This window comes from Nomascus leucogenys, chromosome X (genome assembly GCF_006542625.1).
Source record: "Nomascus leucogenys isolate Asia chromosome X, Asia_NLE_v1, whole genome shotgun sequence".
NCBI lineage: Eukaryota > Metazoa > Chordata > Mammalia > Primates > Hylobatidae > Nomascus > Nomascus leucogenys.
The window spans coordinates 17,289,629-17,577,986 of record NC_044406.1 but is presented as its reverse complement, the minus strand read 5'-3'; the positions used below and the strand labels follow the sequence as shown (position 1 = coordinate 17,577,986).

The 288,358-nt window shown below is 44.3% G+C and overlaps 3 protein-coding genes and 1 long non-coding RNA gene across 20 annotated transcripts; 2 read left to right on the top strand and 2 right to left on the bottom strand.

The window, feature by feature from the left end:
- Positions 1-47,865: 47,865 nt before the first annotated feature.
- Positions 47,866-183,877, top strand: ADGRG2 (adhesion G protein-coupled receptor G2). Of its 10 annotated transcripts, XM_012500945.2 has the most exons (29): positions 47,866-48,052; positions 88,284-88,328; positions 102,116-102,234; positions 132,482-132,517; positions 135,066-135,113; positions 135,212-135,235; positions 136,728-136,763; positions 139,062-139,103; positions 141,675-141,728; positions 144,485-144,540; positions 145,482-145,537; positions 148,814-148,853; positions 149,309-149,346; positions 151,574-151,668; positions 153,137-153,203; positions 158,565-158,953; positions 161,865-162,030; positions 162,887-163,043; positions 164,554-164,697; positions 165,319-165,441; positions 166,404-166,449; positions 166,563-166,666; positions 167,797-167,918; positions 169,860-170,128; positions 172,978-173,077; positions 173,657-173,940; positions 176,744-176,845; positions 177,848-178,000; positions 182,139-183,877. In XM_012500945.2, exons 3-29 carry the CDS (start codon positions 102,117-102,119, stop codon positions 182,321-182,323), a joined length of 3,054 nt encoding a protein of 1,017 aa, XP_012356399.1. In that variant the 5' UTR covers positions 47,866-48,052; positions 88,284-88,328; position 102,116; the 3' UTR covers positions 182,324-183,877. The 10 variants fall into 10 exon arrangements, with proteins under 10 accessions (XP_012356399.1, XP_003261168.1, XP_003261169.1 ...); XM_003261120.2 differs by lacking the exon at positions 135,066-135,113; XM_003261125.2 differs by lacking the exon at positions 177,848-178,000 and having other exon boundaries at positions 47,941-48,052.
- Positions 72,844-189,174, bottom strand: LOC115833243 (helicase SRCAP-like). Of its 3 annotated transcripts, none has more exons than XR_004028674.1 (3): positions 188,511-189,174; positions 121,741-121,916; positions 72,844-73,430 (listed from the first exon to the last, which is right to left on the bottom strand). XR_004028674.1 is itself a non-coding variant. In XM_030806611.1 (2 exons), exon 1 carries the CDS (start codon positions 189,111-189,113, stop codon positions 188,520-188,522), a length of 594 nt encoding a protein of 197 aa, XP_030662471.1. In that variant the 5' UTR covers positions 189,114-189,174; the 3' UTR covers positions 127,678-127,783; positions 188,511-188,519. The 3 variants fall into 3 exon arrangements, 1 of the variants encoding a protein (XP_030662471.1); XR_004028675.1 differs by lacking the exon at positions 72,844-73,430 and adding an exon at positions 120,949-121,030; XM_030806611.1 differs by lacking the exons at positions 72,844-73,430; positions 121,741-121,916 and adding an exon at positions 127,678-127,783.
- PHKA2 (phosphorylase kinase regulatory subunit alpha 2) lies at positions 188,549-280,884 on the top strand. 6 transcript variants are annotated; one of them, XM_030806603.1, is made up of 33 exons: positions 188,549-189,308; positions 221,187-221,345; positions 223,071-223,118; positions 224,336-224,504; positions 226,785-226,867; positions 230,445-230,525; positions 231,787-231,885; positions 233,923-234,069; positions 235,551-235,604; positions 236,862-236,984; positions 239,461-239,556; positions 243,849-243,956; positions 246,296-246,374; positions 249,014-249,148; positions 249,824-249,933; positions 251,081-251,225; positions 251,462-251,540; positions 255,416-255,585; positions 256,739-256,912; positions 262,767-262,855; positions 264,797-264,930; positions 265,677-265,833; positions 266,629-266,708; positions 266,913-266,991; positions 267,103-267,232; positions 267,868-267,969; positions 272,118-272,236; positions 273,007-273,036; positions 274,487-274,540; positions 276,346-276,516; positions 278,475-278,528; positions 279,257-279,457; positions 279,995-280,884. In XM_030806603.1, exons 1-33 carry the CDS (start codon positions 189,231-189,233, stop codon positions 280,163-280,165), a joined length of 3,708 nt encoding a protein of 1,235 aa, XP_030662463.1. In that variant the 5' UTR covers positions 188,549-189,230; the 3' UTR covers positions 280,166-280,884. The 6 variants fall into 6 exon arrangements, 5 of the variants coding, with proteins under 5 accessions (XP_030662463.1, XP_030662465.1, XP_030662464.1 ...); XM_030806607.1 differs by lacking the exon at positions 224,336-224,504 and having other exon boundaries at positions 189,208-189,308; positions 279,995-280,681; XM_030806605.1 differs by lacking the exons at positions 233,923-234,069; positions 235,551-235,604 and having other exon boundaries at positions 279,995-280,681.
- Positions 278,694-280,446, bottom strand: LOC115833244. Its single transcript, XR_004028676.1, has 2 exons — positions 280,313-280,446; positions 278,694-279,514 (listed from the first exon to the last, which is right to left on the bottom strand). It is a non-coding gene; the product is annotated as an uncharacterized LOC115833244 (long non-coding RNA).
- Positions 280,885-288,358: the final 7,474 nt, after the last annotated feature.

Sequence of the window (288,358 nt, the reverse complement as noted above, 5' to 3'; positions counted from 1 at the left end):
GTAAGATGGTGGGGAAGCCTGTGAGCTGGTCGCTGGGCTCCACCGTGAGTAGGCCTGAAGGGAGGAGGGGAAGAAAGATGCTGAGAAGTTGGGAGACAGATGGTGGTGGGAGGTACTGTGGGCAGGAGTGTCCTAGGGAACCCCAGGAGGAAAAAGTCCTCCAGCCTCACATTGTCTGATTCCCAGCTTCTTCTAGGCTTCTCCTAGCTTCTTCTAGACTGCTGCACAGCAGCGTCATGTCATAGTTCCACCTGGAGGACAAGTAATTTCTTGAAAACCTTCCTAGAGTTTATTTGAGGCCAGGGGTTAGAGACCAGACTGACCAACATGGTGAAACCCCATCTCTACTAAAAATAAATTAAAAAAAAAATAGCGGGGCATGGTGGCACACGCTTGTAATCTCAGCTACTCAGGAGGCTGAGGCAAGAGAATCAATTCAACCCAGGAGGTGGAGGTTGCAGTGAGCCGAGATTGCGCCACTGCACTCCAGCCTGGGTGACAGAGCCAGACTTTGTCTCAAAAAAAAAAAGGAAAAAGAAAACTTTCCAAGGGCTTCTACCCTCCACAGATTTATGGACACCTGACATTTACCCAAGTTGTCAGAGAACTGTGCCCAGGGGAATTCTTATTTTGAATCAAATGCCCCAAGTATATTTTTACTCTATCGTCCAAGTTTGGGTTCCCCGTTAGAAGCAGAAACTGAGTCCCTCCGGGGGACCACACCAGCCCTGGACTGATTTCCTTTGGACATTTTTTTTAAACATAAGAAATGAATATACTTCTATCTTATTTAAGGCTCGGTTATTTTGGATTTGTGTAACTCACAAGTGAACTGGACCCTAACTGATTTGGAATCCTAGCAAAAGTGGAAGGATCCTGAGAATAAATGCAACTCTGAGGCTGTAGCAAACACTCTGAGGTGAGCCAGGGAGACTGAGCTCTTTGCAAGCCAAGGGGGCAGGAATGAAGTCAACAAAGGTTCAGGAAATGGGCTGAGCCAAAAAGGAGCAAAAAGAATGTTGGGGACAAAGCGAGGGGCACCTTCTATACCTTGACTTTATTAAAGATGGTGCATAACAGTAGTCTGCCTTAAAGGTCAAAAGGGCTGAAGAGAGAAGATGTGACGTTAGGATTGTGGCCAATTAGACATCACAGGCAAGGAGAGGGGAGAGGGAAGGAAGGATGACTCTGGGTCTCTGGCTTAGGCACCTGGGTGGCTAGTGCTGCCATTTTGAGAGAGGGCCCTCAGTGGTGGAGAGAGATCTGGAGAGGTAAGTTTTAGACCTGTTGGGGCTCACGGGAGACCCAAGTGGAGGCATTCATTAGGCTGTTGGGTCTAGACTCCATGAAAGAGAGCAGGGCTAGAAACCTCAGTGTGGACCAGTTGGGCTATAGATGGGCTTTGGTGATGAAGATGTGATTGAGGTTGCCAAGGAAAGTATGTGGGATGAGAAGACAATAGCTAATTACCAACATCTAAGTTGGCGGGGATGTGGGGGAAACAACCAAGGAATCTGTGAAGAAGATTGGGAAGAAGTGGCAAGAGAAGAGGGCAGAAAACAAGTGGGGTGGGGTGTTCTAGTATCCACGGAAAGGAAGCGAGTCAGGAAGAGTCATCAGTGATGTGAAACCACACACAGAAATGTCTAGTAAAGCAAATACTGCCGGTGCCCCACCCACATTCCCTCGGCCCTTACCAGTGTGTGCTGCCAGACTTCCAACTGCTAGAAGCTGCATTGCTTCAACTCTCTTTCTCTGGCTTCCAGAGCCTGCTCTGTCCATGGGCATGACAGGCTGGAAATGCCAGGGAATGCCCCCCTCTGCCAAGCAGCCCTCAACCAACTCTTGACAGAAGCTGGTGTAGGACTACTCCAGCCCCCTTGCCCCTTGGGTGACATAACTCTGAGGTACGTGTTCTACACCATTTTCTGGGGTTCCCCGTGGGATTAAGCCTTGCTTGCCCATCGTGATAACCTGTTAATAACACACTGTGTTGACTTCCTTTCCCTTCCTTCTCATTTCTTCACTCCTTTACCAGTGTTTCCTGGGGTCACCTCCCAAATAAATGACTTACAGTCAAATTCTTGTCTCAGGTTCTGCTTTTAAGGAATCCCAAACTAGAATATTTAGAAAGATCAAGACTGAGAAACATCCCCTGAGTCTGACAGTCAGTTTGATTGGTGAATCTGAGGGAGAAAGTTAAAATGGTGCACAGGGAAGGATGTTGCTTTTCAGGGAGATTTTTTAAATGGATAAGAAATAAACAATGGAGAAGACACTTCAGACACAAAATGAACCACAGAAGAGATAAACAGTGGCGACATCATATTTCACTTCAACAGGATCTCATTCCTCACTTCCTAATAGCACCCTAATAGTTTGAGGGGGCTCACCTTTCTCCCACTCTGTCTTGTCTTGGAGGGAGGTGGTGTCTGTCTCCTCTGGTGGATTTTAATGAGCCAGCTTCCTCATCTTGATGCAAGCAGGTGACCTATGCTAGGGGACCATGGGATGCTTTCTTCCTGGTTTTGGAAGCCTGAGTGATATAATATGAAGACTGGGCCAGGCGCGGTGGCTCACGCCTGTAATCCCAGCACTTTGGGAGGCCGAGGCGGGTGGATCACGAGGTCAGGAGATTGAGACCATCCTGGCTAACACGGTGAAATCCCATCTCTACTAAAAATACAAAAAAAAAATTAGCCGGGTGTGGTGGTGGGCACCTGTAGTCCCAGCTACTCGGGAGGCTGAGTCAGGAGAATGGCATGAACCCGGGAGATGGAGCTTGCAGTGGGCCAAGATGGCACCACCGCACTCCAGCCTGGGCGACAGAGCGAGATTCCGTCTCAAAAAAAAAAAAAAAAACAATGAAGACTGGTTAGAGGTCATTTATGCAACAGTCCAGTGCTAATCAGGCTCCCCCAAGCCTTCTTTTTTGTCTCCCAAACCCCTGCAACAAATTAACTTTTGCTCAAGATTGCCAGAAGCAGTTTCTGCAGCCAAGAATCCTGATTAATAAAAAGTGGGCTAGAACTAAAGATCTGACGATGGCTGAGAGTCATTTTTTTCTCCTCAATTTTTTTCTGATTATAAAAATAACCTGTGCTCAATGCAGAACATTGAGAAAGTATAGAAAGTAGTCAGAAGCAGAAAAAAGACTGTAAAATCCCATTACTCAAAGGCAGACACTATTAATTTAGTTGAGATAATACTGTGTATGCAATTCAATATCCAGCATATAGAATTTGGCATTCCATTTTTTGGTTTCTTTTTTAAAGTTACTTAACATACACCATGCATCATTTCTTTATTTTAACAACTTCTTCTTCTTTTTTTTTTTTTTTTTTTTTTGGAGACAGGATCTTACTCTGTCGCCCAGGTTGGAGTGCAATGGCTCGATCTCTGCTCACTGCAGCCTCCACCTCGTGGGTTCAAGGGATTCTCATGCCTCAGCCTCCCGACTAGCTGGGACTACAAGAACAACAACTTCTTAAATATTATTCGGATGATTCATAATAGTCTTACGGATATATCATACTTTTCTGAAAACTCCTACCATCATTTAACATTCTGGCTTCTGTCAAAATTCTATCATAAAGAATAGTTTCCTGAACATTTTTGCTCGTAAATCTTGGTCTGACAGTCCTGATTCTGTCCATAGGCTTGATTCCCAGAGTGGAGTTATCGTTTCAAAAGGAGTGAACACTGTTTAAAATCTTTGGAAAACTACTGCCAGAATCATCTCCAAATAATAATATACCAATTTATATTTCCACCAGTGCTCTTAATGGGATTTTACAAAATGGTCAATTTGAGAGAAGCAAGTTATCTCATTGCTAGTCTAACTTATTTGATTTACATTGATTCAGTTTTCTTCTTTCTGAATTGTCTATCTTTGCATTAATATTTTTCATGGGGATTTGTAAAAACTATATATTAAAGCTAATAATCCTGTGTTACAGTTGTTGAAACGTTTGTATCAGTTCGTTTACTTTTTCCATCTGATTGTGTTGCTTTTAGCTATTCAAATGCTTAAAATTTTTATATCATTAAATCTAGAAAAATTTGTCCTTGTGAAGAGATCTTTGAGAAGTTCTTTGTTGTTTTAAGCTTGTCAAGTCCTCTTTGATCTCAGTGTTTGATAAATATTCATTTTGAATAGCATTTTTGTCTTGAATCCTTTCTTTAGCAATACTACTATAGCTGCTTTATTTTGCCCACCTTTGATTGGCGTGTCTTTATTTGTCCTTCTAATTTTAACCTTTTGGTATAATTTTGTTTTAGGTTGTCATTTATAAGCAGCACACAATCATGTTTTGTTTCTTTTTAGCCCAGTGTGAGCATCTCTGCTTTTTTTTTTTTTTTTGAGACAGAGTCTCTCTCTGTCGCCCAGGCTGGAAGTGCGGTGGTGCGATCTTGGCTCACTGCAACCTCCACCTCTCAGGTTCAAGTGATTCTTCTGCCTTAGCCTCCTGAGTAGCTGGGACTACAGGTGCATGCCACCACGCCCAGCTAATTTTTGTATTTTTAGTAGAGACACGGTTTTGCCATGTTGCTCAGGCTGGTCTTGAACTCCTGGCCTCAAGTGATCCTCCTCCCGCCTCAGACTCCCAAAGTGTTGGGATTATAGGCATTAGCCACTGCACCTGGCCCCATCTCTGCTTTTTATTACAGTGTCAAACATTGACTATTAGCCTAAAAACTGATGCATATGTCCTGATTTCTGGCATCTTCTTTGTATTCTCTTTTAGGTTTGCTATTTTCTTTCTTTCTTTTTTTTTTTTTTTTTTTTTTTGAGACAGAGTTTCACTCTTGTTGCCCAGGCTGGAGTGCAATGGTGTGATCTTGGCTCACTACAACCTCCACCTTCTGGGTTCAAGCAATTCTCCTGCCTCAGCCTCCCGAGTAGCTGGGATTACAGGTGCCCGCCACCATGCCCAGCTAATTTTTGTATTTTTAGTAGAGACAGGGTTTCGCCATGTTGACCAGGTTGGTCTTGAACTCCTGACCTCAGGTGATCCACCCACTTCAGCCTCCATAAGTGCTGGGATTACAGGTGTGAGCCACCGTGCCCCGCCAGGTTTGCTATTTTCTTGCCTATGTCATTTTCACTGTGTTTTTGTTTTCTTCATTGGTAATTTGGAAGGTGGTTCTTAATCCTGGCAGTGGTTACTTTTTTTGTTAATTTTTAAAATTTATTTGTATATTTATTGTACTTTTTATTAAGATGTGGTTACCTTGAAGTTTACTAAATGTAGCCCTAAACCTATATTTCTCTAGTTGGCTAAATGAAAAAAGCATAATTTTTTTTATAGCAGCCATTTAACAATTGAGTGGGTTTTTTTGTTTATTTTGTTTTGTTTTTAATCCTCTATGAAGTCCTGTCTTTAATATTATGATCTGGGGCTGTAAAACCCAGATAATTATCATATTGTATTCATTATGTGTTTTTTTTCAAGATTTGGTTTTGAATTTTGCATTTGATTCAGTAACCATATTTACAACAATTATTTTCATCCAACTAAATATTTAACTGCCTTCCAGGTAGCACGATTTTTTCTTTGTCTTTTTTTTTTTTTTTTTTTTGAGACCGCGTCTCACTCTTTAGCCCAGGCTGGAGTACAGTGGCACGGTCACAGTTCACTGTAGCCTTGAACTCCTGGGCTCAAGTGATCCTCCCACCTCAGCCTCCCAAAGTAGCTGGGACCACAAGTGTGTGCCACCACGCCTGGCTGATTTTTGTATATTTTGTAGAGATGGGGTGTCGCCATGTTGCCCAGGCTGGTCTTGAACTTCTGGGCTCAAATGACCCTCCCATCTTGGCCTCCCAAGGTGCTGGGATTACAGGCCTGCTCCACTGTGCCCAGCCTCGATTTTTCAACTGGAGCATGTGTATGAGAATCACCTGGAGAGTTGTTTGTCATTTTACATTCCCTGGCTCTACATTCCACTTAGAGTTTCTAACCCTAGGGGTCTACAACAGTCTTCACCTGACACCCACTCTGGCCTCAGCCTTGCGGTTGTAGTCTGAGAATGGCTACAGAGGGCGTTGTGGGAGACAGGCTGGAGGTGGGATGAAAAAGGGCTTTGGGAAAAGGTTTTCTGGGAAGAGGGAGTGTTCCTGGTTTCCCAATCAGGCCTGATAATGATGAAAGCACCTCTTGACTCCCACCTCCACCTTCCCAATCTCCAGTTGAGAACCGCTGGTGTAAGAGAAGGAGAATGAGGCTTGGAAACTGGCTTTAAATCCTTGCTGACACCTCTTCAGTCCGTTTTTGAACAACTTGAATCTTTGACTGTCAATTTTCTCATCAGTAAAAATGGTTCTTACTTCATAGGGCTGTAATCACAGATGATCTGTAAAGCACTTAGCACAGTGCTTGACAATAGCAAGCTCTTAATAAAAATTATTATAATTGCTATTTTATATTGACACGTCTATTGTTGTAGGGCTCCTTCTTTATGCAATTCTAATTTTTACTTCCTTCTCTTGGAGGAAGTACACATCCAACTACTACTCCCATGCACAATCTGTTACAATTTATTTTCTCCAAAGCAATTTGCTCGCCACTGCTTTTGCAAACCGCAGCTACCCTGAAACCTTTCTGCTCACTCCTTGTTCATCAAAACCACAGCAGTGCTGTCCAGCAGAACTTTGTGTGACAGTAGAAATGTTCTATAATAGAACATGGAGGTCCAAGCACTTGCCATGTAGCTAGTGAGACTAAGGAACTGAATTTTGAATGTTAATTAATTTGAATGTAAGTAGCTACCTGTGGCTAGTGGCTACCATATTAGACAGCACAACTCTGTAGGGTTTCTTTCTTGCTTGGAACGCCATTATTAAGTTAATGGTCCATCTTACAATTAATGGCATGTTAGAAAAGAGGAAGTTCAGTGAGAAATTATGAAATTTAATGTTAGACTTAATTTTTTATATTTCCAGCCTTTCATAAATAGCTTTGTTCTTTCCTTCAAAAATGAATGTACAGTTATTCTATATAAATCCAACAAAGGTCAAGATGAAGCAGGTTTCCTGCTTAGAGCATGTCTAATAGCGTCTATCCTTGCTACAGATGTATTGCGTTGATGAGACCTATTTGGTTTTAGCCAGTTAAACAGAACATTTGGAGGAAGTTAAGTTCATTGTGAATTTTGCTGATGATCAACCAGAATGAAAGTGCTTTGGAAGTTGGAGAGAGACAAAATGCAGAGTCCAATTAGGTCAGTGACTTCCACATTATTTTTACCATGGCCCACAGTATGAAATTCAGCATGGACTAGTATACACATATAAACATACATAATGGAAATAAAGACTTCACAAGAGCTATACTTTACCTTTATTACATGTAGCATTTTGATAGTCTGTATTTTATTCTATCCTCTTCTATGCCACTCTGTTGTATTTTAGTCTATCTCATTTTCCATATACTGGTCAAGATTCACTAAATTGTCTTCCAGACCCACTGTTGGGTTCCAATCTGCAAACACCAGATTAGGAGATGTACAGGAGCCACATGGGTTTGAGAGTCAGAGGGAAGAGGGGTGACTTGTGAGTGCTGGGCTTCAGAAACAAACAGGGCTGGAGGCCGGATTAGTTTGCTAGGGCTGCTGTCACGAAATACCACAGGCTGGATGGTTGAAACAACAGAAATTTATTTCCTCACGGTTCTGGAGGCTGGAAGTCCAAGATCAAGGTGCCTGCAGGGTTGAGTTCTTCTGAGACCTCTCTCCTTGGCTCACAGATAGCCACTCTCTCATTGCCTCTTCATGTGGTTGTCTCTCTGTGCATGGACAGTGCTCCTGGTGTTTCTTCTTCCAGTCATATTGGATCAGGGCCCACTCTAATGGCCTTATTTTAACGTAATCACCTCTTTAAAGAGGTGGTTACATTCTGAGGTACTCGGGGTTGAGACTTCAACATATGAATTTTGGTGGGACACTAGTTGTGCAAAGCAACAATGCAAAACTTAATACACGAGTGCTGAAGGTTCTCAGGCTCCAGAGAAAAAATGGGAGCATAAGGCATGCTACAAATAAATTACTGCTATCTTAGTGAAAAGAGAAGTTGGTTAGGTTCAAATCATAAATTCTGAATTTAAAATATAAATGTGTGTGCTTGCTGATATGAATATCTAATAAAAATCCTCATGCACACATTTGGCTTACCAATCAATATTTAACTCAAGGTTCACTTATTGTAAATGAGAACTGGAAGTTCTTTTGCAGTTGGATGGGGACGCTGTCTAGTCTCAACATGCTATTTTTGAGAACACTTGAAGAACAGACAGCATTTTCTTTGCAAACATTAACTTGCCACATCTTACAAAATTATTCCCCTTGGGCCACCTATATCAGGATGGTACTATCTCAGTTTTCCAGATATGGAACTGCTCAATTCTCTCTCTGAGGTTGTATAAAAGCACCAGTGACCCAAGCTAATGCTAAATTAAGAAATCAACTGGTTCTCATCCAATACAGCTAAACCAGATGGGCTGCCTTAGCAACTTCCAGGCCAACTCCATCTATTTTTCAACCCAAATTTAATAGATTTGTGCACTGCCTGCCTTTTTCATTTGTTAGACTCTGGAGAGAGAAAAGGAACACATTTTTAATACTCCCCTTTGTAAGTATAAAATAATACCTTCCAGCTCACGGAAAATAAAAGAAGTTAAATAAAAATGAAATATAGGCCATCTGTAACTCCACTACCCACTTTAAGGCTTTAGCATATTTCCTTCCAATATTTTAATGCATTCTTATAATGAAAATTATACTATATATATATAGTTTTTTATCCTGCATTACTTGCTTATGATTATATGCATTCCACTTAAAACCCTTTCAAAGCATTATTCTTTCATGATTACTGGATACTTCTTTAAGTGTGTCCAGTGGAAGTGGGAAGATGGCAGTCCAGGGTGAAACTCAAGCCAAGAGGGTAGTCCACAAACCAGCCAAGGTGATACTCAGGACAGCAGACCAACAGAAGATTCTAAACTGCTGCTTAATGAGCCGTGGGGTAGAATGTGGGGGAGGGGAGAGTTTGTTCCAGGAAATTCAATGTACCCGCAATAGGTGGGCAAAACGAGCCATAACACATCGACTCCGAATCCTAGGCTTGTAGACCGTGGGTGCAGAGAAATAGCTTTTCTGTGAATCCCTGCATCTCATGTGTTCTCAGCCCCACTTACTCACTCAGAAATCCCAGTCCCTTTTGAAGTCTTTCTTGAGTGTCCGGGGAAAAGCAGAGACACTTTATGTGTTTGCAACCATCAGTCTGGGCCACAGGGCTCAGTCTGCTTCTGCTTCTCTGAACTCTGTCTCAGCCATCTGTGCCTTCCTTGGAAGGGATCTCTGCTTCACCAGCCTCTACCCCATAAAGGGACACATTCAGGAAGATTCAGTCTGACCACTCATTATCTCCATCCTCATACCCTTTGATTACCCAGCAGCCTTTTCCTGTGTGAGACATTCTGTGTTGGGCCCCCTTGGTTCACATAGGCAGCCTTCGCACTACTCCTCCCCTACAGTGTCACAAGTGCATTCGCTGCTCCTCTTGGAATCTCAAACTGTGTTGCCAAATCCACCTGATCACACCAAATTCCCTTCTCCTCTGGGATTAATTCCTTTTTCAAGATTCTCCCCTGCCCCCATCCCTCCTTGCAAGCCGGCTTCTGTTGGCCTCCTCTTCCTCCCTACCAACTCTACCTGACATGTCTGTCTATATCCAAACTCCAGCTGTGGTCTCGAGTCAATGCATCTTCTGCTTTGATGCCCATGTGCATCAGTTAATTCAAACCTATACCCAGAGGCTGGGGACGCCCAACATATTTGAGTTTCTGTTCTGGCCTAACTGGAGCCTCTGCTACAGTGACTTAGCCCTTCCCCTTGTAAGGGAATCATAGAGCATTTCGCTATTATAAATATCACTGTAATCAACATCTGTTTGCATAAATGTCCAGTAATCATCCACATCTCTGGTCATTTCTTTCCGGAAGATCCCTCAAGGTGGAATTACGCAGTCAAAAAGTATACACATTTAAAATGTGTATACCATAGTACAAATTGCTTTTCACAAAGATGGTTCCAACTGTCACGCTCACCTGCCACATAGGACAGTCGAAAAGGCACATTTGAGAATGCATCCCTGTGTTTCTAAGGGTGTGAATGAGTGGCACCTGCACTGACTCCTGGAGTTACAGCCAGAAAGTCTCGGTTTAAACCCTGGCTTGCCAACTATGTAACTGTAGTGGGTCACTTACTTTTCTAAGACTTGTTTTTTTCTCATGTCTAATGGGACTAATGACACCTTCCCAATAGAGGTATTGGAATGAATACGTGAGAAATTGCAAGCATGAAGGTTAACTCACATCCCCTTTCAGCTCTGCTTGGAAGCTAGTTACTCTTGGAATCTAATGAGAGTTTACATTTTAATGACCAATAATGGTCTGATGACAACTCTCCCCAGCAAACTGCACCAGTGCTAGGTAAGCAGGAACAATCTTTTCTTTTCTTTTGACTAGCGAGCACGGAGGCTAAAGATTGGGGCTTCCCCAGAACCCCCAGGCCACACCACTGCCTGCCCTGCCTCCCAGATGTGGAAGGCCCTGCCATGCTGATTGGGTAAAATAAAAGCCACATGGTGAATACAAGACTTTGGGCTAACATTTTTGTTTTACGAACGGTTCCACAGTTTTGAATTCAGCTGCATACCCTACTTGCCAACCATAGCAAAGTACGAATACAATTCAGCACCTCATTAATCCCAATATTATTACATGTGTGGTTTTCATTTCACATTTAATATTTATTTTTCTCAAGAGGAAGCCAGGACTAGATTAAGCATGTTCGAGTCATCCAGTCTGAAGGTCAGGGAAGTATTGGTAGAGCGGGGGAGGCAGGGGCTTCTGGGGGAAGAAATGACTGTGGCCGACTTTCGTTCACGGCCTGATGGGTAACACTCATTGATCATTTTATGGACTTAAACAGTAAGTGGCTTTTTGGACTGACTAAACTAAAACCATGGGATGCATGAACACATTTAGATTCATCTCTGAGTCTTTGAATCTACCCACCTACTCATTCCTAGCATCACACCTTCAAATCACAGGAGATTGTTAGTAGCATGTTAGCTCTAAAATGGATCTTAGAGACAACCTCCTTCCCTCTGTCTGCTTGTGTGAGATGTTGAGCATTACAGTGTTTATTGGCTGGGCTTTAAACAAAATAAAAAAGCAGTTGGAAATCAGTGGCTTAATTCTCTTCTGGAATTAAAGTTAAATTCCAATCTAGGAAACTACAGGAGGACACTCACATGCAGAATTCTGTTCTAATCAGACTAATAAGAGCCCTATCTCTGGAATGAAAGAACTGGGGGAGAAAAAAAATTGCTCCTAATCTATTTATAGTATATTCAGAAGAGCAAAGAAGTACTTTGAAGTTCTCCTAAGTAGGAAGAAGATAAAGGTATAATATATTGCCCAGATGACTTTTTTTCATCCTCCCTGAAACCTTCTTATTCTGCAAATATTTAGCAACTGTGAATAGGGAGGTCAGCAGAAGCACGTGAAACATTCAAGGCTGTTGCAAGCCAGAAGCTAGGTATGGGTTAGATTTATGAGAGGGGTTTGGACTTCTGTTCCTGCCTAGCATGTGGGGTAATAGTAAAGGATTTTGAGCAGGGAGAATGACACATCTGAATAATGCTTTAGGAGGCGGGATGCTTTGGAAGCAATGTGTGGTGAGACGGGAAAGGAGAAGACGCTGCAGGCTGGGAGGCCAGGTGGGAACATGTAAAATCATCAAGGAGAGGGTGGGTGATAAGGTTTGGCTATGACTCCACCCAAATCTCATCTTGAATTGTAGCTCCCATAATTCCCACATGTTGTGGGAGGGACTGGTGGGAGGTAATTGAATCATGGGGGGCAGTTTCCCCCATGCTGTTCTTGTGGTAGTGAATAAGTCTCACAAGATCTGATGGTTTTATAAGAAGAAACTCCTTTCGCTTGGCTCTCATTCTCTCTCTTGCCTGCTGCCATGTAAGACGTGCCTTCCACCTTCCACCATGATTGTAAGGCCTCCCCAGCCACATGGAACTGTGAGTCCATTAAACCTCTTTTTCTTTATAATTTACCCAGTCTGGGGTATGTCTTTATCAGCAGTGTGAAAACGGACTAATGCCTGAACTAGGCTTTCAGAACTAGGAATTATCTTAATTGAGCTGCCCCCAGAAGCAGGCCCTGAGACAAGGATGCAAGTATGCAAGTAGTTTCCTTGGGAGTTGATCCCAATCAACACTGGCTGGGGAGAGCGAAGTGAGAGGGAAAGAAAGCAAGTGGGTATTAGCAAATCAGCTACTGCTGTGGGCAATTAGAGCTTGATCCTGATGGAGAGCCCTGCGAGACTACCTAGAAGGCACCTCAGAGTTCTCCCTGCAAGAGACAAGGAAGGTGGGGATTTATTCATCAATTCCTCACCAACCATTGGTGAAGAGCTGCTTCCAGAAGCACCCCCCAGCATTCCAGATTTGCCCTGCATGTGGGCCAAATGTGCTCCAACAAAAATGCCCTCCTGAAGAGTCGCAGGTATCTGCAATGAACAGCCTTGGGAATGGAGAGGTGAATGTCAAGGCAATCCGGGTAGAGCAAAAACAGGGCCAGACATAGACGTCTATTTCTCCCTGGCGATACTCAGGCAGTCCTGGACCTTGTAAATGAGACTTAGTTCTCTGAGTAGTTGGGCAGAAAGATCTCTGATTTGACTTTCTTCTCTAAATTCTGTGATTCCTTCATCTTCAATAACAGGCCACCCTATATGCACAGACTACATTCTTGCATGTATTTAATCCCAGTTTTGAATCCATGCCCCTTTTAACTCTACTCCGTAATACACATTTCCTTGAGGAACTTGCAATTAGCATTTCTGCATACCTTTTATGGAATTATGTTTTTAAAACACTTCTCTAATGAGATTGCAGAAGACTGGAAATAACAGTAATGAAGGTATTAGCCAGGCATGTGATACCCAAGGTAGGAAAGAAAAACATATTAAGTCAACTGGCCATAACTTACTCCAGTGAAGTTGGCAACGAGCAAGCCATCCATCTCCATCATTTACTAGAATTAATTCAAAGTCCTGCTAGGGTTCAACTGAGAAGAGAAACTTGCCAGGACTTCACGTTGGAAGCCATTCAACATGAAAACCAGCATGACATATTTTCTCTTCAGGACTGCACAACTCAAAATTGAAGAAATTTGAGGAATTTCTAGAAAATTCCATAACAGGTCAATGACGATTTAACCCCAAGAAAAGAGAACTGACTTTCTTAGGGAAATCTTAAGTTGCTTGCCTTTATGGACCTTAAAACTGACCTTTTTGGTTCTCTTGCAGTTAGTTTATTAAGGGGGAAGGGAGTGAGAAAGTGCTAACAGCTCCCAGGACAGATTTTTCAGTGCTGAGGTCCACCCAGTGAACTCCCAAGCCAAGTAACCAACGCTTGAAAATACGTTTACATCATGGAAGTAGAAAAGCCAAACCCCAGCTGGCCTTCATGAGAGGGAATAAACGTAAAGCCCAGAATGAAAACGTGGCACCTCTTAGCGAGGCAGCATTTTCTTCATTTTCATTGGTCCCTTTCCTTTGACCACAGTACCTCGCAGCCCCTCAGGATCTGGTCTGGGAGGCAGGGGGCGGCTCCTGTTACTTTCACACCCAATTGGAGTGGCCTGGGAGCTGACCCAAATCTGGGTGAACGCATTTTCATTAAACCAGTAGATAGTCATTGAGCACCTACTGAGTACAAGGGACAGTCAAGCTCTTCGCAGTTGGTAAAGGTAAGTCGGCCCTGGAGGGCCTTAGAAATCGATGGGGGAAGTGAGAAATAGAGAACTCTAATATAAAGTTCCAAGGATGCAGTGCTGTCACCATGCTATAACTTCCTGTCATACTTGTAACTGTGAAAAGGATCCCGGCCAGGTACAGTGATGCACACCTATAATTCCAGCACTTTGGAGGCTGAGGCGGGAGGGTCACTTGAGTCTAGGAGTTCAAGACCTGCCTGAGCAATGTGGCGAACCCCTGTCTCTGCAAAAGTAAAAAATCAGCTGGGTGTGGTGGCGCGTGCCTGTAGTCCCAGCTACTTGGAAGGGAGAATCACTTGAGCCCAGGAGGTCACCCATGCTCTCCAGCCTGGACGACAGAGTGAGACCCTGCCTCAAAAAAAGAAGAAAATAAAAATAACAATACTAGGAACTCACTTATAGAACACTTTCAGTGGTCTAGGTTCTGTGAGATAAGTATTATTGCTATCTTGTTTTACAGATGTGGAAATTAAGGCACAGAGAGGTTAAGGCACTTACCCAAGTTCACACAGCCAGTTAGTGGTAGAGCTGAGATTCAAATCCAAATCCAAGCAATCTGGCTTCAGAGCCCACGTTCGTAACCACTATACTACCTACCACACAATGATTTTTTAATATTAGATTGTTTGGGTATACAGCCGTTTCTCAGTTACTTTGGAAAATTCCATGAGGTAGAGAACTTGAACTTTCATCCTTATGTTCTAGTACATGGCACATAGAGCCTGGTCCCAGGATATTCATTAAGATCTTTTTTTGTTTGTCTGTTTGTTTGTTTGTTTGTTTGTTTTGAGACAGAGTCTTGCTCTGTTGCCCAGGCTGTAGTGCAGTGACACAATCTTGGTTCACTGCAACCTCTGCCTCCCAGATTCAAGCAATGCTCCTGCCTCAGCCTCCCGAGTAGCTGGGATTACAGGTGCACACCACCACGCCCAGCCAACTTTTGTATTTTTAGTACAGACAGAGTTTCACCATGTTGGCCAGGCTGATCTGGAACTCCTGATCTCAAGTGATCCACCCGCCTTGGCCTCCCAAAGTGTTGGGATTACAGGCGTGAGCCACCACACCCGGCCTCATTAAGATTCTTAATAAATATTTATTGAACAAATGAATGAATAAACTTAAAGCCCTGGTGAGGCTCTGCGGCTGTTTAGAGAAGGAAAAAAATGACATTTAATCACAGGAATGAGGGAAGGCTGCATGGAGGAAGTGGTATTTAGTCTCTGCCTTGACTGGTAGATAGGGCCCATGGAGGTAGAAGGACATCTTTCAATTCCGCTGCAAATGCAGACCTTTGGTCAGTTGGAAGGCCTACAGCCTGTAATTTGGCAGGCCTGCTTCTCAGAAGAAATGGGCATTCCATGGCCAAGTACCTTAGCAATGGGTCCGACTGCCTCCACAGGCTCTGGAGACAGAGTGAGAGGACAGATGACCTGCAGATGGAGCATGGAGCATCCAGGAGGCCAGGGAGTGTGAGACTGTACCACCTGGCTGTGCTGGGCTGGGTCCCACCCTGGAGCCCCAGGACTCTGGGTGACCCGAGCAGAGGTCTGCTTGTCCGCGGGATGTAAGCACAGGGGAGGGGCCCCACAGGCCGCTTCTGGCTCTGCCCAGATCTGAGCAGCTGCCGCTGAAGGGAAGTGCCTGTCAGAGTGCATTTCATGGCGGGAACTGGCTGGGTGGAGGTGTGGCATGCCTGATGGAGCCCATCTAGTGGTGGGGGTCGGGGTACATTCGGCAGCAGAGAAGGGCATGGGCAGATTGAAAACGCCCAGGCAGCGTCCAAGCCAGAGAGTGGTCACATCTCTTGAGACTGGAGGAGCACTTGATGGGGTCTTCCTTGGATGGGTAACTTTGGAAATCAGACCCCAAGGGCATTTCATATCTTGGTAACAAAGGGAGCCACTCAGAGGGGGCCTTTGGAGGATCCAGTCAAGGTCCGAGGCTACCCTGAACGGACTCCAGGGGCTGCTAACTGGACTGTGTGAGCTCTGTTGACAAACAGCCCAAGTGGAATTGCTTCTGGATTCATAACGTGATAAGCTTGCTGGACAGATGATGGGGGCTCCACTTAGCTGTTTTATCTCCCTATTCCTAGGCGGGATTCTGTGAACTACTGTGGAGAGGTGGATCTCGGCGTGAAATGGTCGTTCACGTGTAGGAAGCAGCAGGAAATGGAACTGGAAAATCCCAGACACGAAATATAGGCTACATAGTTTTAATTTCCTATTCGATTACATCACAGCTTGGCAATATCATAAAGCCAGGGCAGGGCAATTGGAGAGAACTAGGATCTTAAAATCAATTCCACAGTCCCAGCCTCTAATCACATCCTCTCTCCCACTGTCCACAGCAACGGTCTCAAACTTTCACAACACGCCTTAAAGTCCCCTCCTTTCAGTATGCGTGACTTCCTCACACTTCTCCGTCATGTCCCCTGCTCCCGCCACCCCCCAGTCAGACAGGTGTTCTTTCTGCCTCCTATCCTCATGATCTTCCCTTCCTCTCAGACAGGGTTGTCCACCTCCCATCATCCTGGGCCTTGGAGCCCCTCCCTTCCCAGCCCCTCATTACCTGATTCCCCTGCATCCTCAACCCCCAGCCCTCCTCTGCCTTTTATTCATCTAGGATAGAAACACTATCCTATTTTCTCTGTCGTCCAGGCTGGAGTGCAGTGGCGTGATCTCAGCTCACTGCAACCTCCGCCTCTGGGTTCAAACGATTCTCGTGTCTCAGCCTCCCGAGTACTTGGGATTACAGATGCCCGCCACCATGCCCAGCTAATTTTTGTACTTTAGTAGAGACGGGATTTCACATGTTGGCCAGGCTGCTCTCAAACTCCTGACCTCAAGTGATCCACCCACCTCGGCCTCCCGAAGTGCTGGGATTACAGGAATGAGCCACCGCGCCCGGCTTCAAACCCTCTTTTTGCTCCCTCTCCCATCTTGCCAGGGCCAATTTTTTCCTTTCCTTTCCTTTCCGTCCATTTATTATGATCTTTGCTTCTCCCTTCCCATTCATTATGCAAACCACTGCACTTTTCCTTCAGCCCCTGGCAAGCCCCTACAACTGCTCACACACAAGTAGTAAGGGCCAAATACAGTTCACACCATAGTGCTGGCCCTGCCTCTTCCCCACGACTCTCCGCCCCCGCACTTGCCCAATGCAGTCCTCTCCTTGGGTCCCTCCTAATCTTTGATTTCTCAGTCTTTTTCATGTCAACTGGGCAGTTAAAAATAATCAAACTTTTCAAAAGGGAAATTTTTATGAGAACTTCAAAGAAAATAGTATATTGATATAAGCATATGAATGCAATCCAAACCTAAGGTTCTCCTTATTGCAGAACTTATCTAGTGAAATGAGAAAATAATTTTTAGTAAAGCATCTGAAACAAAGAGATTAAAATGTCAAAAGTTATCAAAGGTGCTCCAACTGTTTCACACAAAAAAAGTTTTATTTATTTTTATTTTATTTATTTATTTATTTTTAATTTTTTGAGACAGAGTCTCGCTCTGTCACCCAGGCTGGAGTGCAGTGGCGCGATCTCGGCTCACTGCAGCCTCTGCCTCCCAGGTTCAAGCGATTCTCGTGCCTCAGCCTCCCATGTAGCTGGGACTACAGGCACACGCCACCACACCCGGCTAATTTTTGTATTTTTAGTAGAGATGGGGTTTCACCATGTTGGCCAGGCTGGTCTCCAACTCCTGACCTCGAGCTATCCACCTGCCTCAGCCTCCCAAAGTGCTACGACTACAGACGTGAGCCACTGCGACCAGCCACATTAAAGTATTTTAATAACTTACCTAAATTGTGAAATTCAAGACTCTGAGCATAGTTGAACAGGTTTTGTTGATATTATAGAAGCAAAAGGAATAATATTTTAAACTCTATTGTTGGTACTTGAAAAAAAGTTATTGAAATGACAAATATTTACAGGAAAACTTTATTGCCTGGTAAAAAGAATAGAGCTTCTTCTGGGTTCAGTGGCTCACGCCTGTAATCCCAGCACTTTGGGAGGCCAAAGCAGGAGGGTCGCCTGAGGCCAGTAGTTCGAGACTAGCCTGGGGAACATAGCGAGACCCCACCTCTACAAAAAAACAAATTTTAATTAGCCTGTCATGGTGGCACACACCTGTAGTCCCAGCTACTTGGGAAGCTGAGGTGGGAGAATCGTTTGAGCCTAGGAGGTCAAGGCTGCAGTGAGCTGTGATTACATCACTGCACTCTGGCCCTCCATTCTAGGCAACAGAGTGAGATCTTCTTGTCTCTTTTTTTTTTCTTTTTTTTTTTTTTTTTTTTTTTTTTTTTGAGGTGGAGTCTCATTCCATCCCTCAGGCTGGAATGCAGTGGCACGATCTCGGCTCACTGCAAGCTCCACCTCCCGGGTTCACGCCATTCTCCTGCCTCAGCCTCCCAAGTAGCTGGGACTACAGGCGCCCGCCACCACGCCCGGCTAGTTTTTTTTGTATTTTTAGTAGAGACGGGGTTTCACCGTGTTAGCCAGGATGGTCTGGATCTCCTGACCTCGTGATCCTCCTGTCTTGGCCTCCCAAAGTGCTGGGATTACAGGCGTGAGCCACTGCGCCCAGCCTTCTTGTCTCTTAAAAAAAAATAGAGCTTCAGTCAAAATTTTAGAAATCTTTCTGGATATTTTAAATTGAAAATAAGCCACTGCATTCAATTATCTTTGGATGATACACTAAACATATAAATCAGGTCAAACAGAAATTGTTCCCTGGGCACACAAGCCAAATCTAGTCTGCTCCCTAATTTTGTACAGCCTGTGAACGAAAGAAGAAAAATATTTGTTGACAAGTGAAAATTATCTAAAATTCAAATTCCAGCATCCACAAATAGAGTTTTATTGGAACACAGCACACCCATTTGTTTCTATATCGTCTGTGACTGCTTTTTCACTACCACAGCAGAATCAAGTAGTTGCTACAGACACCGTGTGTCCTGCAAATGCTAAAATATTTACCTGCCACCTCATTACAGAAAAACTTTAACGATCCCTGAAGTAAAAGATTTAAATAAATTCAATTCAATAAATTTTATAATGCACTACCATACAAAAATAATAATTGGAAATAATTAAATAGAACATCTGTAAATTAAAGTAATGAAAATAGGAAGAATATTTGAATCTCCTGAGGCAGTCTGTAGGGCCCAAGCTACAGAAGCAGTTTTTTTTTGTTTGTTTGTTTGTTTTAATGAGATGAAGTCTCGCTCTGTTGCCTAGGTTGGAGTGCAGTGGCAAGATCTACAACCTCCGCCTCCTGGGTTCAAGCGATTCTTGTGCTTCAGTCTCCAGAGTAGCTGGGATTACAGATACCTGCCACCAGGCTCCAATAATTTTTTTTTTTTTTTTAAGCAGAGATGGGGTTTCGCCATGTTGGCCAGGCTGATCTCGAACTCCTGACCTCAGGTGATCCTCCTGCCTCAGCCTCCCAAAGTGCTGGGATTACAGGTATGAGCCACCATGCCTGGCCTAATTTTTGTATTTTTAGTAGGGACAGGGTTTCGCCATGTTGGCCGGGCTGGTCTCAAACTCCTGAGCCCGTGTGATCCACCTGCCTTGGCCTCTCAAAGTGCTGGGATTACAGGCATGAGCCACTGCGCCCAGCCAATGTGTGGTGGTGCACACCTGTAATTGCAGCTACTCAGGAGGCTGAGGCAGGAGAATCACCTGAACCCGGGAGGCGGAGGTTGCAGTGAGCTGAGATCGTCCCACTGCACTCCAGCCTGGGTGACAGAGCAAGACTCCGTCTCAAAAAAAATAAAAACAAAAATTTAGAAATTATTAGAATTATTTGCTGAATCATGCAATAAGCAGTTTTATGATATTTAAACATATAGCATTTAGTTAGAGAATAAAAATTTTTATGTATTTGCATTTTACTATATTATATAATATGTACCAGTATGTCCAAATATGTCTTTATCTCTATCTACATATATTATATTTCTATATCCATATCTCTATATTACTATACCTGTTATGGATTTTGACCATTGCCCCCAGGCACAACTAATATTCCATACTAGTTTTCTGTCCTGGCCTCACCTTTTGGATGGCACACATGAAATTGACTTCCCAGCTCTGACCTTGGCACTCATCAAGAACTGTTCCAGTTCTCCCCTGCAGCTGGCTGCAATACTTCAAGTCACACCCCTTTTAATTCAGCACAGGCCTCAGGACCTTCCTTCCCTGGCACAGCAGTGGGGAACACGCCCACTTCTCTCGCCTGTGTCAGTCTCAGCAGGGCCTGGGTAGTTAAAGGAAGCCTGTTCTCACGCTTTCTGCCTCTATCAAAACTTGCTGCCGGGGAAGCGTCTGAACTCTTAGCCAATATGCTCTTTCCCAAGGGCCATTTTCATTTCATGTCCTGACTTCAGTTGCAGAAGGAAAGCTTTATTCCTTTATAGAAGAATTTCAGGCATCAAAGGCAGGTGGGGAAGAATTTTTGGGAGCTGAGGAGTCTAGAATGTGAATGTTTTATGAGTCCACCTGCAGATCAAAAGAGAAGAAAACTAATATATTCTTTTTCCAAAGGGGGAAGGAGAAGTTCCTCTACATTATTTGGTGTGTGTTTTATTATTTTAATAGATCGTGTGAGTGTGCAGGCTTCAGGGAGATGAAACTGCTGTCTGATACATCATTGGTTATGTTATGGAGTATAAAGTCATGCAATTTAATGGAAAAAAGGCAGCTTGGAAAGATATCTGTGTAAGCCAGCTTTAAGAGGTCATACATCTTAATACTGATTGATAAACTGACCATGACTTGAAACAAACATGTCTGAATCTTCAATAGCCCATACAATAAAAAACAATAGCTAACATTAACTAGCTGCTTCTTCTATGCTTGGCGTTGCGCTCAGTATTCTACATGCACTGTCTCATTTAATGCTTGAGACAAGTTTTGGAGGTAGGTACTATTTTGTTTTGTTTTATTTTATTTTATTTTTATTTTATTTTATTTTATTTTATATTTTATTTTATTTTATTTTATTTTATTTTATTTGAGATGGAGTTTCACTCTTGTTGCCCAGGCTGGAGTGCAATGGTGTGATCTCAGCTCATCGCAGCCTCTACCTCCTGGGTTCAAGCAATTCTCCCACCTCAGTCTCCCAAGAAGCTGGGATTACAGGCATGCGCCACCATACCCAGCTAATTTTGTATTGTTTTTTAGTAGAAACGGGGTTTCTCCATGTTGGTCAGGCTGGTCTCAAACTCCCAACCTCAGGTGATCCGCCCGCCTCAGCCTCCCAAAGTGCTGGGATTACAGACATGAGCCATCGCCCCTGGCCGTAGGTACTGTTTTTATCCCCATCTGCATATTTTCCAGCATGCTGGCATTCTCTTTTTCAATCTCTCTCTTTTTTTTTTTTTTGACAGAGTTTTGTTCTTATTGCCCAGGCCAGAGTGCAATGATGCAATCTCAGCTCACCACAACCTCCACCTCCTGGGTTCAAGCGATTCTCCTGCCTCAGCCTCCTGAGTAGCTAGGATTACAGGCATCCACCACCACGCCCGGCTAACTTTTGTATTTTTAGTAGAGTCAGGGTTTCGCCATGTTGGCCTGGCTGGTCTTGAACTCCTGACCTCAGGTGATCTGCCCGCCTTGGCCTCCCAAAGTGCTGGGATTACAGGCACGAGCCACCATGCCCAGCCTTCAATCTGTCTTCTTAACCCACCCTAGGCCCATCTGGGCTCTGCTCTCTGCCCTGGACTCCCTTATCCTTGGGTTCTGTTTGGGTTCAACCAATGGGAGCTACCACAGGTTATTGAAGGGTGGGAGGAAGGAGACAGAGAGGTTGGGCTATTTCTTCCCAGCTCTTTCCCTGCTCCATCTGCCTGGCTATGACAGCAGCTGTCTCCGTGTACAACTGTAGCTTCTGTCAGTCATCCCCTCTCCATAGCTCTGGCTCCTACTGGAAGCTGGTACCATCATTTCTTCTCCTTCCCTTTTCCAACCCAAGGGGAGCAAGAGCTTCCAGGTGCTGCTAGTCTCTGGGTGCTCTGATATCTCTTGGTTTCTTTAACCCTGCCCACACCTCCATAAATATTGTCTTTTTCAAACTGTCTTCACAGATCCCAGCTAAGTGTACCTTCTATTTCCTGCTGGAACCCCGACTATTAAGTAATATTTGACCTCAGAACAATCTGCTATGGGTCCTTTTCACTCAACTTCTATACTTCCTGCCTTCTTCTAAATGCTATATTTTTGTTTATTTGTTCTGAAACTTCAGTTTGGCTTTATTTGAGGGGAGCTGATTGTATTAGTTCATTTTCATGCTGCTGATGAAGACATACCCAAGACTGGGCAATTTACAAAAGAAAGAGGTTTATTGAACTTACAGTTCCACATGGCTGGGGAGACCTCACAATCATGGCAGAAGGTGAAAGGCATGTCTCACATGGCAGCAGACCAGAGAAGAGAGCTTGTGCAGGGAAACCACCATTTTTAAAACTATCAGATCTCGTGAGACCCATTGACTATCATGAGAACAGCACGGGAAAGAACCGCCCCCATGATTCAATCATCTCCCACTGGGTCCCTCCCACAACTCATGGGAATTCTGGGAGCTACAAGATGAGATTTGGGTGGGGACACAGAGCCAAACTCTATCACTGATCTTACACATAAAGTTACTGATTTTCCAGGTGGGTGCAGATTATTTTGACCTTCGGCTATAGGAACTTCTGTAGTTGTATATACATATTCGTGAATATATTTATTCATGAATTTTGATCCTTTCCATGGGATTACTCCTTCTTATGCATGAATTTGTAATTAGAAAGTCTCAAGGGCTGGCATTCAGTTTCACACAAGCACACATTATAGTAACTAGCAAGCAATTTTTATCCCTCTGAACCGTAATAAACATTTAGGTGCATTTCTGGAAAATGTGATTATGCAAATCTTAGCAAGATGCTATTCATGGCTTGAGTGAGGTCTGTGTGGAGAAGGAGTTTTTTTATTGGTAGCTTAAGGGGTTCAGCAGCGCAAATGCACTCTTTGGAAAACTTGGATATGTACATTGTAATATAATTTTATAGACGAATAAGTGTCTTTCTGTTTGGGTGAATTAATGCACGTTTGCAATGAGGGCAGAGATCAGAAATAGGGGCTTGGACTGGGTACAGTGGCTCTCACCTGTAATCCCAGCACTTTGGGAGGCCGAGGTGGGTGGATTGCTTGAGGTCAGGAGCTGGAGATCAGCCTGGGCAACATGGCGAAACCCCATCTCTACTAGAAATATAAAAAGTAGCTGGGTGTGGTGGTGTACCCCTGTAATCCCAGCCACTTGGGAAGCTGAGGCATGAGAATCGCTTCAACCCGGGAGGCAGAGTTTGCAGGGAGCCGAGATGGCACTGCTGCACTCCATCCTGGGCGACAGAATGAGACTCTATCTCAAAAAAAAAAAAAAAGAAGAAAGAAAGAAAGAAGAAAGAAGAAAGAAAGAAAGAAAGAAGAAAGAAAGAAAGAAAGAAAGAAGAAAGAAAGAAAGAAAGAAAGAAAGAAAGAAAGAAAGAAAGAAAGAAAGAAAGAAAGAAAGAAAGAGAAAAGAAATAGGGGCTTGAATTGCAGCTTCACACTGGCTCCCAATTTCTTAGAGGTTAAATAAAAAAATACATTTAAATACTTGTCCTGGGATCTAAATCCCTAGACATAACTTGGTATCAAAAAATGTGTAACACAACCACACACATAGTAGATTTTCAATATCACATTAACAAATCCAATGTTTCTTTCCCCAACCCTCATGATTCATGTTTTCTTAGCCACTGGAATTCTTACATGCCATTTCCAAGTAGATAGGATTGAAATTTTTAACGGTAGTGTGACTAAGCAGAGATAGCTTCTTATTAGTGTTACATTGCTCTAGGTACCAACTCACCACCTGAGTCACGTTCTACCATGGGCATGTATATATTAAGATAATTGTGGCTTATCAAAGTCCTATTCTAGATTTTTGTTTCCTCAGCACAGGCCCAGGAAACAAACAAACAAAAACCACAGGTTGTAAGAGTGCCCAAACATAAGTCTGAATTATGCTTTTGTAGAGGTAGTTGATTTCCATCAAAAGCAATCAACTTAGTAATTAAACATTTATATACTTTTCTCTTTTTTTTGAGACAAGGTCTTGCTCTGTTGCATAGGCTGGAGTGCGGTGGTGCTATCATAGCTCGCTATAGCCTCCAAATCCTGGGCTCAAGTGATCCTCCCACCTCAGCCTCTCAAGTAGCTGGGACTACAGGTGCATGCCACCACACCAGGTTAATTTTTTTCTTTTATAGAAACAAGGTCTTGCTATGTTGCCCAGGCTGGTCTCGAACTCCTGGGCTCAAGTGATCCTCCTGCCTCAGCCTCCCAAAACACTTGGGATCACAGGCATGAGCTACCATGCTTGGCTCTATATACTTATTTTAAAGGGTTTTTCCTTTTTTTTTTTTTTTTTGCTCTTAACTCACTTAAATGAATAATTAACACTTAAATGAATAATTCCATAAGAAAGTAGCATTTTAATGTTATTTTATAGATTGATTAACATAGCAGAGTTGCTCAGGTAGAAGGTAATTACAAAATGCAGCTCTTATTTTTATAGATATTAGGGATGCATCCCAACAAGGATCTCAAAATCCCAAAGAAGATCCAAGATCTCAAAATCCTGCTGCTGGTTTCTGCCTGAAACTTGGGGACAGAGTTTCATTTTTTAGGTTAAACTTTCAATGCCTCTTGAAATGCAGATACCACCACTGGAAGATATTAGTCTTTGATTTGGTGGCATGAAACAGAAAACCAAAAATAGCAGTGGCATAAACCCTTAAGAGTTGATTTTTCCCTCATGTATAGTAAATCCAGAAGAAGGCAATCCAATGTTAGGAGGGAAGTCCCACGGCCATCAAGAGCCCAAGCCCTTTTAGTCTTTTTGCTTTATCATTCTAAGTATATACATTCTACCTCCAAGTTCCACTCGGAGTCCAAGATGGCTGCTGGAGCTCAAGCTGTCATATATGTATTCTGGCCAGCAGAAAAGATTAAGAGGAAAAGGCAAAAAGTACATGCCAGCTCCTACTTTTAAAGAAGCTTCCTGAACATTCCAACCAACCACCTCTCTTTACACCACATCCGTCAACCCTAGCTGCAAGGTAGATTGGGTAATGTAGCCTTGTCGCTGGTTCCTTCGCACTCTGGAATAAAACTAAGATTCTGTACCTAAGAATGTAAGATAATGAATTGTCTTGACCACAGAAAGGTAACATTTTCAACTTTCATTAGTCATTTATGCATTAGTAGAGGTAAGGGACCTGAATAAATTAATTTAAGAGAGAGTAGAAAAGCACTGGGATCTGAGAATAGTAGGAAAAAAAAGGGAGCAAAACTGGACTAGGGAAGGAAAGTTTGAGAAGGGATTCATTGTTTGACACTTACTAGTTACTCAAGAATTTGTGGAGGGAAGGGAGAAGAGATAGAGGAAGGAACAAAGGAAGAAGGAAGAGTTGCTCTTTGGAAAATGCTTTGGAGGTAGAGACCTTGTTGTATTGATTTTTCTATTTCTAGAAGCTCCCAGCTCAGACCCTTGCCATCCAAGTAGCTTTGGATGTAAAGTCTTTCTTTGAGATCTGATACATTTTGCTCTGCCTTGATGATGTTACATCATTTTGTCATCTTGTTTACATCATTCTCCCCCACTAAATCATGCATGCTTGGTGGAATCAATATGGCCCCCAAGAGGGCAAAACTTGATTCCTGGGAGGGGAGGTACAAAAATCTTAGGTATGACAATGGTTGCTGGCCCTCCAAAAGGCCACAAATATAAAAACAGATACACAGTGTATCTGTGGATTTAAAATTTCATGGGCACGTGGGGTTTGATTAGGGTACAAAAGTCTAAAGAGGCTCCTTAGGGGGGCAATAATGAAAAAAGGTTGAGAAACATTGCACTAAGCTGTGAGTTCCTTGAGGTCTGGAAAGAAATCTCACTCATTTTGTGTTCCCAGAACCTAGCATGGTACCTGGTACCCAGTAGGTAAGTGAATGTTGAATCAATGCATGAAAGTCTTGAGGGATAGCTTGATAGGGAAGTATTCAAAGAGACAAATAAATATTTTGTTAATATCACAGTTTGGGGCTGGCCCTAACCCCTCCCCTCACCAACTATGCCAGACAGCAAATGAACTCCATCTGCCCATCTCTGAATGAACACATTTCATTCATCCTGGTACATAGGTAGACGGAAAGATAGTTGAAAAAAGAGAGAACAAAGATGAAGGCAGCATTTAAGCAGGAGAAAAGGAGTGAAAAAGAAATATTAGTTATAGGCCGGGTGCAGTGATTCACGCCTGGAATCCCAGCACTCTGGGAGGCCGAGGCGGGTGGATCACAAGGTCAGGAGATCGAGACCATCCTGGCCAACATGGTGAAACCTCGTCTCTACTAAAAATACAAAAATTAGCTGGGCGTACTGGTGCACGCCTGTAATCCCAGCTACTAGGGAGGCTGAGGCAGGAGAATCACTTGAACCCGGGAGGCAGAGGTTGCAGGGAGCCGAGATCATGCCACTGTACTCCAGCCTGGCTACAGAGTGAGACTCCGTCTCAAAAAAAAAAAAAGAAAGAAAGAAAGAAAAGAGAAATATTAGTTATAAAAGTACCAAAAGAATGGAGAAGAAAAGGCCAAAGTATGGAATATGGAAAAATTTCTATCCCCATTTATCTCTTTATTTTACTATTCTGTCTTCTATTTTAGTATTTCTTTTCCCCCAGGAAGGCATGGAAACTTAAAAAATCATTGGTCTTTTGCAATACTGAAGCAAATCTGAAAGTTATTTATCACAATAATATGATATTATTTGAAGCAGGAGGTCCCAAGATTTTTGGAGTTTTGATGTGTGATTGTTTGAACATATGGACTAAATGCAGATTGTATATAAATAAATACACCACACAACTGACAGATGTTTTGCCATCCTATAGAAATAACCTGAAAGGAAGCACCTTGTGTGGGGCTTTACACTTTCTTTTTTTTAATGAAAGCATAAATGAATTTCTTTATTTTCTTCATTTCTGGCTTTACAATTTTGATCACATTTTTTATCACCTTCATTTTGTTTTATGGCCAAATATTTATTGTATGGATATATCTTTTTTTTTTTTTTTTTGAGACAGGGTCTCACTCCATACCCAGGCTGGACTGCAGTGGCATGATCAGGCTCACCAAAGCTTCAACTTCCCAGGTTCAAGCGATCCTCCCACCTCAGCCTCCCAAGTAGTTAGGACTATAGGCATGTGCCACCATGTCAGGCAATTTTTTTTTTTTTTTTGCATTTTGGTAAAGATGAGGTCTTACTATGTTACCCAGGCTAGGCTTGAACTCCTGAGCTCAAGTGATCCTCTCACCTTGGCCCCCCAAAGTGCTGGGATCGCAGATGTGAGCCACTGCACCTGGCCTTGGATATATCATATTTTGTTTATCCATTCATTAGTTGATAGAAATTTGGGGTGTTTCTACTTTTTGGCTATTATAAATAATGATGCTATGAACATTTATGTGCAAGTTTTTGGGTGGACATACGTTTTCATTTCTCTTGGGTATATACCAAAGAGTAGAATTGCTGGATCATATGGTAATTCTATCTGTAACCTTTTGAGGAATTGCTAGAGTGTTTTCCAAAACAGCTGCATCATTTTGCATTCCCTCCAGCAGTGTATGAGGGTTTTAATTTCTCCATATCCTCACCAACACTTGTTATTATCTCTCCTTTTAACTATAGCCACCCTAGTGGGTGTGAGGTGGTATCTCATTGCGGTTTTGATTTACATTTCCTTGATGGCTAATGATCATGAGTAACTTTTCACGTGCTTATTGTCCATTCTATTCTTTGGATAGATGTCTATTTAGATCTTTGCCCATTTTAAAATTAGGTTGTCTTTTTATTATTGAGTTGTAGGAATTTGTTGTCTTTTCTAGACACATGTTCCTTGCCAGATATATGGTTTGCAAATATTTTCTCTCATTTTGTGGGTTGCCTTTTCATTTTCTTGATGCTTCTCTTTGAAGCACAATAGTTTTTAATTTTGATAGAGTCCAATTTATCTTTTTTTATGTTGTTTGTGCTTTTGATATCATATCCAAGAAACCATTGCCCAATCCAAGTCCAGGAAGGTTTAGGCCTATGTTTTCTTCCAAGAGTTTTATCATTTTAGCTCTAATATTTAGGTCTTTGATCTACTTTGAGTTAATTTTTGTATACGGTATAAAGTAGGGATCCAATTTAGTTCTTGCATGTGGATATCCAGTTGTCCCATCACCATTTGTTGAAATAGAAGATTCTTGCCCTATTGAATTGTTTTGGCACCCTTGTTGAAAATCAATTGGCCATAAATATAAGAGTTTATTTTGGACTCTTACTTCTATTGCATTGATCTATATGTCTGTCCTTATGCTAATACTACACTGTCTTGATTAACATAGCTTTGTAGTAAGTTTTGAAATTGGTAAGTTTGAGTCTAAATTTGTTCTTCTTTTTCAAGATTGTTTTGGCTATTCTGTATCCCTTGCATTCCCATATGAATCTTCAGATTAGCTTGTCAATTTCTATTAAAAAGCCAGTCTAGACTATGACAGAGATTGCACTGAATCTGTGGGTCAACTTGGGGATGATTACCATCTTAACTATATTAATTTTCCCAATCCATGAACATGGTTGTCTGTCTATTTATTTAGATCTTTCAACAATGTTTCATAGTTTTCAGACTATGAGTTTTACATTTTTCTTTAATTTTATTCCTGAGTGTTTTATTTTGTTTGATGGTATAGTAAGTGGAATTATTTTACTCATTTCATTTTTTGATTGTTTACTGCAAGTATATAGAAATACAATTGATTTTTGTACATTGATCTTTTAGCCTCAACTTTTCTGAACTTGCGTATTAGTTCTAGTGGTTTCTCAGTGGATTTCTTGGGATTTTCTATATACAAGCTCATGTTATCTGTGATTAGAGATAATTTTGCCTCTTTCTTTCTGACCTGGCTGCCTTTTATTTCTTTTTCTTGCCTAATGTTATTGGCTAGAACCTCCAGTGCAATGTTGAATTGAAGTATCAAGAGCAGACACCAGCCTGGTCAACATGGTGAAAACCCCGTCTCTACCCAAAAAAAAAAAAAAAAAATTTAGCCAGGCATGGTGGCGGGCACCTATAATCCCAGCTACTCAGGAGGCTGAGGCAGGAGAATCACTTGAACCCAGGAGGTGGAGGTTGCAGTGAGCCGAGGTGGCACCACTGCACTCCAGCCTGAGCGACAGAGAGAGACCCTATCTCAAAAAAACCAAACCAAACCAAAAAAAAAAAAGGCAGATATTCTTGTCTCATTCCTGATTGTAGGGGAAAGCATTCAGTCTTTTGCCATTAAGTATGATGTTATCTGTTGGTTTTTCATAGTTTTTTTAAAAATCAGGTTGAGAAAGTTCCATTCTAGTCCTAATTTGTGGAATATTTTTTATCGTGAAAGGATTCGAGTATTTTTATCACGAAAGCATTTAATCAAATGCTTTTTCTGCGTTTATTGAGATGATCATGTGGTTTTTGTCTTTTATTTTTATTTATTTATTTATTTATTTTTGAAGCAGAGTCTCGCTCTGTCACCCAGGCTGGAGTGCAGTGGCATGATCTCGGCTCACTGCAACCTCTGCCTCCCAGGTTCAAGCAATTCTCCTGCCTCAGCCTCCTGAGGAGCTGGGATTATAGATGTGTGCCACCACACCCGGCTAATTTTTGTATTTTTAGTAGAGATGGGGTTTCACCATGTTGGCCAGGCTGATCTCGAACTCCTGACCTCAGGTAATCTGTCCACCTCGGTCTCCCAAAGTGCTGGGATTACAGGCATGAGCCACTGTGCCTGACCTTTTTATTTTATTAATATAGTGTATCACAGTAATTTATTTTTGGATGTTAAACTTTACATTTCTGGGATAAATCATGTACAATCCTTTTAATATGTTGCTGGATTAGTTTTGTTGTGGATCTTTGCATCTATATTTAGGAGAGATACTGGTCTGTGGTTTTCTTTTCTTATGATGTCTTAGTCTAGTTTTGTTATCAGGGTAATACTAGCCTTATAGAATGAGTTGGGAAGTGTATCCTCCTCTTTGGTTTTTGGAAGAGTTTGTGAAAAATTGGTATTACTTCTTTAAATATTTGGTAGAATTCAGCAGTGAAGCTATCTGGGCCTGGGCTTTTCTTTGAGGGAAGTTTTTTGATTGGTTATTCAGTCTCTTTACTTGTTACAGGTCTACTCACATTTTTTATTTCTTCTTGAGTCTGTAATAATGACCCCTTCCTTTCATTTCTGATTTTAGTAATTTGATTCTTCTCTCTTTTTTTCTTGGTCAGTATAGCTTCTTTGTCAAAGAACTTTGTTGATCTTGTTGAAGAGACATTTGATTTCATTGATTTTTCTCATTTTTATATTTTCTGTTTTATTACTTTATGCTCTAATCTTTATTATTTCAACACCCTGTTTTACAGATGAAAAAACTCTGGCTCTAAGAGGTAAAGAGAGTTGCCCTAGAAAATTAACTAATAAAACTTTTTATCTTTCCCTTTAAATGTAAATCTTAAGCTTTGGAGTACAAAATGAATCAACTATTCAGATTCAAAATGCATAGTCCAGGGTTTTCATATAATCCTGTCCACTATAATTAATCATGTGTGAGCAGGTGCATTAGAGAGTGGCTATCTGGTCGCTAAAACTAGATCCTCTTCCTCCTGGGCACCTAGGCGGGCTCCATTTCCCAGCCTCCCTGCAGTTAGGTACGGCCATATATGACTGAGCTCTAGCCTAGCCAATGAAATGCAAGCGAAGATGACATGTACCACCCAGGTGTGACCCGTAACAACTACCCATTCACATTCTTCTCTCCCTTCCCTCCATCTAACAGCTGGCTATTGGACCCCAGGGCAACCTGGAGAACTACAGGCTGAAGATGGCAGAGCCTCTCTTACTGGCTCTGTCTACCCGATTCAGCCACACTCAAGAGCAGTGCAAACAAGTTCTTTTGTGATATTTGTCCTAAAGAAAAAATAATTGTAACTTTATAGAATTCAACGCTGAGATGGCTCTACATCCCAGAGAGGCAAAGGCTTCCCACTTGAAGCCACAATAGCTTATGTGTGCCTGAGTCTTTAGAATTTGCATGGTAATTTACGAAGTATAAAGGGCTGGCCGGGCATGGTGGCTCACATCTGTAATCCTAGCACTTTGGGAGGCTGAGGTGGGCAGATCACCTGAGGTCAAGAGTTAAAGACCAGCCTGGACAACATGGTGAAACCCCGTCTCTACTAAAAATACAAAAAATTAGCCAGGCATGGTGGTGCGCACCTGTAATCCCAGCTCCTCAGGAGGCTGAGGCAGGAGAATCACTTGAACCCAGGAGGCAGAGGTTAAGTGAGCTGAGATGGCGCCACTGCACTCCAGCCTGGGTGACAGAATAAGACTCTGTCTAAAAATATATATATATATATATCTCATTTAATCCTAAGAACAGCCCTAGATTGGGAGTGTAATGTCAATGAGAGTGGAGAATGGTATATCCTGGTTACCTCTTCATCCCCAGCACCTCCGCAGTATCTGACAATAAGTAATAAATACTTGCTGAATGAATGAATAGACAATCTTGATCAATGAGAGAGATTTGCAAGAGCCTATCAGCAGTTTAAGCCGTAGTTCTCATGTCTAGAGCACTAATAAATGTAAAATAAAACATTAGTGCTTCACACTATTTATATATTAATATATATAATATACATGTACTATATATCATATATTATATATTATGTATAATTTTATGAAATACTTTATTATAGCATAATTTTACTAATTTATTTATATAAATATATATGTTCCTTACTATAATTGGCATTAGAATGACTTTAGAACTTGACCATCTAGCCAGAGAAAACCTGACCAATATGCAGAATCCAGTGGGAGGGTTGGGTGCGGTGACTCACACCTACAATCCCAGCACTTTGGGAGGCCAAGGCAGGCGGATCACTTGAGGTCAGGGATTTGAGACCAGACTGGCCAACATGGTGAAACCCCATCTCCACTAAAAATACAAAAAAATTAGCTGGGCATGATGGCGGGTGCCTGTAATCCCAGCTACTCAGGAGGCTGAAGCAAGAGAATCTCTGGAACCAGGGAGGCAGAGGTTGCAGTGAGCCGAGATTGTGCCACTGCACTCCAGCCTGGATGACAGAGTGGGACGGCATCTCAAAAAAATAAATAAATAAAATAAATAAATAAATAAATAAATCCAATGGGAGATGGGAGGCATTGGAGTGTTTCAGGCCCCCGAGACAGGACAACAAACGAAAATGTCTCTGGACATTGTTAAACGTGCTCTGAAAGGCAAAAATCACCCTCTCTTGAGAACCACTGATTTAACCCTAAGAAAAACTAAAGTTAAGTATAGAGATAAATATGCCAAACCTATAGTATTCATATTTTTGTGTTACATATGGGAATTGTCTGTGTATATTTATTTGCAATGTCCAAGATAATTTTGATTATTTGATTATCTAACAGGTTAGCCTTGTGCTTGTAGTTAAAATATGTATGTGAGTAATTAATTGATTTAGGCTTGTTATGACCAGTTTATTACGCTTGTCAACAGTATTAGGACATTTGAAAGAACTTATTTAGAAGTTTAACATATTAGATTTATTAGAATCAGTGACATTCTTTTTTTTGGAGATGGAGTTTCACTCTTGTTGCCCAGGCTGGAGTGCAATGGCACAATCTCGGCTCACTGCAACCTCCACCTCCCGGGTTCAAGCGATTCTCCTGTGTTAGCCTCCTGAGTAGCTGGGATTACAGGCATGTGCCACCATGCCCGGCTAATTTTTGTATTTTTAGTAGAGACGGGGTTTCTCCATGTTGGTCAGGCTGATCTCGAACTCCCGACCTCAGGTGGTGTGCCCACCTCGGCCTCCCAAAATGCTACGATTACAGGCGTGAGCCACCGTGCCCAGCCAGTGACATTCTTAAGGAACTTGTTAGGGAACAATGTACCTTCACAGAAAATAAAATATGTTAAAAGTACAAATTTGATATAAATGATTTAAAAGAGCTTAATTATGAAAGTGTCTGTAAAATTATTGATAAAATGAAATTGTACTTATAAAGAAAACAGTAGTATTTGTAAGTTGAACTTAAAAATTTAAGAAGGATTTCAGTTTTAAAGTTTGTTAGTTGCATTTGAATTGAATATTATGGTATTTCCAAGAAACACATTAGCCTATGAATAATGTTTTTGCATGCAAAAGCTATCCTTGAGGACACAACTTCGCACTGACAATGAGAAGTTAGTTGTCTCATAAGGGGGGTGATGGTTTTTAGCATAGTCCCAGGGGGCTCTGAGGAACAGTCTTACATCGTCCTCTTATTTCAAAGAATCACTTTGTGGAATGATGAATAAAATGTATGACTAAACATGAGTAAATAAGGGGGAAAATGAGGGGAAAAGCATTTCCCAAAAATGAGGGCAAATGAAAAACATTAAAGCTTTGAAGTTCTACTTGGACACAGGGTGGGGAACATCACACACCGGGGCCTGTCATGGGGTGGGGGGAAGAGGGAGGGAAAGCATTAGGAGATATACCTGATGTAAATGACGAGTTAATGGGTGCAGCACACCAATATGGCACATGTATACATATGTAACAAACCTGCATGTTGTGCACATGTACCCTAGAACTTGAAGTATAATTTTAAAAAAAAGCAAGCTTTGAGGTTCTAAAAATTCATTTTGAGGGGAGAAAAATGCAGGAGAAGGTATCAATACACTCCTCTCCTAAATCAATTTTTTAAAATATAGACTAGGAAGATATTGTGTAAAACTATCTAGAACAGTGTTTCTTAAATTTTAACGTGCATACGAATCACTTGGGAATCTTATCAAAATCTCAATTCTGATGCAGCAGGTCTGGAGTGGGGGCCTCAGATTCTGCACTTCAAACAAGCTCCCAGGTGATGGTGTCAATCCTGGTTCCAAAACCACACTCAAACTAGCAAGAAGTCAGAAGGCCAGGCATTATCATTCTCTTCACTAAAGACAAGGAATATCCGTAGCTTTCATAGGCAAATCCCAAAGGGATTTCTGTCCTCATGGAGGCGGGCAAAGAAGGGGGGAGAGTCTTCGCTGGTGACCTTCTTCATTCATTCACATATTGAGGCTCCTGTCCTCAGAGGCATGGATATCAGCAGCCATTATCGACTCTTAGATTGGACCAAGGTTGGTAACTGACAGATGTTTTGCTATCCTACAGAAATAACCTAAAAGGAAGCACCTTGTGTGGGGCTTTACAATTTTGATTGCCTTTTTAATCCACTTCATTCCTTTTTATGGCCAAACAATATTTTATTGTATCGCTCTACCACATTTTGTTTATCCACTCATTAGTTGTTACTACTTACAGTCAAATTCTTGTCTTAGGTTTGGGTTCTGCTTTTTTTTTTTTTTTTTTTTTGAGATAGGGTCTTGCTCTATTGCCCAGGCTGGAATGCAGTGGCGTGATAATAGCTCACTGCAGGCTCCACCTCTTATGCTCAAGTGATCCTTCCACTTCAGCCTCTCGAGAAGCTGGGACTACAGATGTGCACACCCACACCCAGCTAATTTAAAATTTTTTCTGTTTGTAGAGATCCAGGGGGTGGGGAGGGGGGGGTCTCACTATGTTGCCCAGGCTGGTCTCAAACTCCAGAGCTCAAGTGATCCTCCTGCCTTGGCCTCCCAAAGTGCTGGGATTACAGTTGTAAGCCACCGTGCCCAGCCGGATTTTGCATATGTAACAAGCACCCAGTTTAGGCACATACCACTGTGTTTATGAACCACACTTTGAAAGGCAAGGTTCTAGTTGGATCATCTCTTTTCAACCTCACAATAACCTTATGTACAATTAATATCTCCATTTTATAGGGAAGAAAACCAAGCACTAAGGAGATTAAGTAATTTGCCCCAGCAGTCAGGCTGGCATTATGACTTTGTCTACATTTTAAAGTTAGAATTATCTAGCAAGTGGTTCTCAACTTTGGCGGCACCTTAGACTCACCTAGAGAGTTTTAAAAAATACAGATGCCTCCACCATATAAATCTGATTCTGTGAGGATGGGATCTAAGCATCAATAATTAGTTTAGCCTCTCCAGGCTGTTCCAATGGGTAGCCAAATCTGAGTACCACTGACCTAAGTCAGCCCTGTTCTTTTACAAATAAGGACACTGAGGACTCCAAAGGGTCAGTGTTTGTGATAAAAAAAAAAAAAAAAACCCAGGTCCTGAGATTCAGCAAATATCCTAAAAAGCAGCTACTGTAATACAGGCTGGGGTTGGGAGGAGTTGTTTCTCTTTGTAGAAAAACAGACCTTATTAAGTGATAAACTCACAAAAGCCTATAGGATACTCATTAAAAGAGACTAAAGAGGATGTAATTTAGAACGAATTTACATTATTCTGAGGCAAAAAGATATATGACTGTGTTTTCAGGATCAGAATTCGCCTCAGAAACCCAGAGGATGTCAGGGGTGGTGAATGTGCTGGGCTTTAGCATAATGTCTCTCATCCCCACTGGGAGGGGAAAAAAAAAGAGCAACAAACTGTACTTTCATTGGGTACAGAAAAAAAATTGTGAAAATCACAAGAAATTTCACATCTACCCCCGGAGTGCATAGAATCACCAATTTTGAAGATCGCTGGATTCACTAATAGTTTACACTATTCATGAAGTGATTGAGTCATTCATTTGACAAATATTTGTTAAGCACCTGCTGTGCTCTAGGCACTTGAAAATATGGCAATGAACAAGACAGATCTAGAGGTTATTATATAAAAAGGAATCTGCCCGTCGTAATATCCTAGTCCTTGACTTCAGGAGGACGTGTGTGACCTAGGCTTGGCCAATCATAATGCTCCATTCTCCTCACCATATGATGGTTCAAGACAGACCAAGGACAGTCTATCTCTGGGATGAATATACACTGAACCAGGGATCAAGAGTTCTCTTTCTTCTCTAGGATTGCTACCAGGGCCAATATAAACCCTCGTGGAGAAATATGGGGACCAGCTGCTGAGAGGTAGGAGGCAGGGGGAGGGGAGAGAAAGAGGATGAAAGGAAAAGAAAGTAAAAAAAAATCCAATGACATCATTTGAATTCCTGTATCCAGAATCCACTCCACTTCTGTCCTTCCCGGATATGTGAGCTGATAAATTCCCTTTCTTTCTTTTCTTTCTTTTTTTTTTTTTTTTTTTTTTTTTTTTTGTTTCTTGCAGTGGTGTGATCATTGCTCACTGCAGCCTCCAACTCCTGGGCTCAAGTGATCCTTCTGCCTCAGCCTCCTGAGTAGCTGAGACCACAGGCATGCATCACCATGTCCAGCTAATTTTTTATTTTTGGTAGAGACCGAGTCTTGCTATGTTGCCCGGGCTGACCTCAAGCTCTTGGCCTCAAGCGATCCTCCTTCCTCGATCTCCCAAAGTGTTGGGATTACAGATGTGAGCCACGGTGCCCAGCCAAATTCGCTTTCTTACTTAAGCTAGTTTGAGTCAAGTTTCTGTCACTTGTGACCAAAAGATCCCTGACTCAGACTGATCCTAGACTCAGGGAATGAACCAGCTATAAGAACCTCTGAGTTCATCTAATACAATGGCTCTCAAAGTGTGGTCACTGAACCGTCAGCGTCAGCCTCGTCTGGGAACTTGTTAGAGATGTAACTCCTGGGGTCCCTCCCCAAAATTACTGAATCAGGAGCCAGCAATGAGTTTGAACAAGCCCTCTAGATGATTTTGATTGGCTCTAAAGTTTGAGAAACACTGTTCTAATACATCCTTTCCATGAGATGTGAAACTAGAGGCCCAGAAAAGGGACTTAACTTGCTGAAGGTCACAAAACGAGTTAGTGTGGCCCCAGACCCTCTTAGTAATCCAAGAGCTGTTGGGTTTGGGGAAGGAGGGCCACTTGGAGTTTTGAGGGAAGTAACACAGGGATTGGCAAAGAGGAGGGGGGAAATATTTTGGGTCAAATAATACAGTATGGTTGGAAACACTTGCTATGTGTTTCCACAGGAGTTTGGAGAATATTTTACTCATCTTGGCTCCCCAGATGAGCCAACAACAATGTGTTAAAGCTCCACAGCCAATGGCAGAAATCCAAGAGAGTCCTTTTTATGTGCCAGCAAAGAGGAATTTCTTAGAAAAGCTACAGAAACTCTGCTACTATCATATTTCGCTCTGTGGAGTGGAGGAATAGGAGGATGAAACAAAAGGCATGGGGCTGAAGTTATTCCTAAGAGCCTCGCCTCTCCAATTGCAAGAAAGGGATTTGATTGTTCTTGCCAGGGCAGCGGTTCCTCAGAGGGAAACTGGGCACCTAACCTGGTGACTTGGAGAGTAACTTGTGGTTTTGAACTTTCTTTTTCAGGTGGACAGAGAGAGCAGCAGTGTCCCAGAGTGGCCCTGGAAACTCGATTTAGTAGGCTGCTTTCCAATGATCTGCCCAGCCTGCCCCAGGGACGTGGTCCATCCAGAGGCAAACCTAAGAGAGGAAAGGGCTTGGCACCAGTATTTCTGACGCTTTCTGTTTAGTCTCTTCTTCTCCTACTCTTGAGTGTACAGATGGGCAAAGGAAGGAGCAGAGCAAAAGACCAAGAGAAGTTGCTGGCACCACCAACGTTAGACAGTGCAAGCTTTTGATAGTCAGTATATACTACATCTACTCCAGCGTGGCCAATGTCATCCAGGAAGGCACTGGTTAAAAAACAAAGCAAAACAAAAGCATGACCTCCTCTCACAGAAATCCATGATCCACACATTAATTCATTAATAATGATTGAATGTCAACTCTGTGCTAGGCACAGATCCAGGGACTGGGGACACAATAGCCACAAAAATAGTTAAAAAAAAAAAAAAAAAAAAAAAAAAAAAGAGGCCAGGCACGGTGGTTCACGCCTGTAATCCCAGCACTTCGGGAGGCTGAGGCGGGCAGATCCTTTGAGGCCAGGAGTTCAACAGCAGCCTGGCCAACATGGTGAAACCTCGTCGCTACTAAAAATACAAAAATTAGCTGGGCATGATGGCAGGCACCTGTAATCCCAGCTACTAGGGAGGCTGAGGCAGGAGAATCGCTTGCACCCAGGAGGCAAAGTTTGCAGTGAGCCAAGATTGCACCACTGCACTCCAGCCTGGGCTACAGAGCAAGACTCCATCTCAAAAAAAAAAAAAAAGAAAGAAAGAAAAAAGAAAAATAAGACTTTGCCTCATGGAACTTACCTCCTGACTTGTCTTTTTGGGAGACAAACAATAAACAAAAGAAGTAATGTGTGTTAGTTGGTGATTAGTGCTATGGAGAAAAACTAAGCAGGGAAACAGTGATTCAGCCACGAGTAGTGAGGGAAGGAGTTTAAAGTATAAATAGGTTGGTCAGGGAAGACATTACTGGAATCTGGTGTGGTTTTGGTCATGAACTCTCAAGAAAGATCTATTGAAACTAGGAAAGACACTGAGAAAGAGACTCAAATTATCAATCAAGAAGTAACTACTAGGCCAGGCACGGTGACTCACGTCTGTAATCTCAGCACTTTGGGAGGCTGAGGGCGGGTGGATCACTTGAGGTTAGGAGTTCAAGACCAGCTTGGACAACATGGTGAAACTCCATCTCTACAAAACATACAAAAAGTTAGCTGGGCATGATGGCGTGTGCCTGTAGTCTCAGCTACTCTGGAGACTGAGGTGGGAGAATTGTCTGAGCCCGGGAAGTCAAGGCTGCATTGAGCCATGATCATGCCACTGCACTCCAGCCTGGACAAAAGAGCAAGACCCTGTCTCAAAAAAAAAAAAAAAGAAAGAATAAAAAGAAACTACTGATACCTACTACGGCACGGTTAGTATCAAATATTCCATATGCTTTCCTACGTTTCCCAGCCTCCCTTGCCGTTACATTGGGGCCACAGGATTAGGACTGGCCAATCAATCATGAGCAGGAGTGATATGTGTCACTTCTGGACCAAGGCATTTAAAAGCCCAGTGCCTCTCCCACCCTTCTCTTCCCTGCCTCAGCCATCTTCCGGGTACATGTTCCTGATGCCTTACCTTTAAGGTAGAGAGAGGTATCTTGTCCTGCCTCAGACTTCATGTAAGGAGAAATCGACCTTTGTGGAGTCAAGCCCTTGAATTTTAGGTTTGTTACTGCAGCATAGCCTAACTTTATTTGACAAATACATCTAGTCTACCTAGATACAGGCATGAAGACTTAGGGGAAAAAATGAGGCAGCAGGGCTTGCTCTCAAGGCCCTTATATTCTAGTTGAAGATGAAAACTGTGACTTAAATCCAACATTCAAGGCCATGAGTCATCCGTGCTTAATGAATGCTGCAGATGGTGAGGGCTTTGGGAATTCAGTGGAGGGAAGGGCATAGGATGCTGTCTGGCATCCCGGGATTGGCAGATCATTGTAGAATCAATAGATGAGAGAGCAGAGGAGGATTTGAAGAAGGGAAAGGGCAGTGGAGTATCTTTCCCATCAGAGTGGGGTCCATGGACCAGCAGCATCAGCATTGCTCAATAGAAATGCAGAATCGCAGGCCCCACCTCAGAGCTACTGAAACAGAATCTGCATCTTAACAAGACTTCTAGGTGGCTCATGTGCACATTGAGATTTGACGCCGTGCTAATCCAGTGGACACCACTGGATGGCTGTCTCAGTCCATTGGGGCCGATACAACACATTGCCTTAGACTGGGTACTTAAAAACAACAAGAACTCATCGCTCACAGTCCTGGAGGCTGGGAAATTCAAAATCAAGGTGTCAGCAGATTCCGTGTGTAGCGAGGGCCTGCTGGTTCATAGATGGCACCTTGTAGCTGTTTCCTCACATGGCTAGTTCTCTTGGGTCTCTTCTTTAAGGGCGCTAATACCATTCATGAGGGCTCTGGCCTCATGATCTAATCACTTCTCAAAGGCCCCACTACCTAATACTATCACATTGATGATTAGGTTTCAACATAAAAATTTTTTATGGGACACAAACATTCAGACCATAAGAGTGGTCTACCCTGAACCCATTCCTCCCTGCACCCCACCTCCATGCAGCCCATGTGACTCAGGGTCCACTGATCCCATCCCCAGCTGCAGAATTAGTCTCTAAGGGTAGTTCCCAGACTAACAACATCAGCATCACTAGGGAATTTGTTAGAAATGAGGCCAGGCGCAGTGGCTCACGCCTGTAATCTCAGCACCTTGGGAGGCCGAGGCAGGAGGATCACCTGAGGTCAGGAGTTCAAGACTAGCCTGGCCAACGTGGTGAAACCCCATCTCTACTAAAAATACAAAATTAGCCAGGCCTGGTGGCGCATGCCTGTAATCCCGGCTTCTCAGGAGGCTGAGGCAGGAGAATTGCTTGAACCTGGGAGGCAGAGGTTGCAGTAAGCTGAGATGGCGCAATTGCACTCCAGCCTGGGTGACAAAGGCGAAACTCCATCTCAAAAAAAAAAAAGAAAAAGAAAAAGAAAAGAAAGAAATGTACAATCAGGTATGTAAATTCCCAAACATCACCCAAGACTACTGAATTAGAAACTCTGAGGATGGGGCTGGCCCAGCAATCTGTATTTTAACAAGCCCTCCTGGTGATTCTGATGCAGCCTGACATTGGAGAACCACCTTTCTTCATGGATCATGGTAATCACATTCCCCTTGATAATTATTGGTTCCTGAACCCAGGCTTAAGCCAATCCATTTCTGGCCTTCCCCTGGCATCTGTAATTGTTCCAGAGGTGGTCATGTGACGTACGTTGGTCCAATCAGACTGAAAGGAAAGTTATTTACTCCACAGTTGGAGAGGTGTTTTCTTTTCTCCCCCTCCTGCCCCTTCTCTTATCCCTCTTGATGCACAGAGCCAAGGTATTGTGTTGCCTTCTTTGCCACTGACTGCCAGCATATGACCATGAGGAAAACCAGGGTGAGGGCAGAGCTGAAAGGACCACAGCAAACTTGAACCAGAATCTTTGCACTATGCCTCTGGCCTTCCTGTTCCCTGAACAATATATTTCCTTATGATTTAAACCAGTGGATTTGTGGTTTCTGACCTTTATAGCCAAAAATGTTGTAACGACAGATGAAACTAAGGAAGTATGAGGCCAATGGGCATACCAAAAATATTTTAATATGATGACGGATGTAATTAAGTTCACAAGCATTTTCCCCCAAAATTCCAAAACTCTAGATCCAGGTAGCATAATTGTTACAACTTGAGAAAAGCAACTTAGTACAAATAAAATGGAGGATTACTTTATGCACTGGGTCCTTGATTGGAGAATTGGTTAAAAACATACAAATGGGGGCTGGGCGCGGTGGCTCATGCCTGTAATTCCGACACTTTGGGTGGCCGAGGCAGGCGGATCACTTGAGGTCAGGAGTTTGAGACCAGCCTGGGCAGCATGGTGAAACCCCATCTCTACTAAAAATACAAAAATTAGCCAGGCGTAGTGGCATGCGCCTGTCGTCCCAGCTACTCGAGAGGCTGAGACAGGAGAATCACTTGAACCCAGGAGGCAGATATTGCAGTGAGCCGAGATCACGCCATTGCACTCCAGCCTGGGCAAAAGAATGAGACTCCATCCAAAAAAGAAGAAAAAGAAAGAAAGAGGGAAGAGAAAGAAAGAGGAAAGAAAGAAAAGAAAAGAAAGAAAGAAAGAAGAAAGAAAGAAAGAAAGAAAAAGCTAAAAGAAGAAAAAAAAAGGAAGGGGACTTAAGATGAGGCATATTCTTAGGTGAAATGAAAAAAACAATAGGGTAATATACAAATGAGCCTGGAGCATATTATGGTGCCAGAAAGTAAGAAAGTGCTCAAGAAAGAATGGAGACACAGGAGCCAGCCTGAAAGAGCTTGCAAATGACTGAAGCTGGGACACTGACAATAGAGTCAATAATAAAAACATTGGATTCTAACCCAAAGACTAAACTCCTTATCCATGAATTCATATTGACATAAATAAGTAACTGAATGAATAAATGGGAGAGAATTCTTCCCTATAGAAGGATTCCAATGAATTCAAATAGAAGGAATGAGGGAAATAGAAAATCACCTTTAGAACACCACAGGAATAATTGTTGCATGCATGATCTACCGATGGATGCTAAAATTAGTGGGAGAAGGTTGGAAGAGAAACAGGATATTTGCATAGTCTCAAAGTATCTTCCTCTAGGGGAAAATGGATAGAGAAGGCAAACTAGGGTGCTATAGGGATGTGTCTGTCCAGAATTTTCTCCTGAAATGTGCCCTGTGCTTTCAGAGACAGGAAAAGCAAGAGATTCGGTTTAAAATCGCATGGCCAGGAGTTCATGGATTCCTCCAAGAAACAAAAAGGGCCATTGCTGTTCAAATTTGGACTGAGCTGGATGTGACCTGGCCCTGAGAGTTGTCTCTTCTCACTACTAAAGAGCCACATGTGCTTGCCCTCCTCCCTCAACTCCCTACTCCAACCCCCAAGCCCTGGGCTCACTCGCTGCCAGGCAGGGTGGTGGTGAGTTTCACAAACTAATCCCAGCGTGCAGATTGACCCTGCTGCCTTTAGTTTCCTCTGGATTTTTGGGTTATTTGTGTTGGCACAGGGCCACCAGCTCTTCCCAAGTTGGAACACATTCTCAAAAAGGGCTGGTCCCACCTTCCTCATCTTGGTTGAGGCCAAGGTCTGGTTTCATTTTTCATTAAACTGCCATTTGTAACTTTCATTGAAGAGAATGACAACATGTCCAACTGTCTTCATTCAGTGTTTTCCCAAGAGAGGGCCTTTTTGCCTCCCACGAGAGAGTGTGTGATTTATTTACCTCATCCGTTGTGCAATAGGTTCACCACCATTGCAACTAACACAATGTTCCAGAAAAAAAATGCTGTATCACACAGTGACTTCACTCAAGTTGGCAGTGATTGGTTTCTCACCTAGATCCACCAAAGCCTACACCATGGAGGTAGAATTGCATCACCAGAGACTTCTCTGGTTTGATTGTGAGGGGGGCCTATAGGGCTGGGACTGCATCTTGCCCATCTTCATCTGCCCTGGGTCTGGCATGTAGTAGGTGTGGTAGTCATCGGTGCTGTTCACCAAGTATTTCCAACTCTTCACTTCGCAGGCCCTTGTAGGGCTGCATTTGCTGGCCCTCTATGTCTGGGTGCCACTATGTGCACAGTTCCAGCTGATGAGTTGGCTACAGCATTTAAATACTTGTGGTCCAGGGCTCTCTTTTCCTTCTAGCTCAGCAAGCAGCAATGTTTGAGAAGGTGGCTACTCAGTCATCCTAGATCCCTGATTGACTGCAATAAGTAGACACACCCTTCTAACCTACGATGCACATGTAGTGTGAGTAAAAAAATTAATCTTTGTGGCCTGGCGTGGTGGCTCATGCCTGTAATCCCTGCACTTTGGGAGGTCGAAGTAGGCAGATCACTTGAGGTCCGGAGTTTGAGACCAGACTGGCCAACAGGGTGAAACCCGGTCTCTACTAAAAATACAAAAATTAGCCAGGTGTGGTGGTGCACACCTGTAATCCCAGCTACTTGGGAGGCTGAGGCAGGAGAATTGTTGAACCCAGAGGCAGAGGTTGCAGAGTACGTCACTGCACTCCAGCCTGGGTGACAGAGTGAGACTCCATCTCAAACAAAACAAAACAAAAACAAACAAACAAAACACCTTTGTTTACACTAACCACTGAGATTTTGAGGGTTGTTTGTTACTGCAGAATAACCTAGGCTATCCTCACTGATACCATATACATAAAATACATGTTTGTTGAATGAATGAATGAATGACTTAAGCCAGAAGAGACTGCTGAGCAGTGTTGCTCTAGAATTTCTTTCTATAAAGAAGAGATTCAGACATGATAATCTGATTACAGGTATGTGGGAAGTGAGGACCATGTTGGCGAGGGGACTTTTCTTGTTTTGTTTGCATAGTACACTATTTTTATTACATGTCTTTTATTTGGGCTATGAGAGTGCTGATGGGGATTATGGGGGGCCTAAAGCCCCCCAAACCAAACCTTGGCATTATCACTGAAGTTTCAATTGACCTTGCCACCACCTATGTATTTTACAAGTGGGGAAACTGAGACCCAGACTGTCTAAGTGACAATATCCATTAGTTAGTGGCAACACTGGTAAACACCAAGCCCCTCATTTCCTGATTGTCTACCTGGTGCTTTTGCTTTGACACCATTCCACCTTTCACACCCAGGTGTTAAGAGAGCAGGGGCTTCAGAGTCATGCTCTGACTTATTCCAGTCCTGGCTCTGCCACTTACTAGCCGTGGACCTTAGGAAAAGCACTTAACCTATATGTGCCTTGGCTTCCTCAGCTGTACAGTCCTCTGTGGGTTGCCACGAGGATTTTGTGAAATCAAGTATAAAGTATGTAAAGATCCAGCAGTATTAGTCAATTGTTACTGTTATCTTAAACCCTCATCCCACTGTCTTTTTTTTTTTTTTTTTTTTTTTTGAGACAGTGTCTCACTCTGTCACCCAGGCTGGGGTACAGTGGTGCAATCCCAGCTCACTGCAGCCTTGACCTCCTGGGTTCAAGCGATCCTCCCACTTCAGCCTCCTGAGTAGCTGAGACTACAGGCAACGCCACCATGCCCAGCTGATTTTTGTACTTTTCTGGGTACAGACGAGGTTTCACCATGTTGGCCAGGCTGGTCTCAAACTCCTGGGCTCAAGCAATCCTCTTGCCTCAGCCTCCCAAAGTGCTGGGATTACAGGCATGAGCCACCGTGCCCAGCCCAGCCCACTGTCTTGATTTGCATCTGAGCCCCATGTTCTCTTCATGCTCTGTTTCCCTTGGGAAAGAATGAATCTGTTTTAGACCATCATGTGCTCTATTTGTAGGCGATTTGGCCACAGGTCAATTACATTTGAAGTTCTAAGGAGAGCCGTGCCCTGAGCACTGGTGAGCTGTCCTCCTCTGCCACGTCCCTTTGCCAAGAGCCTACATTAAGGGACCTACCAGTGGGAAGGGGGCAAGGTGACAAGAACTTTCGCCTTCTCTATTCAGTCTCTGCCATATTTGCTGCCTGATTGATGTCTGCTGATCAAGCTCCATCACTGGCTCAAAGACCCTGTGGGACTACAGCCAAAGCCACCCACTCTTCAGTTGCTGGGACATCAGCCCACAGGCTTTGGATAAATATTTACCTGCAAATCCCGAGCAGCCATGGCCTTCCTTCATATCTCCAGATAGTACCCATGTAGAAGGCATATGACTAGGGCTCCCTCTCTCAGAAAAGGCAGAAAAACCTGTGGCTGGAGGGCTGGGGTTCCCTCCTTAATCCCAACCTCTTTCCTCTTCCATAGGCCCTGATGTCAGAGTTATGTGAATCTGAGAGTGTGTGTCAAGAAGAATGAAACTTTGGCTGAAAGTGCAGCAAAATATGAATTTTTAAGAACTGTCTTATTTACGTTTTTTAGACATATTTCTTTTCTTTCTTTTTTTTTTTTTTTTTTTTTTTAGAGACAGGCTCTCACTCTGTCACCCAGGCTGGAGTACAGGGGCATGATCATAGCTCATGGTAGCCTCCAACTTCTGGGCTCAAAACATCCTCCCACCTCAGCCTCCTCAGTAGCTGGGATTACAGGGGCAAGCCACTGTGTCTGGCTACCAGTTTTTGATAAAGCTAAAGTTACCATACGACATAGCACTCTTACTTCTAGGTATTTACCTAAGTGAAATAGAAGTTTATATTCACACAAAAAGCTGTATGCGAATATTTATATTGCCTTTATTCATAATAATCAACAGCTGGGGCTATAGGCATGCACTGCCATGCCTGGCTGATTTTTTTTACTTTTTACTTTTACAGAGATGGAGTCTCACTATGTTGCTCAGGCTGGTCTTGAACTCCGGGGCTCAAGCAATCCCCTCACCCCAGCCTCCCAAAGAGCCTTAAAGTCCTTTTTTAAACAGCAAGTTTGTTTAAAGGAAAAGCATACTTACTCTGGTATCACTCTTAACTTTAGAAATTCAAGCAACGGTTAATATGAGAGAGACATATATTAACTTGTTATTGACGTGAGACATACATACAGAAAAGTGCTCATAGATCCGTTTAAACTGTACCCAGATCAAGAAGCCAGACATTACCCATAAGCCCTTCTTACTCTCCAGTGACCGCTATCCTAACTTCTAACAGCATAGGTTAGTTTTGCCTGTTTTATCCTTTACAGAAGCAGAATCATGTAGTGTCTGTGTTTTTGTGCCTGACCTCTTCACTCAACATTGTTTCCGAGGTTCGTCTATATTAAGCATAGCAGTGGTTCATGCAGTCTCATTGCTGTCTGGGATTCCGCTTTGTGGCTATACCATCACAATGCCTGCGATCCATTCTGTTGGTGGGCATCTGGGTCATTTCCAATCTGGGCTATTGCAAATATACTGGTATGATATTCTAGTTCATATCCTTTGGTAAACATACACACTGATTGAGGTTGTGTGTACATCCAGAAGGGGAATTGCTGGTCAGAGGGTAGCTGTACTCTCAGCTTTAATAGATTCTGCCAAAGAGTTTTCCAAAATGCTTGTAGAAATTTACACTCCCACTAGCGGTGTATGAAAATTCTTTAGGTATGAGGTCTACGTAAAGCAAAAATAAAGAAGTTAATATGCAAAAATTATATGTAAGTTAAAAATACGTGTTAAGTTCATTGAAACGGAACCAATTTAACCCGTTGGAGTAATACTGGGTGTGTTTATTAAATACACCATTTTCCCCTTCATCAAAACTTTTAATTTATGTAACCTGGATGAGCTTCCTGACTCTACTCTCCCTTAATCCAACCAGTTAAAAGTCTCTCTGAAAACACTGTCCATTCATTTATTCAGTTAGAATGTTGTGAGTGTTAATAAACTGGTGTTTGCAAAACAAATTCAACCCCTCCTGCAAAGCAGAATATACATCTCGCCCATCATGTGTCTAAAATGGCAGAGTCAGCCGGGATGTGCCTTAAAGATCTGCACTTGATAACCATCGCGTCTCCAGGGCTGTGAATGCAATTCAGAATCCAGAATTTTGTTCTAGTTGTAAAGAAAAAATGGTATATTGTCCTGCAGGTTTAACGAAAGAGAACGATGCTTTTAAAACGATAAAGCATTTTGCAAATACAGGTGTTATTCGACTATAAAGGCGGCGGGGGAGAGGGGCAGTAAAATGAGCGGGAGAGGGAATTCAGAGCGCTTATTTTTTCCCTGGTCTCTACAACTAATTCGTATTGTAGAACTGAGCCTCCATTTTCCCATCTGTAAAATAGGGTACTTTGACAAATTGCTTAGGGGATCTGTAAGTCCTATCCAGATCTAGTTTTTATTCTATGACCATGCAGGAGAGATGCGGAGACAGAAAGGTAGAGGGGACCAGGGACAACTCACTTTACCCCCTCCACCTCGACCCCCAGCAGGCAGAGCGCCCGAGATCCCGGTTTCTAGGAACCCGGTGTTACTTTCAGTCCTCCACCAGGAAACCATCGAGCTGAATCCTTTACTGGGACATTTCTCATTTAGTGCTGTCTCCAAATCCCCCTCTCAAGTGGTCTGACATCTGATCTCCGGATTCAGGGATATCTTGGCAGAAGTGCGCCCTCGGGGCTCCCACCCATCACAGCGTGCAACACTGAAACGGGCATATGGGTACCGGGGCGAGCCCTAAAGGTGAGCCGCTGAGTCTGGAGGTTGGGGTCCGTTGGGGTCCCCAAGGAGGAGCGCGCTGGGCTGGACGCCGGGCATCCGAGGGTCCCACAGTGCCTGGAGCCCAGGAGCGCCGCGGGGCCCCCGGCTGCGGTGGGGTGGGCGGCCGAGCTCGCCGCCCCCGCCTCTCCCCGGCCCCGAGCTCCCAGCCGGGCTTCGGCCGGCCGCGCTGCCCGCTCCCCCTCCTCCCTCCGCGCCCCGCCCGCTCCCCACCTCCGCGCCCAGCCTCGCCGCCGAGCGCCGGACGCGCCACGCCGCGCTGGGCAGCTGGAGAGCTGGCGGCGGAGCGGGCCGGGAGCGGCGGGGGCGGTGCCCAGGCCGCGGGCGGGGGGAGGAGGGCCGCAGCCCCGGAGAGGGGAAAAGGCGGGCCGGACGGCGCCAGCAGCCAGCCCCGAGGACGCGAGCGGCAGGTAAGCGCTCGGCGCCGGGACGGGTCTGGCCCCTTGGGGTCCTGAGACTCAGACTCGCACAGCCGGCCACGGGCGCTGGAGGCTCGGGCGCAGCGTCTAGCCCCGGAGGGCGGCGGGCCGGCGGGAAGAACGCGCCTTCCGCCCGGCTGCGGTTCCTAGCCGGGGCCCGGGACCGTCCTGAAAGGCGGAGGCATAGCTCCCAGCCCCGGGACTGGTTCCCCGACGGGGGGAGCCCGCGCGCCGTGGGAAAGGGGGCTCCAAGGGGAGACGCGCGTCTCCAAAACCTTCGGACGGAGCCGGACTCTCCCCAACCCGCGGGAAACTGAGCCACGAGCCTGACTCGCGCGGGTGGTGTGCTAGACGCCAACTCCCGGGAGCCCGGCTCCGCGCGCCTGGCCGGGCTGCGGCGGTGCTGGCGGAGCGCGAACGCGCCCGGGCCCCGGACGGCTTGGGGCGGCACCACTCGGCGCGGCCCCGAACAGGTGGCCCCGGGCGCCGAGGGACGGAGCGGCGGCCCGGAGCCAGAGGGTGAGCACGCCGGGGAAGGAGGGGTCTCGTGGTCTCGGAGTGAGCGCATTTCGGCAGGGACTCGAGTTTCGAGGCTCCGGAACCCGATAAAAAGTGAGGGGGAAGGAGAGAGCTGACCTCCCGAGAGCCAGAGGAAGCAGGGGACAGGTTTTCGGTGGCTGCTTCGACAGTGACAGTCTGTACTGTGCACGATAATCCCCCAGGGATCCCGTTAAAATGAGACTCTGATCCCGCAGGTCTGGGGTGGGGGCCGAGCGTCCGAATTTCTAAGAAGCTCCCAGAGGCTGCTGATGCTGTTCCATGGACCACACTTTATCCGGCAGGCCCTACGGAAGTACTTTTTGCCAACAGGCTGAAAACCTTAGGAAAAGTGGGAGATCGGGAGACGAGGTCCTAAGACTTTACAATATATATAGCTTTAATACCTCTTTGCCACCTCTACCCCCAAACGCACACAAAAACACTTGCTACTATAAAGGCCAAGGGAAACGTTCCCTTTGCCCCCTGAAGGTTCGCTTGAAAAATTAACTGACAAAGGCAGATTGATTGGAGAAAAGGCATGTGAATCTATTAATGTGTCCACGGGGAGAGAATAATAGAGTGATTACCCCCAGCCCCCCAGTGGGGTACAGAAGCTTGTAGATTATCTTGAGGTTACAGAAAGAAAGGGGGCTCAACGCATGGCCCCAAACAGGTAATGGTGGTAAAAGAGGTTGTGAGAGGGGGAGAAGAGGAGGCCTGTCCAGCAAAAATGGTCTGAAGATGTCAATGAAACCTCACAGGTGGCAACCCTTGGAGCGAATAGACAGTAAATGTTTCTTTCAGACCTTTAAAGGGGTCAGATCCTCAGTTAATTTCTCTTAGATCTGGACAAGGGAGGACCTCGATAAAGCCTGCCCACATCCGTGCAGATTCTCTACAAATGCAAATCTCCCACACCAAGGACAGCTTTGCATTAGCTCTACTGGCTGGCTTTCTAAACAACCATTTCAAAATATGTCAAAGAAATATATTTTGGGGTAAAATGTTTTGATTTCCTTCACTACTCATTTAATAGCGAAATGTTTTACTTTTCTTACCAACTTCTAGTCAAATACACGATCTGATAGCAGGGCTGGCTTCATGGACATGCATCCTGCACTTGGTTTAATGCCGAAATTCTTAATTTTTGAACAAGGGGCCTCTCCTTTTCATTTTGCACTGGGTCCCACAAATTATGTAGCTGATCCTAATAGTCACCATACGTGGAAAGAGAACCTATTTTTTTTTTTTTTTTTTTTGAGATGGAGTCTTGCTCTGTCGCCCAGGCTGGAGTGCAGTGGCGCAATCTCGGCTCACTGCAAGCTCCGCCTCCCGGGTTCACGCCATTCTCCTGCCTCAGCCTCCCAAGTAGCTGGGACTACAGGTGCCCACCACCACGCCCGGCTAATTTTTTGTATTTTTAGTAGAGACGGGGTTTCACTGTGTTAGCCAGGATGGTCTCGATCTCCTGACCTCGTGATCTGCCCGCCTCGGCCTCCCAAAGTGCTGGGATTACAGGCGTGAGCCACCGTGCCCGGCCGAGAACCCATTTTTTGATCAGGGTTTGAGATGGTGGGTGATGGAGAGTAGAGGTTTATTAAGGGAAGACTAGCTAGATGTTGCAGTTATCTCCAATCTTTTTCAGCTCCTCTTTGGCTATCTGAAGAGATAAGTCTAAGAGCATACCCAGGCATGCATGGTGTGACAAAATTTATTGCTTTATTAATATCAACAGTTAACAATTTATTAGGAGCTTAATTATTGATAGACAATACGATTAAGTTTGATATTGAAATAACTTTGTAAGTTTATTGACAAGTTGTGTGTTATTTCCAAAGGATTGGGGCGTCTCTATTTAGCATCTCATAAAATTTTGCTTAGTTAAGATCTAAGATGAGCTGGACATTGCTTGGTTTGGCAGCTTTCACAGCTCAAATGCAAAGCTGGAAAACAAAAAGTGGCCAAATTTTGTAGCTGTTCAGGAGTATTGTTTTACAGGGCCTCAGCGTGATGCCAGCCCGGATCGGATTCCCTTCTGCTTTTATCACTCCCACATCCCTGCAAGGTGACTTTCATTATAAGGAGGATAGAGCATATTTAGCTACTGAAAAACACTGAAGAAAGGGAGGGCCAGCATCAGTATTTTGTCTGTGAAGAAATCTTGCCAAAAAAACACAGATTCCAGGTGTGTGTATTTTTCTAGAAAAAAGAAATGTTGGAAATACAGAAAAGAAAAAGATTGTACTCTAACTATAGATATGATTTTGTTCAGCAGAGGGAGAAAAAGTCAGAGAAGTGGCATTTCATTGGCGGGTTTGGCAGGGAAAGGAAAGCTGCTGTGTTTTTGGTACCATGAACAGCCTTCCAGAAATGGCAAAGTGAGTTTGCTCAGGTGCAAGGAAGAGCCAGCAAAGAGGCTGATTTTCCATGGCTGATGTGATCATTGTGGGGACTCAGAGGAGGACATCACGACATATGTTCTTGGTGCTTTGACGGCTCAGATGAAACTGAAAAACACATTTTTCCACTTTTCTGCCTGAGCGTGTCAAGTCGCTTTCAAATACACGATCCAAACTGGGAAGAGTGCCATTAAATTAACAAAAGGAGGGAGAGGGAGGTGTTTCTGTAATGTCCATGGTTCAAAAGATAGAAAGGAGGGATTCTGACTTTAGTCAAAACCTGGGAGCTAGTTTTTATGCTTCACTGAGAAAGGTTTTCCTGACCACAAGATAGGAAGAAAAAAGTTCTTTTAAAATGTTTATGGTTTCAAAAATGTGTAGGTATTTAATCCGCATGGAACTTATTTTGGGATCATGGTGTGAGGTGGTGGGTGATGGAACTTAAGAAACGGGCTAACGTTTGGGGAAAGCTATCATAAAATAAATTCCCGCAATCAAATAAATTGTGGTAAACACTGTCCCATTTTACAAATCGATTTAATGAATTCTTCAGTCTACTCCATGTTTTTCAAATTGAAGTGTAACTTATTACAGTAAAATTCACTCTTTTCAGTGTACAGTTCTAGAAGTTTTGATAAATGTATATAGTCATGTAACCACCACCGTATCAGGATGTAGAAGAATTCTACCACTCCAAGGAATTCCCTGTTGACTCTTTGTAGTCAGCCTCCCCCAACTCTCAGCCCCTGGCAACCACTGATTTGTTTGCTGTCCCTATAATTTTGTTCTTTTCAGAATGTCCTGTAAAAGAACTTATGTACTCTGTAGGCTTCTGAGCCTGGCTTCTTTCACCTAGCATAATGCATTTGAGGTTTATCTATGTTGCACGGATCGATACTTCATTCCTTATTGTTGCTGAGCAGTATCCCAAAGTTTGTTTATCCACTTACCAACTATTGATGATTATGAATAAAGCCAATATAAATAATCACATATGGCTTTTTGGATGAATGTAAACTTTCATTTCACTCAGGTAAACACGTAGAAGATGGCTATGTTGTATGTGAGCTTTATCAAAACTGATAGCCGGGCACAATGGCTCGTGCCTGTATTCCCAGCTACTCAGGAGGCTAAGGTGGGAGGATCGCTTGAGGCCAGGAGTTCAAGAACAGCCTGGGCAACATAGCAACATTCCCGTCCCTACACAAAAATTTAAAAATTATCTGGGCATGGTAGCATGCACCTGTAGTCCCAGATACTCAGGAGGCTGAGGCAGACGGAGCTCTTGAGCTGGGGAGTTTGAGGCTGCAGTGAGCTATGATTGGGCAACTGCACTTCACCCTGGGCAATAAGAGCGAAACTCTCTCAAAAAAGAAAAAGAAAAACAAAAAGAAATTGTATCCTTTTTTCCCACTTCATTTTCTATGGTAGTGAGTAGGAAGGCTATTAATTGTTTTTTGTACCTTTATCTTACATTCAAGCCATTTTACTGAACTTTTCTTAGTTCTAATAGTTTTTCAGTTGATTTTCTTGGATTTTCAAAGTACACAGTCAAATTGCAAATGGCAATAATATAGGGAATTTTCCCTCCAATATTTTTACCTCATTTCATTTTCTTGCTTTAGTGGCTAGGCTTCCCTGTAGGATAATGTTGAGTAGTAGTTGCTACTATTTTACCATTAACTATTGTGCTTGCCATAGGGTTCTGGTAGCTACCTTAATTATCCTCAGGAGGTTTCTTTTCCATTGTTAGCTTGCTAAAAGTCTAAAGTTTAATTTTAAAATTTCTTGTTCTGCCTGGAATTCTTTTTTTTTTTTTCCTATTGAAAGTCTAAGAGGTTTAGGATCAGTTAGTTCGCTTCTTGACTTTGGAAGTTCATATTTTGATCTCACTGGAGGAGAAGTTAGTGTAGCATTAAGTCAATTCATTTTATTTTATTTTATTTAGATAGAGTCCCGCTCTGTCACCTAGGCTGGAGAGCAGTGGTAGTAATCTCGGCTCACTGCAGCCTCCGCCTCCTGGGTTCAGGTGATTCTCCTGCCTCAGCCTCCTGAGTAGCTGGGACTACAGCTGTGCACCACCACACCTGGCTAATTTTTGTATTTTTAGTAGAGACGGGGTTTTGCCGTGTTGGCCAGGCTGGTCTCGAACTTCTGACCTCAAGTGATCTACCCGCCTCGGCCTCCCAAAGTGCTGAGATTAAAGGCATGAGCCACTGCGCCTGGCAATTCATTTTATTTAGATGATGAAGAACCTACCTTTGGAGGTTTTTTAAATAATGTTCTTATTTGGGGGAATGCTGGGTGTACTGAGGAAGAAAGAGAATCAAGAGACAGTTTATAACCTACTCATGTATAAACAAGGTAGCCTTTTCTAGTGTTCAAACTTTTTTTGCTCACCATTCACAATAAGTACATTTCATATTTCTTTTTTTCTGTCTTTTTTTTTAATTTTTTTTATTTTTTTTGAGACAAAGTCTCACTCTGTTGCCCAGGCTAGAGTGCAGTGGCGCAGTCTTGGCTCACTGCAGCCTCTGCCTCCCAGGTTCAAGCAACTCTCTGCCTCAGCCTCCCGAGTAGCTGAGATTGCAGGTGCCTACCACCACACCCGACTAATTTTTTTTTTTTGTATTTTTAGTAGAGATGAGGTTTCACCATCTTAGCCAGGTTGGTCTTGAACTCCTGACCTCGTGATCCACCCGCCTCGGCCTCCCAAAGTGCTGGGATTACAGGCGTGAGCCACCACACCTGGCCACATTTTATATTTCAACTCAGTGCAAACATACTTGTATGTAATGGAAACAAACTCTCACAAAGTCTTTGTCTTTTTCCTGTGTGCAATGTATTGATATTTTCAATTATCTTTCATCTGTTCTATTTCATTTTAAACTGATGATCATGATTTTCCAAATTGATTTGACCACCCTTTCATTTGATTTTTTGACCCATAGTTTGAAAAACATTGTTTTGTAAAACTGCTCATTTAGTTTCTAAGCCCCCAAACTGCTGGATTGTGTCCAGAACAGATTCATTTTATATCAGATCCTGCTATGATGCAAAGTAAGTTCATTTATTATGCTCTGAGATCATTGTAACTACCCATTTCTCTCTTGAATTACTGTGTAGCCTCTAAACCAGTCTTTCAGTGTCTACTTTTGACCCCACAGAATAGCCAATACGTGCAGTCTTATAAGTCCATGACTCAAACTCCCCTAATGACCTCTTTCCACACTTTTTTTTTTTTTGAGACGGAATCTCGCTCTGTTGCTCAGGCTGGAGTGCAGTGGTGCGATCTTGGCTCACTGTAACCTCTGTCTCACAGGTTCAAGAAATTCTCCTGCCTCACCTCCCTAGTAGCTGGGACTACAGTTTCATGCCTCCATGCCTGGCTAATTTTTATATTTTTAGTAGAGTCGGGGTTTCACCATATTGATCAGGCTGGTCTCGAACTCTTGACCTCAGTTGATCCACCCACCTCGGCCTCCTAAAGTGCTGGGATTACAGGCATGAGCCACCGCGCCCGGACTTTTTTTCTCTTGAGACAGGATCTCGTTTTTTGCCCAGACTGGAGTGCAGTGTCATGATCATGGCTCACTGCAGCCTCAACCTTCCGGGCTTAAGCGATCCTCTCACCTCAGCCTCCTGAGCAGCTGGAGGCACTACAGGCTTGTGCCGCCATGCCTGGCTAATTAAAAAAAAAATTTTGTAGTGAAGAGGTCTCCCTGTGTTGCCCAGGCTGGTCTCGAACTCCTGGATTCAAGCAGGCTTCCTGCCTCAGCCTCCCAAAGTGCTGAGACTACAGGCATGAGCCACTGCACCCGGCCTGCACTTTTTGTTTTTCTTAGACGAGATGGGGTCTCAGTCTGTAGCCTAGGCTGGAGTGCAGTGGTGTGATCATAGCTCACTGCAGCCGCAAACTCCTGGGCTCATGCAACCACACCTGGCTAATTTTTGTATTTTTAGTAGGGATAGGGTTTCACCATGTTGGCCAGTCTGTTGAACTCCTAGCCTCAAGTGATCCTCCTGCCTCGACCTCCCAAAGTGCTGGGATTATAGGCGGGAGCCACCGCGCCGCCTCCTACCATACTTACAATCAATCCCTAGGGCCTCACTGGTACCTCCTTTACCCCCTATTCTCAACTTCTCCAAACACAGCCTCCTCCGTGCTTGTGTTCCTCACCCAGGCCAAGCGTTTGCCATGCTACCTGCCCAGAACACCATTTCACCAGATAGTTTCTTTGTTTCATTTGGGTCTTCTCTAACCCTCATTCTAAAACCGTACTCCCCACTTACCACAGGAAGCGTCCATTCCCTTATCCCACTTCTGTTTTCTTTGTATCACTGTTACCTGCAATTATGTTATTTAGTTATTCGTTTACTGATGCTGCGTCTTCTTTTCTTTGCTGGAATATAAGCTCCAGGAAGGCAGGGACTTTGTGTATTTTGCTCATCATTGTGTTGTCAGGACTTAGAACAGTGGGACGTAGTAGGTGCTTTATCCACGTGTCAAATGACCAAATGAATGGGCCTAGAATATAGATAAAATCTGACACTTGTCCTAAGAGGTGTAATGTGCCCTGCCTTTCTGTTCCAATGTTAGTGTGGAAATTTCTTTAGGTTAAGCATGGAGTATTTTACTGTAAGCAGTTCATTAACCAATACACACTCACCTGGTAGCCACTATATTTCTGACACTCTCATAATAATAATGATAGCTAATATTTACTGAGCAGTTACTATTCTTATTGCTTTACATCTGTTAACTCATTTAATCCTCCCAACCTCTGGAAGCAGGTACAATTCTCATCATTTTACAGATGAGGAAACTGAGGTACAGAGAAGTTAAGTTACTTGTCTAAGGTCATACAGAAGGTAAGCAGTGGGTCCAGGGTTTGAATACAGACCATCTGATTTCAGAGCCTGTGTTCTTCATCACAAGCTCCTAGCTAGAGCAAGGAGTGTGCACAATTCCTGACCTTTGTAAGCCTGTCATGTTTATGGCTTAGCATAGTGGTTCTCAACTGGAGGTGATTTTGCCTCCCAGGGGACATTTGACAATGTCAAGAGACGTTTTTAGTTGTCATGACTGGCAGGGTTTGGAGGTGCTACTGGCGTCTAGTGGGGAGAGGTCAGGGATGCTGCTAAACAGCCTACAGTGCACAGCACAGCCATCTCACCCCAACAAACGGTGATCCGGCCCAAGCATTAATAGTGCCAAGGTTGAGAAACCCTGCCGTGGCACAGTGGTTCTGAAAGCCCGCTGCCTATTGGAATCACTGGGGGAGCTTGATAAATCAATACCGATGTCCAGGTCTTGTTCCTGACCTTAATAAACCTCAAATGGACCTTCAACATGGCCTGCAGTCCTACCATGCTTGCCTAGTGGGTTTGTTTTTCCATTCTCCAAAACAGCTGTTTGACACCTTTTATTTCCTCTGCCCCTCCTAGATCAGTTGCTGATTCTGGCTCATTCAACAGGAGCCTCCTCATATCCCACTACCTGGACCCCCAACAGGCCCATATTTGTACAATTCCCCAGTGCCACTGTGAAACTGTGACTGAAATGTCCCTAATGGATCAAAAACTGGCTTCTTTTCTGGGCTCTGGGTCCCTCATCCTCTTTGTCTTCTCAGGGACTTTTTTTTTTGCTTTTTTTTTTTTTTTTTTTTTGAGACAGATTCTTGCCCTGTCACCCAGGCTGGAGTGCAGTGGTGCAATCTCGGCTCACTGCAACCTCTGCCTCCCGGGTTCAAGTGATTCTCCTGCCTCAGCCTCCTGAGTAGCTGGGACCACAGGTGCCCATCACCACACCTGGCTATTTTTCTTTGTATTTTCAGTAGAGATGGGGTTTCGCCATGCTGGCCAGGTTGGTCTCGAACTCCTGGCCTCTGGTGGTCTGCCTGCCTCAGTCTCCCAAAGTGCTGGGATTACAGGCGTGAGCCACCGCACCCGGCCTTAACTTTTTATTTAGAAATAATTTTAAACTTTACAAATAAGTTGAACATTTTTTTTAAAAAGTACAAAGAACACCCCTATGCCCTTAATCCAGATTCCTCTATTGTTAGCATTTTATCCTGTTTGCTTTATCATTTACACTCTTGCTTGCGTACCTAGAATTTTCCTGAACCATTTGAGGATAAATTTCATGCAGCAAGAACTTTAACTCCTAAATCCTTCAGTAGGGATTTCGTAAGTATAAGAATATTCTCTCAAATAATCACAGCACTGTTATCAATCTCAGTAAATATTTTGATAAGATACTGTTATCTAATCTGCCATTTGTATTCCAATTTTGACAATAGACCTGATAACATCCTTTACAGCATTTTTTTCCTTCTAGTACAGGATCCAGTTTAGGGTTGTTGCATTGATTGATTGATTGATTGATTGAGATAGGCTGGAGTGCAGTGGCACAATCTCAGCTCACTGCAACCTCTGCCTCCCAGGTTCAAGTGATTCTCCTGCCTCAGCCTCCCGAGTAGCTGGGATTACAGGCGCGTACCACCACTCCCAGCTAATTTTTGTATTTTTAGTAGACATGGGGTTTTGCCACGTTGGCCAGGCTGGTCTCAAACTCCTGACCTCAGGTGATCTGCCCGCCTCAGCCTCTCAAAGTGCTGAGATTACAGGTGTGAGGCACCGCGCTGGCAGGTTTAGGGTTGTTGCATCTAGTTGTCATGTCTCTTAGTCTCTTTTAGTCTGGAACACTTCTATTGCCTTTCTTTGTCCTTTGTAACATAGATATTTGTGTTGAATATAGACTATGCCATCTCCTTTTTTTTTGAGACAGAGTCTCGCTCTGTCACCAGGCTGGAGTACAGTGGCGCGATCTCGGCTCACTGCAACCTCCACCTCCCGGGTTCAAGAGATTCTTCTCCCTCAGCCTCCCAAGTGGCTGGGATTACAGGCACGAGCCACCATGCCCAGCTAATTTTTGTATTTTTAGTAGAGACGATGTTTCACCATGTTGGCCAGGGTGGTCTTGATCTCTTGACCTCGTGATCCACCTGCCTTAGCCTCCCAAAGTGCTGAGTGCTGGGATTACAGGCGTGAGCCACTGTACCCGGCCTTTTTTTTTTTTTTTAATAGAATGTTAATCATGTCTGATTAGTCCGATGTCTCTTGTGATTGGACTCAGGTTATGTATTTTTAGCCTGAACACTGCATGGATGACATTATGTCCTTCTCAGGGTATCTTATTTTGGAGGCTCATAATGTCCATCTCTTCCTCATTGGTGATGTTAATTTTGATCACTTGGCCAAGGCATTGTCTAATTTCTCCACTGTGTAGTTATTGGTTTTTCTTTCCAAATCCCCAGTCTGTGGGAAGACACAAATATCCTGCTCAAAATTTCCCTCTAGGGCCAGGTGTGGTGGCTCACGCCGTAATCCCAGTACTTTGGGAGGTTTACGTGGAGGATCAGTTGAGCCCAGGAGTTCCAGACCAGCCTGGGCAACGTAGTAAGACCCCGTCTCTACAAAGAAAATTAAAAAATTAGCCAGGCATGGTGGTATGTGCCAGTGGTCCCAGCTACTTGGGAGGCTGAGGTATTAGGATCACTTGAACCCAGGAGATGGAGGTTGCAATGAACCATTATTGGACCACTGCACTCCAGCCTGGGTGACAGAGGAAGACCCTGTCTGAAAATAATAATAATAATAATAGTAATTCCCTTTAGATTTAGCATCCAGTGATGATTTTTGTATGATCTAGTCTTTAATATGGTTGAAAATAATAATTTTCGACTCTAGTATTCCCTCCACATTTGGTCCAGAGCCCTTCCTTCTCCCCTATTTATTGATTGATTCATCTATTTATTTTTGGTATGAAATAATGAATTCATATTTTCAAAATAGGCCTGCAATTCGTTACTATACTTAATTATTTTAGTGCACAAATTGTAAAGGACTTAATTATGTATTGTTTCCTTCTCTCTTTTCTGCCTAATGAACTCCTCTCTCCCTGTTCTAGATCATTCCCATCAGCTTACGATACTGCTCTAATGTCTAATATCTTCATCAATTCCATATTCCCCTCCACTCATTCCCCACCCCCATTTCTAGTCACTCCTTCTCAGAGGATCTTCTTAAAAGGATGCTCATATTTTATCACTCCACATTGTCAGTCCTCAGTGAATCCAGATTGGCAAATACAGCCATCACTTCTTTACTTACATGTTTTACTTGGCGGCAGGATTTGACAGTCATTCCCTCCTTCTTTGACCACTTTCTTCTTGTGGCCTCCAGTATCCTACGCTCTCTTGGTTTTCCTGTCTTGCTGGTAGCTCATTCTAAGTCTCCTCATCCTCCGTTCTACCTACGAAGGTTGATGCCCCTCCAAGGCACTGAGAACTGTTCTTCTCTTTCTACCTACTCTCCTGGGATGAGCCCATTCATTCCTATGGCTTTCCATTCCATCTAGATGCCGGTACCTCCAGTTGTGACCTTTCCTACACTTAAGACTTAATAATTTGTGTGAATCTCTAAGAGGCATCTCAAACTCAATATTTTCCAAAGCAAAATCCTGATTCCCTGTCACCTTCATGCAAAACCTGATTCTCTCCCTGTGAAATCCATCTCAGTCCATGACATCACCATTCACTCCATCGTTCAAGCTCCACACCTACAAGTTTCATGCCCCACATCCAACCCATCAACAAATCTTGTCAATTTGGCTTCTAAACTGTATCCCAAGTCTTCCCACTTCTCTCTACTCCTACTATTCCACTATATTTCAGTCCTTCTCCATCTCTTTCTTGGATGATTGTAGTGGCCTCCTAGAATCCGATATCCACATGGCAGCTAGAGTATCTTCTTAGAAGCATTAGTTGGATTGTGTCATTCCCTACTGGACTATGGAAGTCTGCCATGTTCTGGTCCCTGCCCCTGTTCTATATCTGTTGCTGACTGTGCTTCTTCATTGATTCTTCCAGCACATTAACCTCATTTTAGTCTTTTATACTAACTGTTCTGCCTGGAATGTTCTTTCTGTCCTCTCCTTCATCTTCTGGTTTGTTTTTTTTTTTTTTTTTTTGAGATAGAGTTTCTCCCTGTCACCCAGGTTGGAGTGCAGTGGCTCAATCTTGGCTCACTGCAACCCCCGCCTCCCGGGTTCAAGTGATTCTTGTGCCTCAGCCTCCTGAGTAGCTGGGATTATAGGTGCATGCAACAACACCCAGCTAATTTTTGTATTTTTAGTAGAGGTGACAGGGTTTTGCCATGTTGGCCAGGCTGGTCTCAAACTCCTGGCCTCAGGTGATCCACCCGCCTCGGCCTCCCAAAGTGCTGGGATTACAGGCGTGAGCCACTGTGCCTGGTCCCTCCTTCATCTTCTTATTGCTGGTTCCTCATCATTCAGATCTCAGTTTAAATATCTCCTCTTTGATGACCTGATCCAAAATAGCCACCAGGTTACCTTCTATATCATCTCACCTTACTCTAATTCTCAATGCTGTATTTATTTTCTGTTAATTTCCTTGTTGATTTGTACATTTAATGTTCTCTTCTCCTCCTTCCACCCTCCTCACACTAGAATGTGAGCAGGGTCCACATCTTTACCCCCAGTGCCTAGAATAGTATTTGGCATGTAGTATTCAATTTTGGTGTTTAATAAATATTTGATGAATAAATGATACATTTAATCCTTCATGCGTGATTCTCAGCACATGGAAGACACTCACTAAATGTCCTCTTGTTGTCTTTCCCCAAGAGTACATTCTTGTGTCTGGGGCTAGTCTAGAAGTTTACAGTGAAGACAATCATCTGATAAAGAGATTCATATTTCTGTGTTAGGATCCTGATTATTAGGGTTTCTAGACAAAGGGGAATTACATTTTACCAAGAAAAAAACAGTGATAGAATTCCAGGGATCATTAGTGTCACATTTTTCAGTGTGGGACTTTCCTGGCCCTCCTAACTACAAGACTGGTTCTCAGATTCCACAAAATTGACATGTTTTATCTTGGGATTCTGACGTGTAAATTTTTGAAACACTTCATTTGGGAGGATCACGTGGATTTTTAGGTGGGAAGAAGGGGATAGCAAAGGAAGTGGCATTCTTCTCTGCCTTTGTTAATAGTATTTCCTGTGCCCATTTCAACGTTAGCTCTGGTATAACGCAAGTGATAAGCTGTGTGTGTTATTGAAATCTGAGAAAAGGGCACCAAAAAATGTTTAGTGCTTTGTACTGGTCTAAAATCCATGACTTGAATATATGGGGAGAGAGTGAGGAAGATTGGGAAGATGTATACTGAAGTGGTTTCCCTTTGAGGTATTATTTGAAGATTAGTTGTGATTTTTGGGAAAGCTCTTGTAGTGGATTTTAAAGCTTCCAGGAAAAAATCTGTACAAATGAACACGACTAATGATTTTGTCAGCAGATGATTCGCTTTTTGACAGAAATATACCACATGTTTTTGGGGTATTTGGAGAAACCATCACCCTTGACCCAGTAGGATTTTTTTTTTAAACTGGGCCAAATGCTTATTGTATTCACAGTTCATACATGAGTCAAGAGCTGGGCGCCATTACTCATGCTTGTGATATTGATCACCTGTTCATCACGATTCATCATTTCTAGCAACCATCCTTATGAAAGCAGGCAAGTGTGTCAAGTAGTATTTCATGGACATATTTAGAGGGTTCTTCTTCTTCTTCCTTCTTCTTTCTTCTTCTTCTTTTTTGAGATGGGGTCTCCCTATATTGCCCAGGCTGGTCTTGAACTCCTGGGCTCAAGCGATCCTTCTGCCTCAGCCTGAGTGTTACTCTCTTTGACTCATCCATAAAAGTGGATCCAATGTGTCTACATATATTTTTTAAATTAAACTTTTATTGAAGTACAAATTATATACATTACAAATGTACAGCTCAATGAATTTTCACAAACTGTGCATACCCCTGTCACCAGCCCCCAGATCAAGAATCCAACACAAGCAGCCTTTAGAAGCCCTCCTCTTGCCTCCTTTCACTCACTGCCCCACAAGGGTGACTACTGTTCTGCCTCAAATGCCACATGTTGTACCTGTTCTTAAATTTCCTATATATGGTACCAGACAGGCTACCTGACTTCTGCTCAGTATTGTTTGTGAATTTCCTCCATATCGTTGCATGTGGTTATAGTTGGATGATTGTCACAGCCGAATAATATTCCATTGCATGATTACCATGGTTTATCCTTTCTACTGCTGATGGCCTTTGTTTGGTTTCCAGCAGTTTTTGGCTTTTATGAGTGGTGCTGTGGGTAACTCTCTTGCCTATCTTGTAGTGAACATATATGTGCATTACTACCAGGTAAATACCTAAAAGAATGCTTTAAATATATTAATAGTTTTTATGGTTACTGTCAATTATTTTCTCCTCTGAATGCAATTAGGATTAGTAGCCACCTTTGGACATAACTCACACATCTGTATCCATAGACAATGATGAGACTTTCTTTAAGTTTTTTTTTTTCTTGAACTCCTCAAGCAACCCGCCCGCCTCGGCTTCCCAAACTGCTGGGATTACAGGCATGAGCCACTGCGCCTGGCTTTCTGTAACTTTTTTATTAAGTTCTAGCATTAGTTGTTTTTACACTTTAATTTTTTTTCTTTTTTTTTTTTTTGAGACAGAGTCTCACTGTCGCCCAGGCTGGAGTGCTAGAATGCAGTGGTGCGATCTTGGCTCACTGCAACCTCGTGTCACCTCCCAGAGAGATTCTTCTGCCTCAGCCTCCCGAGTAGCTGGGACTACAGGTGCGTGCCACCACACCTGGCTAATTTTTTGTATTTTTAGTAGAGACTGGGTTTCACCGTGTTAGCCAGTATGGTCTCGATCTCCTGACTTTGTGATCCGCCCGCCTCGGCCTTACAGGCGTGAGCCACCGCGCCCAGCCTATACTTTTTTTTTCTAATAATTGGTTTCTATGCTCATTTATTCCTTTACCAACTACCTATATCATATCATTTTAAAATATCCTAAGAATTTTAGCTTGCTTTTTCTTTTCCCGCCTGCCCCCACCATCCCCACCCCTAGCTGTATTTCTTTTGAAATGAAAAAACAAAAACAAAAACAAAAAAAAAACTCCTGGAACTGCTGAATGTGTTTTGCAGATACGGAGGCAAAGGTTTACCACTCAAATAGCTTTAGAATGGTACAGGCTTATTCAGCACTGATTCCTAGTCTTGCCAAGGAAAAGTAAAAACGACAAAGAAAGGAAGAAAGAAAGAGGTTTGAAAAACTAAATTATGCTTTATTTTGTGGTGTATTGGTTGACAGTAGTATTTTTCTCTGTCTCCACTCAGCTAATCTGGTCATTTGACCAACTGGATAGAGCAAATATTGTCTGAAATGAAGCAAATACATTCCATTTGATTTTGGTGGGAGACAAAGTTTTAGGCAGGGAAAACGATTAGCAGATAGTGTCATGCACAGCAGTGCCTTTCAAATGCCAACATGCAAAACGATTGCCTGGGGATCTTGTTAAAATGCATATGCAGATTCAGCAGGTTTGGGACTGGCCAGAGATTTCTGCATTGCAGCTCCTAGTTGAGGTGACGCTGCTGTTGGGGCGGAGGAGCTGCACTTTGAGTAGCGAAGCTTTAGAACACAGCTGCCTCCATGTTCCTGGGGATTATGTGGAGCATTTGCCCGTTGCCCACTGATGGATGATAAACAGCTCTCCCAAGTGCCCCTCTGGGCTTGTCCTCTCAGCACTGCTGGCAGAACCAGGTTGTGTGTAGCCTGCATTAAAGCAGCAGACAAAGCCCAGGGCTCTTCTTTTTTTCTTTTCTTTTTCTTTTTTCTTTTTTTTTTTTTTTTTTTGAGATGGAGTCTCACTCTGTCACCCAGGCTGGAGTGCAGTGGCACGATCTCGGCTCACTGCAACCTCCACCTCCCGGTTTCAAGCGATTCTCGTGCCTCAGCTTCCTGAGTAGCTGGGATTGCAGGTGCCCGCTACCACACCCGGCTAATTTTTGTATTTTTAGTAGAGACGGGGGTTTCACCATGTTGCCCAGGCTGGTCTCGAACTCCTGGCCTCAAATGATCTGCCCACCTCGGCCTCCCAAAGTGCTGGGATTACAGGCGTGAGCCACTGCACCCAGCCGCAGTGCTCTTTTTTTAACCTCGAATAGCAACTTCTTTCAAATCTCCCTCACCTGGACTCTCCTCAAATATCTCATAACACCTGAAGAAAAACCACTAACCTCCTCAAACACACGCCAAACTGAAACACACACACACACACACACACACACACACACACACACACACGATCCCAGATACTGACATGGAGAAAAGAGTGGGGTGGGGCAGGCGTGAAGTCACCCTTTTTTCTCCTGGCTTCACTATCGCACACTTCCTCATTCATTCCAGAGCAACTAGGTGTCTGTTTCAACATCCCTGGCCCCACCATTATAGTACACACCAGTCACCTTCCAGCCACGAGCTGCACATTTCTCTGTGGGGGCCCTCTTTACACATCCATGCTGCAGGTTGGAAGTGCCAGGGAATTAACAGCTCCCACCCCACCCCAGGAGCAGCCCTTAACCAATGCCTGATGCAAGTCAGTGGATCCATACCCCAGCTCTTTTGCCCTCAAGTGGGACAATTCAGACCAGTGTTCTACACTGGCTTCCAGAATTCCCCAGAAGGACTAAACTCCCATTGCCCCCAGTGGTGACTGGCTTGATAATGCCATCTTTTGGCTGCCTTCCTGCCCCAACTCACGTGTTCATTCTATCTGTGTTTCCTGGGGTCACATCCTAAATAAACTACTTGATCTTGAATATGTGCCAAAGAGTTACCTTCTTCTTCTTCTTCTTTTTTAATACTCTTTTTTTTTTTTTTTGAGACAGAGTCTCGCTCTGTCGCTTAGACTGGAATGCAGTGGTACGATCTTGGCTCACTGCAACCTCCGCCTCCCAGGTTCAAGTGATTCTCCCAACCCAGTAGCTGGAATTACAGGTGCACGCCATCATGGCAATTTTTGTATTTTTAGTAAAGACGGGGTATTTCAGCTAATTTTTGTATTTAAAATTTTTTTTTATTATACTTTAAGTTCTGGGGTACATTTGCAGAACATGCAGGTTTGTTACATAGGTATACACGTGCCATGGTGGTTTGCTGCACCCATCAACTCATCACCTACCTTAGGTATTTCTCCTAGTGCTTTTCCTCCCCTAGCCCCCCATCCCCCTATAGGCCCCAGTGTGTGATGTTCCCCTCCCTGTGTCCATGTGTTCTCATTGTTCAACTCCCACTTATGAGTGAGAACATGTGGTGTTTGGTTTTCTGTTCTTGTGTTAGTTTGCTGAGGATGATGGTTTCCAGCTTCATCCATGTCCCTGCAAAGGACTATTTAACATGGCCTAAATAGCAACTAATTATAGTTGGATCATTGTCACTGCCGAATAATATTCCATTGCATGACTACCATGGTTTATCCTTTCTACTGCTGATGGCCTTGTGTATAATTTGTACTACAATAAAAGTTTAATTTAAAAAAATATATGTAGACACATTGGATCCACTTTCATGGATGAGTCAAAGAGAATAACATTCAGGCTGAGGCAGAAGGATTGCTCGAGCCCAGGAGTTCAAGACCAGCCTAGGCAATATAGGAAGACTCCATCTCGAAGAAGAAGCAGCAGAAGAAGAAAGAAGAAGGAAGGGCCGGGCGCGGTGGCTCACGCTTGTAATCCCAGCACTTTGGGAGGCCGAGGCGGGCGGATCACGAGGTCAGGAGATCGAGACCACGGTGAAACCCCGTCTCTACTAAAAATACAAAAAATTAGCCGGGCGTGGTGGCGGGCGCCTGTAGTCCCAGCTACTCGGAGAGGCTGAGGCAGGATAATGGCGTGAACCTGGGAGGTGGAGCTTGCAGTGAGCCGAGATTGCGCCACTGCACTCCAGCCTGGGCGACAGAGCGAGACTCTGCCTGAAAAAAAAAAAAAAGAAGAAGAAGAAATACAAAACACATAATTTTTGTATTTTTAGTAGAGACGGGGTTTCACTATGTTGGCCAGGCTGGTCTCCAACTCCTGGCCTCAAGCAATCTGCCTACCTCGGCCTCCTAATGTGCTGGGATTACAGGCATGAGCCACCACGCCCAGCCTTGGAGTTACTTTTTTTTTTTTGAGACAGACTCTCGCTCTGTCACCTAGACCGGAGTGCAATGGTGTGATCTTGGCTCACTGCAACCTCCGCCTCCCAGGTTCAAGCGATTCTGCTCCCTCAGCCTCCCAAGTAGCTGGGACTACAGGCATCCGCCACCACCCCCAGCTAATTTTTGTATTTTTAGTAGAGATGGGGTTTCACCATGTTGACCAGGCTGGTCTTCAACTCCTGGCCTCACTCAAGTGATCCGCCCACCTTGGTCTCCTAAAATGTTGGGATTACAGCATGAGACACCACGCCCAGCGGAGTTACCTTCTAAAGGAACCCAACTAAGGCAAAACTGGTCGACAGTCAGGAATTCCTTTTGTTAATTTTAATAAAATCCTATGATAAAAAAAGGGGGAGCCCCATGGGGTTTATTCTAAGGGGCATCTCGCCAGTATCTAGATATTTTGTCTGCATGACACCAAACGGTCAGATGGCTGGAAATAAGCCTGACAATGGAGAGAATGCTTCTGTGTTCCTGGGCCGTTTTGGGATCTGGTCAACAGAGTTGACTTTCTGGACACCCCAGTCAAGCTAGTTCAGGTCTTTTTGACCTGTACCCAGAGGGTGTATCTCTGAGTTCTGCCTCAGAAGCTTGATCACATCCCGGGGGCTCCTACAAACCACATCCTGGCTGCAGCCAACTCCCTTCCACAGGCCTCCCTCCCTGAGTTTTTCTGTAGTGAGCTCTCTGCATAGCCCCTTGGGATGAGGAGTCCTTCTCAGACCTTTACAGAACAGAGCCCGACACTCAGTTTCAAGGGCCTACCTACACCCGTTTCCGAAGCTTTGCATCGATGGTCACTGCTCCTCTTAGCCATGTCCTCAGCTTTCTCCTCCTCCTGCCTTCTTCCCCAGACTGAAGTGGATCTGAACCTTGGCACAATCTATGCCTCTTAGTGCATTTTAGGGGATTTTAGGGCTGCCTGGGCCCCTCTATATGTTCAGACATGTGATAGGACCCAGCCTTTTCCCCTCAAGACCTTGTATTTGAAATTCTCCATTCCATGGTTCATCTCATCTTTGGAACCCACACCAGGCAGAGATGTTTGGGAGGGTGGCCTCAGTTGGCACACTGGCCTGGATGTCTCACAGTTTTGCATACCTCTGCCAGGCTGTGCTGCCCCCAGGCCAGACTCCTATTTCTCTGTTTGGGCATCTTGGGGGTCCTAATTAGACACTTGGTCCTTTGGATTTGGTATTTCGAGAGTACATGCGGTATCAACAGGGCTAGCTTTAATGTTAAAACATCTATTGAAACATTAAGGGTGGATGGCTAGGTGACTGCTACTGTTACTAAAAGAGGTCCCGATCCAGACCCCAAAAGAGGGTTCTTGGACCTTATACAAGAAAGAATTAGGAGCAAGTCCATAGAGTAAAGTGAAATCAAGTTTATTAAGAAAGTAAAGGAATAAAAAATGTTTGCTGCATAGACAGAGCAGTGGCATGGGCTGCTCGACTGAGAATACGTATAGTTATTTCTTGATTATATGCTAAGCAAGGGGTGGATTATTCATGAGTTTTCTGGAATGGGGCAAGGAATTCCCGGAACTGAGAGTTCCTTCCCTTTTTACACTGTAAAGGGTAACTTCCTGATGTTGCCATGGCATTTGTAAACCGTCATGGCGCTGGTGGGAGTGTTTTTAGCGTGCTAATGCATTATAATTAGCGTATAATGAGCAGTGAGGACGACCAGAGGTCATTTTTGTCGTCATCTTGGTTTTTGGTGCATTTTGGCTGGCCTCTTTACTGCATCCTGTTTTATCAGCAGGGTCTTTGTGACCTGTATCTTGTGCCGACCTCCTGTCTCATCCTGTGACTAAGAATGCCTAACCTCCTGTGAATGCAGCCCAACAGGTCTCAGCCTTATTTTACCCAGTCCCTATTCAAGATGGAGTCTCTCTGGCTCAAATGCCTCTGACACTACCCTGTAACTTTCTTAGTCAACTTGGGCTGCCAGAACAAAATACCACAGATTGAGTGGTCTAAACAACAGAAATTTATTTCTCTTAATTCTGGAGGCTGGGAAGTCCAAGATCAAGATGCCAGCATGGTCAGGTTCTGGTGAGTTCCCTCTTCTGGATATAGACAGCTGCCTTCTCACTGTGTCCTCAGTTGGCAGAGAGGTGCGGGAAGCGGGGAGGGAGAGGGAGAGATAGAGACAGTTACCCTGGGGGTTAGGGCTTCAAAATATGAATTTGGCAGGAGGGACACACAAGTCCATAGCAATAACTGTGCACAACTCCATCCCCATCTCCCCACCCCCACCAGCATCTCATCTGTTGATCTGGCTGAAATCTGAAATTCCACAATTAGAGATTCATTTCCTTGGTTTAAAGTGTTGTAATTTAAATTAGCACAGAACCTCGTTGATGGGCCTCCGTGCGAGGCCTTTTCCTGAGAGCCAGTGAAAAAGTATGAGGTCATTGGGCACCTACAAGTTGGGAATGGCCCCCACCTAGAAGACACAAAGAGTACTAAAGAGGAAATTGATTTTCTTCAAGTGAGGTGGGCTTGTTAACTTTGCCAAGGCCTGTCCTAGTCCTCAGAGTTATGTTCATATCAGTTCCTGCAAAATAGCCCTTAAAATAAGAGAAATGAGTCCTTCATCTTGCTTTTTTGCATCTATGAGTGATGTGAAAGACATTGCCTTTTAAAGAGGGAGTCCAGGCCGGGCGTGGTGGCTCACACCTGTAATCCCAGCACTTTGGTCTTGAACTCCTGGGCTCAAGTGATCTGCCTGCCTTGGCCTCCCAAAGTGCTGGGATTACAGGTGTGAGCCACCACACCTGGCAATATTTTCACCGCAATACTTCATCTTCCTCCCTACCAACATCCAAATGGTACCCGAAGTAAAGCGAGCCACTTCTTATGGCTTGTTATTGCTGGGATCAGCTGCTTGTGGATGATTAGCTCAGGCAATCAGAACACTGGGTCAGGAAATCAGGCACGTGGGTCTGACTCCTGTATGGCCTTTGCTCTTGGGGACCTGTTGAAAGTGGGTCACTGCTGGTTCAGTATGTGCTGCATGTGGAATTCCATCCCCTTTGAACCTGTACCATTAATGGGGTATCAGCTGGAGGTCCTTAACTTTGGCCCTGCATCAGTTTTCAAAAGTGCATAAAGGTAAGCACTATCCTGAAACTGTTGTTTATCTTTCTCATACCTTTTTTTTTTTTTTTTTTTTTGAGATTTTGTCTCACTCTATGGCCCAGGCTGGAGTGCAGTAGCTCCATCCCAGCTCACTGCAGCCTTGGCCTCCTAGGCTCAAATGATCCTCCCATCTCAGCCTCCCAAGTAGCTGAGACTACAGGTGCACACCACTAGGGACGGCTAATTTTTGTATTTTTTGTAGAGAAGGAGTTTCACCATGTTGCCCAGACTGGTCTCGAACTCCTAGACTCAAGCGATTCGCCCACCTCGGCCTCCCAAAGTGCTGGGATTACAGGCGTGAGCCACCGTGCCTGGCTATCCTTCTAATACATTTCTTTATATTTTCCTACATAGGAATATGTCCTTAAGCAAGAGAGAATGCTACTCGCATGCTTTTAAGCTTTATAAGATTGGTATGTTTTTTACTTTCATATTTTGCAACTTTCATCTCATTCAATACTATTTTTGTGAGATTGATCCTCTTGGCTACATGTAGCTCTAGCTCATTTTTCTTCCTTTGCTTTATCCACAAACCACTCCCAGAGAACAACTGAACTCACAGTTGCCAGGGTGGGGGAAGAGCAGGAATTACACACACACACACACACACACACACAATCTCATGATTAGTTGATCTGAAACACACCTCAAGCTATTCTCGTAACTAAATCTTAATCCAGCCAATAATTCCTTTAGATTTTAACCAGTTAACTTTGGAAATTGTTTTATAAGGCTTTAGTTCTTCCATATGTTCACAACTCACAAAATTGGTTTTGCAAATAATCCTTTTACCCTTTGCCCATGAGGAATTGCAAAGCTGAGGAATCGCAAAGCTGAGTTTGCTTTCATTTGCCATCGCTTTTCTTCCCGTTTTCAGATGTCGTTATCTTTCTGTTTCCTTTTTTACTTGGCATAGATTTGCCTTCCTTTCCCAATAGTATGTCCAACTCCTTCAAAACCTCTCCATTCATTCAGCCATGCATTCTTTTCACATATATTTATAACGTCCCTAGTATGTGCCAGGCACTTTTCCAGGCACTGGGGACTCAACAGTAAACCAAGCAGACAAAACTGCCTTCAGCAAAGAAGCTTATCTTCCAGTGATGGAAGCAGACTGTATTTGAGTGAAATACACAGTCAGTTAGATGGTGTTAGGTGGTGTCTGTGGAGGAAAATGAATCTTGGGAAAGAGGCACAGGAAGCCTTGAGGGGTTGCAATTTTATATAGCATTTTTCTAGGCCAGGGGTTGGCAAACCATGGCCCAAGGCCCTCCATCTGTTTCTGTAAATGAAGGTTTATTGGAACAGAGTCACGCTCATTCACTTACATGTTTTCCATGGCTGCTTTTGCATTGCAGCAGCAGGGTTCAGTCATTGCAATGGAGACCATTTGGGCTGCAAAGCCTAAAATAGTTCATATTTGGCCTTTTACAGAAAATATTTACTATTTGACCCTTTGCAGAGGAAATGCAGATTTTTACATATGATAACTTTTGAGGATTCTACCCATGTTGTGCTTTTCAGCTTCTAAAGCATTGTCAGGAACACGATCTCATCTGAGTGTTGAAGTAGTGTTTGTTATGAGGTAGGTCTCAGTAGCTTTGTTTTACAGGTGACTCAACTGAGGCTTGAAGGGGTTATTATGGTTGTCCAGGGTTGCTGACCTTGTAAAGTGGTCGTGTTTTTTGGTGTTTTTTTGAGACAGGGTCTTGCTCTGTTGTCCAGGCTGGAGTGCAGTGGCATGATCATGGCTCACTGCAGCCTCAACCTCCTGGGCTCAAGTGATCCTCCCACCTCAGCCTCCCAAGTAGCTGGAACCACAGGCATACACAACCATGCCCAGCTAATTTTTGAATTTTTTGTAGAGTTGGGGTTTCTCTATGTTGCCCAGGCTGGTCTCAAATCCCTGGGTTCAAGGGATCCTTCCAGCTCAGGCTCCCAAAATGCTGGGATTACAGGCATCAGCCACTGTGCCTGGCCTAAGGCTGGTGTTCAGCTCTAAAAGCTGGTGCATTTTCTACTTTCCAGTGACAAATACAACCCAGGTTTTTAGCGTGACGAACTTCTAAGCGCATGAAACACAGAAAGGCAATCACGTGTAGGTGTCACGAATGTGGGCTCAGAAGCTCAGCAGCCCAAGTTCAAATGCTTGTTCTGCGACTTACCTTTGTGACATCCGGCAAGTTATTTAGCCTCTCTGTGCCCTGCCTCAGTTTCCTTGTCTGTAAAGCAGTCATAATTGTATGCCTTCTAGGTCAGGTGGTGCGTATCCTGGTTTTCCCAAGGCAGCTCTGATTTATGCCTGTTTTTTCCACATTAATCAATAGTGCCCCATTTTACTCTCACATACCCCCGTTTGGACATTAAATTATATGCATGCCCTAACCAGGGTTGTTGCAGAGATTAAGTGAGTTAATACAAATAAAGCAAGTTAATACAAATAAAGCAGTTCAATCCATGCTGTAGGAAGCATTTACTAGACTTTGGCTGTTGTTTCTTGTCAATGCCATGCCAGCCCATCACTTAATTTTTTTTTTTTTAATTTTTTTAGATGGAGTCTCCCTCTATCGCCCAGGCTGGAGTGCAGTGGCGCGATCTCAGCTCACTGCAACCTCCACCTCCTGAGTTCAAGCGATTCTCCTGCCTTACCCTCCAGAGTAGCTGGGATTACAGGCGCCTGCTACCACGCCTGGCTAATTTTTGTATTTTAGTAGAGATGGGGTTTCACCATGTTAGCCAGGCTGGTCTCGAACTCCTGACCTCAAGTGATCTGCCTGCCTTGGCCTCCCAAAGTGCTGGGATTATAGGCATGAGCTACTGTACCTGGCCTCACTTAATTTTCTTCTGACCCATTGCTTTGTCCCATTAAGTCTGAACTGATTCCCGTCTGGAGCAGTTTTGCTTATCTGGGTTAATAGGTGATGGAGGATTCCTCTTCTGTGTGGCAGTGCCTTCTGGCTCACTCCCTGACCTCCCTTAGCAGCTTTGCTCAGATGTCTTCTCATGATGGTGTCACAGGACACCTCTATAAAATTGCTACCTCCCCCACCCCCAACACACTTCATATCCACTTCTCTGCTTTATGTGTTTGCTTTATAGTTATTACTAACATACAGGTTTTACTGAGCTACTAATGATGTGGTTCTGTTTTGCTGTTACTTGGATTAAAAAAAATCCTACACAATCTGCTATGCCTGTGAGAATATTTATTTTTATGTTTTAAAAAAATGTATCTTTATCATTACATTTTTGGAAATTACAGAAAAACCCAGTAAAAAATTCAGCCCACCCATGGTCCCCACTCCAGTTGGCTTTTTGCTGTGTATCAAGAATAAAGCAATTTTACCCCAGCTCTAGAGGGAGTGCATTTTCTAATCTAACCGTATAACTTTAGCTAAACAGCTTACAAGCAAATGACAATTTACTATGTTCTCTAAGTATTATTTTGATTCCTTTAAAAGGAGATTTTTCCTACACATTTTCATCTGAAGCTGGCCTAGGAGGAAATATAAACACACTGCTCTAGCCTAGTCCCATCTCTAGAAGTAAAGGAAAAAAAAAAATAGAAGAGAAATTGAGTGAAAAGGCACGTCCCCCCACTTGCAGTTAGCTTTCTGGCACGGTGGCAAAGCATTGGCCTGGCGCCTGCCAAAATGAGCATCTTAATAGAAATTATCATGTGTGACATTCCTTTGAATTGCTAACTTTCTTTGTAATATTGAGCAAGTTGCTTTTTGTATCATTGTCTCCTCTAAAAATATAATTCATCTTATATGTTTGCTTTATAGCTCTCTTTAAAACTGTCAGTGTTTCACAGATTCATCCATTTGCGTTTTTATTTGTTTGAATGCCGCACTGGCACGTACAACCCAAAAGGGCACGGTTGTATGTGTCTTGTTCACCACTGCACTCCTAGCACCTCCCGTAGTGCCTAGCACATGGTATTTATTTTACTTAATAAATATTTGTTGAATGGGAAGGTGCCTGAGCACAGCAGAGTACGCTCACCCTCGATGCAGTGAGGGTGTCCTGCCACCAGGGCCAGGGTGGGGAGGAGATGACCCATGTATAAGGTCCTCAGCTGTGAGAGAATGAACCTCCAAAATGTGGTCTTGGTCCCCTTTGGCCCCGGATTCCTGCAACAAAGGACAAGTCATTAATTCAGTCCTCCGAGTTGGTTTAAAGAACAGATGCCTTTGGTTTTTTTGAGACGGAGTCTCACCCTGTTGCTCAGGCTAAAGTGCAGTGGCGCTATCTCGGTTCACTTCAACCTCCACCTCCCGGATTCAAGCGATTCTCCTGCCTCAGCCTCCCCAGTAGCTGGGATTACAGGCACCCGCTACCACGCCTGGCTAATTTTTGTATTTTAGCAGAGACGGGGTTTTGCCATGTTGGCCAGGCTGGTCTCGAACTCCTGACCTCAAATGATCCACCCGCCTTGGCCTCCCAAAGTGCTGAGATTACAGGCGTGAGCCACAACGCCTGGCCAAAGAAGAGATGCCTTTTGAGAGAGGAAGCTCAATAGGACCTTCACACAAAGAAGTCAGGTGTGATATTAGCTCCATTCCTGGGACAGCTGTGATCAATTGGGAGCGGAAAGAAGAGCATAAGGAGGGGAGGCAGAGAGGGGCTGGGTGGAGTGGCATGGCCAAGGAGGAAAGCATGCAGGAAGGGCAGCAGGCCCAGGCCAGACCTCTTCTCTTCTAGAAAAGCACATGAAATCTCAGCCACGGCGATGTATGTGGAGCAATTTGCAGAGTGCCTGGTGCCCAGAAGCAGTTAATGATGGCACCAACACTCTCAGCTAATATTTTTGAGCATGTGCTCTAAGCCAAAGTCTGCTAAGCACTTTCCCTGTACTGACTGACTCATTACTCATGAGAATTTTAGGACATAAATAAGAAGATTATCCCCATTTGATGGGTAAAGAATCCCAGGTATGGAGGCAGTAAATATCAGCAACTACTTTATCCCATGACTTGTGATAGGCTAAAATTAAACACTAGCTGTTATCATCATGACTCACTGAAAATACCTCACCACCTCCCTACACCTCCCTTTTTTCTGTAAAAAAAGGCTTTGACAATGTTGTCAATAATGTGGCATTAGTACTATAGGATAACCAAAAGCAGCTTGTAATATTTATGGCAAGGGAGTTTTAAAAGATCTTTTGAGATATTGTACACTTGTTCTTACTTGCATGAGCACATTACATTTTTATCCAGGCAGAATCATTTTTCTATCAAACGGTCGTTTGCAACCTATTGCTAACTGCAATACTGGTTTTTTTTTTTTTTTTTTTTTTTTTTAGATAGAGTCTCGCTCTGTCACCCAGGCTGGAGTGCAGTGGCACAGTCTTGGCTCACTGTAGCCTCCACCTCCTGGGTTCAAGCAATTCTCCCTGCCGCAGCCTCTCAAGTACCTGGGATTACAGGCACATGCTACTATGCCTGGCTAATTTTTTTATTTTTGGTAAAGACGGGGTTTCACCATGTTGGCCAGGCTGGTCTCAAACTCCTGACCTCAGGTGATCCACCTGACTCGGCCTCCCAAAGTGTTGGGATTACAGGGGTGAGCCACCGCACCTGGCCTGGTCCCTTTCCTTTTAACCCTACCCTTTCCAGTGAGAACCTGGGAGATGAGTAAAATATTCCATTTTATATGTACACTGCACTTAAAAAATTTTTTTAATTTAATTTTTTCAGACAAGGTCTCCCTCTGTTGCCCAGGCTGGAGTGCAGTGACACAATCTTTGCTCACTGCAGCCTCAACCTCCTGGACTCAAGCAATCCTCCCATCTCAGCCTCCCAAGTAGCTGGGGCTACTGGCACATGCCCCCACACCCAGCTAATTTCTGTATTTTTTATTGAGATGGGGGAGGGTCTCACTATGTTGCCCAGGCTGGACTCCAACTCCTGGACTCGAGTGATCCTCCCACCTTGGCCTCTCAAAGTGCTGGGATAACAGGCGTGAGCCATTGCACCTGGCTCCCCGGCACTGTTTTTACTATAAAATTTTTCAGCTGTCCCTGAGACTAGATTATGTGATTACTGTATTTCGGATGAGAGAATTGATGTTTACTTTTTCCTCAGTATTCTATTTATCATTCTAATTAACAAGTTACCAGTTTCACTAATAAAATGCTTTTGGCATTTGATATGCTGATTAGCGAAGTGTGGATTGTAGGTCAAGGTCACAATGGCAGAAGGACATGTAGGAGCTGCCTTGAGAGAGTGGCCTTTGTGCTATAAAGTTTGCAGAGCACTCATTGAGTTCAAGCTTAAACTAACCGGCACACACAAACATCACACCGCCTTCCCTGCAGTATATTAAGGTGAGTTCCAGACCTCATAACAGGCAGGCCTGGGGCACCTCATGGTTCATGGAGGCCGTGGGGTCTGGTGGCAAGTGATTAGCCTTGGGAGTAACATGACTCATGTAGTCTCCCGTTTTCTCAAATTATCTGGTGAGTTAGTCTCTTAGTGCAAGGGAAAAAATAATACTCCCACACCACTTGGAACACCCCAGTTTTGGAAAAATCACTCAAAAAATGCTGCTCAGCCACCCATGTGGCATCCGTGCTGCTGGAGGGTCATTTGGGAAAAGGCAGCATCCAGACGCCTGTGGGAGGCAGGATTTTTATGGACTGTTTTTGTGTCCAGTTTCGTCGTCTTCAGAGGAGTCCATTCAGGCTGTCAATGGGAACCATTGAAGCCGTCAAGTTGCTGTTTGCCGGGTCTCCTGGAAAAACACACTGCAACATCCCAGCCCTGGGCGGGTCAGAGAGGATAGTACTAAAAAAAGAAGGAGAAAGTGGACGGCCCCGCTCTGGTGGGAGGCCAGGGCTTGGGGCTGCAGCCAAGTTCCCTGGTGATAGAGGAGTTTCCACCATCCAAGGCTTCCCGTTCTGGCTCCCTCCACCCTGCCGTACACCATCCAGCCTTCCAAAATAACTCCGCTTCCGGTGGAACCGGGCAGAGTCATTGGAATGCGTGGTAAGCAGAAGGAGCAGGTAGCGTTGATGCTGGGAGAGAAAGTGTTTTGATGAGCGAGGAAAGAAAGTCGAACAGGAAGGCCAGCCAGCCACTGCAAGACTTTCCTGGCTATAGGAGCGCTGATGGGAATGGCACTGACTTCCAGGTTCTGAGGCGCAGCCCCGCAAACCCATCAAGGTAGGCAAAGCCCTTCCTTGGGAGGCAAAGCCCTTCCTTGGGAGTTATCCCCATGCCTCCTCCTCCTCCCTCTCCCAGCTAACAGCAGGCCTTCCCATCCCAATGTGCATGCGTTGTCCATGCCTGACCCCACTGGGCTCTGCCCGGTCACTGAGGCCTGCCGTATCCCTGTTCACCACCCAAACTCACCTGAGCATTAAAAAAAAAAAATAGATTTAGGAGGTACAATTGCAGCTTTGTTACATGAAGGTATTGTGTAGTAGTGAAGTCTGGGCTTTGAGCTTAACCATCACCAGGATAGTGTACATTATAGCCGTTAGGTAATTTCTCACCCCTCACCTACCTCTCACCCTCCCTACTTTCTATCCATACAGTATGTCCATCTATCCATACGCTATGTCTATCCATACTCTATATCCATCTATCCGTACTCTATGTTGATCTATCCATACTCTATATCTATCCATACTCTATATCTATCCATACTCTATGTCCATGTCACATTATTTAGCTCCCAATTATAAGTAAGAACATGCAGTATTTGGCTTTCTGTTTCTGAGTTAAGATAATGGCCTCCAGTTTCATCCATGTTGCTGCAAAGGACATGATTTCATTCTTTTTCATAGCTGGGTAGTATTCCATGGTGTGTGTGTGTGTGTGTGTGTGTGTGTGTGTGTATACCTACATACCACATTTGTGTCCACCATTGATAGACACTTTGGTTGATTCCATATCTTTGCTATTGTGAATAGTCTGACTTGATAAATTAAGTCACACGTGCCCATTAATGACCGCAGTCATTGAAATTTGCATGTTTTATTGGGTGCAAGGCCTTACCAGAAAAACAACCAAACAAAAACAAAAACAAGCCTTGAGAGGTGGTCTTTTAGATACTAGTCAAAAATTAAAAACAACTTTTGGGGTGGAGGAGGAGTCCTACTCTAGTGAAGTCTTAATAGACTCTAGGTCACCATCATCTTCAGATTCTCTGGTATAGAACATGTTTACATGTTCCCTGCCCGCCATCTCCCCAAACACACAAAAGATAGAATCAGTGACTCCCATCTCTGTGTCCTCAAAGCGGTGTTCTTATGACCATGAGCACGTTTTCTCCCACTGTTCATCCGCGCATAGGAGTGAACATGGGAGTTTCTTGCCTTCTCAGAACGTTCCCCGTTGTCCTCTCCTTGTGCACACAGACTGGCCTCTGTTTAGAAGAGGGGCTCAGTCAAGGGCCACAACTTCCTGCAGACTGTGGGATCTACCATTCAAGACTGCTGAGAGGAGGAGTAAGCTGAGATCTGAGAATTGTACCAAGGTGGAAGTTATGACCTTGATAAGAATAACACAAAAGCCCGATTGAAATCAGTTCAGGAGACGCTGGGAAGAGGAGGTGGAGGTGTCGAGTGTGGCCAAACCCTGAGCAGGTTAGTTGAGGACTAGCTGAGAGGAAAAGCTTGACCTTCTCTAAGGATTGTCATGTTTTCTCTTGTTCATGGATAAGATTTCAGAATAAAACATGATCCCCTTTTCTATTTGGGCACCAAAGAGCCACACTTGTAGTTTGATAATATAAAGGTGAAGGCCTTGTGACCTACTTACCTACTTCCTAACTTCCCAGTTTCCCTCCTTGGTCCTGATCTCCTTCTCCAATTTATATTCTCCTTGAACCTGCCTTTCTTTGCAGGGAGTGAGGAGGGGAATACAAAGTGCCATTTTGTCATCTGTGGTCTTGATTGTTAATTGCCTCTTAGCCTTCACAGAACAAGTGCAACTGAAGGCTCTAAGACGCAAGTCAACGTGAAGGTCCTCCTCTATCTTGCCAGACAACTCCTGGACTAGGTCCTGGTTCAGGATGGGTTTGTGCAGTTGCTGCAGACATGAGGCAAGGACTGAATTTTAAGATGCTGGGTGAGGAGGGTGAGGCTGGAGGGTAAGAGCAGGTAAAAAGGGACTGTGCACACCCCACTCGGAGCTGCAGGACTGCTTTCCCTCTTTTGCTGTGCCAGGCTATGGCCTTCCCCTGCAGCTTGGAAGTTACTGTCCTCGCACCTGCCCCTTTGGGTTTCCTCTCCCGCTCCTGCCTTTGACCCTGCTCCTCATCCTCTCCAGACACCTGACTCCAAGCTCATCTTTCTAAAGCTGCTCTGTCTGGTTAATTTCACCCCCTCCCCCAATTTTATTCTTGCCCCCATCAAATTAGGTGTTGACTGTCTACTCTGCTAATTTGTTGTCATTGAAACCTGACTTATTTTCAAGTTGTTGCAGGGGAACTGATGTGAGGGAAAAAGCTAGAAGGTGTTGTTAACTCTGTAGAAATTGTGTGTGACTATGAAGGCCAAAAGCATTTCGAGAAAGCATCCCATACACTTGTAACCTAGCAGCAGTGGGATGCTGGGATGCTGCAAGGGCTGGGATCAAAGGCTGTGGATTGGGCTGGCAGAGGGCCGGTGGCTGTGGTGGGAAGGCACACCAGACCCAAGGGGTGGACAAGTTGTCAGATGACCTGGATTCCAGTTCACATGCAGCTGTTTCACTGCCTTTGATCCTCACTTGCCTTAGCTGAACTCTAGGCAGTGCCTGCCACTCTTTCACTCTTTATATCCAACCCAGACCCAAGTCGCGTCAATTCTTCCTCCCGAATACTGCTCAATATGTCCATCATTCATCACCACCACCACCATCTTCATCTAGCCTTGTTTCTCACCTCGAATACTATAATTACTTCCTCGTTGGTAGAGAGCAGGGCAAACTAGTGCCCACAGGCCAAATCCTACAAGCTGCCTGTGTTTATAAATAAAGCTTTATTAGCACACAGCCACACTCATTCATTTACAGGTTGCCTGTGGCTGTTTTTGTGCTGTAATGGCAGAGTTGAGTAATTGCAACAGAAATCCTGCAGCCTGCAAAGCTGGAAATATTTACTATCTTACCCTTGCAGAAAAGGTCTGCAGGCCCCTGGTGTAGAGGAAAGACATTTGTATAATTATTCTGTCTCTTCTTTTCTGAACTCTAATACCCATTACATTTTAATAGATTTTCGTGTGTGTGTGTGTGTGTGTATGTGTGTGACATAAACAAATCTGTAGTTTCCATTTCTTGATTCTAACTCTTACTTTGTATTTTTGTTTTACTGAATTGCTCAGACCTTCAGAACAATGTTTGAGAATGGAGAGCTGAAATTCCAAACTGGACCCCCACTTCCACTGAGATCCCCTCCTATTCATTTTCCATGCAAAAATTGCTAGAACAATCTTGTCAAAATGTGAATCTGAACACACTGCCCACTGTTTAAAATCCTTCAGTGACTTTCCATGGCTCTCAAAACAAAGGTGCAAATCCTTACCTTGGCCACCAAGCCCCCTTGGGAGCTGGGCCTTTTCTGTCTCTCCAGCCTCATCTTTCACTGTCCTCTCCTTGCCACGGCATGTCCCGTCCACTCCTACCTTTCTTCAGCTCCTTACATGAGTGACATTCCCTCTTGCCACAGTGCCTTTGCACATACTACTTCCTCTACCTGATACGGTCTTTCCCTGCCTCTTTGGTGGGCAAGTTCCCCTCACCTTTCCAGTTTCAGCATCACTTCCACAGGGAAGCCTTCCCCAATCCCTTAGGTCAGATCCCACTGTCTTCACCCAGAGCTCCTGTTGCATTGCTTTGTGGCACTTGCCATAATCACAATATTGCACTTCTTGGTGTGAATTTTTGTATCATATCTTTGTTTCCCCATTAGAATATGAACGCTTACCCAACCTCAACATCTAATTTGACCTTTCTAAACATTAACATCATAACCACAAACAAATAGGTTCTGGGACACTAAGGAAAAATCAACTTTTAAAAAGTCCAAAAAAAAAATACATCATTCAGGAGAAAAAAATAAGTTAGAGTGAGAATAAAGAATAAATTAGAAATGTGGAAGAGGAAAGACAAGCATTTTAAGAAATGACCTTCCGGCTTCTGAGTTGTACTGAGTGGCTTGATGTCATTAGCAAGATGAACGTATTGATTTTCTCTTATTTGTATAGTAAACAAATGGAAATCTAAGCATTTTACCACTCTCAGTACATTGTTTCCTGTAGTTATAAATATATTTTCTTCTTTCTTAGCCTGGGCAGCCATGTGAGGGAGGGGATCTTAAACCATGCCTCTTAACCCTTAGGCATCTGGCTCGAAGGCCCATTTTCTTCTCCTCTCCGGTGGCTAGGAGCAATGGGTAGAAGGGAGGGCTAGAACACACTTAGCAGGTCACAGGACAAATATTTCTTTCAGGGAGATTATCACGAGCAAATGCCCAGAAACTGGCTGCAAACTCTTCCCGGTGTCCCCGGAAATATCTTGGTTCATCTCTTTATGAGTAGGGCCCACGGACCATGCAAAGTCTGCAGAATCTGCTTATGTGGGTTCCAGAGGGAGTGTATAGAGGGAGTGTATAAAAGAAAATGAGGCAGGCTTTGAATTAGAATCAGCCTGGGCCAGCATTTTATACATAATGGGCCCTTCCCTTAAATTGGTACTTGTAGTACTTACAGAAGGAAAAGAAGAAAGGAAGATGAGTGGAGAGAAATAATGAAAGGAAGAAAGGGTAAAGAGGAAGGGAAAGAATGAGGAGGAAGGAAAAGAAGAAAGAAGGTGTATAAGTTAGTTTTTTCCACGTAACGAAACAGCCCAAAACTTAGCAGCTTAAAGCAACAACCATTTAATTAGTTCACATTTTTTGAGTCCACAATCTTGGCGGGGCTCAGCAAGATGTTTCTTCTGCTGGTCTCGGTTGGGCTCACTCATGCATCTGTTGTCACCTGCCAGTCTACCAGATGACCGTTTGCCTGGGGGTTGGCCAGCTCTTGGTTGGAGCAATGCCTGACCAGGCATGTGTCTTTCATCATTTGGCCAGCTAGCTCAGGCTGGTTTCCACTCTTACATGGTGGCTTGAGCCTTCAAGAGCATCAAGAGAGAGCAAATTCCATGCTCAAGCACTTTTCACGCTTCTGGTTGTATCACATTTGCTACATTCAAGGGGTGGAGCATTCAAGGGGTGGAGCAACAGACTCCACCTTTTGATAGGAGGAGCTGCAAAATCACATTGCATGGATTTTGCAATGTGATTTTGGACAGGCAAAATGGATAGGCAAACTAGAATAGGAAGAGTTTTTATTTTATTTTATTTTTATTTAACTTTTAAGTTCAAGTATACATGTGCAGGTTTGTTATATGGGCAAACTTGTGTCATGGGGGTTTGTTGTGCATATTATTTCATCACCCAGGTATTAAGCCTAGTACCCACTAGTTATTTTTCCTGATCCTCTCCCTCCTCCCAGCCTCCGCCCTAGGAAGAGTTTATGAGTAGCTTTGCAATCAGCCACAAAAGGGAGGGGCTAGAAACTTCTCTTGCTGGCAAAGTTGGCAGAGACACAGCAATTTTGAGGTGGAGTTTGAGGCCTTCATATTGAATTTTTAAAATGTTATTAATAAATCACTAAATTCCTATCTTCCACAGTTTTTCTGTCAAATAGGGCTAGATAATAATGTAACTTCTTAATCATTTCCAGTGAGAATAATAACAACTTTATGGGCAAGGGTTTCCTCATCTTTTATTTCCTGGAGTTAAGGTTTAGTACATCTCACGTGGCAGATATATATGGAAACAGAAAAATTTTAATGCACCAGCCTTAATTTATAGCCTAAGTGTCCAATATACAACAAAGGCTTACTAAACAAAGGAAACATTTATGTGTGTGGTTTTCTTACTACTTGGTGAGACCCATCCTACATGAACAATTGTTCTTTTCTTATCTGTGTAGCTTTTGGTCGTATTTTCTCTCATCATTGAAAATACAGTATCAGGCCAGATGTGGTGGCTCACACCTGTAATCTCAGGACTTTGGGAGGCAGAGGCAGAAGGATTGCTTGAGCCTAGGAGTTGGAGACCAGCCTGGGCAACATAGTGAAACCCATCAAGTAGCTGGGTGTGGTGGCATGTGTCTGTAGTCCCAGCTACTCAGGAGGCTGAGGTGACAGCATCACTTGAGCCTGGGATATTGAGTCTGCAGTAATTGTGCCACTGCACTTCAGCCTGAGCAACAGAGGAGACCCAGTCTCAAAGAAAAAACAAATAAACAAACAAAAAACAAGAAAGAAAAGAAAATGTCAAAAGAAAATATCAAAACATAGTTTAAACAGAGGGAAATGGCCAGTGTTTGTTGCTACCCAGTGGAGAGAGAAGTTGAGTTAATTAGAAAATGTCAGTCATCTCAATTGAGATTGATTTAAGTTGTGATGATCTAAATTCAATTATCCTGTGAAGTGTTTTCATATTAATGGAAGAAAGCTCACTCTGGTGAACTTTGTATGAATATAGCTTAATGTCAGACTTGCATTTAAAAAATCAAGTATATAAGTGTTCTTTTTGTGAAATAGTAAATTAATGTTTTTGTAAAAGAATTGATAAATTCTTGCGTATACATTTATGAAAGTGAGAGTTGTTTATACCCTAAGGAAGGTTATGTCCCGTTTTGGAATGCCTTAGTTCTGTCATCTTGGGTAGAGAGTTAGTGGTTGCCTCACCCAGACCACTGGGACTGGAGTTCTGGGAGTCATTTGAAGGTGAGGCTCTCACCATGTGGTCTTTGATACTCTCTTCTCCAGCTCTGGGCAGAGGTGACCAGCAACATTCTAGCCCCCGGAATACACATGGCAAGCCTTAAGCTAGGTAAGGGAAGGAAAAGGGGGACACTGTAGGGTGAAGGAGAGTAGAAGAGAAAAGAGGGAGAGAAGACTGGAGGGAAGGGAAGAGAGAAAAGAAAGCTTCTCGTGCTGCAGGAAAATAAAGCGTGGTAGCAACGGCTGCAAGAGGCCCACCAACGACTTCTCCTGGCTGCTTCCTTCCACCTCAGCATGCAGCCCCTCCAGACTAATGACCAGGGGTCATCTTTTGAGGTGTTTCACAAAGCAATTCCGAAAGCTCTGTTAGTCACTTCTACAATTTAACAAGGATGGACACCAGGGCACTGTCCTACCACTTTAAACTCTTTGGCTGTGCCTTGGTTTCAGCCATTTCCTCTCTTTGGAATGCTCTCGCCCATGTCTTCATATAAAGGGAGTTGCACCCTTTAAGCTGCAGCCTGATGATTACTTCCTAGATGAGATTTTCCTGGATCCATTTCCCCACACTGGGTTAGGTGTCGTTCCTCGGTGCCCCCATTACTGCCCATAGCTGATGCCAAAGCCTGGCATTCTGGATTCAGGCTGACCGGTGCGCTTGGCCATGAGCCTTTGTGCAGGGCACAACCTGCACAACTGTACAGAGTGGCCTTGTTTTTTGGCACATAGTAGGCACCCAGTTAAATGTTTGTTGAATGAATGATCTTTAGTTTTCCAGAGCCATCTCACAATTTAACTCCTCTTGAGTGGTGGCATCCAGAACTGAACAAACCAGTCTGTGCAGGTCAGGGTCCTATTAGGCAGGGTCTGATCAGTACTGGGGCCACCACAAGGTTCTAGAATCACTCTTGTTTGTTCCTCGATGGCAATACCTACCACTCTAAGACCAAAAATGTGCATGTCCCCAACCTTCTCCTGTATATAACTTTGCCTTCCCCATCACCTCCATTTGTGCAATTTGTTTTTCCTCCGAGTGTGAAGAAACTCCTCTTTCCTTCTTTCTGGCCCCATCCCGATGTATCAAGGCCTCTTGTCCTCTGGTCATTTCTTCCATGGTGTCGGCATCAGTGTCATCGCCAGGAACTTCGAGCCAGTCTGTGCCTGTCGGTCTAGGTCACTAATGAATCATTAGGTTCTTGATGAAGTGCTGAGCCCTCCAGGATGCTGTGTGTCATGGTTCTGTTTTGGTTGGTTTTGGTTTTTTTGCTTGGTCCTTCCTTGGAGGGCAGTGGGACAGCTGCCTGGGGCTGCTGTTACCTGTGCTGTTTCCCAAGTGGGTTGCAGATTATCCCTAGGATGTGTGGGTGCTGTGGCCAGGCGCCCAGGATGGGAGTTCTGACTGTTGGACACAGCCTCCCTGAGAGCGGCCCTGAACTGGAGCAGGGCTCTTAAGTACACCCAGAGGTCGTTTCCTTCCCACCCAAACCACTTGTAAAGTCTGCCTGCCTTTTTAAAATTTATTTTTTGGGTCACGCTGGTATTACCCTGGGTTTTAGCCAGCTTGATAAATAGAGGAAGTTGGGCGGCTTCCCAGCCTCCCTGATGTCATGGTTTGGGGCAATCTGCAACTGTGGGAGGTTTCATGAATCCTAGCAAGTGGTGAGTTCGCTGTTCTTCTCTGCGAAATTTCTCTGTTCCGTGCCATGTCTTACATAAGTTGATATGGTTCCTTTTGTGACTTGCCCTTTCCCTTCAATGATGTAAGAACCCCAAACATTGGCAGTCACTATGTTTTGTCACTGAAGCGCTGGTGCTCATCAGATCCTTATTCCTGTTCTGCTTCTCTAGGAGATAAAGGCTGGTGGGTGTGTGGTGGCCACAGGGGCAAGGAGGGATCTGTGGACTGAAGGACGGGCCGTTCTTTAATGAAGTTGAGGCCTTCGTATTCATCAGGCATTTTTGCATCATTGCTTTTGCCATTCTTTTCCACAACTTGCTGAAGTGAGTTCCTGCTCCCTGGCTGGGAAGCTGGTTTCTTGGCCCTGAAACCAGAAGTCTTTGTGTTCCCAGTTGGGCCTTTCTAACTGAGGTAGAGCAGGCGGAGGGGAGATGACGTTGAGCTGAGCAAGTGGTGGCTTTCCCTCCCATTCCCCACCCCCTGAGCTTGATGGAGGAGCTCTGTTCGGCCCTCCTTCTGTTCTGCTTTTCTTCACTAGAAGAAATCTACTTAATTGTGTAAGTACTATGTGAAGACATGCCTATGGTCTATGGAGTAGCAATTTGGCTTCATCCTTTCCCTCATCACACTCCTGGGTTATTGGTGGGTTTCCTTCCAGGCTATTTTGTATGCATCCACCCTTGTCACTGTATTAATAAGGATAGGCCATGTGCAGTGGCTCACGTCTGTAATCTCAGCACTTTGGGAGGTCAAGGCGGGAGGACTGCTTGAGTCCAGGAGTTTGAGACCAGCCTGGGCAACATGGTGAGACCCCATCTCTACAAAAAACTAACAAATTAGCCGAGCATGGTTGCACGTGACTGTAGTCTTAGCTACCCAGGAGACGGAAGTGGGAGGATTACTTGAACCCAGGAGCGGGAGGCTGCAGTGAGCTGTGATTGAGCCACTGCACTTCAGCCTGGGCGACAAGGCAAGACCCCATTTCTAATTAAAAAATAAGCATACACATATAACTTTAAGTGCGTCTTAACAAGTCCTCGTATATATGTTATTCAGAAACTTGGTTTTTTCTCTTGCCTTATATGCATTGACAGTCTCTAATATGTTAATACACCTAAATAAACTTCACGTTTAAGTGTTGCATAATATTCCAAAACACAGATGTGCCATTGTTTAACTCTTCATCTACTGATGGAAACTTAGGCTCCCCACACCACACACACAGCTGCAATGACAGTATTTGTGTGTATATTTTTGTATCTATGGGTCATTATTTCTGTGGGGACAATCTCTGGAATTCGAATTTCTGTATCAAAAAGCATGCACATTTTAAATTTTAAAACATAGCTAAATTACTCTCTCAAAGTTTATGTTTCCACCAGTGGTGTATGCAGGTGTTTATTTCCCCACATGCTCTCCAGCTTTGGATATTACTAGGCTTTTCAATTTTTTCATCCACTGGGAAAAACAAATGTCATGTTGCTTGCCCTACTTTTCTACCTGTAAGTATTCCAAGGGAGCGAACAGAGCCTCCTGTTGTTCATTAATAAACTGGATTCCCAAGAACCATTAAGTGTGCTTTATTATGGTCGTCAGTAAGGTTTTGGAACAGGTAGTGTGCTTGGGTTGGGAAATTTCATCAAAATATCAGAAATCTCTACGTAGAAAATTCTCATTTTCACAAATGTTAAATGAACTTCTTTCGATACTCAAGTCACAATCAATTTCTTTCTTTGATTATTGAAATGTTTTTCAGTTGTTAATCCTACATTTAGTCCACATTCAGCACTGGGACATGTGTTTGCAATTGTTCACCATAGGACAGGACAACATGATTGGCCTTCATTTTTGTCTTTTATTTCAAGTTCTGGGGTACATGTGCAGGATGTGCAGGTTTGTTACACAGGTAAATGTGTGCCGTGGTGATTTGCTGTACCTAGGTATTAAGCCCAGCGTGCATTAGCTATTCTTCCTGCTTCTCTACCCACCCCCTCCCTGACAGGCCCCAGTGTATGTTGTTCCCCTCCATGTGTCTGTGTGTTCACATTGCTCAACTTCCACTTATAAGTGAGAATATGTGGTGTTTGGTTTTCTGTTCCTGCATTAGTTTGCTGAGGATAATGGCTTCCAGCTCCATCCATGTCCCTGCAAAGGACATGATCTCATTCCTTTTTGTGGCTGCATAGTATTCCATGGTGTATAGGTACCACATTTTCTTTATCCAGTCTATCATTGATGGACATTTAGGTTGATTCCATGTCTTTGCTATTGTGAATAGTGCTGCAATGAACATATGTGTGCATGTATCTTTATAATAGAATGATTCCTATTCCTTTGGGTATATACCCAGTAGTGGGATTGCTGGGCACTGAACTGCTATTATAACAGTCTGTCAGTAGGTCAGTTGGTTCCAAGATGACCTTAGAGATCATTTCTTATCACAGATCTTCATTTGAAAGTCATTATATCCTATTTCACATGAGAAGACACCATTACGTGAAGCGACTGTCATCTTCAAGCTAATAGCTGGACCAATGTTTTGGTTCAGAAGTAAGGCATGTTGGAATATTCTAAAAGATACAAGTCAGGTCGTCAGCAATGCTCTCTGCCTTGGGTGGATACCCCATTCTTTCCCCAACATGCATCTGAGTTTTCCCTCATATCATTGCAAGTACCCCCATGTTCCCCTTTCAACTCTGAGCCAAACTTAGTAATTAACCAAGAGTTAGCCCTTTAGTGGAGAAAGACTTCTGCCTCTGGCACAAGAGACCTAAATGCCCCAATCCTTGATATCAAGGAGTTTAGGTTCTAGGGAAGTGAAGTCACAAACACAAGAAGAAATATCTAACCAAGCAGGGTCTCTAGAAGGGACCACCCCACCCCAGGTCTGGTCCAATCACTTTGTTGTCCAGTGCCCTATGATGTTGTTAATGAAGCCTTCAACTGAACAGTAATTCATGCCACAAAAACATTAACAAGGCTGGGTGTGGTGGCTCACACCTATAATCCCAGCACTTTGGGAGGCTGAGCTGGGCGGATCACCTGAAGTCAGGAGTTTGAGACCAGCCTGGCCAACACGGTGAAACCCTGTCTCTACTGAAAATACAAAAAAAAAAAAAAATAGCCAGGTGTGGTAGCATGTGCCTGTAATACCAGCTGCTCAGGAGGCTGAGGCAGGAGAATCACTTGAACCTGGGAGGTAGAGGCTGCAGTGAGCTGAGATCACACCACTGCACTCCAGCCTGGGTGACAGAGTGAGACTCCGTCTCAAAACAAAACAAAACAAAACACATTAACAAGATCAGTCCCCAAACTGGCTTTGGGCTTATGCTTCCAGTTTATATGTAAGTTCCTCAAGAGCAGGGTTTACATCCATTTTTTCTGTAACTCCACTGCCAAGTTCAATCTGTGACGTGCAGTAGGGAACCCAGGGGGCGTCGGCTGATGAGCTCACTGAAGTATTGAAGTATTATGCTGTCAAGAAAGTCCACTTTCCATTGGCCTAATTTTGCTTTTTTTTTTTTATTTTTCCTTTTCAGGTGTGCACAGAGGTTCTCCACCTTTTTTTCTGAACTCGCGGTCGGGTGAGTAATGCTATTTCTATGAGATAATGTTGTAGAAATGAGGAACATGTTGGCTTGGGTTTTTTTTTTTCTTTCCTATTTTCCCTCCTTCATTGCAAATTCCCATCCCCATACCAACTTTTTTCTTTTTTGTTTGCTTTGTTTTGTTTTTAACTCCTCACTCCCACTTGGAGCTCTCTTTTCTTCAGATACTTTCTTTTCCTTGGGGATTCTATTGTTGACCTGTTTCTTCTTGGTAACCCAACTGCTTTTGAATGGGCGTTCAGAAATGGGTACCGATTTTGAAGTTACATGGTGCGGTCAAAGCTGGGGAAAAAGAATGATTATTTACGTGGAATTATTTGGGATTCTGTTTCACTGTTTTCCCCTTTCCTGCTCCCTGGACGTGTGTCCCCTGGCTCTAACAGCTTTTGTCATGTTTTGAAATGGACCAAGGAAGTGTTTGTTCTCTCTCTGACCTAAGTGCTGTGCAAATGCAGCTGTCAAAGGATCCTTCCAACCAGATTTCTGCCCATGACCCTCTTCTAGATAGAAATTCTGAAGCCGCTACTTTCACGCTTCCTATTTTTTTCTTTTCTTTCTTTCTTTTTTTTTTTTTTTTGAGACAGGGTCTCCCTCTGTCACCCAGGTTGGAGCGCAGTGGCACAGTCACAGCTCACTGCAGTTTTGACCTCCCAGGATCAAGTGATCCTCCCACCTCAGCCTCCTGAGTAGCTGGGACCACAGGTGTGTGCAACCATGCCTGGCTAATTTTTTATTTTTTATAGAGACGGGGTCTCCCTATGCTGCCAGACAGGTCTCAAACTCCTGGCCTCAATCCATCCTCACGCTTCAGCCTCCCAAAGTGCTGGGATTACAGGCCTGAGCCACTGTACCCAGCCTATTTCTTTTGAGACTCATAAATAGTGGTTATTTCTGGGAATTCATTGACATAAATTATCAAAATTTTGTAAACAATGTAAATATCTATCATAATGAATACAAATTAGAATGATCCTATTGTAACTTACATGATAAATAACACATCGTTATTATAATAGATACTAGTAAGTTATTGCTATAAATAAGGTTATAACACCTGAGCGAGGTCACACAGCCAGTAAATGGCCCAGCTGGGACCTGAAGCAGGAATTGGCATGGTGTGATGACAAAACCAAGGAAGGGCACAGAATCCTGGCAGGGGGTGGGCCCTGGTGGGTGAGGCGGGGTTGGTTTCCTGAGTCCCTTGCTTCCTCTCCAGCATGGTTTCCTAGATGACCACTAACCGTGTGCTTTTGCCCTATCCCTGCCCCAGCCCTGCAGTGCAGATCAATGCCCCAGGAGGCTTTTAAGAAGAGCCTCTTATTTCCCTCCTCTACATATTGATAGAATTATTTTGCAGCAGTAGATTCTGGACCAAATCAATGAAAAAATCTTTGTCGAGTGCCTGCTGTGGGTGCGGGGGTGAGGTGGAGATCAAGCCTATATAGGAGAGTCTATTGTGTTCTGCTTCCTTGTTTTGGTTTTTAGGCAAAGTCAAGTCTGATGGACCATGATGAGAAAGTATCTTTTGTTTGTTGTTTTAAAAAAAATCACTATTTATTTGGCCATGCCAATGACCAATGAAGCTGAGTAGTGGCTATTAAGCTATCGAGGGCACGAAAGATATCTGCCTTGTTTTTTGCAGTATCTCGAGTCCCTGGCATAGAATCTTGCTTATAATAGAACTTCAATAAACATTCGTCAACTAGATGAATGAATGTCAATTATTTTGGAAATAATTCCAAAATCTGTTTACATTTAGGACTGGAGTGTATTATAAACTTATCTTCTTTAGCTGAGTGTGGTGGCGTGTGCCTATAGTCCCAGCTACTCGGGAGCCTGAGGCAGGAGGATCGCTTGAGCCTGGGAGGCGGAGGTTGCAGTGAGCCGAGATCGTACCACTGCACTCCAGCCTGGGTGACAGAGCGAGACCCTGTCACAAAAAAACAAGCAAACAACAACAACAACCAAAAAACAACAAAAAAAAACAAAACTTGTCTTCTAATTATGCTTGTAATCATAGCTAACACTTCTTGACTGTACTAAGACTTTCATTATATTACCTCATTTAATCCCCACAGAACCCTGTGAAATAGGTCTTAGCATTACTTCCACGTCTTCAGATGAAGAATTTAAACTCCAGCGAGGTTAAGGAACAGCCCAAGTTTACACTGTAAGTAGTGGAGCTTAGACATGAAGGCAGACAGATGGCTCTACCATGCATGCTCCCGAATCCTATGCTATTCTGCTCATTTGTGTGTGTTAAACATACTGCAAGCATTGGGGGCAGACCCTGAAGAATGAGGGGAGAGAGATGAAGTAGGCTTTTACCTTGCCTTGGGTAATTCACACATGGCTAATCAAGAGTATGGTAGATCGCAGGTATGAGAGAGTGGAGAAATTTGGAGATGAGTGAGGGAGCCAAAAAAACAGAACACCCCTCAGCCGGCTGCGGTGGCTTACGTTTATAATCCCAGGACTTTGAGAGGCTGAGGCGGGTGGATCATCTGAGGTCAGGAGTTCGAGACCAGCCGGGCCAACAGGGTGAAACCCTGTCTCTACTAAAAATACAAAAACTAGCCAGTTGTGGTGGCAGGTGCCTGTAATCCCAGCTACTCAGGAGGCCAAGGCAGAAGAATTGCTTGAACCCGGGAGGTGGAGGTTGTGGTGAGCCGAGATCACGCCATTGCATTCCAGCCTGGTTGACAGGAGCGAAACTCCGTCTCAAAAAAAAAAAAACAAAAACCAAACCAAACAAAAAAAACAGAACATCCCTCACCAGGTTTGGTGAGTGTATGTTTACATTAAGCACACAATTTAGTTCTAATCTTGCATGTCTGATATTGATTCACTTGTTTTATTGAATAAAGCTTCCTTTTTCTGCATCAGAAAGCACTTACCGCTTATTAAGAAAATCATTTTTGCACTGTAAAGACCAAATAAATCATTTCCTTCCATTTGATTCTAGAGATGTGAGAGTTTCGCACTGCGATGATGCCGTAGGGCTCAGCATTGGCTTTACTTTGTGCTCTGACAAACAACATACAAGGCTGCTGTTTTAGAGTTCCTATTCAGCACTTACCAGTTCACCTAGTTTCTGTCATCTTTAGGACATGGTTGCTTTTGGCGTATGGGATGTTGTTTCTCTTACTACAGTTATACTGGCTTTAGTTCTTGGTGACCTTATCTTCAAAAAATTTTGTTGCTGAAGTTCAGAATAGTTCCTTTTGTCCAATATGTATTCAAACTACCTCAATTCACAAGATTTGAAATTGCTTCTAGACATTTCTATGAGCATTTTGGAGAAATCTGAAAACAGTCTCATTTGATTTATATAATGGGTAAAAATCTAAAGACTTTCCTTGTCTGGTTTTGGCATCGGGGTTATGATAGCCTTGTAAAAGTGAGTTCAGATGTGCTCTTTTTCTTGCGTTTCTGTGTGATTGAAACTCTTACTCCTTAAATATTTGATAGACTCATCAGTGAAGCCATCTGGGCCTGGAGTTTTCTTTGTGGGACAAGTTTTGAGACTTTTAATGGTTATACCTGCTATTCATGTTTACCATTTCTACTTGATTCCTTCTTGGTAATTGGTATTTTTTTCTAGAAATTTGTCCCTTTCTATCTAGAGTTTCAAAATTATTAAAGACAGTTGTCCCTAAGAGCCTTTTATATTATGTTTATAGCATTTACAGGTGTGTTGCTTTTTTCCATACCTCCTATTAGCTACTTCCTCACTCCCTGCCTCTCTTTCTCCCCTTTCTCCCTCCCCTCCCTCTGTCTCTTGATTTTGCCAGAATTGTCTTTTCAAAGAGCAACGTTGGCTTTGTTAATCTTTATGTCTTTTTTCTGTTTTTATTATATGCTTTTTTTTAATTACCTTCCTTCTTCTTCTTTGGGTTTATCTTGCTGTACTTTTTCACACTTCTTAAGAACCTTAATTCATTAATTTTAAGCCTTTCTCTTTTTCTAATTTGTATGTTTAAAATATAATTTTCACTCCATCTTTAGCTGTATCCTATGTGTTTTATATGCGGTGTTTTTATTATTGATCAAGGCAAATATTTTCTTTTTTCTTCTATCTTTTTTGTTTTTGAGACAAGGTCTTGCTCTGTTGCCCAGGCTGCAGTGCATTGGCGTGATCATGGTTCATTACAGCCTCTACCTCCTTGTCTCAAGCGATCCTCTTGCCTCAGACTCCCATACAGCTGGGACCACAGGCGCATACCACCATGCCCGGCTAATTTTTTGATTTTTTTGTAGAGATGGGGGGGGTCCCACTTTGTTGCCCAGGCTAGGCTCAAACTCCTGGGCTCAGGTGATCCTTCTGCCTTGGCCTCCCAAAGTGCTGGGATTACAGGTGTAAGCCACCATGCCTGGTGAATATTTTCTAATAAACATTGTGACTTCTTTGACCCATGGGTTATTTGTTAAATAACACATCTAACTTTTTGTTATTACGCCTTAATTGTGTTGTGGTCAAAGAACATGCTGCTTTCCTGTTTTCCAATTGTTTAAAAAGCTTTTGAGACTTTTCTGATGGTCTGGATGGTTTTCACAGACATTCCACGTGCACTTGAAAAGATTATGCGCGCTGCAGTTGATGAATGAGGGCTTCTAGATATGGTCCTCATGTTGTTGGTTAAGTGTGTCATTCAAATATTCTATATCCTTAATGACTTTCTTATTTAATTTTTACCAATTGCTGGTAGAGATCTCTCATGATTGTGGATTTGTTCTATTACTCCTTATATCCTGTCAATGCTGTTTGGTGTATTTTGAGGCTATAGTAGTTGCATTCACGTGTAAATTTCTTCAGTCTTCAATTCAGAATTGAATCTTTTATGAATGAACGGTTTTATTTCTAGGTAAAGTATTTTGCTTTAAAGTATAATTTGTCTGATATTAGTATAAACACATTAATTTTCTTTTGATTAGTGTGAGCATAGCACATCTTTTCCATCTCTTTACTTTCAAACTTTCTGAATCATTAGGTTCTATTTGTGTCCTTGTAAATAGCATATAATTGGAGTTTGTATTTTTTTCAGTCTGATAATCTTTGCCTTTTAATGGAATCATTGAGTCCATTTATATTTCATGAATCATTGATCTGCATTTTTTTTTTTTTTTTGAGATGGAGTTTCACTCTTGTTGCCCAGGCTGGAGTGTAGTGGCGCAATCTCGGCTCACTGCAACCTCTGCCTCCTGGGTTCAAGCGATTCTCCTGCCTCAGCCTCCCGAGTAGCTGGGATTACAGGCACCTGACACCATACCTGGCTAATTTTTTGTTTTTTTTTTTTAGTACAGACAGGGTTTCATCATGTTGGTCAGGCTGATCTCGAACTCCTGACCTCAGGAGATCCACCCGCCTCAGCCTCCCGAAGTGTTGGGATTACAGGCGTGAGCCACTGCACCGGCCTGCATTTGTTTTTAAATCTGTATCACTTTCTATTTTTCCTAACCATTCTTTGTTGCTGTTTCTCCTCTTTCTTGCCTTTTTTCAGACTGACTGAATATGTTAAAAACTGTTTTCCTCCTCCACTAGTTAGGAAGTTATATGTCCCATTTCTGTTGTTTAGTTACTAAAGAAATTACAACCTGTTGTAGAAATTACAACATGTCTACTCAACTTTTCAATGTGTCAAGATAATCAATACCTTTAGCTTCCTCTAGTATAATTCAAGGACCTTGGAAGACTTTAATTTTTGAATTTCATTTTGTCATCTCCTTACTTATATTACATATAATGCATATATTATCTCCTATGTTTATATATATGAGATAGTTGCCATATGTTTTTATTTTATCATGTTTCACTAATCCCTACAAGATGTTATTGTTTTATATAGTAGTTTTGTTTTGTTTCAAGACAGAGTCTCCCTCTATCACCCAGGCTGGAGTGCAGTGGCACGATCTTGGCTCACTGCAACCTCCGCCTCCCGGGTTCAAGCAATTCTCCTGCCTCAGCCTCCCAAGAAGCTAGGGTTACAGGTGCCAGCCACCACATCTGGCTAATTTTTGCATTTTTAGTAGAGATGGGGTTTCACCGTGTTGACCAGGCTGGTCTTGAACTCCTGACCTCAAGTGATCTGCCCATCTCAGCCTCCCAAAGTGCCGGGATTACAGGCGTGAGCCACCATGACTGGCACCGTTTATATAGTAAAAGTTCATTTGGATTTGCCAGTAGAGAGTACTACCCCTAGTTCTGGGCACCTGGGGCCTCTGGCCTGTGACTTGTGATTTAGAGTCCCCTCTCTGGCCCTTCTCTAGCTCCACCCTTCTCCAAATGGCAAGAAGTCTGTGGCACCAAGAAGTCATGCCTACCCAGAGCCTGCCTCCCTCTTCCCCTCACCCTTGCTTCTAGATCATACTCTGGGAATCCGGGACCCTGGAATTCCCAATCTAAACATTCTGTGCCAATTTCCAGGACCTGGGCACTCCCCTTCCCCATTGCAAGCCACGCTGCAGGTGTACGTACCCCCAGACCCAAGGGATGACCAAGGGGTACATGCATGCAGGAGAGGGGGCTAGGGGTATGCAGGCTGTGGTGATCACATGCGTGTGCACAAAGCCTCTTACAGCTTGGAGTGAAGCCTTAGGGGAAGAATAAGGGCAAAGCCTTCTTTTAAACTCTTGATCTGTATCTTAGAAATGTTAGCCATGGGCCTGGCCACAAACTCACCACTTTCTTTGTTCCTCATTCCTCCTTTCATCTCAGTTCTTATGTCTTTTGCCTGAATACATGTTTTAGGATTGATTTCAGTAATGATTTGCAGGTAGGCAACAACATCACAGTTTCTGTTTGTCTGAAAATATCTTCATCTTGCCCTCATTCTTCACAGATATTTTCCCTGAGAGCAGAATTCTAAGTTGGCAGTTTGTTTCCGGCACACTGCAGATAGACTTCCACTGGTTCTGGCTTCCATTGTTGCTTCTGAGAACATAGCTGTCAGTCTAACAGCGGCTTCTTAACAGCCTTTTTCTTTCTTGGACGCCCAGGCTGGAGTGCAGTGGTGTGATCTCAGCTCACTGCAACCTCTGCCTCCCAGGTTCAGGCGATTCTCCTGCCTCAGCCTCCGGAGTAGCTGGGATTATAGGTGGGCGCCACCACACCTGGCTAATTTATGTATTTTTGGTAGAGACGGGGGTTCCGCCTCATTGGCCAGGCTGACCTCGAACTCCTGGCCTCAAGTGATCCACCCGCCTCGGCCTCCCAAAGTGCTGGGATTACAGGCATGAGCCACTGCATGCCCGGCCTAACAGCTGCTCCTTTGAAGGTTATCTGTCTTGTTTTTCTGACAATTTTTCAGATGTTCCTGTTTTTGTTTTTGTTTTTTTCATTTTCACTATGATGTATCTAGGTGTAGATCTCTTTTTATTTCTTGTGATTGAGATTCTTTGGGCTCCTTAAATCTGAGGATTGGTGTTTTTCACTCATTTGGAGGCACTTAGTCATTATCACTCCAAACACTGATTCTCTCTTTGAATTTTGTTTAAAAGTATGTTAGACATTGTATTTCTTTTCTCCATGTCTCTGAACTTTTCTTTCATATGTCATATTTGAAACTCAGGTTTGCCTCATTAGGCCCATACCCACAGGTATAAGTGGGCTTCGTTGCTTACCTTACCTGGGTTCCTGCTTGAGTTTCACCTTTGGCCTGGCAATTCCTTTCTATCTTGCCAGCTCTCTGATATGTTTAAGAAAATGCGCAGCCGGGCACGGTGGCTCACGCCTGTAATCCCGGCACTTTGGGAGGCCGAGCCGAGTGGATCAACTGAGGTCAGGAGTTCGAGACTAGCCTGGCCAACATGGTGAAACCCCATCTCTACTAAAAATAGAAAAAATTAGCTGGGTGTGGTGGCAGGCGCCTGTAATCCTAGCTACTCAGGAGGCTGAGACAGGAGAATCGCTTGAACCCAGGAGGCGGAGGTTGCAGTGAGCCGAGATCATGCCACTGCCCTCCAGCCTGGGAGACAGAGCGAGACTCCGCCTCAAACAAACAAAAAAAAAAAAAAAAAAGAAGAAGAAGAAGAAGAAAGAAAATGCGCTGGGTGCGGTGGCTCACTCCTGTAATCCCAGCACTTTGGGAGGCTGAGGCCCAGGAGTTTGAGACCAGGAGTTCAATACCAGCCTAGGCAACATGGTGAAACTTCATCTCTACAAAAAGTAAAAAAATTAGCCAGGCATGGTGGTACATGCCTGTAGTCTCAGCTACTCAGGAGGCTGAGGCAGGAGGATCAATTGAGCCCACGAGGTCAAGGCCGCAGTGAACCATGATCATGCCACTGCACTCCAGCCTGGGTGACAGAATGAGACCCTGTCTCAAAAAATAAATAATAATAATAATAAAAGAAAATGCTTTTAGCATTTTATTCATGATTTTTAATTGTCTTCAGCCCAAGGTTTGATCTAACTAACCTAACCCAACATATTCCCGGAACACCGAAGACATTTTTTTTTTTTCCCTGAGATATTTCCTGTATCGAAGTCACTGAGCAGTGTTCAAATAGAAATTTAATTATGCTTTTCTTACTAGTTTCCTGATTCTTTTTCTGACTTCTTTGAGAATTGAACAATCCAAATCAATTGCTTTTTCACTTTTTGTTCTCGCTTTATCCACACTGAGAACCCCTGCAGTCCTTCTCTTTTTACATTTCCCCTTGTGGTGGTCTTGTAAGCCAACATATATGACTCCGTATAAATGTCTCAAAAGCATAGAGTTTTCTGGAAGACTTAGGGAACAATTATCATACCTCTTATAACTCAGGTCAAAAATATTGATCATTGTCCATATCATAGTAGCTATGGTTTAATCAAAGTATGCCAGTTAACCAGAGATAACAGAGAATAACCCTCACACAGACCTGCCCTATGGTGGTATCAAGCTATTTCTCCCTTTCTAATATTATTCTTTGATTATTCTATATCTAAAGACAGATTTATCATTTATTGCCATAACAGGTTGCACTGATGATATATATTTCAAAAATATGATACTGATACTATTTAATGAAATTGAAGAGCTCTAGAACGAGTTTTTAGGGTGGAAGCACCACAGCATATAGTCATGTAGTTCATGCACTGTACAACTCTAGAGGGAGGTTGCCACTTACATCAGAGTTCACAACCTAAAAGGGGGCCCTGGATAAAGATGGATTGGGGATCATCTTTAATCTAGTGTCAAGGTCTATGTTTCACTGTTTAAATGCTACCAAATAGTTTTCTCTGTAATTGTTGCTATCTTCCTAGCCATCCTTAGCACCTTAAAAATTTGCTAAGAACCAGTGGCTATTCAAATCCTCTTTGTTGATGACCTGGATAGCATTGAGCTAACCCAGACTGCACCGGAAGATGAATAGATGTTTGTGTTAGGCTGTTCTTGCATTGCTGTAAAGAAATCCCTGAGACTGGGTCATTTATAAGAAAAGGGGTTTAATTGGCTCCTGGTTCTGCACGCTGTGCAAGAAGCATAGTGGCATTTGCTTCTGGGGCTCACTTACCACCAAAGGGATGGCCCAAGCTATTCATGAAGGATCCCCCATGATCCAACACCTCCCACCAGCTCACACCTCCAACATTCAACATGAGATTTGGATGGGGACAAGTATCCAAACTATATCAATGTTCCAGCTGAAAAAGAGAAAAATGGCTTTGATGTGCAATGACTGAAGGTTTCAACCTTCACAGATTTCCCTTTGATTAGTGATCCTGGAGACTTTATGATCTAATAGGACGTTCTCGGTTTATGCAGAAGGCAGTAGGAGCTACATTATTTCACATACCATAAAACTTCTCCAAAAACATATGTTCAGCCTTGAGGAAACGTATTCCAGATCTGACAACTGAAAGCAGTCTGCATTAAATTCTTGATCTATATTTTTTTTCAAGACGATTGCTGGGGTCATCTTTCATTCTGGCCTTTCCTACCTGCATTTGGAAGTTGAGTAGATCCTGCCTTTAGTGAAAAGGCAGTTTATTTTGTTCAGAGGTCTCAGTTACAGCACATAGTAGTCACTCACTGTGTATGTACACCGAGTCACTGAGTACACGAATTTACCTTTGATCATATCTCGTACACCACTTAGGTCCTGCCCTATGAGTTAGCAAAGCTCAAGAATGACTCTGTAGACATTTTTAAATTGTATAATAACATTTTGAACTTGATGTCTTTCACCTGATGGACTCAAAACATTTTACTTACAAGGAGACAAAGTCTCAGGAGGCTGGCATTGTGTTCTGGTAGAAAGAGTAAGGGTTCTGCCAAATAGCTGAATGACCTTGACCCATCCCTTAGACTTGCAAGGGTGTCCAATCTTTTGGCTTCTCTGGGCCACATTGGAAGAAGAATGGTCATGGGCCGCACATAAAATACACTAACGCTATTGATAGCTGATGAGCTAAAAAAGAAAAAATTGCAAAAAAACTCATAATGTTTTAAGAAAGTTTACAAATTTGTGTTGGGCCACATTCAAAACCATCCTGGGCCACATGTGACCTGGGGGCCAGGGTTGGACAAGCTTGCAATGATGGGGCCTCTTTCATCTGTAGAATGAGGGTTCAAGGATAGGTGATTTCTGAGTTCTTTTCCAGAAATGAACCACTCTGCTACTGTCTCCCCAGGCTACACTTAAATACTTGTGAATTAAATTTAAGTCAACTCCACCAGTTTCAGGTACAGTCAAGCCTAAGGCATTTGTAGAGGAGAGCATTTTCTGTGGCACTGTAGTTCACTCAATAAGGCCTTCATTTTTTTTTTTTTAAAGCAGTGCTTTTGGAGGGAGGACAGAGTTCAAAAACTTAAAAAAATGTTACTTTTTAAACTTTTTATTGAAACTTATGGCATACAAATAAGTGTACAACTCAGTGAATTTCGTGAACTGAACACACCCATGTAATTGGCACACAGAATATTTTCGGTACCTCAGAAGCCTCCCTTGTGCCCACATCCAATATTGTTATAACTCCCTCCCTTTCGAGGATAACCCTTCTCCTGACTTCTCACCACATCGATTAGTTTTTTCTGCTTTGGTTTCTCTTGAATGGAATTATGTACAATAAGCACTCTTTTGTCTCTGGTTTCCTTGGCAAACATTGTATTTCTGAGCTGCACTGAGATTGTTTTGTATAGCTGTAGCAGACACTTAGATCTTTCCTCCAGAGAGACATCGATACATCTTTGCACAACTGTGTTAACATCCTCATTTGAGTGACTCCTTTGGGAAGATCAATAACATGCCATTATGCCCAGAGAGAGGTTAAAAGGGAGGGAGAAATTAGAGGCTTTTTATAATTGATTAACATATTCTAGCATTAATACATAATACCATAATACAATTTATTAATTTAAGATAGGCAAGCCCTCTTTTGAAGGAGAAAGATTCACCTCCTGGTCTAAAACATCATCATGTCAGGTCAAGGAAAGAATCACTCTCCTAGTGCTGGTTATGAGTATTCAATTACAGAATTCTTAAAGATTGCCAGCTTTACCTTGAGACAGAAACTCCGGCTTATATATCCCCCTTCTTTCCATGCCCTCCACCCCTTAATCCCAGCACTGCCTGATCCTGCACATACTAGGTGCAAAATAGATATTTGTTGAATGAATGAATGAATGAATGAGTGAATGAATGAAGAGTACAGCTGACATTTACAGTGCATTCCCAGTGCCAGCCACTGTGCAAAGATTTCTTGTTTACTCACCGCAACAGCACTATCAGGTGGGTGCTGTTATCTCAATTTGCTAGATGGGGAAACATGACCATTGGAAATAACTTGTCCACAGTCACTCAGATATTATGTGGCCGAGCTGGGACCTTTGAACTCATGCTCTTTAGTCTTCACCACTATGTATTCACACTCACTCTAGGGCTTGCAGAGGCTGCAAGTGGTGGCTGGATTCATGAGTGCCCTTGGCCGAGAGCTCTGCTAGCTGAGGACACACAGCCTGGTTTGTCCCAGCCACTTCCCTCTGGCTGTGTAGAGGGAGCCTGCCCAGTTGGCTCTCGCCACCCCCTTGCTTGTGCCTGTGCCCATGAGTGATTCCTTTCTCAGCACCCCACGCCAGCCTCCGCTCCCAGTGCTGACTGTCCGTCATGGGGTAATATTGGCCAACTCCCAGACATGAGAGGATCAGACACAGTCTTAGCATTTGCCATTCTTTCTGTGTGCTCAACTCTCCCCTAGCCCCTGCCCCACCTCCGGCACGTGCATTTCATCTAGTTCACTCCTATTCAGCCCTCACATCTCATCTGGTACATATTGGCCCTCAATAAATATTTGCTGAATGAATAAATGAATGAATGGTAAATGAGGCTTTTAAATTCAATTCTGATATAAACTACTAAAATGCAAGCAATGATGATAAAATAATATGCAACAAAAAGGAAATGTGATGTACTGATGAAACTGTGTAGTTCCCTTGACCCCTTTGTGGGACTCATGAAGGAGTGGCTCACTTACTCAGCCCACAGCTCTCAACCCCTCGTGGGAGGGGGAGCACGCAGGTGAGTGGGTACAGAGGCCAGATTGCGTGCTTCTGGGCAACCAGCAGGAGCAGGACTCTGTGCAGGCCCACAGCAGCGTCTACAGGTTGCCCGCGACCCCCCGAGCCCCAGAGGGCATGTGTTACAGCGCATTCTTTTAGCATTGCCATCCTTGGACAGTGTAAGTGTTAAACAGCTCAGCGGAGGGGCAATGTGACAGCCTCTTGCACCCGCACCAAGGTCTTTGTCTGGCATCCAGGAGGAATGAAGTTGTAAGAACAAATTGGAGGGTGGTGAATGCAGAGGATTTTATTGCTGATGAAAGTGGCTCTCAGTGGGATGGGTAGCTGGAAAGGGGATGGAGTGGGAAGGTGGTCTTCCCCTGGAGTTCGGCCATCTGCGGCTGAACTCCTCTGAAGTCCCACTGTCAAGCCATCCCTCTGAAGTCAAGCTGCTCCTCTCCAACGTCCGGCTACTTCTTTTCTCTCCTCTGCCACTCTGCCAGTGGGGCCTGGGATTTTTATGGGTACAGGATTGGGGGGCAGGGCAGGCCAGGGTGGTTTTGGAAAAGGCAACATTCGGGCAGGGAAACAGGAATGCATGTTCTCACTTTGGGCTGTGGGTCCAGGCTTGAGGGTGTGGCCCTTGTCTAGGACCACACTCTTCTACCCGATATTTCCCTGCCTCCTGTCCGTATCACTTATCCTTTTACAGTATAAAACATAGAAGAGCGAAACTCCGTCTCAAGAAAAACAAAAAACAAACAAACAAAAACATGACTAGGAGCTGGGCACAGTGGTGCTGCCTGAGGCAGGAGGATTGCTTGAAGCCACAGTATACTATGATCGCACCTGTGAACAGCCATCGCACTCCAGCCTGGGCTACATAGCGAGACCCTATCTCTTTAAAAAGTTTTTTTTTTTTTTTTAAGGAAAAATGACATAGAGAAGGATAATTATTGAAAAGATTCTGTGTAGTGGTAATAATGATGTAACATTTTGTGTTTTTTATTTCTTTTGTTATTTTGCATGTGTTGATGTTTTCCATAAATCCACATAGACTACCTTGCTTCTAAGTATAACATCCTACTGGGCAACCCTCCCATAACATGGGTTTTGCTTGTTGTCACCAGTGCCCAACTGGCGTTTCTGATTCTCTGGAACCATAGCAATTTGAAGTGCACAGGATCACAGGTTGCCTTGGTTGAGGAATGACATTTGAGGTATTGCTGTGTTGTGATTATGGCAGCTGTGATGATCTGTCTTCTCCTTACTTTATTCCAGGATGGTTTTCTCTGGCAGGCAGTGTGGCCATGTTGGCAGAACTGAAGAAGTTTTACTGACGTTCAAGATATTCCTTGTCATCATTTGTCTTCATGTCGTTCTGGTAACATCCCTGGAAGGTAATGTGTCTGTTTTTCTTCTTTTTTTTTTTCTGTTTATCTGCATGTGTGTATTTTTTTGTTATTTAGGATTTTTTTTTACTGTGGTAAAATAACATAATATTTATAATTTTAACCATTTTTAAGTATACAGTTCATTGGCATTAAGTACATTCGCAATTTTGTGTAACTGTCACTGCTATCCATTTCTAAAACGTTTTCATCATCCCAAATGGAAACTCTATATCCATTAAACAATAACTCCCAATTTCCTCCCCCCTCCACCCCTTCCTGGTAACCTCTGTTGCTTTTCTTTCTATGTATTTGCCTATTGCAAGTACCTTAGATAAGTGGAATCATACAATATTTGTCCTTTTGTGCCTGGCTTATTTCACTTAGGATGTTTTCAAGGTTCACCCACGTTGCAGCATGTATCAGAATTTGATTCTTTTTAACGGCTAATGTTTCACTGTATGCATTGACCCCATTTTGTCTATTCATTCATCCATTGATGGGCATTTGGGTCGTTTCCCCCTTTCGGCTGTTGTGAATAATGCTACTATGAACACGGGTGTACAAATCACTATTTGAGTCCCTGCTTTCATTTCTTTGGGGTATATACCTAGGAGGGAATTGCTGGATCATATAACCCTGTGTTGAACATCTTGAGAAACTGCTAAACTGTTTTCCACAGTGGCTGTATCATTTTACATTCCTACAAGCAAGGCACAAGAATTCCAGTGTCTCCCATTCTTGACAATGCTTGTATTTTCCTGTTGTTTTGGCAATGGGTGTGAAGTGGTATCTTACTGTGGCTTTGATTTGCATTTCCTTAATGGTTAGTGATATTGAGCATCTTTTCATGTGGTTATTGGCCACTTGTATATCTTCTTTAGAGAAGTGTCTATTCAAGTCCTTTGCTCAGTTTTGAATTGGGTTGTTTTTGTTGGTGTTGAGTTTTGGAGTTCTTTGTGTATTCTGGATATTAATCCCTTGTCAGATATATAACTTGCAAATATTTTCTCCCATTCTGTGGGGTGTTTCTTCCACTTTCTTAATGGTATCATTTCATGCATAAATTCTTTTAATTTTAGTGTAGTCTATTTATTTTTGCTTTTGTTGTCTATGCTTTGGTGTTATATCAAAGAAATCATTGCCAAATCCAATATCATGAAGACTTTCCCCTATATTTTCTTCCGAGAATTTTATAGTTTTAGCTCTTATGTTTAGGTCCTTTGATCGATTTAGAGTTCATTTTTGTATACGGTGTAAGGTAATGGTCTAACTTCACTCTTGTGCATGTGGATATCGCTTTCCAGCTGCATTTCTTGAAAGGACTGCCTTTTTGCCATTGAATGGTCTTGGCACCTTTGTCAAAAATCACTTTGTTACCAGTGGAGGGTGTCTAGGTTTTTGGCGTCTTGAACAAATAATTGGACAAAACGCACTAACAAAGCAAGGAAGGAATGAAGAGATTTATTGAAAATGAAAGTACACTCCACAGTGTGGGAGTGACCCGAGCACAGGGGCTCAAAGTCCCTGTTACAGAATTTGTGGGAGTTTCCATTGGTTACTTGGTGTATGCCCTATGTAAATGAAGAGGATGAAGTAAAGTTGCAAAGTCATTTACTCAGCGTACACCCTATGGTGAGGATATTTCCTGTCATAGCTGAAGTGTGAATCGGCCTTACGTTCCCTGCCTCCAGACCCTATTTTCGTGCCTCAAAGTGACCATATAGATGAGGGTTTATTTCTGGTGTTTACTTGTTTTTAAATGTATCTACTTGAAGGTACAACCATATGGAAATTTAAAGGCAGTAGAGAATCAGACAAATGAAGCAGCCTGGTATTTTCAGAAAGGGGGATCTTTAGAAGTTCATGGAACAAGAAGAAAAGGTATCTGAGAAAGGCAGTTGAAAGACCAGCGATGCTGGGCCTGCAATTTCTGTGGGCACAACTGCCAAAGGCAAGTGTAAAGAATCCTCATTAGGAGGTTCACACATGTAATCCCAGCACTTTGGGAGGCTGAGGAGGGAGGATCATTTGAACCCAGGAATTCAAGACAAGACTGAGCAACATAGTGAGACCCCGTCTCTACAAAAATGAAATACCATGAAAAATTAGCTGGGCATGGTTGCGGGCGTCTGTATTCCCAGATACTCAGGAGGCTGAGACGGGAGGATCTCTTGAGCCCAGGAGGCAGAGGTTACAGTAAACAGTGACCATACCACTGCAGTCCAGCTTGGGTGGCAGAGTACAACCCTGTCTCAAAAAAAAAAAAAAAAAAAGAATCCTCATTAGGAATGGGACTAGGAAATGATTGATACTTAAGAAGACATCAAGGACACACAACAAAACACCTTTCTTATTCAGAAGTGGGTGGCAGGACCAAGGAATCTTTATTGCATAAGATAAAAATCTACTAGCAGCGAACAACAAAACATACAAACAAATAAAACACGCATACAAATACACAGACTAAATGGAAAACTTCTCAACAAGCTATAACACAATCGGCAATCCTTTAAAAAGTAGGTACTGGGGCACGTTGTCAAAAAGCCGCCATTGTTTTAAAAAAAAGAAATAATGGCCGGGTGTGGTAGCTCACGCCTGTAATCCCAGCACTTTGGGAGGCCGAGGCGAGTGAATCACCTGAGGTCAGGAGTTTGAGACCAGCCTGGCCAACATGGCAAAGCCCTGTCTCTACTAAAAATGCAAAAAATTAGCCGGGCGTGGTGGTGCACGCCTATAATCCCAGCTACTCGGGAGGCTGAGGCAGGAGAATTGTTTGAACCCGGGAGTGGAGGTTGCAGTGAGCCGAGATCATGCCATTGCACTCCAGCCTGGGTGACGGAGCGAGACTCTGTCTCCAAAAAAAAGAAAGAAAGAAAGAAAAGAAAATAAATGATAAGGACTAGATGTATTCTGAAGGCTTACAACATACCAGGTTCCTACATGCTTAATACACATCCACTCCCTTAATCTTCTCAATCCAGTCTAGGAAGGGGAGATCCTAGTTGTATTCCCATTTTCCAGATCAGGAAGCTGAGGCTCAGAGAGGTAAGTAACTTGCCCAAGGCTGTAAGCCCTTAAGAAGCGGCAGAGCTGGGATTTGAACCCAGTAGTCAGCCTCTAGATTTTGTGCTTGTAACCACAAAACCAAGTTCTCAAACTTGAGCATGCATCAGAATCCCCTGGAGGCCTTATGGAGGTACGGTTCACTGGGTCGCACCCCCAGAATTTGTGCTTCAGTGGGTCTGGGGTGGGACTGAGGAATTGACAGCGCTCACAAGCTCCCAGGTGATGCTGATGATATAGTCTAGGGACAGCACTTTGAGAACCACTGCCTACACAACTGGTAGAAGACAGCAATGGGGAGAGAAATCTCTTCCTGATATATATATCAACATACCTTGGACCCCATGAGATATATATATATCTCATATATATATGAAAGTGTTAAGTGGACCTTAACGCTTTCAGTTATATATATATCCCATGAGATCTATCTATCTATCTATCTATCTATATATATATAAACAGACTTTGTATCCCATGATATATATATATGTTGTGACCATGTGATGTTCATCTAAACTATGGGCCAGTGAGGTGGCTCATGCCTGTAATCCTAGCACTTTGGGAGGCCAAGGTGGGTGGATCGCTTGAGCCCAGGAGTTCCAGATCAGCCTGGGCAACATGGCGAGACACTGTCTCTACCAAAAAAAAAAAAAATAGCCGGGCGGTGGCATGCCTGTAATCCTAGCTACTTAGGAGGCAGAGATGGGAGGATCGCTTGAGCCCAGGAGGTCAAGGCTACAGTGAGCCGAGGTCGTGCCACTGTACTCCAGCCTGGGTGACAGAGCGAGACTCTCAAACAAAAAATAAAACAAAATCTAAACTATTCTCACACACACCATCTCCTTAGGGCACTGAAACATTACTGTGGGCTTGGCAGGGCAAAACTCAAGAGTCCCCACTTTACTGATGAGTAAATGTCCCCAGGGAGGTTATTGGTTAGGAAGTGGCGGAGCCCAGACTAGATACTAGATCTTCAGTCTCAACGTTTCGGTGCTTTTTCCACCACAGGGGTAGATGAGGCAGGAAAGTGGAACACAAGGGAAAAAATTCATCCAAATGAAAGCTGTTTGTTAGCAATATGTCTTTTTGAAAAATTATGTTTTAAAATGCCAACAACAGGGGCAGGTAAATAGGAAAGTGCATGGCTCTGAAACAAACCTAAGTAGGGAAAAGCTGAGTGATCACTTAAGGCAGCTGACTGCATTTCTTGCTCCAGATCTCTGCTGAATTGATTTCTTAAAGCAGTGGTTCCCAAAGTGTGGCAGACAAGTAGCATTGGCATCACCTGTCTCTCAGAACGCCCAGTAAGAGTATTTATTCATGTTATTCATTTATTTTGTTTTTGTTTTTGTTTTTTTCTTTTTCTTTCTTTTCTTTCCTTTTTTTTTTTGGAGACAGGATCTTCTTGTTGCCCAGACTTGAGTGCGCAACCTCAGCTCACTGCAGCCTCAACCTCCCGGGCTCAAGTGTTCCTTCCACCTCAGTCTCTGGAGTAGCTGGGACTGCAGGTGACACCACCACACCCAACTAATTTTTTAAATTTTTTGTAGAGATGGGGTCTCACTATATTGCCCAGAATGGTCTCGAATTCCTGGGCTCAAGTGATGCTCCCACCTTGCTTCCCAAAGTTCTGGGATTACAGATGTGAGCAACCACGCCCTGCTAATGTTACTGAATAATCACCTTTATAGCACTCACCATGTGCCAGCCACTGTTCGAAGCCCTTACAAATGGCTAATTCATTTAAAGCCCACTCTGCAACCCCTTGAAAAAGGCACTATTATCAGCTTATTTTACAGGTGAGGAAATTGAGGCACAGAGGAGGTAAGCAACTTGCCTTCGGTCAAATAATTAAGAGGTTGCAGAGTTACAATTCAAATTCAGGCCATCTGGCTCCAAAGCTTGTATGCTGGACCTCTATACTATGGTGCCTTTTCACATTCTTAACCTCTCTGCTATGCTAGGCTCAGTTGCTTGGTAGTTGTGAATCTGTAGATTAAAAATAAAGATGGAATCCATAATTGTGAGAATCAGTGTTGTTCTGGATCACCCAGGTGGTTCATAGGCACCACCTCCCCCAGTAGCTTTGGACTGGGGCAGGGGTTCTTTTAGTTCAGGATGGCTCGGGCCTGGTTTCTGAAGGCCAAGGGGACTGACCTGCCACTTCTCCATTGGGTTATCAATTGTGCGATAATGATTGCCTGCTGTGTGCCCAGCAGTACTGGCTGCTGAGAACATCGTCTCTGACTCCAGGGAATTTACACTGCAGTTGGAGGGCCATGACTATGACGCATGAGAACAATACAAACTATAAGTCTTAAAGTATGAGTCAGCGCTATAGGGCGCTCACATATGGCCTGTGGCCAGATCTGTGGATTAGTCTAATTCGATGCTAAGCCACCTATAGCAGATGCTGTTGGTGCCCTGCCCGTATCCCCTTGGCCCACCCCAGGGGTCACCTGCAGACAGTTCCTGTGGATGCTGACGGCTTTCACGTCTCCCTGAGAATCATCTATGTCCATGCGAGTGTGCTTGGCCCATGTGCGGGACAAACCAGAAGTGCCAGGGAGATAACACCCCCAAACAGTGAGTAATGGGAGTTGGTATTTAAATATGCCAGGTTCCTTGTCCCTTGGTGGGACCACACTCAGGTGTGTTCTATGTCCTCTCCCAGAGTTCCCCAGTTGCATTGTACCCCATAATACTCATCTGCTCATGAATGTGCCCATTTCCGGATTCACCCCCTTGTCTGTCTCACTTGCATATTCCCCCACTCTGCTTCCGGGGACTCTCCCCATTGGGAAACTCCCCTTCCAAAGTTGAGGCCAAATCTTACTACCTCTAGAAAACCTGCCCTGACCTCAGAAGAATTAAACCCCCCTCCCCAGTGCTTGCTTCTCTTTATCCATCCGTACCTGGGGACATCACTTTGTGTCACACTCATTACGGGCTTCCTTTGTAACGTGAGTCCTTGCAGTGTGCAGTCAGTGCCAGACAAAGGGTTGGCGAGGCGGGTGGCGAACTCACGGGAGGGAAGCTGATGGGCACTGAGAGCCTGCTCAGGGCCACTCTTCCAGGTGCTTTACGCACGTTATCTCATTTAATCCTTACTAAACCTCTTTCCGGTGGGTAGTTTTCATCTCGGTTTACAGATGAAGAAACTGTCAAACAAATGAAGGCATTTGCCTAGAGGTCCCACAGCTAGGAAGATTCCCCATCGGAATCTGTAGCCTGTACTACTCACATGACACCAGGCTGCCCAGGGCACCCTCAGTAAGTGTCTGGGCACTGAATGAGCATGTCACTGAGGCGCAGGGCTGGGGGAGTGGAGAGGGAGCCTGGGGTGAGCTGTTAGAGAGCAGCAGCTCCCCCAACCCAGGGCTCTGGGAGATCTGGACCGTAAACACAGTAGCTTCACCCTGGAAGCCTGAGAGGTGACTCAGTAGCTCTTGACGGCAGGGAGAGGTGGGATGACACTCTCTCGTTAGGCCACTAGCCAACAGAGAGAGCCCATGGACCTTAACACTTTCAGTTGTGTGATTTGGTAACATTTGAGGGGCTTATTCTTGGTCTACCAGAATGGGTTTTCGCACCTCCAGCCTCCAGCTCTCCTGGGCGATACCAATGCCTTTTTTTTTTTTTTAATCTTTGAAGGAGGTCTTCTTTTAGATACAACTATTCTATTTTCCAGAGGGGCAGATGACATAATAGTGGAAGATGGTTATAATTTCATTCTTGCAGAGTTGTCTTCCTCATTTGGAAACAATTACACATTTGAGCCAGTTTGGTGATCTCATGAGCTACAATCCCCAACTTTCTCTCTGGGCTGGGTCTAGATCTTTCTGTGCTGCAGGCATTTCCAGCGATGAGTCCCTCTATAATTCCCCTCTCAGAGGCCTGGCTGTCTGATTTCCTCCTATCCTCTCATGCTGTGTCCACCTGAGTCCTTGGTCTGCCTTGCGAGGAAGTCGGTAGAGCTGCAGGAAATGGGCTGCATGCTCCTGAGAGGCAGGAAACCCGTTCTGTTTCATTTTGTCCTCTAATACCAGACCCTGTCCTAGTCTCCTCATTCTCTCTCAATCCCCTGTCTGTACAAATGAGGTTATAAATGCTTACCATGGCACTGATCTGATGCTCAGCCAATCTCACAACCCCCTCTGACCCCTGCCAAATCTCCTCACTACCCGCACCCAGGCACGAGGCCATGTCTGTTGGACCCTGGCTCTTTCCCTAGCAGGTGGAAGTGGTGATGGGGAGTGATGGAGAGTCTATCATAGATAGGTGGCAGGGGAAACTGAAAGCAGAGCATTGTGTCCTGCTCTCCACTTGGAACTCCAGGTAAGGACTCCTCATGGGCCCTGTGTGTCAGCACAGGGCAGTTGCAGAGATGAAATGGCAAAACTGATTCCCCTTGGAGATGATGTCCCCTCCAAGTCTCTCTCGCTCTCATGTGGTAGAGTAGGGACTCTAAAGTACCCCCATGTTCCTAGTGGGTAGCTGTGATGAGATCCAGGGGTGGGGACAGGGCTGCAAAGACTATGGCGTGGACAGCCTAGGCCAGGGGTCAGATGGAGGTTGAGACAGACACTGAGTGGTGAGAGCTCAAGGGAGCTGTATCAGCAGGAGAAGGACCCCCAGGCCTGGATGGGATTCTGAAGAATAGACCATGGGCCCACTGGACACAGCCTTCAGCGGTGGACACCAGTTGGATACCCAGGAGCCCTACAGGATGAGGGAGCTCTCTGGAGAGGCCATTGAGAACTCAGGGCTCAGCACTGGGTGAGCTCACAGATCCAGGCCCCTTCTCCCTACTGCCAGAAAGGCACTAGCACACAATTCTCAGCCCAGGCGCCATCTTGACTACCAGAAGGAAAAGGAGGGCGGACAAAGATTGTGCATTTATTCGCAAGTCATTGGGTTAACTAGAGACCATTTTAGAGCAAAAGAGACAAAGCTACCTTAAATCATCAGACTTAAGGATCTCTTTCCTATATTTCTGGAGTGGAGGCTCTGAAACAAAAGGGAGCCACCCTAGATATCAAAGGCAGCTCAGGAATTTTTGGTGTGTTTTTGGTGCTATTGTTTCTACATCTAAATTGTATCTATAAATTTTAAACTTGCTCTAAAATGAATACATATTGAACACAGAATGATGTGTCAGGGCACTCCATTAGGAATTGTGGGAGGCCATCATCATATCTTGAACTCTGATCCTCCTCCAGGTTTTATCTTTTCAGGTATATAGAGACATCATTCAGGTCCTTGAGGGTAATGGTGACATCTTTTCTCTCTTTGTAGCCTCCATATTGTCTAGCACATAGTGAGTACTCAGTAAACTGTGGTTGTCTAATTGGTTTCGATTTGTGACCCTAGTCTAAAGCCTAGAGATATTCCAAAAAGTGAGCCCCCCCTCAGTTTACATCAGCAGTACTATGCTCATCCGAACCCAGTCAGTTCTGATACAGTGTAGACTACTCCAAACTTCTGCATAGACTTCAGTGAGGTGGCTGTACCTTGGCTAGGATTACCCTTGAAGAATGTGTTTCCCCTCCTCCATATGAGGAAGGGGCTCAACTGATTCCCCGTTAAGATTCCTTCACAGTCTGACATTCTGTGAGTTCAATCAGCCAGTAGGGACCATCTTCAGATTCCTCATTCATTGTCCTGGAATACCAGGGATCCTCGAACATTATGTCATTCTGGAAATCCTTGGGTGATGTCTGAGCTGCTGATTATTTATGCCAGGCTCTCACATTTGGCTGCACATTGGAATCACCCGGGGGAATTTAAGAACACCTGCCTCGGCCGGGTGTGGTGGTTCACGCCTGTAAACCCAGCACTTTGGGAGGCCGAGCCGCATGGATCATTTGAGATCAGGAATTTGAGACCAGCCTGGCCAACATGGTGAAACCCCGTCTCTACTAAAAATACAAAAATTAGCTGGGCGTGGTGGTGGGCGCCTGTAATCCTAGCTATTCAGGAGCCTGAGGCAGGAGAATTGCTTGAACCTGGGAGCAGAGGTTGCAGTGAGCTGAGATCACACCACTGCACTCCAGCCTGGGCAACAGAGTGAGACTCCATCTCAAAAAAAAAAAAAGAATACCTGCCTCCTACCCCCAGGGATTCTGACATTATTGGTCTGGGGGTATAGCCTGGATATTGGAGTTCTTCAAAGTACCCCAAGCAATGCTAGCACAACTGAGAACCACTCACCTCTGCAATCCCATTTTAAGGCTGTTCTCCTGTTCAAAGTTCCCAACGTGAAATTGGAAACAATTTATAAGTCATATTTTTTCGAACTACATTTATTACGTGAGGCAATTTCAAAGGCTTTTAAAGTTATAACAAAGCCAGTAATCTCTTGATTTCAAAATGGATAAAAGCTCTAGAAGTGGGTCTTGCCGACTGGCAAATCCCTAAGTTGTCATTGCTGTCCTTGCCTTGCTCTTCATTGAAGAATCCCAGTGTCTCTTCATAGTATCTTATTTATTTATTTATTTATTTATTTATTTTTCTGAGACAGAGTCTTGCTGTGTTGTCCAGGCTGGAGTGCAGTGGCGCGATCTCGGATCACTGCAACCTCCGCCTCCCGGCTTCAAGCAATTCTCCCACCTCAGCCTCCTAAGTAGCTGGGATTACAGACTCGCGGCACCACGCCTGGCTAATTTTTGAATTTTTAGTAGAGACGAGGTTTTGCCACGTTGGCCAGGCTGGTCTCAAACTCTTGACCTCAGGTGGTCCGCCTACCTCGGCCTCCCAAAGTGCTGGGATTACAGGCATGAGCCACCATGCCTGGCCTTCTTCATAGTGCCTTTAGTACCAGTACTGTGTATACTAAGACAGATTCTTTAGTACTACTACACAGTACTGGTACTAAAGACAGATTCTTTGGTACTACTTCATACATAGTACTAGTACTAAAGATTAACAACAGCAGCAGCAACACAACTGGACATTCCTGTAGGTCTTTGCGGTTGACAAAGCACCTTGGCATACATCATCTCACCATGTCCCCTTGAGGTTAGCAGAAAAGTTTGTTATCCTCACTTTGCTGAAGAGAAAACTGAAGCTCAAAGCAATGGAGGGACTTTCTAGGTTACCCAGAAAGAAACAGTACCAAGATCCAGAAAGTGCTTATTTTTGGCTTGGACGGTTTGGGTAATTTCCAAATTCACACAGCTAGAAAGTGGAGGTGGTGAGATTCTAGAACTCGTGTTCTTAACCACTTCCCCAATATTTAGTCCTGAAGCATTAAAAATGGTTTTCTTGTTGTTGCTGTTGTTGTTTTAGAGCCTGGGTCTCACTGTGTTGCCCAGGCTGGAATGCAGTGCCTATTCACAGGCACAACAATCATGGCTCACTGCAGCCTCGAACTCCTGGGCTCAAGCCATCCTCCCATCTTGCCCTCCCGAGTAGCTGGGATTACAGGTGCATGCCACCGTGCCTGGCTTGAAAATGGCTTTTACACAACTTTGCATGATTTGTTCATCCTGGGATGAATTTATATCCCCAAAGCACTGTATAAAGATAAAGAGTGATCTAAGGCATAAAAGCAACAGTTCTGCTGATTTAACCTATTAGGTTTTAAGTTGATATTCCAAGAGAACACGCTGTTGAAATGCACCTTAATAGCGGGTACGTCCTTAGTTCAAGAAATAACAAGAAACACATTGATCTTGCCAAGACGCCTCACATTTATAAGATCACAGGGCTGTAAAAAACATCAAGGTAAGTTAGAGATACTTCTGCAATGATGTTTGTGGGAGTTGTGTTAGTCTTTAACATCCGTGTCCAGTGTGACCTATACCCTTTTGTTACTTTTCTTTTAGAAATGAACAGAGCATAAAGCAAAAGTTACTCTAATGTTGCTATGGTATTTAGTACAGCATAGAGTTCTTTAATTTAAAGAAGAGATAAACAAAGATATAAAATGGCAGTAATTTTGCTTTAGTGTGTAAATTAGAATTGCTTATAATTATCTGATTAATTGAATGAACAGGAATTGAACACCTAGCTCTGTTGTCTTTCAATTATGTAGACATTTTTGCCTTGCTCCTAACTTGAAATATGATTTGATATTACACAGATTTGGATTCACAGTGAAGTCTAACAAATTCTAGGTTTCGGTGTACACAAGCAGAAGGACATGGGTTTGAATTAGTGAGAAGTTTTCAGTTACAGGATATTTTCAAAGTAGAGTTTTAAAACTTTGGAGTGAGTTGCATAATATGACTAGAATGTAAACTCTCTTTGAGGCCAGGGACTTTGTTTTATCCCCTGCTATAACCCCCGTGCCTGGCACACAGTAGGCCTTCAAAAATGGGATTAAAAGAATAAACTTTGGCAAATGACTTCACATTTCTGAGCTTGTGTTTCCTCACTTGTAGACTGAAGGGGTTCGACTATTTTGGTATCTGGTATTTTCCCCACCCATGACCTATTTTGTAATTCTTTTCTTCCAGTGAACTCCAAGCCCTAAAAGATGCCTTTACACAATTTATTTAAGTAAGGTTGTTCTCATTTTTCGTGTTGAGTAAAAACATATATGACAGTATCCAGTGTTTGTGATCAACAGTAGAAAACCAGTATTGATATAATCCCAAACGGTGCAAACATTATACTCTATTTTCATTTTATTTTTATTTTTTAGAGACAGGGTCTTGCTCTGTCACCAGGCTGGAATGCAGTGGTGCAATCATAGCTCACTGCAGTCTCTAACACCTGGGCTCAAGCGCACCTCCCACCTCAGCCTCCCAAGTAGCTTGGACTATAGGCACTCACCACCACACCCAGCTAATTTTAACATGTTTAGTAGCGATGAAGTCTCTTCATGTTGCCCAGGCTGGTCTCAAACTCCTGGGCTCAAGTGATCCACCTGACTCGGCCTCCCAAAGCGCTGGGATTACAGGCGTGAGTCATCGCACCCCGCCTCAGCCACACACTCTAATTTTTTTTGTGTGCAGCCTATTGTGGATAAATAAGCAATTTTTGAAATGATGAAAGTACAGTCTAAATGACTACCTTTGCAAAACGTACAGTATTGCACTAGGTCATCTTCAAGTCTCCTTTACCTCTGAAGTGGATTTCTATGAACTTCAGTTTCCTGGTGTGTAATACGAAGGGATGGAACCCCATGATCTTTGTAGGAGGTGCCTTCCTATGATGATCCTAAACCGTGGAAACTAGAATTCGATGAGCACAGTGTTCTAACAGACATTCTCACTAACCTAGTGTTAGTGAATAGATAAGAATGTTTTATAGTCAGAATGGAAATCTCGTGCATGTAAATCCTGGAAGAAACCATCTTCATGATTTTTTAAAATGCCCTCTACAAATTACTGATACCACATTGTTTGCATTAAGTGAAAAAAGTAGTTTATTATATAATGGTAAACTTTATCCAAGGGCACAGAATCATATAGTCTGAATTAATAATTACACCTTATTGTTGAAACTGTGATAAAATGCTTGATAAATGCAATATAATTTCATTCAAATAAATCACTCCCATTTTACAGATAAGGAAATACAAGCAGAGAAATGTTAGAAACTTACTCAAGGCAGAGCCAGGATCTGAACCCAAGTCAGTCTCCTTAATCACATTTAAGGCTTGGCTCAGCAGACATGTTCATTTATTCATTAGAAATAAATGAACACAGGCATTTTATTCATATGTAGGAGATTACCAAGTCAGAGTTACAGATTATTAAAAGTGAGGGATCTCAGATCAAACTTTCAAAGCTCATGACAAGCCAAAGAAAATATGAGGAGAAGACATTATTAGAACAGGAGCTACCAATGTATAAAGGCTGGCTAAGGATTTTCTGAAGGTTAAGGGTTAACGTGGCTTCAAAACAGAGGCAACTTAAAAATACAATTTTTCCAACTAAGTAGGATTTCTATGCAGCAGGACTATGCCTAATTCCAACCCTCTTAATGGTTTTTTACTAGCACGTAATTGTTTACAGAACTAGTTCCTCACATGGGAGTCCCACTCTCAAGGGTCCCAGAGAACCACGATATGAACATTTGCTAGGAGCAAAGCTGATAGGGTGAGTCATAAAGAAGGGGTTGTTCATATTCAGCCTCAAAGTGGCAAGGACTTCTCCTCCTCGGGTTCATACTGACTGCCTGACTTTTGACCTTGTCAATATCATGACAAAGAACAAGAGAGAAAATGGTGGCTGGGGAGAGTGATTTTAGCATTAATCTTGTCCCACCCTTAGTTTAATGGGCATTAATTACTTCACAGTGCTCAAATTAAATCTGACATGGCAGAGACTGGTTGGCACCAAAGCTTTTACTTTTTCTTCCTCAGCACACAGCTAGGCTACATTTCCCAACCTCCCTTGTAGTTAGAAGTGGCTGTGTAACTGAGTGCTGGCCAATGGATGTGGGTATGAGTGATGTGTGCCACCTCTAGGCCTGGCCATTAAAAATCTCCCACCTAGCCAGGCTCACACCTGTAATCTCAGCACTTTGGAAGGTCAAGGAGGGTGGATCACCTGAGGTCAGGGGTTTGAGACCAGCCTGGCCAACATGGTGAAACCCTGTCTCTACTAAAAATACAAAAATTAGCCAGGCGTGGTGGTACGAGCCTGTAATCCTGGCTCCTTGGGAGACTGAGGCAGGAGAATTGCTTGAACCTGGGAGGCGGAGATTGCAGTGATCTGAGATTGTGCCACTGCACTCCAGCCTGGCTGACAGAGTGAGACTCCATCTCAAAAAAAAAAAAAAAAAATCTCCCACCTGATTCCCATCACTCTCTCTCTCTCTCTCTCTCGCTGTTTGCCTGCTGGATGGTGCTCTCCAGGGCAAACTTGGAATCTTCATGTTGAAGATAGCAGTACGTCTGTCAATGTGGGTCCCTGAATGACATTCCTTTTCCCTGGCCTCCCACTCGTTCACTCTAGGCTGCTGATTTAACTATACATGGAAAATAAACTTCCATTTTTTTAAAGCCCCTGAGATTTCAGGGCATGTTTGTTGCAGCAGCTTGCATTGCCTTAACTCATACATCTGACTGGGACCCTTCTTGCCAGAATTGTTGGTGCATCTCATTCTGCCACTGGAAGGTGGAATGGGGTGGGGTAGGCATCTATTCTTTGCTGCAATCATATAAGAACCCAAGTTCATATAATCTAAGAAAACTGGAGGAATCCATTATGGTTGCTACTGAGATGCCTGTTGTCCAAACTGCAGAGAGTCATTTGAGGGCAGGAGACACCACCAGAGCCACCTACTCCCTTTGTGCCAAGCCAGGCCACCTAGATCTTCACAGTGTGGCATAGGTGAAGACCATAGGCTCTGGGGTCAAATGTTAACAAGACATTTAATTATTGTGTTTTAGTTTCCTTACATGTAAAGTAGCACTTCCTGTTCCATAGTTAGAAGCAGATTAAATGAGCTAATGCAGCGGTCCCCAACCTTTTTGGCACCAAGGACTGGTTTGGTGGAAGACAGTTTTTCCACCAACTAGGAGTTGGCGCAGGAGAAGGAGGGATGGTTTCAGGATGAAACTGTTGTACCTCAGATCATCAGACACTAGATTCTCATAAGGAGTGCAGAACCTAGATCTCTCACATGCGCAGTTCACAACAGGGATCACACTCCTAGGAGAATCTGATGCTGATCTGCTAGGAGGCGGAGCTCAGGTGGTAATACTCACCTGCCACTCACCTCCTGCCATGTGGCCCAGTTCCTAACAGGCCATGGACTAGTATCGATCCCTGGCCTGGAGGTCGGGGACACCTGAGTTAATGCATGTAAAATAAATGCCTGTAATGCATCTGACACATGGTGAGAACTCAGTAAATACTAGTAATTATCACTATAAACCAGTGCTAATAGAACTTTTTTTTGCAATAATGGAAGTGCTCTATATCTGTGCTGCCCAAAACAGTGGCCACCAGCCACATGTGACCACAGTATTGAGCACTTGAAACTTGACTGGGGTACTAAATTCTAATTATGTTTAACTTTAATTAAAGTTAAATAGCCACATGTAGCTAATGGCTACCACGTTGGACAGCACAGTTATAGACCATTTAATCTGATTGCTTCAGAAGTTTTCCATCTCAAACTGTGTAAGTCAGGATTCAATCACAGGAGAACCACTAAGGTGCGCGCGTGCACGCACACACACACACACACACACACACAAGGGATTTGCTACAGGGATTTGTCCTAATACAACTGTGGGAGCTGGTTAAGCAGTCTCTATAAAGCTCTCATCTTCACATCTGATGCTGGGACTCGACATCTATGGGACAGGCAGTTGGGAAGGAAGGATAAATGTAAAATAAGGGAGAGCAAGAACAACCTGGAAACGAGAAGCATGCATTGTAGCCCACAAGAACAGACTGAGCCCCACGTCGCTTATTGTTGCTTTTGACCTTGGCAGTATGGATGTCCTGCAGAAGCTGGGCCCTTCATCATAAAGTACACACATGGCCAAGGAGCTGAAGAAGCTGAAGGAAAACCCAGGAGAAGGTGGAACAGTTACAGGCCTGGCAGCTCCCTGGTCCTAATAAGATGAGGCAACTGATCATTGCCAACCTATGTGAGCTACAACATGGCTGCTGCCCACATCTGCCCAGATCTCCCACAGGAAACTCTCTTCTGTCCCACATTAATTAGAAATATGCAGGAAAGGGAATTTTGGGAAATGTAGTTGGTCTAGCGAAGATGATGCATTATGGAGCCACCACACATGCTAGCATGCTAATGAGCTCAATTTTCTATCTGCTAATACTTCTAAATAAAACATGAAGCTAACATCTCCCAAGGCTCTATTTTGTTGTTTCAGTTCTGCAGCTGGCCTAGAGAATTCTGAAGATCCTTGCAGCCAGCTAACGTTATCTTTGAGTGGTAAGATTAGGAGTACTTTTCAAGTTTTTCCTTATATTTTTCTGTGGCTTAGAATTCTTCCCACATAAAACCACATTATGATTATAATCAGAAAAAAAATTTAGTTACTTTTTAGAAGCCAGCCTATGACCCCTAGGGAGACCATGCATCCCACTTAAGGGCAACCCAATAACATCATGATTAACTGTGTCTTCTACATTCTTCCTGGAAATTTCACCTGTTCTTGACTTTGTACAAGAACTTATAAAACGTAAGTTATGGTCATCAGATTTCCTGAAGCCCTCTGCTTCTCTCCTCCCATGTTCTCAAAGTGATCCCAAGGATATTTTAGAAACTGGAAGCAAATAATATAAGGAGAAAAGAAACTGGAGTGGAAGTCTTGCACATAGAAGGGAGAAATCATTTTTAGATAAGTCACTGGGAAAGTGAAGAATAGAGAGCGCATCCTTGATATGGTTTGGCTGTATTCCCACCCAAATCTCATCTTGAATTGCAGCTCCCATAATTCCTACATGTTGTAGGAGGGACCCGGTGGGAGATAATTGAATAATGGGGGCGGTTTCCCCCATACTGTTCTTGTGGTAGCAAATAAGTTTCATGAGATCTGATGTTTTTATAAGGGATTTTCCCTTTTCACTTGGCTCTCTCTTTTGCCGGCTGCCATGTAAGACGTCCCTTTGCTCTTCCTTCCTCTTCCACCGTGATTGTGAGGCCTCCCCAGCCATGTGGAAATGTGAGTAAATTAAACCTCTTTCCTTTATAAATTACCCAGTCTTGGGTATATCTTTATCAGAGCGTGAAAACGGACTGATACAGTCATTGTATTAACTACTGACGTAAGCAGTATTTACTGTGTATTCTTCTCAATACTTTAACAGTAGTACCTATGAAGTATGTCCTGTTACACTTATCTTTGTGCCTGTTTTTCACCTGGGAAACTGAAGTGCAGATGGGTTAAGTAAGTGGTCAAAGTTACATAGTTAGCAAATGGCAGAGCCAGGATTTGGGCCTAGGCCGTCCTGGTCTTTGGAGTCTAGGCTCTTAACCTACCTGCCACACTGCCTTCTTCAGGGGTGCAGTACAGGGTCACGTGGACTATGGGCGTTCGATAGATTAACTGCTGGCAGGCCGATTCCTGTTTCTTCCTCACTCCCACATCCCAGTGACCCCCACCCCCTGCAAAATCCTCTCACTTTTACCTTAGAAGGATCTGTTGAACCTCTCTTTTCATGCCAGCTTCCCAAGCATGGGTTCAAGTCCTCATTGTGTCTTGCCCAATCTACCCCCGTAGCTTACTCTCTGGCCTTCCTACTTCAGATTTCCCTCATTTATTTCATAGTTATGTAAAAAATATTGTTCTGTGTCAGGAACAGGGGCAAGGGGGAGGGGAGAATGGGGAGTTATTGTTTAATAGGTATGGGGTTTTGGTTTGGGAAGATGCAGAAGTTCTAAAGAGAGAAGGTGGTGATGGTTGCATAAAAATGTGGACATACTTAATGCAACCAAACTGTACACTTAAAAATGGTTAAGATGAGGCCGGGTGCAGTGGCTCATGCCTATAATCCCAGCACTTTGGGAGGCCAAGGCAAGCGGATCACCTGAGGTCAGGAGTTCGAAACTAGCCTGGCCAATACGGTGAAACCCCGTCTCTACTAAAAATACAAAAATTAGCTGAGCGTGGTGGCAGGCGCCTGTAATCCCAGCTGCTAGGGAGGCTGAGGCATGAGAATTGTTTGAACCTGGGAGATGTAGGTTGCAGTGAGCCGAGATCGTGCCACTGCACTCCAGCCAGGGCAACAGAGTGAGACTCCACCTCGAAAAAAAAAGGTTAAGATGGTAAATGTTATGTGTTTTATATACATATGTGTATATATATATATATATATATGTTTATATATATATAAACACATGTGTTTATATATATATAAACATATATGTGTTTATATATAGACATAAAAACATATGTATATATGTAACATATAATTTGTGGTTTTATATATATAAATAATATATAATAAATATAAAAATAATAATTGTTCTGAAATGTACCTTAAAAAGCCTCTACTGCTTCTCTTTCTCCACAAGATAAAGCCCACATTTCTTAGCATAGCTTTCATTACTTGATCATCTGGCTCATGTGCCATGCAGGACTGTAGCTTGGCCACCATCTTTTTGTGCCGATGACCTTGTGATCAGCCACTCCTCTTTGGCCCTTCTCCTGGAAAGACCCCATAGAATTGAGAGCTATCATTCAGCCTTGCCGATTATCATGGAAGTAGCAGGAATGATGGGTTAATAAGGAGATAGACTCACAGACAGCCTGTCAGGTGGCCAGACAGCATAGAGTGAATGGAGATGGTATGGCTTACTGAAAGAGGTATGGGCTCTCAAGTCAAACAAATCTGAGTCTGAGTTCAGGCTTACCATTAAACTCTCCATCTGTGAAATGAGGATGATCGTTTCCTATTGTAGGGCTATTGTGAGGATTATTCGCGATCATGCCCCAGATATAGTGGGTATTCAGTATAAGATACACAGTGTGAATTCTCTTTAGCTCAGACTCAGTTAACTAAGTTTGGAAAGAAAGACATGGGTGGTATTCCAGTTATCTATTTCTGTGTAGCTTAATACAACTGTCATTCAGTTTGCTCACAGATCTGTAATTTGGGCAGAGCTCAGCAGGAGGGCTCATTCCTAGTTCACGTGGAATCAACTGGGGCATCTTGGCTGAGGGCTGGATCCTCTGCTTCCAAGATGGCCCGTGCACATGTCTGGCAAGTTATTGCTGGCTGTTGGCTGGGAGCTCAGTGGAAGCTGAGGACTAGGAACCTCAGTTCCCATGTGGCCTCTCTACATGGCCTGAGTTCTAAGGATAAGAGAGAGGGAGAAAGAGAGAGAGTGAGAGCAAGCAGGCAGAAGCTCTGTTGCCTTTTGTCAGCTATCCTCTGAAGCCCATGGTGTTACTTGCACCATATTCTCTTAGTCAAAGCCCACCCAGGATCAAGAGAAGGGGACTCTTCTTGACAGAAGAGTGGCAAAGTTCTGGAAGAACTTGTGAGATGAGAAATATTGCTGTGGCCATTCATGGAAAATGCAGTCTGCCACTGGGGGTTTTCAGCTTCTAGTTTAAGGCTTTGGACTTGGAACCCATAGGGAAGTGATTTCTGAGGTTTAAAGAGTGTCATGGGGCCGGGCGCAGTGGCTCACGCCTGTAATTCCAGCACTTTGGGAGGCCGAGGCGGGCTGATCACGAAGTCAGGAGATCGAGACCATCCTGGCTAACATGGTGAAACCCCGTCTGTACTAAAAATACAAAAAATTAGCCAGGCATGGTGGTGGGCGTGGTGGTGGGCTGAGGCAGGAGAATGGCGTGAACCAGGGAGGCGGAGCTTGCAGTGAGCCGAGATCGCGCCACTGCAGTCCGGCCTGGGCGAAAGAGCGAGACTCCGTATCAAAAAAAAAAAAAAAAAAAAAAGAGTGTCATGGGCACCATGTGCGACATGGAACCAGGAGGTGGGGGACATGAGTTTTAATCGTATCACCATGCAGCAGTCTCCTCTTACACAAAGCACTCACCTGGAGCCCTGGACTTGTCATTTGTAACCAGATGGTGCCCTCTTCAGCTTTACTCTTCTCCAGTTCTCTGAGACTGTGAGGTCCGGGCACTGTCCATTCCAACTCCGACATGTCAGCCATGGCTGAATCAGTGCTTCTCCATCCATCTTCTTTTCACATCGTAATTGCTAGAGGAGCTGTCAAAAATGCAGATGCCCAGGTTGAAATGATCAGGGGTGAGATCTGGACATCAGTCATTTAATTTAAAAAAAAATTTTTTTAGAGATGGGTTCTTGCTGCGTTGCCCAGGCTGGTCTCGAACTCCTGGCCTCAAGTGATCCTCCTACCTAAGCCTCCTGAGTAGCTGGGATTTGAGGTGCTAGCCACCACGACTGACTACATCAGTAATTTCCCTGGGGGTGATATTAATGTGCAGCCAGGGTTGAGAATCGGTGAGCTCCACCATTGTGTCCATCTAAGTGTGTACAGGAAGTCAATCAAAGGAACCCAAGTGTAGCCATCGCTTTTCGTGCCCCGTCACATCCTTTTGAGCCATCTATGGGACCAGCCACAGAAGAGGTGGACAGTTCTATGCTCGCAGACTTCTGTCTGCCTCTGGGGTTTCCCCTGAGCCCTGGCAGCCTGCTCAGCTGTCACAGGAAAAGCCCAGGAGTGCAGGGGAAGTAATGGCCCAGGAGCAAATGTCAACTATTGGGGAGGGAGACTTGGATAAATGCCTCAGCCTCCAACCCTTCCTAGAGACAATTCTAGAAGGCATTCTCTATGCTTCTCAGAGGTCTCCTTGGACTTGAGCTCCCACTGTCCACAACAAACACCCCAAACTTGGCTTCCATCCTTCCCTGTCTCTTTCTCCTGCCTCCTGGGATTACCTCCCAAAGAAAGTACTTGCACTCCAGTCTTGATCTTAGGCCCTGCGACCCAGAGAACCTAAACTAAGATGCCTAGTGATCACTGCTCAATTGTGAACTGGCAAAGAGTGGTGTGAACTAAGGGAAATTGGAAAAACTGCTCGCCACAGCCAAACCACTAGTGCACGCACCCCTGCCACCTTTCCAGGCGCTTCTGCACTTAAAACTCCCACAAGGGACTCTTGCTAACCCATACGTGACAGATGCTTTGGTGAGAAGGAAAGTGTCAGCTGGCTAGCAGCAGAATCACTCTAGACACTAGTGGGGTTGGGAAGGAGAGGGTTCTTTCTTCACACTGTATCTTTTCTGGAGGAAGCAGAGATAACCCTACAGCAGGGGTGTCCAATCTTTTGGCTTCCCCGGGCCACATTAGAATAAGAATTGTCTTGGGCCACACATAAAATACACTAACATGATAGCTAATGAGCTAAAAAAAAAAAAATCACAAAAAAATCTCATAATGTTTTAAGAAAGTTTATGAATTTGTATTGGGCCACATGTGGCCTGTGGGCTGCGGGTTGGAGAAGCTTGCCTAGGGCATGCATTCTCAGTGGAGGGGCTATCATCCCCATTGGGGTGGAAAGTTGGTTCTTGGTAGCAAAACAAGAACAACAAAAAAAAAACAACGCTTATATATGACACAGGGCCAGGACTAGGATGAGGCAAGTCAGGGGCCCAGGGAAGAAAATATTAAGGAGACAGCCACTCCCAGGGCTGTGGATGTCCGCACATAGATAAACATATTAACTCGCTAGATGGCAGCGAGCCTGCGCATCAAGAGATGAAAAGGATCAGGCAGAGGCAGAAAGTGTTGCAGTTTGAAACAGACTGGTCTGGAACAGCCTCTCGGAGAAGGTGACATTTGAGTAAAATGTGTAGGAGGCTCTGGAGCAAACCAAGCGGCCTTCTGGGGGAAAGGTGTTCCAGGCAGGTGGAACAGCAAAGGCAGAGGCCCTGAGGTGGGAATATGCTTGGTGTGTTGGAGAAACGGCAGGGAGGCCAGGATGGCTGAGTGAGAGGAGGGCAGGAGAAGATAAGGTTGGGGTAGAGAGCTGTCTGTTTCATGGAAATGTTGGGGCGATTCCATTGAGTGAGGAGCACAGGTATAAAGGCCAGTGTCATCAGTGTCCAATAAAGGCTAGTCGGCCTCCCGCTTTCCCCACCCCCAAAGCGCTAAGCAGCATTTACATGTCGTCAGACTGAAATAGCTCTAGAAGCTACCAGCCTTCGGAAGTTACCCCAGTCACTTAGGAAGTGAACGGAAATCATGGCTAGCATTCTAAATGAAAAGCACAGCCACGACGCTCCATTATCAGCACGGGCCAGGACCAGCAGCCTAGATTGCTAGCCATGTGTCTAGTTTCAGAGGCACTGGGAAGGGGGAATGATCCCCCAGTATCCTCTACTGGTCAGAAAGTTAATTTCAAGGCTCTCATTCTTCCTAAAGTGCACATCCCTCCTGGTGGAGCATGGTGGATACCCAGTAGGTCAGTGGCCCTTCCTTCTCTTCAGCCCACAGCCCAAGATGAGAAGCGGCCTGGTGTAGTGAAGCTGAAGAGCCTGCCTCACATCCTAATCTGCCCTTTTACATGTAATCTTGGGCAAGTTACTTGACTGCTCTTTTCCTCCATTTCCCTATCTGTAAAATGGGGATAATGTACCTCATAGGGTTGTTATGAGGGCTAAATGAGCTAATATTTATGCAGCGCCCAGTCATATAGTAATGGTGTATAAGTGCTTGTTAATTAAAAATAGACCCCTTTTGGGACTCTATTCTTCCCAGGAAAAAATGCATATGAACACACATTTGCATTTTATTTTGGGGCATTTATGGACACTCCAAAATGCATCTCATGGACCCTTGGGGAAGGGACAGTTCATAAAGCCCCGAGAGAACCGGGATGAGTTCTGGAGGGATCGAGAGCCAGGGGGATGGGTGGGCGATACTGTGCGAAGGCAAGAGAAAAGCAAGAATTGGGGGCTGGGGGCTCAAGAACAGATTTCACCTTCTTCCCGTTCTGGCCAAAGCCCACCTAGAACTGCTGATTGCTTGCACTTTGGGAAGTTCCATCAGCTAAGAGCTGAAGTTTTCTTTAATGATGTCATTATTAATCGTTTAATAAATACATTATGTAAGAGTACTTATTGAGCAGTGTCCCAGCGTGAGTAAACATGTTTTGGATATGCCAAATTAGAAATGTTTTCATTCAGTTTTGGGGGTTATGTAGTAAACTCTGAAAATGCAGTTCCTGGAAGAGTGTCTGCTATCCCAAGCCCTTAAGGGCCAGTGTAATAACAACGAAAATATTGTTCTGTTTGGGGTTCCCATATAAGAGTACCTAGGCGTGGTGGCTTGTTTTTAATTATCTGTCTATGGAACAGTAATTCAATCCAGAGGAGGACTGCCACCAGATTACAAGTTTCAGTCGGGTTGAAAATATTCATGCAAGGAGAGCTAGTCGTAATCTTTTTAGATCCACTCCCAAAAGATTAAGCCTTTATCTTTCCCATCCAACTTGGGGAAGAATGTGGCAGAAGTAAATACTCATAGTATTACCACAATCATAGCTGTAAGACAACCATCTCACAGTTGAAGTCTTAATATCTACCACAGTATCAAACAACAGGGAGAAAAATGAACATTTCAGAAACACCCAGACATGATCTTGCATAACTTTGGTGCAGGTAGTTTATTTGGGAGGTGATCCCAGGAATCAGGAGTGAAGGAGCAGGCATTAGGAAAAGAGAGAAGGGAGAAGGAAGGCATTAAGAAAAGAGGAAAAGTCATTAACAGGTATGTTCTTGAGGTCACCACTGTAGGCAATGGGGGCTCACAATGGCTGACTTTTTAATGCTGTTTTTGATATGTATTTGGGTGGCCATTTTAGCATACATTTGTAAGACCTGTTAAGGCATCTATCTGCTGTGATCGGCAGCTATAACTACTCCTCCAAACTTTGAAATCTGAGTCATAGTCATCCAAGAAGTATTCTTGAGTCTTTCCTCTGTTGACTCTGCATTAGTCATTTTGCCTTGTTACTTTCAGATCCATTCCCCATCCTTCCCTTACTCTGTATCACAGGGACCTGACCCCTTGCAATATCCTTCATGTCTCCTTGCCAACTGGCTTCCAGCTAGGTTCGGCCAGTGGGTGGCAGTGACAGGAGATTGGAGTGCAAGAGGAAAGGGGAAGTCAGGGTATTTCTCCCCCTCTCTCGGTTTGGCTGGCATCTCTAATGGGGGCTGTGCCTCTTCCATGATTCCAGTCTCACTGGACAGACCCCCTCCAACATCCTGTGGCCTGAACTCCTGCCTCGTGGCTCTGTTCATCGGTATCTGGTAATATTACCTCCCTCCTTTGCTCTTCCAGCATCTTCCTGCTGTTGCTCACCTCTGGATTGCTCCAGTTCTTCATCTTTGCAGCATTTCCCTGTGTTACATTCCTGCTCTTGAACTACCTGTCATGGGTTCCCGACTGATCTCTGACTAATGGAGATTTCTTAAGGATTTCATTAGTCATTGCAAAAATATTTTAGGACATCAACCACAAACAAGACACTGGACTAGATTCCTGGAAGGTAATAAATAAAGCATCAAGCAGCTTAGCGTCTAGTTGGGTAAACAAGGCACACAGTGGAAAAGTTAAATGACATCTGTCCAAATGCCAAGTGAAAGAAGGGTGTAGTCAATGAATACTTGAAGATATAAAGAGGAGAGAGCCAGCTCCATCAGCTTTTGTAACCAGGGCATGCTTTAGAGGGCCAGGGAGCCTACATAAAGGGGTCATCTCCCAAAACTTACAATTTTGTAAAACAAGGTGAAAAATTGGAATTTTATTTGAAATTTCCTGATTTTTAAATGTTGGTGAGTAATTCAAATTTTCAATAACTTGGAGCTGGGCATGGTGCCACAAGTCTGTAGTCCCAGCTACTCAGGAGGCTAAGGCAGGAGGATCACTTGAGCCCAGGAGTTTGAAACCCCCATTTCTGAAAACAATTTTTTAAAATAGCCAGGTATAGTGGTATGTGCCTATAGTCCCAGCTACTCAGGAGGCTGATGTGGGAGGATCCCTTGAGCCCATGAGTGGGAGGCTGCAGTGAGCTATGATTGTGCTACTGCACTCCAGCCTGGGCAACAGAGCAAGACCCTGTCACTAAAAGAATAATAATAACAAAAAACTCCAGCGTGATTCCCGCTATGTAGACAAGATAAAACTTGTTTGGAGGCTGAATTGAGACTGTGGGTGTACAATTGGTGGATGGATTACTGTATGGGGGAAGAAATGGGATGCAAAGAATGTTAGGATTCCTTCCAATTAGAAGGTTCTAGGGTTCTAATTTTTCACCTGGGTATGAGGCAGTGACGGCCTGGGTATGGAAGGGGGCAGTGAGCATGAGGAGAAGGGACAGATGAGAGAGAGATTAAGGAAGATTAATAATAAAACCCTACGGTCAGGCACGGTCGCTCACACCTGTGATCACAGTACTTTGGGAGGCCAAGGCAGGCGGATCACTTGAGGTCAGGAGTTCCAGACCAGCCTGGCCCACATGGTGAAACCCCGTCTCTACTAAAAATAGAAAAATTAGCCAGGTGTGGTGGCAGGTTCCTGTAATCCCAGCTACTTGGGAGACTGAGGCAGGAGAATCAGTTGAACCCGGGAGGAGGAGCTTCCAGTGAGCCGAGATTGCGCCACTGCACTCCAGCCTGAGTGACAGACCGAGACTCTGTCTCAAAATAATAATAATAATAATAACACCCCCCATTTCTGTATTCATTTATGGTCTACAGAGTTTGTCATTGGAACCGGGATAGAGTAGAGCCTCAGAGGTTAGGCTCAGAAGTCAAACTGCCTTCGTTCAAACCTCAGGTCTACAAGCAATGATCTGTGAGGCCTTGAACAAGTTTCTAAACCTCAACCAGCCTGTTTCTCAAGCACTAACAAGGAATGATGTTAATGATATCACCTACCTCTTCAGGGTCGAGGAGTCCTTCTCGTGGCATAACTCTGACCCACTCTTCTGCCTTCCTCTTCCACTTTTAAGAACTCATGGACTAGATTGGGCCCACCCAGGTAATCCAGGATAATCGATCCATCTCAGGATCCTCAGTGTTCATCACATTTGCAAAGCTGTTGGCTGATTAAATAATAAAGTATGTTTGAAGTCCTTCATGTGGTAAGCCTGGATCACAGGAAGCGTGGATCAGTTTTTGCTACTCCTGTTATGCCACGTACATTCTGTCTTTGAGAATCCTTGCAACAGCCCCATGCTACAATGAGAAGACTGCCCAGGATGCAATGACTGGATATGGAGGCGGGAGTTGGGGATGGGGAGGAGTCAGAAGCAATGGCCAGAGAGTTAGCATCTTGGTTTGTAGACTCGACTCTATTGTTAAAAGTAACTCTTTGTTCCAGGCTCTTCACTTGACCCCTGTAGGATTTTCTCTCTTGAAGGGCGGTTCCTTGCAACTCATTCTCCATAATTTAGGAAACTGGGTCTCTGAGTATGGTGGAAAGACTAATGGCTCCCCAAAGATGTCCACATCCTAAAATCCCTGGAACCTGTAAATATGTTACCTTACATAGCAAAGGGAACTTTGCAGGTGTGATTAAAATGAAAGACCATGAGATTATCGTGGACTACTTGGGTGGGCCTAATAGCTCTTAAAAGTGAAAAGGAGTCAGAGTGATGCCACCTGAGAAAGACCTGGCCCTGTCCCATCATGGCTGACTTTGAAGATAGAGGAATGGGGCATGAGCCAAGAAATGCGGGGGGCTTCTAGACTCTGGGAATTGAAGGAATGGCCCTCAATTTATTGCTAGCAAGCAAATGAGGACCTTGGTCCTACAACCACAAGGATCTGAATTCTGCTTATCCTGAATAAGCAGGAAATGGATTCTCCCCTAGAGTTTCCAGAAAAGAATGTGGCCTAGCATCATCAGCATTGATTTTAATCTGGTGAGACTCCTACTGGACGTCTGACGTGTAGAACTCTAAGATAACAATTTTGTGTTTGAAGCCACTAAGTTAATGGTACAGCAGCAACAGCAAACCAGTACTGAAGTTTTCAACTTAAATGTTTGGCTGGTGTTACTGGCAATACTGTTGAGTTCAGGAACTGATCAAGGGTGGAAATGATGTGGGGTGATGGGGGATGAGTTCTTGGATATACTGAGTTGGACAAGCAATGACAGCAAGACATTCACATGGCAGTGCTCAAACCACACTTGGCCATGTGGAATTAGAGTTTGGAAGGTAGTGGCAATAACTGAAAAAAAAAAAAAAGTGCCTGGGAGGGGATGTAGGGAAAGACACTCCATCGATGGGGCCAGTTTCTTGAGTTTCCAGTTTGTCTGGCTCCATTTGGCTTCTATTCTAAGCCAAACTCCCGCTCATCCTAATTGGAATATATGGACTTCGTTTTAAAAAAAATCACTAGGGAGTCATACTGAGTAAATTTTGTAGACACAGCACCATAATTTTATTTATTGACTTAAATTGAGACTTCCATAAATGAATAATGCTTGAAAATTGGCTCTTTGTAGGTTCCAAAGGAAAATCTGAAAATTTTAAATGTTTTTCCTTTCTTTGTTTATGAATCTTTTTAACAATGGAAATGTTTTGTCTCCTAAGAGTGGCATGGAGCTCAAATATATGACTCATTGGATATGACGACCACCTCTTTAAGTTGTAACAAATGGGAAGTGAGTTAGGAGAGGGCCCAAGAGAAACATAAGCTGATCCTCAGAAAAGTGTAAGTCCTGTGGGGATACCTCTAGGTTGGACCAGGAATGAGGTGGAGCATCATAATGAGAGACAGAAAAAGTGAATAAATGTTAGTCACTGAGCAGCTGGGTTCCTAAAGGAAAAAGAAATGCCAAAAGAAAAAAGCAGAGAAGAATCATTTAAAAATCTCTAGCTTTAATTTACTAGATTCCCTCCCTTCATCAAAGTAGACCTCCGTCTTTCCTGTTGGGAGTTACTGAGAGCCCTGTACATTTCATGATGAAAGAGACCAGCCCTGGGCTGGTCCAACCCCTCATCTACTTTTTTTTTTGAAACAGAGTTTGGCTCTGTCGCCCAGGCTGGAGTGCAGTGGTGTGATCTCAGCTCACTGCAACCTCCGCCTCCTGGGTTCAAGCAATTCTCATGCCTCAGCCTCCCAAGTAGCTGGGATCACAGATGTGCACCACCACGCCTGGCTAATTTTTGTATTTTTTAGTAGAGACGGGGTTTCGCCATGTTGGCCAGGCTGGTCTCGAACTCCTGGCCTCAAGTCATCCTCCCGCCTCAGCCTCCTAAAGTGCTAGGATTATAGATGTGAGCCACTGCACCCAGCCTCATCTACATTTTGATCAAGTTTCAGCTCTTGATTATAAGCCCACGCCTATCAAACTCAGGGATGGAGGACCAGTTTTGTGAGTTTCCCAGAAAACTTCCTTCTCTGCTCTGGCTCTTCTCTTACCCTTGACTTGCCCATTTTTTTCTAATAAGTAAGAAAGAGTTGAAACTCAAATCAGCCCCCTGTGTGTACACAGCTGTGGTCAACAGATTTGGCAGTGGAGAAGGTTGGAACTATGGCCATCCACCGGGCAAAATTGTCAATGAAGCAATGTTAGCCTCTGTTGCCCCTCGACGTCACTCTCCATCCCTCTTCTCTGGTACCTAACTCTTCCCAGGTGCCTTCATCCTGCTCCCCGCCTTTGCCAGGTGCGCCTGCCCTTCTTCACTTTACCTGCCCACACTGACAAGTGTCATTCTGAGGGTAATCCATATTGAATGTTGATTTTACCCAGGGCTTTCCCACGTTGCCCAGTGTGGTAGCTCTTTGCTAGATGATCAGATGAATTCACCCAATTCAAATGAACTCATACTAAGATGTGAATGACTGATGACCCCTTAAGTGCTCCCAAAGGTATTTTTTAAATTAACCCTTTCAGGCTGGGCATGGTGGCTCACACCTGTAATCCCAGCACTTTGGGAGGCCGAGGTGGGTGCTTGAGCCTCAGGAGTTCAAGACCAGCCCTGGCAACATAGTGAGACCCCCGTCTCTACAAAAAATAAAATAAAAAAATTAGCCAGGTGTGGTGGTGCATACCTATGGTCCCAGCTATTCAAGAGGCTGAGGTGGGAGGATCACTTGAGCCTGGGAAGTCTGAGGCTGCAGTGAGCCACAGTTTCGCCACTGCACTCCAGCCTGGGCAACAGAGTGAGACCCCGTCTCAAAAACAAAATTAACCCTTTAAAAGCTAACTCAACAGATTAGTGGAATATTAAAGTAGCATGAGAGATATAGAAGAACAGAGACTAAGGAAGAAGTAACTCCAATTAAATTAGGGCACCAAAGTACCTAGCTGCTTGCCTACATTTGCCTTGTTGGCTGCAGGGTTATTGGGGAACTTGGGCACTCATTCAGTCCTGCTTTCAAGCTGAACTATGATTTTAATTATCCCAGAAAACAATCAGTACCCTACCATCATTTCAAGAAAACAGGTTCCTAGAGGCTACCAGGTATGTTTCACTGTGCAACGTTAGTTTGCAAACATACTTATTCTTTCCTATTAATTATATCTCAAGATAACATTGTAAAAATAATTGTCCCTTTGTAATTAATTTTTTTAAATGTATAAGATAACACCCCATGTGGGTCAGTGTTTGGGGATGTAACACTTCTAAAGGGTAGTATAAATTGGTCCAAGTTTTCTCTAGGGCATTTTGCAAACAACATTTATGGAATTTCTGAAAGAAATAGCCACATACGTATGTAAAAATTTAGCCCAAAGGATTTATTGCAGCATTGTTTGTAATCATGAAAAATCATACACATCAAAATGCCCATTAAGGGGAAATTTGTTATATAGGTAGATGGTACATACAACAATTGAAGTGCTATTCAGCCATCATAGATGGTGTTGTGGAAAATTGTTTGATGATATAGAATGACGTTCAGGATATATTGTCATAAGAAAAATCAAGTTATAAATATTTTTGTGTGATATAATCCTTATACATACATATATACATATAAACATATATGCATGTATCTGTATATATGTAAATATATATACACATATAAACATATATGCATATATCTGCATATATGTAAATATATATACACACATAGAGAAATAATATATACTAACATGTTAATGTCATTTTTCTCTGAGTGTTGAAATTATAGATGGTTTTTATTTTCTTCTTCTTGCGTATCTGTAATTTCTAGTTTCTCCAATATGTATGTATTATTTTCATAGATAGAAATATAGAATTACTTTTCTTTTAAGGGATCTGAGCATTTTCCCCAAATAAATAACTCAGCAGCTCTTGTAGTTTATAAACCCAGAGGTGTCTGATCTAGCTTAACCCATAAGAAAGAAATGGCTTAATAGATATAATGTATGTGCTCAAAAGCAGCACAGTTAATGGAAGTTTAATTTATGCAAACATACACGTTAAAAAGTATTGATTAGGCTGTTGAAGATAATAGTAAATTAACATACTGCCCTCTTTTGGTAGCTATTTGTAATTCAGCTTACGTTCACTTCATTAAAGATGTTAATCTCCTACAAATGTGTGCATAAATTAAACTAATTTTATCGTATTTTTTAAAATAAATTTTATTGTGCACATTTGAGGTTTATAACATGATGGGATGGAGTACATATGGATAGTGAAATTGTTACAGTAGTGAGGCTGATAAACATTCACATACTTTTTTTAGTGACATGAGTAGCTGAAACCTACTTGACAAAAAATCCTCGATATAATACAATTTTATTGATTTTAGTCCTCATGAAACTAAACTAATTCTGAATCACCTCTTTTCCTCAACAGAAGATACTGATAATTCCAGTTTGTCACCACCACCTGGTAAGTTGTTTTTTTAGAACTCTGGGGAATTTCAGGAAAACATTATTCTATAAGTTCTCTATGAAACATGGCATGTAGTCAGGTACAACAAAATTGTTTTCCTCCAAGAAGTTTAATTAGGTCATTAAGCCTACACCTGAAAAATCAATGCAAGCATAGACCAGAGGACAGCCATATTGATCCGTCCATATTGCTGGACAAAGCCAGGCAACAAATCACAGGGGACTAAATTGTTAGTTTTCATTACAGTAATTATTTAAGTTCATCAGTTATTTTTAGTATTCTAGTTCACAAGTCTCTTGAAGAGTATCAGGAACATAAACATGCCAGATGTTTTTACATTTAAGGGAGGAGATGAGATGAGATGTTCACTTAAATATACACCCTCAGTACCTCCGCTGAAAGGATATTTTTCACTAGGATTCTAAGGGCTTAGCACTCACTAGGATGGGAAGGCAAATACATTAGAACCCAGATTGGCAAGAGTCTGGAACAGAACCCGAATTCGAGACTGCTAGCTGGAATGGGACCTTAGGGATAAAGTGACCCAGCCCTGTCCCTTAGTTGATGAGATAACGAAGCCTGGAGTGGCTGAGGAACTTCTCTAAGGTCACACAGCTCCTTGCTCCACATCACACAGAGGCAGCACATGGCTTCTCTGACTCCTACTTCTGTATTCTTTTGGGTACACCATCTATTCCAGAACAATCTTTTATGATGGGGAGTGAGTCAACTCACATTCTTTCTGTAGTTGTGTGCAAATGAGCTTCTACTGTTATTGATTCATTATTTAAATCCAATTAATCACAATAGCTATACTTCTCATGCACTACTATGTATCTGGAAGCCTTCAGACATCTCCTTGTTCTCCTCTCAATCTTGCAGCATAGGAAATATTCGTGTTATAGATGAGGAAACTGGGGCTTGGGGAGGATCAAACATGCTCGTGTTCACACATTCTCTGGAGCCAGACAACTTGAGTTGTAATTTGGCCACCACCTTCCTGCCTTCATTCCTAGCTGTGTGGTTTTGGGCTAGTTCCTTTAACCTTTCCATGCCTCAGTTTCCTCTCCCGTAAATTGGGGAGAATAATAGTACCTGCTTGTCGGGTAGTTGTGAAGACGGAATGAGATAACACATGTGCCAGGCACAGTGTAAACCCTTGGTAAGTAGCAACTATTATTTTTACGAGTTTTTGAGTAATGGGGCAAAGATTCAAACCCAGGACTGCAGGCCTCCAAAGTCCAAGCTCTTTTGATCTCGCCAATTTGCCCCCTAGTTGTTAAGCTTCTAGGGCACAATGAACCACTATATTTTTCTTCCAATAGAATAGTCCTCAGCAAACTGAATCATGGTGATATCTGCAAAACCTTGTTTGCATAGAATAGGGAATGGGGCTCTGGGGGGACACACTGGGTCTAGTCACAGCCTGGCTTCTGGGTGCCCTGGGGGAGAGCAGTGCAAACTGGAAGGTAAGAGCCAGTGTAGCATCAAGGGATGGATGGGCAGCCATGCCCAGAGGTCTCTTCTTTGCACAGTGTCACAATTCATCAACATTCGGAAGAATTAATAGTCATTCCTTAAAAACTAGTTGTGGCCAATTATTTTGTTCTGCCCCAAGAGCAAAAAGGATTCTATATCTATGCTTTGAATCTTATTGCTCAGGAACTGTCTTACTTCTCAAGAAATATCCTTGGTAATTTAAGAAATAAATAAATGTAGTAAATGACAAAATATGGAAACAATAATGTGGACAGACAGGGTGTGTGTGTTTCAGCCAACACATGAGCAGTCTAAAACAGGCCAGCCAAAGTGCCTTGACACACCCAAATTTTGTCCATACCAGCTGAAAATCAGGCTCCCTACTGCAAAACTTATTTTAGTTATAAAATGTTTGTGTTTGCTTTTCCCATGTTTAGGTAGAGGTCAAGCCATTGGATCTTTTAAATATTTAAATATGCAAAATGTGTGTAGTAGATTGACTTCTTAGCTTAAGTGGAGTCATTCCACAGGAAATTTATCACTTAATTGCCTTAATAGCAGCCATATTTTAAAATCACTTACCAGGAAATCTGGTTAGGTAGTACAGTATTGAGTGGTAGCAATGTTTTTAATCCTAAATTTACTGTGGGAAGATTTGCTAGGCATCGCTATAACAGAATGGCACCAGCGTGCCAATATATTTCATGATTGTAATTCGGCAAGTTATTTAAAATGTTTTCTAGAATGCTCTGGCTGAAAAAATTTTAAAGTAGTATTTCTTGTATTTTGGTCTGGTTCCTAATCTTATTTCTATAATATTCCATAAGTAGTTAGCAAGCTTTGTGATCATGGGTCTCAGGTTCACTCATCTTGGGTTTTTTCTACAATTCTCTGATTAAATTTTATACTCACTGAGCGCTTATGGGACATGCAGATTTAACTACATCTTGGTCTGCTAGTGTGTTTTCTACTTCTTTTCATAATTATATCTCAAAAGTTTTAATTCTTTAAAATTTGACAAATAATTGTTTCAAAATATTTATTTAATTTTTTTTTTCTCCTGCAGCTAAATTATCTGTTGTCAGTTTTGCCCCCTCCTCCAATGGTACTCCAGGCAAGATTTTGAAAAAATTTAAACCTAGATTTAGTCCAATTTGTTAAAGTTTTGTTTTAATTATATCTTTGTATTGTTTTTTTCCTCGGGACAAAAAGAGGTTGAAACAACAAGCCTCAATGGTAAGAATTTTTCTGAAGCAAGTGAAAATTGATAACCCTTAATATGAATATAAGTATAATGAATGGTGTTGAAGGTTTCCATTTCTAAATTATTTCTGAATACGTCGAGTAGTTTCAAATAACCCAAAACAAAAACCCAAAACAAAACTTGTCAACCCTGGAGAGTGACCTAAACTTTCTGGTTAAATGATAACATTCTTACAGTCATGGAGGGAAGAGAGCAGTCCACCACTCTAATTGTTAGCTAAAAATAAAAGAAATATCGATCACATTTTGAATTCTCCATTCCCTTGCTGTCCAACACAATGCCAACAAGTTTTACATGACAGATTGTTTAAATGTGAAAAGCACATCCAGTAATTCAATATGATTCAGCATGGATCTGGAGGCACAGCGTGTTCAAAGACAGCCTTTTTACAGATGATTTGATCAATTTTTAAATAGTATGAAATGGAAAAAAAATGGCTTCCCCATCATGCTAGAGAAAAGGGCAAAGAAGTGGGCTATATTCAAGGGAAGGGGGCAGAGCAGTACATTCTGTTCCCTCCAATAAGTGAACAGAATGGGTAGACAGCCTTCCTTCCATCTTATGGCGATGAAACCCCAACACTTTTCACAAGCCCTTGGTTAAAATCAAATCTCACCATGTGGTTGGTGGCTAAGGAGCTAAACAATCATAGATGCAGCTCATACTGATCAAAACTGGTTTAAATTCATATTTGGCCCAATGGGAAGGGACAGATGTTATCATTTTTATGTGCAGTTACTTCTTACAGTGAAAACAGTATCTTCAATTTAGCTTTGGTGCAGTTTTTGGATCCCATTTTGTGTGTGTGTATGTGTGTGTGTGTGTTTTAAGTATGATGTAATAAATGCCTTTCGGTTTTTTCCTAAAATTTCATCCAGAATCATAAATTCTAGAATGATTTGGATTTAAAGGAATGCCAATAGAATAGATTTTTAAATTGGATTTTAAATCAAACAGGATCCAAATGAGATTTTCTTAAAAGTTAGTCGAATATAATGGTCATTTACTCCAAATTTAAGCTAGAATTATTTTAAATTGCTTTATAAGAGTGTACCACTGGTAAAAATGTATTATGCATCCACAGGGCTATATATTAAAATCAGTATTAATGTTGGAAATATCATATTCCTTAGGGACTTTCATTATAATAGAGAAAAAAGGGACAAAATATTAGACAACATAGATGAGTTTATTCAAATCTAATGGTTATGGGAGTGTTGCTAAGTGTTTAGACATGTAACTTGCATTTGAATCAATGAACATTTGCTCAGGATTGTCTCCAGGGGTTGGAGAATGGAGTAGTGAGAGGATGGGTAGCAAAAACATTTAGTAGTGTCAGTTGGCTTTTGCAAAACTAACTTCTCCCAGATTTGGGGAAAAGGGAAATGTTTAAGGAACCTAGGAAGACACACATGTTTGTAAACCATGCCAGTAGTTATGCTAATTTTTATTATTTTATTTCAGATGTTACTTTAAGCTTACTCCCTTCAAACGAAACAGGTAATATCAAGTGATTTCTAAATGTAATAGCTTCTTCTGCAGCCTCTTGAGTTTCTTGCTTGTGCGGTCTACTGGGTTACTAAAGAGTTTTCTTTTGCCTCCTTGCCCTCTTTCCTGTGCCTTCAACCATTGATTTATGACCCTTTTGACTTTGACATTGAACTATAATTCTGTCACCACACTCCCAAACTTCCAAACGATGGCCATAGCACTCCATTTAAAATAGCATGTATTATTTTTGTGATTATAATAGTGATACATATTAGCTCATAAAGATAGAGAATATAGAGAAATGCAAAGAAGAAAATACAAATCATCTTTAATGTTACTTTCCTAAGACTATGACTGTTAACAATTTGGTCTATTTCCATTCAGTATCATTTATACATATATTTATATACATATACTCAGATCCTTTGCAAAATAGTCATAATTTACATAGATTTTTGTATCTTGCCCTTTTGACTTAATATTACGTTAGAAGTATCTTCCAGTGTTCCTTACTATTATGACTTGATAATATTCCATTTTGTACCGTATGTTGAACTTTAAAGTTGTTTCTATCTTTTTAATAGAAGTTATTGCAATGAACATTCTGGTGCCAACATCTTTGCATTCATTTCTTATTTCTGTAGGATACATTCTAAGGATTGCAGTATGCAAGGATTGCATTCTAAGGGTCAGCAGTATGAATATTGTAAGACTCTTGATACTACTGCTCGGTTACCTTCTAGAAAGGTCGTGCCCAGCGACATTCCTGTCCGCAGTGGATGAGAATGTCTGTCACTGTACCTTTGCTGAGACTGTATCATATGTTATTAAGTCTTTCTCTCAACTCTTAGGTTTTATTTTTCGTTCACGATTATTAGTGAAGTTAAACATTTTTACCCCAGAGCACTTTAGTTACCAAAACCAGAAGTTCATTTCACAGTTGTATTTTGTTTGCTCTGAAAAGGAAACTATCAGGGCAAACAAAATAATATATTTAAAAGATTCTTTTTTTTTTTTTTTTTTTTTTGAGACAGAGTCTCGCTCTGTCGCCCAGGCTGGAATGCAGTGGCACCTTCTCGGCTCACTGCAAGCTCCGCCTCCCAGGTTCACGCCATTCTCCTGCCTCAGCCTCCCGAGTAGCTGGAACTACAGGCACCCGCCACCACGCCTGGCTAATTTTTTGTATTTTTAGTAGAGATGGGGTTTCACCGTGTTAGCCAGGATGGTCTCGATCTCCTGACCTCGTGATCAGCCCGCCTCAGCCTCCCAAAGTGCTGGGATTACAGGCGTGAGCCACGGCGCCCGGCCCTAAAAGATTCTTAATGACAATGTGAAATGCTATCAGCCTTCATAATTACCACCCATCATTGCTCATGGGTCACACATTGAAACCTGACAGTTTCAGAAACCTCATTTGCGTGTCTTTGTTACTGATGAGTTTCTGCCAGGATAACATTATCATTCTTAAGTGTGTCTCCAATCTCTGAGCTTGGCCTTTTCTTCAGAATTTGCCCATCCACCCTAGGTGATAGAGCTTCGGTGAAAATCTATGCCCTGAACACAGCCTCTTTCCATTGGCCATTTTTACAGCAAAGATTTCTGTACATGGTTCTCCATTATCTGGGGAATGAACCATGGGCTCTGTCCCCAAAACGTGTTTGGAAGACATTTCTAAAGTTTGCTCCTTGAGGGCATGTTAATATTTGCCTGTAAGTCACTCACTTTGAACAGTCCTGGTTCTGCCGTGGGCGTGTTATGTGATTGTGTATAGGTGGATGATCTCGACCTCTCTGAGAATAGCATTCGCCATCAATACAATGGGGATAGTATTATGTTAACTCCTAAAGAAGATAGAAAGACACTTGATTGCATAATAGCAATACTTTACATCCCATGTGTACTGTTTCACATTAATTTTTATTCTGAATTACCTGCTCTTTACAACCTATCTCCTGAAGGTCCCGATGGTGGCTTAATTCTACATATCTGAAGTGTAAGTCCACATCATTTGTCTAGCAGCAGTGTGTGGAAAGTAAAGTAGAATTACACAGGCAGTGGGATGTGTAATGGGTGTGATCTAACTGCGTAAACATGGAACTCCAACTCCCAGACTCACCCTGTGCCAATGCTACGTGATCCGTGGATGCGGTTCCTGTTCATTCTGCTGCTGAGATGACCGATAGTGTCTTAAAGGTGTCAACAGTGTGACTTTTTTTTTTAGCACTTCACTAAAATGATACTCATGGCAAATTGTTTTTAAAAAACAAGCAATGATTATTCTCTAATATTTAAGTTGTTTCTTTGCAGAAAAAACTAAAATCACTATAGTAAAAACCTTCAATGCATCAGGTATGACTTATTATCAATATCAAGACTTTCCTTTTTATAACTAAAGTAAAATTAAACAAATGGCTGGTGTTTATAATTTCTTTCTCTTTTTTCCAACCTTTTCAAGATAAAATCTGATCTTAATGAATAGATGTGTATGCACTGGGTACCTGAAATTGTACTAGGTGTTTGGGGCTATATAATAATGATCAGACACAGAGCCCACCCTCAAGAATCTTCTAGTCTATGGGTGGAGACAAGGCAAAAAAATAGATAACTAACATGAACATGCATGCAGATAAAGGCAATGATTATACAAGTATTACTGACATGGTTAAGAGGCATAGGAGTAGAAGGGGATACAATTAATGAAGAAGTTAGAGGAATGAACCTCAAATTTTTTTTTCCTGAGACAAGATCTCACTCAGTGGCCCAGGCTACAGTGCAGTGGCACAGTCATAGCTCACTGCAGCCTCAACCTCCTTGGCTCAGGTGATTTTCCCACCTCAGCCTCCTGAGTAGCTGGGACTGCAGGCTTATGCCATCAAGCCCGGCTAATTTTTGTATATTTTGTAGAGACAGGATTTCGCCACATTGCCCAGGCTTGTCTCAAACTCCTGGGCTCAAGTGATCTGCCTGCCTCGGCCTCCCAGAGTGCTAAGATTACAGGCCTGAGCCACTGCACCTGGCCAAATTCTTTTTAAATCAAAGAAAATGTGTACTTTTAAGTTTCTGATACAAGACTACACACACAAGACATGCTTGACAAAGGCTTGATTTTAAGTAGCAGTTGGCAAACTATCACCAATGGGCCAAATCAGGCTCACTGCCTGTTTTTGTGAAAAAAGTTCTATTGGAACACTACCATGCCCCTTTGCTTCCATATTCTCTATAGCTATTTTTCTGCTGCATAAAACACGAGTGGTTGCAACAGAGACCATATGACCCACAAAGCTTAAATATTTACTATCTGACCCTTTAGAAAGTTTTCTCACTCATGATTTAAGGAATGACCTGTGGCCATGTACATAGAGGAGATTACAGATGAGAACCCTAGCAGTAGGAAAAACAAAATTCTCACTATGAGTGAACAGCAAGAAGACACACATCACTGGAAACGGAGGTGCAGCTAAAATTTAGAAAAAGATGAGATGATCGAATGAAAAGTTTAGTAAGTAATACAGCAATGGTTTAAAGGACATTTACAGCATAACTACCCATTATAGAATCTATAAATTCTATATTTGCGTAGTGTATATGTTATAGTGAGTTCTATCTATAAGCAAGTATATTTGCTTATAGACAGAAGAAGAAATGAAGTATTTCTCTTTTGGTGTGGGTAACACTGCTTTGGAACAATATAAAAATCTACAGATCTGGTAATTTGGGGTACCTAAATTTAATTTGCTCACAAAATCAAAACTCGTAGCTATAGGTGTCTTCGCTAAAGCATGATGCCTATACATCAATAAATCACACTAGCAGAAACCATATCACATGCACTAACTCAAATTACAATTTTAGTTTGTACCCAAGCTAGTTTTCTAATAGAAAAGAACTAAGGATTTGTAATGTGCAATGGAAATAAACTTGCAGTTGGGCGTTGCACACATAATTCTGACCGAACAAGACCTAACAAGGAGACAAAAATATTTCTTAATATAACAAGTTTTTCCCTTGGCAGTTTGTTTAATATATTATCAGCATTTTCTCCTCCCATGTACTATGGATTTCTTATGCTTTGCCAAAAGGATGCAATTAATAAAGGAAGGCTTTTTAGAGAAGTCAACCTCGAGTTCTTTTCAAATTGAAGAAGAGATACACTTCTCCTCTCACCAAAGGAGAAAGTGTTTCTCAGGTTAATACGTATAAAGTTTTGGTTCTGATGCTCATTTTATCTCCCAGTCATCTCTGTCTCCTTTGTATGCCTGTGTGGTCTGTTGTCCTGGTCATCACTCCATTTTGCCCTCACCAACAAGTAAATTAAAAAATGCTTTTTATTTACTGGCTAGTATCATCCACTAGATTGTATGCTCCTTGAGGGCAGGATTTATATCTGGAAACTCCCAAAGCCTGTAGAATATGGTTAATGCTCAGCAAATATGTTTTGAATTTTGTAGTTTTTGCCCATGAAACGATATTATGACATTAATGTTATTTCATACATACATTTGCATAAAGAGCTAGGATTAACCTTAGAGTGTTCACAGACTCCCCTACCTAGGAAAAGAAGGAGGATCTATGATTAAGGGCCATTCCATTTAAAGTCTCTACTTGGTTTCTGTTCATAGTGCTCTGTTTATACTGAACAGGAGAGGGATTAATTGGGAAGGGGTCAAAAATTTTAGGGAGGAGTTGAGGATCAGATATTGACATACTAAAGATTAGTAAAGAATTAAGTTCTGTAGCTGACCGACCAACAAATGAAAACTCATTTCTTTAGTCTTTGTGGAATTCATCCAGCCAATTAATTCCAGCTTATAATATTTCTGGTGCACATTTGATGCCTACACTTATGAATTCTCTTGACAATGCAGCACATAAACACAGGCATTGACATGCTTAACCAGCTGGGTTGTGTTTTCTTTGCAGGCGTCAAACCCCAGAGAAATATCTGCAATTTGTCATCTATTTGCAATGACTCAGGTTAGTTCTTGTGTACATTACACATTACCAGATAAATTTCCTCCACAGAGATAAATGGTTCACTTTCTTTTCTTTCGAGTATGTGGTATGTGCCTCTTGGATCCGCCTCTTTTCATGCCACCTGGCTACTAGGAGTCCCTAATAAAAACAAAAGCAAATTTTATATCTGGCTGAAATTATCTTCCCGTTGCCTAGTGAGAAGATGGATTAACTTCCTTAATATGAGACATAAAGCTCTACAATAAATATTTTTCATTATAGCTTTAAATCCATATCTAATACCCTTAGAATTAATTTGTGAACATAATTAATAAAGACATTAATAATTACTGAAAGTCACTTCTTATATAGAAATCTGTCAAACTTTTCCATAGGGCCTTAAGTATTAGAGCTTAGAAACAGGATAACGTCTTGCTAAGAATAAAGCAGATCAGCCTGTTGAATGTTGAAAACTCAAGTACACCTAGTTTAAGTGGATGCTAATTCCAGCAGTGTCCATAGTGTATTTTGCCATTTCTAACTAAGACTATTTGCTATTTTTAAAAATTGAGATGGAAATCTCTTGAGAACATGCTATTTTTGAAATGGGAATATTTTCCCTTCTGCCATGGGCCAGACGGAATGAAACAACCACTTTTCTCACCTTGGTTTGGCTCCCTGGGCTCCCTTCCTTGTTAAAACCAATGAAAGCAAATGTGAAAAACAGAAAAATATGGTGTGGCAGATCAGAATTGGCCAGAGATCATGAGAAGTGAGAAGAGGAAGTTAACTAGGTATTTTATGTTCTGAAAGTCTTATTGTGATTATAGTAATAAGCAATCATTACAGGAATGTTTTCTTTATTCCATTCCTTTTAACAGTTTAATAATTTGTTTGAAAAACATAGGTAACAATTTCAAGTAAAATAAGGTTGGATAAATTAGAAAACAAGAAAACGTCCTATTGAAAGAATGTTTCACAAACACTTTCTATTGTGTGAATACAAGATTTGCTCATTTTTCTGCTGATACTACGTTCTAGGTGGAATATAGGAGGAAAATATTAGCTGGTTTTGATTAAAGAAAGCAGTGTTGGATACATTTCATTTTCGTATATTGTATAACTCTCTTCTGTTTTCCTCCTCCTTCTCTCCCTCCTCTCTGACTCTTCCATTCACCAAATTCCCCATAATGTCATTATTTTTGTGCTTCATTTATGTTTTGGGCTGGTGACTAATGTCTAGTTCAGTGTTGTGTCTACATGATGTTTGATAACTGTTTGAATATTGAACATGTAGTTAAAAAAAAAAAAAAACTGGTCATCTTGAGTAACAGATGCCAGAAAGCTGGTTGGAGTCATGTTTTCCCCAATTAAGGGACTGAATTGACCATTTGTTTTAGTGTCGGTGAAAACAACCTCATCAGGGTTTTTGGCACCAGAAACCCCATGGTACCCTGCCAGAAACTAGAACCTTCACTTCTTGCAGGTTCCAATCTGGGTTCATTAAGGAAAATGGAGGCTGGTGAACAAAGTGGGAGCTGACCAAGAGTCAGGCTGATAGTCAAAAGGTGGTGGCTTCCTGGTTGCTCTGCTACCACTGTGCTCCCAGCACATTTATGAAACTCAATATTCACTCAATAAGAATGTGAGGCAGAGACGTTGTGGGTGTTGGCATGCACATACACACACACACAATTTAAATAATCATTTAAAAGCTAAGATTTTTAAAAATGGATAAGTAAGTCTATGTATATCTCAAATATCTTTTAATAATTGCATACTGTATGAATTGAAATTTCAGTATCGATATTTGGAAACTGAGGTTCTCAGTAGAAAAGTTGCTGAAATAGATCATGTCAAACACTGGTCTAGTGCTTTCTTGGCCATTTTTAAGCAGGAATCAGTTGTTGTACTTTGGGGTACAATAAAAGATGATGAGAAGAGGATGCCTTCTAGCTCAGGGGTTGGCAAACTACCAGCCATAGTCCAAATATGGCCTGTTTTTGCAAATAAAGTTTTATTGGAACACAGCCCATGCCTGTTTATTTACGTATTGTCTATGGCTGCTTTCATGCTACAATGGCAGAGTTGGGTAGTTACAGCATAGACCATATGGCCTGCAAACCCTCAAATATTGACTACCTGCTCAATCACCAAAAACGCTGGCTGAGCCCTGGCTCTAGTTTATGTGATATCCTTACCCCATTGCTCACAAGGCCAGTTTGCTCACGAGATCAAGCTTGTTCAACCGCGGCCTATGGGCCACGTGCGGCCCAGGACAGCTTTGAATGTGGCCCAACATAAACTCATAAACTTTCATAAAACATTATGAGACTTATGCATGGCCTTTTTTTTTTTTTTTAGCTCATCAGTTGTCGTTAGTGTATTTTATATGTGGCCCAAGACAATTCTTCTTTCAATGTGGCTCAGGCAAGCCAAAAGATTGGACACGCCTGCATATAGATTATGAAGTGCACACCACGTCTTTCTGTTTCGGAGTCTCTATTTTATTTGTTTCCAGATAGAGTCAAAGGCCCCAGGAATAAAATTTCTTAACAAGGGGACAAGTTTTCTCTTTCTGAATTCCCACATAAAATTTACAGTTCATATTTTCTGAAAATTATATTGATAATAGTTGAGTAACTTACTGACAGAGTAAATATGAATAAAAACAATTTGATGAAACTTTATAATTTGATAATCTTTTTGTATGTGGTATTAATCCTCAAGCTATAAAGATACAAGTCTCAAATATCTTTTTGAAAATTTATTTTTAGCATTTTTTAGAGGTGAGATCATGTTTCAATATGATAAAGAAAGCACCGTTCCCCAGGTAAGTTTTAAAGATTTTTTTTACTGCAATCTTAAAAGGCAAATTCATGTGTATTTAAACATTTGTTTGAGGTTCAGATTATTTATGATATTTGGTATATTTATTGTTATGACCAAATTTAAATAAAATATGTTAATTGAGTTTCTAGCTTTGTAGTGAGGGCTTGAATTCATAATAATCATGGTATTTTGTTAATAACTATATTTTAGTTTTCAATAGGCTTGCTGCTGAATAAGAATGTTAAGATGATGCAATTCTACTGCCAGTTAAAATTTTAAATTATATTAGAAACTCCTAGCAACAAGAAATATATGTATTGAATCTAAGAATAATATTCTGAATATGATTCTCTTTGCCCCGTAGGGGATTCTGATGCAGGGGTATCAGCCTTCTCAAAACCTAGATTGGTTCAGACGATCCCAGCCAAATGTGGTTCATTCATTCGATGACTATTTCTGAGCACCTACTATGTGCCGGGCAATGATCTCATTGCTAGAAATACAGCGATGGCTGCTATCAAGTTTTCCTTCCTACATTGGGGTCTGTTACTTAGATCCGGGACCTTTCATGACAAGAATGTTAATAGTGTTCTAAAAAAAAAAAAAGAATGTTAATAGTGTTCTTTGGGGGGAACTCGTGAAATAAAGAAAGACAGAAATCGGCATATCAGAGCTGCTGACTTAGAATATTTTTTAAAGAAAACATAAAACAAAAACAGGCTCAGCCAATATGGATTAACTTTTGAGAACCACTTTTCGCCCTCTCTTTTCTATAAAACTGCGACTTGATCATTAGATAGACAATGTTCTTTGCAGTTGGGATTCAGTCTTTGGGATATAGTTATTTGAGTGGCTGACAAAACTGAAGAACAACTTATTGTTAGAGAGTGAAAAAACAAAACAATGTTTGTTATACTCTTAATGATTTTATGCTTCTAACAGAATCAACATATAACGAATGGCACCTTAACTGGAGTCCTGTCTCTAAGTGAATTAAAGTGAGTAATCTGCCATTTGATTTGAAACTTCAGACATCAACTATGGAAGGATACTTTTTGAGCCATGTTTGCAATTGAAAACTGAGAATGGGAAAGAGACCAGCCCAAAGGTTACAGAGCCAATTGGTTATTGACTTCCTTGCAGATTAACCATAATCACGTCAACTATTATCCCCATGAGGCTCTTTGATGCTCTGAAGTTATATAACAGCTTCATTTGAATTAGCATTTGAGTTTTAATATGATTTGGCATCCAGCATGGTTGAAAGAGGAGTCCAAGGTGGGACTCCAAAGATATGATTTGTTGATGCTTTCATGAAGCATCAGTGATTGATAAGTCAGAGAAAAGTCTTTGTTAAGTAGACCTGGGCTTACAAGGACAAGCACAGATAATGAGAAATGCATTACAAACAGATGCCGCTTGGCCGGGTGCGGTGGCTCACCCCTGTAATCCCAGCACTTTTGGAGGCTGAGGCAGGTGGATCACCTGAAGTCAGGAGTTCAAGACCAGCCTGGCGAACATGGTGAAACCCCATCTCTACTAAAAATACAAAAATTAGCTGGACGTGGTGGTGGGCGCCTGTAATCCCAGCTACTCGGGAGGCTGAGGCAGAAGAATTGCTTAAACCCGGGAGGCAGAGGTTACAGTGAGCCATGATTGCGCCATTGCACTCCAGCCTGGGTGACAAGAGTGAAACTCTGTCTCAAAAAAAAAAAAAGATGCCCCCAGTTAAACAGTAAGTCAAAATGTCAGCCACCAGGATGGCCTAGGCCAGGAGATGATCTTACTGTGTCCGTCACCAAAAGGGTCAACTTCACGTTTATGCCCTCATAGCAGCCAGCAAAGCAGCATCAGAGACAAAATTCATCTACTCTCAACATTGCTACTGCCTCACAAATGAGATTGTTATAAACTTTTGAAGCAAATGTGCTCTAGTGTCTGTGATGACACTGAAAAGAAAAATCTTTCGTTTAAAAACAAAACAAAACAAATCCCTCTTCTTATGGGTCATCTTTCAGATTAGCTTTTTCACCAGGCTACATCTGATGATTCAGCAACACCTAGGCAGAGAGAAGCATTTGGCAGATAGCAAACATCCCTAGGGCCTACTCAGTTTGTAGTGGTTAAGAAGTTCAACTAGTGAGAACTGGGAGTGGGGTGGGGTGTTATTCATGTCCTTTATGCCTATTCTTTGACCTCCTAATGAAATCTAGCTTTTCTAACTATTCATTTATATATGTGAAATGTAAAGCAGAAGAGATCAATGCTCTGGAAGGATCTGAAACTTTAGCTGGACAATAATAGAATAATTTTTTTTTTTTTTGAGATGGAATCTCACTTTGTTGCCCAGGCTGGAATACAATGATGCCATCTCGGCTCACTGCAACCCCCACCCTCCTGGCTTCAAGCAATTCTCGTGCCTCAGCCTCCCGAGTAGCTGGGATTACAGGCGTGTGCACCACACCTGGCTAAATTTTGTATTTTTAGTAGAGATGGGGTTTTGCCATGTTGGCCAGGCTGGTCTCAAACTCTTGACCTTAAGTGTTCTGCCCGCCTCGGCCTCCCAAAGTGCTAGGATTATAGGCATGAACCACCGTGCCCAGCCAAAACTTTTTTTTTTTAACTCACAAATTTACAATTAGAATACAACTTGGCATACTTGTAATTACTCTTAATTACTAGACTAGAAATAGAACTGAGTTCATTTAAGGTCACCAGGCATTTGTTGAACACCTACTTTGTGCTGGGCCTTGGGGATCCACAGGGATAAACCCAATTCTCTGAGATAGGAAACCAAGTCTAGAGCAATGTTTCTCATCCCTGGTTGCATATTAAAATCACCTGGGAGCTTTCAAAAATCCCAGTGCCCAGGCATGCTCCATAACAAATCAGTATTTAGGGGCTGAGACCCAGGTGTTGGCACGTTTCCAACATGAGGCTAATTGTGAGAACGAGGGCTCTAGAATCTGGTGGGGAAGACACAAGATGAAACAAGTAACAATACAGTGCGACCCCTGCACTGAAGGTGGCTTGTATAGGGTACCAAAGGATGGATGTTCTAAGTCTCTGAATATAGAGCAGGAGGAGCAATTAAACTGGACCGCAGCGGAGGGATAGGGGAACCCCCAGAAAGAAGGTGACCTGTAGGTGGGGCATGGTGGCTCATGACTATAATCCCACACTGTGGGAGGCCGAGGCAGGTGGATCTCCTGAGCCCAGAAGTTTGAGACCAGCCTGGGTAACATGGTGAGACCTGGTCTCTACAAAAAATTAGCCAGGCGTGATGGTATGTGCCTATAGTCTCAGCTACTCAGGAGGCTGAGGCAGGAGGATCGCTTGAGCCCAGGAGGTGGTCTCTGAGCACAGTTACGGAGGAATGGCTCCTGCCAGCTTGAGGAGTTAGCAACTATTGCCATGGTCCTTCCCTTCTTCCTTCCAGACCTTGCCTGGTGCCACCATTCCTTGGAGCAGGTTTTCTCAACCTTGGCACTCTTGACTTCTGGGGCTGGATCCTTCTTTGTTGTGGGGGTATCCTGTGCATTGTAAGGTGTTTAACAGCATCCCTGGCCTCTCTCTACCAGATGCCAGTAGCACCCTCCTCAGCGTAACAACCAAAAATGTCTCCAGACACGGCCAAATATCCCCTGGAGGGCAGAGTCTCCCCTGTTTGAGAACTACCGCCTTAGAGTGAATTCTTTAACTAGATTCCTCTTATCCCAACTTCATGTGAAGCTCTGCCACTTTGAAGAAATGAAAGCATGCTTGGAGTGGGATTGGAGGAGAGGAAAGAGAGAATTTCCTAAGGGGGAGTTGTGAGGAGGGGAAGGCAGCGTTGGAGAGGGCCAGAGAGAGCAGACCAGGTCAGTGGGAGACAGGGTGAGGAAGAAATCAGAGGCACAGGGTCCCCAGGGTGAGTGGCCTGGCCTGCCCCTCTCAGAAATTTTTGCCTGGGGCCAGCTCTCCCTCTGACCCTCTGCCAGAAGAAGCTGCCTGAGGTTGCAGTAGCCTAATGAATAACAAAATTGTCCAATCATAATTTATAACTCACTTTTGGCTAGAACTGACATAGCTCCCGTCTGGTTGGTTTCCCTTGTCATATAAATAATTTATTTTCTTGCTACATAGGACTCTCTTAGTATACTCTCTGTTTCTTCAAAGTGAACACCATAAGCAATATATACCATGTGCTTGATTTAATTGCTGAAATCTAACATGTTTTGAATTTAATATCACTAATGGTCTCCTTAATGTCAATTTCTCTCATTTTATTACAGACGCTCAGAGCTCAACAAAACCCTGCAAACCCTAAGTGAGGTAATCATAGTGCACCCTGTAGCTTGTTTATAATTATTGTTATGACCTGGGGGAAAGCATAGGGTTCTGCATTCCTGGGAGATATGTATTCAAATTCTCCCAAATTTGTTGTGTAAGAGAATGAATGGACTAGTTTTTTTATTCCAAAAATCAGAACTAGAAGCAATGGGTAGACATTACAAGGAGGTAGATTTTCCTTCATGTAACACCAAGGGTTTCTTAAAATATAAACTCCAGGAAAATGAGCTTCCTTGTGTAATAGGGACCTCACGGAGATTGTATGGCCTGAAGAGCGTTGATGATATGCCGGGAATCTGGTAGGAATGTGAAATGGACAATCCCTAAGGGCTCTCGTGATTCTAAAATTCTGTGATTAGCCTTAGGTCTTCTTTTCTGATATTTCCAATTGCCCAAAGTAACATATATGTGTATACATGTTTTTTGTTTTGTTTCAGACTTATTTTATAATGTGTGCTACAGCAGAGGCCCAAAGGTCAGTCATTTTTAATACTTTCATAAATATAATTTCTCCATTTATGAGAAATAAAGTATTAAGGAGTCTAAGTTAAATTGCAAATGCAAAGGGGTCCTCTAAAATAAATACATATTAATGACATTTTGGATTTAAATATTTTTATTTTTCCAAACACTGATCACTCTGTCATATCTATCTTCTCATTTCTTTACAAAGCACAGAGAAGTGTGTAGTATCGGGCCATTTACCTCCGGTTCCACAAGGCTAAGGGTCATCAGTGTCCTTAGCCCCAAAGGCCACCAATATAACCAAGAAATGGCTCCCAGTGGTCCAGGCAGGGTGAAGGCCAGACCAAAAAGAGGGAATGTAACATGGAGCTTGGGAAAAGAAGGAAAGAGGGGGAAGGAAAAGATTGGAAAGAAAGAGAAAAGAACATGGCTGGGTGTGGTGGCTCACACCTGTAATCCCAACACTTTGGGAGGCCGAGGTAGGCAGATCACTTGAGGTCAGGGGTTCGAGACCAACCTGGCCAACATGGCAAAACCCCATCTCTACTAAAAATACAAAAATTAGCCAGGCATGGTGGTGGGCACCTGTAATCCCAGCTACTCAGGAGGCTGAGGCACAAGAATCACTTGAGCCTGGGAGGCAGAGGTTGCAGTGAGCCGAGATTGCACCACTGCCCTCCAGCGTGGGTGACAGAGTGAGACTTTGTCTGAAAAAAAATTTTTTTTAAAGAAAGAGAAAAGAACAAATTAACAAGCACATGCATGCAGGGGTGAATCAGAGCTTGTCCAACAATTATTTGGGGTTGCACAGATTATCATTTTGAATTGTGTCCACTGGCTATCCTGGCTGTGTAAACAGATGGCTTATAGGGCAATACAGTCAGTATCTGAACCCCGAGCCTTCTGTGACAGTCAAAGTCCTAGAAAATGAGAGTTTCTACTCATTAAACTATTCATTGGTACAAATAAGGCCAAGTCTTCTGTGAAATTGTATTCCCTATCCACTGTATGTATTTAGTTCATTTCACTGACCTCTTTTCGTTATTGCAACATTAATTTTCTTTCACCTAAACCAAGGCTAAAGTAGAAAGAAACAGAGAGAATGTCTTCAATTCTTAGCTATCTAATAATCTAGATAGAATTCCCAGAAAGCTTTTTTTTGTTTGAGATGGAGTCTCACTCTGTTGCCCTGGCTGGAGTGCAGTGGCACGATCTCGGCTCACTGCAACTTCCACCTCCCAGGTTCAAGTGATTCTCCCTGCCCCAGCCTCCTGAGTAGCCGGGATTACAGGTGCCCGCCACCACACCCAGCTACTTTTTGTATTTTTTTAGTAGAGACAGGTTTTCAGCATGTTGGCCAGGCTGGTCTCAAAATCCTGGACTCAAGTGATCCACCTGCCTCGGCCTTCCAAAGTGCTGGGATTACAGGTGTGAGCCACCGCACCCGGCCCCAGAAAGATATTGTTGGATTTGAAAGATCTTGATGTGGTTGGGTGCAGTGGCTCACGCTTGTAATCCCAGCACTTTGGGAGGCCGAGGTGGGCAGATCACCGGAGGTCAGGCGTTTGAGACTAGCCTGGCCAACATGGCAAAACCCCATCTCTAATGAAAATACAAAAATTAGTGGGGCGTGGTGATGCACGGCTGTAATCCCAGCTACTCAGGAGGCTGAGGGAGGAGAATCGCTTGAACCTGGGAGGCAAGGAGGTTGCAGTGAGCTGAGATCATGCCACTGCACTCCAACCTGGGCGACAGAGTGAGACTCCATCTAAAACAAAAAAGGAAAAAAAGATCTTGATGTTCATCTAGACTGGTATGTGAAAGGGCTCCCATGATGGAAACTCAAATGTTTATAGACACCAGGCAAGTGGCCAGCCTAGTGTTTTGGGGGTGAGATTAAAGGTGTCAAGGGGCTTGCTTGTCTCTGCAACCAAGTTTCACCCCTGCCTATTCATTGTGTAGGTAGGCAAAATGAGCCAGCACCTATGTGTGGTCAGAGAGTCTCTGGTTTGCAACCTCTGTGAATGTGAACCTCCATAAATGTCTCTTAATATAAAGTCTTTCTGGGTAAAATTCAGACTGTGGTAAATGGGTATTTACAAGCTTATTGGGGTGATATCACAAGTTAACAGTATCAGTGTCCCCTTTCCTCACTCTAAGTTTACAAAAGCAATTACAAATATGTAGGTAGGTTTCCTATTTAGTAACATTCTGGTTATGTATATTTCTCCTTACAGCACATTAAATTGTACATTCACAATAAAACTGAATAATACAATGAATGCATGTGCTGTAATAGCTGCTTTGGAAAGAGTAAAGATTCAACCGATGGGTAAGTTGTCTATTATTGCTATTATTGCTGCATTAATCTTCATGTGGCTTTTAATGTGTTATTTTTCTAATTGAAAATGTAATTAATAAATTTACATATGTTACACCTTTCTGTTTTGACTCCTTTGTCCTTGGGCAATTTCTCTCTCTCTTTTTTTTTTTTTTTTTTTTTTTTGAGGCAGAGTCTCAGTCTGTCACCAGGCTCAGTGACGCAATCATGGCTCACTGCAGCCTCCACTTCCCGGATTCAGGTGATTCTCCCACCTTAGCCTCCCGAGTAGCTGGGACTACAGGTATGCACCACCACACCCAGCTAATTTTAACATTTTTAATAGAGATGAAGTCTCCTTATGTTGCCCAGGTTGTTCTTGAACTCCTTGGCTCAAGTGATCCTCCTCCCTGGGCCTCCCAAAGTGCTGGGGATCATGAGCCACCACACCTGTCCATTGGGCAATTTTTAAAGAGCCCTAGAAGGTTATTTTTCCTGCTTGCTAATAAAGTGTTTTATTTTATTTTACTTTAAGTTCTGGGATACATGTGCAGAACGTGCAGGTTTGTTACATAGGTATACATGTGCCATGGTGGTTTGCTGCACCTATCAACCCATCATCTAGGTTTTAAGCCCTGCATGCATTAGGTGTTTGTCCTAATGCTCTCCCTCCCTGCTAATAAAATTTTAATATGTCTTATTTGATAATATGATAAACCCTGTTGAGAAGGAGAATTCTTTTTGGAGTGTTCAATGGATTGCTACTGGGATATGTCCACTTTTTAAATTGACAAGCAAAAATTGTACATATTTGTGGTGTACAATGTGATGTTTTGATATACATCACAGAATGGCTATATCAACTATTTAACATTTGCATTACCTCACATACCTATCATTTTTTGTGGTAAGAACATTTAAGGTCTACTGTCTTAGCACTTTTCAAGCATACAATACATTCTTATTAACTGTAGTCATCATGTTGTACAATAGATCTCTTTTATTCCTCCTGCCTAACTGAAATTTTGTGTCCTTTGTCCAACATCTCCCCAATCCCTCCGCCTCTGACCCCCCAGTAAACAGCATTTCACTCTCTGTTTCTATGAGTTTGACTTTTTAGATTCCACATCTGAGTGAGATCATGCGGTGTTTGTCTTTCTGTGCCTGCCTTATTTCACTTAATATCATGTCCTCCAAGATGTGTTTACTTGTGAATTCCTCTTAGGAGTTACTGAAGAGTGATTAGTGCTGCAAGCATATAACCCCCCAAAAATCAATAAATATTTTTGAGCACTACTATGTATACAGTATATAATTGTCAATATAACGGCGTCCAATCTATTTTATCACCTGTTTTAGACGATTGCTCTTTTAAATGCAGGCAGTGTAGAAACCGTGATACTTAATGGTTCTGAGCTGCCACCTTGCTTTGTTCTTGACCGTGCATTTTTCTTGTTCCTTTTCCTTTTGTCTCCCCTAGAACACTGCTGCTGTTCTGTCAGGACACCCTGCCCTTCCTCCCCAGAAGAGTTGGAAAAGCTTCAGTGGTATGTAACAAACATGCTGACCCTTCTCCTTAAAAAAAAAAAAAAAAAAAAAATCACCATGCTAGCTAAGGAGTTTTAGAATTTGGGGAGTAAAGAAGGCTTTCAGTTTTAGGGAAAATGCAGTTTTCTGCAGTATGAAGTTTCCACTTGGACCATTGCCTTAAACCAGTGCTTTGAAATCTTAGCTGCACATTAGAATCACCTGGGGAGCATTAAAAACACTGACTCCCAAGACTCACCAACTAAATGTTTTGTCATTTAAAAAACATGTTTGACGGTCTGATAGGTGAGAAATGGTAGCTCAGTGTTACTTTAATCAACATTTCCTTACTAAGGCAGAGTCTGAACTTTTTTTCATATATTTGGGGGCTGTTTTGTATCTTTTTGTGAATTACATGTCTTTTCTGTATTTTTTCTAATTGATATCTGATCCATTATTTAAGAGTACTTTAGTCCGGCGTGGTGGCTTACGCCTGTAATCCCAGCACTTTGGGAGGCCAAGGCGGGCAGATCACGAGGTCAGGAGATTGAGACCATCCTGGCTAACATGGTGAAACCCTGTCTCTACTAAAAATACAAAAAAAAATTAGCCGGGCGTGGTGGCGGGCGCCGGTAGTCCCAGCTACTCAGGAGGCTGAGGCAGGAGAATGGCGTGAGCCTGGGAGGCAGAGCTTGCAGTGAGCCGAGGTTGCGCTATTGCACTCCAGCCTGGGCGAAAGTGCGAGACTCCGTCTCAAAAAAAAAAAAAAAGTACTTTATATATTGTGCATATTAGCTCTTTATATGCATATCTATGGTATATGTTGCAAATATTTCCTCCCAGTATTTTAGTTGTCTTTTGACTTTATCATGTTTTTTGTCATGCAAATTTTGAAACAATTTTATGTAGTTAAATATGAAAAAGTTCATCTTTTCCCCAGTGATCTGAGATGTCACCTTTGTCAAATACTAAATTTTGATAGGCATTTGGGTCTAATTCTGGATGTTAGATGTTAACACTGGGTGACCAAGCTGCGTGGGAGGTATACAGAGCTGTTTGTATTGTTTTTATAGTATTTCTGTAAACCTAAAATTAGTTCCAATAAAAAGTTAAAAAAAAAACACTGATTCCCAGTCACCAGGCTCAGAGATTCTGATTTAATTGGTCTGGGATATAGCCTAGGCATTAAGGCCCTTCTGGACCAGGCACAGTAGCTCACGCCTGTAATCTCAGCACTATGGAAGGCCCAGGTGGGAGAACTGCTTGAGCTCAGGAGTTCAAGATCAGCCTGGGTGAGATCTCGTTTCTACTAAAAATTAAAAAAAAAAAAAAAAAAGCTGGGCATCATGGCATGTGCCTGTAGTCTGAGGTGGGAGAATCACTTGAGCCCAGGAACTCAAGGCTGCAGTGAGCTATGTTCATGCCACTGCACTCCAGCCTGGGCGACAGAACAATACCCTGTCTCAAAAAAAAATAAAAGTAAAAATAAAAATAAAAGCCCTGCTGGCGATTCTAATGTGCAACCAAAGTTGAGAATTGATGCCTTAAAATCATTGCTCCAATGGAGGGAAACTGGGAGATGGGTGCTCCAAAATAGCAAAAGACTCTGAAAGTCACACATGATGTGACCGCAGGTGTATAGAAGTATACATAGAAAAAAACAGGAAGGACATGAATGAAAATGTTCACTGTGGTTCCCCATGAGTGACCTGCCTGCTGGCATTATGAGGTTTTTTTTGTTTTTTTTTTGTTTTTCTTTTTTACTTTTTCTTTTCTTTCTTACTTTGCAGCATTTTCTATATTCTTCTACAATCAGATAAAAATTGTATTTGGAAAAAAAGGACTTTTAAAAAAATCTGTGTAGCTTCTCAGATGGGAAGAGAAGGCTAAGTGTAGCCTGTCTGCCCTTCGTGGGCCAGATTTCTGGGATATACTAATATTAAAACATTGGACCTTGAGGAACAGGTAAAAATCTTTGGTTAAGGATTTGTAGCAGCATTTTCTGCAATAAAAAGTAAAGAGTAACATGCCCCATTCGGCTTCACATGCCCCATTAAGCTGGAGCATTGAGCCCCATTTTGGGGATAGAGTTTCTGGAAGCATTGGGATTGGATCAGAAGAGCATCCCTCTTTTGAGGCAACCCCACTGACCCCTAGTGGCTGCCCATTCAGAGGGTGGTTAAGAAGAAGAAACAGGAATAGAAAAGGGGTCAGGATGTGAAACTGATGTCCAGCTAGGGCTCAGTCATTAACTAGCTGTGTATCCGTGTTCAAGAGCAGATGCTTTTTTACCTTCAGAGTCTCAGGTCAAATGAAGAAGTGAGTTAGAGCTCTGTAAAATTAGGAAATGGACTAGATCAACACTTCTCAAATATCACCGTGCACATCCATCACTCAGGATCTTGTTAAAATGCAGACTCTGATCCAGTAAGGCCTGGGCCTGAGACTCTGCATTTCTGACAAGCTCCCCAGGTGAAGCCAGTGTTGCTGGTTCATGGACCCCACTTTGAGCACCAAGGGTCTATATAGAGACTGTAGAGCAGTGCTAGTGGTTCTCAATCCTGGCTGCATGTTGAAATCCTCTGGAGTGTTTTAAAAACATTGATGCAGCTGGGCATGGTGGCTCACGCCTGTAATCTCAGCACTTTGGGAGGCCGAGGTGGGAGGATTGCTTGAGGCCAGGAGTTTGCGACCAGCCAGGGCAATATAGTGAGACCCTGTCTCTACAAACAGTTTTTAAAAATTAGCTGGGCAGGGTAATGTACACCTGTAGTCCCAGCTACTTGGGAGACTGAGGCGGGAGGGATCACTTGAGCCTGGGGAGTGGAGGCTGCAGTGAGTCATGATCGTGTCACTGCATTCCAGTCTGGGTGATAAAGCAAGACCCTGTCTCTGAATGAATGAATGAATTTAAAAATACATCGATGCCTGCCTCCCACCCTCAGAGACTGGTGTAGGATGCGGCCTGGGCTTCCCAGTTTTTAAAAACTCCTGGGTGGGGTGATTCTAATGTGCAGCCAAGTTCGAGAACCATTGGGCTAGAATTAGATGCCCACCCAGGGTCTTTCTAATATGTTGGTTCTTAAGTTTAACTGTACACTAGAAATACCTGGGGTATTTTTAAAACATACTGATGTGTCAAAGTGGCCTTCTGGGGTGCTGGAAATGCTCTGTTTTGATCTAGGTGGTGATTATATATAAAATTCGTCAAGCTCTAAATGTAAGATTAGTACACTTTATGCAGGCTACACCGCAGTAAAGAAACACATTAAAATGACATGCATTAAAATGGGCACCTGCGCCCACCGCCAGAGGTTCCAGGTCACCTGATTTGGAGTGGGAGCCCAGGCATTGGTGCCGAGGTACTCTAAGGGGTTCAGATGTGCTGCTGGCATTGCCCACCACTGCTCTGCCACTTCCCTGTGTGCCTCACAGTGGATGGAGGGCTCTGACTAGCATAAGTGACAGGAGCAGAAGGCAACTTCTTCACAGTTGAGCCCAGTGAACAGGAGCCTGTGTTGGGGGTCTGCCTTCTGCAGGCCCCCAGATAAGCTGAAGAAAATTTAATGTATACTTTGCAAAGCACCTTTACCCCAACTTGGCCAGGTGGATTGCTACAGTGTACAGTTTAGGGAATGGAGCCTGAGAGATGTTGGGTAAATTGTCCACAGGAGTAGTGAGAGCTGGAGCCCTAGTGAAGGTTGTTTATTTGTTTGTTTGTTTGTTTCTGAGACAGAGTTTCGCTCTTTCACCCAGGCTGGAGTGCAGTGGTACAATCTTGGCTCACTGCAACCTCCGCTACCCGGGTTCAAGTGATTCCCCTGCCTCAGCCTCCCGAGTAGCTGGGAATATAGGCACCCGCCACCATGCCTGGCTAATTTTTGTATTTTTAGTAGAGACAGGGTTTCACCATGTTGGCCAGGCTGGTCTTGAACTCCTGACCTCAGGTGATCCACCTGCTTTGGTCTCCCAAAGTGCTGGGATTACAGGCGTGGGCCACCGCGCCCGGCCAAGTCTAGGCTTTTTGACTCATGATGTTTCTGACTGTCTGACACCCTTTATCCTCACTGCCCCGAACCTCAGGGGATGCAGGGAGGCCTATGGCCAAGTGACCAGCCAGACTGGACCAAGCAGGCTTTTCTTTTTATAGATGTGACTTGCTTTAGGCCCCTTGACCTAATATTCCTCCCTCTTCTCACCCTAGAGAAGCTCTAAGAACACATTCTTGTTGGTGTTCTAAGTCTCCATCTCAAACTAGATCGGTCGGAGGCTTGAGTAAATATTCCCTGGGTAATAATTTGTTGCTCCTCCTCTAGTTGTTCCTCCCTAGATCTCTCAAGACTGATGGATCTTGTGCCAGAGAGTAGGTGAGGACTTCTCCACCTTTGATGCCCATGAAAATCGCCAGAGAGTTTAGAAAATATACATGCCCCATCCCAAGACCAGCTGAATCAAACACAGAGGAGTAGGCCACAGAAATCTATATACACGTATGTTTTAAAAAGTGTTCTGGGCCAGGCACAGTGGCTCATGCCTGTAGTCACAGCACTTTGGGAGGCCGAGGTGGGGCAGATCACCGGAGGTCAGCAATTCGAGACCAGCCTGGCCAACATAGCAAAACCCCATCTCTACTAAAAATACAAAAAGTAGCCGGGCATGGTGGCAGGTGCCTGTAGTCCCAGCTACTCGGGAGGCTGAGGCAAGAGAATCACTTGAACCCAGGAGGCGGAGGTTGCAGTGAGCCAAAATGACCCCACTGCACCCCAGCCTGGGTGACAAGAGTGAGACTCTGTCTCAAAAAAAAAAAAAAAATATTCTGGGTAGTTCTCATGCACAGCCAAGGTTGAGAACCACTGAGCTAAAGGAACCTTGAAGACATAGCTGATGTAGACCACCTCTTTTGCCCCAGCTTGATTCATTGTTTTCATTCAACCAACATTTCTTGGGTCAGTTACCATGGGTCAGCTACCACTATGCCAGGCTATAGCAGTGTAAAGTTGATCAAGACAGATTCCTAGTATATGAAAACTAGTTGGGTCACGAGACATTTCGCAGTTCCCCTCACCCGGGAGCACAGAGAAGATCCCCTCAATTGAGTGACCATGAGACACAGAGCCACAGAGCAGCAGTGAATTGGAGAGTCACAGAAGAGCATCTCTCCTTGCCCATTCCTCTCCCAGAAAGTAGGTGGTAGAAGTGGGCAGGGGCTGGGGGATAGTGGCAGGTGCACAGAGGGTGTGAAATGGCAGAGGTTGGAAGTGTCATGTCCCTGATGTAACTACATCAACTTGACGGTGTCAGATGATTGCCAGAGGGGAAAGTCTCGACCCCTCTGTAGCTCATTTGTGTCTCACATGTATCTCTCTGATTTGTTCCTTTAGTGACCTGCAGGATCCCATTGTCTGTCTTGCTGACCATCCACGTGGCCCACCATTTTCTTCCAGCCAATCCATCCCAGTGGTGCCTCGGGCCACTGTGCTTTCCCAAGTCCCCAATGCTACCTCTTTTGCTGAGCCCCCAGATTATTCACCTATGACCCACAATGTTCCCTCTCTAATAGGGGAGATTCACCCCCTTTCACCCCAGCCTTCAGCTCCCATAGCTTCCAGCCCTGCCATTGACATGCCCCCACAGTCTGAAACGATCTCTTCCCCTATGCCCCAAACCCATGTCTCCGGCACCCCACCTCCTGTGAAAGCCTCATTTTCCTCTCCCACCGTGTCTGCCCCTGCGAATGTCATCACTACCAGCGCACCTCCTGTCCAGACAGGTAAATGTAAGATGCCACTTGAACAGCGGCCAATCTGCCAATCAAGACATCTGTGATACGACCATGTTGAGCCTTTCTTTGTATGATGTTCGCTTGATTTCTATAGCTTTCCTTTCGGGATTCTAACTTTCTAATGACTTACATGGTTGCATAATAGTCATTGCGTTGAGGTGGCATATCTAATTTAATCATTCCTTTCTTCTGAAACCATTAAGTTTATCCTACTTTTTAGCTCCCAGGTATTGGTATCTTTCATGCAGTTGTCACTTTGCTTCTCGGCTGTGGCTGAGTTCCATTGTTTTGACCAAGATAATGGAGAAATAGCTCTAAAGGGCAAGCACAGATCGCATGTGATGGAGTTGGAGATTTTCTAGGTTTCTTTCTCCTACAAAAGGTGGTTGGGACACTGTTTTCAACACCCTGAAGAGTAAATTTTTGATCTATTAAACATAGCAGCTCAGTTTAGGCAGAAGACAAAAGAAAAAATTGGCAGGTCTGAAAATCAGTCAGTCACAGAGTGACAGAGCTGGGACTGAGCCAAGGTAGTGGTAGGAGGGGAGAAACATTGTGAAGACCCAGGCTTGGGTCCACACGGGCCCTCGCAGACAGTGTGATCTGGAACAAGCTCCTTCTGCCTCTGCCTGTTCTATGTGAGGATCAAAATCATCACACTAACTGCATGAGGCTGAGAATGAAGGTATATGTGAGAACGCTGTGGAAACTGCCAAGGGCTCCCGGGTCCAAAGTGGGCTTAGTGGTTCAGAGATAAAGGCAAGAGGGAAAGAAGCTGAGAGAAATCTGGATACACTGAAGTTTCAGCTCCGTGAGTAAGAGGCAGGTCTTCCTCTAGAATTTGAAGGATGGGGGAGGCAAAGCCAAGTTTTTGGTGACATTAGATTGATTTTGGTACCCACCTCCTCCACCCTGGTGCCAGCATCACCAGGAGATAAGGAGCTTCTGCCAAATGACTTCATATTTCTTCAAATTTGCACTGCTCTCTCTTCAATAAATTTTTTAAAATTGTTTCTTTTTTTTTTTTTTTTGGTAGCTTTAGGGTCTTGCTATGTTGCCTAGGCTGATTTTAAACTCCTGGGCTCAAGTGATCCTCCCACCTCAACCTCCCAAAGTGTAGGGATTATAGGTGTGAACCACTGTGCTCAGCCAATAATTTTTTATAAAAATAAATATTTTCGGCCAAATTAGAAAATCACTGGGGCTCTAGTCAAAGGAAGGTCCAATGGCTGATGAAGAATAAAGTAAAATTGAAGTTCATTAGCCTGGGCCTAAGATGCCCACCTTCCCAAAGCTAATTCCCAATGATCCTTAGACTCAGCCTAACAGGCTACACAAACCACTATCAAGGTGGCCTCTGCCGCCTATATATTCCTGGGGCAACAAGAAGCAAAGTGACATATGCATAAAAGTTACAGATTGAGGTGTTACCCAGGAGCTAAAAATTAGAATAAACTTAATGGTTCCAGAAAACAGAAATGATTAAATAAGATATGCTACTGTAACACAATGACTATTATGCGACCATGTAAGTCATTAGAACAGAAACAGAAATATACAGAAACTTGGGGGCATTTTCAAGTCTTGATGTGAGGTGAAAATAGCCCAACAACAAATAGTTTGCACACCATGTTTATAACAGTGTAAATACACATGCATAAAGATTCGACGGGAATAGGCAAAATAATAGGATGTTAAGTGGTGAAATTAAGAGTTGTCTGTTATTAAAGACAGGTATGTATCATTGTTTCCCTATTAAAAATAAGACTTAACAGGTGATAGTCCAGCTGTGGATTTCATAATATTCTTTTTTTTTTTTTTTTTTTTTTTTAGAGAGAGAGTCTCACTCTGTCACCCAAGCTGGAGTGCAGTGGCGCAATTTCGGCTCACTGCAACCTCTGCCTCCTGGGTTCAAGCGATTCTTGTGCCTCAGCCTCCCGAGTAACTGGGACTACAGGCACATGCCACCACACCCAGCTAATTTTTTAAATATTTTTAGTAGAGACGGGGTTCCCCCATGTTGGCCAGGCTGGTCTCTAACTCCTGACCTCAGGTGATCCACCTGCCTCAGCCTCCCAAAGTGCTGGGATTACAGGCGTGAGCCACCGTGCCCAGCCCATAATATTCTCTTTTTCACAAAAGAGCTTCCAGCAATCCACATAAAATCCTGTACACATGATACAAATTAAATACAAGTATACTTGTGCTTATATGAGTATATACTAAATACACTGATGTGCTTTATATTTTTTAGTTAGATTTATTGAAGTAAAATTTACATACAGTAAAATGTATCCAATTTTATGGATAAATCAAATTTTTACAGTTCTGTGCAGTTGGAAACACCCACAGTCACGTAACCACCATCATAATCAAGATATATAAGTTTCCCACTACTCCCAAAGTTCCCTTGTGTCCCTTCGAAGTCAAAACCTATCCCCTCACCCCCAGCCCCTGGCCACCGCTGATCTGTTTCCCTACAGTTTTTTGGATTTCTCTAGAATATCATATGAAGAGACTCACTTAGTATGTGGCCTTTTGAGTTTGGCTTCTTTCACTTAGCATAATGTATTGGAAAATTGGAGATCCACCCATGCCGTTGCACGTATTTAGAGTTAATTCCTTTTTATCGCTGAATAATATTTCACTGTATGGAGATACCACAGTTTGTTGATCCGTTCTCCAGTTGACGGACATTCGGGTTGTTTCTAGTTTGGGACTATTATGAAAAAGGCCACTATAATCATTCATGAACAAGTCTTCCTAAGACATATGTTTCTATTTATCTGGGGCAAATACCCAGGAGTGAGTTTGCCATATCACAGGGTCTATGTACGTTTATCTTTATTAGTGGGTTTTCCATTGTGTGTTCATAACACGATTTGGCCCTTTGATATAGACATCGTCAACACCAGCAGTATTTCTGATCTTGAGAACCAAGTGTCGCAGATGGAGAAGGCTCTGTCCTTGGGCAGCCTGGAGCCTAACCTCGCAGGAGAAATGATAAACCAAGTCAGCAGACTCCTTCATTCCCCGCCCGACATGCTGGCCCCTCTGGCTCAAAGGTACGACTTAGCAAACTGAAGTGGTGGTAAGAGGGGACCCTCCAAAGATAAAGATGCTGCTTACGTGATGAATATCACCGAGTCTTTTACTCCCAAGTACCAGGCACATCATGGTTTCTCAGGTTGCTACTCTATATTCTGCTTAGAATGAGGAGACAGAGTGGGACTGCCAAATCTACACTGCCAACCTTGAGGCCGGGCACTGTGGCTCATGCCTGTAATCCCACCACTTTGGGAGGCTGAGGTGGGCGGATCGCTTGAGGTCAGGGGTTTGAGACCAGCCTGGCTAACATGGTGAAACCCCGTCTCTACTAAAAATACAAAAATTAGCCAGGCGTGGTGATGCGTGCCTGTAGTCCCAGCTACTCAGGAGGCTGAGGCAGAAGAATCACTTGAACCTGGGAGGTGGAGGTTGCAGTGAGCCGAGATGGCGCCACTGTACTCCAGCCTGGGAGGCAGAGTGAGACTCTGTCTCAAAAAAAATAATAATAATAAAAACAAGGCCGGGCGCGATAGCTCACGCCTGTAATCCCAACACTTTGGGAGGCCGAGGCATATGGATCACGAGGTCAGGAGATCGAGACCATCCTGGCCAACATGGTGAAACCCCATCTCTACTAAAATACAAAAAATTAGCTGAGCGTGGTGGTGGTGTATCTGTAGTCCCAGCTACTCAGGAGGCTGAGGTAGGAGAATTGCTTGAACCTAGGAGGCAGAGGTTGCAGTGAGCCGAGATCACACCACTGCACTCCAGCCTGGCAACAGAGCGAGACTCCATCGCAAAATAAATAAATAAATAAATAAATAAATAAATAAATAAATAAATAATTAATAAACTGCCAACCTTTCTTTACAGATTGCTGAAAGTAGTGGATGACATTGGCCTACAGCTGAACTTTTCAAACACGACCATAAGTCTAACCTCCCCTTCTTTGGCTCTGGCCGTGATCAGAGTGAATGCCAGTAGTTTCAACACAACCACCTTTGTGGCCCAAGACCCTGCAAATCTTCAGGTACATCGTAATTGATGGCAGAAAAAAACATTCTCTTGTGTGTGATTGTAGTCCCCGTTGTATTTCATGATTGAGGCAATTACTGCTTATAGTCAGGGGTGATATTCAAAATATTTGGCATCTAGAACAGTGAGGCACCATAGAATCAAGCCGGGCGCAGTGGCTCACACCTGTAATCCCAGCACTTTGGGAGGCCAAGGCAAGTGGATCACTGGAGGTCAGGAGTTCAAGACCAGCCTGGACAATATGGTGAAACCCCGTCTCTACTAAAAATACAAAAATTAGCCGGGCATGGTGGCATCCACTTGTAATCCCAACTACTTAGGAGGCTGAGGCAGGAGAATTGCTTGAACTTGGGAGGCAGAGGTTGCAGTGAGCCAAGATTGCACCACTGCACTCCAGCCTGAGCGACAGTAATATTCCATCTCAAAAAAAAAAAAAAAAAAGACGTTGGTCTTGGCTGGTGCAGGATGTCAGAGGTCCCTCTTACACCCTGCGTTAACCCTTTAGCAGCTGAATTTTGGAACGTGGCATGGGTGGTATCCAGCAGATGGTTCTAGGCAGTTGGGAGAGTAGGCAGGGGTGTCAGCTACTTATCATCACATTTCAATATTATAACAAGTGTTAGAACTACACTGCTGTATATAGTGGTGCTGAGTATCATTCCTGTTTCTAGTGTTTTCTGTCCACCTATTTAGAGGGATTGGGGGCTACAAACACCCAAGGAAACCAAGTCTCGCTTTTTAATTTTCATAGTCTTCCCTTTACAAGTGTAGTGCACATGGTTCTATTAGGACTTGACTCTAACTGGTCACTAACTTGGTGTGTCTGCTGCTACAGTCTCCCTGGGGTCTGCAGTCATCTTGTACTTTTCAACTGTTTCTTTGCATCCTTAAAATGTTTCCTTTCCTTCTTGGAGGCCTCCTCTCCTTATTACACTTCCTTTTTTTTTTTTTTTTTTTTGTTGAGATGGAGTCTCGCTCTGTCACCCAGGGTTGAGTGCAGTGGTGTGATCTTGGCTCACTGCAGCCTCCGCCTCCCGGATTCAAGATACTCCCCTGCCTCAGCCTCCCAAGTAGCTAGGATTACAGGTGCCTGCCACCACATCCGGGTAATTTTTGTATTTTTAGTAGAGACAGAGTTTCGCCATGTTGGCCAGGCTGGTCTGAAACTCCTGACCTCAGGTGATCCGCCTGACTTGGCCTCCCAAAGTGTTGGGATTACAGGCATGAGCCACCGTGTCCGGCCTATACTTCCTTTCTTTAATTTAGTAGCAACCAGAGGAATAGAAGTAGAAGCTATTTGGCATAGAGATGCCGCAGGTCAGGTCCTCACAGAACCCTGCATTTTAATTATTAGGCTGGTGCAAAAGTAATTGTGGTTTTTATCTTTAAAAAAAAAAAAAAAATGGCACATACTGCAATTACTTTTGCACCAACCTAATAGGTGTGTTTTCCATCTCATTATACTAGCTCCGGACATTTATTCTTATCTTCCACTTGATTTTCAGGTTTCTCTGGAAACCCAAGCTCCTGAGAACAGTATTGGCACAATTACTCTTCCTTCATCGCTGATGAATAATTTACCAGCTAATGACATGGAGCTAGCTTCCAGGGTTCAGTTCAATTTTTTTGAAACACCTGCTTTGTTTCAGGTAAAACTGCTGCTCACTGCTTTTGGCTTGGGTTTTATTTGGAGATGAGGGTATTTCATTTCTTTTAGTGCTCGAATATTCTTAAGGCTGCCATAAGTCAGATGAATTGCCGAAATGCTGCAGTTCATTTTTAAACGCAGCCTAATGATACTGGTGATGATAAATAAAAGTAACTGACAGTTACGTAGTATTTATATTTACCAATTGCCAAGCACTATCCTAAACAGTTACAAATGTTAACTCTAATCCTCTCAACAACCCTGAGAGGAAGGAACTATTATTATCCCATTTTACAGATGAAGCCATGGAGGCGCAGAGAGAGGTTAAGTGACTTGCTTGGGGACACACAGCTTAAATGGCTTAATGCTATGTTCCCTTAAAGATTCACAAAATCCTGTTGTGTCAATCTGTGCAGTTTAGCTCAGTATTTAGGGCATTGTATCGTATAACAAGCTCTGTTTCTCTAATTGTGATCCCTTGGGAAAGTCACTTTCCTCCTTGTCCCTCGATTTCTGACCTATATTGTAAGATAAACAATGTGGACTGAATATTCCTTAGTGTTCCTTCTAGCTCTAAAACTCTGACAATATCTCATTTACCCTTGCCATCTTGGTGTGCCAGGATCCTTCCCTGGAGAACCTCTCTCTGATCAGCTACGTCATATCATCGAGTGTTGCAAACCTGACCGTCAGGAACTTGACAAGAAACGTGACAGTCACATTAAAGCACATCAATCTGAGCCAGGTGGGGAGAGGCCAATGCCATCTGTTCATTGACCAGGAACACCTTGTACAAACTATGCTTGTAAGGCATGGCCGGCAAAAGGCAGATCAGGCAGAAAGAACCTTCAGCTCAGTTGGAGTAGTTTGTAGGACTAGAATCACATCTCTCCATTGGATTTTAACACACTTAATAATTGACCAGGGCAGGTGTAGTGGTTCATGCTGTCATCCCAGCACTTTGAGAGGCCGAGGCGGGCAGATTGTCTGAGCTCAGGAGTTCGAGACCAGCCTGGGCAACATGGCAAAACCCCATCTTTGCAGAAGATACAAAAATTAGCTGGGCATGGTGGCAGGCGCTTGTAATTCCAGCTACTTGGAGGGCTGAGGTGGGAGGATCACAAGCCCAGGAGCTCAAGGCTGCAGTGAGCTGTGTTGGGGCCACTGCATTCCAGCTTGGGTGACAAAGTGAGACCCTGTCTCAAAAAAAAAAAAAAAATTGACCACATAATTTCCAGGAAGAATTGGTGCAAAAGCAAGCTCTTAATAACTGTGAAATATCAGATATCAATGTGTGTGGATCTGTGGCTGCAGGTCTGATTCTCAGCTCAGTTCACACTAAGCATCATCTACGACCTCACTACTCACAGTGTGGTCCACAGACCCACAGCATCAGCATCACCTGGGAGTTTGCTAGAAATGCAGAGTCTCAGGCCCCAACCCAGACCCACTGAGTCAGAATGTGCATTTTCACAAGGCCCCAAAGTGATTCCTATGCACAGTTGATGAGCTTAAGAAGTGCTGGTCTATTTAGGGCTTACTTGCTTCTAGGGACCATATAAAATAAGAACTCCCTAAAAATTAAGCCTAAGATTCTGAAATAAAAAAAAAAAAACCACAGTTTTTTTTTCAAATACCTTTCAGTTTTGTTTTGTTTTGTTTTTAGTTCAGTAAATTAATTATTTGTGATTTATCTTTCTACCACAGGATGAGTTAACAGTGAGATGTGTATTTTGGGACTTGGGCAGAAATGGTAAGTTCCAGTCATAACCTTTTCAAACCTTGAGTGGGTTAATTGGGGAGGGTGTGAAGTCACTGGTGCTGTGGCCTTGCTGATGGGACAGATGTTCTTCCCAATGCCAACAGGTGGCAGAGGAGGCTGGTCAGACGATGGCTGCTCTGTCAAAGACAGGAGATTGAATGAAACCATCTGTACCTGTAGCCATCTAACAAGCTTCGGCGTTCTACTGGTAATATGCCTGTGCCATGTGGCCTTAAATTCTGAGTCTGAGGGGTAGCTGGGCATCACACTACAATGTCTAATCTGATAGATGGATACCCTTGACAGATCAGCAGATATGATATTGTGGCTGATTTATACACCAATGAGATTACTCTTTGCCGGGCATGGTGGCTCACGCCTGTAATCCCAGCACTTTGGGAGGCCGAGGTGGGTGGATCACTTGAGGTCAGGAGTTCGAGACCAGTCTGGCCAATATGGCGAAACCCCGTCTCTACTAAAAATACAAAATTAGCTGGGCGTGGTGGTGTGTACCTATAGTCCCAGCTACTCAGGAGGCTGAGGCAGGATAATCGCTTGATCCTGGGAGGCAGAGGTTGCAGTGAGCCGAAATCGCACCATTGTACTCCAGCCTGGGCAACAGAGAGAGACGCCATCTCAAAAAAAAAAAAAAAAAAAAACAAAACAAAAGAGAGAGATTCCTCTTCTAATAAGCAAATGCACCTGAAGGAAAATACCTGAACATGAAAGACAAGTATTTTTTCACATTCTCTTTTTACATTTAAATTTTTCTCTTTTAAATAATTAAGAGAACTAAGGAATTCAGATTAGGATGAGTAATAAAAATTGTTTAGTTTGCAATGCACTTTAAGATTTTTACAAAACACTTTGACATAAATGCTCTTATTTAATCATCCCAACAGTCCTGCAAGATAGGTAGAATGGGGAGTTGCTAGTGTCATTTTATTAAAATCAGAATTAAGACTCACTTGTTAGATAATTGCCCACAGTCATAGAACTAAGAAATGTAAGAGGCAGGAGCTAAATCGCAGTCTTTAGGCTCCTAGTCCAGTTCCTTTCCATTGCACTATAATGCAGTGATCAAGTACGTGGTCTTTGGAGTGTGCCAGACCAGAATTTGAATCCTGGCTTCTCCACTTTTTATCTGTGTGTCCTTGAGCAACTTACTTAACCTCTCTGTGTCTCTGTTTCCTTATCTTCACCTGATAGTAATAATTGTGCCTACCTCATAGGTTTGTTGAATAGACTATGAATGGATCCCTAGAATACTTGATATATCATAAGTCTGGTATTTATTTAAAAATATTTGATTATTAAAAGCAATGTTTCATTTTCCAGGACCTATCTAGGACATCTGTGCTGCCTGCTCAAACGATGGCTCTGACGTTTATTACATATATTGGTTGTGGGCTTTCATCAATTTTTCTGTCAGTGACTCTTGTAACCTACATAGCTTTTGAGTGAGTATCCACAACTGGAAATTTGGATTTAGGACTCAGCACTCACCTCCATTGCCAACATTTATTAACTAAGCCCTTTCCTCGGCCTGCCTTACCCTGTACACCCAGCTAGTGGAGCACCTATGTATCAACTTTATGGGACTTTTTGGTTTATATGCTGTGTCCTCACACTAGTCTGTGGACTCCCTGAAGGCAGGGGTTGTGTCAGAATCATCTTTGTACCCCAGAATGACACCCAGTACCTGATAGACATAAAGTGTGAAATGAATGAGGGATGCAGGCCCCAAAACCCAGAGACTTACAATCCAAAATAGACCACAGCACCATGTACAGCATAAGAACTATGTTTAATAAATTACATTTCTAAATTGTACTGAGCAAACACAAAGGATTAAATACATTAACTGGTGTGGGGATGGAGAGAAATAAGGGTATAAAAGCTTTACTGAAAAAAATAGATATTCAGTGAGTCTAGCTCTGCAGCAAGAATGCCATTCTAAAAAACAGCCTTTCCTTCTTGGCACCAGACAGGTCCCTTTGGTTGCTTTTCGGGGGTAAGTCCAACAAATTCTAATGGAAAAGAAGGACATGGGCATTTTTATTGCATTAGCGAATTGAAACAATATGTAGGTTCTTGGATTTAGATTTTGGACACTGATCAGGACATGTAAAAATTTATTTTCAGTGCCAAAGTTAGGGTCTAGCTGTGACTGCGGATCTTCTAGTGAGCCTTTGGAAATATGATTAGTGAGACTAAATAACCATAAGGCCAGCCATTACTCAGAATGATTTCATCGGATCTAATTTTGCATGCATAAACACGAACATGTCATCAATTAGCTGGCTTCTCCGATGCTATTACATTTAGCTATAGTTTAAACTCTTCTTTCCATGATCTCATTTTACCTAATAACATACAATAATATGGGAATCCTGGTTAAATTTTGAAGATCTGAGTATAGCAGACCCTATAAGAAGCAGCACCAATGCTTCCAGAAGTAGTTTGGGAGAAATAGGGCGAGTGCTTAGTAGAGTCTACTACAAACTATTTAAAAGTATGGGTCAACAGTCAGCATGTAAAAGGTCCCACAGAAATACAGACACAAATTCTCCTTATGGTTATCACAGATGATTCTGTTTAGATTTTTCCTTTGTTGTTGTTGGTTTTAAGCTCCCCACCCCCGCCCCATATACACACTCACTCAAAGAGAAGAAATTTATGCATATAGACATTTACCAAAGAATAAAAATAAATTGCTTAAAACTCAAAGAGCCTGACAGATATGCTTACATAAGGGTTGGTGCTAGGTGTGGTAACTCATGCCTGTAATCCCAACACTTTGGGAGGCTAGGGCAGCAAGATCGCTTGAGCCCAGGAGTTTGAGACCAGCCTAGGCAACATGGCGAAACCCTCTCTCTACAAAAAAAATAAGAGTGTGTTGGCCGGGCGCGGTGGCTCACGCTTGTAATCCCAGCACTTTGGGAGGCCGAGATGGGCGGATCACGAGGTCAGGAGATCGAGACCACGGTGAAATCCCGTCTCTACTAAAAATACAAAAAAAATTAGCCGGGCGTGGTGGCGGGCGCCTGTAGTCCCAGCTAGTCGGAGAGGCTGAGGCAGGAGAATGGCGTGAACCCAGGAGGTGGAGCTTGCAGCGAGCCGAGATCGCGCGCCACTGCACTCCAGCCTGGGCGACAGAGCGAGACTCCGTCTCAAAAAAAAACAAAGAGTGTGGTAGTGAGCGCCTGTAGTCCCAGCTACTCAGGAGGCTGAGGTGGGAAGATCGTTTGAGCCAGGGAGGCAGAGGTTGCAGTGACCTGAGATCATGCTGCTGCACTCTAGCCTGGGTGACAGAGCCAGACCTTATCTTAAACCAAAAAAAAAAGTTGGGGGGTTGGCAGAGTAGAATGCTAATTCTTGTTCTCATCCTTTCCTTTTAGAAAGATCCGGAGGGATTACCCTTCCAAAATCCTCATCCAGCTGTGTGCTGCTCTGCTTCTGCTGAACCTGGTCTTCCTCCTGGACTCGTGGATTGCTCTGTATAAGATGCAAGGCCTCTGCATCTCAGTGGCTGTATTTCTTCATTATTTTCTCTTGGTCTCATTCACATGGATGGGCCTAGAAGCATTCCATATGTACCTGGCCCTTGTCAAAGTATTTAATACTTACATCCGAAAATACATCCTTAAATTCTGCATTGTCGGTTGGGGTATGTATAAGCTTGCCTGCATGTTGCCTGGACTTTCTCTGCTTTTTCTCTAGTGTTTTGATTTTTGAGCAGGTGGAAACGATGAAGCAGATCACATTCAGTAAGTTTCTAAAACAGCTTTATACTCTTATATGTGCACTGCCCGAAGAGCAACTTTGTCAAGTCTCCTTCTAGGACACCTGTATATTTCCTCTGGATTTGTTATGAATATGAAATTCCTCAAGGTTGAACCATGAATCCTCTTTGTATCTCCAGGAACTAGAATTTGGGGCTGGCACAGAAGGTGCCAGAAGGTGCTCAATATATTGAAAACATTAGCTTGGTGGTAAAGAGCCCAAACTCTCAGTCCCTGAGCTCCCAGCCAGCCTCATTCTACTTTGTACCTCCCAGATATCAGACATGTATGACAGTATGCTCGGAAGGGCAGAGTGAGAGAATGTACATATAAAACCCATTGTAACTTCATTGCCACGTGGGCATGACATTTCAGATTGTGCAGCCTATTGTTGGCAGGTCACAAGGCCTTAGACTCCCCAAATATCTTGAAGATTTCTTCATTCAATTTCCCACCCAATGCAGGAGCCTCTTTAACCCTCAACTCCACCTGACTTATCCTTGACTAAAGATAATCTAACTTCTGCTTGAATACTGCTATTACTGGGGAGTTCATTACCTTACAAGGCAGCCAATAACCATTTTATAAAGCTCTACAGTTCTGATTTTCCATTAAGTTCAGTCGGCTCCCTGGTGGCACTTACCAGTGGTTTTGCTCTCTCAGGCAGAAAACAGTAAGTTGATACCTCTTCTGCCAGAGAGTCCCTTAGATAATCTACAAGTAATATATAACAGTATGTATAATCCCCTATTTTTCACACAAGTGACCCCATGCAAGATAAGCCAGTGAGGTGAGCCAGGCAGTCATTCCAAATGTAGGTGAAGAAACTGGCTCCAAGTAATAATGTGATTCCCTCCAATTCACAAAGCTAGAAAACAGCAAGCCTGGCTCTCCGTCTCCTTATATGCAGCCTTCTGCCATCCCCCTCACCAGACTCCCTCTATTTTCAGGCTAGATATTCCTACACATCAAGATTGCAAGCACACCGCCGCCCTTGCCACCCTGCCTTAAATCTTATGTCACTATGTCTTTGTGAAGAACAACAGAACAATACCCTTTCCCTGCTTGTCTCAGAAACATAAGTCACTGCTCCAGATACTGGGCATGGATTCTGTCTTCTTTAGAGAAGGCTGAAAGTCAGACTCCTTTGTTAAGTATGAGGCCCCCACCCCCACTATTTTATTTTTAACAAAGTGTCTCACTTAGAAAATTATCATATGTCAGGGTCACCAGAAGGTACAAGCGCAAAGGCATTAAATGAACTATTAGATTGGATTTTACCAGGCACTACAACTGGTCTGTGACAAGGAATTGTTTGTTCTTTACCAGAGCCTTGAGAGAGGATGTCTGCTGGTCGGTGTGCAGCGTGCGGGGCGGTGGCATGGGGCTGGCGGGTGATGGTGTGCAGTGGTGAATAGGATTCTTTCCCCACCGAAAGCCATTTTAAACTTGGGGAACCCTTCTCATGGTACCTTCTCTGAAGGGAAGTGTCCGTGGGTTCTCGATAGAGCCAGCATAGTAGCAGTCACCACCCCCTGGATCAGCCAGGACAGAACCCTCCATCCTTCACTGGGTCTATAGTCTTCAAATTGAGGACTTTTGGTTTCATAATGAAAGATTTGCCAGGAGTTGCTGACTCTTAAACGTACATTCCAGACATGTATAAGTTAAAGGCACAACGCTGGGTGCAGTGGCTCATGCCTGTAATCCCAGCACTTTGGGAGGCCGAGGTGGGCAGATCACCTGAGGTCAGGAGTTCGAGACCAGCCTAGCCAACAGGGTGAAACCCCATCTCTACTAAAAATACAAAAATTAGCCAGGTGTGGTGGTGCACACCTGTAATCCCAGCTACTTGGGAGGCTGAGGCACAAGAATCGCTTGAACCCAGGAGGCAGAGGTTGCAGTGAGCCGAGATTGTGCCACTGCACTCTAGCCTGGGTGGCAGAGGGGGGTGGGGGTGGGGGGGAGTTAAAGGCAACACTGGCAGCTGTAACAGATTAACCTTGAAATCTCAGTAGAAGATCATTTCTCACTCACCTACAGTTTAGTTAGCAGGGGCAGAGGAATCCCTGGTCTTGCAGTTATTCAGGGATCCAAGCTATTGAAGACTGCCTCAAGGTTGCCCTAAGTTTGCAGGCAAAAAGAAAGTAGAGGATCTCACAGGAGGTTTCTATGGGGCAGGCCTGGAAGTGGAGCAAATCACTTGCACCCGTATCCCATGGGCCCAAAGTGAGCCATGTGGCCACACACACCCAGCTGCCTGGGAGGCTGGGAGCATCCAGTCATGTGCCAAAGAGGAAAAGAAACCAGCCTGGTGAACAGCTAGCCAGTCTCTGCTACAAGATGTAAATAGGATGTGATCTCTAGTCTTGTCACCCACTTTGGTTATTAGAACTAGGTGTGACCAGCCGGGCGCGGTGGCTCACGCCTGTAATCCTAGCACTTTGGGAGACAAAGGCGGGCAGATCACGAGGTCAGGAGATCGAGACCATCCTGGCTAACATGGTGAAACCCCGTCTCTATGAAAAATACAAAACAAAAATTAGCCAGGCATGGTGGCACGCTCCTGTAATCCCAGCTACTAGGGAGGCAGAGGCAGAAGAATCACTTGAACCCAGGAGGCAGAGGTTGCAGTGAGCCGAGATCGCACCACTGCACTCCAGCCTGGGTGACAGAGCGAGAATCCGTCTCAAAAAAAAAGAATTAGGTGTAACCAATGTTTCCCATCTTCCAGGGGTACCAGCTGTGGTTGTGGCCATCATCCTGACTATATCGCCAGATAACTATGGGCTCGGATCCTATGGGAAATTCCCCAATGGTTCACCGGATGACTTGTGAGTACAAAGGCCCCTAAGGGAATGCTAAGTGAACTGGAAAACGGAATGCTCCTAGAAAACAGAGGATCTAATCAGCATATTGACTCCTGCTGTCATCCTAATAAAACCCAGCAATATTTCACAGCAGCCTTCACAGTCATATGTAATGAGAGAAGCTAGCTGGAAATGCCATGCTACTCTTCAAGTGATGAATTAGGAGCTATTCTGAAAAGAAAAATGAATTAGGAGGAACTGTTTTGAAAATATTTGCATTAGCCTCTGATAAAATGACATTCCAGTTATTTTAATAAAGACTCATAGAACAGAGTTGCTAGGATTTACAGGGGCAAAATCCTGAATGTTTAAAAAAAGGTCTATTTTTAAAATACTTTAAATCACCAAGTGTCCTCAAATAAACTCTTAGATTCTTTTCCCTAGAGCTATAAATGGTTGTAGAGAATAGCAGTTTTATCATTTTTTTTCTCTTGTACTGGTAGGAAATGTTTCAGTAAAATGTTAGAGATTCATTGTATCATTTTGAACTCTAGTTCATTACTATAATATGTTTTCCCGTTTTCCCCCCTCCACCAACTCCAGCTGCTGGATCAACAACAATGCAGTATTCTACATTACGGTGGTGGGATATTTCTGTGTGATATTTTTGCTGAACGTCAGCATGTTCATTGTGGTCCTGGTTCAGCTCTGTCGAATTAAAAAGAAGAAGCAACTGGGAGCCCAGCGAAAAACCAGTATTCAAGACCTCAGGAGTATCGCTGGCCTTACATTTTTACTGGGAATAACTTGGGGCTTTGCCTTCTTTGCCTGGGGACCAGTTAACGTGACCTTCATGTATCTGTTTGCCATCTTTAATACCTTACAAGGTAAGCTTTATAGCATCAAATACAAACTGAATGATCCCAGTTGAATATAAAACTGTAGCTACTAAAAGAGTACAGGTCAGAGATGTTGGGGGTTTGGTTCTAGACCACTACAATAAAGCAAATATTGCAATAAAGTGAGTCACACAAATTGTTTAGTTTCCCAGTGCATATAGTGTTTACACTAGACTATAGTCTATTAAGTATGCAATTGCATGATGTCTAAACAAATGTACATACTTTAACTTAAAAATATTTTATTGCTAAAAACTGCTGATACAGAGACACAAGGTGAGTACATGCTGTTGGAAAAATGGCCTTGAGAGACTTGCTGGACGCAGGGCTGCCACAACCTTCAATTTGTAAAAAAAAAAAAAAAATACTATCTGTGAAACCCCATGAGGTATGCCTGTATATGCAAAGTAGCTTATTTAGTGGCTTATGATATTTTCATTGAAAAACATATTTATCCTTGAGAGGGATTGCTTTGAGATCCTTGGAGGAAAGGTGCTTACTAAATTCAGGAAATGGTGTTTTTTTATCCTTATTCATCGTTATCTCCTTGGAGAGACCATATTGAGGGGAACCTGCCAGGAACACTTTTTGAAAAAGTCAATTATTCTTCCTTCACTTGGTTTCTTTTTTAAAAAAACTTTTGTCTTCAAATAGAACATGCAGACAGTAAGCACACACACCATGACTGTGCCTGTGGGGGCTCACCACTCTCACCTCCTAGGTCAGCGATTTGGAGACAATGAGAAATGGGAAGGCAACAGACAGACCCAAGTGGCAGCAGTCTTACTTGAAGGCCAATCCCAAGAAGTTGCTGCCCTGGGACACTCAGCGGGAAAGAGAGCAGGCTCTGGGTGTCACCATCTGCTTTAGGTTTCCCATTGGTTAATGAAGCCCATTCATCTTGGAACCCTGATAGTTGTACTCTTTAGAAAAGAAAATGACTAATTATTTCAGAGCAGTGTTATGAAAAACGTGTCTGCTGTTAATTTTTAATGGAAGTGCTTTGACATTAAAAGCCCAGCAGGCTATTAGGTTTACATTACAATAACAATAATTCACTGTCCCTTAGTTTCCTTTTATTCTGAATCCTCTTTTGGGGATGCCTTTTAATTGCCTTCTCATTGGCTTTTGTTCATCTTTCCTGTTGCTTTTGCTCCCATATTGTCCTTCTCTAGTTCTATCAGGCAATAGATCATCTTGTTGGTTTTCAGAGAAATCCCAACCTGAAGTTAAATTCAAATGCCGAATTTGGTTGTTGGTTCTTATTTTAATTTGGAGGAAGCCAGCAGAGATGCTTGTTTGGTTATATATGGTTATTAATTTTTACTTATAATATAGCAGTTCCTCAATTGGTATATCCAGGTGTTACACCACATGGTATTACATACAAAACCAAAAACATAAGCAAATTCTTTTTAAGGGTCTTAAGAAAAGTTTTATTTGCCAACCATGGCATACTGAAAGTAATAGATACTTTAAAAGAAAAGAATATATATATGCCCACATTACAGTAATCATTGACATGAAAGCAAGGTACCCACCCTCACATGTTTAATGTGGAAACTGAATCTGCCTTTTTCTTCATTTCCCCAGATTATCTTCTCATTCGAATATGAATGGATAAAAGGAATGAATGTATTGTTTCATCTATACAAGGAAACTAACCCTAATGCACAGGGCTTTTGGGGTGGTTGAATATATATATAGGTTCTGATTATACATGCTGTTTCTCTCCTAATGCAACCAATGGTCGACTCCCAGGGTGGCAAATGAATGAAGCTGTGTAATATTCAGACATGGGTCTTGATGGTGGGCACATATACCCTACTAAAAGCAAAACTGTTTCGTTTGTTTGTTTTTTGAGATGGAGTCTCACTCTGTCACCCAGGCTGGAGTGCAGTGGCGCGATCTCGGCTCACTGCAACCTCCGCCTCCCTGGTTCAGGTGATCTTCCCACCTCACCCTCCCAAAGTGCTGAGATTATAGGTGTGAGCCACCACCACGCCTGGCCCCTGGTATTTTAAAATGAAGGTTTTTAAAGTGAATAGATTGGGGGTTTCTAAGTAAAAGCAGAGAACCCAGAATTCATCCATTCACTCAGCAAATATTTATTGGCAAAAGCCTTGGGGAGTGGCAGCCATGGGCTGGCTGGGGAGCCCTGGCCTGCCATGACTGGGCACCCGAGTGGGTGAGAGGTGGAGTCCCAGGGCCCCTTCAGGTCTTCAGCTTGCTCTCCATGCCAGCACCTGGGGCAGGTCAGGAGGAGGCAGGCAGGTAGGTGAGTGCATCGCTGTACTGCCTGGGTTTGAGGGGGAGAGAGAGATCCGAGCAAAGGACATGGCAGTGGGCTGGAGAGGAGGAGAGTGGGAAGGGAAAGATGTGTGGAGGAGATGGCATTTGACAGAGCTTGGAAACGGATTCTAAATAGGGAGGGAGGGAGAGGCAGGAGCCTAAGTCCAAGCTGAGATCCTGGGTGGATGGTTTGTAATTCCAAGATACGGAAGGCGGAGGACAGGATGTGGGAGGAGACAGTGAATTTAATTGTGGAAATGCAAAGTTATGATTCCTTTTATCATATAAATATTCTTAATCTTACAAAGATTTTCTAAAGGCATTCCCCGAAGCCTTTTGACAGCAAGCTTTCCTAGGACTCTGGACTTTTTATTCAATTTGCAAAATTTCATGTTGCCCACAGCTGCCAAAATAATTATTAATATCTTTTGTGCAAAGTGAGCTTATGACATTCAGCTATTAGCTTGGAATTCATTGTGGGGTTTTTTTCCCTCCTTAGGATTTTTCATATTCATCTTTTACTGTGTGGCCAAAGAAAATGTCAGGAAGCAATGGAGGCGGTATCTTTGTTGTGGAAAGTTACGGCTGGCTGAAAATTCTGGTAAAGATTTACCTCACTTTTTCTCTTCCTCTTAAATCTCAAGGAAAAGATTGTATAAATTAAGATCCAAAGCAAATCCAATCTAGAAATCAGTGAATTCCAGCAAATCTGGAATTTGCTCAACAGAAAATATTGGTCGTGAACATTAGGGAGAAAAAAAAATCTAGTGAATTAAAAAATAATTATTCATATCTGGGAATTTTTTGAGCAATAAAATTAATGGGCTGGCTGCCTCTTCAATGAAGCAACAGTAAAATTTTTAGAATTGATTTTCTATTGAGATTATGCTTTTCATTTCCCAAAGTAATTTTTAATATTTACCTTGGTAATTTTTAAAATCTCAACTCAATCCTTTCTCCACAGGTCCTGGTTGTCAGTTGCTTTATTTGTTAGTAAGCCAGACTTTGTGTATAAGCTTTAGCATACATTTGGTTGTAACATAGGTTTGTTTATTTTGAAGTGATTTTCACATATACCCGGTTGGGTAGTAGAGCAAATAGCTCATTTTTTTTTTTTAAGAAAATGAGAAAAATGAAGTACTGTTTGAAAAGCTACATTCCTTTTGCATGAATACCACCTTTGCAGTATCTGGGGGACACGGGAGTCTGTATTCAGAAAATGGCAGTACACATAGTTCAATCATTTTCATGGATTGAAGAACAATTAGTCATTACAACACAGACTATTTGTGTTCTTGTTAAGACAGTGTGAGGCTCTGAATCACTACCTAATTCTATGGATATTTACAGACATAATCAAATTAGCTTGGCCTTTAGTTCTAGGAGAATATAGGTTACTTTTAACCACACAGTCATTTGAAGGACAAATGTAAATAATCCAAATGAAAATACATGTTATCACACCAACTGGTGGAAGGTGACTTCTCCATAAGACCCTGAAGTGAGGAATCAGTTGCTTAGGACGTGTTACACTGTGATCTGTCTCTTGCGTTTGAGCTTCAACATACTGCCCTGTTTTTCTGTAATGCTTATTCTGCTGTAGACTGGAGTAAAACTGCTACTAATGGTTTAAAGAAGCAGACTGTAAACCAAGGAGTGTCCAGCTCTTCAAATTCCTTACAGTCAAACAGTAACTCCACTAACTCCACCACACTGCTAGTGAATAATGATTGCTCAGTACACGCAAGCGGGAATGGTATGTATGTCTCAATATAGTATTTCTCAAGCTAGTGTTTATTTTTTCAAATAGTTTTATCCTTTATTGGCATTTTGGCTAAGCAAAGTGAGTAACTATTAATACATATATGACTAGTGGATCAAAATGTGGTTCCCTTACAAAAGAGAAAGTTTACTAATCCAAATTGATTTATTATAGAGCAAATACTGGAACAACGATCTTTTTTAAGATTTGGTTTTTCATAGTGGGAATGATGATGACCTAAAAATTTTAACATTTTAAATCCTCACTTAACTATTGTCCACTTCAGTATTGTGCTATTTCTGTGAGAGCAGTACCTAAAATAGCTGATAAGACTATAGCAATTTTTATTACATCTATCATAATATACATGTTCAACATTTTTTTTTTGAGATGGAGTCTCACTCTTGTTGCCCAGGCTGGAGTGCAATGGTGCAATCTCAGCTCACTGCAACCTCCACCTCCTGGGTTCCAGCAATTCTGCCTCAGCCTCCCGAGTAGCTGGAATTACAGGCGACCTACAGGTGACCGCCACCATGCCCAGCTAATTTTTGTATTTTCAGTAGAGACAGGTTCCACCATGTTGGCCAGGCTAGTCTCGAACTCCTGACCACAAGTGATTTGCCCACCTCGGCCTCCCAAAGTGCTGGGATTAAAGGTATGAGCCACCGCGCCCAGCCAACACTTTTAAACCTTCCTATTTTTTGCTTTTCATGTTTGTTAATTCTTTCCCACAATGTGGCTGTCTTGTGACAGCACCCAAATCCCCATGAATATGTCAAATACTGGAAGATGACTTGTGACCAGTACTGGTGACCATATATGTGACCAATATCTGAACAGATTATTGCTGCCATGCCTCCTTTACTCATTAATTCTGACATTTCTAGCTAAAACTTCTGTTACATTTTCTTTCTTTCATAAGACCAGGCTGTTCATTACTCATAAAAGCTTACCTTATCTATTTTTACCTTCTCTTGCTTCTTAATATATCTTTTGCATTCTTATAAAAACATAAGCTCTGCTGGTATAGTTTCTCCTTCCATGGAGAATTTGCCTGTATTCATTGTTTTAGGATGTTAGTTCTTTTCATGACTAATTCAAATAAATTTGTGAGAAGGTTCACACATCTACCAGTTTTCCAATTTCCTGAAGATGGGCGGTCTTGCTGGTGTGTCTAGACTTTTTTTTTTTTTTTCAAGACAAGGTCTCCTATTGCCCAGGCTGGAGTTCAGTGGTATGATCACGGTTCACTGCAGCCTCAACCTCCGAGGCTCAAGTGATCCTCCCACCTCAGCCACCTGAGTAGCTGGGACTATAGGAGCATGCCACCATGCCTGGCTAATTTTTCCTTTTTTCTTAAGATGCAGTCTTGCTGTGTTGTCCAGGTTGGTCTCAAACTCCTGGGCTCAAGTGATCCTCCCGCCTCAGCCTCCCAAAGTGCTGGGATTACAGGTGTGAGCCACTGTGCCCGGCCCATCTAGGCTTTTAAAATACCGTAGGATGCCTCAAAATCAAGGTTTCTCAACTTCAAGCACAATTGACATTTTGGGGCTGGATAATTCTTTTTTGTGGAATTGCAGGACATTTAGCAGGATCCCTAGACTCTATCAACTAGAGCCAGTAGCACCCTGCCCCCAGTTATGACAACCCAAAATGTCCCCAGACACTGCCAACTGTCCCAGGGGAGCGGGGAGAAGAAGGGAGCAAGATTGCCCCCAGTTGAGAATCACTGCTGTAAAAGATGAGAAATAACTGCTGTATAGCCTTAGCTCTTTACTGTCGATACCAGAAAGCAAGCTCTGGGCTCTACACCAAATAGCTCTATCAGGAATGATTCAATGTAGGTAAACAGAGGCGAGGCAGTGGGGAGCACAGCTGGTTAGTACATTAGTGTGAGAAAGCAAATTGAAAGGAGAGGCATCAAAGGAGCGAGCTGGGTCATCTGGGGCTCTGAATCCATAAACCAGATTTGTCCACATTCTCGAAAGAGCTCAGAGATGAAGCCTCACCTGCCTAGCTCTATCAACATGTTGTCATCCTTTGGGAAATCAGACTTCATGGAAACACCACATTTTACCACAGTTGTTTAACACAGCTGATTTGACACAGCTACTTTTGATGCTTGACAGTGAGGGTGGGGGTACATTTAAGGTTGCCAAAATGCCTCGGTGTTTAATATCACATAATATGCATGTCAGATAAATATTCCTGACTCCTCAGTCCTCGCCCCAGTATCTGGGATAGATGAGGAATGGAATTGGCAATTTCAAAAAAGAAAGCTAGGGCTGGGCGCAGTGGCTCACGCCTGTAATCCCAGCACTTTGGGAGGCTAAGGTGGGAGGATCACCTGAGGTCAGGAGTTCAAGACCAGCCTGGCCAACATGGAAAAACTCCGTCTCTAATAAAAAAATATGAAAATCAACCAGACGTGGTGGCACACACCTGTAGTCCCAGCTACTCAGGAGGCTGAGGCAGGAGAATCGCTTGAACCCAGGAGGCAGAAGTTGCAGTGAGCCGAGATCGCACCACTGCACTCCAGCATGGGCGACAGAACGAGACTCTGTCTCAAAAAAAAAAAAAAAAAAAAAAAAAAGCTAGAAGTTTAATGATTTGTTTATTATGCCAGGCCAAATTGTTCTTGCACCAAAATGTCCTCAAGCCGAAATGCCTAAATCCAAACAGCTGCCTCAGACAGTCACATGCCCTATTTGATCTGTGTCACAGATGGAGCTGTGTTAACCATATTCATCACCTAGTTTGCATGAATATTACACAGTTCAGTTCTGAGCTGCCTTAGAGGGTGGGGTACCAGCAGCCGTCTCATTTGGTACCCAGGACCACAAGGATCACAGTTTGGAAGCAACATCACATGTCAACTCCATTACTTCTGAGCTGTGTGACCTTGGAGACAGCACTTAATTTCTGAAGCCTTCATGGGGATAACAGTAGTACCCACCCTGCAGGGCTCTAAATGAGATAATAAAGTGTCCCAGTACTGTTATGATCATTGTTATCATAATCATGTCATGAACTAACAAATGGGCTTATTATTCAGCTTTCTATATAGTCTCCCAATGGTCTAATGATCAGAAGGATGGTGCCAAGTAACTAGAAGAGGCCAGCACCTGTGCTTCCCTATAACTCAGGGCCTGCTTGGGGTAGGGAAGGCCCATGTCCAAGCCAACAGTTACCCTTGAGTGCCCAGCTGCTCCCTGGCCTGGACTCTGAAGTTGGAATTGGTAGTTTCCTCTTGGGAATTGGTCCTGTCCTGATTTAGTCAGAGGAGCTGGTTTAGTCTACAAGAGAGATGATTTCTTCTTGCCATGACTGTTGTAGCTGGTTGCTCTGGTTTCTCTGGTACGAAGTTTCATTTTATAGGAACCTAGGGAACCAAGAACTTCCTAAGGGTACATATGGGGATCTCTGTTAACATTAACCTTTTGGGAGACCAAAGTATTACCTTAGCTTATATTATACATATGCTGCTACTTGAAGTCAAAATATATCCAACCAGAGTTAGGAAGTGGGTCTTTTATTAATATATTACCTTGCTTCAGATTTTGACTGTTTCATTAAAAGCCAAACAAAAAAAAACTGCCATAGAGAACTGGTTTCTGAAGCAATCTCCAGTTTGGTATGCTTACTTTGAGTGGCCTTAGGGAAGTAATGAAAAATAAATAAAATATGAACATATATCACAAATTTTTTTTTTTTTTTTTTTTTTTGAGACAGAGTCTCGCTGTCGCCCAGGCTGGAGTGCAGTGGCGCAATCTCAGCTCACTGCAGGCTCCGCCCCCCGGGGTTCACGCCATTCTCCTGCCTCAGCCTCCTGAGTAGCTGGGACTACAGGCGCTCGCCACCACGCCCGGCTAATTTTTTGTATTTTTAGTAGAGACGGGGTTTCACTGTGTTAGCCAGGATGGTCTCGATCTCCTGACCTCCTAATCCGCCCGCCTTGGCCTCCCAAAGTGCTGGGATTACAGGCGTGAGCCACCACGCCCGGCCTCACAAATGTTTTTAAAAACATATTTTACAAATACATCTTTAAGAATAAAGTGATGCCTAAGTTTGTTTGCTTTTTAATGCTTTCTGTGGATACTTCATGCCACCTGCTTTGTGTTTCCTTATACAGGAAATGCTTCTACAGAGAGGAATGGGGTCTCTTTTAGTGTTCAGAATGGAGATGTGTGCCTTCACGATTTCACTGGAAAACAGCACATGTTTAACGAGAAGGAAGATTCCTGCAATGGGAAAGGCCGTATGGCTCTCAGAAGGACTTCAAAGCGGGGAAGCTTACACTTTATTGAGCAAATGTGATTCCTTTCTTCTAAAATTAAAGCATGATGCTTGACAGTGTGAAATGTCCAGTTTTACCTTTTACACAATGTGAGATGTATGAAAATCAACTCATTTTATTCTTGGCAACATCTGGATAAGCATAAGCTAATTAAGGGCGATGATTATTATTACAAGAAGAAACCAAGACATTACACCATGGTTTTTAGACATTTCTGATTTGGTTTCTTATCTTTCATTTTATAAGAAGGTTGGTTTTAAACAATACACTAAGAATGACTCCTATAAAGAAAACAAAAAAAGGTAGTGAACTTTCAGCTACCTTTTAAAGAGGCTAAGTTATCTTTGATAACATCATGTAAAGCAACTGTTGACTTCAGCCTGTTGGTGAGTTTAGTTGTGCATGCCTTTGTTGTATATAAGCTAAATTCTAGTGACCCATGTGTCAAAAATCTTACTTCTACATTTTTTTGTATTTATTTTCTACTGTGTAAATGTATTCCTTTGTAGAATCATGGTTGTTTTGTCTCACGTGATAATTCAGAAAATCCTTGCTCATTCCGCGAATTCTAAAGCTCCTTTTGGAGATGATATAGGATGTGAAATACAGAAACCTCAGTGAAATCAAGAAATAATGATCCCAGCCAGACTGGGAAAATATAAGCAGACAGTGCCGCAGTTAGCTCATACAGTGCCTTTGAGCAAGTTAGGAAAAGATGCCCCCACTGGGCAGACACAGCCCTATGGGCTCATGGTTTGACAGAGTAGAAAGACCATATTGTAGCCCCACTCACACTCTTGGGTGCACGACCTGTACAGCCAAACACAGCATCCAATACGAATATCCATCCCCTGACCGCATCCCAGTGGTCAGATTATAGAATCTGCACCAAGATGTTTAGCTTTATACCTTGGCCACAGAGAGGGATGAACTGGCATCCAGACCATGTGTCAGGAAAATTGTGATGATGTATGTAGATGAGGTACATACACTCCCACTTCTCAAATCCCCAGAGCCTTTAGGAACAGGAGAGTAGACTAGGATTCCTTCTCTTAAAAAGGTACATATATATGGAAAAAAATCATATTGCTGTTCTTTAAAAGGCAACTGCATGGTACATTGTTGATTGTTATGACTGGTACACTCTGGCCCAGCCAGAGCTATAATTGTTTTTTAAATGTGTCTCGAAGAATGCATAGTGACAAGTGGAGTAGCTACTGGGAACAGGGAACTGTCTTGCACTGCTATTGTTGCTACATGTATCGAGCCTTGATTGCTCCTAGTTATATACAGGGTCTATCTTGCTTCCCACCTACATCTGCTTGAGCAGTGCCTCAAGTATGTCCTTATTAGGAACATTTCAAACCCCTTTTAGTTAAGTCTTTCACTAAGGTTCTCTTGCATATATTTCAAGTGAATGTTGGATCTCAGACTAACCATAGTAATAATACACATTTCTGTGAGTGCTGACTTGTCTTTGCAATATTTCTTCTCTGATTTATTTGTCTTGTATTTATATGTTAAAATCAAAAATGTTAAAATCAATGAAATAAATTTGCAGTTAAGATCTTTAAGTTTGGTAATTTTCACAAAGAAAAAACATCTGCAGTCTCTTTCCCTGGTGACCTGGCATGGAAGTGGTAGGACATGCTGATTAAGACAAACACAATTGGCTGGGCATGGTGGCTCACACCTGTAATCCCAGCACTTTGGGAGGCTGAGGCAGGTGGATTGCTTGAGTGCAGGAGTTCGAGACCAGCCTGGGCAGCACAGGGAGACCCCTGTCTCTACAAAAAATTAAAAATTAGTTAGGCATAGTGTTGTGTGCCTGTACTCCTAGCTACTCAGGAGGCCGAAGATGGAGGATTGCTTGAGCCTGGAAGTTTGGGGCTGCAGTGAACCACGATTGTGCCGTTGCACTCCAGCTTAGGCGACAGAGCGAGACACTATCTCTTAAGAAGACAAACATAACAGTAACATCTTTTGGAAAACAGCAGGTACCCTGTGACTATGAAATTAGAGCAAGGGTTGTTCTGCCTCATGAGATCAGTTTCTGAGGTCTCCTTTCCCATTACTCTTTCAAGATTATCTCTTCAACACATTGCCTTTGGCCTGTAGGCAATGTACAAGACCCAATTCAGATCTCATCCAAGTATCCGCTTCCTCAGTGTCAAACAGGTAGGACTACTGAAAAGTGAGAACAGGATTTGGGATTTCTGCATTGCTGGTTAGCATGTGGGATCCCCAAACATGGGAAGCTGTCCTCACCCTCGCAAGAGGTCTCTGAGCAATCTCTTCTTCCAAGGTCCTCAGCTCCCACAAAGATGCCGAGTACTAAATTCATAAGGAAGATGTGAGATCCTCTAGATTGGGGGAGGGGTGAGACCTCAGAAATCAACCCCCCAAAACAGATTATATAACCAAAATATACATAAAAGGATGCACAATGTCCAGTATCCTTTAGGTCCCACCCCCTTATTTTTCCTACTGTGTCTGTGCTGTGGTCCTTAAGCTGAATTCTCTCATCTATTTTTCTTACTTTAGACATACGGCAGGACAGAGTGTGTTTCTGAGAAGCATCCTCCTTTGGGTTTAAGATTGATCCCACGATCTGAGACTCTATTGTAAGGAAACAGAGGTGGTGCCAATATTAGGAGGCAAGGAGTGTCAGGGCAGAGGCCAGTATTTAAAGAAGTATTTCCTCAAAATATTGGAGTACTTTTTTTGTTTTTTGTTTTTCTCAAAACACACTGCAGTCATTAACCCCACAAAGGAAGTCTGCTGACTTCAGTGAGCAGCATCATGATCGTTCTTACTGAAAATGGTGAAGCAAGCCAGGCAAGCACCTGTAGTCCCAGCTACTTGGGAGGCTGAGGCAGGAGGATCGCTTGAGCCAGGGAATTTGAGTCCATCCTGGGCAACATAGAAAGACCTCGTGTCTTTAAAACAAACAAACAAAAAACGGTGAAACAGCTTCACTTGGGATACTGGGTATGTCTAACCAGGTCAGCTAGGAGTCGGTTGATTTGTCGAAGGCCGTTTAGACAAAGATCTAATTTACTGCATAACCAATTCACAGAGTGGACTTGTTTGGTGTCATTTTGTCTCCATAAGAGCATTTTAAGGACTAGTTTGTCTCTGTCTCTGCTCCTTGCTGTTCTAGTTGGAGTCTGAAGGAAAGGAAAAAGGAAAGACTGGGTAGGCATAAGAACATAATCTTCAATTTGAAGAATTCTTATCAGTGTATACTTTTTTTTTTTTTTTTTTTTTTTGGAGACAGAGTCTCGCTCTGTCACCCAGGTTGGAGTGCAATGGTGCAATCGTGGCTCACTGCACCCTCCACTTCCTGGGTTCAAGCAATTCTCCTGCCTCAGCCTCTTGAGTAGCTGAGATTACAGGCACCTGCCACCATGCCCGGCTAATTTTTGTATTTTTTGTAGAGATAGGGTTTCACCATATTGGCCAGGCTGGTCTTGAGCTCCTGACCTCAAGTGATCCACCAGCCTCAGCCTTCCAAAGTGCTGGGATTACAGGTGTGAGCCACCGCGCCTGGCCAGTATATACTGCTTTCTTTTCATGTTAGTCTCCAGGTACAACATCAAGAAGTCAGAGCAGGCAAAAATGGAATATATGTTCTTTTAGAATATAGTCTTTTAAATATATTTAATAAATATATTCCTCACTGTGAAGACATCTTATGTTCCCTGGTGTTTCCTGTCTTTATCTCTTAGTCTCAAATGAGCTACAGGAAGCTGGAGCAGAGACAAATTCAACATTCTTAAAATGTAATGAAAAAATGATTTCCAGTCAACTAAATTGTCATAGAAATAACTAAATTTGGTGAATTGGTCATTTTCAGCAAATTCATTCAGAATTGACCTTCTGGGTCAAAGATGGAGTGATTTTCTTTAGAGCCAAAGACCTGAACCCTACAAGAGAAACATTTATTGGTTTCCACCTTGGATGTTAACACAGGGCTCTCTGGAAACTACCTGGGCTGAAGCCTCTGTGGCAGGATGATGGCAGATCCTCTGGCTGGGGTCAGAAAAATCATACATGGTGCTACCCCAGGGTCCAGTTCTGGGTTTTCATTTTTATGGAGATCATGAATCAGCTTCAGAAACAATAACATTCCTTATCATTATACTATATCTGATTCTTGACAAATATTTGAGAAATGACTTGGAGACAAGTTTCTATTGGTGATAACCAGAGAATGGCTTCGTGGATATGGGGACCAAGATACGGAAGTTTTGCACCTCAGGGATATGAGGATACTAAAATATGAGACTGATTTATTATATAGCACAGCTTTCTGGTCCAAAATGAATCACTAAAATTTGCTTTGAAATTTAAAAGCTAAAACAGAGTAGCGTTCCTTCTTGGTTTTATCACAGAATTTTGAGCTTATCGAAGAACATAGCTTATATGTTGCTATGCAATCGCATAGACCAAAGCCGAAGCATGTAGATTGCGTATACACCAAAAGGGGTGCATGTGTGCATAGTAGGATTAGCGAAGAATGAAGTCAGGAAACTGAAAATGTTTCTATACTAGGTAGAAATGCCAGATAAGGAGCAAAGATCATCAGTTATTTCCCATATGGCTGCAAAATCAACTCCTAAAGAAGGACCCAATGGAAACAAAAGCCACAATGAAAAGAAGCAATGATCCCAGCTTTTAGATGCAGATGAGTACATGAAAATTCTAGCAAGAGTACATCTTCAGATTCCAAAACATTTAGTGATGATAACAATGTCTAGTTTTATTCACCCCTAGACCACAGCAAATTCTTCATGGAGGCACATCACATGGATCGCTGCATAATTCAAGAGCCAATATTAAGAAAACAAAGTATTATACGAAGTAATATGTGAGCTGATGAGGGGTTTGGTGCTTTAGTTGAGTGACAGAGTAAAGCCATAGATTTATGTTCTGGAATATCTAACATAAACTTGGTTAAGGACCAAACGTAAGGGAACGCAGCCAAGCAGGACTGATTTCATTTACTCATGCGAGCAACATTAATTGAGCTCCAACTATACGCTCAACACTGTACCAGGCATAGTAGGAGATAGCAAAAGACTGTTTCAATGAATAACGTACATTCTAATCAGGAAAATATGCCTCATCCACACATGAAAACATAAATAACAACAGGAGGCAATACATTGTGGCCAAGTGACAACGAAATTAGCTATGATTTATTAAGTATTTTTCTACTAGCCAGGCTTGTGCTAAATGCTTTATATTCATCCTCTTGGTCTTAAGTCATCCTGTGAGGTAGGTGCTATGATTATCCCCATTTTACAGATGAGAACACTGAAGTTCAAACATGTAAAACGGGATGCCAAAGGTCATACGACTTGTAAATGGAGAACTGACATTTGAACTCAAAATGAACTGACTCTAAGTTCTAAGCTCTTACTAAACCAATGGCTACAGAAATTCAGAAAATGGGGAAGGCTAATAGAGGAGCTGAGCTGGCCGTTAAGGGAAAGATAGGCTTAAGTTAGTCAAGGAGGAGGAAGAAGGGCCGAATGGGTCAAGCATAGAGTAAATGCATGGAGACTGGCAAAGAGCTTGCGGAAATTGATTACATTAGTCTAGCTGTCCAGTGAATTCCTATGTGGGCCAGATTTTGGACAATGAATACCAGGCCGAAGATTGTGAACTGTAGATAATCAGCAGCCACGAAACATTATAATGAATGCCAAGTTTCAAGCTGTAGACCCGTGGGAGATGAACTGCGAACCTGCCCGGGGAAGCGGCGCCCAGGTGGCTAGGGGCGGGGTCACAGGCGCCAGAGGTGTCGCTGGGGCACCCCTCCGGGCCTTCCCCCTTTTTCTTCCGGGCTGGGTCCCGCTACTCCAGTTCCGCTAGGCGGCGGAGACAGGGCCAGGGGCGGGACTACAATCTTGACCCTCAGAGGGGTGCCCAGGCGGCCGCGGTAGGCGGCCCTCTTTCTCCGGCCTCGGGTGGGATTGGCACCTGTCTCGGGGGGCTCCACACTACCACGCAGGGAAGCCAACTTGTCCGCCGCCCGGAGCCGGGTTCCCCTAGACTCCCGCAGGCCTCCTCCTTTTTCGTCCCCCTCGAGGCCGCGACTCTGAGGGTTCCGCTCTGCGGCGGAGGCGGGGCCGGGGGCGGGGATGTGGGCGGGGCCGTGAGGTCGTTCCAGGGCGCGGGGCGGGGCCGCCCCCTTACCTGTGCCCCTCAGGGTTCCAAAGGTTCCACTCCGCGGCAGGGGCGGGGGCGGGTCCGGAGGGCGGGTCCAAGGCGTTCAGGTGGCAGCGGCAGAAGGGCCTGTTTCTCTGGCCTTGGCTGTGGTTGGCAGCCGGCCGGGGAGAGAAGGGACTCAGGGAGGCAACCTGGTTCCCGCCCGTTGCTGATTTCGCAGCGGCTCTCCCGGGCCGCCCCCTTTTCCTTCCCCCTCAGGCCGCGACTTGGAGGGTTCCGCTCCGCGGCGGGGGCAGAGCCAGGGTCGGGGCTGAGCGCTGCCTGGGCGGGCTCCCCGGCGGCTGGGGTGGGCTGGCGTCTTCTTCCCGCCCGGGGGACTTCCTCGCGACCGCCGGGACGTAAAAGGGGCTTGGCAGGGGCGTCCTCGCCCCACGCCCGGAACCCGGTTTCCCGCTGTCCCGCGAGCGTCGGGAGCCCAGCAGGCCTGGCCGAGGCGGGACCTTCGTCGCTCCAGCCCCTGTCCCCGCCCCCGCGCCTTTCCGCCGCGCGGAGCTCTGGTTGGCTTGCCTTCCAACCGGACTTTGGGGCTAGCGTGTAGAAAAGTCTCGACCTCCTCCGGCCCGGTCCCATCCCAAGAACCGACTAAGGCTGTGAGTATCCGGGAACCAGACCCACTTGGAGGCCACAGCCCCGACGTCCCGCGCCCACGCGGCAGATCGGGCACTGCGGCCCGGGAGCCTCGGGGAGATGCGGAGCAGGAGCAATTCCGGGGTCCGCTTGGACGGGTACGCGCGGCTGGTGCAGCAAACCATCCTGTGTTACCAGGTAAGGAGGGACCGCCCGCAGGGAACGTGTGGAACTGCCCTCTCGTGTAACTCATTCTCCTTCCCAGGCCTCTGGCCCTGTTGTGACCTGAGACCTTGCAATTAAGAGTTTGCTATTTGAATCTAGTCCTTGCGCAAGCCAGTGATTACCACCCCATTGACACCCCGTGCTCCTTAAGATTCAGGGGATCTAACTGTTGCTATGGCTACCTTTCACAGAATTCTTTGGCCATTGTTCAGGATGAGAATGAGCTGCCTCCGTGCCCGGGATCCAAACTGCCTCTTTTTGCATTGACTCTGCTTTTTTTGGACGAGAAGAGGTGTGGGGGGATTGGACAGACTACACTGAATGAGAACAGTAGACAGGAGTGAAGAAGCTCCTAAAGTTTACGCAGGACTCTGCAGTGTGGGGCGACAGCTACTGTCCCTGCCATGAGCTGTCTTGGTAGAGACCCACCTGGGAAGCCCTTAGGGGCTACTTTGGTTGCTATTTTACAGATTAGAAAATTGTGAGGCTAGAAAGGTCACTGCATGTAGCAGGTCAGACCCAAAGGCTCCCAAGCTCACAGGGTCCTATGACACTGCCCATGTGGTCCGAGGTATGAATTTGCCTTCTATGCTTTGTATTCCTGGGCTAAAATTATATGTGGGTCCATCAATGTAAGACCACTGAACTATTTTTATTCCTAGTGAAGACAGCAGCTATGTTTCTTGCCCTCAATCAACAGCAACTATTTATAGGGCCTTCAAAGTCAACGAAGGGAGTGGCATTCAGGGGTTAGAGGCCTGACCTGCAAGTTGGGAGCCATGGTCATTTCTAAGGCGCTGACCGTTTTCCCTTCTTAACTAATTTCTTAGCCTTGTTTCCTCACTTAGGAAATATTTGTGGTGTATCTGTTATATGCAAGGCACTCTACAAAGTGCTGGGATTACAAAGAATAAATGATCGTAGTGCAGTAACATTTATGCATAGGGTATATGTCCAAAGTCCCTTATCCGTTTTCTTTGTTGTTGTTTGTTTGTTTGTTTTTGAGACAGGGTCTCACTCTGTCGCCTAGGCTGGAGTGCAGTGGCGCGATCTCAGCTCACTGAAACCTCCGCCTCGCGGGTTCAAGCGATTATCCTGCCTCAGCCTCCCGAGTAGCTGGGACTACAGGCGTGTGCCACCACGCCCAGCTACTTTTTGCATTTTTAGTAGTGACGGGATTTCACTGCGTTGGCCAGGCTGATCTCGACCTCCTGACCTCTTGGCCACGCTGGTCTGGACCTCCTGACTTCAAATCATCCTCTCACCACGGCCTCCCAAAAGTGCTGGGATTATAGGCATGAGCCACTGCCCCTGGCCTCAGAGTCCGTTATCTGAAACCCTTTGGACCAGTTGTGGTTTGCCCATCAGAAATGTTTGCCTTTTAGAAAGGTAATATGCGTACAACGTACTACATATACCACAATAACTGCAGCCAGATCTGGGCAGCACCCCTTCATCAAACAGGTTATTACTTCCACATCAGAATATAAATATTCACATAATTTCAGTAAAGGCTGAAAAGAGTTTCATGTTAGTTCGGCTCATCTTTTGCCACCAAAAGAGCTTGCTGCAAACTTACGAAAACACTTTAAATTTTCAGAGCTTACTGGCTTTTGAGATTTCACATGAAGGATGATGGTCTTTATTTTGAGAGCTTTGAGGAAGGACCCCTCACCCAGTTTGTGGGAGCAGTAGAGGAGTCCTGGAAGAGATGATGTTCAAGTTGAGAGCAGGAGAAGAAGTAGGCAGGCAAATGAAGGTTATTTTTCCCCTTCCTCCTTGGAATATATTCTAATTACATCTATAAAGTGTTTTAAAATCCAAGTTGAAAAACCTTTCCCTTCATGACTATGATGGAGAGGGCTTTAAGGAGAGCTGATGAAGCTTGGTTCTTCTGTCAGACCTGGCTTTGAATCCCCTGCTCTGCCTTGAATGACATGTGTGACCTTTCTTGATCCCTTCTGAGTCCGTGCCCTCATCTGTAAAGTGAGGATAATAACACTTGCTTCCACTGAGTGTTTCTAAGGAAAAAATTAGTGCCTACTACCTTGTCTGGCACCTACTGGGCAACAGTAAATAATGGGTGCTCTTGGTGGTGGTATGATTTTGATAGAGGCCACACATTTGTGCCCAGGCCTCGTGGTCCTTGCAGGAGTACTCTGGCTCATGGTGCGCCCTTTCCTGAAGGTCCTGCTACAGCTCTGCATTCCTTGAGCATAAATATGTCTCCCCATTGATGCCAAGAGTTCCTAAGTACAGAGACCTCATCAGTTTCCTTCCTTTGCATCAAGCAGTGGCCAAAGGCATGAAAGGTACCCTTAAGTCCTTGTTGGTAAAAGACTTCCAGCGGGACCTGAGCCATCCTAATAACCCAGCTATCTGTCCAGGCTTGCCTTCCCTCAGAAGCAAAAGAATTGTCTTCTCATTAATGCAAATTTGTGCGATTGGACTTTCTTCCCCAACATTTTAATGATTAAAAAAAGTTGTGTGAGCCTTTAGTTGTATTTATTTTGGGGGTAGTTGGTGAGTAGCCCTCATGTTTGCCCTCTTTTTCCCTTCCTGTGTCGTCAAGCTCTTCTGGCTAACCAGGATACTCCCAGCACAGTTCTGCCTGGAAATGTCATACGCCCACAAGTGCAGAATTGCACCCATTCACCCCCACAACTACTGTTCACATTTGTAGAGCCCTAACCCATTCAAGGCCTCATCACTTTATCTGAGTAATCTTAGGCAGGTCCCCTAACTACTCTAGAAAAACGAATGAGCACTTTTATGTTATGTATATTTTACCACAATTAAAAAAAAGAATGAGCTGCACGAACGGTTTCTAAAGTGTATGCCGTATCTCCCCACCTTCTGTAGATATGTGCAGCTGTTTAGGAGGCATTTTTTTAGTGTCAGCTGGTAACAAGCTCTAAACTCTGTTTCTGATTTGCTTTTTAAATTGAGATCAATTTACATTGGTTTCATTTGTTAGAAATCATTTTGTGTTAAATATGCCAAGCTAATCACCATTTGAAGGGGGTGGCCTGCCCCTCCACACCTGTGGGTATTTCTCGTCGGGTGGGACGAGAGACTGAGAAAAGAAATAAGACTCAGAGACAAAGTATAGAGAAAGAACAGTGGGCCCAGGAGACCGGTGCTCAGCATACAGAGGACCTGCACCGGCACCGGTCTCTGAGTTCCCTCAGTATTTATTGATTACTATTTTCACTATCTCAGCAAGGGGAATGCGGCAGGAGAACAGGGTGATAGTGGGGAGAAGGCCAGCAAGAAAACATGTGAGCAAAGAAATCTGTGTCACAAATAAGTTCAAGGGAAGGTACTATGCTTGGATGTGTACGTAGGCCAGATTTATACTTTTCTCCACCCAAACATCTCAGTGGAGTAAAGAATAACAGAGCAGCATTGCTGCCAGCATATCTCGCCTCCTGCCACAGGGCGGTTTTTCTCTTATCTCAGAATAGAACAAATTTACAATCAGGTTTTATACAGAGACATTCAGTTCCCAGGGCCAGGCAGGAGACAGAGGCCTTCCTCTTAACTGCAAGAGGCCTTCCTCTTTTACTAATCCTCCTCAGCACAGACCCTTCACGGGTGTTGGGCTGGGGGACGGTCAGGTCTTTCCCGTCCCACGAGGCCATATCTCAGGCTATCTCAGTGGGGAGGAACCTTGGACAATACCCGGCTTTCCTGGGCAGAGGTCCCTGCGGCTTTCCGCAGTGCATTGTGCCCCTGGTTTATCGAGAATGGAGAATGGCGATGACTTTTACCAAGCATACTGCATGTAAACATTTTGTTAACAAGGCACATCCTGCACAGCCCTAGATCCCTTAAACCTTGATTCCATACAACACATGTTTTTGTGAGCTCAAGGTTGGGGCTAAAGTTACAGATTAACCGCATCTCAAGGCAAAACAGTTGTTCAGGGTACAGATCAAAATGGAGTTTCTTACGTCTTCCTTTTCTACACAGACGCAGTAACAGTCTGATCTCTCTTTCTTTTCCCTACAATCGTTCTTCTGAGGCAATAGTTGGTTCACATAATTTCAGTAAAGGCTGAAATTATTAAATTAATTAAATTATTTAATATTAATTATTAATTATTAAATTAAATTATTAGTTAAGCTAACATCTTAACTAATTCCTTTTCCTGTATCTGTGAAAGAGAAGAACTTTTCCCATTAGTCATTTGCCAAATATACTTGCTGCTAAATATTATTTGAATCTGTAATGCAAAGAATGAAAGAGCTATGGTTACAAACAGGTCCTTTTGCAGGTTTGATTTTGTAAATATATATACTCTAGGAAGTATCTTTAAACATTTGTTGCCTTTAAAAGAAATTTTTAGATTGTTTTGGCTCAGGTAAGAAATGAACTTTGTACATTTTCTTCACTAACAGCTGTTTGAAGTCTTCTTAATAAAAGTATTAAGTATGAAATGGTGATAAGAGAATATGGATCAGAAGGAAAAACAATGGTCAAGGCAGTGTTAACTGAAACGACAGATTATTCGGTATAATAAAGCAAATAACTGAGACTGGGACAGTAAATATGTTATTTAATGGCCATGGAATTTAAAATGAGAAGAATGGAATAAATAAAACATGGAGTATGGAACAAATAGTAACAATAATAAAGAGGAATTTGGGAGAGAGTTAAAAAAGATATAATTAAGTATTAGAAAATAATATGGCAGAAGAATAGGAAGAGACTGGAGTGAAAGTGTTTTTTTGTTTTGTTTGTTTGTTTGTTTTTTGAGACGGAGTCTCGCTCTGTCGCCCAGGCTGGAGTGCAGTGGCGCGATCTTGGCTCACTGCAAGCTCCGCCTCCCAGGTTCACGCCATTCTCCTGCCTCAGCCTCCTGAGTAACTGCGACTACAGGAGCCCACAACCACGCCCGGCTAATTTTTTGTATTTTTAGTAGAGACGGGGTTTCACCGTTTTAGCCAAGATGGTCTCGATCTCCTGACCTCGTGATCCACCCGCCTCGGCCTCCCAAAGTGCTGGGATTACAGGCGTGAGCCACAGCGCCCGGCCGTTTGTTTGTTTTTTGAGACAGTCTTGCTCTGTTGCCCAGGTTGGAGTGCAGTGGCATGATCTCAGCTCACTGCAGCCTCCACCTCCTGGGTTCCAGTGATTCTCTTGCCTCAACCTCCGGAGTAGCTGGGATTACAGGTGTGTGCCACCATACCTGGCTAATTTTTGTATTTTAAGTAGAGATGGGGTTTCACCATGCCAGGCTGGTCTTGAACTCCTGACCTCAAGTGATCCACCTGCCTCGGCCTCCCAGAGTGCTGGGATTACAGGTGTGAGCCACTGCTCCAGGCCAGGAGTGAAAGCATTCTAAGGACCTTATCCCATTAAGAAGGAGGATGAAGGTGTTATCCTAGCTTTTAAGATAAGAGTTTGTGTTTAAGCATTACCATTAATATATGTGGCATATATAACTTTATTTTTTATTTTTTTAATTTTTTTTTATTATTATACTTTAGGTTTTAGGGTACATGTGCACAATGTGCAGGTTTGTTACATATGTATCCATGTGCCATGTTGTTTTGCTGCACCCATTAACTCGTCATTTAGCATTGGGTATATCTCCTAATGCTGTCCCTCCCTCATCCCCCCACCCCACAACAGTCCCCGGAGTGTGATGTTCCCCTTCCTGTGTCCATGAGTTCTCATTGTTCAGTTCCCACCTATGAGTGAGAACATGCGGTGTTTGGTTTTTTGTCCTTGCGATAGTTTACTGACAATGATGTTTTCCAGTTTCATCCATGTCCCTACAAAGGACATGAACTCATCATTTTTTATGGCTGCATAGTATTCCATGGTGTATATGTGCCACATTTTCTTAATCCAGTCTATCGTTGTTGGACATTTGGGTTGGTTCCAAGTCTTTGCTATTGTGAATAGTGCTGCAATAAACATACGTGTGCATGTGTCTTTATAGCAGCATGATCTATAGTCCTTTGGGTATATACCCAGTAATGGGATGGCTGGGTCAAATGGTATTTCTAGTTCTAGATCCCTGAGGAATCGCCACACTGACTTCCACAATGGTTGAACTAGTTTACAGTCCCACCAACAGTGTAAAAGTGTTCCCATTTCTCCACCTCCTCTCCAGCACCTGTTGTTTCCTGACTTTTGAATGATGGCCATTCTAACTGGTGTGAGATGGTATCTCACTGTGGTTTTGATTTGCATTTCTCTGATGGCCAGTGATGATGAGCATTTGTGCATGTGTTTTTTGGCTGCATAAATGTCTTCTTTTGAGAAGTGTCTGTTCATGTCCTTCGCCCACTTTTTGATGGGGTTGTTTGTTTTTTTCTTGTAAATTTGTTTGAGTTCATTGTAGATTCTGGATATTAGCCCTTTGTCAGATGAGTAGGTTGCAAAAATTTTCTCCCATTCTGTAGGTTGCCTGTTCACTCTGATGGTAGTTTCTTTTGCTGTGCAGAAGCTCTTTAGTTGAATTAGATCCCATTTGTCAATTTTGGCTTTTGTTGCCATTGCTTTTGGTGTTTTAGATATGAAGTTCTTGCCCATGCCTATGTCCTGAATGGTATTGCCTAGGTTTTCTTGTAGGATTTTAATGGTTTTAGGTCTAACATGTAAGTCTTTAATCCATCTTGAATTAATTTTTGGATAAGGTATAAGGAAGGGATCCAGTTTCAGCTTTCTACATATGGCTAGCCAGTTTTCCCAGCACCATTTATTAAATAGGGAATCCTTTCCCCATTGCTTGTTTTTGTCAGGTTTGTCAAAGATCAGATAGCTGTAGATATGCAGCATCATTTCTGAGGGCTCTATTCTGTTCCATTGATCTATGTCTCTGTTGTGGTACCAGTACCATGCTGTTTTGGTTACTGTAGCCTTGTAGTATAGTTTGAAGTCAGGTAGCATGATGCCTCCAGCTTTGTTCTTTTGGCTTAGGATTGACTTGGCGATGCGGGCTCTTTTTTGGTTCCATATGAACTTTAAAGTAGTTTTTTCCAATTCTGTGAAGAAAGTCATTGGTAGCTTGATGGGGATGGCATTGAATCTATAAATTACCTTGGGCAGTATGGCCATTTTCACAATATTGATTCTACCAACCCATGAGCATGGAATGTTCTTCCATTTGTTTGTATCCTGTTTTATTTCATTGAGCAGTGGTTTGTAGTTCTCCTTGAAGAGGTCCTTCATGTCCCTTGTAAGTTGGATTCCTAGGTATTTTATTCTCTTTGAAGCAATTGTGAATGGGAGTTCACTCATGATTTGGCTCTCTGTTTGTCTGTGATTGGTGTACAAGAATGCTTGTGATTTTTGTACATTGATTTTGTATCCTGAGACTTTGCTGAAGTTGCTAATCAGCTTAAGGAGATTTTGGGCTGAGACGCTGGGGTTTTCTAGATATACAATCATGTCATCTGCAAACAGGGACAATTTGACTTCCTCTTTTCCTAATTGAATACCCTTTATTTCCTTCTCCTGCCTGATTGCTCTGGTCAGAACTTCCAGCACTATGTTGAATAGTAGTTAGTTTTTTTTTTGAGACAGGAGTCTCACTCTGTCACCCAGGCTGGAGTGCAGTGATGCGATCTCAGCTCACTACAACCTCTGCCTCTCAGGTTCAAGCGATTCTCCTGCCTCAGCCTCCCGAGTAGCTGAGACTACAGGCACGTGCCACCATGCCCGGCTAATTTTTTGTATTTTTAGTAGATACGTGGTTTCACCATGTTAGCCAGGATGGTCTCGATCTCCTGACCTCATGATCCGCCCTACTCGGCCTCCCAAAGTGCTGGGATTATAGGCGTGAGCCACCGCGCCCGGCCTCTAGAATATATAACTTTAAAAACGATTGCAGAATAAAGAAAATCTGATCATCTGAGTGAAGGGAGGAAAAGGCTGCTGGGGAGGGTAGGAAGTAAAGAAAAAAGTGTGGTAAATATAAAGTACAAAATAAGATGCAAATAAATCCAACTATACAGTATTAGTAATCACAACAAGAGTCTTCCTCATTAGTATAGTGGTGAGTATCTCCACCTGTCACAATGAGTATAAATGCTGAAATCACCAGATAATAGAAATTATTATTATTTTGAGACAGAGTCTTGCTCTGTCACCCGGGCTGGAGTGCAGTGGCGTGATCTTGGCTCACTGCAACCTCCGCCTCCCAAGTTCAAGCAATTCTTCTGCCTCAGCCTTCTGAGTAGCTGGGATTACAGGCACCATCATGCCTGGCTAATTTTTGTATTTTTAGTAGAGACGGGTTTCGCCATGTTGGCCAGGCTGGTCTCCCAACTCCTTACCTCAGGTGATCTGCCCGCCTCGGCCTCCCAAAGTGCTGGGATTACAGGCGTGAGCCACTGCACCTGGCCCAGGTAATAGAAATTATTTTTTAAAACTTTTTAAAAGGTGTATGTCATTTGTAAGAGACAAAACCTAAAACATAAGATACTGAGAGGTTGAAAGTAATATAGTGGGACAAGATATACTGGACAAAACTAACCAAAAATACGTTGATGTAGGAATATCAGACCGAGTAGACTGAATTTTTTTTTAAATTTTATTAGGGATACAGAATGGTATTGCTACATGACAGAGGGCTAATTCACCAAGAAAAATATAGCAATTTTAAATCTGCAGAATACTAACAACATAGCTTCAAAGCATATAAAGCAAAATTTGACCTAACTATAGGAGAAGTTGACAAATCCATAATCATAGTGAGAGTTTTTAAACCCCCTCTCTCAGATACTGTTAGATCAAGCAGAGAAATAATTAGGCCATAGAAAATTGGAGCACCGTAAGAAACAAATTTGATTAAGTACACTTACATAGAATTCTGCACTGAACCAATAGGAAATACTTATTTGTTTCAGCTTTACAAGATATATTTTTCAAAAAGTGACGACAGATTAGAATGTAAGGGAAATCTCAAAAAAATACTGAAAGATCAACTTTATGCATGCCACATTTTTTTTTTGGCCAAAAGGCAAGAAAATTAGAAAGCAATAATAAACAATTGCTAATGCCTCTCATATATGTTTGGAAACTTAGCAAGCCTGTTTCTGAATATGTCATGGATCAAAAAAGAAATTATAATGGAAGTTATGAGTTAGAACTGAATAACAGCAAAAGCATTCCAAATAAAAATGTATGGGATTACAGCTAAAGTGGGGTTTGAAGTGAAATTTATATCCTTACATGTATATATTGGAAAAGAAGAAAGATTTAAAAATTAATAAACTCACAGTTGTGAAAAGGACAACAGTGTATTCAAGAAAATAGAAGAAAGTAAATAATAAGGGTACAAGCAGCAATTAATGTACTATAAAACAGACAGCAAAGATGGACAAAGTGAAAATCTGATATTTTGAAAAGACTAGTAAATAGGCAGGCTTCTGGCAGGGTTGGTGAGAGGGATCAGGAGAGGGAAGAGGGACAAATGAATAATACAGGAGTCCCCCTTATTCACAGGGGATACATTCCAGACCCCATGGGTGCCTGAAACCACAGATAGTAGCAACCCTATATAAACTATGTTTTTTCCCTGTACATAGATACCTATGAGAAAGTTTATAAGTAAGAGATTAAGAACAATAATAATAAAATTGAATAATTATAACAATATACTGTAATAAAAATTTTGTGAATGTGGCCTCTCTCTCTCAAAATATTTTATTGTATGTAGTATTTTCAGACCACAGTTGACCACCAGTAACTGAAATGACAGAAAGCAAAAATGGATAAGGAAGGACTACTATATTAAGAGTGGGCTGTTTTCCAGATAAAGGTTACCAGTGTTAAGAAAAAATTAAATCCTGATTAGACCTGTAACCTTTAAAGAAATGGAATGAGTCCAAAAAGTCCTAGTCCAAGATGCTTTTACAGAGAAGGACCAAGGAACATTTAGAGATTGATTTCTTTATGTATCTTGGAAGTTAAAGAATTTGGGCCAGGTGCGGTGGCTCATACCTGTAATCCCAGCACTTTGGGAGGCCGAGGCAGGTGGATCACCTCAGGTCAGGAGTTTGAGACCAGCCTGGCCAACATGGTGAAACCCCGTCTCTACTAAAAATTCAAAAATTGACCGGGTATGGTGGCAGGCACCTGTAATCCTAGCTACTCGGGAGGCTGAGGCATGAGAATCACTTGAACCTGGGAGGCAGAGGTTGCAGTGAGCTGAGATCGTGCCACCGCACTCCAGCCTCGGCGACAGAGTGAGACTTTGTCTCAAAAAAAAAAAAAAAAAAAAAAAAGAATTTGACTTTTATTCTGAGTGAGAAGGGAAGCCCTGAGAGGGTTTTGAGCAGGGGAGTGATATCATCCAATCATGTTTGAAAAGAATCACTCCATTGGCTGCATGGAATATTGACTGTAGGGGACCAAGGAGCAAAGCAGAATGAATGACCAGTTAGGAAGCTTCTGCAGTTGGAGCATGATGACTCAGACAAGGGTTGTTCAAGTGGAGACAGTGTGGAATGGTGAGATTTGGGGTAAATTTTGAAGGTAGAGACAACAGGATTTACTGGTGGAGTGAGTATTGGCTGTGCGAAAAAAGAAAAGTCAAGAATGACTTCAAGATTTTAGGCTTAAACAACTGGTAGGATGGAATTACCATTTACTGCAATGGAGAAAATTGTGGGGAAGCAAGTTTAGGGTGGAAGATAGAGTTTTGTTAAGTTCGAGGTGTCTGTTAGGGATCTGTATTAGTCCGTTTTCATGCTGCTGATAAAGACATGCCTGAGACTGGGCAGTTTACAAAAGAAAGAGGTTTAATTGGACTTACAGTTCCACGTGGCTGGGGAAGCCTCACAATCATGGCGGAAGACAAGGAGGAGCAAGTCACATCTTACGTGGATGGCAGTGGGCAAAGAGAGGAGTGCTTGTGCAGGAAAACTCCCCTTTTTATACCATCAGATCTCGTGAGACTTACTCACTATCACGAGAACAGCATGGGAAAGACCTGCCCCCATGATTCAATTACCCCCCACCAGGTCCCTCCCACAACATGTGGGAATTGTGGGAGTACAATTCAAGATGAGATTTGGGTGGGGACACAGAGCCAAATCATATCAGTATCCAAGTAGAAATGATAAGTAGGCAGTTGAATGTGTGAGTCTAGAAGTTAGGGGAGAGGTCTGGGCTAGAGACAGAAATGTGGGAGTCATTGGTGTATGTGTGGAGGTTAAAAGGCCCTGAGACGAGATGAGATCACAGGAACAAGTACAGACAGAAAAGAGATGAGGTTCAAAGAGGAGACCCCCAAAAGTGGAGAGATCCAGATTATGAAGGGGAGGTACTGCCAAGGGGGACGAGAAGAAGCCATCAGGGAAGTAGCAGGAAAAGCAGCCAAGGGTCAGTGTCCCCCCAGAGTCCTATGTTGAAGCCCTAATCTCAATGTGATGGCATTAGGAGGTGGGGCCTTCAGGAGATGATTAGGTCATAAGGGTAGGGTCCTGATGAATGGGATTAATGCCCTTCTAAGAAGAGACACAAGAGAGATGGTTCTCCTCACCACCACCATGTGAGCTCACAGCAAGAAGGTGGCCATCTGCAAGCCAGGAGGAGGGCCCTAACTAGAACTTGACCCTGCTGGCACCCTGATCTCGGATTTCCTAGCCTCCAGAATTGCAAGAAATATATTTCTGTTGTATAGGCCACCCGACCTATGGTATTTTGTTAAAACAACCCAAACTGACTAAGATAGAAGTCGGGAAAGTGATTCAAGGAGGAGGAAGTAATCAGATGAGTAAAAGGCTAATAATGAGACAAGGTCAAGTAGCATCAGGACTAAGAGTTGACCATTAGATTTGGGGATGTGGAAGTTATTGGTGACCATGTCTGACAGTTTATATGGAGTATAAGACACAAAAATTGGGCAAGTCGAATTCAAGGGAGAAGGGAAGGACAGAAACTGAAGATTCTGAGTTTAAATTGTTCTTCTGAAGAGTTCTGCTGTAAATAAGAGCAGTGGTTGAGTGGAGATATGGGGTTGGGAGGGTTTTTTTAATATGAGATTGTGTATCTGGTGGAAATGATCTAGTAGACAGGGAAAAACTGATAATGCAAGGAGCAGAGTCTTGGCGTGCATGAGAGCAGATAGATTGTAGCATATATATTGCAGGTGACCTTAGAGAGGAGCACAGATAGCTCATCCATCAAAACAAGAGGGAAGCAGGACACATCAGCACCATGTTCCCTTTTGATTGCTTCTGCCTTCTCAGCGAAATATGAAGCATGGTCACTAGCTGAGAGTGAGGATGGGGAGGAGGTATTGGAGGTTTGAGAGAGAAGATACGAAACAGTCCTTTAGGAGAAAAAGGGAATGAATGGACAAGGGATTTCTAGATAATCGTTGGACAGCATTAAGGGTCATTAATTTAAGGGAGTTCAGTCAGCATGGCTGTGTGTTTTTCTCTAGCGACATTTAGCTGCATGGGTGCACCCTCAGAGTTGGCAGAGGCAGATTTAGCCAGAGCTGGCATTTTGGGCCCAGTGAGTACAATGCCTCCATTGTTGTTGACAGAGGGGCAAGGGATTAACAGATAATCCCTATCTTAAACTGTTTCAGATAAAAGATAAAGAGAGACAGTTCTCAACTCCTTTCAGATGGCCAATACCCCATGATAGTCAAACAAGGCGTGCTAAAACATAAAACTTACAGAGGAAATTCACTTATGAATATTGATATTAAATACATGAAGTGAAATATTCAGAAAATGAATCAATGTATATAAAAAACATTATGATCAGGTGTGGTTTAACCCCCAAATACAAGGAAATTTACTACAAAATCTATTAATGTATTTTTACCACATTAATAAAGAAGAAAAACAGTGTGATCATCTCAATAGATGTAGAAAAGCATTTGATAAAATCCAGTATCCATTAATGATTTTAAAAGCACCTCTTAAGGCCAGGCGCAGTGGCTCACACCTGTAATCCCAGCACTTTGGGAGGCCGAGGCGGATGGATCACCTGAGGTCAGGAGTTTGAGACCAGCCTGGCCAACATGGTGAAACCCCGTCTCTACTAAAAATACAAAAATTAGGATGTGGTGTGGTGATGGGCGCCTGTAATCCCAGCTACTCGGGAGGCTGAGGCAGGAGAATCGCTTGAACCCGGGAGGTGGAGGTTGCAGTGAGCCAAGATCATGCTATTGCACTCCAGCCTGGGCGACAAAATGAGACTCTGTCTCAGAAAAAGCACCTCTTAGACAATGAGGCATACAATGGAATTTTATTATCTTGATAAAGGGTAATGTGAAAATAAATCCACAAACCTCGTAAGTAATGTATTGGGGAAAGATTTAAAGTCAAGAACTTCAAGGATCCCCACTATCACCCCCTCTATTCAGCATTGTAATTGTGCCCCCATGTAACAGACATGAAAAGGAAATAAGAGTCATGGAGATTATTATTTGCAGGAAAAAAGTGCTACAGAAAACCCAAAGTGACTGGAACTAGAGTTTTACATTTTTCAAGCAAGTTTCCCATATATAAGATCTATATGCAGTAATAAAGGTACCCCTTTACAGCAGCCACAAACAATTCGTAAATGTTATCATTTCTTAGAAACGCATTCACAGTAGCACAAAAACTGTTGAGTAAATCTAATGCAAGGGCTAGACATGCCTGGAGAAAGTTATAAATCTCTATTGAGGGACATAAAAGAAGACAAATATGAGGAGAGACACAGCATGTTCTTGAATCAGAAGATTCAGTGTTGTAAAGATATATTCTCCCCAAATTAATGTATAAATTCAGTAGACTGCCAATCCAAACCCAAAGAGACTTTTTCAGGGAAATTGATCCTAAAATTCACATGCTGTAGTAAGGGGCCAAGAATAGCCAAGACACATTTTAAATAGAAGAGGGGAAGGAATGCCTTACCAGATTTCAAAACATAAATCTAAGGTCATTAAAATTGTGTGATATTGGCACAACAGCAGACAAATAGACCAGTGGAAAAGAAGAAAGACCTCAAGAACAGAAAGGATAGATTATTCAATAAAAAATGTTAGGGCAATTGGCTGTCCATATGGATAAAAAGAAATTCTGTCTTTCTCTTAGACCATACACAAGAATAAATTCCAGAGGGAATAAAGACCTAAATGTGAAAAGCAAAGCTATAAAACTTAAAATAGAACACTTTTATGATCTTGAGACAGGAAATGATTTCTTAAACTAATCATAAAAATCATAAATCATAAAATAAATTGATAAATTCAACTATATGCAAAAGCAAAACCTCTTATGACAAGAAGTTTATCTAAACAAGGCTAAAAGATGAGCTACAGAATGGGAAAGATTTTTGAATCACGTCTTGGAAGCAGATCCTCTGCCCTAGTCAAGCTCTCAGATGACTGCAGCCCTGGCCAACATCTTGACTGAGACTTTATGAGAGGCTTTGAGCTAGACCCACCCAGTTAAAGCTGCTTCTGAATTGCTGAGCCACAGAAACTGTGAGAGATAATAGAGGTTTATTGGTTTTAAGTTACCAAGTTTTGGAATTATTTGTTATTTAGCAATATATAACTAATACAGAAGCTTAATCCTAAGAGAGTCCTTAGAGAGTCATCCATTTATATAATTGATTGGATTCAAGTTTCCGTCTTAGTTGAGAGCTTGTTTTAATTTGATGAAATAGCAGGTACCATCATTGTTTAGCTTCTGGGTTTGTAAATATTCTTTTCATTACAAAGAGAAGAGATATGCAACATAGTACCAGAATAACCAAAAAATATTTTAAATCCAGGTGACTTACTTCACTGTATCTCTTTAAGGTGATTCCCTTCATCGTTTATAGTAATTTTATATATTTCTATAATAGTATTGTATTCTACAATGTAAACAAGCAATGTGCAGAGGAGAAAGCAAATAAACGGGCTAAAAGATGGCTCAACTTCACTAGCAATCTGAGAAAGTAAAGCAAATTTAAACAACAAATTCAGACTGACAGATGGCAACAATTTTAAAGCATAATTCTAAGTGTTGGCAAGGTTATGAAGAAGAGGTAAGTGTCATGTGTCACTCATGAGAAGATGTATTAGTTAAGGTAGGCTAACTGCTGTGACAAACAAAACCTAAATTTCTTTGGCTAAACACAAAAGTTTATTTTGTATACATATAACAGCCCATTGTGGGTCCAGGTCATTGGGGGGTTCACCCAGATACCTGGGCTACCAGTGGCCTTACCATCTTCAATGTGCAGCTTCCAAGGTCACCCTGGATGTAGACATCCTGCTGATGTACCAGGAAAGTACAAAACATTATTCATGGGAAGGCTTTATGGGCAAGGCATGGAAGTTGTGTACTTTACTTTCGTTCACATTCCTTTAGCTAAAACTCCAGCACAGGGCCATGTGGAACTGCAAGGGATGATGGGAAACATAGTATAACCAAGTGCCTAGGAAGAAGAGGAAATCAGATTGGTGATTAGGTAGTGGTCTATGCTGCAAGATATAAACTACAGACTGTTAATTGGTACAATCACCTTGGAAAACAATTTGAGATGGTGAAACTGAAGCAATGCATGCTGTATGACCCAGGAGGCCCATATCTAAATATAGACACTAATGATGTGCTCTTACTCACTGCCCAAGGAGACATGTACAAGGACATTTGTTGAAGCATTGTTTATAAAAAAGGAAAATTAGAAACAATCTGACTGTTCTTCAGTTTGGAAATGGACAAATAAGAGATCTAGCCACACGATGGAATACTATATAGCCATTAAAATGAATAACCCAGATTTACATGTATCGAATTGGATAACCCTCAAACATTTAAAGTTGAATGGTGACTATAGTTGACTGTAGTTGATAACAATATATTGCATTCTTGAAAATTGCTAAGAGAGTAGATTTTAAGTGTTCTCACCACAAAAATAAGTATGTAGGGCAGCACATATGTTAATTAGTTCAATTTAGCCATGCTACAATTCACACATTTCAAAACATGTTGTATATGATAAATATATACGTTTTTTATGAGACAGGGTATCACCATCACCTAGGCTGTAGTGCAGTGGCATCATCATGGCTCTTTGTAGCCTCAACCCCCCAGGCTCAAGTGATCCTCCCACCTCAGCCTCCCCGGTAGCTGGGACTACAGGCACATGCCTCCACACCTGGCTAATTTTTTATTTTTTGTGGAAACGAGGTCTCACTGTATTGCCCAGTCTGGTCTCGAACTCCTGGGCTCAAGCGATCCTCCCACCTCAGCCTCCCAAAGTGCTGGGGTTAGAGGCATGAGCCATCACATCCAGCCTAATTTTTGTCTATTAAAAAATTTAAAGGCAAGTAAAAAAAGCAAGTTATAGAACAATAAGTATAGAATATTACTAGGTATGTAGAACTTTTAAAACACCTGAAATATGGTTATATCTTGCTTATGGACACATATTTTCTTGTAAAAATTTTAAAAACATGGACAAGAAAAATACACTCCAGCTTTGGAGTAGTGTGACAGTTCACAGAGGGTGATCCCCAGATCCCTGAAGGTCCCTGACACCCTTTCAGGATCTCTGTGAGGTCAAAACTATTTTCATCCCATTCCTAAGCTGTGATTTGCCTTTTTTCACTGTATTGACATTTGCAGTGATAATAGAAAGCTGGTGCTTTAGTACACATCAAGGCAGGGACTCCAAACTAGACTAGGAGTCACATACTATAAAAAACAAAAAAAGAAGAAAAGGAAAAAAAAAAAACAATTGCATTTAAGAATGTCCTTTTTGGAGCATTAAAAATTTTTTTCGAGTTTAAACTTTATCTGATCTTTAAAATATTCTGTGTGTTGATGTGAAAAGTACATATAAAGCACTTCCGCTGCACACCGAAGTACGATGGCTGCTTCTAGGAAAATCATTTGCACAGTTGTCTGAGTTGTGAGCTGAACTAGCAGTTTGGTTTTTTTCTTGGACACCATTTTTACTTGAAAGGTTGACAAATTATGGTCATTCAGACTTGTGCATTTGGCAGACATTTTCTCAAAAATGAGCAAAGTGAGCCTATTGCTGCAAGGAAAACAACAGACAATATTTGTTGCCAATGATAAAATTTAAACTTTGAATTGAAATGAGATTTTGGGGAAACTTTTTTTTTTTTTTTTAATATACAGAGTTTCTCTCTTGTTGCCCAGGCTGGAGTGCAATGGCACAATCTCGGCTCACTGCAACCTCCGCCTCTGGGTTCAAGCAATTCTCCTGCCTCAGCCTCCCAAGTAGCTGGGATTATAGGCATGCACCACCACGCCCCACTAATTTTTTGTATTTTTAGTAGAGACAGGGTTTTACCATGTTGGTCAGACTGGTCTCGAACTCCTGACCTCAGGTGATCCACCCACCTCGGCCTCCCAAAGTGCTGGGATTACAGGCGTGAGCCATTGCCTGGCATTTTGGGGAAACATGTATGAGCTTGTGAGCCACTGTGAGCTTGACTTAAAGCTCCTGATACTTGACTTAAAGCTTCCTGATACTTAAAAAACTTTTCTGATGAGATTGGTGGTGATATTAACAAATGTGGATAATGAAATATGTCAACATTTGGGCTAACTGCATAACTCACTGAACTGATATTTTCCAAATGACCAGTGTTTGATGTCATAAAATCACACATGGGCAAATGATTCATTCAAAGTACAAGATAGACCAACGGATTTTAAAACGTCAGAGTACATAAAGCTCATTGTCATGATTTCAGATTCCACATTTCAACTGGCGTTTAAGAAACCATCCACTTGTTGAGTTTTGGTTGTATCAAATAATATTCTTAATTATCCAAAAAGACTTAAAATATTTCTCCCTGCATATCTGTGTGAAGCTGGATTTTCTTCATATACTTCAACTGAAATAACGTTGCCACAAAGTGAATACAGAAGCACATATGAGGATATAGCTATCTTCTATTAAGCCAGACATTAAAGAGATTTTTTAAAATGTTAATCACTGCCATTCTTCTTGTTACTTTTTTGTTTTGAAAAAAAAAATTTTTAATTTTTTGTAGAGACAAGGTCTCGCTATTTTGCTAAGGCTGGTCTCAAACTCCTGGCCTCAAGTAAGCCTCCTGCCTCAGCCTTCCAAAGTGCTGGGATTACAGGTGTGAGTCACTGCACCTGGCCTGAAAAAATTTTTTAATGTTTTGTTTTGAAATTATACAAAAATTTTACTTATGTTGACATGCAGTAGGTTTTTGTTAATGAATTAGTAAATTTTTTAAAATTTTTCAGTTTAAATTTCCAATATGGTAAATATGAGTAGCTAGAATGCATATAAACAAAAGCTCTTAGGGGGTCTCCAGTAATTTTTAAGTGTAAAGGGGTCGTGAGACCAAAAAGTTTGAGAACTGCTGGGAAGTTTGTGAACCATTAGGGAAGACCGCAAGGAAGGCTTCAACTTGATCTTTAATTTTTTCTTTCTTCTTTTAATAAAGGGAAGACTGGCACAGTTACAGCAGAATGCTTTCATTTGTTGGATCTGGGTGGCGGTTATATGGATATGGGATATATTGCTTTCTCTTTGCTTCCCTATATGTTTAAGGCTTTATTTTTTTTTAAATAAGGCTATATTAAACATAGTGTAGGAGTCAGCTTTGATTCCTCCTAGAATGGAAGGAAATTCCCCACCTTGAATAGGGAGAATTTTCTAATGGATAGAGACCACCGAAACACATCTCAGCTCCACCCACTTCTGTCTGTATTCATTGTCACTACCCATATCCAAGCCACCGTCATCTCTTGACTGGACCACCCCTCTAGTCTCCTAATTCATTCCCTGCTTCCACTTTCAGACTCTCCTCTCCAAAGTAGTACATGGTCTTCCATCAGGCACCAGACTACACTATTTTCCTCTTGCAGCCTTCCCATAGCATTCATAGCTCCTAGAACAAAATGCAGAGTCCCTCCTGTGACTGGCCAGCCTCTGTGAGCCGGCTGCAGCCAAGCCAGCAGCTGCCAGTCTCCCCTCACTCACCACCAGTGGGGTCCTGCTCAGTGCTTAGTAACAGGCTCCACTGACTTGAAAACTTTGCCTCTTTGTCAAGAGTGACCCCAGGAGAAAATGAGAGAAAGCCACCCCCAGTTTCTCATTCCTTCCAGCAAACCCAGGATCTTTGCCAACAAGTCTGGCACCACCACCCAGTCGGCACCCTAGGAGTCTTTTTGGCCCCTTTTTTCCCCTCTCCCACTTATATCCAATCCATCACCAAGCCCTGTTGATTTTACACCCTAAACATTCCTCGAGCCCACATGCTGCCTCTGTTCTTCTGTCACCACCACCATCCTTGTCTGAGCCACCAGCCTCGCTGTCCCTCCTCCTGCAGTAGCTTCCCCTCCCATCTTTTTCCTGCATCCACTCAGTCCCTTCCCTGTACTTCTCCCTGCTGAAGCCAAAGTGCCCTTCTCCAGGGACCAGTTCCAGCATTTGGGGCAGCACTGGGTCCAATTGGGGCAGAGGTGACATTCTTAGTGCCTAGTTAGACAGGGACTGGCTGACAGGTGGTTGTCTGGTCTTTGTGTTAAAGGGATCACTCCATAGATAACATTTTCCCCTCCTGGGATAATCCAGGGCCCTGCCTTCTGCACCTCCTACTTCAGCTCTTTTTGGGGACAGCCAGGAAGAAGGCTTTTGCTCTTTTCTGGACAGCGTTTAAATAATTTAGTGTCAGATGAAAACATTTGAGTAATTCATAGAAAAAAAGTGCTCGAATCCTCCATTTACAAATCAAGGACTGCAATAACTCATACAAGGGAGAGATTTGGAATTGTTTCAAGCTTTGCAGGGGTCAAAAAGATCTAGTCAGATCACTTAGTTGCCTTTTACAGTTAAAGAACCCCAACCGGCCAGGTATGGTGGCTCACGCCTGTAATCTCAACACTTTGGGAGGCCAAGGCGGGGGGATCACTTGAGGTCAGGAACTCAAGACCAGCCTGGCCAACATGGTGAAACCCTGTCTCTACTAAAAATACAAAAAAAAAAAATTAGCCGAGTGTGGTGGCGCACACCTGTAATCCCAGCTACTCTGGAGGCTGAGGCAGGAGAATTGCTTGAATCCGGGAGGTGGAGGTTGCAGTAAGCCGAGATCGCACCAGTGCACTTTGGCCTCGGTGACAGGGCAAGACTCTGTCTCAAAAAAAAAAAAAAAGAAAAGAGCCACCACCAAGAAAGTTGAGGGGACCTTTCTCAAGGTCAGTTCTTCTCATGAGCTGACAGCCCTATGTAAGCACTGTGTCTTGGGCCAGGCCAGATATACACCAGATTGCTGTGAATATCAAACAAAGTTGCATTCTCCTTACTTTATGTGTTAAAATAGTGAAACTTTAAAAGGCTATTTATTTAAATATTCCACTAAACTTAGTTCTGCCATATTGTTCCTTGTCACTTATATTTGAATATCACTGTTAACTAGTGAAATAAATATCACACCTGTCTCACAATGGGTAGGGAGAACATAATTAATGTTCATAAAATACATCTAGAGAAGTGGTTCTTAATCAAATGGGTTACAGATCCATTTGAGAATTTGATAGAGGCTGAGTATCCAATGCTCTCCTGAGAAAAAACGCTCACACAAAAATTTCAGGAGTCTCGTAGCCTTCCGTGTCCCTGTCCACAATGTGCACCCCACCACACACACCCCAGAAAGCCGATCCATGGATTCGTAGCAGATCCTCTGGAGGCACCAGGTTAAGAGTCCAACTGTGGAGTGACATGTGGTGTTTCATGCTCCAAACCCAAACCCCGACCTGAAACTTTTGGAATAAAAGTCAGTCTTATAATTGAAAATATCAAATAGTGACATCTGCAATACCCCTGTTCAGCTGAAAGTTGACTAGCGCAGCACCCAGTAATCCACCAGTACCTAACATTTCAGGTATCGGCAAGAGGGAACTGACAGCCCCGCTGAGCTGAATGTGTTCTGTCGGTTTCCACAACACCAGGCTCAGGACTTACATCTCAGTAATCCTCCCTCCTTACTACACGAATTAGTGAGAGAGGCAAAGAATTAAAGTCTCCTAGGAGAGTGGTAAAGTCATTTACACATTTGATTGTAGCTAAAGAGCCCAGAGCGGTTTGTGTGAGTTTCGAAAGTTTTAAGATGAGCGTTGGGATCTGGAATGAAGCTGCACCAAGTGGATGCCTGCAATGCTTGGCTTCTAACCCAGTTTATTTCCCTATAGGCCATCATTCATCATATCAGATGGTGCAAATACCTCGAACCAGGACAGCTTGCAGCTTGTGCATTGTTTGTAAACCCAGAGGGGAAAATCGAATAAGCAGCAATTTAGACAAAAATACGTGATTTGAAAGTGAGAATTACACACCTGTGATCCCTTTAAGTAAAGCATGAGGCATATTAGAGCTTATGGTTTCAAGATTATTCTCCAAACCACCTGAGGTTTACCTACCAAATTGTACAAAATCTATCTTTTAAGCTAACTTAAAAAGAAACTGTTACTTATACAATCCGTAGTCTCAATTGTAGATGCAATCATTCTAAAATAAATGCTATTATAATTCCTCCTTTAGAACACATCTCAAGTGTAAAGCATTGCCCTTCCCCACTCCTCTTTAATATTTCAAAAGGCAGTAGCTAGAACAGAATTCTGGTACAAGTGAATTTAACCAGTTGTTGGCGTTATTGTAACAGGATTTTTCACTTTCTATTTTTTGCTTTACCAGTGGAGAGTGGTGGTAAGAAATCATGTCTCTTCAGCATTTATCCTGGTCTCTTGTGCGTATTTTATTTGAATGATTGAACTATACTTTCCTCCCTCGAAACTGAGCAAGGTGGGGATATGCACTTAGTGATTCTTAATCCAGAGGAAAAAAGACCAAGGGTAGGGTTGGCCTGAGGCCTCTGACCTCTGTCCCATGGAGTGAAGGAAAGGGAACCAAAGGCCTGGGAGATCAGGGAAGGCTTTGCAGAGGAGGGAGCTCCCACAGGAGAACAGTTTGCCAGGAGGGCTTTACAGGCAGAGGGAGGAGCAAGCGTGTGCACAGGCCCGGAAGTGCCAGAGCAGAGTGTGTGCAGGAAACACTAATTCAGGTTTTCTTGGGGGCTAAGGAGGGAGTGTCAGGTGATCAGGTGATCAGGCTGGATGTGAGGGGAACAGCCAACACATGAGCCTTGGATGGCAATCAAAGGGATTTAGATTCTATCTTGTAGGCACTGGAGAATTCTGAGGAGGGCAGAAATCTTCGAATTCTAGGTCTGTGACCTAGAGGCACAGAAAGGGTGGTCTGTCTGTGACCTAGAGGCACAGAAAGGGTGGTCTTTCTGTGACCACCCTTTCAGGAGGTTGGATTGGAAGGAACCAATACCAGAAGCAAGGAGATCAGTGAGGAGCTATTTCAATTTTCCTGTGGGACACGGGTAGGGGGAAAAGGGAATTGGTACTTTGTGTTATTTCTGGTGGGTAGATGACAACATTCATCTCTGTGCCGTCCAGCTAGAAATTGAATTGCAAACTGTTAGATGTAAGTAGTTTACTGCTACCGTGAGGCATATGTCTTTTGCCTGGTATTGCCTCAATCTTCCATGTCTTTAATAGCACCAAACACATGTTTTACGGTGTCTAGTTCATCATGGCCATATAAGCATTCATGGTTGTATGTCAGGATTCTTTCAGTTGTAAATGACAGAAACTCACCTCAAACAGCCTTAAGCACAAGAGAGAATTTATTGCTCAAATAACTGAAAAGTCCAGGGGATTGGTCTAGATCCAGGCATGGCTGGATCCAGGAGCTCAAGTCATCAAATACGGTATGTCTTTTTACAGTGCCCTGTTTGACTCTGAGTGGGCTTTATTCTCTGGCAGGCTCGTCCCAGGTAGTGACAGAGGTATCCCTGGGAGCTGCAGGTGATAGTCTTCTAGAGCAGCAGCCTCCACAGAAAGCAAGCTTTTCCTGTAGTGGCTCCAGTGAAAGTCCTGACTGACTTAGCGTGGCTCTCAGGTGGTCCAACTTGGGTTGTCTGCCCATCCCTCAGCCGTGCCCAGATTGGCCAGGCCTGGGCCACATATCCTTCCTGCAGCTGGGCCAGGACCAAAGTCAGCCCCACCAGAGCCACACTGGGCAGAGCAGGGGAAATTATAGGCCATTACTAGAAAGGGAGGAGACAGGGGCTGGACAGGCAGAAGCAACAGCATCTCCATCAGGACAGGGACGAAACGAGGGGCCCAAGGAGACACCCTGAGTTGAAATCGGAAGAGTTCAGTAAAGGGAAAAATTGAATCCCTCTTGGAGAGGACAACCTTTCAGCTCTTTGAAGCGTCCCCTTAACACCTGTATTCTTCCTCCTTCCCATGATATGTGGCTTTTAGCTTTTTCATTGCCCTAATCACCCTCCTCTGGCTATGCTCTAGGTAGTGAATGTCTCTTTTAAAACATGGTGTTTGGTGGTAACAGAGTACACCAGATGTACTCTGCCAGGCTGGCGTTTGGTGAGGCTCTTATTTCCCTTGTTCCGAAAACAATACTTCTGTTAACACAGCATTGGCTTTCTGGTACGTGGTACTCACACACTGTTGGTAGGTTGCTGTTAAAATTTGCAGTCAGTATCATCCAGTTGAATTTTCTTTGTTTGTTTGTTTGACTGTGGTATAAGATGGGTTTAGTAGACTGGCTTCATGAATTTTCTTGTACCTAAGTGTTGGGCAAGCTGTGGCTGGGTCACAGAGTGGCTGCTGGTGTGGAGGGTGATTTGGCAAAGAGAGAAGAAGCTCTGTTTAAAGATTTATTGGGATCCCAGGGTTGGGGGTGTATGTGTAAAGGGAGCTGAGTCAATTCAAATGTGGGAGTGATGGCTAATAAAATTAGTTCAGCAAAAATTTATGAAACATGTGAGCCCAATGAACAAATCCTTGTTGAATGCTGTTTAGTTTGTTTCAATCTATTGTCCAAGTCCTTGGCATTCTGCTGTTCCAGTATTGGCTCAGCATCCATTTTGTAGTCCTTACCTGCCCCTCCGTGCCCACGCACGCACCCACAAAGGAGCAGTGTATGTTACTATTTCAACATCTCTCTGCCTTCTTCTGTTGTTAAAATCTAACCCATCCGCTGCTTGCTTGGAGAATCATCATCTTTGTATTGCCACCAATCAAGAAGATTGTTTAAGTGTTGTTTCTCAAGCTTGTGTGATGAAGACTTTAGTTTTTTGCTTTTCATTTTACAATACAAAATTATAATGTTGAATCTGTGTTTTTAAATTACACACACAGCACCCTAGGGAGTCATGTATCCTGTATTCTCTGGTCACCTTCCACCACTGCACCCTGACTCCCACTGAAATTCACTACCCTAACTTCTGCCTCCTTAAACTTCACCTCCGTCCTGTGACATTACTGTTCTCTATTTCACCCATCTCAGCTCTGAGTTGAGCAAGGAGCCATTTCCTGTAGTTGAAGCAGCTCCCCTGTTTTGTCCACTTTTCTACTTTTAAAGCGAAAATGAGGCTTTAGCTTCTGCTTGAGTCATTCTCAAGGTTCATGTTGTGCATGTCTAATTTATTTCTTTTGAGTTTCCTAAAGAAAGGCTGAACAGAAGGACATGCATAATAATAAAATGAGCTTTTTTTTTTTTTTTTTTTTTTTTTTGAGATGGAGTCTTGTGCTGTTGTCTGGGCTGGAGTGCAGTGTGGCGCCATCTCAGCTCACTGCAACCTCCGCCTCCCGAGTTCAAGCGATTCTCCTGCCTCAGCCTCCTGAGTAGCTGGGATTACAGGTGCGCACCACCACGCCCAGCTAATTTTTGCATTTTTAGTAGAGACAGGGTTTCACCATGTTGGTCAGGCTGGTCGCAAACTCCTGACCTCATGATCCACCCGCCTCGGCCTCCCAAAGTGCTGGGATTACAGGCGTGAGCCCCTGCACCCAGCCAAAATGAGCATTCTTAAGTGGTAAATTTACTTGTGTTAGCTATGTATAATACAAATATATATAGACAGAAAATGTCTATACTTTTAAGTACCGTTCAAAAGATACTTCAGACTATAAATCAGTAAAAATATAGTGATTTATTATATATTCATTTATTTATTAGGTACCTAACTAGGCCAGGACCTTGGGCTAGAGTGGTAAACAAAAAAGATAGGCTTTGCCTTTAGGAATCTTGTAGTATGAAAGCCGTGTTTCAGATTGTGCCAGAAAGACATCCCATGTCCATGGATCAGAAGACTCAATATGGTTGAGGTGGTAGTATTCTTCAAACTGGTCTACAGCTGTGGAATTGAGATTGAGGTTCTTTTTCTTGCATATGTATGTCCACTTGTCCCAACACTGTTAAAAAGACTGTTCTTTCTTGGATTGTCTTTAGATCTTTGTCAAAAATCAGTTTGCCCTATTCATGTGGATCTATTTCTAGACTCTGTTCTGTTCTGTCCATCTATGTGTTTATTCCTTTACCTCTTGTTAGGTTCATACACATCTAAGATTGTTTTATCTTCATGATGAACTGACCCTCATGGTTCGCTGTGTCTTTCTTCTCCTGTGCACAGGATGGGCAGTGATATAGTTTGGATGTTTGTCCCTGACCAAATCTCATGTTGAAATGTAATCCCCAGTTTTGGAGGTGGAGCCTGGTGGGAGGTGATTGGATTATGCAGATGGATTTCTTATTAATGGTTTAGTATTTGTGAGAAATGGTTTAGCACCCCTTGGTGCCATCCTTGCAATAGTGAGTTCTCCCGAGATCTGGTAGTTTAAAAGTATGTGGCGCCTCCCCCATCTCCCTCTTGCTTCTGCTCTCACCATGTGAAGTGCCTGCTTCCGTTTTGCCTCCCACCATAAATAAAAGCTCCCTGAGACCTCCCCAGAAGCAGATGCCCCATGCTTCCCGTACAGCCCGCAGAACCATGAGCCAGTTAAACCTCTTTTCTTATAAATTACCCAGTCTCAGATATTTCCTTATAGCAAATATGAGAATGGCATCATAACAGGCAGTGTTTTAGATACAAGTTGCTCGAGTAGCCTGGTTCCTAGAGGGAAGATAACACAGAGCAGAACCACAGCCGGCCAGGGGTGGACACAAGGCATGGACAAGAAGTAAACATTTGTTGTAATAAGCCACTGAGATGTTAATGTTGTTTGTTACCAGACCATAGGGGCCAAGCTCTGGGCCCAATCCATTCTAGGTTGTAGGGGCCTGCCCTTTATTTTTCATCAACAGGAGCCAACAAGGGCACTTTTGCTAGATTAGAAACCCAGAAGAGGTGGAGAAGGTAAGAGAGGTGAACAAGTGGCTGGAGATAAAGGACAAGCTGTTCAGCTCTTGGCTCCTTGCTTTTGATGAAACTCAGTTTATATTAGGCTCCTCTGTCTCTATGGCCCCTTCTCATAGAGTTTAAGGATATCATTGGTAAGTTCTCCTGAGGCAGGGATGCTAACTGTCAGTGCAGGTTCGGGCTATCTCCACTAAGACCGGCTTGTGATACCTACTGCTTACGATTCTTAGCTATCCTCTGAGTTGCCATTTCTAGAGATCTGCCCCATTTCCTGTCCTTCATGACTCTACATCAGGTCACCTGATATAAGTGGGAGAGTGGATATTATTACAGAATTTGCCCCGATAGTAATTTAGTCATGATTTTTTTTCAGGCAAAGTATACAGAGAGTTTAGCAAAGTAAACAGAGAAAATGTATATGAATGAGCAAAATTCAGGGCTAAACTTGAAGGGGAAAGGCAAGACCTGGGTGTGGAGAGGACAGAGTGGCCAGGTTTTTTGTTTCAAAAATGTCAATGTGATAAAATATCTTCACCAGTAATGTTTATAGTAATGATAAAAGAGGGCACCCCAAACTTTGGTATTTTTTTCTAACAAAAATGATGGTTACATCGAACTCACTTGCAGATTCCTCCCCTAGCTACATCATCTGACTTCCTGAAATTATTGTAATTAAATGAAGAAGAAATAATGCTAATGAAAGCCGTTCAAACAGGTCAATAATATTAAACATCACAATTATTGAGCAGTTATGTGTGCCAGACAGAGTCCAAAAAGCTTGATATGAATTAATTCATTTAATCTTCACAAATAACCCTGTGAGGTGTACACATTGTTATAATCCCCATTTGACAAGTGGACACCGAAGTCATTTGCTCAAGGTCACAGCTGGGTGGTAGGAGAACTTTGAACACGGCAGTTTGATTCTAGCCTGCTCTTAAACACAATACATGGAAGGTTGTCTTTCTTTGTAGGTAGAAATGGTGAAATAGTACCTGGTTAAAAAACTAGGCCAGGTGTGGTGGCTCACGCCTGTAATCCCAGCACTTTGGGAGGCCAAGACGGGTGGATCACTTGAGGTCAGGAGTTCAAGGCCAGCCTGACCAACATGGGAAAACTCTGTCTCTACTAAAAGTACAAAAATTAGCTGGCTGTGGTGGCATGTGCCTGTAATCCCAGCTACTGGAGTGACTGAGGCAAGAGAATGGCTTGAATCCCCGAGACAGAGGTTTCAGTGAGCCAAGATCGCACCACTGCACTCCAGCCTGGGTGACAGAGTGAGACTCCATCACACACACACACACACACACACACACACACACACACACACGAAACTAAAACTTAATCAGCTCACAGAAGAGCGAATCCAGTGGCCCTCCCTCCCAGACAAGAATGACTGGATGGTTAAATTCACTGGTAGTCAGGGAAATAAAAATTTTAAAAATAAAAATGGTGATGAGATATCACTTTACATCCATCAGACTGACGAAAAATTAAAACTATTGATAACTTATGGCAGAGATAGGGAATAGTTATGAAAATTTAAAGTGTATACACATATAATATGCCAACCCAGCAGTCCCATTTTTGGGATTCTATTCCATGGAAATAAAAGCACTGTTGAATATATAAGGATATTTATTACAGTCCTTGTATTGCCAAATTTAAAAAAAAAATCCCAGAAAACAAATGAATACCCATTATTACAGGTATCTTCTATGGACTATGATGCAGCCTCTAAAACTCATGAGTCTGAATTATGCCAGATGACATGGAGGGACCTCATAGGTACTGTTGAAAGAGAAATGCAGGGTGCAGCAGTGTGTATCATATGATCCCACCATCCCGCTTGTTAAAAACAGTGACCCTGGCCGGGCACGGTGGCTCATGCCTGTAATCCCAGCACTTTGGGAGGCCGAGGTGGGCAGATCACCTGAGGTCAGGAGTTCGAGACCAGCCTGACCAACATGATGAAACGCTGTCTCTACTAAAAATACAAAAATTAGCCAGGCATGGTGTCATGCACCTGTAATCCGAGCTACTCAGGAGGCTGAGGCAGGAGAATTGCTTGAACCAGGGAGGCAGAGGTTGCAGTGAGTCGAGATCACGCCATTGCACTCCAACCTGGGTGACAAGAGCGAAAATCCATCTCAAAAGAAAACAAAACAACAGTGACCCCCACCTCCAAAAAGAAAACCTGTGCATGAACAGGAATTTATACATAATCATATATATATGATTATGAATATATATATTCTTATGAAGTATATATATATATACTTCACCTATTTAAGGGGTACAATTATATATATATAAAATCTGGTTTTAGTAACACATAGGAAAAAATGTGGAAAAAACGTATATATGAGGTTGTTATATGGAGTGTGTGGAATTGCTGACATGAGGGGAGGAGGGAACCAAGCAAAAAAGAAAAGGAAGAAAGACAACTGAAAAAGATACCTCTATCTGCTTATGGTTACATATTTCTACAATGCTCTGTGTGGGTGCAGATATAGCTAAATAGTGTTTTTCAAAGATTGGAGAGCAACATATGGTTAAAATGATCACATCTGAAACCATAGGCTTGGCTTGAACCAGTCTCCCCACCATCCTCCTGTGGCCTGCATTTGCCTGTGTTTATGTTTAGCTTGCAGAATGGCATCAGACAGGGCAGCCTTTTTTTTCCCTCCTCCATTGCCATACTTAAAGTAAAGACTCCAGAGCTCCAAAGAGATGGACCTGTTCAGGTGGTTCATAAGCATCAGTAAGTGAGAGTACAGATATGGCAGCATAGTCCATCTCCAGGCAAGGGAATGACTCAAAGACAAAACCACTGGGTCATCCCTATTAGAAGGGAAAGCAGTGGCTGGGTGCGGTGGCTCTTGCCTGTAATCCCAGCACTTTGGGAGGCCGAGGCCGGAAAATCACCTGAGGTCAGGAGCTCGAGACCAGCCTGACTAACATGGTGAAACTCCATCTCCACTAAAAATACAAAAAATTAGCTGGATGTGGTGGCAGGCACCTGTAATCCCAGCTACTTGGGAGGCTGTGGCAGGAGAATTGCTTGAACCCAGGAGGCAGAGGTTGCAGTGAGCTGAGATCGCGCCATTGCACTCCAGCCTGGGTGAGAAGAGTGAGACTCCGTCTCAAAAAAAGAAAGAAAAAAAGGACAGCAGAGCAGAAGTGGCAGAGTATCTGCCAATCTGTGGTCATTTCAGTTTTTATGAATCACATCAAAATGGAACCACCCCCATCTTCTTCCAACACAATGCATTGGTTTTTATAGACTTAACAAGAGAAGCAAGTCAAAAAGTAAATATTCCTATTGCTGAGTGCAGTAACACCCTAATTTTACACGGCATGTATGTGTATGGTTCTGAATATAGGAATCCCCTGAAACATTCAGACTGCTTCTCTGTAGTTGAATGAGGGGGACAGACAGTATAGCTTTGGGTGAAGATGAACTAATCTACTCCAACAGTTAAGCAGTGTCTAAAGAGTAAGATAGATGACTTTCAGTTAACAGGACAGGGATATTTCATAATCCAAACCACACTTGGCACTATGTGTAAGCGATCACTGCTGTGTCACCAGAAGGTTGTTTGTTTTAGTAGACTCATGGTGGGCACACAAGGAATGGGTTGAGTTCTTACTCTGGGTCTCCTGATGTTTCCCTGTCCCCGGCTTACCCAACAGGCCTCAGAACAGATAAAGATGTTTATGTTGTTGTTTTTGAGACAGACTCTCACTTTGTCACCCAGGCTGGAGTGCAGTGGCACAATCTCAGCTCACTGCAACCTCTGCCTCCTGGGTTCAAGTGATTCTCCTGTCTCAGCCTCCCGAGTAGCTGGGACTATAGGCGTGCACCACCACACCCAGCTAATTTTTGTATTTTTAGTAGAGATGGGGTTTCACCGTGTTGGCCAAGCTAGTCTCGAACTCCTGTCCTCAAGTGATCCACACACCTCAGCCTCCCAAAGTGCTGAGACTACAGGTGTGAGCCACCGCACCCAGCCAAAATGCTTATGTTATACATTATTTAAAAAGAATACCAGTAGTCCACTATTCGAATAAGATTTGTACTTTCAGTCATTCCTAGGCTTCAATTCTGGTTGACTTTAACATCAGTGATTCATAGTTGTTGGCCGTAGAACCATGTCAATATATTGAATGCCATTGCCCCTGTGGGTAATATCAGTTGAGTTTTAGATATTTTGATAGAGGGCCTAGATTTGTTAGAGGAGAAAGTCAAATATTTAATTCCTTAGGTGGGAACATGTGAAACCATGCCAGTGTTTTTTACTTAATATTGGCAGTATCACTATGAAAGTACCCAATACAGTTTTTTCATGAGCTCTCTTGTAAATAATATGGTGCCCTTTAGAGTAATGTAATTTTTTTAAGCTTACAAGGTTCTGATTGTTATGATACATTTTATTAGATATGGACAAATTTTCAGGAAATGTCAACAGAGGCTTTATCATTATGTGACTCTTTAATCTGATTTCTAGGCAGAGTTTATTAGGACTGGCTTTTAAAAAATAGCTTTATTTAATTACCATACAATTTACCTATTTAAGCTGTACAACTGGATGGTTTTTAGTATATTCACAGATTTGTGCATTCATCACCACAATCAATTTTCGAGCATTTTCATCACCAAAAAAAAAAAAAAAAAAACTACTAGCAGCCACTGACTTCCAGATTCTACCTCTACTCCCAGCCCAGTCAACCACTAATCTACTTTATGTCTCTATGGCTTTGCCTTTTCTAGACTTTTCATACAAATGGAATCACACACTATGTAGCCTTTGGCATCTGGCTTCTTTCACTTAGGGTGATGTCTTCAAGGTCCATCCCTGTTGTAGCATGCATCCATACTTCCTTTTTCTGCCAAATAATGTTTCATTGTTTGTATAGACTACATTTTGTTTATCCATTTATCAGTTGATGAGTATTTGGCTTATTTCCACTTTTTGGCTTTTGTGAATAATGCTGCTATGAACATTTGTGTATAATTTTTTGTGGCAAGGTCTGGCTTTTTAGTGACTCAGTTGCCCTTTTAAATACCCATGATATCATAGCTAAATAGGACTCCCAAATGTCCCCTTGCTTGGCACCTTCTGTTTAGGCACATGAAGTATCTGGATTGCCCAGAGAGGGAAAGTGGCTTCCCTGGGCACACAGAGCTAGAGAGTGGAGTGGGGCCCTGCCTCCAGGTTTCTCGCTCACAGGTTCAGTGCTTTACCTATTGGTGTGGACACACGAAGACTGAAGAAGACCTAAGGTCTGCAATATGCAGCTTTGTGAAAGCCTTGCAGTCTTTTCCTGTTTGCTGTTTCTTCTGTTTTACCACTTACAACAGTGTAGTCTCGTCTGAAAGCAAAAGAACATAAGAGCTGGAATGTTGCTGAGAGATTTTCCAGTCACATATCCTCATTATACAAGTGAGGAAACTAAGGTGCTGAGAAGGCATGTGGTGTCTCACCCAAGATCACACTGTTAGTGGCAGAGCAAGGACTGGAACTTTGGTCTCCCTGCTCCAGGTCCTGGTCCTCATCTACCCTGTTAGGACAAGCATCTGTTACCCAGGGACTGCATGAAGGGTGGCACTGAGCCATTTTGTGTCTCTTCTCTAATAGAATCCTGTCACGGGGCTGCTGTCAGCCAGCCATGAGCAGAAGGATGCCTGGGTGCGGGATAACATCTACAGTATCCTGGCCGTGTGGGGCCTGGGCATGGCCTACCGTAAGAATGCAGACCGCGATGAGGACAAGGCCAAGGCCTACGAGCTGGAGCAGGTAATAGTGACTGACAGCTGTATTTCGGCTGCTCAGCCGCCTTCTCCTTGAACTGAAAAACCCACAGAGAAGTAGCTGTGTGTGCAGAACTGTTTGGGTGCAGGCCTCTCCTCTATTTCTGCTATAGAATATTTTGGGGAGGCACTTAGATGGTCTCAACCTCACATGGGTCTCTCTGTTTGAGATTGGAGATTCCCCCGTAAAACAATGACAACATCCAAAATCACACCAAATAGAAAATGAATGCAACCACATTTCTTTTTTTTTTTTTTTTGAGATGGATTCTCACTCTGTCACCCAGGCTGGAGTGCAGTGGCGCGACCTCAGCTCACTGCAACCTCCGCCTCCCGGTTTCAAGTGATTCTCCTGCCTCAGCCTCCCGAGTAGCTGGGATTACAGGCGACTGCCACCATGCCCAGCTAATTTTGTATTTTTAGTAGAGACAGGGTTTTACCATGTTGGCCAGGCTGGTTTCGAACTCCTGGCCTCAAGTGATCCGCCCGCCTCAGCCTCCCAAAGTGCTCTAATTGCAGGTGTGAGCCACCACACCTGGCTGCATCCACATTTCTAACCCCAAAGTGTCAATTTGTATAATTAGTTACATTTCTTTCACACGTGCTTTATCCATTTTGTACATATTTATACACAAGACATCATCATAAACTGATATGTTTTTTAAAAGTCACCTCACCACAGCTTCACATTCCAAAGCATGTACTCTTCAGAGTAGTCACACTGGAAGGATATTTATCCAGACATTATTGCCGCTGCTTAAAATATTTTTGAAACTTCCCTTAAAAATACCTTTCTAATTTGAGCCATTCCAGGAAAGCAATCTTATTAATTTATGGTCACCCTTTAATTTTGAACCAAATTGGTGTTATCCAATTTGGGGGCCTATATTATTCACTATTCACCATACAGGATAATGAAGTCCTTTTATTGTTTTCCAAAATCCAGAACCAAGATACCTACCAAAGATTTGCCATCACTGAGTTTGTAACAAAATAATCTGTCCCTGAACACAGGAGATATTTTCCAAGTGTTTTGAGTGGTAGCATTGAAGTAGAGAGCACTGAAATATAAAAATCATTCTCTTGGCATGAGAGCCCTTGGGATTTATCTTTGATTCAGACATTCTTCGATGGCCTCACGGTCAGTGGATCGTCTGTGACATGGTGTCTCATGTATTAACGTAGGATTATTGTTGTTATTTATAATGAGGATAATAAGAATAGTAATTGGTTACAATAAATCATATTATTCAGAAACCTTGGCTGTCACTTGCATTTTGTTAGAGCTTTACTCAGTAATTCAGTGATGGTTTCACAAATGGCCATGTTGGCAAACATTACTTTTGGGCAGGCGCGGTGGACTTAGTGTAACAAAAATAAATTACCAAGAAATGTGACATAAAGCTCCAGAGTACTACACTTACAGAAATTGTGTTGCTAAGATGTCAGCGAGGAGTCACTGAATTTCAGAGGTGGCAGACATCATCTGATCCAACCCCTTTATTTGAGATAAGTCACTTTGTCGAGATTTTTCTTTCTTTATGATGGAGTGGAGAGGACGTGAACCATCAGAACACTCAGGTAGGCTAGGGACTGGCCTTTCCAGGGCAGTTGCTGGGCAGCACTGGCTTGCCAGCCACAGTGATCAGGAGGTGATTTTCCTGCAGCAAGGACCCTGGGCCGTGTTGCTGATTCTGCTTTATCTCCACAGAACGTGGTGAAGCTGATGCGAGGTCTTCTCCAGTGCATGATGAGACAGGTAGGCAGAACCCACACACATGTTTGCCAAGTGGGCATTCCATGTCATTGTAATTGTGACAGTTAACATGCTTAAGACGTTTTGTACTTTTCTTCTCAAGAGGAAGAGAAATTGAAAATATTTTGCTTACTTTCTCTCTCTCTTTTTTTTTTTTTTTTTTTTTTGAGACAGGGTCTCACTGTCACTCAGGCTGAGTGCAGTGGTGCGATCATGGCTCACTGCAACCTCAAACTCCTGGGGTCAAGTGGTTCTCCCACACCTGAGGTGTGTACCACCACACCTGGCTTTTTTTTTTTTTTTTTTTTGTAGGTACAGTATCTCACTATGTTGCCCAGGCTGGTCTTGAACACTTGGACGCAAGTGATCCTCCCGCCTTGGCCTCCCAAGGTGCTCGGATTACAGGCATGAGGAGCTACCATGCCCAGCTACCTTCTCTTTTTAAAATTATTTTCAGTAACTTACTATTGAACCACAGTCTCAAAGGACAGTTTCTGAGAATCTCTTTTGAAGAGTTACGTGGATAAAAGGAGCAACATGCTTTTTTTTTGATGGAGAAGAAAACATTTTTTTTTAAAAGCCACTTCTAGAAAGCCATATATTATTGTTTATTCCATCATGTTTGTAAAAGGGTATATTTTCATTGAGATGAAATGCTTGAGTTTTAAAAACTTGATATTATTGTTTAGTGGTATTTTCAGTGAGGGGTAAATAAACCAACTCATTGAGCATGTACTGCACACAGAACATTATACTAGGATCTGCACAAATTCAAAGACGAAGACGAAACAGTCCCTACCCTCAGTCAGTGCAAGAAAAGACATAGTTGCTCTTTTCCTTTCAACATTAAGAAAAAAGAAATTGAAATTTAAACAGGTCCCTTTCCTCCCCTCCTTTTCTCCCTTCTTCCCTCGCTCCATATCTCCTTGAGTATCTACCATGTGTCACAGCTGGGGATATGTAGACAAGGGCACCCTTTGGCATGACCCGTCACTCCTGCGGATGAGACTCCCCCCAGGCTGGGACATTTCAGGCAAGTAGGCAAGAAGAATCCCCAGCACAGTCCCTCTGTGCAGTGCCGCCTAGCAGCTGCCTTCCATCCCTCTGGCTCCCAGAAGTAGCAGATAAGAGCTCTAGATCCAGGTGGCTGGCCATGGCCGTGATCTCTGCCAGCCATGAACCCCCATAACTATGCAGAGCGGGCTTGCCTTCTCCCTCAGGTGGCCAAAGTGGAGAAGTTCAAACACACTCAGAGCACCAAGGACAGCCTGCACGCCAAGTACAACACCGCCACCTGTGGCACAGTGGTGGGCGACGACCAGTGGGGCCACCTCCAGGTGGATGCCACCTCTCTCTTCCTCCTGTTCTTGGCCCAGATGACCGCCTCAGGTGAGCCGGGGTTGCTGGAGCCCATTGTATAAGAAGTGACAATCCGGAAAAGGGGTGGGAGGAGGACAGGTAGCGGCCAGTGTGTCAGGCCACGTGCTGCTTCACTGCTTTAATAAAATACCTCAGACAACGCCATTTATACAGAACCGAAATGCGTTTTCTCATAGTTCTGGAGGCTGGGAAGTCCATGACCAAGGCACTACCAGGCTCAGTTGTCCGGTAAGGGCTCCATCCTCCAAAGAGGAGGACCGCTGTGCCCTCCCATGGGGGAGACCAGAAGGGCAAGAGAGCCAGAGGCTCCACGAAGCGTGTTTTTTAAGAGCCTTCATCCGACGTAGGATGTGTAGGATGGGAGGAGTCCTCAGGGCCTAATCGCCTCTTACGGCCCCACCTCTTAATACCATCACATTGGCCACACCTCAATTTTGGAGGGGACACATTCAAACCATAGCAATCAGTATTATAAATTAGCAGTTTACACAAAAGAAAAGCATGCTTCTCCATATTCTGTGCATTTGTTTCTGCAATAGGGCAGGGAGTGCAGGGACCCTGCCTGTAACCTGCAGAGAGGACAGTCACCCTCCACCTGGGCACCTGCAGGGTAAAGGCCGTTGAGCTGGCTCTCTTAGCTTCCCTCTGTTGAGCACACAGCCCCCTTACTGTCACTCTCTCCTAGTTCCTGGAGCCACCTAGGTCTGGTCTAACTTTGACACTTAGCTGTCTGCAGACCATCTCACCCCTCCTCTTAGACTTTTCTCCTCCAGGATCAGCAGCCCTGTCCTTTCAGCTCTCCCACTCACTACCCTGGTCACCCTCTTCTAGACACACCCTCACTTTTCCAAATTATGTTTGAACACCACCATTTCCGCCGCTCAGCAGCGTGCCCAGAGCGGGCTGAGCAGCCCGCTACTCAGCAGGCTGAGTAGGCTCACAGTTTGCCGGCGGTGTGCCTTGTTCCCATTGAAGCCGGAGCCGCTGGCCTCTGTGGCAGCCTGGACGCCAGGCCTCTCTCTCTCCCACTAGGGTCTTACACCAGGTGGTCTCTCTCCCACAATGGCACGTGCCACAGATGCTCCCCCAGGTTAGGGCACTTAGCGGCTGTGTCTGGGAGTTCTTAACACCTACCAGTCCAGTCAACTGATGTGTCTGAGGCCTCCCATTCATTGCAGACTGCAAGTGTGAAACTCTCAAAATCCGAGAAATCAGTAAGCAGTATTGTTATGGCTGTGTGAATAAATCACACATTTATAAAGTTACGTTTTGGCTATGGAAGTTAATATGAGCTGACTGTAGATATTTTGGAAAATATAACAGAATACAAAGAAAAAAATTCCACTGCCAACTTTCATTTGGCTGCATCTCCTCCAAGTCTTTTTTCCTGTGCATTTTTTTACATGTTTAAGGTCACATTGTACACATAAACATAGTCTTTTTATTACATAGCATTATAACAAGCACTTCTCCCATGATATAACAAGCTCTTCATAAACATTATTTTAGTGAGTTTATCAATGGATATACCATAATTAATTTAACTATTCCTTCCTTCTTTTATTTTGCTACTATAACTAATGTTGCAATACCAACTTTGACCCCATCTTCGTTTACTTCCTTCTGAGAGTTAGATATCACTCAAAGGCAACTCATATATATTGCCAAATTGTTTTCAGTTTCTAGTTAAACTTAGTTCTGATTGAACTTCTAATCTGGCTTACTAGTTAAGCTTCCCTCATTGATATGAGTCCATTTCCTATCATATCCATAGCAGCTTCCAGAATTCATACTTTAAAAATACCTGTATTTGTTATAACTGACTATATTTTTCTGCAGGGTGGAAGGCCAGCTCCTGGAGCTGGCGACTCCCTGTCTCCCACTGGGAAAAGTATTCACCCTTTTCTTTGGCTCTCTCAAAGATAGAGACAGTGTCTCTGGTTCTTCTGGACTAAAATCCTTGCTTTGTTGGAACCTTCTCCGCATCAATCCAACCTGTACCAGAGGTCCCAAATCTCTCTCATCCCTTTCTACTCATAGGCACACACAGGAAAGTGGAGCCCTTCCTTCCTTTCCTTCTCCTTATTTTCCTTCCTTCTCTCCTTCCTTCCCTCTTTTCTGAGATTAGACACTCACTGTTATGCCTTACTTCAGACTTCATTTTTGATGCCTTTGGAAGAAAAATGAAAACGAGGGTAAAAGGGTTTATTTCCTAGTGTGATATTTGTAATTTATGACTGGCAGCTCTCTGCAACATGGCTTCATAACCTCATTGTTTTTCTTTGCTAGGCTTACGTATCATTTTCACTCTCGATGAGGTGGCCTTCATACAGAATCTTGTCTTTTACATAGAAGCTGCATATAAAGTCGCTGTAAGTATCAACGCTGGTAGTCTTTTCCGATGTGCCAGTCAACAAAAAGAATAAAAATCATACAGTGTTTTGAGGGCCAGGCTGTTTGGGGCTCACCAAAAGGTTAGCGAGACTAGTGCTATGAGATTGTGTCACCTCCACACACAAAGTGCGTATTTTTGTCCTGGGATAGAGTTGGAGGTTTCGTGTTTTTGGAATGTACTCTGTGCTCTGTCTGAATCCATTATGCTTGTTATTTTTTTTTATTTATTTTGTTTTATTTATTTATTTATTTTTAGACAGAGTCTTGCTCTGTCACCCTGGCTGGTGTGCAGTGGCGTGATCTCAGCTCACTGCAGCCTCCGCCTCCCAGGTTCAAGTGATTCTCCTGTCTCAGCCTCCTGATTAGCTGGGATTACAGGTGCCCGCCACCATGCCCCACTAATGTTTGTATTTTTAATAGAAATGGGGTTTCACCATGTTGGCCCGGCTGGTCTCGAACTCCTGACCTCAGGTGATCCTCCTGCCTCAGCCTCCCAAAGTGCTGGGTTTATAGGCGTGAGCCACCGCTCCCAGCCCATTATGCTTGTTTTATTTTATTTTATTTTTAATTTTTTTATTTCCATAGGTTATTGGGGAACAGGTGGTGTTTGGTTACATTAAAGTCCTTTAGTGGTGATTTGTGAGATTTTGGTGCACCCATCACCCAGGCAGTATACACTGCACCCTATTTGTAGTCTTTTATTCCTCTCCCACTTCCCACACTTTCCCCCTGAGTCCCCACAGTCCACTGTGTCATTCTTATGCCTTTGCATCCTCATAGCTTAGTGCCCACTTAGGAATGAGAACCTACGATATTTGGTTTTCCATTCCTGAGTTACTTCACTTAGAATAATAGTCTCCAGTCTCATCCAGGTCGCTGCGAATGCCATTAATTCATTCCTTTTTATGGCTGAGTAGTATTCCATCATATATATACCACAGTTTCTTTATCTACTCGTTGACTGACGGGCCTTTGGTTGGTCCCATGTTTTTGCAGTTGTGAATTGTGCTGCTATAAACATGCATGTGCAAGTGTCTTTTTTGTCTAATGACTTCTTTTCCTCTGGGTGGTTACCCAGGAGTGGGATTGCTGGATTAAATGGTAGTTCCCGTTATGCTTGTTTGAAATAAGATCCTAACATGTCCTGCGGGATGCATATGTGCTGGCTTGAGTTGGGGCTAAAGAGGTAGCAGCATTAGCACCTTGGTGGGAGCTGGGGTGCCATGAGCATTGCCCCAACTGGGCCACAGGTAGAGGGGCTCGAGCCAGGCAGAGCCCCAACCTGGGCCAGATTTGCTGAGTATGAATGTGTATAAACTCCCTTTCCTCCGAGCTTCTGTCTGGTTTGGAAGGCAAAGCCTGAGGCACCTTTACACAACAACCCCAGTGTGTAAAGCTCTCAGGGAAGGAGGGAAAAGGTAAAGGCTGGTTTAAAAAAGCCACTATGGTCTAAAGGAAGGTCAGCAAAGGTTTTCTGTAAAGGGCCAGAGAGTAAATATGTTCGGCTCTACAGGCCCTAGGGTCTCTGTTGCAGCTACTTGGCTCTGCCTTTGTAGCATGAAAGCAGCCATAGACAACATGTAAATAAATGAGCATGGCTCTGTCCCAGATAGACTTTGCAAAAATAGGTGGGAAACTAGATTTGTTCCAAAGACTGGATGGGGTTCACTGACCCCAGGTCTAAAGCAGTGATTCCCAAAGAGAGGCAATCTTGCCCTCCCAGGAGACATTTGGTGATGTCTGGAGACATTTTTGGTTGTTGCACCTGGTCAGTAGGTGTTCCTGGCATCTAGTGACCCAAGACTAGGACTGCTGCTAGACATCCTACAATGCACAGGCCCCCTCTCCCCCACCCAATGACTCAGATTACCTGGCTCGAAATGGAACAGTGCTCAAGTTGACAAACCCTGGTCTGAAGAAACTTGAGAAGTCTTTGTGGAAAGGGTGGGCATTGAGTTGGACCTTGGAAGCTGAGCAGAGTCTAGATCAGCAGAAGGGAGGAGATAGGGACTTTGGGTGCAGGAATAGCTTGTGCAGTCCCAGAGGAAGGAACAGGCTCTGAGTGTGGCTGGGTGGGCTACGGGGTGCTTGAGGAAAAGGGTACAGAGGAAAGGAGTAGATTTAGGGGGAAAGCTGATATTGGAAAAGAGTAGAACATAAGTGGATCTTATGTTCCACTCTCAGCTTGTGGGTGTGTCTAAGGAGGCCAGATCATGGGGCATATGGCCATCCAGAGAGAGAGATGTGAATGTGTTCCACTAGGAAATACACCATTTGTCATTTTAGACCCTGAAACAAGGGGAAGCAGCAATCAAAGCAGTTTTTGAGGGTGAATCACCCAGTGCCGGGGTTGGAGGAAAGGTAGGTTGGGCTGCAGGAAGGCGCAGATGAGAAGAGTGCTCAAGGAAAGAAGCCCAGGCTCAGTCACCAGGCACGCTCGGCGGGGAAGTTGCTCTAGGATGCCCGAGTCTCAATCTCTACATTTTGAAAATGTTCTGGCCGGGCGCGGTGGCTCATGCCTGTAATCCCAGCACTTTGGGAGGCTGGGACAGGTGGATCACCTGAGGTCAGGAGTTTGAGACCAGTCTGACCAATATGGTGAAACTCCCTCTTTACTAAAAATACAAAAATTACCTGGGTGTAGTGGTGTGTGCCTGTAATCCCAGCTACTAGGGAGGCTGAGGCAGGAGAATTGCTTGAACCTGGGAGGTGGAGGTTGCAGTGAGCTGAGATTGCACCACTGCACTCCAGCCTGAGCAACTGAGCCAGACTGCATCTCAAAAAATAAAAATAAAAAAAAGAAAATATTCTTTTTTGGAGATAAAAAAATAAAGATTGAAATGTTGGCATCAGTCCTGTGTATGTTGGGTGGTCAGCTTTCAGTAGTACACATAGAATTGTTTAAAACAGCATCCCATATGTGGATTTTTTAATGAAAATATGAATTATACGTTAGGTACACATGTATCAAGTCCTCTGGGTGCCAGCATTCTGAGTCAATCCCTAGTAATCGGTTTGTAAATACCACGTAGGTTCAGTGTTCTGTGTCTCAGTTGTGACTTTGGCTCCAGTTACTTGCTGAGCATTTTTTCCCCAAGAGGTAATGCTAAAAATAAGTACTGAATTATTTTAAATGCTTTTGCTGGCTTTGACGAGTTATGACCCATGTGCTAAAGTTTCTGTATTCCATCTTACAACGTAATATAAGTTCAAAGGCATTGACTAGAGAGGCAGCATTTTATTCAATCTTAAGAAGATTAAATATTTTGTTCTCCATACATCCAGAGTTTCTTACAAATGAATACCTTCTAGAAATAAGAAATTCGAGAGTGTTGTGGCATGCACTTTTGTCCCACTTGAGTATTTTCTTCTAAAATTCTGCACAGAGGTCGCATGAACTGAAATTGAGGAAGAACACAGTATGAGTCTACAAAGCCTCCGAGAAGATCCACTTATGTTTCAGTGTGGCTGCAGGAACATAAAGGAAGCATTTTTCCCATAGCACTTCTTATATACCTCTTTCTCCCCTCTGATTCCCACCTTTTTCTCCCCCAGGATTACGGAATGTGGGAGCGTGGAGATAAGACTAATCAGGGCATCCCGGAATTGAATGCAAGCTCCGTAGGAATGGCCAAGGTGACGGTCGTCCTGTTTGTTCTTCCTTCTGCACGTTTTTACTGCTTTGATTTGGTTCCCTGCATCAAGAGTTTGGATTTAATCTGATTAGCATATTTTTCAAAAGTCAACATCAAGTATGTGAAATTCAACTCTCACAGGTACCCCAGCCACCTGAAATTCTAGGTAAAGAAGGTAGGTTTCCAATGCTGAAATCTGCCTGTGGCAGAAAGTAAGAGTGCTCCGTCCTGGTTAGTCGCTGCCATCACCCACGGGTCTAAGCTCTTGCTGTTGTTTAAGAAGCTGCATGTATGATGTCCCGTCTTCTTTTCTGGGTCACAGAGAGGACTGGAGAATATCACCACTTTGTAGGTTGGACTCACAAGTTCAAAAGTCTACAAGGTCAGTCAAATAACAATACGAAGTGAAGCTGGCCAGACAGCAAGGTGGGGGTCGGTGGAGGAATTGGGGACACTGGGAAACTTTCCCTGAAGGTACTCCGATTCAAACTCATTTAAAATACTCTTCAAGCCAAACAAAACACACCTATGGGGCAGATTCAATCTGTGGGTCACCAGTTTGCTTCTCTTGCCATAGACATGTAGTGTGCCTCCTTCCCTCCCTCCTCCAGAATGTAGTGTATTTTTTGGACAGAGTAGAGCCTCCAGGGCTATAATTTTTAAAGCAACAAAAAATATGCTCTGTTGAAGTAAACAGACAGAAAATGTACTTATTACTAAAAGAATTAACTTTCTGAAGTGCCAGATGTTCGAAGTTAACTGTTAAAACATGTGAGAGAAAAGACGACCATGAAGTTAGTGCACACACACCCACACACACACACAGCGTTATGAACTCAATTCATTTTTTGGTAGAACACTAACTTCACTTGGGAAAATGTTTTTCTGTTTTCTCTTTCTTATTTCCATAATAAGCAGCAATGTACAGGAGAGCTGTGATCCACTGAAAATAAGAATAGGGCCGGGCACAGTGGTTCACGCCTGTGATCCCAGCACTTTGGGAGGCCAAGATGGGAGGATCACGTGAGCCCAGGAGTTCAAGACCAGCCCTGGCAAAATGGCGAGACCGTCTCTACAAAAAAAAAAAAGAAAAAGAAAAAAAAAGACTAGAACATGACTACAGGAGTCTAGCTGGATTTTTAAAATGTGTTTCATTACCTTTGGGAAAACATGTATACTAGATTGCTTAATGAAAAAGGAGCACCAGATATTGGAGTGTATGTTTATTAGAAAGAAAAAGTAACTCATACCTGTGTTTGTAGGCAGCTCTTGAGGCAATTGATGAACTGGACCTTTTTGGAGCCCATGGAGGACGCAAGTCAGTGATTCATGTTCTGCCAGATGAGGTCGAGCACTGCCAGGTAATAAATAGCCTCTTGCATTTCAGAGAGCAGGGAAGGAGAGTCCTGGCATAGAAGGCCTGGGATCCAGTGCAGATTCCCCACCTTGCTGGCTTGGTGATACTTTGCTTCTTTGAGCTTCAGTTTTCTCACCCATAAAATGGGCATCCTGGGACCCTCTCCTCTGGCCTCACAAGCTAGTTGTAAGAATCAGTCAACTTAGTCTGTCTAAGCACTTTGTAAGTCAGAAAAGTGTAAGACACCGTGATGCTGTATAGATGGACTCAGCAATCCAAGCAGCCTTGTTTTGCAAGAGGCAAAGTCTGTTTTATGTGTTTTGAGCACATAGGTGGTTTTCTTTCAGGTTTAGTTCACAGTGCCCCCAAATTGAATGATGAGCAAGCACTAGTTCACTTGGGGGCGGGGGGTTGGGGATGGGTGAAATAGGTAGTGGAGAAGAAATGAGATGGGAAAGATGGGAAATTAGTACAACCTCCATGAAATACAGGTCAGAGAAAGGAGTGATCTAATACAGATTGGAGGATTCTATTGAGCAGAGTGCAAGTCATCAATTGCTAGGCCCTCAGCAAACTTATTTAGCGAGGGCCCACTGTGTGCCAAGTACATTGCCGGGGCTAAAGAGGGTCAGATACATAAAGACTTGTGAACGAAGAGCTTTGGTAGAAGTTTGTGTTTCCAGGCAGAGAAACCCTAGGGAAGAGTGAGTTACAGAACAGGGCCCTGGGCTCACTTGGCTATAGAAAATAAAGCTTTATTCTGAAGCTGAAGGGTTCCACCCATCTTGACCCTATCTTCCAGCTCAATTTTTCCCCTTCAGGTCGTCCTGGTATTTCTTGGGGTATAGTCTATCTTTTTTTTTTTTTTTAAGAGGAGGTCTTACTCTATCGCCTAGGCTGGAGTGCAGTGGTGCAGTCATAGCTCCCTGTAACCTCAAACTACTGGGCTCAAGCAGTCCTCCCGCCTCTGCTTCCCAAGTAGCTAGGACTACAGGCACGTGTCACACACCCAGCTAATTTTTTTTAAATTTTTTTGTAAAGTCAGGGTCTCGCTCTGTTGCCCAGGCTGTTCTCCAATTCCTGGCCTCAAGTGATCTTCCCACCTCAGCCTCCCAAAGCTCTGGGGTTGCAGGCATGAGCCACTGTGCCTGGATGTGGTGTGCATCTTAATAGATGTGTAATCCAGTGGAAATGCGTGAGCTTTGCAGCCAGCTGGGCCTGAGTTAGAATCCTAGTTCTGTCACTTACTAGCTGCTCGAAGTCTCAGGGTCCTCAGGTGTGAATTGGACGTGGTACCCTAAGTCCTTCTTCATATGAAAGATTCAATGAGCTTATGTTTGCAGGGGTCTAGCCCCATGTCTGTACATGTTAGATCTCAGTGTTAATTCCTTCCTTTCCCAAACTTTTCCTGATAATTTCAACTCCTTTACAAGTTTCCAGCGCCTAATCCAGCCACTTATTTATAATTGAGGCCATATTATAGTGCCTCTAAGTAACCCTAGAAAGATTCTAGGACTAAACTAATTCTGTGGTTTACCATTTTGTCTGAGTGTTCATGAGATCTTCTGGATTTGACTCCTCCTTTAAGTGGTTTCTGGATCACCCAGTCCAACTGGTCACATTCCACAGAAGCCAGACATTTCTCCAAGCTGGCCCCATGTATGTGTTCTTTTCTGGTCTCTGTCTTCATAGCCAAGACAGCTTAGCCTACTGACGCAGGGGGCCCTATAGTTCCTCCCCTACATGTTCTAAAGGTCTGGCAAAGTCAACAGGGCATGGAAGGAAGGGAGACAAGCAGTTCTCAACATGGGCTTCAGACAGTACCATGCTCTCCCCAAGCCCTGACTTCTCGCCTGAGGAATAGGAATCATTGGCTGGATATACAGGGTTGGCCATCAGGGGCCATGTTGGCAGGACAAAGCTCTACTCAAAATTGGCAGCCGTATTTGAATGTTCCCTTGGGGCTGAGCTCATGGTCCCTAGATACTGCGCCTATTTTAGCGCATCTCCGGGTTAAACCACCTCTTTGTTTTTCATTCAGTCTATTCTGTTCTCCATGCTGCCAAGAGCATCGACATCTAAAGAAATTGATGCTGGACTCCTTTCCATTATTTCTTTCCCGGCCTTTGCAGTGGAAGATGTAAACCTTGTAAATGTGACCAAAAATGAAATTATTTCTAAGCTCCAGGTAAGCATTAGTCATGCTGGTGCCCTTCTGTCCTGTGTGATGTGCATGGAGCAGCTCACCCATGCCTCAGTTCCCCATGAGGTTAATTGCTTGATTTATCTAAGCAGATGCATGAAGTGTTCAAAGCTGAGTCTACAGGCAAGAAAACAAAGTCTCCGAGTGATTTAGTGGCTTGGTTCTCTCCTTGAGAAGCAGAACTGGCACTCAAGCAGGCACCTTTGAACCCCAGTTTGTACCAGTACCATACTTCTAAGGCAGAGCTACTTAACCCTCTAGAGGTCACAGACAGTGTATAGAGTCACTGCCAGAAGAAAAAATGCATATGTCCCAATATCCTCAAACTTTACACACAATTTCAGTGGACTTGCCAATCCCAAAGTTACCTTCAGGTTAAAATAATCCCTGTTTTGAGGTGAAATGCAGTAACCATGATACACTAAACTGAGAATATTAAATACTCCAGCCAGTTGAAACTATCGGTAAAATTATCAAAGAATGTAAGTTTCCCTAAGCTGAAATCTGCAGGTTGATTGTCCTACTTAGGTTCCATGAAAAATGCTTTTGTCCCTTGGAGTCCCTATGTCTCCAATCATATTCCCAAAAGAAAGCAGCTGTCTCAGTCGGGGCTCAGTGGGAAAAAGGGAACCCCTTTAGGTAGTTGAAGTAGGAAGGGAATGAATGCAGGGAATGAAGTGTTTACAAGAAGAGCAGGTACTAGGCTCAGCCTCCTGGGATGACTCCCAGGACAGTGCGGTGCTGGTCGCTAGGGCTAGGGACGTGGTTGCCTCCATGACCCTCGCAAGAGCCACATCTGCTGTAGCAGCCTCCAGATACTTACGGAACTGGAGAATGGACACCCAAAGCTGCGATCTGTGGATTAGGGGGATCAGATTAAGAGAGTGCTGCCCCTGCCCTCCTTTCTTAGCATCCAGGAAGCTGGGGCAGAACCCTGGAGCCTGCAGCCCAAAACCAGCAGCGACAGTCCTAAGCACAGGAAGCCGCCCCCCTCCCTTTCTGCTAATCTTTGTGGAGGTGCATCTGACCTTAGACCCTCCTCTGCAGCCAAAGCCTAACTTCCAGGAGCATGGGGAATGTCCTTGTAGCTTTCCAATCTTGCAAGTAGGAGCAAACCAATCCAAGTATCTGCCTTGGTGACTTTTCTAAATAGTGAGGGTCCTTTTAGGTCTCTGTTTAATACAGTAAATCAGAATGAAGGCATGGTCGTTCACTGAACTCTTGGTAATTACTCTTGCAGCCCTGATACTCCGATGGAATGTTTTGGCGTTCCCTTCCAAGTACCGATCAAACCTGAATTGATTTTGCTTATTACTTAAATATATTAATAACTATACTGACAGCAAAGAACACTTGGTATAAAATTCATTGCTAAAAGATTGATGGGAAAGAGGGTGCAGGGCTGACTTGAATTAAAAAGGCGAAAAAATTTCTCTGAGCTCATCGAATGTACTTTCTCTTATTAGGGTCGTTATGGATGCTGTCGCTTCCTTCGAGATGGTTATAAAACTCCAAGAGAGGTTGTATATAAATATTGTTTCTTATCTTTCCTCAACTGTTTCATCTCTAAGTTGCCAATGTGTTGTTCTCCCTCTGTTGATTATAATTTTATGTTGGAATATTGGAAAGGGAAGTATCAATTTTGGAGTCAGCAAGCCTGGAGCCAGGCAATAGCATAGTATCTTTAGTAGGGACGGTGAGCTGGTCATTTAAAACCAGCTTGGCCGGGCGCGGTGGCTCACGCCTATAATCCCAGCACTTTGGGAGGCCGAGGTGGGCGGATCACGAGATCAGGAGATCGAGACCATCCCGGCTAACACGGTGAAACCCCGTGTCTACTAAAAATACAAAAAATTAGCCGGGCATGGTGGCGGGCGCTTGTAGTCCCAGCTACTCAGAAGGCTGAGGCAGGAGAATGGCGTGAACCCGGGAGGTGGAGCTTGCACTGAGCCGAAATCACGCCACTGCACTCCAGCCTGGGCGACAGAGCGAGACTCCGTCTCAAAAGCAACAACAACAACAACAAAAAAACCAACTTGTAAGCCAGGTGCAGTGGCCTGTAATCCCAACACTTGGGGAGGCTGAGGAGGGAGGATTGCTTGAGCCCAGGAGTTCGAGACCAGTCTGGGCAACATAGTGAGACCTTGTCTCTACAAAAAAAAATAAATAAATAAACAAAATTAGTGAGGCAGGCGTGATGGCATGTACCTGTGGTCCCAGCAACTCAGGAGGCTGAGGTGGTAGGATCACTTGAGCCCAGGAGGTCAAGGCTGCAATGAGCAGAGATCACACCATTGTACTACAGCCTGTGTGACAGAGTGAGACCCTGTCTCAAAAAAATAAAAATTTCTTTAAAATTTTAAAAATAAATAAAACCACCTTGTAGACAAGGAGAACTGGTTCTGTGGCTCACACATTTTTCTTAAAGACCAACTGTGGCCTCCTCCTTGGGTTTCTTTGCCACAGTGACTAATATAATGATATAAATCAGATCATCTGCCAAACTTGGTGGTAGACATATTGCTATTTCTTTGTTAGAGATATAGGAAGCTTTAGTATAATAAACTACTAAGGAGTCTTGTGTATGTTTCTGACTTACTTTCTGAAATGTTACCATGGCAAACTGCCAAAAACAGCATCTCATTATAGTAAAATCCTACTCATGCCAACCTCAAAGCTGTAAAAATCAGTCAAGCATGGGAAACCCCGTGAGGCACAATGGTATTATGTATGTATTCTGACATCACCTTTTAAAAGTTTGACTTATTTGATTCTAGGACCCTAATCGACTGCATTATGACCCTGCTGAACTCAAGCTCTTTGAAAACATTGAATGTGAGTGGCCTGTGTTTTGGACATATTTTATAATAGATGGAGTCTTCAGTGGTGATGCTGTTCAGGTGAGAAAATGCTGGGTGTTATGTTGATAATTATTTTCATTCCACTGGTATACTGATTATTATCAGAACATAGGGTTATGCAAGAATTTAGGTCACTGTTTCGGTTATCTGTTCCCACTTAGCAAACTTTCCCAAAACTGAGTGAATTAAAGCAACAGCATTTTATTTATTTGCTCATGATTCTGCAATTTGGGCAGAGCCCAGCAGGGACAGGTTGTCTCTGCTTTACCTGCTGTCCGCTGGGATGGTTCCATGGAAGTGGAGAATCTATTTCCAAGATGGCCTCACTCACATGGCCAATTGATGCTGGCTAGCAGCTGACGCTGGGAGCTCAGCTGTGCTATTGGCTGGGGCCTTGGTTCTCCTCCACATGGTTAGCTTGGGCTTCTCACAATATTGTAGTCTCTGCGCCATTAATTTTACATGTTGGTTGTTTTCCCCCCAGAACACAAAAGCAGAAGCTGCCAGGCTTCCTTAAGTGTTAGGCCCGGAACTGACAAAATGTCACTTTCATCACATTCTGTTGGCTAAAGGGCCATCCCGTATTCAAGCGGGAGGGGACTAGACAAGGGCATGAGTACTAGGAGGCGTGGTTCACCGGGGTCTAGCAAGAACATTCCATCACGGACAGGTTTTGTTGTTGCTGCTGTTCTTTCCAGATCAGCCAGTGGTTTGCTGTCTTTAGCCCTAGTTTGGGGTGCTCTTGGATGACATCTTACTTCATGTAACAGCCTCCTAACTCGAATCTCAACCTCCGGCCTAGTTCCCTGCTGTTTCCATTCTTCTCACCCATGCCAGAGTGATCTTATTAAAAGGCAAATTAGGTTATGCTACTGCCTTGCTTGAAAGCTTGCTTGAAAACCACTTCATGCGTTTTGTGGGGTTCCATATGATCTGATCCCTGCTTTCACCCCTTCAGCCTCATTTCTTAGTGCTTCTTTCTTGAGCTCTGTGATCCAAGTACAATGAAATCCTTTCAGTCCTTTAAACAGGCCATGTGCCCTCCTCTCTTCTCAAAGGCCGAGGACATTCTTTTCTTCCCCAGTTGCCCCTCCCCCTTCCCTTGGTTCAATGTAAGTGTGTCTTCTTTCAGAAAGCTTTCTCTGACCCTAAAAGCTGGGGCAGGTGCTCCTACGCCCCACAACTATAACAGCATGGGTCACACTATGTTGTGTCTCCCACTTACCTGTCAAAGGACCCTGGTAGAGGCCATCTCTCTCCAGTTCATGGGTATAGTCCCTGTGCCTAGTGCATAGTATGTGCTCAGTAAACATTTGCTGATGCAGCGCTCATTTGTTCATGACTTATTGCTTTAGCTTCTACTTGGTACCATGCTCCGTGCTGAGCCCTGAGCATACTTTGTTGAACAGAACCGACCTGTCCTTGTGAAGCTTACATGAATGACTGACATCGCAGATGCTTTGCCATTTTTCCAACTGGTTCTGATCACATGTTTGGTGGGGGTGGGGATGCGCAATCAGAGATCCATTTTAGCTCTTGACAGCTCTCCTGCTCAGGAATGCTGGGAGGCTTCAGAACCAGCAGTCAGCTGGAAATGTTAATATTTTCCCACTGTTGATGCTTTCTCTTAGACTTCAGTGATTATCTTAGGTTTTCTGTCATTTTATCCCAGAATTGAAAGATCTCAAAAGAATTGACTTAGAATTTCAATTGTGAATAGGCTTAACAATGATGGGGGGAAGAAAACTCAGGAGAGGAAAATGACTGTGTTTAGCATCTTGTTGATTAAGCCTCATGGAATCTACTACCCTAGTACACCTTTGCTGTCGCTCACACTTGTTGCCCAATGACATTTTTAATATGGGGTCAACTTTTTTAGCGCCCACACATGAATGAGAACATGTGGCATCTTTCTGTGCCTGGCTTATTTCACTTAACACACTGACCTCCAATTCCATCCATGTTACTGCAAATGACAGAATGTTATTCTTTTTTTATGGCTGAATAGTAATGAATGCCTCTTAAGTGGCAAACTTACCAAGAGGTGCAAATGGGATACACTGCTTAAGATACAGCTTCCCCCACAAGAAGTTTATAATCCGGTTGCTGAGACAAAATTTAAATATATTAGGGGTTAAGAATGAAATAATTACATGATGAGTTAAAGACAGAACAGGAAAGACATCTGATACACAGTACAGATATGACTACTAGAGGAATTTTGAGGAAGAAACAGCTACTGTATGATGGGTGCTCTGTCTCTCTTTCTGAAAGCGTGACAGGCAGGGCTGAGCTTAGATACACTCCTGAGAGGAATAGCCGATTGTGTTTAGCTCCTCCTAACACTGTAAGTGTGCCTCCTGCACTCCTGGAGCTGCGGGTATTTGTGCATTTCTTTGCCCTGTGTCTGAACTCCAATCTGTTGCCATGAGAGCTTTTTTTCTATGTTGCACCGCTGTTAAAGTATTCATGACCAGACCTCCTTCCTGCCATGGATGATGGGGCTGTTTTCCAGGTCCAAGAATACCGAGAGGCCCTGGAGGGAATACTTATCAGAGGCAAGAATGGGATCCGCCTGGTGCCAGAACTCTACGCTGTCCTGCCTAACAAGGTAACCCAGTGGCAGAGGGCCCTTTGCACCCCTTATCTAGAAATAAGTGACTCATTGCTTGGCCTGTTGGTATTCTTTATCCCCTTTTTCAATCTATTGAACACTTTTTCTCCAAACATGGTTTCAAAAGCCTTAGGTAGGCTGGGCGCAGTGGCTCACGCCTGTAATCCCAGCACTTCGGGAGGCTGAGGCGGGTGGATTACTTGTGGTCAGGAGTTTGAGACCAGCCTGGCTGACATGGCAAAACCCCATCTCTACTAAAAAAAAAAAATACAAAAATTACCCAGGCATGGTGGCACATGCCTGCAGTCCCAGCTACTCGGGAGGCTGAGGCAGGAGAATCGCTTGAACCTGGGAGGTGGAGGTTGCAATGAGCCAAGATCACACCACTGCACTCCAGCCTGGGCTACAGAACAAGACTCCATCTCAAAAAAAAAAAAAGCCTTAGGTAGTGTTTCTGTCTATCCCAAGGAATCATGGCTTTGGAAAAATATGTGGAACATGCTCGACCGTGGGTATCCTGGGGAGGCAGCAGTTGAAGACCTTCAAATGATACCTGTCCCTCCCCGAACCCTGACACAGGCTCTCTAAAGAGCGTAAACCCATTGTGCACCGTGTTCTTACACACTTCCACAGACGAAGGCCAATGTACAAGGGTATTGAGAATCTCTTCCTTTGATTCAAGCAGTTTGCAAGCTAGAGTTTGAGTAATCAGTTAGAAGCCATTTTACATCAGGGAGAGAAAAACAGTCCAGTTCCAAGAAAATGCCCAAACATAGTTTTATTCTATCAAGTTTCCTAAATTGGGTCATGATGGACCTATTATCTTGGCAGGAAGATTTGTGTGTCAATATCTCATGGTTAGAAGAGAAGAATTCTTGGTTCCTGGCTGTCCTTTGGATGTTTTTGGTGCCTCAGGGCTTGATTATTGTGTTTGTGGGATGAAAAGGCCTTCAGAGGGCCATGTCTTCCCCAAAATCGCCAGGGCCTGGAGGAGGTCGTAAGCCAGCAGAGGCCTGGCATACAGCAACTTGGGTTTAGCTGTTCTGTAGTTGAACCAGGCCCACACACACATGGCCACAGGACTGGCAGGGCCTTTTAAAGTGTCTGCCTCAGCTCAGAGAGGCTGTGGAACCTGTCAGAGCTCACACAGCACTGGGCTCCGCCCTGGGGCCAGACCCCAGGTTCAGGGCCTTGCTGCCACCCCACACTGCCTCCTAATGGGTGGTACATTTCTGTGTAATGGAAGTATCTACACAGTGGATGCTCTCACTAGGCTTCTGAAAGCAATAGTATAGTGGACTTCTTTACTTTTCCATAGAAAATAAATTGTAAAGGAATCTGATACTTGATCCTTATGGCAAAAAAGGTACCACCGTGTATCACTTTGAGCCTTATTTTCATCTAAAAGGAACTATTATGTGTTAGATCACTGAACCAGTTAAACCAAGTAGAAAATCAAAGGAAGGAGTTTCCGTGAGAAGTAGAATGTGCCATTGCCAGAAGCATTCAGTTTTTTGCATTTATATCAGTTCCAGGTGGGCTCACCAAGCCCACCAGCCTGGACCCTTAGCCCTGAGCTCTGGAATGTTGATGGCCCCTCATCCCAACATGAACCGACAGCCCACATCATCCAAGCTCTCTCAGAACTGATTTTGTTCCAGGGTTAAGGGCCAGACTTTGGAGAGGAACTAGTCTTCCCTCACTCTGCAGATCAGTCTACGGAGCCTGCTAGGGCTGTGTTCCCTCTAAGTCTCCTCAGCCTAGATCCCCTGCAAATAAATGTATTCCTTTTAGTACGCATGCTGCAGTGTGTGGGTTGGGGCGGGGCTGGCAGTGGGGGCTGGGTTACCTTCCAGCAGCTACATGTTCATATCCCCCTTCAGGTCGCTCCTTTCCCACTACTGAGACATTCGGGAAAACAGAATTGGTAATGAGAGGTAATTTGGAACGTGGAAGCAGAGCAAGGGAAAATAAATGCCTTCAGGGGTATTTTACTTATTCTGTGGTAGAGAAGAGCTGTCCAGTTCTACTAGAGGGCACGTTTTACTGACTATGGTAAATGCCAGGTGTTAAGAGCTACCCTTTTCTTTCTTGCTGATGAACAGTGCTGACTACACATTGTAAAAAATTACTCTGTGACTTTCTGTCTTCTAAACTCCACACTGACCTTTGGGTTTCTGCTTGTCATTACAATGTCCTTAGCATGTTTACACTGGTGTGCTAGGCACTGGTTTTGCACACTCTTTGACACTGATTGCATTTTGTGTTGGCTCCTTCCAGATGACAGCTGGGAAGGTTTATCAGTCACATCAATAACATGTAGAGACCACTGGGAAGGATTTCTGCACACAGGGCCACCACAGGCCCATGTGGCACCTGTGTGCAAATTAGATAAAAGGCCTCATCAGGGTAGCCGCAGCCCTGGGCCAGGGTGGCATGCAGCTTGGATGTGAGCCCCACTCATTTCCTCAGCCGGACGTGCTTGTGCAGGGCACCACAAGGCCCTCTGTGGACAGCTGGAGACCAATGAAAGTGTCCCCGCAAACATGGATTGAGCAGCCGCTCCGTGCCAGGCACCAGGCTAGCTACTAAGGGCACAAGGGTGGTTACAGCGCCAGCTCTGCCCCTGTGAGCTTGCAGGTTAGCGGGGGCCAGAAGAGCTGGTCCATGAGATGGAGGGCGGCGGCAGCAAAAGCATAGCACCTTTGAGGACCTGTGGGCAGTTCGGAAGGACCAGTGTGCGGAGAGGCAGAGAGGGATGCCTCCATGCGGGGCAGGAGGTGGCTCATGGGTGGGAGGTGTGCAAAGCCAGGCTGTCTTGTAAACTGGACACCTTGTCTGCTCTCTATTGAATATTTCTCATTCTAGATGTCTGCAGTCTTTTTTTTTTTTTTTTTTTTTTTTTTTTTTTGAGACAGAGTCTCACTCTGTCACCCAGGCTGGAGTGCATTGGCGCAATCTTGGCTCACTGCAACCTCTGCCTCTCAGGTTCAAGTGATTCTCCTGCCTCAGCCTCCTGAGTGGCTGGGATTACAGGCATTCGCCACCATGCCTGACTAATTTTTGTATTTTTAGTAGAGATGGGGTTTCGCTGTGTTGGCCAGACTGGTCTCGAACTCCTGGCCTCAGGTGATCTGCCCACCTCAGCCTCCCAAAGTGCTGGGATTACAGGCGTGCACCACCATGCCTGACCTTTCAGTCTTTCTTAACACGACTTACATTTCAAATAGTTTTAACATACTACCTGATTATCATACAAGTAATTATGTACACGACAAAACATCTAGGATTCTGTAGAAAGAAGAAAACGTTATCTCTAATTCTACTACCCAAAGATTATGACATTTTGGAGAATCTCCTTCCACACTATTGTCCTGTTGGATTATTTGATTACTAATGACATTTAATTCTGTTCAGTTCATGCACTTAAGTTTTTCTTAATGTTTACCACTATTGAAAAAATTTAAAATTTTACTAAATATGTTAATAACATCATTGATTAATCTGCAAGCAGAAGATGAGTCTCCTCATTTTGTGATGTTCCTCTTGGGAGAAGGATGTTTCCTATTTCCTTTGGTTGACTTATGTTTTCTGGAAGAAAAAAGTGGTCACTGGCATTACCCCCAACCAATGATGTGATGACTAAAATGTCAAAGTCCAGCATGGAGTTTAAAAGAGAGAAAGTTGCAGACTAGCTTACAATGTGCAGCCAGCCCTGTCCTCCAGAAAGAACACCAAAGTTTATTTTGCTGGGACAGAAACCCCCCAGTGGGTTCAGCTTTTCGAGGCCCTGAAGGAGGGGTTGCAGGCTAGTAGTCCAAGTGTTTTTCCTCGGTAAATAGTGCCACCTTCTGGCAATTCTCTTGCATTAGGTGCACAGTTTATAAACCCCTAGGGATGGCTCCAGTGATGCACTGCCACAGCTGGAGGCTGATGTTTTCCATCATTTCACCCATCATGCAGCCAAATGTAAGCATGAGCCATGAGAGTTCTCATGGCCAGAGCTGTGCACAAAGCAGGCAGGCCAGGCATCCGGTGCTCGTGGCCTTGCGTGTGCCTGTAGGAAGAGCGCTTGTCCAGAACCAGGCCGCGATTTGACTTCCACCTCCGCTGCTTTGTAGCCTTGCAGCCCCGAGGAAGGGGCTTGCTCCCCAGCCTCCTGGCCCCTGCACAGAATCGGCCTGGAGGATGAGTACCATTTCATAAATCCTCAGTGCATTCCCCATGGTCAGGTATCATGGCCATTTTATCCTCTGACTTTCTGACTTTGGATTTGTCTCTCTTTCCAGGTAGATGAAGAGTACAAGAATCCTCACACAGTAGACCGAGTTCCTATGGGGAAGGTGCCTCATCTGTGGGGCCAATCCTTGTACATCCTCAGCTCGCTGTTGGCAGAGGTAGGGGGCTTAGTGGCCTCACAGACTGGAAACCATGTGATTGGAGGTTCAGGGAACCCCGGAAGGGCATAGGGACTCTCTGCCAGGCATGTGTGTGGATGTCTTTTGCATCTTCATTCGTTTAAGGTCAACTGGACCGTGTTGGCTCCGGGGCTTGACTCCCGGCCTTGTGTGTCCATATTTCCATTAAACCAGCTCAGGTCCATGAGGGCCCAGCACTCCCCATCACCACCTGCCAGCATTCCTCCTCTGTGGCTAGAATCTGTTCCAGTTGATGGTCAGAGGAGCTGGAAGCTTCTTGGCCAGGATTGTTAGCACATCTGATCCTAGAAGATACAAGATTTGGGAAACGACTAGATTGGCCCCTAGCTGCCCCTGCCCCAGTGCTAGGCGCAGGAAGCACAAGGACCACAGATCTCTACAGAAAGAGGTGGCGGGCCGGATTTTCTCTGGTGAATTTTGTGTCAGGTGTTCCCCCCGGACAACCCGCAGCACCCTTCCTTCTGCAGACAACTGCCTCTTGACTCCTTTCTTTTTGTTCACCATTGACTTGTCCCCAGGCTTTTGTTTTAATATGCAAATACTTTGGAGCCACCTCAAATGAATCCCCCACTCCTCAGTATGGGCTGTCGTTCAGATGGGCTGTCGTTCCTGAGAGGGTCCTGCCCAGCTGAGTGCTTCGGCTGGACCCCGGGGAGGCAGGGAGGGGAAGGAGCCCAGGGAAGGGCCGAGGGGCTGCCAGGCTCTACAAAAGGCGGAAGGGGTGGTGGGTCAGCATGCCACTGGGTTCCTAGAGTGTCAAAGCCCAGGATGAAAGATACCACTGTGGAAGCAGCCCTCAGGAACTCTACCTGCCGCGCTGAAACAGTTGTTTTACAGGTACCCGAAGACTCCCCAGTGTCATGGTCATGTCCTTGGAGTAGGGGCTGTGTCTTCCACTCCTGTCTTTATTAGTAGGGAAAACGCATATATCTCATTTGAAAGCCAGCCCTGTCTCTCACTAGTTCTCTGACTCTGGGCAGGTCTCTAATCTCTGGGCTTCAGTTTCCTCATCTGTAAAATGAAAAGGATGGACTTGATCATCTCTGACCTTCCAGCTCTGATTTCTGTATCAGTGAGATGGGAAACGAGTAAATCCCCTCCCCTGCTTTCTCCTCTCTGATGTAAAGGCTTTCTCTGGGCCCAGCACTAGGTCCAGTTCCTCCTCAGAACTCCCAGAACACCTTGATCCTCTCTCTCGGGGTTCGTATCATTTGTAGAAAGTGCAAGGAGGTGCATATTCAAAGAGAATACTTTGCAAGGGAGTGGGGGTGGGGGTGCCAAGTCCCCACTCAGCCACCTCCCTTGGGTCATTATCTTGGTTTCTCCACCTGTACAGTGGTGATGGTGGTAGTGTGGGGGCCAAGGTGTTCTCCTAAAGGTCTGATGAAAAATCACTGACATGAGGCAGATTGATTAATAAGAAAAAAGGGCATGCAGATGTACTTAACATGTATACAGGGGAGCCTTCAGAATGAATACTGCAAGATCTAGGGGAAATTTTCCGTTTTCATGCATCGTTTCAACAAAATATGGACAGCTGTGTAGAAATGTGATTAGACAAAAGGGGCGTGATGAATGCTAATGGACCAAGTGGGGAAGCCCAGCGAAGCCTTTCTGTGCAGCGCTCTTTCCTTCTGAGTATGGGGCAGGTCCCTCCCTGGAGTGGGGCCCTTATGACCTACAGCCAAACAAGGTACGTCAGGGAATTTTTTATGGCCAGTTTTTACAGAGAATATTTTTAGGTTTTGTGGCTGGCTTTGGGGAAAAGGGATTCTGGTTTCTATGCCCGCCTTGGGGGAAGAAGGATTCTAGTTTCTGTGGCGCCTCCAGAAGAATGGACTGAGAGAGAGAGGCAGGAGAAGGTCAGAGGAAAGCTTATGCTTCTGAGGCTGCTGCTGAGGTCTTTGTTTTGGGGTGTTGTTTTCTGAGCCCCTAAAGTAGTGCCTACCTGTCTGTCAGGAGGCATAAATATGACAGTGCACATACAGTGGCTCAACACAACGCCTGGCATGTCACTGAGAGCTCAGAAAGTATTGGTTATCATTCTTTTTGCTCATACAAGATGGTGGCATATTCGACGAGCCCTAGTGAGCTAGGTGCAAAAATGCAATACGTTTATCAGTGGCAATTTGAATGATGTTACTCTGTTTCACAGAAAATAAGCAATTGACTCGAAAAATATAAAGAAAAAAGTCTTGAATATGTTGAGCCCCAAAATACTTCATTTTCACACTTCAGTTTAAGATGAAATTTTAGTTAATCAATATTTCATAGTGTTAATGCTCCTCTTTTCATAGGGATTCCTTGCCACTGGTGAAATCGATCCCTTAAATAGAAGATTTTCCACTTCAGTCAAACCTGATGTTGTAGTACAAGGTTTGTGAGTGTGTTTACTGTTCATATTTAACTTGTAAAACCAATGTTACTTTAATTCAAATTGTTGCCTAGTTTCTTATTTAATTTTTTAAAAGTGTGTATGTGCCTATGCTTTAGCATGTAGCAGTTGTATGAGATGCCTTATATAACTCAGTGGCTCCCAAAGGCAACAGAATTCTTCCCAACTGCAAAATGACTTTCTACAAAGCAATCGTTGTCTTGAATATAAACCTTGATTGCAACTGGGGCACAAGTGATTCGTTGCGCATCATTTATCATTATTGCTATTCTTTGAAAAATAGAGCCTAAGCCTGGTGAAAACTCAGAACCCAACTGAGGGTCATTCATTCCTCCCTTGGAGCCCTGACATCTTTCCGCCTTTCACTTGTGTCCACCTTTCCTCTCCCTCCTCTCCAGCCAGCCCTTCTTCTGGAGACGGGAGAGACCAGCCCGGGCTGCTGCTGCCCTCCGCCTAGCCAAGTGATTTCACCCTTCTGTGCCTCAGGGTCATGAGGACTTGAGCTCCCTGACTGGGGCTTCCTAAGATGTACTGAGGCTGCAGTGGGAAAGCGCTTGGTGTAGTGACTGGCCTGTGGTGTGCGCCCGGGTGGAGCAGTTCTCTTCCTACCTTCCCTCCTAGGGAGGACCTCCTGGCAGTCCAGTAACATTCTGTGTGCCCCATAGAGCACACCAGCTAATGTCATAGCACATTGTGTGTACACCGTATTGCCCCTGAGACTGTACACTTCTTAATGACAAGGCCTGTATCATTCTTGCAGTTTCTATGTTGATTGGCACATACGCACCCATACGTTGAAAACAGTGATTGAACAAATGACAAGCATTTCTCTGTAGCCACTGGCTCATTTTGCTTCGGGGGCTCATGCTGTGGTGAGATGAGCTGATATCACCCAGTCAATAGAGCCATGAGATACACCTGTCACAGCATTCTGATTAGGTAAAGTTTGAGATGATGCTCTTCATCTCCACCTTAGACACGAGGCTTAGAAGTTAACCCACTCCCTCAAGGACCCACAGCTGGCAGCTGCAGGTGTGAACCCATTCCTGACTTCCAGGTGGACTGATCCAGCTGGACTCATTGTCCCTGCGCTAAGCCAGAGCATGTCCTGCTAATTAGTCCCTTGAATCTATTAAGACCGTTTTTCCACCTGCAGGCTGGGACACTTTGATGGGTGTTGACGAGCATTTGTTTAATAGAACAGTGTAGAAATTCCCAGAAGGTCAGGCACAGAGTAGGGGAAGTGCAGTTCCAGAAACTTAGCCACATCCAGCTGCACAGATCATGAGGCTCCCAGGTCTCCCCCAAAACCACTGCACTAAAGGAGTTACTCCTACAGAGAGTGGCTGCTGGGGTTTCGATAAATGTGGAGTCATGCCTGTCATTGGAAGCTTTAGAAGAGACAGGTGTTAAGGAAAGCCACCCAGCCAGCCCTGCATGGCTGATGTTCCCATTTGCTGAGGGCCTGGGAGAGTAGGTTTCAGTCCACGTGCAGTTGTAACTGGCCAGTTGAGCATGCAAGGCTTCCCTGGGGGCTTGTTGTGAAGGTCAGATGAGATAATGGATATTAAAATACTTGAAAAGGCATCAAGTGCTGTGTAAATATAAAGAGGTGACACTCAGCTCTCAACTGCATGTATATGTATTGTACATTCCGGCCCCACCAGCCTGTGAGTACAATGATTGTACTTAACAGTAGCCAATCCTGCACTGCCTTGAGCCTCTCCAGCTCCCAGAGGGCTCCGCCGCAATTGGACATGACACCAACCTCTCTCCCTGTGGCCGTGCTCCCCTTTTCCAGTCCCATCTCTGTACTCCTTCCCTTTGCCAAAGCACTGTCCCTTCTCAGAAAGGCCAGCGGTACTAGTACAGCAGGTGCAGCCTAACTGATCCCGGGTGGTCCCCGGGGATGGCCTCCCTCCTCCATGGGCCCCCAGGTCCGAGGCGCAATCAGCTCCCTACCTGCTGGAGAGCCAGGTGCCCAGCCTCTCCCACCAGAGATGGGGCCCAGGCCAGCCCTGGGGTGCTTTTTCCCCACTGGTGGGGCCCTGTGCGGGGGTTCTGAATGGGCCAGGCTGCTCCACTACCACCAGCATCCCCACTCACAGACCTACTTGGCTTTCTCTAGAGGGAAGGATGTCCCCTCAGAGCATCCCCTGCCAGCAGGCGCCCCCATCTTACTCTTCTTTCCCCCATCCTTTGGGAGCAGGGGCACAGGCTTCTGGCATCCCCCAAGTGGAGCTGTCTCTACTCCTGACCCTGCACAAAAAGGGACACCAGGCAGGTTTAGAATAGATGCAGACCCAGAGGGAGACAAGACATTACTTGAGATGGGGCAATTTGGCTTGGGACTTATTGAGGACAATTTCTAGAAGTCTCCTATCAGGCTATCTTGCACATTGAGGGCACTTGATAAATAGGCGTCGAGGTTGTTGAGGGGTGGCAAGGACAGAATGGGGAGGAGCAGCAGGATGAACACTGGCATTTCCAAAGCCAGTCATTGCATGGAAGAGCATGCTAATGTGTATGTCACCAGGCAGAAGAGGGCAGTAAGGAACACGTGTCCATGTGAAGAGACAAGAGTCATGAGCTAACGCTCATTCTGTGTTCTTGTTCACAGTTACTGTTTTGGCAGAAAACAATCACATTAAGGACTTGTTGAGGAAACACGGGGTGAACGTCCAGAGTATCGCGGACATTCATCCAATTCAAGTCCAGCCAGGCCGGATTCTTAGTCACATATATGCCAAGCTTGGTAGGTTTGGGGAAATTACCTGGGCCTTTTTGGCATGGGGGCATCTCGGTTCTAGATTTGGGGTCTGAGGGAGACTGTGATATACGTAAGTTCTAAAGACTTGGACAAAACACTAAAGCAGGAGGTTCCACCGCTTCGATGTGAAGAGGAACGGGCGAACCAGCACGTTCTCAGACTCGTTCAGTGGGCACCGTCACAGGTGGCCAAGCATTTGCCAGATCTGTTGTAAAGTAAGGAGCCACCTTGAAAAATTTACAATTGGAAAAGTCATTTGTGTCTTGATAATGCTTCTCATGTTTACCTTTAGTATCAGAAAATGCTTATTTACACATTAAAATGGGAGGAGGTTCTCTATGCTTTTTCTAGAATCTGACTTTGTTTACTATTATGGCTCAATACTAAGTAAACCAAAAGTAAATGTTCTATAGTCCTTTTAGTAGTTTTATTCCATGCAGTTCCAACCGGGTACTGTTCATATACATTCATGAAAAGAAGGGGGGCGGGATTTGTTTTAATATTCAGCTTTGTGCCGTTTTAAAGAAGGATGATGGCAGTAGAAGAACCAAGCCCCAAAATGGGTTGTCTAATCTAGAAATAAGCTCAGTCTTAGCCTGAGTTGCCTGGATTACTTGTTACCGTATTTCCTCTAACTCCAATTTCTCTTTTTTCAAACAGGACGGAATAAGAATATGAATTTGAGTGGGCGACCGTATCGACATATTGGTGTCCTTGGAACCTCTAAACTATATGTGATTCGGAACCAAATCTTTACTTTTACACCCCAGGTGAGGAGAGCAGGCCAATGAGCATCTTTTTTTTAAGTTCTCTTTGCTGTCTGGTAAGCTTTTCTCCTGTGAATATGACAGAATTCTGCATGCATAGGTTCAAATACAGACATATGAAATGACACCCAGAGCCTAGTACAAGTCTGCCTGTAGTAGGTGCTTGGTAAATGCTGATTGAGACAGGCGTGCCATCACTTCCGGTCATGAATATTAGTGAAATTCAGACTGCTTTAGAAGTTTGCTGTTGACATGTCACTTGACTCACAGCCCTTGTGCCCCTAATCACAATCATCTCTGACCCTTGTGCAAGCTGTCATCAGACCCTCTGTGTAACACACAGCCAGGCTGATTTTCTGGCCACACCCTCGCTTACCGGGATACTGAATGTACTGATTATGGAACTTACTGCAGAGCTTTGGTTTCCAAAGAAAACTAGTCCTGTGGAAGTACATAGAAAATGTTTTTCACCCATTTGGGCAGCTAGAAAGACCAACAGTGGGATCACTTTGGCAGCGCGGGGCACAACCCCCGCTTACCTGGGCACAGGGTTGGTCATGGGGTCTTGGGTCAAGCTGCTCTTTCATCCTAGCCCCTGGTGCTCACAGAAATCTTGCAAGCTATTTCCCTTAGTAACAAATTTCAGTCCAGAGCTGAGCATGCACTAGTCCAGAGGCCAAGAGAACAATTTGATTTGTTCTCAACATCAGGCAGCAGTGTCTTTAGTTGACATTAACCAAAGCCATCAATCAGGTAAACAGAGTGTCCACCTCTCTCACCTGCTCACAGTGCGCCCACTTGGAAAGCATCTTCGAACCCATAGCCCTGGAAGGAGCAGGAATTAAGGAGTTACTGATTTGCTTTCAGAGACAGCAGTGTTGAGCAAGATGCTTAAATCCCCATCTGAGGAGCCGGAAATAAATCTAGCAGCGCACCTTTCCCTGCCACACTACAGCGACAGCTCCCTGGCAGGCAGCAGACTGGTTTTTCTGATCTTGAGCAGGGCAGCCCCATGACTGGGTGGATTGAAACCAGTACTGAGCCTCTTGCCTGGCAATAAAACCCCAGGATTAGTGCTGACCTGAGTTGTCAGCTGGTGTTTCCAGGTAAAGAAAGGGTGGCCGTTTACCTAGCCTCTTCTGACTTTCAGTTCACCGACCAGCATCACTTCTACCTGGCCCTCGACAACGAGATGATCGTGGAGATGCTAAGGATCGAGCTGGCCTACCTGTGCACCTGCTGGAGGATGACGGGCAGACCCACGCTCACCTTCCCCATCAGCCGCACCATGCTTAGTAACTCCAGGGATTTCAGCAGGCTCCCTCCTGCCCCAGGGGTGGTTTGTTTAAAATGGCTCCCATGGCCAGAACTAAGCACCGAAGGGGCTTCTTAGCAGTTTGGTTTCTTATCTTGGGAATCTTCTATGCCAGAAATATTTTAATTAGATGGTGTTGATGAAAATGTTTCAGTGCATAACAGGGAAAAAAAAGTCTTCCCAGACTAAACTAATTCATCACTTTTTTTTCCTTAGCAAATGATGGCTCAGACATTCATTCTGCTGTGCTTTCCACAATTAGAAAACTAGAGGATGGATATTTTGGAGGAGCCAGGTAATTTGTGATTTTTTAAAAAAAATATAAGAGTAGCACCGACCTTTCTGAAAGTCCTTTGCTGCCCTTGTCCCATTTTTCATATTAATTGTTGAACCTAAAAGCATGCAGTTTTAGAGTAAGCAGGAAGGTAACACTTCTCTAATCCAGTCGCCCATGTGAAACTTGGCTCATCTCTGAAACAGCACTCGGCTGGTATCTTTTAAGCTTTACAGGCACCAGGAGGCCTCGGACATAGGGAGGTGAACCATCAAGTCCCTCTGAAACATCTGTTCTTCTTGGAATGCATGTATGGAATTCTGTTTATGTTTCTGTTAAAAGGTGTGGAAGAAAATACTCAGTGCCTGGGATCCGGCAGGTGCCCAATAAATGCTCCTTGCACCGACTTGAATATGCTATCACCTTAAGATTCATTTGCAGGACTTGGCAAATTCCTTAGAGCCCTCACAGCAGAGCACCTGAATGAGTCTGTGTAGGTCACTGGCCCCTCACCCTCTGTGGAATGAGCCCCCTTCTGGTTTACAGGCCCCAAGTAGGGCAGACACACCTAAGTATTATGCTTAAGCACCTTGAGTGATAGAGGGCTTGCCCTCCAGGAATACCCCTTCCATTTTTGTGCCCTCTACTGTCACAAGGCAGAGGTCTTCTCTGTAGTGTCTATTCTCTCATCTTCTTCCATCCTCTAGGATATACCAGAAGGGCCCCAAGAGAATGCTGTGGACCAGGCACGGTGGCTCACACTATAATCCCAGCACTTTGGGAGGCCGAGGCAGGCAGATCACCTGAGGTCAGAAGTTTGAGACCAGCCTGGCAAAACCCTGTCCCTATTAAAAATACAAAAATTAGCCAGGCATGGTGGTGCATGCCTGTAGTCCCAGCCACTTGGGAGGCTGAGGCAGGAGAATCGCTTGAACTCAGGAGGTGGAGGCTGCAGTGAGCCAAGATCATGCAACTGCACTCCAGCCTGGGTAACAGAATGAGACTCTGTCTCAAAAAAAAAAAAAAAAAAAAAAAGAATCTCACTGTGTAGCCCAGCCCTGGTGTAGCCTTTCCAGGGCTCAGGGAGGCTTCTGTTTGGTCCCTGATGGAATTCCAGTTGCTAAAACTTTTGGAATTGAAGTCACCCTTTCTTCTCACATCCTCTCACCCCAGGGACACTGCTACCACAGTAAAGTCACTGTCGTTTTTTTAAAATTATGGTAATTACCTATAACATTACCTTAACCATTTGTAAGTGTACAGTTCAGTAGTGTTAAGTACATTCACATTGTTGTGCAACCAATCTCCAGAACTCTTTTCATTTTGCAACAAGTAAAACTGTACACCCATTAATAGCAACTCTATTTCCCCCTCCTCCCAGCCCCTAGCAACCACCAGCCTTTCTGTCTCCATGAGTTTGACTGCTCCAGATAGCTCATATAAGTGGCATCTTACAACATTTATCATTTTGTGACTGGCTCATTTCACGTGATGTCCCCAAAGTTAAGTCCCTGTTATTTCTAACTCTGGCCTTGAGCGATTTGAAGATCCCGCTGAGGTTGGTCCGTCTGCCCACAGAGCTTCTTGCAGCTTTTGCTGTAGACTTGAAGTGGCCCTTGATCCAGGCTTCTCCTGGCCTTTCTCGTGAGACTGTCCCCAGTGTTTTGCCGTATACATTTCCAGGACTAGTGCCATACCAGCAATCTGCATCCACTTTTGCACATTTTACCTCCAATTTGCTTCAGTTACCACCTGGTGTATGGTGTCGTAACTGAGAGAGAATACCAAAGGCCTATAATTAACCATTTTGCAAAATAATTTTTTTTTTTTTTTTTTGAAATGAAGTTTCACTCTTGTTGCCCAGGCTGGAGTGCAGTGGCACAATCTTGGCTCACTGCAACCTCCACCCCCCAGGTTCAAGCAGTTCTCCTGCCTCAGCCTCCCAGGTAGCTGGGATCGCAGGCATGTGCCACCACACCTGGTTAATTTTGTATTTTTAGTAGAGACGGGGTTTCACCATGTTGGCCAGGCTGGTCTCAAACTCCTGACCTCAGGTGATCCACCTGCCTCGGCCTCCCAAAGTGCTGGGATTACAGGTGTGAGCCACTGTGCCCAGCCGCAAAATAAATCCTTTTATTGAGATCTAATCATTGTAAAAAGGAAATTGTCTGCACTGCAGTTCACTGAGCACTGGTCGTGTATTCAATGTGTTGTCTCATTAAGGCTTCACTTTCTGACTTGGGGTACATTCCCATTTCATAGACAAGGAGCTGTAGACTCAGAGAGCCATTAGCAGAAGAGGAATAGGTACAGCAGCTCTGCGTGAACCCAGAACCCGGCCTCTAAGCCCTGGTGCTGAGCTGGATGAGGGCTTCTTGGTGTCAGGAGGGCCCCTTGGTTATAGACCATGGCAGATGATTCAGAGAGCCTTAGAAGAGACTGGAATGCCTAGGCTACTTCTGCTCAGTTCATGATCATTAAGAGCTTTATAAATAAAATTAATATAGTTATAATTTAGTATATCATTTATAGATTACATATAGAAGTTATAACTGTGTAACACAGTGTTATAAAAATTATATTGCAAAGATAATTAAGTTCTTGATAAGTTGAGTCACAGTTTTGGCTTTTCCTCTATTTCCAAGGGTTTTTGTTGTTGTTGTTTTTCTTTTGAGACGGAGTCTCTGTCGCCCAGGCTGGAGTGCAGTGGCGCGATCTCGGCTCACTGCAACCTCCGCCTCCCAGGTTCAAGCAATTCTGTCTCAGCCTCTCAAGTAGCTGGGATTACAGGTGTGCCTGCCACCACACCCCGCTAATTTTTGTATTTTTAGTAGAGAGGGGTTTCACTATGTTGGCCAGGGTGGTCTCAAACTCCTGAGCTCAGGTGATCCGCCTGCCTCGGCCTCCCAAAGTGCTGGGATTGCAAGCATAAACCACGGTGCCTAGCCTATTTCTGAGGGTTTTTTAAAAGCTGAACTTACCCTACATACCCCCTAGATCCACTTGGGGGGGGGGTGCTCAATTAAAGGAAGGCTTTTCTTTCCCTCGGGCTGTCATTCTGGTTATAGCCCTTTTGAGGCTGAAGCTCCGGCACCTCTGATACTATTGCATTACATATGCCTCAATTGACTCTTTAAACGTTTCTCAGCCTTTTCCACTAAATCCCAATCTGGTGCTGATAACTCTGAGGGAGGGATCCATTGCTTTCTGCTCCCCCGGTGTAACCTTTTAAGAATGTTTTCTTCTCTACGTGCAAATCGCTCCCAGCGTGTGGGGGTGGACCTGCAGAACCTCAGGCCCCAGGCTGCCAAACCCAGCGTCCAGGTTTCAGTGGAACTGTGCCCAGCCTAAGGTGATAGGGCCACTCAGGGCTTCTGCTCCAGTCTGGGGATGGCTTCCCCATCGAATTCCTTCTAGAGGGAACCTGACCTCTTCCATCATAGCACTCCTGTCCCTGTGTGACGGTGTTTCGTGGTAGGGACTCATAAATAATGGAACGAGTGTGCCCAGAGAATCACTGCTTCTGGGCCAGTCGTTTTGGGGGAAAAAACAAAACAAAAACATGGGTTGGTTCTGTTTAAAAGTAGTTTGCGCGATATATTTTGTCAAACTGTTGGTTGGTTCAGTAAAATAGAGTCGTATTTGTGTTGGGTTGGGAGTAAGAAGTCAGTGTGATTCATTTGGCTTTTAATATGCTGTGTGCGTTAACTTCATACTTGCTATTGAATTTTTGTTTGAATGTCTTGGCTGACCGCTTATATGGGGCAATCTTCAGAGTAATATATGTATTGATTCTGGCAGAAGCACCACATGGTTGTGCAAAAGTCTCTCAGTGATTCATAGTGGAAGGTTATCCACACACTACCTGTGTCCCTAACACGGTGTCTTCTTGGCAGAGTAAAATTAGGGAACCTTTCGGAATTTCTCACCACATCGTTCTACACGTATCTGACTTTTCTGGATCCAGACTGTGATGAGAAGTTGTTTGATGATGCCAGCGAAGGGACTTTCAGTCCTGATAGTGATTCAGATTTGGTAGGGTATCCGGAAGACACCTGTAATCAAGGTACAGCTTGGAATGCTTTCGTGGGTAGTTCGCTGAATTTATTTAAACTTTAGCATTGTGATAAAATTGCCCTAAGACTCAAATACAGACAATGATTGATAATTAAAAACAAGGAAAAACAAAAAAGAAGCTTCTGAAACTTGCGTGTGTTAAAATGAATAAAATGCCAGTTTAAAAACCGAAACTGCAAATGATGTCCTTGAAAGTGGGGCATTTTTAAACCTAGAAGGACAAAGAGTTTTAGGAATGGGGACTTTTTTTCTTTTTTGTCTTCTCTCTCTTTTTTTTTTGTTGTTGTTTGTTTTTGAGACAGGGTCTTTGTTGCCCAGGCTGGAGTGCAGTGGCATGATCATGGCTCACTGCAGCCTCGACCTCCTGGGCTCAAGCAATCCTCCCACCTCAGCCTCCCAAGTGGCTAAGACTATAGGCCTACAGGGAAGCACCACCATACCCAGCTAATTCTTTTATATTTTATAGAGATGGGGTCTCCTTATGTTGCCCTGGCTGGTCTTGAACTCCTGGGCTCAACTGATCAGCCTGCCTCGGCCTCCCGAGGCACAGGCATGAGCCACCGTGGCTGGCCAGGAATGGGGACTTTGCACAGAATACGTACATTCTGAAGACAGAAACATACTGCTTGAATTTTCAAAGGAGTGGTAGAATGATCTAGGTTTGGTTGGATATGAGTGATGAAACCCTATGTATATAACATTTCTCAGTCTGAATAAGGTTTTGAGGTGATCTGTTTTTCACTTTTAGATAGTAGTTGGAATTAGGGCTGGGAGTTCCATAAGGCTTAGCTTACTCATGACAAATTAAAACAAAAAGCCCAGACTTCGGCTGCTATCCTTCAGGCTGTCTTACATATTATTCAGTTCATCTTGGGAGGACGAGATGTAAACACTATCTTGACCGGTAGTTTTTTTTTTTCCTGGGATGAAGTTTTTTCAAACAGCAAATTTCTACACACATACATTATCTCTGTAAATCTCTTCTTACTCTTCAGGGGTGAGTGGGAGTGCAAATATCGATATCTCAGTGTTGTCATCTGCTAAGACTACTCAGTGCTACTTGCTACCCGTGGTCACTATTGTGTAGTCATATTTCTGCAGCTTGGTTTCATTGGCTCTTTTTCTTGCTTGTCCAATTACAGAAAGCCAAGATGAACTTGACCATTATATCAACCACCTTCTGCAAAGTACATCGTTGAGGTCCTATCTGCCTCCTCTTTGTAAGAACACAGAAGACCGCCATGTCTTCAGTGCTATCCATTCCACGCGGGACATACTTTCTGTGATGGCAAGAGCAAAGGGTTTGGAAGTTCCATGTATGTTATTAACTGTTTTCTGCCTGTTAAAATACCTTCTTTTATCAAAGTAATGCAGGGACATAATTTAAAAGCCAAAGAATCCTAGAAGACAACAAAATGCCCCCCACGTCCTTCTACTTAGAGGTAACCACTTTCAAGTCTTTTAGCTCTTTCTTCTGGTATATACATATCTCCATATTTCTCAAATAACGTGTGCATACTGCTGTCTTCACATGCATTGACTTGATTCGGTACCTATTGACTTTCGATTAAGTGGGTAAGGATCTGGCTGTCTTAAATCACCACTCCTCTGCTTCACTCTCCCTAACCCACCAAGGGGTTAAAGTTTAGTTAAATCAGTATTCACTCTTTATATCATTGTATGTACACAAATATTTCCAACTGAGCATTATAGTATATTCTGTTTATATTCCCATTTTTACTCTTTGTTTTTTCAAAAGGTAAAGTTGCCCTGGCTTTTCATTTGCTTTGCTTTCTTTGTACATCTTCCAGTGGCCTCGCAATACAAATTTCCACAAGCTCAGTCGTATCGGTGAATCTCTCAATTCCACTGCCTTTCTTAGAGTCCACGAGTCTCTTTCCATCTGGGCTGACTGCACTCTAGGCCTGTTGCATATGTGTCATCCTGGGAGTTTCCCTGGCTTGTCTCCTTAGTTGGATTCCGTGGTTCCCAAATCTGTTGTGTTCCCCTTTCTCAATGTATTCTTCTGTTTTGGTGGAGCACATTCTAGAATAGTTTCAGTAGGTTTCAAAAAAAAAAAGTGAAGTGGAAGAGGGCATGGTGGTGACAGCTCTCAACTTGCTTGTTTTTGAACTGCACTGCCCTCTGCCCCCTTCTGGCTTGGTTGCCCTCAGTGTCTGAGGTGCTTTTTACCCTGAGATCTTCCCTGGAGGCTTCCTTGACTTGTCTCCTGAGATGGCTTTCCTGTGTTCTGTATCCCAACTCTTCTTTCTTGGTTTACCCTTATTTTGACAGAGGACATGCAGTAGTTTCCTGAGAAACAGCGTGCGATGGGTAAAATTGTTGAAACCTTGCCATTTTAAAAATGTCTACAAATGTTCCAGACCCATTTGAGAGTTTGGCTGGGTATAGAATTCTAGATTAAAAATACATTTTTTTGGCTGGGCGTGGTGGCTCACACCTGTAATCCCCGCACTTTCGGAGGCCAAGGCAGGCGGATCACTTGAGGCCAGGAGTTTGAGACTAGCCTGGCCAACATGGTGAAACACTGTCTCTACTAAAAATACAGAAATGAGCCAGGTGTGGTGGCCTGCGCCTGTAATCCCAGCTACTCAGGAGGCTGAGGCAGAAGAAGCGCTTGAACCCGGGAGGCAGAGGTTGCAGTGAGCTGAGATTGTGCCACTGCACTCCAGCCTGGGTGACAGAGCGAGACCCTGTCTCAAAAAAATAATAAAATAAAAATACAGTATAATTTCTTTTTCTGAAAGAGAGAGAAAAGGTCCTGCTCTGTCACCCAGGCTGAAGTGCAGTGGTGCAATTATGGCTTACTGGAGCCTTCACCTCCCAGGCCCAAGCGATCACCCTACCTCAACCTCCCAAGTAGCTGGGACCACAGGTGCATGCCACCACACCCAGCTAATTTTAATTTTTATTTTTGTGGAGACAGGGTTTCGCCATGTTGCCCAGGCTGGTCTCAAATTCCTGGCCTCAAACGATCTGCCCACCGTGGCCTCCCAAAGTACTGGGATTACAGGCATGAGCCACTATGCCTGGCAATTTGTTATTATTCTAAGAATATTAATGGCAGGGCTTTTTGTTTTGGTTTGTATATACCCTTTTTACTCTTTGAATGGTTTCCATTCCCCCAAGTTACTTTTTCTGGTTTGCTTAGGTTTCTGTCTTCCACATGAGCATCCTTCTTCCAATGCCCTGCTCCTCCTCGCTTACCTGGTCATGCATGAGAATCTCCAAGCCCATGGGTGGGGCTTGTTGACTCGGAGTTACTTGATTTCCCAGAGATACTCTACAATCTCCTAGTGGATTTCCTATTTCAAGGATTAGGGCCTGGTTGCCTGGAGCTATATAGTTACTTATAATTCCCTTAAGGAATGTATCCAGGCCTTCAGATGTGCTAATCAGTAGCCCCCCTCTCTTCGAGCCCCTTCCTCTTTTACCCTCTTCTGAGAGACCCTCCAGTCTTCTGTCAGAGTGAGTGAGGTGGTCATCAAGCTGGGTGTAGTTGAAGCAGATGTCCAGGGAGCTCACTGCTTCTCAAATAGCTTCTCCCCAGCCTTCCTTGTTTTGGACCACCCCTTCTAGGCCCCAGTTCCAGAAGCACATGGTGCAGCAGGCCCCAGGGACTTCTGATGAGCCTTGGGTGTAACTGACCAGCTTTCGGATTTCTCCACTGCAGACTTGGGAATTGGTTGCCTTGTGTCAGCTAAATCACTTATCTTTCATCTGTCAGCTTTCCCGCTTGTGAAATTCTGTTCCTGTCGTCTTCTTTCTTGTTTTTCTTCATTCTCAAGGATTTGTCTTTTTCAAAAAAATATATACAGTTATGCACCACATAACTTTTTGGTCAATGGCAGACCGCATATATGGCGGTGGTCCCCTAAGATTATAATGGAGCTGAAACCTTTCTGTCACCTAGTGACGTCGTAGCTGTAGTGACTTTGTAGCCCCATGCACTGCTCATGTGTTTGTGGCGATGCCAGTATCAACAAACCTCCTGCGCTGCCAGTCGTATACAAGTCTAGCACATACAATTATGTATAGTACATAATACTTGATAATACATAAGTATGTTGCTGGTTTGCGTATTTAGAGTGTACTCCTTTTACTTATTAAAAAAAGTTAACTGTGAAACAGCCGCAGACCAGTTCTTCAGGAGGGATTACAGGAGAAAGCATTGTTATCTTAGGAGATGACAGCTCCATGTACGTTACTGCCCCTGAAGACCTTCCAGTGGGACAAGCTGTGGAGGTGGCAGCAGTGAGATGGATGATCCTGGCCCTGCATAGGCCTAATGTGTGTGTGTTTTCATTTTTTTAAAAAAGTTTAAAAAGTAAAATAAATAAAACTAAAAAATAGATCAAAGCGTATAGAATAAGGACATAAAGAAAATATTTTTGTGTGCTGGCCGTGGTGGCTCATGCCTGTAATCCCAGCACTTTGGGAGGCCCAGGTGGGTGGGTCAGGAGTTCAAGACCAGCCTGGCCAACATGGTGAAACCCTGTCTCTACTAAAAATACAAAAATTAGCTGGGCGTGGAGGTGCGCACCTGTAATCCCAGCTACTTGGGAGGCTGAGGCGGGAGAATCACTTGAACCTGGGAGGTGGAGGTTGCAGTGAGCCGAGATCGCACCACTGCAGTCCAGCCTGGGCAACAAGGCGAGACTCCATCTCAAAAAAAAAAAAAAAAGAAAATATTTTTGTACAGCTGTACAATCTGTGTTTTAAGCTGTTATTACAAAAGTCAAATTTTTAAAAATTTAAGTTTATAAAGTTACAGTAAGCTAAGGTCATTTAGTATTAACACTGTGTGATGAATTGAGTGCAGCGTGAGTGTAGAGTATTTATGAAGTCTACAGCAGTGTACAGTCATGTCCTAGGCCTTCACATTCACTCACCCCTCACCCAGTCACCCAGAGCAACTTCCAGTCCTGCAAGCTCCATTCATGGCAAGGGCCCTATAGAGGTGAACCATTTTTCAACTTATATACCATATTTCTTTTTTTTTTTTTTTGACAGGGTCTTGCTCTGTCACCCAGGCTGAAGTGCAGTGCCACGATCAGGGCTTACTGCAGCCTCAGTCTCCTGAGCTCAAGCGATCCTTCTGCCTCAGCCCCCCAGTAGCTGGGACTGCAGGCATGCACCATCACACCCAGCTCATTGTTTTTGTTTTGTTTTGTTTTGTTTTGTTTTTTAAGACAGAGTTTCATTCTTCTTGCCCAGGCTGGAGTGCAGTGGCATGATCTCAGCTCACCATAACCTCCGCCTCCCAGGTTCAAGCGCTTCTCCTGCCTCGGCCTCCAGAGTAGCTGGGATTACAGGCATGTGCCACCACACCTGGCTAATTCTGTATTTTAGTAGAGATGGGGTTTCGTCATGTTGGTCAGGCTGATCTCGAACTCCCAACCTCAGGTGATCCTTCCGCCTCAGCCACCCAAAGTGCTGGGATTACAGGTGTGAGCCACCACGCCTGGCCTACCATTTTTTTTTTTTTAAATTTTAGTGGGGATGAGGTCTTACTATTTTGCCCAGGCTGCTCTTGAACTCCTGAGCTCAAGAAATCCTCTCACCTCAGCCTCCCAAAGTGCTGGGATTACAGGCATGAGCCACCATGACTGGCCTATACCATATTTCTACCGTACCTTTTCTATGTTTAGACACACAAATACCATTGTGTTACAGTTACCTACAGTATGCAGTATAGGAACATGCATACTGGTTTGTAGCCTAGGAGCAATAGCCTCTATCATCCAACCTAGGTGTGTAGTAGGCTGTACCATCTAGGTTTGTGTAAGTACACTCTATGCTGTTCATGCAGTGAGGAATTTGCCTAATGACACATTTCTCAGAATGTATCCCTGTCATTAAACAATGCATGACTGTATATATTTTCTGTAATGTTAGTGGAGGGTTGGAAGGAATTAAAATTACAGTGTGTATTCAATTCACAAGTATAACCTGGAGGTCTATAAATGCCTTTTAAATACGCATCATCTTTACCTTGAAAACTTCCTGTTCTCCTGAGATGACATGCTATAGCCTGGAAGACAGGGATGGCTTAATGAATAAATATCGATAATTATAATATCCAGAGGTGGTTGATAAACAAGCCCTACTGCCCGGCAGTGGCAGAGTGAAGTGCATACTGGACCAGAAGCCAAGACGCCTTGATTATGGGAAGTGACCTTGGACAAATGGTCTACCCTCCCTGGGTCTCTCAGTTTCCTCATCCGTAAGAAAAAGAGGTCCGGTGAAATCACTTCTGAGCTTCTTTCCAGTCCTGGGATGTTATATCATTTTTCCTGAATTCCAGGAGGGAAAAGCGAAATCCAGTTCCCAAAGCAAGATCTATGCCCTGCTCACTTCTTACTCCCAGATTTAGCACATGAGGTGGCTACATGATAAATTCTTGTTGAAGCTGAACTAAATAAGTGATCTTTCCTTCTGTTGGTTTGTGTTAGATAAGGAGCAGCCGCCATACTTCTCAAAAGAAGTATTGGCCGGGAACAGTGGCTCAAGCCTATAATCCCAGCACTTTGGGAGGCCGAGACGGCTGGATCACCTGAGGTCAGGAGTTCAAGACCAGCCTGACCAACATGGTGAAACCCCATCTCTGCTAAAAATGTAAAAATTAGGCCGGGCCTAGTGGCTCGTGCCTGTATTCCCAGCACTTTGGGAGGCTGAGGTGGGTGGATCACCTGAGGTCGGGAGTTCGAGATCAGCCTGACCAACATGGCGAAACCCTGTCTCTACTAAAGATACAAAATTAGCCGGGCGTGGTGGTGCATGCCTATAATCCTAGCTACTTGGGAGGCTGAGGCAGGAGAATCACTTCAACCTGGGAGGTGGAGGTTGTGGTGAGCCAAGATCTCGCCATCACACTCCAGCCTGGGCAACAAGAGCGAAACTCTGTCTCAAAAAAAAAAAAAAAAAAAAATTAGCTGAGTGTGGTGGCGTGTGCCTGTAATCCCAGCTACTCAGGAGGCTGAGGCAGGAGAATTGCTTGAACCCAGGAGGCAGAAGTTGCAGTGAGTCGAGATCACACCAGTGCACTCCAACCTGGGTGACAGAGTGAGACTCTGTCTCCAAAAAAAAAAAAAAAAAAGGATTGTTCTTCCTCCTCAGAATAACTCTCTTTATTCTTTTGTTTTCCAGTTGTTCCCATGACTTTGCCGACTAAAGTTCTAAGTGCCCACCGTAAATCACTGAATCTTGTTGATTCTCCTCAGCCACTCCTAGAAAAGGTAAAGTATATGGAACAGCTTTTTTTTAAAAGTATGTTGTTCTACAATGCAGGATTAGTCCCCAAACTCTTTCAAATGGCTAAACTCAAAAGAAACAGCATATTTCTCGATATCAGGGACCTTTCAGTTTAGAAGCTCTGGGCTTGGATGTGAACCCAATCACTTTGTTGTCTGGAATCTGACTTGCATCAATATGTAAATTGAATTTGATGCAAACCTTTACATTTTGCCTGTAGAAAAAACTACTACCTTGCTGCCTACTCATCACAGTCTATGTAGCCACTACAGGAAATAGCTCACTACCTAGCCCCGCCTAACTATTTAGCTGGCCAAGGTGGGACTACTTGTGGAACAGAGTACAGGACTCTTTGTTCCTAATGGCCTTTTAAAATTTTTCTTAGAGTCTCGCTCCGTCACCCAGGCTGGAGTGCAGTGGTGTGATCACAGCTTACTGCAGCCTCAACCTCCAGGCTCAGGCAATCCTCCCACCTCAGCCTCCCAAATAGTTGGGACTACCAGCGTGCGCCACCATGCCCAGCTAATTTTTGTATTTTTTGTAGAGACAGGGTTTTACCATGTTGCCCAGACTGGTCTGGAATTCCTGGGCTCAAGTGATCCTCTCACCTTAGCCTCCCAAGGTGCTGGGATTATAGGCGCAAGCCACTGTGCCTGGCTCCTAATGCTCTTAATGTAAGAAAAAACAGTAAAAGATTCCTTAGGATACTGCAGGAAACAGATGGGCATAAAAAAATTTAAAAAATAAGATTCCTCAGGAGAATAAAATCTCAGGCTGTTCCATTAATTCCCGCAATTTGTTATTTTATCCAGGACTCTTCCCTGATTCTACCCCACATGAATAGACTCAGTGCCACTCAGTGCCTGTTGGAGAAGATTTTACCCTGATTTCAATTTTAGGTTGTTTAAAACATCCTTTTTGCATTTGTTTTGCTTCCAAATAACTATACCATATATGCAGCATGGTGCAGAAAGCAGGAATAGAGGAGCGAGAGGTCACCTCCAACCCCTCCTTAGCTCTTGTGAGGGCTTTTCGGCTCCATCTAGAAGCCGCTTGACACCAGGCAGATTAACAAGAAAAGGCATACAAAGGTGATTAGCTTTCTGGGTACATGGGGATCTTCACAAGAGAGTGAAGTCTGAAGAAGTGGTCAAAGCAAGATGCTTTTCTGCTTTTTAAACAAAGAGTGATAAATTTGAGAAGCTAGGACAGGACAAGGAAAATCTGGCTAGAGGCAGTTATTAGGAGATATATACACGGGGCGTGTGAAACTAGTGGAAGATAAGGGTTCCTTGGGTAAGTGTATTTATACAGGTCCGTTGCCGCCCCCAGTTCCTGGGCTCTGGTGATATGGGCTATTTTCGCACCCTAGGAGTGTACCCCTCCCAGAGGCATCCTTATGGCTTGCTGCCTGCAGAAAGAGACAGGTCAGCTACCCCTTTCTGAAACTACAGTTTTTCCAGTGTTTTCAACTCAAAATAGTCAATGTACCAATCTGGCATATTTGGGGATAGCACATCCTTCACACCTTCAGCTCAGTGAATGATCACCAAGCCAGTATACCTGGATCAATGACCACCTTCTGTGCCCCCCTCCCATCTCTTTCTCCTTTTCTGGTCCAGAGATAACTGCTGTCATGATTCCTAACACCAGAGGTTAGTTCTGCTTGTCTGTGAACCTTCCATAAATAAAACTCACATATATTTTAACCTATTCAGTCCAGTCTCTTGCAAATGTTGACCAGCACAGTGATTCACTGATCAAAAATAGCAAAAGCCTATAAATAAAGAGGTACAAAAAGTCATTGAAAACTGGAGCACAGCACAGCAATAGAGTTCCAAGACCAGATTGGTGTTTCACTTCTTGATCTTCCAAAAGTTCCATGCCTAGCCCATCTCCCTGCTTTCCGGCTCTTGTATGACCAGGTTCCTGAAAGTGACTTTCAGTGGCCTAGAGATGACCATGGTGACGTGGACTGTGAGAAGCTGGTTGAGCAGCTGAAAGATTGTTCGAACCTACAGGACCAAGCAGACATTCTGTACATTCTTTATGTCATAAAGTAAGTGTCTGAGTCCATTCGGGCAGTTATAACAAAATACCACGAACAGGTTGGCTTAGGAACAACAGAAATGTATTTCTCACAGTTCCGGAGGCTGGGAAGTTGAAACTCAAGGCCGATTTGATGTCTGGGAAAGCCTGTTTTCTCATAGATGGCGTCTTCTCATTGCATCCTGACATGGTGGAAGGGGCGAGTGAGCTCTCTGGCGTCGTTTTTATAAGGGCACTCATCTCCTTCAGGAGGGCTCTGCCCCCCTGACCTGATGACCTCCCAAAGTCCCCACCTCCTAATGTCATCATTGTGGGGGTTAAGATTTCAACATAGGAATTGGGGGAAAACAGACATTCAGGCCGTAGCAGTAAGTTTATGGTCTTTACTAGGCTAAGCTTTCTCAGTTCTCCTTAATTTTTTTCCCTAGTATTCTTGGCCTTCTAGCCAGCCCAGGTCATGATTATATTCACCCCAGTTACCCAGGATCACCAGGAATGAAACTTCTATCCCCTTCTCTGCCTACTGATGCTGGTCCCCCAGGATGAGAAGGCTATGTGAGGCCAGGAGGCCACCACATCCTGATGTTAGGCTTCTGTTTCAAAGGACATAGGGAAGCTTTGGTCGGGCGTAACCCTCTCAGTGAGACTCAGGGGCACTGGGAGAGCCCAAGCGCTGTGCAAAATGCACAGTGATCCATTCCTCTCCCAGTCTAAACATCCTGGACTATATTTCTGGGTTTTTCTACCTCTTGGCAGGGGTCCCAGCTGGGACACAAATCTCTCTGGACAGCACGGGGTCACCGTTCAAAACCTTCTCGGCGAGCTCTATGGGAAAGCCGGCTTGAACCAGGAGTGGGGTCTGATTCGCTACATCTCAGGCCTGCTCAGGAAGAAAGTGGAGGTCCTGGCTGAGGTCAGTGCGACTGTGCCGGCTGCCCATGTGTGCTCACTAGCTCGTGCCCCCTTCCTCTTCCACTTCCAATCTCCCAGTTATACCTCTTACTTGTGAAGGAGCCCCATTCTTTAACCCACAGGTGGAGCGGGCCCTTCTCTCCTGCCTGCCTGCTGCTCCAGGAAGGCGAGCAGAGGGAAGGAAATGCAAGTGGATTGGTTTTGTTCTTTCTTAGCTACGGAAAAAGACTCGCCAGGAAATCAAATGAAAGTGCTCTGTGGCCTGGCAGCCTCTTAGAGCTCTCTTTTTTCACACATCCACAGTACAGTGATCATTAATATTTATTACCCCAAGGCCAGGCAAAATCCAGAGCTGCTTTCTAAGACACTCGAGTTCAGTGTCATGATGGTAAAATGATGGCATTTATTAGATGTGAATAATGGGGAAACGGGTAATTTAGGAATTGAATATGGTTATTAACTCTTACCATCGGTATCTTCAGACTCATCCCTGTCTCACTCAATAGCAGGGAGTCCAATGTGTTTGCTAGTGGATGGGCATTAAACGCCCACTGACGGGCCCTTCAGAGCCAAGCCTGGGGCCACACATTGGAGACAGAGACCACAGACACCCAGCCCTGCCTGGGTTGCTTAGTCTGGTGTCTAGGTATGAATTTTCCAAATCAAGGGCAACATGGGTCATAAAGTTTATAAAGGTAAATGTACGATCTGATTGGCAGTGTCTCCTCCCCACTGCCTGTCGTCTTTGCCAGTCTCTCTCGCGCTCTGCCTCTCACCCTTCCTCTTAACTGCGCAGGCCTGCACGGACCTGCTGTCGCACCAGAAGCAGCTCACCGTGGGCCTGCCGCCCGAGCCCCGGGAGAAGATCATCTCTGCGTAAGTCTTCAGCCTTGGGGACCTCAGGTTTGCAGGGGAGCCATGGGGAAAACATCAGCGCTTCCCAGTGTTCGGAGGAGGGGCTTTTTAAAGGCACTCTCACATGGATGCATCTAGCACAGAAAATAAGGGTGTTCCATGAAGAGCGAGGAGGCACTGTCTCAAGACACCTCATCATGTTCGTTACACAATGCTCCTTCCTAGGCCCCTTCCCCCAGAGGAGCTCACAAAACTCATCTACGAGGCCAGTGGGCAGGACATCAGCATTGCCGTCCTCACGCAGGTCTGGGGCTGGTGTGGGAGGGGCTGGGCCACAGCCTTCCTCAGAGTGGAGGGGACCCTTCAGCCACTCACCCTGTCTCTGAAACCCTATCTCCGTGTGTGTCTGCCTCAGGAGATTGTGGTTTACCTGGCCATGTATGTCAGGGCGCAGCCCAGCCTCTTTGCGGAGATGCTGAGACTCCGGATTGGACTGATCATTCAGGTGATGGCCACGGAGCTGGCACGGAGCCTGAACTGCTCAGGTGAGATGCCCGCAGCTCCTGCAGCTCCCGCCGCACCCCACCCCGACCACCCGGCCACGGCCTCCACTCTCAGGGGAAGACCTGCTTAGGTTATCTCGAACCCAGCATCCAAGCCTGTGGCAAGCTCAGGCCTTACCAGCTTCTCTCATTTAGATGGAACTCCCATCCACGTGGCATAGAGCTGAAGTTCATAAGTCAGGGAGAATGGGGCTCTGGTGATGTTTACTATTACAGCCTCAAAGGCGATGCGGAATCTTCCGCCCTGTACCTGACATCTAAGCTCCTTCCTGGATGCCCTTGCTATGAGATGTCACCCCCATTTTATAACACCTTCACTGGGAGAAACCCTACCAATTTGAATATAAAAATCCATCATGAGACATCCAGCGTTGGGGATCATACATTGTGAAACATCGTGTGTCTAAGAATTAAGCAGATACATGATTTAAACGGCAGCATTTCGAATCCCCACGGAACAGTGCAGTTCAGCCCCAAAGCAATAGTGAGGTTCTCCTGAACAGGGGGACCTGCCACGGCATCTGCTGTCACCTCCCTCCCCACCCACGTCCACCTGACCCTACCTTTACCCACCACCAGCCCTGTGTCTGGGACACTTACAAGATATTTGTTTTTAGGAGAAGAGGCTTCTGAAAGTTTAATGAACCTCAGCCCTTTCGATATGAAAAATCTCCTGCACCATATTCTAAGTGGGAAAGAGTTTGGTGTTGAAAGAAGTGGTAAGTCCCATGCTCCTGTTAACGTCTTCAGGGAGCTGCCTCCTTTACATGCAGCAGACATGAGAACCAGCACTGTGGGGCATAGCGAATGTGGGAAGGGAAGGCTCCTACCTGAAGGAGATGAACAGAGTCCTAGGCTCAAGCTTCCTGCTTTGGGGGCTTTGGGACTCGCTCGCAGCGTGCTGGGCGAGCTTTTCTTGCCCAGGTTGGCACAGCATGTGGGTGTGGTATACCGCCTCCTGTAGCCGTAAGCACCTGGCACCATCACTTATGCAAAAGTGTTGGCTGGGCATGGTGGCTCATGCCTGTAATCCCAGCACTTTGGGAGGCTGAGGTGGGTGGATCACGAGGTCAGGAATTTGAGACTAGCCTGACCAACGTGGTGAAACCCCGTCACTACTAAAAATACAAAAAAAATTAGTCGGGCATGGTGGCACGCGCCTGTAATCCCAGGTACTCAGGAGGCTGAGGCAGGAGAATCACTTCAACCCGGGAGGTGGAGGTTACAGTGAGCTGAGATCGCGCCACTGCGCTCCAGCCTGGGCGACAGAGCAAGACTCTGTTCTCAGAAAAAAAAAAACTGGTAGAAGTGTGGGGGACCCCGAATGCCAGGGTGAAAGGGCTGTCCTTTCACACCACCTGAGCATCCTGGCCTTTGGTTTGGGTAAAAACATTCTCAACCCAGCCTCACATCACCCTCCACAGGGCAGGGAGGAGACCCCTCTGGGACCTCACAGCATGCTCGAGCTAACTTATTTTGCTTTGTCCTGCCTTGCTCACTCTGTTTTTATCTGAACCAGAACCCTGCTTGCAGTGCTGGGAAACATAATCACCCAAGTCCTGGCGTGATTCTTGTTCTCAAATGTTCCCTAATTATAATTGAAGCAATTATCATTTCTCCTCCTCATAAAAAAGCTAAATGATTTGCAGGCACGTTGGTGAATTTATTTCATCAAGCCAAAGAAATGCACTGTGGGCTATCATTCCTTTTATTTAATAAGAAGGACATTGGGTACTTTGTATGTTTCCTGATCATGTGCTGGCTGCAAACAAAGACAGCATCGTGCAGTCAGATGTGTTTTGGTGGGTTTTCTCCTTTCCTGAAGGAGGGGTGCTCAAAATGCTTTTGCAAAAGTAATTTCCAGTTCTTTCCAAGGCAGAGTCCTTGAAATGGTAATGTACGAGATAAATATTTAATGTGTTCTGCTCATCATTATAGTATTCATGGCTTGACACAGATAATTACTAAAAATTTGTCATTAGATGTACAGCTATAGATGCTATGAAACTAGGAACCGAGTAATGTCATTTGAAAGTCATAAATATGTGTGATTGCAAGCAAGAACAGAAGACATGCTGTCTTTTTAACATATAACATCATTTGTTAGCTGTCCTTTGTAATTGCTCAATTTTTGTAAATTAGGAAGCCCAAATAGGCTTGGAATTTTGATTAAATCCTGAGATGTCTGAGATAAATGTTTCCAGCAAACACCCACCCCGGACAGCCCCTCTTGTAGCTTCCAGACCCTTCTCCTTCTGTTTTCCGCTTTCCTGGGTCTGTCCTTCCTCCCCAGCTCATCACTGAGTCTCCCTTATGGGCTCCTGCCTCTCTGCTGTCCTTTAAATGTTCTTGTCCCCAAGTTCCTTATTTGTTACTACTCCTCCTGGACAGTGCCCTCCACTCCCATGACTCCATTGGGGTCAGGTGGGATGGTGAGGGTTGCAGGGGATGCTGCCCGAGGAGGTGACCTTTGAGCTGGGCCTGGCTTGCCAGCACAGGCAGATGCCCAGTGCGGTGCAGGTGGCCGGGAGTCGAGGGGAGGTAGGGCTCGAGTTGGTAGAGTTTCAGGTGATGCTGGGAAGACTGTTTGGCCTTTGTCCTGAAGACAGCTAGACCTGGGAGGCTTTGGAGTGGGCAGTGATATGATCATACTTGCCTTTTAGAATGATTGCTGTGACCACAGCACAGAGGCCAGGCTTGTGGGTGGTGGGGCTAGGGACAGGTTTGAGTCCCGAGGCTGGTGCGATAGGTTGGGAGTGAGAGGTGGTGGCCTGGTGCAGTGCATCAGTGGCCTCTGGTTGCCTCCACCTCCAGCCCCTGGCAGCCTGGCTTTCCTAGCACTTCCCCCTCCAGCCCGAGGCCCTTCTCCAGCTGCCACCTTCATTTCATTTGGCACCTCGCCCTCAGGCCTGGGCATGGGCTCTCCTCCAGGCACCGCTGTGGCACTGAATTCTCCTGCATTCACACCTGCACCTGCTGCCCAGACAGGGCCTGGCACCAGGAGGCCCTCTGGATCATCCAGCCCATGGCCACAGCTGCCTGGGGTGCCAGCCCCTCAGGCCCGCAGCAGTTTTGTCATTTTCCGGGGGCATTCCGAGGGTCACATGGGACTGGGGACAGAGCCCAGCAAGGTCCATGTGGGTCCTACACATTAGTCATGACGAACCCTTTAGAAAAATATTAATAAAAATAGGATTGGTTATATCATTGACCAGTCAACACTTACCAGATCAAACTCCATGCGGTCATGAAATATGATGTGATAGAATATTTAATGCCAGGGAGAGACATTCACTATACAAGTACAAAAAGGCAGGTCACAGAACCATACTTATGTCCACAGAATGTATGTATCCATCTCATGTTTCTGTATCTATACGTATGTATGTGATGATACTGTTTTGTTAGTTAAAAACATACACAGTCATAGGAAAAAAAACTGGAAGGATCATGACTGAAATATCAAGAGGTGTTAGTTCTAGCTTCTGTAGTTCAGTGGTCTCAGTTGTCTGCAAGGAAGGTGTGCTTTGGGGTTTTTAAAAATTTTTATTTATTTCTAATTAAATATAGATACGAGGTCTCACCATGCTGCCCAGGCTGATCTTGAACTCCTGGGCTCAAGCAGTCTTCCCACCTTGGCCTCCCAAAGTGCTGGGATTACACGTGTGAGCCACCGTGCCTGGCCTCGGGTATGTTTTTTGTTTATTTTTTGAGACGGAGTTTGGCTCTTGTTGCCCAGGCTGGGGTGCAATGGCGCGATCTCAGCTCACCGCAACCTCCATCTCCCAGGTTCAAGCAATTCTCCTGCCTCAGCCTCCCGAGTAGCTGGGATTACAGGCATGCGCCACCACGCCCAGCTAATTTTGTATTTTTAGTAGAGACAGGGTTTCTCCATGTTGGTCAGGCTGGTCTCGAAATCCCGGCCTCAGGTGATCTGCCCGCCTCAGCCTCCCAAAGTGCTGGAATTATAGGTGTGAGCCACCGCGCCTGGCTGGGTATGTTTTATTAGAATAATTTTTTACTTATCCAAAAGCAAGGGTGGGCACGGTGGTTCATGCCTGTAATCCCAGCACTTTGGGAGGCTGAGGTGGGCAGATCGCTTGAGCCCAGGAGCTCAAGACCAGCCTGGGCAACATGGCAAAACCGTGTCTTCACAAAACATACAAAAATTAGCCAGGTGCGGTGGCACACACCTGTGGTCCTAGCTACTTGGGAGGCTGAAGCGGAAGGATTGCTTGAGCCCAGGAGGCAGAGGTTGCAGTGAGCCAAGATTGCACACTCCAGCCTCGGGAACAGAGCAAGACTCTGTCTCAAAAAAATAAAAAATCATGGCCGGTTGCGGTGGCTCACACCTGTAATCCCAGCACTTTGGGAGGCCGAGGTGGGTGGATCACAAGGTCAGGAGTTTGAGACCAGCCTGGCCAATATGGTGAAACCCTGTCTCTACTAAAAATACAAAAATTAGCCAGGCATGATGGCGGGCGCGTGTAATCCCAGCTACTTGGGAGGCTGAGGCAGGAGAATGTCTTGAACCCAGGAGGTGGAGGTTGCAGTGAGCCGAGATCGTGCCAACGCAGTCCAGCCTGGGCGACAGAGTGAGACTGCGTCTCGAAAAAAAAAAAACATATCTCACTGTGTAAGGGGCTTCCTGGCCACTGTGTTATAATGGTGCATAAGTACTCTGCACCCTTCCGTTTACTCCTTTAAGAGCTGAGTGCTGCACCCGTGCTGCTCTCGGTGCTGGAGACACAGCACTGGCCAGGCAGAGAAGGCCCTCATTGTCAAGTGGGGGAGACGGGGGCAGATCCTGCCTCGGGTTGGATGCCGTAGAGTTCCTAAGAACCACGTGTGTGTGTTTCCCACCCAGTGCGCCCTATCCACTCCTCCACATCCAGCCCTGCCATCTCCATCCACGAGGTGGGCCATACCGGAGTCACCAAAACTGAGAGGAGTGGCATTAACAGACTGAGGAGTGAAATGAAACAGGTAAGAACACCTCGGTGGCAGCGAGGGACGAGTTGTGGTCTCCCTACCTGGGCTTACCCCAGAAAGCGACAGAAACCTAGGGCATGAGTCTGCAGCCCACTGTCTGTAGAGTGGGAAGTCCCTTCTGTCTGGGATCTGAACACACCCCTGTCCCCAGATAGATATCCCAGAGCCAGTCATGCGCACCCTCACCCACTCATCCTTAACCTTAACGTGATGTTCTCATGAACGTTCCAGAAAATACCCTTGTCCATGTTTGCCTCTGTTCCCGAGAACCACTCCTAGGAGTGGGCCACAGCCATTGAAAAAGTAGAGTCATGCAAAAAGTCACCGAATCATCTGTGTCCTTCAAACGAAATAGCAAGAGGGCTCTGGAAATAGACCGAATGCCCATGATACTTGGATTCTCCACCAGCCACAGGGGTCTCTTTTCTTAGTTCACCTTTAATTCCTGGTAAAAAATCCTTTTGAACTGACCCCACAGGGCCGCAGCTCAACATCGCAGTCTTAATGTGCTGGGTGCTGTGCTAGGCCTTGCCCGGGATCCATGCTGGGAAAGAGTTTCCCTCTGACCATGAGAAATGCACTCGAATTTTCTGCTCCATTTTAAATGCTGGTCATGACCCACTAAATTGAGTCCATGATGCACTCATGGGTCACCCCCTGCGGTTTGACCAACATGGCCCTGGATTAAGAGAGAGGGCAATAGAAGAAGCACACGTTCTTGGCTCAAAGCTGGTTTTGATTTCCTGATGTATTTTTGCTTTCAGATGACTAGGCGGTTTAGTGCTGATGAACAGGTGACACCCCTTTGCCTTGTTCGTCCTTTACTTCCTGTTCTTTCTGGCTTGAATGTGGAAAGTGAGGCTGTGACTCTGCAGCGTGTGAATGTGTGGAGGGCGGCTCTATCCAGCAAATGGGCTGGGGCACAGGCAGAGAGCAGGACTCGAGGGCAGGAGAGACGACCTTGCCCCATGCCTTTAAAAATAATCTGTTTCTCAAACTCTTGGGCTTTGTAGGGTACTTTGCGAAAGAGATCATCCAGGCTCTGCCTCAGTGGGAGTTTCTATTCAAAAAGAGGGAACTAAATAGAAAACTAAATAGGGGGAAATGCGGTCATTGGTTATATCAGTAGAAAGAATGCTGCTATTCCTGTCCTCAGATCGCCTGGGGGGACTTAACCCTGGAAGGAAAAACATGTAAGGATGCTCTTCTTTTATATCACCCTGGTGACATATGTTCTCCTCCCCCCTCTGGGAAACTGGAGTCGCATTTCTAATATTTTGATGTGTATTACCACAAGAGCCTAGAGGAGACATCTTAATGACATGTAAAGGCTGATTCCACATGTTGTCCAGAGGTAAAACATGCTTTATCTCTCCTAATTTATGCTGTTTCCAAGTAGGGAACTGGCTTTTCAAACATCTTCCCTTGCCAGCCACTCGGTGGCATCGTCCCTCTGTCCCCACATCCCGATGGCCTGACCGTGGGTGAATCTGAGTGGTTCCCTCCGCCTCCATTTCATGCTGTTCTTGCGTGTTATGGGGACGAAGTGATCACTTCTGTTCTTTGCTGGGCTTAGAGTCACCTAGCTAGTACAAACTTTGACCACTTATGTCAAGGAACATATTATTTGTTCCAAAAATGTAATAGGTATTATGGTATTTTCAATCTCTAGTCTCTTTTGCAAGACTACCGTGTAGATAGCACACTGTACCCTTGCAAATTAAGGGTACATTCTAGATTTTTAGACGAGGAAATACTTATTTGGCCAAAGGTATCAGCCTGATCATCATATTCATTCATTTAATGAATATCTACTGAATGTCTGTTAGGTGCAGCATGTTAGTGTCAGCTGTAGGTGTTTGGTTCATCTGTAGATTTTCACAATTCTTACCATAAAATATGAGCATTTCATGGCTGTGAGTTTGGAAAATATATTGTGTCCTAACTTGATGATGCACCCTCCACATACGACAGGAACATTTAATATTTACGTTCAATGGTAACAATTCATGTTTTTAAAAAGAGCAGTTAGTCAGTTTCACGTGGAGTCGAAGCCCAGAGCGGTGCTTGCAGGTGCCCCTGCACCTGAGCTTGCCTATGTGTGTTGCTGTGGGACCTTCTCTGCGCCCGCATTCTCTGCTGCTGCTTTCTGTGGGTGTTTCGGATGCTGCTCCGTGACCCTCCTCTCTGCTGTGTCTCTTGGTGTCATTGCTGTCAACTGAGTGGATTCTTTTTGTTTTGTAGTTCTTTTCTGTGGGCCAGGCCGCGTTCAGCAGTGCGCATTCCTCCAAGTCTGCGGTAACAGTGCCTCGGGATTATTGTGTCCGTCCCCGCTCCTCCTCGCGTCCTTCCTCATGCTCCCACCTCATGCCCAACTTCTGAGGATTCGAGCAGGGCTGAAGTGTTTTCAGTGGGATGCTCACAGGCTCCTCCAACTGGAATTCTGAGGAGGGTAGAAAGAAGGCCCCAAAGTGCTTGCACTGAGCTTTGTTCTCCGTCTTAAGCTCTCAGTTCTCTGCCTGTGCTCCTTGGCACAGTGTGGGTGAGGAGTGTCCTTCTCACCAATTCCCAGAGCTTCTGGAAACTTCGGGACATTAGTTCCATGCCTCCTTATGGAGCCAAGATGCAGTCTGCACCTGCCATGCCCCAGATCCCGTGCAGGGCTCGGATTGCGCTCACCACAGAGCAGAGGCTGAGTCTTCCTCCTGAAACTGGAGGGCCCAGATTGGCTGAGTCATTGAGGAGTGCAGCTGTAATTACTTTTATTTGTGTCTAATTGTTGCTTTAAGTGACAGTAATGAGCCCAATGGAATAACCCAGCCGAACTGTCTTTTCAAAATAAGATCTGTTGAAATCCAAGTGCTGCAGAAAGGAGAGCTCCGCCTCCTGCCCTGCTAGCACACTTCAGGATTTCACTTTAACCCTTTACATTTGACTGTGCACATTTGGTATGTGGCACTGTCGAGAAATGAAAGCGCCGATAGTCCCAGGCAAAGAGATGTGTGAGCGTGAAGGTTATCCCTTCTCGACCTAGAGGTCTCGAAGCTAGAAGCCCCGCAGGGCAAGACAGAAGGCTGGGAGCTTTGCCGCAGGGAGGGGATGCGCCCCCACTCACGGAGGCCCGCCCCGCCAGCGGTGGGGAGCCTCTCAGACAGTGCCCCCCTCTGGTGCCTGAATCAGTACAGCCATTGTTGAAGTGGGAAGGAGATGGCGCCCTCTTCCCTCACTTCCACAAAGTCAGCCCCAGTTCAGAGGCAGCCATTGCCCCAAATTAAGATAAAGCCCAGTGCCTAATAGGGAGAGCCGGAAGTGGGATTGCAAAGGGTGGGTGAATGGACCCTGATCTGCGAGGTCCTTGCCACTAAACATGGGCTTCACTGTTTGTCTTCCCCCGTGTCATGTGTTGCCTTCTCTGTGGTTCCTGTCCTGTGGAAAGGTGTCTGTCACTTCTCTGTGGCACTGCAGCAATGAAGTGGGCACTATGGAGTTTGTCTCCCTGGGCCATGGGTGCCTGCTCCGAGGGCCCATTGTCACCCTCAAAGCTCTCACTGCAGTGCCACAGGCGCCACGTGCGGGTGACAGCTGCCCCTCATGGGCACTTAGCACATACTAGGTATGCCTCAGGGGCTTCTGTGTCTCCACGTGGCGAAGGCTTCCGGGCAGGTCTCTACAGGATGCCTGACTGTGTCCCCACTGTGCAGATGAGACTGAGGCCCAGAATCAGTGTTCATGGCAGGGCCAGATGGCCTCAGGTGTGTCCTTGGCACCGCTGGCGTTGAGTGGGGATTAGCACTCCGGCAGTCTGACCCCCAAGCCCGTGCCCGCCCTGCTCGGCCTCCTCCTTATGGGTTCTAGCTTTGGGGGTGGGACCGCCTCTCGGGGGGCCGGGCACAGTGTAGCATGGAATGAAGTGATCAACCCAAAGTATGCGAGTCATCTCGCATCAGGAAACAGGCAAGGTGGACTGGAGGAACCGTGTTCCTCTCTGGCAAGTGGTGTTCTGGCATTTGTGCCTAGGTCGCAGGGCCGCCCTTCGTGATGGCGCACTTTCCCTGGGGCACCTGCTGCATGGCTTCTGAGGCCCCAAGCTGTCTGTCTTGCAGAGGTCCAGCACCCCATCCTCGCCCACTGGCACGTCATCCTCAGACTCGGGAGGACATCACATCGGCTGGGGTGAGCGGCAGGGCCAGTGGCTGCGCAGGAGAAGGCTGGATGGGGCCATCAACAGGGTCCCGGTGGGATTCTACCAGAGGGTGTGGAAGATCCTCCAGAAGGTGAGCTGAGACGCAAGCTCCTGGGGAAGTGAACCGTCCCCTTACTGTCCTGGCAAGGCATGGTGGCACCTCCAGGCGAGCAAACAGCCGTGAGGATGGCTTCTCTGCCTCAGCGCTGTTGGCACCTGGGGCCGAGGCATTCTCTTCTAGGGGGCCTGTGCGTGGTAGGATGTCTACAGCATCCCTGGCCTCTACCTGCCAGATGCCAGCAGCCATCTCTCCTCCCCACCCCACCCCCGTGTGACAACTATAAGTGTCTCCAGGCATTATCAAACGTCCCGTGGGAGGCAGATCACCCCGGTTGAGAAGCACAGCACGTAAGACAAGGTGGCAGTCTAGGTTGTGGTTGTGTGGGACCAACTTGGACGTATTTTAGGAACATAGAAGAACAGGGAAAGGCTGGGAGGCTTCAGATGAAAACCCCATAAAACCACCCAGAGCAGCCCCTACAGGCCCGGAACCTGGGATGACAGTTCAGGAGGGGCCTGGAGTAGGCCAGCCCACTGCCCCCCGCCCCCCGCCCCGCACATCCAGGCAGGAGTAGTGTCCCTGCTGTTCAGCGATGTGACTGAGCCCTACCCTCCCAGGGTACCTGCCATGTTCAGTCCCAAGGTGTATAGAGGTGGAGAGCTTCCAGTTTGGCCCCAGGTCCTGTGTGCCCTGAAGGCACAATCTCCCTCACACCCTGGGGCCCCACTCCCCTCAGCCAGCCAGCTGTTGCGCTTCCCATCTGCCTGAGGCTGTTCACGTCTCCCCAGCGGTTGTCCTTGGGAACTGTGGTGCGTGTACCCGAGCACAGGAGTACCTCCCTGAGCGCCTGTTGTCAAGGAGGGGCAGCATTCTCTGTACCCCCCCAGTGTCTCCCTTCTGCATCAGCCCGAGAGAGTTTGTGCAGCTCCCTGGGCTGCAGCAGGCCCTCCCTGTCTTTTCCCTTGAATGGAAGGACAGTATGCCTCACTTAAAAGCTGTGCAAACCAAGACATTTTTTTCCCCCAGAACTATTTTTTAGTTCATTTCACAGTGGGAGAGACGAGAAAAAATAATCCCAGTGACAGCATACAACAGCCCCCTTCCCAAAGCCATGGCACTACTTGCTCAAGGTTCTTTCTGCAACAGGGGCCCCAAGGTATTCCTCACGACCACCGCAGGGGGATGTGAGGAGGTCGGAGCAGGCCCTACCCGAGCAGCTGGACTCCCGGGACCCAGGCAGGAGCCTGCAGGGGCTCATGGTGCTTGCTCCATTTCCCACCTCTCTTAAGGGGATGGGAGTGTCCATTGCTGTTCTGCCCTCAGCCCACTGGGGACGCTCCGGGCCGGGGTGCTGGGATTTAGAAGGTGGCCAGGTAGACTAGAACAAGCTGTTCCTAGAAAATTTCCCCACTCTTCCTGGGGCATCACATGCTTCCGCTCGGACTCACTGGCGCAATACCAAGATATTTCTATTATGAAAAAGCATTTTATGTTGAGCTGGCACTCGATATTTATATACATGGGTGTGCATGTGCATGTCTGTGCATGTGCTGGAGGCTTTTGTGATTGGTGCTTATTATAGAAATCTCAAAAATAGATGCTTGCAAAGGCACAGAAGCATCCCTTCCCCAGCAGGAGCCATGAAAATCCCTCTTTATTATGGCACCAAAGGGGCCTCGCAGCCGCCAGGGCCCAGTTGCCAAGTACAATGTGGAGCCTCCCAGGAGGACTCGGCAGCCCCCTAGGGCATTGTTCGGGGGAGATCTGAAAGATGCCTGCTGGGTTCCCTAGAATTGTTCCATCGAAAACACAGCCTGTGGGCAGCGAGAACAAGCTCTCTAAAAATAACTGACAGTCTGGCGTGTCCCAGCCCTCATATGGGTTTCCAGGGCAGAGGGTGCTGTGTGTGCATGCGTGTGTGTGTGTGTGTGCACACGTGCTTATCCTGTTCTGGAATCTGACTGAAATGCGCTGTGTTCTGCCTCCAGTGCCACGGTCTCTCCATCGATGGTTACGTCCTCCCATCCTCGACGACCCGAGAGGTACGATGAGAAAAACGCAGAGGCGGGCCCCTCTATGGGTTCACAATAAGGCCTTCATTGCATGGACTCTGACCTCTTGTGCTCCTTTTGGGCTCATTCTAATTGACAGGCCATTTGTAGTTCTGAGCTGTCTAGCCACTTCACCCTTATATTTATCTGGCAAAATGTCTTTCCTGCATTTATGGGCATCGGCCTTTTTCTTCACCTGAGATTCAGCATTCGGGGCTAGCAAGCTCTTTGCATTTGCCAGACACCCCTTAGAACCCTGTTGAAAGAAAGGAGCCAATCTCCATGCCACCCTGGCCCGCCCCACGGGCAGCCTTCTCGGCCCTTTTCTCCAACTAAAAACAGTCATCATCCCCAGGTGATTTGTCATTCTTTTTAACATGGATTTTTTTAGTTTTACCCCACCCAAAGCACCATGCTTCATGCTGGAAGGAATAATGAAGAGGAAAGAGAAACCAGAAATGGTCCCTGCTCCCTGGAAGCTGTAGTTGATTGGGGGAAGGGTAGATAAATCAGGCTAGGACAGGCTGGCTCCTGGAGGCACACTCCAGCCTCCTGCTCTGAGGGCCACTGCCGGCAGGATCCAGCGAGTGGCCAGAAAAGGGGCAGCAGTGGCGCTGAGCCCCGAGCTTAGGCACTGCTACGGTCACCCTTGGTTACTCGGTGATGATAGGGCTGCATTTGTCCTCTCACTGGTGGTTGCCTGCCTGTCCCTTTGGTAGATGACCCCTCATGAGATCAAGTTTGCTGTCCATGTCGAATCGGTGCTGAACCGCGTGCCACAGCCCGAGTACCGGCAGCTGCTGGTGGAAGCCATCATGGTGCTGACGCTGCTCTCGGACACGGAGATGACCAGCATCGGGGGCATCATCCACGTGGACCAGATCGTGCAGATGGCCAGTCAGCTGTTCTTGCAGGACCAGGTGGGGGTGCCAGGGAGCCGGGTTGGCTGGCATTTATCTCTGTTGAGGCTGGAGATTCTGTGTCCAATAGGAAAGAATATACTCGAACCAAGAAAATGTCATCACAGATGGGGAAAAAAATGTCAACCACTTGCTTAGAAAATAGTACAGTGGCCACTTGGGAAATCTCAAGACCTTTGGGGATGGATAGGCCTGTCTCAAGGCAGGTTTTTGTCCAAACACCACCACTTGCAACACATGTGACCCTGGGTGAACCCCTTACCCTGTACACAAAGTCAAGTTCAACAGAATAGTCCTCATTATAGTCAGGAGCTGCAAACTAGGGTGTGTGATAACAGAGCGCAGTGCCCAGAGAGGTAGGGCATTCCCCCTGGCAGCGCTGGCTTCGTGCCCTCAGAATTGGAGCCTCTCAGAAGGCCAAGGCTCTACTAGAGCAACCCTCACCCTGCCCATGTTGACCCGCTGCCACCACCACGCAGAACCGTGACGGGGAGCGGGGGCTCCGCTCATTGTCCCCTCTGCCCTTTCCTACTGCAGGTGTCGATTGGAGCTATGGACACCCTGGAGAAAGACCAAGCCACAGGAATCTGCCACTTCTTTTATGACAGCGCTCCGAGTGGGGCTTACGGGACGATGACCTACCTAACAAGAGCAGTGGCTTCTCATTTGCAGGAATTGTTGCCCAATTCGGGCTGCCAGATGCAATAGGGTCTCACCTGGAAACATGATCACACTCTCAATCTGTCACGTGCCCCCTAGCCTTACTGGGAACCTTCTGTCCCCCAAGATCCCCTGTGCTATCAGGAAAGCATGTCCCATCAGAAACACTCTTGGGGGGGCAATGGCAGCACTCACCCTGAAACTGATGTATATTAAAGCCACAGAGACAGAGCTGAGGAATCCTGTGTTCCCCCGCAAGGAGCGCCCCGGGATCATTTTCTAGGTTCATTTCTCTGGAACATTTGCCGTAGCATCTGGTCTCACGGACTCTGAGGAGGAATTGGAAATTGGTCTCTTTTGAGTGCAGAGGGAACTGAGACGCCAGCTTAAATTGGCTCTTGCAGAGAGTTACAAAAATAGTTTCGATGAGCTAGTGACACATCCTAAAGATGCAAAGATCCTCCCGGCGGCAGTAGCCTTGACAAGGGCCACCTCTTCACAGGATGCAGTCTGTCTGTGCACCAAACTCTTCACCAAATAGAACGCTTGTGTCTCTCTCTGGAATTGGGGTTTGCTTGTGCCTTGCTTGCTTTCATAGCCTTCCATTTTATTGGCATGGCTGCCTTCATGTAATTCTCTATCCCCAAGATTTAGAAAATTCCTGTTCGTTCACCTTGGCTGATGGTCTTCCAGGGTTTTTATCCTGGCTGTCTATGAACTAGGGTTTTCTCCTGCCTTAGGAAAAATCCTGCATCTTCTGGAATCTACAAAAAAGGCAAGTCTCCTCTTATAGCCAGGCAAGCAGTTGTTTTAGGGCTAGACCTGTGGTCCCTGCTCGTGTGGGGTGAACACCCCACAGTGGATACTGTCCTGTGCTCTGGGTGAGGCGTCATAGGGTGAGCACAAGTCAGCAGTGCCATGGAAGTGAACAGGCATGTCCCTGCAGAAACAATGCTTCCCTCTGAAAAATAGAGCCAGGCTAGGAACCTGTACCCTCTTGGTAGAAGCACTTTGGTCTTCACTCTCTTGGGTGGGTGCAGTCGGAGGCACAGATTGGAGGAGAGCAAGGTCGAGTCAGGTGTCTGTCAGGGTCTGGCAAATCTTTTGCCAATGCCCTAGCAATGGAGTTTCTCTCCGGGCATTGTCTTACCTTGGGGGAAGGAAACAAAACAAAACCAATGGGAAAACCGTTTCTGTAAATAATAATAAACCTTGAAAGACAAATGCTCACCTAGTGGCCAGGAGGTGCGCTCTGTCTGGTGGAGAGCAATGGGCTAGATTGTGGTGGACTCTGCCTCGGAAACAGAGACGAGGATGTGGGATCATTTCCTCGGACATCTGTATGGAGATGCAGAGATCACCATGCCTTAGCTGCTTTGAGTGGGCATCGTGATGCCCAGTGCCCCTCAGAGCCAAGATGCAGTACTGATGGTTATTCCTGAAGCAGAGGAGAGGCAGGTGGCCTCAGGTGCCTGACAGCTTCCTGGCAGAGTCCTCTTTGGGCTGAGTCAAACCCTTTGCAGTCTAGAAGACTCAGCACTCCAATCTTGGTGTGCAGGCTCTGCCCACATGGGACTTCCATGCCCTTGTTTCCATTTCTTCCAAACCATAATGCTGTCCCCTGCAGAGTAGTTAGGTAAAGGAAAATCCCCCAGAGTCTCTCCATATCTGCTACAGTGGGCTTACGCGTTTCTTGCATTTGGGGGGCAGATCCCAGAGACAAGGAGGGTGGCACGTGAGCAGACATGGCGCCAGGCCCCTGCCCCCTTGGGCCACCCTGTTCCCTCCCCATCCCACAACAGCCGCTGACCAGAGCAGCTCCCTCGCAAGCCGGTTTGCTCCCTTTGCCCCTGAGGCTCCACGGGCTGCAGCCTCCCAGGTCTGGGGGGTCGCATTTTCATAGCCTTTGCATGTGTGTGTGTGTCTTTAAGACATGCCCGACAGAAACAAGAGTCTTGGAGACGACACATATTTCACCTGCCCCGTGGATCATTTCAAACAGATAATGTGGGAAAGGTATAAGAAGGTATAAGTCATGAAAATTGTTCTTGGAAAAAGCTCGGGAAGAGTTAGAGCCCTCCAGCATGAGCCAGGTGCTAATTTAGAACAGTCACCTGCCTGCCAATGATGATGACGTGCTCAGCCACCAAGCCGCGGGCCGGGAGAGGAGCCGTAATAAGCGATTCCACCAAGCCTTCCAGCCACTCCTTTGAAACCTCTTTAAAATGAAATCCTGAAATAGGACCACATTTCCACAGGCATCAAGCTGTCAGCTTCAAAGGAGAACAGGCTTCTGAGGCCTGGCCCCTTCAGCGGGCAGCTGAGGCCCCCCCCTCCCCAAGGAGAGGAGCAGATGTTTGAGGGCAGAGGGCCTGTCCTGACAGCACCTGCGTGGGGGCGGCGGGAGGGGATTGTTTCTAGGCCAGGCGAGAGGGGCCGGGCAGCCCCTGGAGCCTAGAGCCTGGGGCGGAGCAGGGGGGTGGCGGGGGGAGGGTGGGCAGAAACTTCTACCTCCCTGCTCAGAGCCAAGAAATCAATTTGAACCTTTGCCGGGGCTTGGGATTAGCATGTTCTGCCTTGGAGGGCAAGCCGGTGGGTCCAGGAACAAGCATTCCTTTTAACAGCTTCAGTTGAAAAGCAGCCAGCGCCCCACCCACTGCTATCCCTGGCTCTCATCAGAGGTGAATTCAGCATTCCTGCCACCCTGCCAGTGCCTCTGTGATCCTGGGCATGAGTTGACCACTATGCACCTCAGTTTACCCATCCACAAAAAATGCTAAAGGCCAGGACTAAGCATGGAGGCATGACGTGAACTCCCGCTCCTCCTCTGGCCAAGGGCTTCATGCTTAGAGGAAACCAGATAAGCCCTATTGCAACCCCGCCTGGAGTGGAGCGGGGGAGGACAAGGAGGAGGGGGAGACCCTGCCTTCCACAGGCCCAGGGGCTCGAGGGATGGGGCTCCATTAGGAGGTCAGTCGGGGCATGGTGAAGGGGAGGAGAGGTTGTCAGGGCTCAGCTGCCTGGACAGAGAGGATGGAAATGCTCCCTGTGTGAAAAAAGAAAAGACCCCAGATCAGGAGGCAGGAAATGCAGTTTGGCAGAGTTGGTTGATGCCACTTACTTCTGGACAAGAAGACAGGAGGCTTGGCCACCTTGATGGAAATTGCAGCAGAACCATCTCTCAATTCTATTGATTCCCACACCAGGCTGGCAAATAGCTTTCGTCTTTTCTGCTTCCTTGTTGTCAAAGGGTACAAAAGCCTCCCACCCACCCCACCCCCAATCGCCCTTTGTGCCATTATCTTTCAAGGTGACTTAGCTCTTGAAGTTCCTGCCATCTGCTCCGCAGGCCTGTACTTTGCAGGATGTGAGAGCACCGCGTTCTGTTCTCCCCAACGTGGCCACTGATGGCTCTGCCTGTGAGGGGAAAAGAGAAAGCTGCGCTGTGGCCCTCTTAAAGCCCCAGTCCCTGCTGTCTCCCTCAAAAAGCCACTTAGGAAAGCCACAGCCTTGAGTTAGCAAGAGAGTTCTTTGAGAAAAGAGTGGAAACTGCGAGAGAGGCTGCTCTGCAGTCGAGTGCTGGGCGCGTCTGACGATGCCTGGGAGAGGGAAAAAATTCCATCAAAAAACTACCATGGTTTTCTTTAGAGGAACATATGTGCACTTTTGGCAAAACATGCCTTCTCAGGAGGGCTGGAATAGTTGGAACCAATGAACTCTGAAGTCATGTGATTCGTCCCTCTGTCTTCGTGCAGTCCTTAAACTATTCTGAAAAATGCATGAATCCAACACGAATCCTAGCATTTCTGCCATGCCCACTGAGGGCCAGGCAGGCATACAGCCTGGTTGGGGGGTGGGAGGGTGCAAAGTATCTCTTTCGTGCTTGAAGGCCCCTGAGGAAGCCCCTAGGCTCCCGTGGTGAGTGTTCCCTACGCTGGCCTAGCAGGGTGTTGGCATCTTGAGCCCGAATCCCGTGCAGCATTGGCCCAACCGTTGCAGGTGGCCGCCACACCTTTCCCTTGCAGCTGGCGTGGCCAAGGTGCCAGGCTCTGCGAAGGGTAAGCTGCATCTGAATTGGGCACGAGGGGATGGTTGCGCCTTCCACATCTCCTTTTGTGAAAGACCTTCCCAGATGCAAACCCAGGATGGACTTGCCAAAGAGAAATCCCGGTAACTGGCTCTAATCTCTGTGCCACCAGCTGCCACTGTCTCGAAGTTCATTTGCAAATAACAGAAACCAACCGTGGCTAGGTTAAGTGGGAAGTTTATTAAACAATATTGGATAGGTCACATAGGCACCAGGCTAAGCGACTCCCTAGCCAGGACCAAGATCCCATGTCATTCTCCAATACTCCCAGGTTCATACCCCAAGACTTACACCACAGACACCCCCAATGCTGGGGACTGTCACTGGGACCACTGCCTCTGCTCTTTTGGAAACTAAATGTAGAGGCTTCTACTTGTCACCAAAAGGGATTTTTAGCTGCCACTTCAAGGTCTCAGGCAAACATGCTGCCTTGGCTGAGGGAGAGGTTAGAAAAAACAGCGTCCAGCCAGGCGTAGTGGCTTGTGCCTCTACTCCTGGCGCTTTGGGAGGCCTAGGCAGGAGGTCTCGAGCCCAGGAGCTAGAGACCAGCCTAGGCAACAATGTGAGACCCTCCCTACAAAAAATAAAATCAGCAAGGCACAGCGGTATACACCTGTTTTCCCAGCTACTCAGGACGCTGAGGTGGGAGGGTCACTTAAGCCTGGGAAGTTGAGGCTGCAGTGAGCTGTGATCGCACCACTGCACTCCAGCCTGGGTGACAGAACAAGACCCTGTCTCAAAGAAAAGAAAAAAGCCACATCTGAGAATTCTGCCTTCCAAAGTGGAGGTCCCCACTTTATAACATGGGGATCCCCTGAACACAGGAAGGAGGTTCAGATGCCAAACATCCGAAACTCAGTGTCCGCTCCAGCCGGAATGCTTGCTTTTCTTTCCTCTGCCCATAAAAGAAGGACCTGTGCCCTCGCCAGGGTCTGCCCTGGAGAGCTGACGCAAGGAGCACGTTTGGCCCTGAGGAAGGCTGTGTGTCAGGAGTGAAGAGGGGTGTGCAGGCGACCCCTCCTCACCCCAGGTGCATGCAAGCCATCTTGGCACCCACCTCTGGGCTGGAGGTAGGACAATTAATTACATGTTCTCTCTTTGGGTAGAAATGCTACTGAGCCATAAGGGGCTGGATCACCGCTGCTGCCCAGTATGGCCCACCAGACCACCTTCCACCATCCTGTGAAGCCCTGCAGAATTGCCAGTGTGCCCTGCAGTTTTTGTGACCACCAGCCCAGTCCCATTAGATTTTCATAGCCCTTGAGTGACAGCCCATCTGGGACAAGACTCAAATGATTGTCACATCTTTTCTTCTAACTCTTTAGCCAGCTGGGGGATTTAAAAATAATGAATTGGAACCATTCGTGGTATAAGCCTCTCTCCTGACAGTGTGAATAATTTCCTCCAGCTGTCACCAGGGATCGTTCCCTGAGTTCCTGTAAGTACTGGAGTCTCTCCTGGGCTCAAGGGAGGCACAGCCATCCAGGCGAGGCGGCCCTCTCTGCCTCTCCCCTCCCTCCCCTCCTGGAAGTGCAGGCAACAGCTTCCTGCTCCCCCTTCCCTCATTAGCCACAAGAGATCTGGAGCAAAAGTGGCCCAGCAGGCTGGGAGAAGGTTTTGAGAGGGCATTGCACACACTGCGGCTGACGCAGCTCTTCGCACCAGAAGATGAAGCAGCCTAGTGGCTCCTTGCACTGCCGCCTGAATCTCACCAGAAAGGATTCTGGGCTTTCCATCCCCTAAAGCAGAGAGCTCCCTAGTGCTAGGGTGGTGACTGCCGCCCCGCCCTGCCCCCGCAGGATGTGTACCTTTGTCCCAGCTTGGTGGGGACTGTGCATCGACTGGGTGCCCTCAGCACACGTCCACGTGGCTGGATCTGGGCTTGGCTGGCTGAGGCACAAAGGGCTCCATGCCTAGTAGGGCAAAGAGTCAAAAATAAGTCTGCAGTGCAAGAGGGGTCAAGGTGGAGCCCAGGTTGGGGAGCTCACTGCCAGCACGGGGTTAGCAGAGGCTCCGCAGAGTGACCAGAGCCGGGACTCGGGGGTGTGGAGCGGCAGAAAACGCAGGGAGAGTTGGGCACAGGCCAGGCAGCCTGGGAACTGCGGGCACTCGGTGGAGGGGATGCAGAGGGCTTCCTGGGCTTGGCTGGGGGTGGAGGGGCCTTAGCAGAGCCACTGTCTTCGGCCCCTGAATGCCAGGTACCACCCCTCCACCAGCCCCAGTCCCACTTGCTCAGCTATGCTGGGGGAAGAGGGTAAAGGCTCAAGATGGGTTGGGGCAGGGGGTGGGGATTTGACCCTCCCAACCCTCGCCTGGGTCTCACAGGCTCCTCATAGGTGAAGGCTGAGTAAAACACTCAGTCCTCCAGAAAGTGCAGGGCCACAGCGCCGGAGTTGCTCAAGAATCCGACCCAGCAGGATCGGACTAGTCCTTGAAACGTCAAAGCAGCCGGCTGGGTGGGGACAGCACAGCTGGGTGAGGCCAAGGCCATCTCCGAGTCTCCTGCAGCTCAGCTGAGGGAGGAAGTGAGACTGACCCCTCCTCCTCCCTGCCCCGGAAAATGAACAGGGAATGATGATTTTCGCAGCATATCGGGGGCAGAACGAAGCAGAGGAAGGGGTGGGGAGGCCTGGGAGCACAGAGGGCCTGTCCTCTGGGATGGCTGGAGAAGATCTCGGTGGGCAAGATGTGATCAGCGACCTGAAGGAAGTGAGGGCCTGAGCCTCACTTTACCTGGGGGAGACAGCGCCGGGCAGCAGGAACCGCCAGTGCGAAGGTGGGAGGCAGGACTGCACCCAACACGTCTGCAGGGGGCGGGAGTGGAGCCACCAAGGAGTCCAGACTTTGGCTTTTGTCCCAAGTCACTGGGAAGAATGACAAGTATTGCCAACCCTGCCCAGAGAGATCTGCTTTAAAGGTTAGGGGGCAATGGAGCCATGGCAGAGGCAGAGGGGAGAACCAGTTCATTTCACCGCAGGTCTGGAGGGACATGTGTGAGAGGCGGAGCCAGGAAGGGAGCCAGTGCCGAGACCATGTGACTTCCTTCCACCTATTTTGAGGAGCTGACAGCCTTCGGGAGCAGCCCCTGCTTTGCTGCTATTTAGGGGAGATAATCTAGTAACTGGAAAATGGGGGTGATGAAATGACAGAAGAGGGAGAGAGAAGCGATGCCTGTTCCCTTCCTCAGCTCCCTCCGCTGCCTCAAGCCTGAAACCCTATGTGGTCCCTACACCACATTCAAGCCGACATGCACATACAAAGCCACATACCTGCATCTGCTGGCGCCACCTCCCTCAGGGGATGGGGTGGGCAAAGGAAACAGTGGCGGGGACTCCATCCCCAGGGCACCCTCCTCCGCCCTGCCTTCTCCTGCTCTCACCTGACCTCTCCCCTGACGTCCCCAAGCGCCCACTGCCCTTCATATTGGGGCTTTGGAAAGCAACCGTGACAGACTTTGGGGCTGAGGCCTGGAAAGGTTCTAAAGGCTCCACACTGCAAGTTGTTCAGAGGCTGCTTCCTCTGCACTTTAAATAGATGTGCTGTGCTGACTTTGACACATTTCTTTTTTAAACTTAAAAAAAGCACAATCGGAAAAAAGGCAAGAAAGAAATGTAGTGAGTCATCCACTAGCGGGAGGGAGGGGTGCCCTGCTGGGAGGTGGGGACCAGTGGAACATTCCAGGAGGCTGGCCAGGGAGTGCGTACCCCAGCCGGTGGGGAGAGGGAATATAGGAGGGGATAGTTGAGGCCAAGAGGATCGGCTCCAAGGAATCCCTGGAATCGGCGACTTTGTCCTCTGGGGGTCTTCTGCCTGTCAACCTCAGGCGTCTTGGAAACTAGAGGAGGGTGAAGACTTGAGCTGTGGCTCCAGCTGAGGGACACATTCCACAGGTGCTGAAGAGCACGTGATCATCATCAATGCCTGCTTAGTTAGGGCTGCTGTTAGCACCTCGATTTTACAGATGAGGAAACTGAGACTCAAGAGGGCTTGTGAATTTCAGAAATTCACACGTCAGTGGCAGATCAGAAAGAAGCCCATTTCCGGCCTCCATGTTTACCTAGATCTAGGCAAAGAACCTTGCCTTAGTCTCTAACAAATTTACCTCAGAAGAGAGACTCATTTGTTCAGTTTATCCAAGGTTTGGATAGTAGCTA

Excerpts from the sequence above, each read along its gene's own strand:
- LOC115833243 (XM_030806611.1), bottom strand. The coding sequence starts at position 189,113 with ATGGGACCGGGCCGGAGGAGGTCGAGACTTTTCTACACGCTAGCCCCA.
- PHKA2 (XM_030806603.1), top strand. The coding sequence starts at position 189,231 with ATGCGGAGCAGGAGCAATTCCGGGGTCCGCTTGGACGGGTACGCGCGG. Across the intron at positions 255,586-256,738 it reads GGAAGACACCTGTAATCAAG|AAAGCCAAGATGAACTTGAC; the intron begins GTACAGCTTGGA and ends GTCCAATTACAG. Across the intron at positions 265,834-266,628 it reads AAGTGGAGGTCCTGGCTGAG|GCCTGCACGGACCTGCTGTC; the intron begins GTCAGTGCGACT and ends TTAACTGCGCAG.
- ADGRG2 (XM_012500945.2), top strand. The coding sequence starts at position 102,117 with ATGGTTTTCTCTGGCAGGCAGTGTGGCCATGTTGGCAGAACTGAAGAA. Across the intron at positions 102,235-132,481 it reads TCTGGTAACATCCCTGGAAG|AAGATACTGATAATTCCAGT; the intron begins GTAATGTGTCTG and ends TTTCCTCAACAG. Across the intron at positions 145,538-148,813 it reads CTGTCTCTAAGTGAATTAAA|ACGCTCAGAGCTCAACAAAA; the intron begins GTGAGTAATCTG and ends ATTTTATTACAG.